Consider the following 288,358-nt stretch of genomic DNA (forward strand, 5'->3'; position numbering starts at 1 on the left):
ATACTAGAAGCGTGAAATTTATTAATTTGCCCTAAAATTCAAAGTAGAACAAGAACAGAAGAGACCCTCACACATGCGAGCTCAGTAATTAATTTAAATAATTATTTTCTATAAAAGATAATTTTAACAGAATTTTATATCACCTTTGGGTTAAATTATATACATGTTTAAAATAATTGAACATCATTTGTTGTGTTATTTCTAAGTTACCATTCTTCCAGTTTTCTGTTGTATTTTTAAAGATGGGTAATCTCATAAATGATTAAAGTCAAATGTTTAAGAAAATACGATTTGTTGGCCTGTTTTCTTCAGAAATAACTTTTGCTTTAAGTTGAGATCAAGATGAGTACCGGGCGATGTCGTATGCCATAACACAGAACTGAATTTTAGTGATGATATGTAATGTCCTCAAAGGAAGATTGAAGTGGGGCTGGTATGGGCACAGCAAGGATGGGCTCACCTCTAACGTGTGGGGACACTTTCGTCCTCACAATTATCCTGGTAAATCCAATCATTTCAGTAAATTTGATAAGGAATAGCTTTAGATCTATAGTTTTATAGGGTTATAGACCTTCTTTACATTATCACATGAAATTCAAAGTTTTAGCTCCCATGTTTAAGCTTAGAGAAAAATATATTGTCCATAAAAAGTTAATCTGGAGTGGGATATTTCATGTACATGATGATACTAATACGCAAGAAACGTGGTGCCTTCCCCAGAGAGCTTTTAAGAGTTTGAAGCTTTTGGCTAATAGTTTTGTTAGATGCTATGTCAAGAAGGCAGGAGGAGAGCAGTGAAGTCATCCTATGCCCCGCCTATAATTCAGATGAGGGGGATAATTTTGTCAGTTGTTGGTAGGTGTGGTATTTTTCGTAGACGTCTGGGAGCGATTGGATAGGATTTTGGAAAATATGGATAGTACAGATGTGAAAATAAAATGTAACAAAATAAGAGCTTCAGTTTTTGCCAAAAGTCAAGCTTATGCCCACTTTCGATGGGCCATTCCAAGCCTGGCTGTCAGTCCACACGGGAGCCGCTGGGTTTCCTGTTTATGCCTGTGCGGAGTTCCACATCCGGGCGAGCTCGCCTTCAGCCGCAGGTTTTTCCGCACACCCCAGGAGATCTCTTCCTTAAAATGGCTCATTATTTATCATTTAAGTAAGCCATTGGAATTTTGTTAATTCCTGTTTTACTTAGCACATGCAAAATGCTATCATTATCTAAGAGAAGATAATGTTAACGTAGAATTGTTACCCAGAGTACTAATTAAGTGACCTTTGCAAAACAAACCTGGTCAGGGGTCTAGGAAATAGAGAAGATGGATGCCAAGTTTATTCCCTTCCAGGCCTTTGGGCCTATGTCAAACCTGAGGTTAACAGCAGTTAAAACACGTCTAGTTATTTGAAGAGGTGCTAACTCTTTATCTTTACTAAATTGGTCAAAATTTAGAAATCTCTTTAACTTCAGCCAGATACTGAATTCGCTGAAGTGGATCTCATGTCATCCTCATTGTTTTTCTTCGTTCTAGGTCCTAGGCATCCAGATTCCTCATCATTTCTCTCTGTCCCTTCTCAACACTTTGAAGATTATGATAAACTAGTTCACACTCAACTATCAACGACAGTTGGCTTATTAGTCAACCTTTCCCAGGGCTCTTCTTGTTTTAAAACAAGATAAATTCTAAGCGAAGGAAATAAAAGTCTGGAATTTTAGGCTTCAGGTCACTTGGTAGGAGAGGTATTTCTGCGGACACACAGAAACTTCCCAGAGCCCTTGTAATCACATCAACTAAAATACTATTTCTTCAGAGCCAGATCTGTATGGTATTCTCTTGTATCTATTAGATGGTGTGGTATACTTTTTTAAAAATTCAAATTTAGATATAGTCCACGTTTAGATTTATAGAGTGAGAAATTACACACTGGAGATGTCTGTTTTTTTCCCCTGAAAATCTTCTGATGACCTTATTTCTTAATTCTGTCTCAACAGAAGGGATATCTTATTTTCATTTTCTTCTTATTCCTTCTAAAACATACTATCCTTTCGATCACTTTTGAATTTCATAAAGTCATTTTTATGACTGCCATATTCTCTTTTAAATTGTATTGACTTTTTAAAAAGTACCTATTTTTAAACAAAAAGCTTAAATGCCATCCTATTTTCCAATTTCCCACCGTTCACTTACTCCTATAAGCAGCCTCAGGTGTCCTGAGCATCAAATGTCACTCGAGTATTTTGGTAATGAAAGCATAAAATGTGCAAAATAAGTGGTGATAGGCTGTTATTGAAAAGGTGGCAAAAATGAACCTTCTGATTGAAGATTGTTGATTATTCATGCTTTCAATTCTAAAATAATCAAATAATCTATATAATCTCTAATAATCTAAGATATTTGAAATATTTATTTATAGCTTCTACCTTAATTATTACACTAAGAGGAATAGTTTTTCTTTGTAGTAGTGGAGAAATCTTTGGACATATTGCACTCTGATTTATAAAAGAGCTCAAGATTAAAGTCGGGAAGATTGGATTAATCTGACACGAGGCTTCCCTGTAACCTACCTGATATACAGTGCAATAACAGTAAACAGGGAATAAAAAGTCAAGGGAGTGTATCTCAATATAATTTAAAAAAAAAAAATTCCAAGACTTAGTGGCTTTGCAAGAATTAAAAATACAGCACTTATTTATCTGGTTAGGGCTGAAACACATCCAAGTCTAAATATAAGATTCTACGGGATCGAAAAGCTTGTAGCTGGAATATTATTGCACTTTTTTGTTGATTTTACTGGGCCTTGGGAACATAGTTAGTAATCAAAGACTTGTGCCCTATAAGGGGTCTTCTAGTTCTAACACTGTACGGTTGTGTTACTTTCTCAAATTACTTCACCTTCATCTTTAGATACACATGCAATCTTTTTCCAAACATCCTTATCGTACCAAGGTTTCCCCGTTATCAACAGCTTGGAACTATATATATTTAGAATACTGGACAATATTGCTTACCTAGTCTTTTTTTTCTTAAAGAAAATTTTCATAAACTGTCTTCTGTGTTATATGACTAATTGATTAAAAGGCAGTAAAAATTCGGTATCTAAGCAAATACTCCACAATCAGCCATATTTATAAACATCGCTTCGTAGAAATAGGGCATGATATTCTGTTGGCCATAGAATGACTAAACAATGAAATCCTTGGAGAATAGTGCATGTGTTTTGTGACGCTTCAGCACATGTTTTATCTATCACTGCAAGAGCATCCATTGAAGGCTTCTCCCCATGGTAATCAAGGTTAGAGTCAGAGAAAATTATATTCCCTTCAGAGGGTACATCAAGACGAGCTGAATAGTTTTAGAAGACTGGCCTACTGGATCAATTCCTTTCCGTGATAATATCATTTTAACTAGATTCGACTTTCCCAACTCACTGCCAAGATGTTTGTTGACTCTTTCCTTGAGAAATTCTTGACTCCTAATAACTTTTGCATGGAGGCAGGAGTGTTCTATTTCTTTTATTATCTTCCTTTATCTTTTTCCAATTGTTGGTTACAAAGATTGTTGTAAGATTTATTTGGTTCAATGCTCACAGTTTCAACAGATTTTTAGTAATTTTTAAATGTTTTGCAAGCTGCAAAATAATTTTTAGTATTCACAGCTCAGTGCTTCAGAATGGTCATTTCTCCTAATCTTACGGTCAACACTAGGCAGTCCCTGTCCTTTGGACAGCCACGAGTGTAATAAATTCGTCCAGGCCACAATTGTTTATTTAGACCCACTATACGCCTCCTCTAGGGACGCAGTGTTGTATGGTGTTGTCACAGTCTAGGGAGCCTGGTTTTAGTAGGGGGGGCAACAGACATTCACATTATAGTGTAAAAAGTAAAAAGCAAGATGAGCAAGGGCTGGCTTTTAATACCTAGTAGAGTTGGGGAGAAAGTGACCCTTGGCTGTCTGACAGCATGAATAGGAGTTAGTCATCTGAATGTGCACAGCGTGGAATAAAAATTCCTGGTGGAAGGGACAGTCTGTACAAGACATGAAGATAAGAGGAAATTTTAAGGATCTAAGCACAGAGCATGCGAGAGAGGAGGTAGAAAGTGTGAGCCAGCATGCGGGATTGCATTGTTGGGGCTCTTTAGGCAAAACAGGGACTCCAAAGGATTTTAGCTGATCCAGTGATGAGATTAGAAAGGGGTGGTTTGATGGTTAAGGATTACACCATGTGGGTTTGAATCCTGTCCCTGCCTGTCACCTTCAATGCCTCTGTTTTCCTATCTGGGACTAACCCTGAGTCAAAAGGTGGTTGAGTGGATTCAATGAATGAATACACGTGAAGTGCCTGAATAGCGCCTAGCTCCCATGCTCAAGAATTCTATTTGTTACTGTTGTAACTGTGGATCAGAGAGGGAAACTAACTACTCTTTTGTATTAATCCAGGGGAGAAATGATGAAAATATGAGCTAAGGCAGTGGCAATGGGCAAAGAAGGGGTATAAATTATGGAGCTTTAGAAGGTACCAGCAACAAGATCTGGTGATCCATTGGGCGTGGAGGGGATAGGGCAAGGATCTACCAGAAGGGAGAGAGGCGTCAAGGATGGCCCCAGGACTCCGGCCAGGGTGTTTGGGTGGATGGTGGTATTAATCAATGAATAGAGGAGTGGGAGCAGGTGTTTGAGGGGCCCAGTGAGTTCAACTTACCTTCGAGGTGGTGGGGTCACATCAGTTAGGATCCAGACGTATGGGGCTGGAGATTAGAGGGCAGGTTCTCGCTGGAGATGTGAAGTTGAACTCATCAGCTTATGGGTGGTAATTGAAGCCACATGCATTGATCAGAATACTTTGGGCTGTAAGTAATTGCAGAAATCCAGCTCAAAATGACCCAAAACTCAAAGGAGATTTATTAGCTTGAAAAAATGGAAAAGCCCAAAGGTGGAGTGGGGATCAGTCTTGTTGCATTTGGGGCTCCAGCCTTGTTTCTCCGACCTGCTGCAGACTCTGCCCACTTCCGCATTGCCTTCTCTGGCTGGTGGCCGATGGATGGTGGCTCCAGGCTTCATTCATGGGCACATTCAACAATGTTCCAAAGAAGAGAGACCATGTTTGAGATGTCTCTCTTAAGAGAACGAGGCACAGAAGCCTTTCCCAGGACTCTTGCGTCCATCCACCTGAGGAGTTTGCGCCCACCTCTGGAGCTTGGGGAGGGGGACAGCCATTGCCATAGAAGCGAATGAGGGAGAGATGGATCCTCGCTTGAGAATTGGCCTTCTGTCAGGAAGAGGAACGTGATGGGTAACCAATAGGGCTCACTGTACTCTGGAAGTGGATGAGCGCCCTCAGAGGCACTGCGAAGCACGAGAAGAAAAGGAGGCCCAGGACGGGATCCCGCGGAACGCCAGACTTCAGGAGTGTTTGAGAAGGAAGAATCTTCAGTTGTTTTGAAGTACATCTTGACTTTCGTTTGATGCTTTGCTGAAACTGAGCAGGGTTATCTCGCATGCGACAGAGTGGGTGGAGAAAATTAATAGAGGAAATAGGTCATGGAGAAAAAAGAATATGGTTGTGTCCAGGGAATCGTGGTACCTGGTAGGAAATCTGGCTAGGTCACGTGTGAACAATAATTGGCATTTCTTGAGCTCTCGTTCTCTGCTGGGTTCCATGACAACTTCTCTGTTAGTCTTCTCAGTGCCTCCTGAGTGACATACTCTTATCACCAGTGACAGGTGAGAGGACTAAGGCTCTCTGAGATTAAGTGTGTAGTAAGGCCTCACACTTAGTAAGTGGCAGAGGGCACTCGAACCCAGGTCTGTCTGCCTCCAACATGTGTTCCTCAGCACCTCTCTTCAGCATTCTTGCAGGTAGAAACTGGCCCTTTACTAGGATCTGTTGCATGTTATTAGCTCTCCAATTTCTTTGGAGCTTCAGCCTTTGGCCAATTCTACAGTATTTCAGCTGAAGATTACCCGTTGGTGAACTTTTTATGCCTTCTTCTTTCCACTGCAGCTGTTTTTCCCTAGGGGAGGTCATGACAGCCCCGAAAGTCATAGGCGGAGAGAGAAACCACTGGCAAAAGAAGGATGATGGTGTGTGGCTTTCAGAATCTCTTGTCATTTGTTATCATATTTTCAATCTCAACAGAAACCAAACTCAAGTCACTGGATCCCAGGATTCAAGAGACAGGCATTTTTGTCAAGAGTCTGTGAATCTGCATGTTTGACAAACATTTTATTCTTTTATTCATCCCCATGGCCAGGCACTTACAGAGAGCTCAGAAAATGGCTGCTGAATAAGCCCATGACAGGGGGAAAGTGTGGCCCCTGGCACAGAGTAGCTGGGCTTTATTTTGAAGGTGACTGATGGAATCCCGAAAGGATTTTAGTGGAGACGAGTGCATGGTCAGAGTTTTTGGGGGGTAGATCATTATGGTGTCAGAGTTTATCACGAGTTTATGAGGCTAAGATGGGAGGCCGAGAGAACATTACAAACCTATTTGTGATAGTCCAGAAGAGAGATTTTTGAGGGCTACTATGTTGGCTGTAAAGAGAGAGTTGGAAGTTGAAGGGTAGGGCCGGGGGAGACGGTACACATTCAAGAAATACTTAGGAGGTAAGAGGATTCTAGGCTGGCTCTCAGATTCCTGGCCCAATCGTTTGGGCGAATGGTGGCGCACATCCCTGAGACAGCTTCAGACCAAGAGCACGGTGAGGTCAGCTTTGGACAGAGGTAGGCTGAGGAGTCCATAGGGCAGCCAAGTGGAGGTGTCCTGTGGGTGGCTGGACACCCAGATCCAGGGCTCCAGGGAGAGGGTGGGAAAAATCACTCTGCATGGTCCTTCCGGTACAGTGAATCAGAGCGAGAGGAGAAGCCACTAGTGCCCTACTAAGTTCTTGAACTGGGCTTGAGTTTTTCATTTAAAATTTCTGGAACCTAATCTGGTGCCATTTGGGGAGTGAATGGAGGAAGAGGTAGGATTGCATCGTTGGCCAGCCAAGTGACGAGGGACTCTTTAGAAATGTGAATCATGAAAAAAGCTCTACATAGGACGCGATGGGTAAGGAGGTTCCAAATGTGCGTGTCAGCTCTTGAGCATGACATGGCCCTCGGGCACAAGGACACTTTCTTTCTTTCTTGAGGAAGATTGGCCCTGAGCTAACATCCACCACCAATCCTTCTCTTTTTGCTAAGGAAGATTGGTCCTGAGCTAACATCTGTGCCCAGCTTCCTCTATTTTATGTGGGACGCCTGCCACAGCATGGCTTGACAAGCGGTGTGTAGGTCTGCCCTTGGGATCTGATCCACCAACCCTGGGCCGCTGAAGCAGAATGTGCGAACTTAACCGCTACACCACCAGGCCAGCCCAAGGACACTTTCTCTTCTTGGCACAGCTCTGCAGGCCTGTCCCTTTCTCTGGAGCCACTCAGTTTCTTTGGCAAGTCAGCCTCTTGGGTTCCCGATGGTCCAGATACTGATGCATTGTTCTGGAAAAGAGCCAATGAGAAAAACAACAACAACAAAAGACAAATGGTTACAAACTTGCTCTTTTGTTTTCCTTTCAGACTCATTTCCACAAGGTTGCCATTCTTGAAATGCCATATTTTAGAAAAATATAAGAATTTCCTATTTATTGCACCCTAGCTTGTAGAATGAAAACTTCTTGCAGTTCAAATATCTCTCATCAGATTTGGGGATAAATAGACTTCTCCGCTCACCCCTGACAACTGCGTGAGGAACAGCCCCCCGATATGATGGAAGTCCATTGATTTTTCATAAAAGTTTAATAAGATGATACAGGTCAAAAGCTTTGCAAAGTTTGCTATAAATTTTCGTGAGGAACTGTGCAAGATGTAACTGGGTAAGAAAATGGAAATGAAACTCGTATCAGTGCAGGGGAGTTAGTGGGAGAATAACGAGAACGAGGCCCCTCTTTACCATCTTGGTGGTTTTTCCCTAAGTAGGTGGCTGACCCTCAAGGGCAAGTGGCCTTTGGCTCTGGACAACCCCTTATCACCGATGGGTTAATATATTCTGCCATCCATCAGCTTTTTTGAATGCCACTTAAATGCATCAGATACATTTTAGGGGTGCAGATTAGCTAGGACCATAAATATACCTTGCATCTGACTCAACTTCCAGGTAGTGCTTTTGACTACGTTGTTTAATACCATAATAAAGAATAGTATCTTTTTTTTAAAACCAGCTGCTCAATTTCCAGTACCTGGAATTTATGCTGCATTGATTTACTTTAAATTTTCTAAGTGAATGCACATTTATTTCATTTTTATATAAGATACTATCTCTTTCTTAAATAATGGCTCTGCTTTTCACTTTCATAATATATCTTCATTTAAGATTTTTAAAGTCTATTTTCTTGCAGTAGCATTGGAAATGGTACCAATGCTGGCATTCCTTTTTTTCTTATTAAAAATTGATGATCTCTTTAAAGACCCTTGGAGGGTGTCTGTCATTGATTTAGATGTTCTTTCTCAACAGCCCACACTCTACCTAATCAATCTGTTTATAAACAATTTAATATCATGGACTACCAAACACAAAGAAATGCTAGTTCTTACAACTGTGTCCGAAGAGGTCCAGAACAGATGGACTTGTTAGAGTTGATTCCACGTCGGTTCGTTTGCCTTATTACTTTCTCAGTTGCCGCGTGAACTTCTTCTTTGTCTCGTTGATGAAATATAGGATACAGTTAGATGGGTGATTTTAGAGTCTGTTCTCCGACATGCAAAAAGCAGCTAGTTCCCATTCTGGTTGAAGAGACCCAGACCTAAATGAGACCGAGAGGGGAAAAATGACTCAGGCCAAAACATTTTCAGAAAGCAGCCTTATAATTTAGGATACCAGTAAATTACTAGGAAGTTGTGCAATTGCTATTTAATGGACATGAACTAATTATAGCCCGAGAGCGGTGAGTCTTATCCTGCGGATATACAATAAAATTCCTTTTAGAGAAGCAATAACATGTTGTTAATACCATGCCATATTAGCTTATCTACCCACAATTTCAAAAAGATTTCTTAAAAAGGGGCGTGGCAGGGAAGCGGCGGGTAGCAATCCGAGCTCTGGACTTGGGACTCTTTGCCATGTCTTTTGTAAATAGATCCAGGTAACTAAAAATTCCGAGCCACAATTCTCTACTCTGCGACTTTCCTATCTCTCTAACAACTACCTTTATTTATTGATGACAATAATAATTACAATAGCCTTTGCTCTTTGCTAAGAGCTTTATATACCTTAGCTCGTTGAGCCCTGCCAATAACCCTGAGATAGTATTATTCCATTATTTTATAACATATGCAAAACGGTAGCTTAGAGAAGTTAAGAAGCTTGCCCAAGGTCACACAGTCAGTAAGTGGAGGAGCCTGGATTCAAACCCAGGTCAGCCTAGGCAGAGTCACTCATCTTAGTCTGGGATGGTTAATTGTGCCGATACTCATTCTGGGGCTCAGTGTGATTCTTCCTGTGCCTTGCAGCTCTCAAAGGTATTGCACGCTCTTGCAAGGATAAAGGGAGGTTGCCCCTTAAGCTCCAAAAGTGCTGTGTTTTGCAGTCTTGATCAAAGAGGATCCTGAGAGCAGGGGTTTCCTATCACTGAGTCTGCTGGGTGCTGCTCCCGGTCTCGGGACCTGCAGGTGTTCCTGGGGTTCCTCCTGTCTCCCTAGTGGGCGGCATATTTATTCAGATGTTGGGTTCATGCCTCCTTAGGTCCAGGAAATGCCTAGGGGTGCAAATATCTGAACTTGCTTGTTGATTCCAGACATCCTGGTAAAATTCAAATCCCTTTGGGTCCCCTAAGAACGCGGCTTCTTCTCCGTATCTCTTCCCGCCTGTCCTGGACGTTGGTCCTCTTTGGGAGTTGGGAGTTCTTCAGGCCAACTTGAGTCTTGACTTCTCAGGTGCAGCTAAGAGACCCTTTCCTCTTCCACCTGGCCAGCTCCTCCAAGATCCCCTCTACAGGGGCCAAGTGTCACCTAGAATTCCTTTCCTCCTTTCAGAGCGTCATGTTCTGGTGTACCAGGTGACTCAGGTGTACGAAGAATACGAAGTGAACAATGTTACTATCAATAAGTAATGTGGAAAGGTAGTGGTTTTCTAGCTGATTTGGAGGATTTTCTCAAAATTTTTATGATAATTTTTGACTTAGATTGAAGAACTTTTAGACCTTATAATCATTCATTCATTCATCCATCCATCATTCATTCAGCATCTACAAGTACCAGTGAAGGTTTGGGCTCAGGGGATACAGCTGTGAATAAGACAGACAAGGTCTCCACCCTCATGGGCTTACATTCTGATGGCGGTAGAGGGACAAAATAAACCAATACAGAAATAAACTATCAGGTTAATGATATGAGCCATGCAGGGAAATCGAACAGAAGAAGTGACAGCAAGAGCTAGGTAGTTCCTTTAGACCAAACGGCCAGGAACTACCTCCCTGAGGAGGTGACCCTCAGGTTGTGAGATGATGGACAAGCAGCATCAGCCACTTGAAGATCTGGAGGAAGAAATTTCAGGCAGGAAAGAGAGAGGGCTGTGGACTGGACCGCGGCAGACGAGAGGGAGCAAGGTTTAGTCAATGCTCAGGTCTCTGTGCAGGAATAGAGCCCACTGCTCTTCTTTTACATCCTAAAATGTTTAGACATTTAGAGATGATGTTCTCTTTACTCATTCCACAAAAATGTACTGAGTACATCTACTGTGCCAAGCACTGTTAGGTGCTAGATGTGTAGTGATGAGAAAGATGGAGTCCCTGTCCTCTAGAACATCAGTGTTGGGAGGGAACTTGAGGAGGAAACGGACATTTATGACACAGTGTGATAAGTGGTATGACGAGGGGAGGTGCAGGGGGTTTGGGAACATGGAGGAGAGGCCTCTATCCTAGTAAGGGGCTGGGCCAGCAGGGGGTGCTTCCTGGAGGAAGAGGAGCCTGATTTGAGACATGAGGTTCAAGTAGATTGGCCAGGCGAAGGATGGAAAGAGAGGGTTCCAGGTGGATGAAATCCCCCATGTAAGCACAGGAGTCGAATGGGAACAGGGCTTGCTGGGGGTGGCCCAGTGCAGCGTGGGGAGAGCAAATAGCCAGGGGAGGGGGGCATTTTGCAAGATGTGCCAACGACACTTGACAAAGCAATGCATGAATCCATTTAATTGAGGTGTAATTGACATATAACAGACGTAATTGCCATATAATGTCATGTAAGTTTCACATGTACAAGGTCACGATTTGATATCTGTATATGTTGCGAAATGATCGCCACGCACCGTCCAGTTAACATCCGTCACCATGCACAAATGCACAAACACGTATTCAAATTTCAGAAAGATTCTAATGTAATATTATGAAGGTTTAAAGAACATCAAGAGGGAAGAAATGTAAAGTTTCTGTAGTTTTCAGAGCAAGACTTTTACTCTGGGGGAATTCTTGGATCTGAATGACAATTTTGTAAGTTTATATTCCCTTCCGAATAGAACTCAAGATGCAGAAAGGAGCGCGTTCTTTAGCTGCTCGCTTCATCTTGGCATTTGCTTCTGCAAGACCCCAGGTAAAGCACAAGTCACTTGTTTTCGGTAACTGATACAAGCTCTTATATAAACAAGTTATCTTGGTCACAAAGGCTATAACACCAGCAGGAAGGAAGGTCAAACAGAGACTAGAGTTAGCGGGGAAGCGTATAATGCCTGACGACATTTTTTTTTCCTGGGGAGAAGTGTTTTGCCTCAGAAAAGTGTCACGTGGTCATCGGTCTGTTCCATTCAATGTCCACACTGACGCTGAGATTTCGGAAGTACGGACTTCTGTTGTTTGTATCTACCCGACACACACCATCATTGGAAAGTGAAAAAGGAAAGGAATCTGTTCATTGTATGTGAAGCAAAAATGCTACATCCTGACCTTGACGGGAAACTCCATTTCTGTGTTGTTCTTGCTAAGCATCTGAGCGCTTTTGAATCTTCCCAGGGAAGAGGGCACACATTCAGTGTAGCGAATGGAATTCGATTTAGTGAAACCAAGGCATTGTGCCACAGTGTTGAGGCTTCTCTTAATATATGGAACGTTTGGTTTGAGTAGCTGGCCGATCCTTTTCCAGGATGTCCTCTCATAAGAACGTGTTTTACAAATCTGAAAGATGAATGCGTTGCACTGAACGTGCCTTTTCTTTTATTATGAAAATTCAAAAGATCCCTAAGAGCTCTCCGAATGGTTTGCGGGAAGAGTCAGAAGAATTAAGGAAGCCTTCACTGGATGAGCGTGAGCGATTTTGTTTACTTGAAGCAATCCTTAATCTGTGTATGTATGAAAAGACAAGAATCCTCAGGATTGTATGATAACGTCTGTCTCCTAACAGGACTCTGACCAACTCCTTGATTTCTCATTTTCTCTGAAGCATCCAAACAAAAATTACCAAGTACTTTGTAGTTTTTATTTATTTATTTGTGTGTTTCAAACTATTCTTCATGGGAGAGAAATTGCGGGTTGCATGTCTCTAACTATATCTTCATGCATCTAACTATATATAGAAATGACACTGTGCCAATTCAACTTAAAACTTTGGAAAGAAATGATTCATTGTATCACAGTGGAAAGAGGGACACACAAGTTTCATTTTGCCCCCTGATTTAAAGGACTCGTGGTAGAACTTCCTTCCTCTTTGCGAATAACCAACATGGTCGGGTTGTCCATAAAGTCAGTCAATAGACAGAGGCTCGCCTAATAGCATCTGTTCCTGCCTTTCTGGAGACCCTATATGAAACAGCTGCTTTGTGGACAGAGCTTTGCAAAAGGAGCACATAGCACGTGGCAGGCCTGCTCCTCTGCTCCAAAGCTCTGCTTTCACACCCTCCCCACAACTCCCAACCCTGCCCAGAGCAGATTCATGTGTCCCCCACGGGCGCTTTTTCCGAAGTTCCTGGAGTTGAAGTGAGTGGGCATATCTTAGAAGGGGCGAGTGATAATACAAAGTAGCAAATGATAAATGTTAAGGGATAGTCAGTGTCAGGGGGAAACCGACACAGGCTGGAGCAAGTCAGGAAGCTTGCTTTTTAAAGGAGCAGCAGGATTTGGGCTAACTGCAGAGGATGAGAGGGCTGGCCATGCAGGACAGAGAAAAACTGCCACTCCTATTTGAGTGCCACAGAAGGTATAATGAACCCCTGTAGAAGTGTTCTAGGAATCAGGGTGCCGCTCAGCCCTTCACGTGCCTTGTTTGTAAAACCGGGGATTGGATCCCAATCTCCGAGGCCCTTTGTAGCTCTGTGGTTAACTGTGGTCCATAAACAAACAGGCTCCCTTTCTCTAGTTACCGTCAAGATCAAACTGCAAAAACACTCGGTACGTTTTTCCTGCGGCCCAACCTTATCACAAATCTCACATTTCTGAGTTGAGGATCTTTGTCATTCTTTCCTTTTCCGGCGTGAATCTTCTTGTCTCTTCTCCAGGCCTTTTCTTTTTCTGTCTGCTGATGGAGACTAAACTGATCGTTTAGCACATGGCAGGAAGCGGGGTGCTGAGTCATCATCTCTCGCCTAATCTATTCTCGCGCAGCTGGCTCCCTTGCGGTGCTTCAGCCTGGATGAAGAGAGAAAGAGGGAGAGAGGCTTCAGTTCCCAAGTCAGGCCCTCGAAATGAGAAAAGGCTTTCCTGCCACCGAGAGGTGTTCAGAGCAACCGGCGTGATGGATGGGAGCCAAGGCTGTGAAAAGGGCGTCTCTCGCCCCACTTAGAAATTGGGATGGGGCACAGCAGTGGACCAGATGTTTCGAAAATTCACAACTTGCCAAACACTGAGAGTATAAAAGTATATTTGAGAAATTTCAGAATTATGCTCCCCCCTCTGTGCAGAACGGGGTTAACCCCTCTCTAAATGACGCTGATTCAGAAGTTTCTTAAGAGTTGAATTTTGAAAGTCAAGTTCAAGGGGCGGTGGTTATGAGGATGCCCAGGTCTTCTTAAGAAGGCTTGCTTTGGGAGCAGCATCTTGGCCTCAGCATCTTGGTCTCCCACCTTGTGTCTTAAGAGCTAAGAGGACGTTTGCTCCTCAGACCATGTCCATGTGGGTGGAGCTCTTGTTAGACGGCTGAGATCTGCCTTGAGGATCTGGACTAAACGCTTGTCCTGTTATTATTGATGCAGTTATTGGTGCAATTGGCGCAATCACGCTGCTCTCATTTCTTTGCCGATTCTCATGGTGCTAAAAATAGGGAAGGCTCAAGGCTGCCAGGTGGGAGATTTGAGATTTAGGTTTAAACCCCTCTGACGTATTGGAAATCTCTCGGGGAGACCCTCCAGCTTATAAAGGGCATATGTATACATTCATACGACAACGAGGAGGAGACGGTGGAGATGTGGGCGGTTCAGACGTCATGTTATAGAAAACGAACTTGCCTGTAAGTTCACCGAGGACATGTCTGCCCAGACACAGTCTAGGATCTTTTGGAAAGTTGAGAAGAAAATGCTTGAACTACCGTTAGCAAAATAACTGCTCTACAAATGTGCAGTTGTAACATTAAACTGGGGGTCCCTGGAAAATGTATAGAATTATATAGTCAGCATTGATATTATTTTTTATGAGATTTGGATAGGTATTTTATTTTATTAGTTTTTTTAAGTTTTTTTTTTTGCTGAGGAAGATTCGCCCTGAGCTAACATTGGAGCCCATTTTCCTCCATTTTGTATATGGGATGCCACCATAGCATGGCTTGCTGAGCAGTTCTATGTCTGTGCCCAGGATCCAAACCTGCGAATCCTCAGGCCACTGATGCGGAGTGTGCGAACTTAACCACTATGCCACCGGGCGGCCCCTTGGATAGGTATTTTAAAATTAACTTAGGAGCAGGATATTTCATAAACAGTGGAAAAAGGACAACCAAGGAAACATCTTGATGCTTTTCAGGAGAACTTTCATCCTTGTATTTGCTTTGAGCACATATTTTATTGTGGAAATTTTAAAAATCATATTTACTGGGAATAAGTTTAAAAAAATACAAAACTTATCTTGATCTTTCTGGCTGTTGCTCTGGTTTTGAGTAATACATCATTAAAGCCATGGCACTCCCATGACGTATTGAAGTCATATATCATAACAATGCCGTGGCTTTGATGATATATTAATGTAATACATCGTTAAGGCACCATTGGCCTCATGATGTATTACTCAAAACACTACCAATTGGTTAGATCAACACACAGGGACCTGTGTGTGAGGGACAGGAGAATGGCAAATGATTGTGGACCCAAACACAATTGAACTTCTCAGAGACGTCTCACCCACAAAAGCAGTTCTGTAAGATTGGATCAGCTTCAAAGGCTGGCTCAGGAGTGCTGGGGCTGAGTTGCGAGTGAAGGACAACGAAGACATCTGCTTGGATGACATCAGAACCCGGCGCCTGGACCAAGTGGTCACCTGGGGGAGAGGAACATGCCTGTGTTTTTGTTTTGTTTTGTTTTTTTTGAGGAAGATTAGCCCTGAGCTAACTACTGCCAATCCTCCTCTTTTTTGCTGAGGAAGCCTGGCCCTGAGCTAACATCCATGCCCATCTTCCTCCACGTTACATGTGGGACGCCTACCACAGCATGGCTTGCTAAGCAGTGCCATGTGCACACCCGGGATTTTAACCTGCGAACCCCGGGCTGCTGAGAGGTGCAACGTGGGAACTTAACTGCTGTGCCACCAGGCTGGCCCCATCCATGCCTGTGTTTTGCCTAGCAAAAAGCCATGTGCTTTACTGGTGTGATCACCTTTAATCCCCTCTGAAATGCTACCGGATATTGTTGACCTGATTCTAGAGATCAGGAAGCTGAGGTTTAGAGAAGGAAAGTGAGGTTGCAGAGCGCCTGTGTGATTGAGCCAGGATTCGAGGCTGTGTCTGCCTGTCTCTAGAGCTGGGTTCGTTCAGATTTTGTACCCCCAGTTTAGGGGAACCGTTGTTTTTTATCTTTCAAGGGAAAATGGAGGGTGAGCCGTCTTCCCATCTTTCCTTTCATCCTTGCCCACCCTCCACCCGCTGTCTATAGAATATCGAGAGAAGGCATTTGGAAAAGCAGATCTGGAGAGACTTAGGCAGTGTGAGATAGGCTTTTGACAGCTGTTTTATTTTCTCAGGGTCCTGCCAGATCCCTGAGCCGTGGTTGAGGCAGGACTGGCCCTGGGAAGATGGCTCTGCTGGTGGCCAAAATTCGACTTTGCCCCTTTGTTCTACTGGACAGCCCCTCCTTGGCTTCCATTACAAATCCATCCTTTACACAGTAGCCAGAGTGATTATTTAAAAATATGAATCCTCTCGCGTCATCGTTTTACTGAAGTTCCCTCCAGAGGCCTCCCACTACACTTGGAATAAATCTGAGCTTGTGACCCTGACCCAGAGCCCCGACTCCGGGGGGGCTGCACCGACCTTCCTTCTGCTCCTTGAACGGCTTCGTGCGTCTTAGGGCTTTCGCACTCATCTACCATCTTGACCAGCTTTGATTGGCTGTTGCTTTCTTGTCACTCAGGTCTCACCTTAGATGCCACCTTTCAGAGAGGATGTCCCAGGTCAACTGCTCCCTCTTCAGCACATTTCCCTGCCGTTCATGTCTTATCACTCCCCAACGTTTGAGTGCTTATTTATTTGATTATTGTCTCCCTCCTGGAGGCCCCAGTGGAGAAAGCCTGGACCTTGCCTCTCCCGTTCTTGGCTGTATCCCCATGGCCAAGGACAGAGCCTGGCACACTAGAAGTGCTCAATAACAGTGACTAAAACCAAAGACCATGTGTTTATTGATTGATTGCCCAACAGCAAAGACGACGAGTGGATGAGAGGACTCAAAGGTGAGGTGTTACAGAGGTAAAGGAAAAAGAGAGAGACAGGTCACGATAATACATAAAGGGCCTGCAGAAGACAGGCGACATATCGTCCTCTGCAGGAATTAGAAGAGAGAGCTGAGCTAGGATTTGGTGAATGCCGAGGAAGATATTCCATCAAAGTTGGGGGCTTCGTCTGTGCACAGCCCATTCCATGCCTCAGGGAGGGGTGTGTCACATGGTCATATATGACTACATTCACGTTCAGACGGTCATCTGTTTGTGCAAAATCTGGAAAAGTGAAAACGCTTAACCACAATCACTCACACTTCCTCTCATGTTGAGTGACCTTGGAGTAGCTGTGGATATTTTGTATTCATAATAATCATGGGCATTTTGTATTTGTAGTCTTCCACATTTTTCTTAAACAAAGTGCCCTAAATTGTATTAGCTTTAGGCCCCCCAAACCTAGATCCACCCCTCGTTGAAAGCATGTCACGAAAAAGTTAGAATGGGAAAAAGGAGTATATGGCTGTAGACTGGCGTCTTGATCCATCTAGATGGTAAAAAACTAATGCCAAGTCATCCTTCCATTTTACCATGGAGAGAAATTGTGTCTTATGATTTATTATAACTATTTCTTTCTTGTCACTCAGGTCTTACCTTAGATGCTACTTTCTCAGAGAGGTTTTCCCAGATCACTGGGTCATGGTCAGACCTCAGAGCCTGGAAAAAAATGGGAAGTTTCTGGAACTTTCTTCCCCTTTACAACTCATCTGTTCCTTGTCTTATTTTCTTGGAGTCTTGTAAAGAATTCACTTTTTAATCTTGGATAAATTAACTCACATTAAGATGTCATTGAATTATACAGAGATTTATATATACAATGTATATACATTGATATATACAGATTTATATATATGGTTAGAGCAATATTCGAGGGGTGACAGTACCCAAGGGGAAATGCAAGAAGCATTTAGACAGCCCTCAAGTTAAGGTAGGTCCTGACTGAACTGGCTCTCAATTAACAAATTAACTAATTAAACCAGTATTTGTTGGCTGTCTCCCATGTGCTAGTGGTTGGGGATTCATTGGTGACCCAAATTAGAAACCAACTCTGTTCTCATGGAGTGTGCAGTGTAAGTTACCACTTACCCTCTTGGATGAAGGACCAAAAGGCATGTGAACCCTGGGCTGAGTACCTTTGTGTAGGACACAAACACAGTAGGGATGGCTCTGCTCACAGCCATGGGAGACACATGAATCAAATCACTCAGCCAAGGCTTGGAGGGAAAGGCAGAGGGGCCCTACTAGCATTCACGAATGTTGCCTGGACCAGGGCATCAGTAAAGGGCTCCTGAGGGACTGCCCCTGGCACTGAGATTTGAAGGATGAGGAAGGGGGAAGTCCAAAGAGAGGGCAGGGCAGGATGTGTGTAGAGGTGAGACTTAAAGAGTGTGCCAGACAGAGGGAACCACACGTGCAAAGGCCCAGAGGTGGGAGGAGGCATGACAAGCTTGGGGGACTTCAAGAAAGCCTGTATAACTGGATGGTACAGAGACAACTCGGAGACTGTTGTGGGCCGGGGCTGGAGGAGAAGGCAGGGTCAAACTTTGCAGGCCCTGAGGCATGCTCAAGACTTTGGGCTGCATCTTAGGACTAAGGGAATACGTTTTGAAGAGTTTTAAAGCAATGGTGACAAAACACTATTTGAAGGTTAAAGAGACAAGCCTGGCTTCTGTCTGCACACCTGAGGGACAGAGAGGTTGTGAGGACACTACTGGAGGCTCTTGTTATAGTTTGGGTGACAGATGACGCTAGCCTGGACTAGGAGGGTCACCCAGACGACCTCTTCATCTTCCCTTTAAGTGTCACCATCCTTATGTGTATCCGGGATTCTTTCATAAACCCAACAAATCAACAAGACCTCAGATAATAAGGACTTCAATATTTCTTTTTCGTTTGGTTAAGTTTAAAAATATTTTCTCCATATTTCAAATATAAGTTCATTCAATTCATCTCATTATAGGAAACTCATTTCTTCCTAGTCTTTTTTTCCCCACGCAAAGTTCAGTCTTTCATTTTGTGCTTACAATAGCCTGGTTTGTCATAGAAACTCTCTGTTTCTTCCTTATATTCAGCAAAATTTTCCAAGATGCATTAGTTATATAGTGACACAGAATATATTACTCCAAATCTCAGCAGTGCAAGATAGTAGTGAACATTTTTATTCATACAGTTTCTGTGGATCAGAAACATGGGAGAAGCCGACCTGAATGTTCCAGGCTCAGATTCTCTCGAGAAATCGAGGTCAAAATGTCAGTTGGGCTGCCGTCAGCTGAAGGTATCACTGGAGCTCGAGGACTTGCTTCCCAGGTGGCTCACTTACGTGGTCGGCAAGTCAGCGCTGGCTCTTGGCAGGAGGCCTCAGGTCTTTGTCACACGGACCCCTCTAAGGAGATGCTTGAGAGTCCTTATGACGTGGCAGCTGGCTTCCCCCAAAGGGAGTGGTCCACGACAGCGCAGCGGGGAGCTGCGGTGTCTTTTGCCATCTAGCCTTGGAGGTCACACTCCTTCACTTCTACCACATCCTATTGGTTCACAGGTGAGCCCTATCAAGGTGGGAGGAGACCAGCGACAACCTGCAGCAAGAAGACCAGGAGGCAGGAACCAGCGGGCGCCATCTTGGAAGCTGGCTAGTGTAAAAGGAGAGAGGCTAGATGAATTGAAAGTGATTTCTGCTTTCAAGATACTTTCAACTGAATCGTGATATAAATAAAAGCAGACAAGGCTTTCCAGGGCAATGGAGGAGCGTGAGCTACAGTGCGAGGGGTGGGTAATGGAGCCGGTTTGCTTGGAACGGGTGATTTCCTGGGGAATAAGGAGGAGTCCAGGCAGTGGATGGCTAAGAGGCTTCTAGATTTTTCTTCCTGCAGCCAGTGAAGAATCATTTAAGCCATATGAATTTATACGCTCTCACTACGTCTTTCCATCATGCTAAGCACATATATTATCTTTGGAGGAAAAATCACATGATGACCCAGGTGGGCCTGATGCTAATCCGACAGATTCAGGCTGTTCAGGGAGGGGCCACACAGGGTGGACCGAAATAAGGAAGAACCGACAGCAGAGAGAACACGTGCGACCCTGTGTGTGAGGAAAAGAGAAGTGGATTCAAGAGCGTATGTGTAAAGAATGGAGAAAAGCAGACTTTTGAATTAAATAGCAATATTTTTATAACCTGAAAACAGGATCAAGAAACAATTGCCCGCAGCTCTTTCTTGCAGGCCCCTGTAGCCAGCATGTCATCATTACCGCTGGGTTGCAATGTTTTTTCCCAGTGATTATTGGTAACACACAACCAGAATCCGTGGGGCTGCCACTAAGACCGGGGCTGGCCCTGTGTGAATGTCATGGAGCTGTAGGAACAGCTGAGGGAAATATGCCACTGGTGTTTTTCTTTCGCATTTTCCAATTCCCTCGTTTTGCACCTGCCTTTGAGTTTATTGAGACCAAAAGGCCTAACCCGAAGCCTGCAGCGTCTGCAGTCCCGGGAGTCCCGCAAGTCTTGACAGCCAGATACTGTCAGGGGCCCTGCTGCGGGCTGTGGCTGCTAGGGGTCACAGCCAGCCTGTCACTCTGCAGGCAAAGAGACTGGAGGAGCGTTCACAACCAACAGTTGCCTCTCGGCCATTCCCTTTGAGCCATGCACGCTGTGCGCAAGGTGCCTCGTTGTGACTGTCACTTTCTGTTGACAGAAATCGGGTGAGACGGGAGGAAGAGAAAGAAGAGCCACAGAAGAGGAAGAATTATAGAGTAATTGACAACTGACTCGTGTTAGCGGTGGGAATGAAAAATCAAAGACGGAGGAGGGCTAGGAGCCGGGGGGTGGGCCCTCGTAGTCAGGGGGAGGTTGGAGGAAGAGTTGACCCCAGGAGTAAGATGGCTAGGGTTGACCTTCAGGGGTCAGTGAGACACCCAAGGTAGCGCTGTGTGTTGGGCAATCACAGCTGTGAGTGTGCGGTAAACGGGCGCAAGAAGTTACCCATGAGAAGCTTCTCAAAGCCAAAGGCAGGCAATGTCCGACTCTCCCATTTTTGTGAGCTTTCCTAGAGGCCATCTCTGGCAGAACATCAGTGCTGTCCATCCAGTCTGCTTGACCCCAGTGACCTCGGGCCCCGTTTAACTGAGCTCTGCACTCGCACATGGTTCTGGATCATCACTGCATTCTTAGATCTCTTTCTTGGGATAAGTTGATTCATTTTGTTCTTCTTGACAATAATGGAGTGGCTGTATCGTAATTGTATGTCTAAATGAGAAGCAAATGGCATATTTTGAACAAAAAGGCAGTGTGAATAGTAACTTTGTCTGGTTTAAGAGCCAGACGGTCCACCTTGGGGAGTGATCCTGTCCACCTCTTACTCTCCCTATTATAACATACCTCAGCTAACTGTTGGTGAAGATGGCATGCCTCTTATCCCAAGTCATTAAAAAGGGTTCATGCTACTTGAAAGGAGCAATTTCAAAAGTCCCATGCACCCCTATGTTCATTGCAGCATTATTTACAATAGCCAAGACGTGGAAGCAACCTAAGTGCCCATCAACTGATGAATGGATAAAGAAGATATGGTATACACACACACACACACACACACACACACACACACACACACACACAATGGAATACTACTCAGCCATAAAAAAGGATAAAATCGTCCCATTCACAACAACATGGATGGAGCTTGAGGGAATTATGTTAAGTGAAATAAACCAGATAGAGAAAGACAATCTCTGTATGACTCCACTCATATGTGGAAGTTAAACATGCAGATAAAGAGAACAGATTAGTGGTTACTGGGGGAAAGGGGAGTGGGGGGTGGGCACAGAGGGTGAAGTGGTGCACCTACAACACGACTGACAAACAATAATGTACAACTGAAATTTCACAAGGGTGTAAACTATCATAATCTTAATAAAAATTAAAAAAAAAAAAAGGTTTCATGCTGTGAGCCTGTGCTCAATGAACCACTGTGAGATTTGAGAGTGTATTGGTGTACTGGTGTCAACCAGAAAGATTACATGAACTCTTTTAAGGCTTTCGAATCTGAATTAGCAGATGACAAGCTGTAAAATGCTTCCACGGTCCCTCTGAAGGATGGTTCTCCAGACCTTGTGCTCAGGGACGCTGACTCTGTGTAGTCCACTTGAGGACGGAGCCACTGAACCTAGAGACCAGACTTAGACTTTCTGCTGATTCTTAAGACCCAACCTTGCATCCCAAAGTTTTCTTGAGTCTGTCCATCTTTACTTTTTCCCGTTGCCACTGCTCTCTGGTTCAGTTCAATCCTCTTGACTCTTCGTGACTCAGGCTGTGGCAATAGCTTAACCAGCCTCTCTGACGGTTTGAACGTCTCTTCTGTGAATCTTTCTTGTTTCCGCTTTCTCTCTCTCTCTCTCTCCATATTGACAGGAAAATTCCTCCCTGGTCTGTGTTCCATTACCTCTCCAGTCACTTCATTATAATGCACATGACGTTAACTATCGTTAACTATACATAGTTAACTATTTACTTGCCTTTTTCTCTGGCTAGAATAGGAGTTCCCCAAGGGCAGGACTGCATTATATTTACCTTTTCACCTTTGCAGGAAACATAAAATGAATGTCATTAAAAAAAAGAGGGGGATTCTGAACCGTATCTTGAGACAACCTCAAGTCTCTAGTTTGGGGTTTGTTATTTATAAGACAAATCGAATGGAAAGAGTAATAGTTCTAACTGCTTAAGAGCAAGCACACATGTTTATAACTCTTCTTTCTGTAATAAAACTGAGATTTCGTAGAATATTTAGAAAATGGAATGCAATTAAATTTCCTTTTTCTCAGCTTAGGGTTAACTCCAAATGACCCCCCCCCCCCACACACACACACACACTCCTTTTAACTTTATTATTCGAAATGTTATAGAATACGTTGGCACTCTTTCATGTCTTATTCAACATAGCACAGCGAAAGTAATTTAGGCTTTTCTCAATGATTGGGGATTTTGATAATACGTGTCAAGAATCTTTAAAATGTAGCTATACCTTGCTCTTGTAATCTCTAGCATCTAAGGAATCAACTTTAAATACGGGAAACGATTTTTGCTGAAAAATGCACAAGGTTTGAGCTGCGATCTTTCAGCTGTCATGGAAGTGTGCCATGTGGCTCTCCCTTCAACAGACAACCCACCGAAAGGAGTGTGGCTGGCCAACAGTCTCCAACTGCTGCACTTTCCAGATCCTACACAACGTTCACGCCAAGGCCACTTTCTCCCAGACCACTTGTCGTCCTCCGCCTGGCTGGGACTTCCGCAGGGCTACACTGTGGGATGAGGTTCTCCTTATGCAGCCCTTCCTTCCTTCTGTCCTTTCACAAGTGTCAGACCATTTTGCCCAAAAGCCTCTCCTGGTTTATTCCTGCTCTTTCATCCTTTATCCTTCACAGTTTTCCCTCAGCAAATCTCCTGCACTTCTAAATCCCTCTTGGCATCTGCTTCCCAGAGGACTGGACCTGGCAGATCTACAGGACGAAGGGGAGCTACTGAGGCACAGAAGGGGGAGGGGACAGAGATGTCCAGGTGGAGCGGAGAGTGCGGCGAGCTCGAGGCGCCGGGAGATGCAGTGCGTTTGGGGCAGAGGGAGGAGGAGAGCATGATGGGAGATGAACCCAGAAGCGGGGCAGGGCTACACTGTACGTGTAAGGGGTTTTTGACTTTATCCTATTGACAAAATCTATTAAAAATGTTTAATCAGAGGATGATCAGACTTGCATTTTGAAAAGATTATTCTGGCACCACTGTAGCCAAGGGACCAGGTTAGGAGGCCAATGCAGTTGCGTAAATGAGAGTTAATGGTAGCCTGAACTAGGGTGGTGGTGGTGAGATGAAGACACGTAGACAGATTTGAGAAATAGTTAGGAAGTAAAATCCATAGGACTTAGTGATGAATCAGAAATAAGGAGATGAGCGAGAGGGAGCCGTAAAGACATCCAGGTTTTGGCTTGTGCCTCCAGTTAATGTCCTAGACGCTAAACGTGAGAGCCCTCGGTGAGAACTGAGTGTAGAAGGAAGACCGTGTCCACTGGATTCGGATAGACAGTGTGAGATGCTCAGGAGGTAACATTCAAGACGAGAGTCAAGCAAGCATTTGAAATTAGGACCAGGACAGGTGAGGAAAATGTGTGCATGTGGAGGGATCTGAGGCTGTGGGTGTGGATGCAGAAGCTTGTGGTCCAGGGGCCAGTAGTTTTCATCAAAGGATGGGGAGAGACTGAGAAGTCAGCGGGGGACAGTAGCTCCTCTGCAAGGGGTGTGTGGCAGAGCTGAGGATGAGACCTAGAGGAACGTAGGTTTTTGTCCTCGATGTCTTTTTAGGGTTCGACAAGAGCATGGATGAGTAAAGCTCTGAAAGCAGCAACGAGAAGCCGGAGGTACCAATCCTTTTCCAACACTGAAGTACACGGAGTGTGGGAAACACCAGCACGTGCACAGCTCACACACACACATCTCAAGAGATCTGTTTTGTGGCACTGCTCACGCCTTGTGCAGCAGCAAGCCTGACATTCGTAGGGCAGCTGGCGGGCCGGAAACTCAGGCAGGAGCTGAGGCCACTGTCTTGAGGCAGATTTCTTTCTTTATTGGGGAAACCTCAGTTTTTGCTCGTAAGGGCTTTCCCTTGATTGGATGAAACCCGCCGGCCTTGTTGAGGATCAGCCCTTTACTTAAAATCAACTGATTTTAGTGTAAACCACATCTACAAAATACCTCTACAGCGACGCCTAGATCACTGTTTGCTTACGGAACTGGGAACCATAGCTGGGGCAAGGTGACTCAGAAAACTCACCATCACAGGGACCGGGTACCACGGGAGGGGTGGAGCCTGGGAGCTCGAGGTTTCCATGACGACCAGTGGGGAGGGGGTGGGGGGGGAAGGAACATCCTGCTAAGGTGGAAGGTTCAGGGAGTGTGGTGGTACCGACCGGCCGTCCCAGAAGGCCCGGTGGAAGGGTTTGGTGAACTCCGTGAAAACTGTTGGCCACGATAAAAGGCACAGAGCCTCGCAGGACCGCGGAGGAGCGAGTGCCATCTGGGCTCCCTCTTCATCCTCATCCCTGCAGGTGAGCCCGAGGCCAGCCTGGCTTCTGGGAGATCTCGCCTGCCTTCAGGGGACCCTCCTCCGGATGCAGAGAAATCGAGCACGGTGGAGCCGGGGCTGACATAATCCCCTGGGCTGTGCCAGCCCCGCTCCCACTGTCCTGGTCATTTGCATTAGGTTCTCATAATTCTGCAAAGCTTATTTTCTAGCACAGATGGCTACGTTTTCAGAGTGGCTTTTAAACTGTTTATTAACTCTTGCCAATGATGCCATGGTTCAGCGAGGAAATAGTTTCAGGAGGGTGGAAGTCAGTCACTGTAAGCAGGAACCGCCACCTGTGGGAAAACATCAGTACAATTTACCAATGATTTTGGCGTTAGGAGCATGTTTATACTCTGAAAGCACAAACTTGCTTAGAAGGAGTGGATATTTGCCCCGTAATTTCTCAAGAACTGTGTCACACAGAGCCGTGAATAAGGAAGAGCCCCGGGCGTGGGAGTTGGTACACATTTCCCATCTTTGGACCTCAGCTTCCTTCTCTGTAAAATGGGTGGAGAATGACCCCCACCTGGATTGTTATTGAGAATAACAATCCCAGATTGTTACGAGGAGCAGATCGAATTAACAAATAAAATTAATGCATCAGGACTGGTTGAGACCCCAGGCACATGAGAGCTGTTGTTATGGTTATAAGTGGCGTATGTTTATTCTTCTCTTTATTGACACAGAATCCAAGTGCAATTTGGAATTTTGACGTGGCCCCACCCCGAGCAGGAGCAGTTCCCTTGGGGCACAGCTTGGGTCTTTCCGCGTTAAAAATTGCTTGTCCCCAATTTGCTTATGTCTGATTTCTTAATCACTGCAATGTTTATTTAGACTTTCTCGCCCCACTCTGGTTCCCACCCAGTTGGATTGGAGCCCAGGGTGGGCCAGGCTTTTTGACACCAGGGCCACACAGCGGTTTCTGATCGAGCCTCTGGGCCCGCCTGTTGCAGGGCTGCTCCTGTCTGCTTCAGACAAATTGCACCGCCTCGGGACATTGACCATCTGCCTGCCAGGTCGTTTTATTCTTTCCTCTGTTTATGAGACAGAATTGGTCTCTCTTTCACTTCCAATTTGGGAGGCCGACGTAGTCTTGGAAATTGAAATTATTTACCTTCACGCACATGCACCACGCTGAAAATTCACAGGGATGCAAATGATGACAGAGGTGTGAATGTGGTATCGCGGAGCACGGCTCCCTGAATTGTTGGCCATCTGTAGCTGAGGTTGCTCAGCGGTGACAGCCAAGCCCGGGGCGGCTGTCCATGCCGGCACCTGCTTGCATGCATTGTGGCTACACCACAGTCTGAAGAAGGCAGGAAAAAGTTATCATTTTACATCACCCTGAATTTTATTTCTCCATTTGGAAGTTGTGCTTCCTAGGGCGGAGATTATTTTGAATTTTACCGTTATGGTTTTATGGGGTACGATAATTGTGCTGGGATAAAAATATTTGCCTCCTTCCAGAATCAAGTCTTTTCAAGTACTGGGGAGAGGACCACTAGGCAAATCACGGATCTGTTCATCGTATCCCATGGCCTTTACTGTGTCCACGATGCACTCGGTCAAGTTCATATAAACTGATCGTTGGTTTAAAAATGTGTACATTTCATGTCCCGAATTAGAAAGTAGCGGCCTGAGTTTCAGTGGCTTGTAGAGTGTATGCCCCTGTTCTTCCCCCAGCCCCCCACCCCGATCCCACGCTTGTGGCCAGAGTGGTCTCCCCAGAACACACATGCCCGCTTCTCTCTGAAAACCCCTCATCGCCCTCAGGCTCCTTGCTGCTCACCCTCTGCCTCATCTCCCGCCCTCCCACACGGCCTTCCAGCCTCGACGAGCAATTTGCAATTGCGGAGGGATTTATGAGCCGTCAGAGCTGTGTCTGTGCCCCTGCACGTCCCTCCATCAGCAACGTCTCTCCTCGCTGCATCCTCTTCCTCATGTGCATTTCCAGATGCAGCTCCCACGTCTCCTGACTCACCTCGCCCTTGGGCACCCTTCCTCTGCTCCCCCAAAGAGCCTAGCCCGCATCGCCCCTACGCCTGCTGCAATTGCTTCTTTGTGCAGTTCTTCCTCATTGCATGGGGAGACTCCTCACACCTGGGACTCTCTTCCGTCTCCGAGACCCGGCATCTAATACTCTTCGTGATCCTTAACAGGCACCCATAAACATTTCTGGAATAAGTGGTTCTTATCTATTTACTAAGCTTGTTCGAAAAAGGACATCTCCTGGTCAATTGATTCTTACCCTAGTTTCTTAGCTTTTAGGTACTCCGCTCCTTGAAGTGTGGTCCGAGGGCTGGCAGCCTCAACATCCCCTGGGAGCTGGTCAGGAATGCAGAATGACAGCCCCACCCACACCTGCTCATCGGAATCTGCATTTTCATAAGATCTTCAGGTGGTTGTGTGCACCTTCAGGTTGAAAAAGTGCTGCTATAGAGAATGGAAAGTAAGGCAATTCCGTTCTTTTTTTTTTTTTTTTTTTGGTGAGGAAGATTGGCCTTGAGCTAATATCTGTGCCCATCTTCCTCTATTTTGTATGTGGGACGCCACCACAGCACAGCTTGATGAGTGGTGTGTCGGTCTGTGCCCAGGATCCGAACCCAAGAACCCAGGCCACTGAAGCAGAGTATGCCAACTTAATCACTACGTCATGGGGCCAGCCCCGCAACTTCATTCCTTTAAAATAATTCTGTAATTCAGATTTTTAACCCTTTTTCTGAAATAATATTATACTATTCTAAACTAATTTGTAAAAAAGCTTTTACTAAAACCCTAGTATGCTAGTTTTAGGAAGAAATTTTTAATGAAAAATATAAATTATCATTTACATTTGATACTATTGCAGGTACAGGAATTTCTGTTTGTAAATAGGGCATGGGACCTCTGGGGTGAGTGAAGTATGACGAATAAACTGCGAGTGTCCTCACAGGAGGGGCTTAAGGAAGGCCATCTGGTTGGAAGAAGGAGCCAGACAACTTGTCTTAAGATTGTATCTGTATCGCAGCACAGCCTTTGGCTTAGAGTGTATGTTACCAGGTTAGCATACAATGTTTCTAAAGATGCATTTACCCCATTCTATAGAGGATTGAGGAAACGGGGTTGTCCACAACAGGGAACATGTTAACGTCCTTGCCTCTTTTTCTGTAAACCCCGCCTCGCATCCATCAGCGACTCCTCCAGGCACCGCCTTTGGACCGTATCCAGGACCTGCCCATTTCTCATCACTTTTCCCACCACTGTTCCAATCCAAGCCACCTGCATCTCTTGCTTGAATTATCACAATAGCCTCCCATTGTTTCCCTACTTCCGTCCTGCCACCCAACAGTCTAGTCTCCACCCAGTTGCTGGGTCACGCCCTCCTCTGCCCCAAACACAAGGTGGCTTCCCGTCTCACTCTGAAGGACATTGAAGTCCTTGCCATGCCGACGAGGCCCTCCCTGGCCCAGCACCACACCCTCTCCCATGCCATCCTCTCTTGATCCCTTGCTCCATCTCACTTTTGTGATCCTGCACAAAGGCCTCCCAGCTGTTTCTCAAGCCCAGCCAGCAATGCCCCTACCTCAAGGCCTTTGCACAGATCCTTTCTGCTGCGGAAAACTTTCCGGATGGCTTGTTCCCTCTTTCTTCAGGTTTCTCTCAAACGGCAGAGTCCTTCTCTGACCTCTCTCTCTCCCACCTTCCCCACCCACTGTCATTTCCCATCTCCTTTTCCTGCTTTATGTTTCATCTCTTGTTATTTAAATCACCATCACCTGATACAGTACATATTTGTTATTTTACCTATTTTTATCTCTTCCCACTAAAATCCAAGCTCCATAAAGTAGAGGATTAGTTTTGGTCACTGCCATATCTCTAGGGCCCAGAACAGCCGGCATATAGTAATTGCTTAAGAAATACTGGTTGAATGAGGGAATGAATGACAGCACCGAGGGCAGGCCCTGAGGGATGTCGAAGATGAGAATTATCAGGGAAGGACTCACATCCTTTGTTGCATCTGATGTCACCTACAAGAGTCCACCTCTTTCTTTGTTCAATGGAATACCAGACTTGCTACTAAACTGCAGTGTTGGCAGATTAACAGATCTTCCTTTCCTTATCAGTGTTGGTGTAATGCTCTGAAGACACGTCAGCAGCCAGAAGGCGGGAGAGCAGAAAGCCCTTCAACAGCCATTGCTCTTTATTCTCGATTGTGGTTTAGCCCCTTCCCTCCCACCTTCTCTTTAGACTTTGAAGTCTGTGCCACTTTGAACTGGCGGGATATTTGTTTCAAATGGAATCTTATTTAAGTGACCCAGGGATGGACCCAAACCACTACCCTAAACAGAGGATCGGCGTGCTCTTTCTGCAAAGGTCAGACGGTACATATTTCAGGCTTTGCAGACAACGTGTGTTCTTTGCTGCAACTACCCTGCCATTAGAGCAGGAAAGCAGACACAGACGATGCCTAAATGTGTGTGCTGGTGTCACAAGGAAAGTTTACGAAGGCAGGTCTGCCCGATTTAGCACACAGGCCATCGTTCGCCGGCCCCTGGCCTGAACCAAAGTCATATATTTTTAGATGGCGAGTTCTAGAGGACAGGAACGGTGTCTAACACATACACCAGGCACAAAGGAATATCTGTTGAATAAGGAAATAAATACAGAAGCCCTAGGACAAATCCGTCGGTAACGTTCTATTGGGAGCTGCCGGTCACAGGCTGGATGGTTGGTGCCTGACCCTCCCGGGGCCCAGGATTTGGGTTCAGGAAATCAACCGTGAGGAACCTGTAGTCAGGGAACTAACGCTTCATAGCATCGCTTCTAAGACGTAATTCTTCACAATTAAACTTCTCTCAAGTCAGGATGTCTTACAATGACATCATAGCATGTCCCCTTTTTAGTGGTGCGTAAAATAATGGCGTGTCTCACAATTGATACGGGAGGAATTGATCTTAGATTTGAAGAAATAAGGTATTTTTCACTTGGATTTTCAGATCAAAGAGTAACCAAACGAAAGAACTATAAGAACTCCTAAGTAAGAATTATATTGTCTATGCTGTAACAATAGCGAGGGCTGATGAAATAACAGTCCCTGTATCTTATGTGCAAGGGTATTGGTCACTGTAACTTTCAAATGATATGAACGTTCTTGGTGAATTGATAGATGATAAAGTCGAGCAGGGTTTCATGTTTTGGACTACAATGGCTGTAAGAAATGTTTTATAAGTTGTATTATCTTTATCTTAAATAATCAAAAATTTAAGGACCCAGAAATGATCATTGAAAGTACCATTTTAGACCACTAGTTTCTTTTGGAAAGTAGGTATAAGACAAGGGAAGAGGAGGATTTTCATACAAATTAGGATGTGTATTCCTTTTTCAAGGCAAAAGGTGGACCATTAATACTGCTTTTCAAATTATTTGTGTTTTCAAATATATGTTAACTCAGGAGAAAAGCAGTGAAATATTTGATTTGATCTAAGAACTGTTTTATTGAGCACCTATTATGCGCAGGGATGGAGTTGAAAGAAGCTACAGCTGTGAGCAGGCCCAGGTCGCTGGTGGCGAGCGTGGCCACCCAAAACTCCACAGTGGAAGAAACAGGGCGTGTTCAGTAGACTTTTAATTTCTTCTTAACTCTTTAGACCCACGTGATGGCTATTCCACCACGGGGATGTGCGTCTTACTTCTGCTGGAGATCAGTGACCGCTACTTTAGAAGCTCTTCTCTTCCTGAAAGCTCAGCCGTTCGTTAGAGGAAGTAGGGAGGGAGGAAGGGAAGGAAAGATGACCGCCTTTGGGTGTCTGGACCAGGACAGCTGCTGTCCTGAGCTCCTGCCCACTGATGGATAAAGAGCCTATGGACTTTCTTCTGATCGAGAAAAGTCTGATAGTGTCCTCGCACAGATGTAGAGCAAGACTCAGTGACCTGGGGACAAAGCACTTCTGGTTTAGGGAGTCCAATAACCTGGTCGGCAACACAGTGGCAATGTGGAGACAGCAAGGGGGAGAGGTGAGAGCCTTCCATCTCTCAGACCTGATGGGGCCTCTGGGATGTCCCCAGATATACGAGTGGCAGACGCACCCCTCGCGCCATGCTTGCAAAGCCACCAGCAGTCCTTTCTCCAGTGTCCACACTGCTAACCAAGGGCCGAGGGAAGCCTCGACCAGCCTGCCACTGAAGTCCTAGGGCCCCATGTAGGCACTGATGGGGTCACAGGAGCTGTCTTCCAGGCCTGACCTCCTGAGAAATCCTGACGGAGAGACACAGGGAGACCACGTACCTCCATCCTGCTTGTGGAGCTCAGAAGCAAACATAGATGATCCATTACGAGTATTATACTAACTGACTACAAAACATGCAGGCTCTGAGCATCCTTATTCCCCGTAATCATAATGAATGGCGATCAAACGTATAAAGCATTTACAGCCCTGAGTTTCCCCGAAGTCCCTTCCTTAAGATGAAAACGGCGTGCCCTGCACTGCCGCCGGGCTGTGAATCCGCCCTCACATCTCCGCATCTGTCAGGAGCCTTTGTCGCCAATCAGATTATATTTGGGAGAGTTTTCCGCCGGGCTTGCAAAACAGGAAGTTGGCATCTTCTCGGATCGTAAATCAAGGTGGATGGAAACCCCCTTCCTTTGACTCTGTAGTGCCATCTGAGCTCCTACTGCACCTCGTGAAAATAAATGCAGGAAGTTCTGAGGATGCTTCTGTGAGTTGAAAAAATTACCTGTATATAAAATCCTTTCATATCAACTCCCAACACTTCGATACCTTATTTGGCCACAGTTTGCCACAGAATGAGGTAATACAGTGACAGTTTTAATATTACCAAAAAAATCACACTTTGTGTTGCTGGGTGATCCTAGATTGCATGCTTTTAAAAATTTTTCAGTGTAAAAAAGCCTCATCACACTTTTTTTTTTTTTTTTTTTTTGCTGATTGGCCCTGAGCTAACATCTGTTGCCAATCTTCCTCTTTTTGCTTGAGGAAGATGGTCCCTGAGCTAACATTCATGCCAGTCCTCCTCCACTTTGTATGTGGGACTCCACCACAGTGTGGCTTGATGAGTGGTGTGTAGGTCCACACCCAGGATCCGAACCTGCAAACCACGGGCTGCCGAAGCGGATGCGAACTTAACCCCTACACCACAGGGCTGGCCCCATCACAATTCCTTTAAAATTTTTTTTTTAATGCCTCCACGTTTTGAGCTCCTAGTTGCATTCCTTTAGGCCCTTGTCTTCTGGTCTCTTATTTTCCCTGTCTGAATTTGGTTCCCACATCTCCTCTCTCAGGAGCCATCTACCGTTCAGCTTTTTATGCCTTTGTAAGCAGCACCCACATTTAAGTATTGCACCTTCCATACAATTCTCTTTGGTCAGTAACATTTCAGGCACCAACATGGCTAGACAAGGTGCCTGCATTTTAGTGTTGAAAACAAACCCAGTCCTTGTTTGAGTTCCCTCTGCATTAAAACCAAAGAAAACCACAGCAAACACAGAGAAAAGGAGCATCGAAAGCAGACAGTACTGAGCCACGCTCTTTTTACTTTTGTGCTGAGCTATGCCAAGGTGATTGTTTTCCAAGATGTGAAATAATCACGTGATAATGGTGTGTTTTTATTGCCTTTTCTTTATATAGATCTCAACGGAAGCTGAGAAAAGGGAGATTTTTCCCAAACAGGCAGGCATTTGGTGTTGAAATGAAAAAGTAGATGTAGAGTTTACCGATCCATCTCTTCCATGTTTTGTTTCATAGATTCTGTATTAGTTCAAAAGGACATACACTTATAAGGGCACAGTCATCATTAGTCACCCTCGTCCTTATTTTCAGACGTGACACTGGGGGTGCATGGGTGGATGGAATGGTTGTCCTGGTTGTACGGGTCCGGCAGCCCATGTCAAGAGGTGTGAGGCCTCCTCCTGCTCCCCCACGTGCTTACTCCACTTTCAGGCTCCTTTGAGGGAGGCGGGAGGATGAGCGAGCACTGGCCGGGCATTGCCCAGGGGGCTTGGCCAGAATCCAGGCCACACAATGGTCGCAGAAACATCTGACACTCAGCTAACACAAGGCCACGGGCAGGAGCAGAGGGGAAATGAAACCTGTTACAGCAACACTCCAGGGGCAACGGAACACGTGTTTCCACTCTTATTTATAGACGCTCGTTCCACCTCCATAGCAGAGAGCTTTTCACAGTCCTGATTTATTTCTGGGGAAAATCCTTGGGTCAAAGATGTTTTTTAATCGTAAGTCCTTTAGTAATAGGACCAATGGCAATGGGGTGTGAGCAGAAATGACGAGCACGAAATGTTTTCATAAACGTTATTGCTTTGGATTTGCATGGTCCCCAGTAATTCATGCACATAGGATGGTTCTCGAATGATTTCATGATAAAATAAATAGGGAAACTACTAGTCAAACTGAGGTGTGAGGAAATTTGGGTAGCTCTAAGGGGCCACATGGTCAGGACTACTATTTGGGCCGAGATGGTGGTTATGGCGCTGTTTCCTTGGTGGTGTACAGATCAAGGTTGCCACCCCAAATTCTCATTTCTGTAAGACTCAGAGAATTTTTGTGTTCTGGGTGTTCCTAAGGCACTGGGCAGTTTTCGACATCAGTGGTTATAACTCAGCTTATTCAGCCTCTTGTTGAAGCAAAGAAAATTTGTTTTTGGTGCCATAGCTAAAAAAAATGTGTCAGTACCCTTGCTCCATTTAAATCCTAAAGGCGATGCTCAGTTAACGAGAGGAATGCCTGTCCTGCAGGAGGCCTCGGCTGTGCTTTCAAGAAGGCACTAGAGCCGAGGGGTTAGAAGCTCAGGGCCTTCGAATGCAACAGAACAGTCCACACCCTTGCTCCATCACTTACCAGCTGGAGGACTTGGGGCAAATTATTTAACTTCTGTAAACCTCAGTTTCCTTAGGTGTGAAATGGGGTTTGCCTTGAGGATTAAATGAAGCCATTTTTGTGTATTAGGGTAAATGCTAAGCTTTTGAAACAAAGACACCCCAACATACAGTGGCCTACAGAAGAGCAGTTTATTTCTCTCTCGCCTGCCTGGTCAGTGGACACTCCTCCTCAGGTCATGGAGGGACCCAGATACTGCCATCTTGCTGCCTCTCAATCCCCTGGTCATCTATACTGCTGTCCACCCATGGGGTCCAGCCAGGGAAGGAGATAAAAGCCAAAGTCCAGGGAAAATGGCTTGTCTCTAAAGGCAGAGAAGATGAATAAGTTGCACTCATCATTTCTGCCCACCTTCCATTGCCACTGACCCATCTTAATGACATGGCCACACCCAGCTGCAAAGAAGGCTGGAAGACGTCGTTGTTAACTGAGTAGCCATGTGTCCAGGTGAAAAGGGAGGATGACTTTTTGGGAAACAACTCACAAGTCTGTCCTAACGTGTCATACACCATAAGTGCTTAAAAATAAACACTATTATTTTCCTGGATTCTCTGTAGTATGCGTTCTTTGGGTGCATTCCCTTAACTAGACCATTGCCTACAACACAGTGATGCTCAACGAATATTTTCCAGGGGAGAAAGATTTGATTAATAAGCAAATTGTTTTGCCTTCAGTTAAGACATTGTTATGGATGCCACAGTTTTCTCCAGTGCAACCTCTTTGATTTGCTCCCTCTCGTCAGATGGCCGGGAGAGCGTTGAGGGAGGGCTGGGACAGCGAAAATCCGAGATTGTCCTAGATTGCCTTATCTAACCACAGGGCATTTGCACCCAACAGAGGAGGTATATGCAGGGGAACCAGCACCTCCACTGCCATGAGCTGCCTCCCACCACACAGCAGATGCTGGAGAGGGAGTGTGGAAGGAACGAATAGAAGTTTTCCAAAAGTCAACTCATCATTTTTCAGAATATTAGCTTCTGTCTATTTGTAAGGATGAGTCTGTCTGACGAGTTTGCCGCTCCCTCGAGTACATACACACTGAAATGAGCTTTGTAAATTCCTCTCTGACACATTTTGGTTTCTGGCGGTGTCTGAGCCTTGCCTGTCAGTATCCCTCCACGCTAGCAGACCCCAAAGGCGTGGGCACGTTTTCCCCGGAGGGAGGAGGTGGGGGAAGAGGTCCTATATGAAGTTTTGGACCATTCTGTTTGGATGACCGCGTTGGAATCTTGGACTGTCAGTTCTTGAAGGTCATTAGAGGTCACCCAGCCATCCCATGCTGTCAACTCCAGCCTTAGGTGGAACAGTTCCTGGGAAATCATCAGCCTGTAATAGAGTTGCTTTCATTTTTGGACAGCCTTGATTGCTAGACACTTTTTTTCTTCATATTGTGCCCAAATCTTTCTCCCCGTAATATCTACCTATTTTTACTTTTACTGGTTTCTACTTCCTGGGGCCGCAAGGCACAGTTCTAACCCCTGTGCAGCTCTTTCTTCAGAAGGTGCAAAGTCATGCTGAGCACACCGCCTCAGTAGGGGAACCACATTCTCACTGCCCGGTTCTTCAGATTAACCGCATGCTCAGGACGGGAGCTGACATGCAGTCACACCTGTGAATCACCCCCGAAGGAAACGTGAAACCCACTTGTGATGCTGAGTTTGGGGCAGACGAGCACGGCAGACAAGCACTGGGTTCCTCCAGCCTTGCCCCGTTAAGATGTCCAAGGTCCAAGTCAAGGAGACAAACGGGGAGCAACATCTTTCATTCTTTTGTGGAAATCGTGTGCTGTGCCCTCTCTGTGCCAGGCACTGGGCCACTGCCCTGGTCACTAGGTTCACAGTTTAGAGGGGCCAAGGAAACAAACACAATGAGACACAGCATGATTCACAGCAGAGGGCTGGGGCCCAGAAATCGGGCTTCTGATTCTGATAGGGCGAACTGGAGGCGGAGGGGCCGCCAGGAAGGTTTCCGGCCAGAGTCTGCCAGGTCCTTGGGGAACAGGTGGGAAAGCTCAGAGGCAGGAAAGTGCAGGCTCTGTTCGGGGCAGCGAGTAGCTGGGTGTAATCGGTGTGTGTCGGGTGCGGAGGCTGGGAGGGCAGGCAGAGGCTGCACTGTGAAAGGGCTGGGGTGCCACGTTGGGGGTGGAATTTTTTCCGGAAGATGGTAGGCATCAGAGCACCGTAAGCGAAGGAGCGACCTGATCAGCTCCGGTGTAGGAAGATGCTGCTGAGGGCCATATGAAGGGAGGGTCGGAGTGGGTTGAGATTGATGTCCGGAGGCCTGCCCGGAGGCTTTTCCATAATTTCAGGCAGGAAACGCCAGGGCCTGAGAGAGAGAGAGACAGAGAGACAGACAGACAGACACAGACAGAGAGAGAGAGACAGAGAGAGAGATGCACGAAGGCGCATGAAGAGAGCTGGCCAGGAGCCCCAGGTAGCAGTGGCCCAAGGTCGTGGGGAATCCGGAGGGGCTTCACTTCCTGTCACTCAAGCGCCGGGAGGCACTGGCCCAATCAGAACTCGCGGGGCTGGGCTTCATCCTGAGGGGCGGGCCGATGGAGCCTGCCGAGGCCGGGCTACTGGTGGATCAGGTGAGACAAGAAGTGCAACGGTTTGATGCAGATCAGGTGTCAACTGGTCTCCTTGGCGGGACGACTCCCGTCTCCTCTGGGCTCTTTCTGACTGATGTGGTCTGAGGACAGTCTCGGATCTAGTGTCTCGGGGGAGGCTGGCCTGGGATTCGAACGCCTCTTGGGGCCGCGCTGGGTGTGACCGACGCTGGGCCCTGCTCAGGAGAGGAGCGTGGAGAGCCCGCCCTCACTCTCGGAGTCGACTGGTTTCTTGGCTGTTTAGGGTCAGACTCACCTCGGGCATCCTGAGCTATTAGTCCAATGACTCCCCCTTTGCCTGTTTCCTCCTTTCTAGCAACAATTAAACATGCAATTTTTCATAGATTGGTTCTTAGCTTTTCCACAAGCAAAACCACAATCACAGCCCGGTACGAGTCACCGAATCATTAATTCCCAACTTAACATAAAACAAATGCCTATGTGAAATGGTTAAAGTACTGCAAGAATATTTATTTTGAGTGACTCAACTATACGCTTCCTGTTCAGCGTTTAGGAAAATTGGTCTTTATTATTCTAGGGAAATGTCAAGATCACTAAGTATCGGACCATTCTGACCTGCGTTACGTTGAACAAACGCTCCACATGTTTCTCATAAAAATATACATCAGAGATGGCTTCGAACCGAACGTCAAACTTAATTAAAGGTACAAACCTCTTCAAAGTTATTGTGAATGTCAAATATAACAATCAAATGAACATCCGCATGAGCCATTTTTTTTCCTGGGGGCTGCCTCGTGCTGATGGATTTAGCAACTTTGTGAGTGTCACTTTAAGGGATGGAGGTGAGGCCCCTGCTGTCATCAGAATGACCTCTGCTGCCTGCTGGACTGGGCCTTAGAGAAAGTCCCTTTCCACCAATTTTGTCAAAGTGTATATAACCACTTATAAAAACACGAAAACAATTATGTTCCATATCTTGCTTGCCCTGTGTGATTACCTGGGTATATACATATGTGAAAATTTATCAAACCATATATTTGTCTGTATGTAAGTCATAGTTCAATTAAATCAGGATATGTGTGTATATATATAAATCATATTCCACGGAATGTCAGTCAGAGCAATTTTCTTTTTAAAGTTCTTCCTAGTAAGAGGTTGATTACAGACATGTGTTTTGTAGGCCACTATTTAGTTGCTTAAAAATCTTAGTTCCGTCATCTACGAGACCCCAAGTGTGGTCTTTTGCATCTGATTCCTTGTTATCTTTTTCAGGACCCTAACAAAAATCAGTGTCTGCTTGGCAGAGGGATGCTGACTCCTGCTTAGCTTGGTGGGGTGGGATGGGAAGAGCAGGTAGGAAAGGGTGAGGGCTGGCTCGCCACGTTTCGTAAGCCCTTTGTGGCTACAGTTGCGTTTTGTGACTCTTGCACTATTTTGTAATAGAGGTTAATTATTAATTTCCAAAAGGAATCTTGAAGTAGCGGGTTTTGTTTCTTGCTTTAAACGTCTCTGAAGGCTCAATGGTACTGAAGAAGGCTAATTTCTAGAACATAGACATGTTACTTTCTAGGGTTAAACTCCAGAAAGTGTATAGGCTTGTATGTTTCTAAGTTATTGATATTTGTGTACCCAGTGGGGACTCGATGCCTGATTTTCTCTAATATCTTTTCCTTCGGAAGCATATCCTAAGTGTCACCTGGTTTAGAAGAGGGATGGTGTAGTGTTTAAGAGAGTGGATCCTGGAGCCAAACTGCTTGGGTTCAAATCCTGCTCGCCCACTGACTAGAGTACGGCTCTGAGCAGGAAGCTTTAAAGATGAGGATGGTAAGACCTCATGGAGTTGTTCTGAGGATGAACTGACGAATAAAGCACTTGGGAAACTTATGAGGGCATAGTGAACTGTGCGAAAGAGATACTGTAAAACTTTTCTGTCAATCAGTTACAACAGGAAATGATACAAACTGTTTTATTTCACGTGTAGAGCTATAATGCACAGATTGAGTTTCATGCTTCAAGTATCCAACGAAGGACAATGGGCCACTCTACGAAATATCTAGAGAAGGAAGTGTATTCGTGTGGATTTCTTCTGACTCCGTTCCTAGTCAAGTATTTTAATTACTTAGAAGCTTTAGTATCCCATCGAATGAGGACAGCATAAAAACTTTTAAAAATGATCAGGCTGGGCATATCAATATTTATTGAAATACTGAAAAAAAATTCCATTTTGTTGAGAAATTCCTGGCAAGAACTGACATGACAATATGTATTTCACTGACACAGGAAGGAAACGTCAACAAGTAACCGACTTCACACTTTAAACATTGCATGGACTCAGATCCCAGGTAGCTGCAGAAGATATGTAATACAAATATTCAGACATTACAGTTTGTCTGTTTACACAGACCAACGATAATAAACAAAGCTAAGCCAAAAACCTTTCCAGTTGAGTCTGCTTTTACTAATAAATCCTGTAATTGATAAGGTAGTTGCTAAGTAAATGTCTACTTACAAACTAGTTAATAATGAGCACGAGAAATTTCACTGGCCAACTTTGGACGGGTCACAGATGCTGGCTGTGGAGCATTCTTGTTCATCAGCTTCTGTCCTTGATGTCACCAGCAGGGTGGGTTAACTCTCTGTGTTGCCCATCTTCCTAACTGTTCTCATGATGTCATTTACTAGCTTAACAACATACCAATATCTAATGTTTTTTAGGTTTAATATTTAGTGGGGAGTACTGTATACTTAAAATAAAAAAACATGGACTTTCAGAATCAATGTATTTTGGGGTTTTTTTTGCAATGTTAAAGACCCTCCTAATAACTATCCCCCAATTTTCATAGTTGCCTCCATCCGTGTTCCACATACATGATGGAACCATTTCTTTAACTGTTGACACCATTTCTCTCCATGTGTCTTCTAGCCAACTTGGTCTCTAACTGAGGAGAGCCATGAGGCTGCCGTTCGATTTCATGCTTTGCGTATGGACTTGGCTGACCAGCTGTTTTTCATTGTCCTCTGAGCCATGATGATTACACAGGCGACTGAGGCTCTGCATGAGGAGCTGTGGACGCTCAGCTTAGCTAATGGGTACCCTTCATGTGGACAAGTATTAGAGGTGATTAAGGAAAATTATAAAATAATCCTCTTTGTATACACAGAAGTAATAACTAATATCTTTGGTATACAACTTACAACGCTAGGAAAGGAAAACCAGGTAAGACTCCGCCCTTGGTAAATTCACTTGAAAACAGAGGAAGCTACAAGTCACATAATTTACAATAGATATTAAATAAACTACAGTCAGAATTATGAAGATTTACAGACATTTAATCAAGTGAATGATTTTAATTCATTAAGACCCTTCTCTGCCCCTGAACTATGTTCCACTAACTTGAAGACATGCTACAATAAACACATATATTTGGTTTCTTCCATCTTGGCGATATCTTATACAAAGGGGAAACCAAGGAACAATAAATTAGCATCATAATTGTCTACAGTTGAAACTATGATATACAATATAAATAAACTATTCAAAAGCCAGAAACTTTTGTGAAAAAAATTAAGGGACCAGGAGATATTCTATTTTTACAGTTTCTATAAAGTGATTGTGCCGCCAATAATCTCAAAGAAAATTAAAGTCTAAAATGAGATTCCCGTTTTTGATTTTAGTGTCTCACGACATACAATAATTAAGGACTGTTAAAAATAATTACCGATCAGAAAAATAACATTAAGGAAATTACTGCTTTTTTAAATTTTGTAATATCATAGTCTCCCCTCCCCCACAGGACCTAAAGAATGTAAACACTATGTTTTATTGGACTTTATTAATACTTTATTTGAAATAAATGTTGATCCACATCTGCACAGCTACCTTTTAGAATTGTGAAATAAGGCAAGATCTCCATATCTGTGGCGCTGCATGTTAATAATACTGATAGTGTCTCCTGGAGAACTTGTTTGCAATTCTTTGTCCTCCAATATTTGTTCTGTAGCAGACTTTGGTCTATGACTTAGAAAGGTCAGTATCACTCTCTTCCTTTCCCTTCTGGGGAAGATTTGAATTACTTTAATGTCTTTCCAGGCCACATGTAAAAATCACTGTTTCCATTTACGTATAGGGGATGTTCAATTGTAACAAGAACGAACCTCGAGTCACTCAATTTATCAGCTCATCCTTTCCCGTCTTTTTGCATAGCTTAGCATGCTTTGGTTTGGTTTTTAACTACTTAGAACTGTGACTATCTGACAGCCTAGCAAAATATGGTTCATGTTTTATTTTTTATGAAATCCAGCAATGCCAAAGCCACATTTCAGTAACAGTAGCAGAAACAAGGTCTGGCTTGCTTGAGCTATGGAGCATCTGCTTTGAAAGTTTGTAGTCATTTCCCTAATATTAATTAACGCTTCTAGAAGGTCAGAAGAGGGATACTGCCTGCTTTTTTAACATTGTGAACACATGACAAAACAAACCAGAACATATTTAAAATGGCAAGCTAACAGATTAATAGACTGCTCTTATTAGCTGTTTGCAAGTCTAAGACACAGACATTCAAAATTAGGCTTTTCGTAATTTGGTGGAGCTACGAGTGGGTGTGGCACAGCACAAGTCCTAAGCACAGATTCTGCGATCACAGGACAGAAGGTGCTGGGTCCTCGAAAGGAAGAGGGACAGGCTATTATAGGTCCAGCTGATGGATCTGGAGAATTGTTTCCGTTCCGCTTTACCGTGGAGGAATTCTGTAAGCTCAAATCCCCCGCTGTCAGAGCCTAATTAATAACACAGATCAGTTGCTAAATTTCTTCACAGCGGAGATCAGTTTAAATATACAAGAATCGTTCCGTCCATTCCCGTTCGGACGCGGCACTGGTATTCCCCGGCGAGTTCAGTCCACTCCATTACAGCGTCCTTTGCACGGACTCCTCTGGGGATGTGAAGACTTCGATTCACAGTTGCAATACAAATACCCTGATACATCACTTATTTGCTACTAAGTATTGGATTATTATGCCTTTTTAAATTCAATATCTTTAAACCAAGTTTTTAATTAGTGTTGCTTGGAGCAGTTCAGAGTATTTTTGTTTTCTTTCTTTCCTCCTGTTCTTCTCCCCTCCCACCCCCACCAATCTCTTTTTGTTTTGAAAGCAGGGCTCCTGCGGGTTGTGACTTAAGCTCTCTTTGCATGCAACATTTCAATGAGGAGGTTATTGTAGGGCACGTCCCCGTTCAGGTGCTTGTAGTAGAGGTACTCCTCAGCCTGCATGCTGATGGCCCGGATTTCAGGTAGTCGAAGAAGGAGCTGCCCAAATTTCTCTGTTTGCTGTGGGTAGTTGCACATGGTGTAGTCCAGCAGGGCGGCATTGACTTGTTCCTGGACACCTTCTACCAGCTGGAAGTTCTCAAGGTTTTTGACATCTGGATTCAGAAAAAAAAGAAAAAAGAAATAAGCACAATATTTCAATGGCATTTTAGTTCCTGTTTACTACAGCCGTGTGTTCAATTAATGGATGTATTTTCCCCCTGACATAAAGCATACTTCATATGCTGCTGAATATTCAGTAAGCCCCACTCACCAAGCTTCCTGGGAAAATGATCACAAAAGAGCTTTTGAAGAATGTCTTGTTGAAATTCTGCATATACCTCAAATCAATTAGACACCAATGGATTTTGCGCAAGGTCAACTCTTTTCATATCTTACAAAAGGAAAGGTTTGAGGATTCCTAAAGTAGAGGGATCATAATATATTGCTAGCAAATGAGTCCCCAGAGAAAGACCTATCTTAACCCAGTATATTACACAATTCATATCATTCTGTATTAATTTTTCTGACCCAAGGTGAAATCTGTGTCCAGGGCATGATGTAGTTAATTCTAATAAAAAGTGACAGGGTTCTTGTTTCTGTTTGACATTTTCTAAATGATTCTGAAAGCCTTTGACTAGTCTAGCCTATGCTAATGAACCATCTGGTACACTCCAGTGACTGCCAACGGAAGATTCGCTACTGGGAACTCTCTAAAATATATATCTCGGTGGCTAATGATCTTTATCAAATGAAAGCCTTGTCCTTTAGGCAGAACACAAGCCAGGATTGGCTGGTGCCCTTTAACCCTGAATGTGGTGTCTCATGTCTGATACTTTGCTTTTTTCTTGTGGTCCTGGGTCACTCAGATAGAGGAGATGGACATAGACAATTCCCTCAGCCTACCTCCTGTTGACCATCCAGTCGTGTTTTATTTATTTACTTATTTTTTTAAAGATTTTATTTTTTTTCTTTTTCTCTCCAAAGCCCCCCGGTACATAGTTGTGTATTTTTAGTTCTCGGTCCTTCTAGTTGTGGCATGTGGGATGCCATCTCAGCATGGCTTGAGGAGCGGTACCATGTCTGTGCCCAGGATCTGAACCCTGGGCTGCCAAAGCAGAGCGCTCGAACTTCACCACTCAGCCACGGGGCTGGCCCCCATCCAGTCGTTTTAAGGCATCTGCCCCAGAGGTCCTTATAAATATTGAATAAGAGGGAAACAGAGTCAAAAAATGACAGACAGACACACACACACACAGATAATGAGCAAGGCAAATGGTTATGTGGGAATTTCTCTTCTGGAGTTTATTTATGTTAACAGTATAACTTTTACCCACTATGCAGATAGAAGCCTCTGGAGAAAATATATAGATGCATGTGTGTGTTTACACACACCCGTGCTCAGAAGGTAAACAGATGCAGCCACTTTCCACCCCAAGTTTATTTCCTAATTGGACAAAAATAAATAAGAACAATTTTGAAGAAAACCACGTAAGACTAGGACGAAAAGGTTAAATGTACTAAACTCAGTTAACAGTCATCATAGTAACTCGTATCAATATTTTCGGCACTCTATGCTCTTGAACTTAGCCTGGACATGTGTGCAAGTCCATTTCGGTATCTTTAAATGCTTTGACAATAAGGTTGCCTTACATTTGCTGTTGAAAGGTGTCCAGGATGATTTCAGCGTTTACATTTTGAGCCATAAAACATGCTCCCCACCTTCCATCCTTAAGTCTCTGCCCCAAATTAAAAACAGTGAGGAGTCAGTGCTGAAGTGGATATACAGTACGAGTGTGGGCTCTCATATCTATTGCAAAGTGGGATGGGAGCATTAAAAGCATCTGATTACTTGTTGATGAGATGTACCAACAGACAAATGCTACCCTACTGGGAGCCCTGCATCTTCTTGTGGCACTTAAACTGGCAGCCAGGGGCCAGCCCGGGGCGCAGTGGTTAAGTTCGCACGTTCTGCTTCTCGGCGGCCCGGGGTTCACCGGTTCGGATCCCGGGTGCAGACTTGGGCACCACTTGGCAAAAAGCCATGCTGTGGTAGCCGTCCCACATATAAAGTGGAGGAGGATGGGCACGGATGTTAGCTCAGGGCCAGTCTTCCTCAGCAAAAAGAGGAGGACTGGCAGATGTTAGCTCAGGGCTAATCTTCCTCAAAAAAAAAAAAGACCAAACCTGGCAGCCAAGTTGTTGTCCACCTGACATTTTACACATGGACTTTACAGTTAATACAGCATTTTCCACCTATCTTATTTAAAACATTTTAAAAATTCTTTTAAAGTATTTAAAAATTATTGGTTACATTTGGTTCAAAATTACCAAATGTAAACAATTGGAAAGACCTTCAATATGTGGTACATGCCAGAAAAATCTGCATTCCTGTTAGGTTTGTCCACTGCCACCCAGAGTTATACTTTCAAAGGCTCACACTCTTACGGAGATGGGTCCTTCATCCAGTATCACAGCAGAGAGCCAACATCATTTAAAATAGTTCATCTGAATTCTGACAAATTTCTCCATGCTGCTTCTCTTTACTCTCTACCCAAGTTATAGGAGACGGAATTTAGCTTTCTCTTTTACATACAACTGGGAAGTTGAAAAAAGAAAACAAAAAACTTCCAGAGTTATAGTTACTTAAACACAATTATAGAAAAAAAAAAACACTTGAAATGGAGGATTAGGTTGTGCTACAATGAAAGATATTCTCACAAGCGAGAAAAACTAACAATAGTCACAGAGATTAATAGGGAGGGTGTAGGAATTCGCACAGTATAAAATGCAAGATAAATGAAGAATAGTCTTTTTAGAAAGTTGTTTTTGAAACTTTCTTTTTTTGATAAATGTATTTTTTGAGAACTAGTTTCAACCTTCTGTGATAAATTATGCTGCTCTGCTAAGAAAAAAAAAACTACTAACATAAAATATTAAGACTAGATCATAAGTTCTGGTTTATTCACTTATTATTATTACAGAACGATCACTTTGAAGTCTTCAGATCAGCATTTGCTGGATGATTTCTAAGAACACTAGTCCAAACTGGCACCTTTCGCCCAAGTTTAACAATAGATGCAATTTTCCTTCTGAAGGAAAATGTCCAGGTTTCTCATACTCTGGCCATATATGCAATTTTTCTCTAAAGTTCATCAGAGTTGAATTCACATGACTGAATGAATCATCCCATTAAGGTATTTCTATGAATTTATCATTAAATATAAGAAAAGTTATCCTGCTAACTGCCCCAAAGATACTTATTTACTGAATGTCCATTTTGTTTCTCTGTCTATACAGGCAATATGTAATTTGGTGGCAGTGATCCTGCTGTTTAAGCTCTAAGGTTAAAAAAAGAGGAGAAAAGAAAGAAAAAGACTTTGAATTATTCTCACTGACTGACCAAGTGGTTCCTGGATCATTGCCCTGTGGGCTGGCTCCATTTTCAGCTCTGTGTTCCTCTCACTGCAGTTTGCTTTTCTTTCCTAAGTGTCCATTTCCCTCTGTGGATGGCAAGCATCCTGGGGTGAGGACTATAAATTAGTCAAGGCATCCCCAGAGAATACTCCAAATAAAATATTACTGGTATATTTGTCCAAGACTGATATAATTGTGAAATGACCTATTACATTAACTCTTAACTATCTTATAAGCCAATTTTATTTTTCTAATTTGAAACTGTTTATAGTGCACTTTTATTTACCTTTTAGGAAGAGTCCGGAAATTTAAGTGTACTCCCACAGTAGTCATGGAATTTGTTTTTACGCTAATTCATGCCCTTTCATGAAAATTTAAACACGAAATACATTTAAAATCGTAACCATTTTCTCTGGGATGTCCCTACTACAAATCCAGCCTGATTTCACATTAAGTAATGAATGGGGGCTTGCACACCTGGGAGTCTTAACTCAGCTAAGGTCTGTGACACCAGAAATCCATGAGTGAATTGATATTAAATTATATGAGAAAATGAAATCTGGACAAATTAGTACATGTGCTGGAGTCCTCAGAAATATACGTTTTTGAGCTGTGCCGTCCAGTTCCCATAGGAAATAGCATTGCCTCACTTTTGGATTTTAGTAAAAGACCCAGCTGGGGGAGCCAAGGTTGATAGCAGACCAAAATCCCCAGCAGTTCTTCTGTGGCGTTTTATGCTCCTGCATTTGGCACTCGATGTGCTCCTTTGAAATTTATGTAAGCTTCATTTTAATACAATTTAAAAACACAAGCTAATGAACCCTATCATTACAAATTCTGAGCTGGAAATGGTATGTAAACAGACAGAGGCGTCCCCAACCCTTTCTGTACAGCCTTTAAATTTTGATGACTGGCAAAGCATTTTGTGCTTCTCCTCTAAGTATCAATCTCTTATCATCTATTCTACTTTATTCACTCAGGGACTAATTACCAACTTTTTATATGAAGCAGCATTACGATAAGCTCACAGCGGGATGCTCAGACTTTTTTCCATCCTTATTGGAAAGTAAACCCTTAGGTCTTCTTGAATATATTACAGTGCTGGCTTTTCAGTCCTACCCAGCATCCAGGCTCTCTCTGATGATGAAGATACTGATTTCTGCCTCCTGGCACAGCCTGTACCTGCCACGTGGCACAGCCTGTAAATGTGCCCGTTCGGGATGGGTCCTTTGCTGAGCAAGGGGGTTGGGGGGCCAGGAAGTACAAATGAAGTGAGCTTTCTGCTGAGGAGCTAGCTCTCTGTTAATTTCCCACATGTGGGGAAAAACCCTCTCATCTTGCCCTTTAAGAGATATAAAAGTTGGGGAAAGAGGCATCGTTTTGTGCCTAGAGAACACTTCTTTTCCTTGAAGCTTTTGGAAAGATGACAATTGGTCCTCAGAAGACCCTTTCCTTTGATAAGCCCGAAAAGGAGAAAGAAACTGAATTTTGCAAGAAATTAATTTTTTAAATAAGTCATATAAATAATTTTGTAAGAACATTTGGAGAGCAACATGCCAGTTCTTTGCATATGAACAAAGTTCACTCAATGCAGAGGGACGGCTGTTCAGGGCACGGAGGTGGGAGGACAGGATATTTTCAGTGCTGATGTCAAAGATTGGATTTTATCCTATTTCCAACAAAACTTGAAACTCAAGATTTTAAATTCATCACTGATAAGTCCTTGACAAAAGTGTATGTGTGTATGCTTATTAACCCAAGAGCTATTTTTAGCAACTAGATATAATTTGGTGCCTTCATATACAAATTGCTAACAAGAAAACGCAAGTCTTTGGCAGGAAATTAGTGTAAAAATGTGGACATAGAGCATACGTCTTATTTAGGCACACAGAAATAGCAAGCCCTTACAACTGATTGGTGCTTTGTAATTCACAAAGCACTCTAACAAGCATTATGTCTCCTTTCATACCTTCATGTCTATACAGTATATGAATTCATTCATTCACTGAGTCTGACAGCCCTGGGCCACGTGTGAAGATACAGGAAGAAGAGACACAGTCTCTGTGTCAAGTCGTTTATTTAACGTGACAGAGATAAGCAGTGGGTGCCTTGGGCACACACAGGATGGGCACCTAACCCAGGGCCTGGGGGACAGGAAGGGTTCCCAGGGGAGGTGACGTCTGAGGGATTTTTGAAAAATGAGGCACAGTGAGCCGAGAAACACATGGGAGAAAAGGCGGCCCTGCAAACAGTGTTCCGAACACCAAGCCTCAGAGACAGAGAGAATGGGGGAAGGTGGGGGGGGGGGGTCCCTTCATACACGATAAAACAGCTTAACTCCATGGAGAAGGAGAACAGGGGAGCCAGATCAGGACAGGCCATAAGGTTTAAGGCTGTGAAGGGCACTGCATGCCAGACGCAGTCTGAATTTTGCTCTGAAAACAGTACAGAAGCGCTTGAAAGATTTTAAGAAAGAAGGAAATGGCGAGCTTTCCGATTCAGAAAGAGGACTTCACCACAGTGTGGGGAAGGGACTGGTGTGTGGGGAGGGTGAGAGGGGAGCAGACTCATGAAGGGAGACCAAGAGGAGGCTGTCACAGGAATACAGGTGAGAAATACGGTGGGCCACGGGGATGGACGTGAAAGGCATCAAGATGGCTGACTCGACAGGACTCGCTGACCCTGGAGTGATGGAGAGTAGGAGAGAAGGTCCTGGATGAATTCTGGGTGTTTGGCAAGAAGCAGAAGAGCAGACTGGAGGTGCAATGTGTAGTGGGTCTATGTATAGCCACGTTGAGTTTAAGGAGCATGTGGGACATTCGGGGGACATGGAGAGGACATGGCTGGAAGTAAAGGCCTAGATTTCAGCAGCGAGGCCTGGGCTGTTGGTGTAGATTTGGGACTCAGCAGTGGACAGATGATGGATGATGGATGAGAATGTGGAGAGAGAGAAGAGAAGGGGCCCAGTGTGGGGTTCTGGAGAGACTAACTTGTAAAGGATTCTATCTTGAGAAGGTATTATAGGTATTATGAAATTAAGACTCAGAGAGATTAAATAGCTTTTCTGAGAGCTCAAAGTAAGACAGACCTAGGGAACAAGGGAAGACCTAACATTTACCATGCACACTAGTCAATGTGCAAAGGATTTTTTACATATGGTTTCTCATTTAATACTGTTAAGGATCTTACAGGGAAGGTACTATTATTCTCATTTTCCAGATAAGGAAACTGACAATTATAGGGGCTGAGTAACCCCACTTACTCAACTAGTAAGAGGCAGATCCTGAATTGGAATAAGCTACCCCACCCTGAAGGCCTTGAGTCCACCACCAGATTCCCCTCTGGCAGAACTGGGACCTGAACCCTGTAGGGTCATGACCTTCAAGTCCTAGAGCTTTCTCCCCTGTGTCATAGCCCGCAAGTTTCTGCCGCCTGCTGGGGTCAGAGAACGGGATGTGCTGGTTAATCGGAGAGTTCGTTTTCTAAAAGGTCTCATAATACTTGAATGAACAGCTTTCAGAGAATTTGAATGAAATAATATACCATTGACATTTATATTGGCAACTAACACACCTTAATCTTTGATGATTTCAAAGACACTTTAACATCTTAAATGCCACAGATCATTATTATAAATAGTTGTCACGACCGAGACCGAGTACAGTGTAGTGTCACAGGGTGACTTCACGGGGGCCTTTCTGGGCAATTCCTACCCGGGCCCCTTCCATTTGGACTGTACAGGTGCCAGGGCTAAGAAACAAGTTTCTCCACTTTTGCCCGCTTTATTTACAGAGTTTAGAAAAAAGGGTTCTGCTGATTTAAAAAGTTTGAAAACCACTTGATCTTGTGGGATCATAACAATGTTCAAAGGGAATGGCGGTCCGATCCAGTTTCATCGACCAGCCCTGTCGAGCAAGACATTCAATCCTTCTCAGCCTGTTTTTCCATCTGCAAAATGGGGGAAATAACTGTCTTATTTCTTAGGGTCACTTAAAAGTAAAATGGTACCTTCATTATGAGTAAACTTTAAAAAATATACAAGTATTGTATACTCACGAGGCATTATTTTTCTTCTAATTTTACTGATAAAATGTGGAGATTTTATCTGCTTCCAATACGCATCAGGAAGGTGATCTTCCTAAACAGAAACCTGATCCTTTTCTCTGCCATGAAGTTTCTGGACAAAACAGAATCTCTGATGTTGCAGTTTTCCGAAATGAATGGCAGGGAAAACGCATACTTTCAGGGTTATCCCATTCTCAATCACAAAGAACAATCCAGAAAACACGAGCAACTCTTACGTTTCGGTTAAAGACTTTCCACTCTGCTTTATTAATTTTGAAGCCCGATTTTCCCAAACATCTATGACGCTCGGACAAAATGCTACTAATCCAGTGTCTAGCGTAGTTGACAGAAAAGTTCGGGCTCAGGAAATATCGTTGCATAAAGAATGTCACCTGCAGAGGTGTCTGCCGTCTTGTCAATTTTGTGTTCATAGTATGCAATCCCTATAGAGGCAGCAGAGTTTTTTCCCAGTGGGAAAGAACATTCCTCACTCATTAAATGTCCTGATTTCTCATCCTAATTCTGCTTCTAACTGTGCCATTATGAGCAGATCGGTATTTGGGGCCTCGGCTTTCCTCACCTGTGAACTGCAAGGATTGGATTTGAAGATCTCTCTCGTCACCTGCAGCCCTAATGGTCCACAACTGTGTCATTATGAATCAAAGTTTTGAAAGGAAGGGACTGGGTTCCTGTTATCAGCAAACAGGCACAAGCATTGCTCTGCCTTCACCCCATTTGCTCCTCATCTGCTTTTTTACTCAACTGTCTGGATATTACTTCAGTTCTCCAAGATGGTTTTTGGCCTGAATTACAAATTATTTCAAACTTTGCTTAGTAAACAGCTATGATTTGATACAATGTACCATAGGAAAATGGCAACTGAGTTCATTTAGATGAAGCAGCCCCCTCCTGTACAGGGAACAATGTAGCTTCTACATGTATAGATCCGCAGCTTGCAGACGTTTCAAAGTGAGCTCCTGTGTGCTAACATGTCAGATTTCTTTCCTGTGCGTACACAGAATATAGAACTCAATACAAATGGTATCACTTAAATACTTTGAACAAAACAATATTCCATGAGTTTACATACATTTCCTTCTCAGAATAAAACTGAAATCTCTTGCCTATGATGGTCATGTGTCTTCATCACATGATCCATCATAGAATTCTCAATATGATATATATGCTCGGATCCTCTAACGCTGAGACCTCTCCTCTGCCTCACTCCTCCCTGGACACACGGTCTTCTTGCTCTTCTTCAATACACTACACTTGTTTCTGCTTTAAGACCTTCGCTCTTGCTATTCCTGCATTCTGGATGGTTCCTCCCCTCTTGCAGCTTCACTCCAGTCTCTGCTCAAATATCACTTACTCAAAGAAGATTTTGTTGATCACCCTTTCTCAAAACACTCTGCCTAACTCCTAAGTCACCCTCTGTCCCCTTACTCTGCCTTTTTTGTCTTTAAAAATATATGTAATGTATTGAAGAGATATTTGTATACCCATGTTCATAGCAGCATTGTTCACAATAGGCAAAAGATGGAAGCACCCTAAGTGTCCATTGATGGATGAGCTGATAAACAAAATGTGGTATACATACAGTGGAATATTGTGTGACCTTAAGAAGGAGGGAAATTCTGACACGTGCTACTATGTGGATGAACCTTGAGGACATTGTGCTAAATGAAACATGCCAGTCACAAGAAGACATATCCTGTATGACTCCACTTGTAAGAAGTATCGAGAGTAGTCCAATTCACAGAGGCAGAAAGGAGAATGGCGGTTGCCGGGGCTGAGGGAGGAGGGAAATGGGAGTTTTTGTTTAATAGGTTCAGAGTCTCAGTTTTGCCAGATGAAAAGAGTTCTCGAGATGGGTTGGACAGCAAGGTGAATGTGCTTAACACTCCTGACCTGAACACTAAACAATGGTTAAGACGATAAATTTTGTTATGTGTCTTTTATCACAATGAAAAATTTAAAAATGGAATGTATATGTAAGTTTTAAAACATCATCTAATGAACACCTGTGAATCCGCCGCTCTGAAGATACAGAACACTATCAACACCCTTCACGTTAACCGGATTCCTTCCATGAATGATTCTTGGTGCCCCAGAGTGACACGATCCATTTTGTGTCTCCTTGTGCCTTATATCCCTAAACTGTATATTCTCATTGTTGCTTGTTGGACTGAGTTTACATTATACACTTGTTTGTCTAATTTTTAAAACTGCCTGCCACCCTCACAAGAACGAAAGCTGTGAAGGCAGGGAGCCGGTCTCACTTGCAGCCACATCCTGGCCCCTAGGCCAGTACTCAGTCCAAAGAAGATCCTCAATAAATACATGAGGAACGAAGGAATAAATTTCCTGATTAAATGCTGCTTTGCCCTAAACCAAAATCTTTTCTTCCTTTTTTCTTCTTTTTCTTTTTTTTGCCTTTGACACGCTGCTATTCTTCCATATCAAATTCATGGCAGATTTTATTTTTGTTACGCATAGAATTGTTTTATAACAGTAAGCAAAAAGCACAAACTCCATTATGTATTGTGCTTTCTTGGGAAACAGATTCAAAAAAGGAATTTTGGCCGGGAGCTTTGACTGCAGTGCCAAGCCTGTCTGTTTTTCTAGAATCCTTTGGACTTTGCTATATGTAGAGCATTTTACCTCGCCATGCTCTGACCCCTGCACCAGCTCACTCCCTGACTCACGCTGAAGGACGCAGGTTTTGCCTTTATCAGGTTCTGGAGCTACAACTGCTTACTGGGCATCGCTACCTGAAAGGCTAGTGTGCGTCTCAAACTCACAGTGTCTAAAACTGAGCTCAAGCTCCATTTTCAGAGCCTGCTCCTTCTCCAGTTTTTCCCATACCAACTATTGAGTCAATATTCCCCAGGCCTCAGCACAGACATCCCTGCCTCCAGGAAGCCTTCCCTGACCTCATCTCTGTTGATTGTGTAGCACATTCCATTTGCCCATGGCACAGGGCATGGGGTGTCATGTGGTTACCTGACTGTCAGCTGTGAGGACAAGGATGTCTCTACCTTATGAATGGACACCCTACCTTCCCCAGGCCCAGAACGGTGCCTGGACGGAGTGGCAACCCGTTTCATACCTGCTGAATGAAAGACTATATTAATAGATTTCCATGTTAATTCATTCATCCGTCTGCCCCTTGCTCTGTCTGGAAGATCTTCCAAATACTTCCAATTGTGTCTTCCTTGTCAAGTGTTCTTGACCTTCCAGCCTCTGCTCTGCTTCCCCCACTGGACCGCACTCTCTCTGAAGACAGACATCCTCTCTTGTTTGTTATTTCCCACACAGCCCAAGTATAGCACCACACCCAGAAAAGACACCTAATTCATGCCCTATTAAACTGGCTCATTTGAGTTAAGCTCCCAGGAATATATAAAGCATATGCAAATTAATTTCCTAAGAATATGGTGAGTCTGTTCTATCTGCCAATAGTTCCAGCTGCGAGACTCTGAGCAGTTTTAAAGTTCCCACCTTGTTAAAGTCATATCCAATTTCATACACAACAGTAGAACACATTTCCTATAATTTATCTCTAGAAAAAGTATAATCTGATTCAAAATTGAAGAAACTGAGTTCAATGAATAGGAGAAGGGAAAACATTTGATTGGTCTGATGTTATGAAGTGGTAGTCTCAATATGTTGAGAAAGACCCATTGGGGGGCTGTGTGTCATATTAGGGACCACATCAGCTGACAAAGAACATCCACGTTTTCCTTCTATGTATGAATTTGCAATTGGTTTTCCTGAATTCTTAAGGATAAAAATGAGGAAGGAAGGCTATCCAAAATGGGTTTTGAGATTATCTGTTATATCTTTGACATCAGTATTAAAAGGATCTTTTTGGACACCATGTCTTCTCAGACAAGGGAAACAATAGAAAGAATAAACAAATGGGACTTCATCAGACTAAAGAGCTTCTTCAAGGCAAAGGAAAACAGGAGTGAAACAAAAAAACAACCCACTAACTGGGAAAAAATATTTGCAAGTCATAGATCCGACAAAGGGTTAATATCCATAATATATAAAGAACTCACACAACTCAACAACAAAAAAATCAAACAATCCGATCAAAAAATGGGCAGGAGACAGGAACAGACATTTCTCCAAAGAAGATATACAGATGGCCAATAGGCACATGAAGAGATGTTCATCATCGCTGTGCATCAGGGAAATACAAACCAAAACTACACTAAGATATCACCTTACACCCATTAGAATGACAAAAATAACTAAAACAAATAGTAACAAATGTTGGAGAGGTTGTGGAGAAAAAGGAACCCTCATACACTGCTGGTGGGAATGCAAACTGGTGCAGCCACTATGGAAAACAGTATGAAGATTCCTCAAAAAATTAAAAATAGAACTACCATACCATCCTGCTATCCCACTACTGGGTATTTATCCAAAGAGCTTGAAGTCAGCAATCCCAAAAGTCCCATGCCCCCCAATGTTCACTGCAGCATTATTTACAATAGCCAAGACGTGGAAGCAACCTAAGTGCCCGTCAACTGAGGACTGGATAAAGATGTGGTATATATACACAATGGAATACTACTCAGCTGTAAAAAAGAACAAAATCATACCATTTGCAATAACAGAGATGGACCGTGAGAGAATTATGTTGAGTAAAATAAGCCAGATAGAGAAGGGCAATCTCTGTATGACTCCACTCATATGAGGAATTTAAAAATGCAGACAAAGAGAACAGATTAGTGGCTGCCAGGGGAAAGGAGGGGTGAGGGGTGGGCACAGGGTGGAGGGGTGCACCTACAACACGACTGACAGACAATAATGTACAACTGAAATCACACAAGATTGTAACCTATCATTAACTCAAAAAAAATTAAATAAAAAAAAAAGATTGTCTGTTATATCAACCTCCGTGTGTCAGAGGATGGTGAAACCACATACAGATGCACGGACACTGAAAGGCAAAATCTCATCTCTGGCTGGGACTCAATTGAATATTTTAAGCTGGGAAACAGAATTTAAAGGGGGCACAGAACGAGGCAATTTCCTGCTTTACCCCTAAATTTCAAATAAAGTTGGGTGTCAAATCAGCTTAACACGAAGGGCAAATGAATACAAAGTTTGACAAAAGAGGCGGCATTTTAAGTGCATATGAGACTCAGGATGGCAGCTGCCCAGGCCGGCTGGCCGGGCTCGGGGTCCGCTCCTTATCTTGTCTAAAGACCATCTGTCCCCTCAGAATAGGAGACATCCACGTCCATAAAAAGCAGCCCTTCCTCAGAGAACAGTTCTCCATTCCATTCTTGTAGTCACGTCCTCAGACAGTTTGTGAACCCTAAGTTTGCATTTGGTTTCCATTCAGGAAATTTCATGGTTTCTGCAAAGTTTTCTTATTCTCTTCGAATAAGATATGAGGTTTGGTTTGTTCAGGTGGCAAGTCAAGACTCTGAATAAACCAGCGTTATCATATGAAAGAGAATTAAACAGGCAGATCCAAGTGGGGATATATTAAGCCAAATTTAAGCTCCAGTTGTTGAATTTAGCCTGTCCTAGATGTCTGGTTTGCCTCAGGATAAATTCAGCTTTCCAGCTAATCGAACGAGGAAAACCGCCTCAGGTATGATAAAATTTACAAGAGAGCGCTGTCCAACAGCTCTTGTTAAAAATATTAGCTTAAAGGCATTCTTAGCGTCTTTGCGATGAAGACTGAATTTGCATTTAATTATTTGATTTCAAACTTTTATGAACGTGGATCAAATATTAGCTTAGCCAATTAAAATATTATTTCGTGCGAGTGGGGCTAAGAGCCCAGATCAGCTCACCTTACTCAGTTTTGCTAGTGCTCTCCAACTGACCTGCTGAGAGATTATTTCTAAGAGGAAAAAAAGTAACATTTTGAGAATATAAATGTCCATTTAGTACACAAGGTGCTATAGTCGAAATAAATAGTTGACTTGAAACATTTCTCCATGATATAGTTAGTCTAGAAGACAAAAGATAAAGTCTTCTGGATAGTCTTGCCCATACAATCAATACTCCTTCATAATTCAGCATGTGAAAGAAATCCTTTTCTTTTAAACCACTCATGTTGGTCCACGGGCCACAGTGCAGTTGCATTGCCAGGAGCAGCTTCCTGTTGGGCTTTGTTCCCAGAGAAGGCTGGTTAGAGCCTCTTGTTTTCTATCCTCTGGGTCTTGGAGAACAGCAAGGTATATCAGCTCATGCAGAAAAGGGACAGGGACCAGAAGAGAGTGGGGTACCATGGGGAAAAGACATTTACATCAAACTAAAGAGCAGCAGAACGCTCTTTAAAAATCTCTTCAAAATGGAATTGTTGAAAAAAGGCATTTGACAATCTCTACAAAATAATCAGTTTATTTTATACAACTTGTATGATTCATACCTCAATGCCCACAGTTGATCAGGGAGGAAACCTCATAAAATCTTTTGTTGAACTCTCTGGCACCAAGGCCATGAAATGGGAGGACTTTCTGGTGCCAGAAAGACATAGATGTGGTCTCCACTCTCCTGCCGTGTTCCCAGCCCGAATTCCCCAGGGTGACGTGGCCCTGGGAGGAGATCTTGACAAGGCGTTGGCTTCCATACAGCCTAAGGAGGGCTATGACTGGATGTGAATGAACTTGAACAACCGGAGAACGGTGGCCACCCTGGGTCTCAGTTCTCATCACACTCATTTCATTAGAAGTTTGAAACCAAGATGTGAACGTAATGTACTTGTCACTTGAAAAAATAAGTATTGATCATTTTAAAAGAATGAAACTCATTATGGTCAAGTCAATACAAAGATGCATAACAGGGTGGGAAATTTTACCTCCCAAGCAGCAAGAAATATGGCATATGGAAAACGCTACGCCAATGTTCTACAGTGTTCACTATTGGTTCATTAATTAAGACTCAGCGACTTGAACTCCATGCTAATTCAGACACTGTATTTGGGTTTTGTTTCTGATAGGAGGTTGAAAGAATGCCTTTCTGTTTCATACTCTGGGTATCTAACTCATAAGAAGTAAATTCTATCTAAAACCAGCTGCAGAAGCAGAAATTCAGGGAATTAAGAGTATTATTAATGTGTCATCTATATTAAATTCCAATTTGTAAACATTAAAGACCTTTTATAAGGTATTTTATGAAATGTAGGCTTATTGTTTGTTACAATTTCTGAGAATATAATATTTGCTTAATTCTTTAAACTTTTATCAAAGCCCTTTCATCTACTTTATCTAACTTCTCCCAACCCTTCGGGCAGCTCTGGTATCATCTTTTCTGAGCAAGATACACAATAAACTAATGACAGAATTGGGAGGAAAACTAGGTATTTTAATGTTGCAATGATGCTCCCAAATCCCTTTAATTGTTTCCCACTGTGCTAACTACATTCCTTTAGAGAAAGCGTTGGATTGAGGTCACTAAAACTGCATATTTCTTCAAGTACATGTAAATTCAGCTTTTCGGTGCCAAGTTTAATTGTTCTGAATTAGTGAGGTTTATTGTACTTTGTGATGATACTTTTTAGTACAAGTGAAAGCAGAACATATACTCATAAAATTCCTGCAACTTTATGCCCATATGAGAACCGTTACTTATATAGTCTGTGCTAAATATCCAAGGTTTTTTTAGTTTACTGAGTTAAAACAAAACTACTCTTTAAGAGCTAGACATCCTTATTACTTAACATTCCAGCATTTCCCTTAGCTTACTAAAATTCTGCTCAGTAAGATCAGAGGTTGAAACGAAGGAAAAAAATCATTCCGCTGACCAGTGCTTCCTCTGAATCACCTGGACTGTAAAAGAAAAGAGAGGTCTTTGGGGTGAAGAAGCAAGAGGGGAGGGAAACTGGTTACCCAACAAGATCATTAAAGCCAAATACTTATCAACTTTTGGACATAAATTAATAATTCATTCAATTGCTCAGGGATATGTGTGTGTATGTGAAAGACAGGAAATCCATATCACCCATTTGTTTTGTATTTGTTTAACCATGTGGCAGAGAAAATAACAGGAAAGATTAGTCTAAGAACTTGTAAGAGTTTGAAACATTTTGCAAAGGAAGCTTTCCTTTGTGTGTGTGTGTAATTGCGGATTTTATTGGACAGGGATGGTAGTGATACTAATGGATCTTATACCTGCATCATGTTTGTTTTATTAAATGCTGCGCTCAATTCTAAGCTGTGTACAGGAAGGTCACCATACCTGTCACACCCAGATATCATTAATGTAAGAGTTGGAAAATGTTCTTGTCTTGTGGTTGTATTATAGCTGACTCTTGATTATTAGGGGAATTACTGATCTTTGCATTTCCAGAGCTGGGGAGAATGAGAAGAGAAGATTTTCAATCTGTGAACACTACACTGGCCAACTGACCTTGTAGTGAGGAAACTACTCTGTGTCTCCGTTTCCTCCTCTCAACTGTATTTTAACAGTCACAACCACGAGGTAGGACAGTGGCTGGCTTGTAAAGTACCATTAGTTATTTCATCTTACTGCAGTGATGACTTGGTTGAAGATGAAACATCTCCATCCTTGAGGCCACCCAGTGCCATTCTAAAGGAGAGCTCAGATATGGCTCTTCCTGAGCCTGAAGGGTCAGCCAGCTTCTACGGAGGGCAGCTCTTGTAAGACATCGGGAATAGAGTTAATAACACTCTGAGCTGCCGCGGCCCCTTCACTGTGCCTTTCCTGAGGGAGCACTCAGGGCCACGGACATTCCCACAGCCCAGGGTGCCGCAGAGCCATTACTGTCTCCCGGGGATTTTCAAACGTAATTATCAGGGACATAAGACAAAACACCAAATACGCTTCACAGGAGCCTCAGGGTGTCCCGGCGAATATTCCCACATCCAATTCAAGGGCAGCCGGGACCGCTCATAGTTCTCCAAGCTACAGGTGTATTTAATAACGGCTCTCACTCATCTTGTGGAGTTCAAGATTTAAGTAACTGTTTAAAATTTGACTTTTGGGTTATCTGTGGACAGAGAAATGAGAGGTAACTTTTTAAGTTCCAACATAGTGAAACTAGACCACAAACAGCAAATTGGCAGCTGACCCGCAGCGACCCGTCTGTTGTGACCTAGAAGCGATCACTTCTGTGTGAGCTTCTTCCAGGAGCAGACCACGGTGTGGTCACTCTCCAGCTGGGATGATACAAAGGGACTTCCACCATTTCCCAAGTTTTAAAATCAACCCTTCTTCAAAGCATGAAACACGTCTTAAAAAAATAATTCTCGAGATGCTTGACTGTCTTTCTCCCAAGCTATTGCATCCAGTAATTAATAATGAGTGAAAACTCTGCCTTCTGAGCTTTGTTTGAAGCTCTATGACTATGTCATTTGTACATAGAAATGCTCAAAAAATGCATAAATCTTAGATTAGATGAGGTGAACAGAGCAACTGTTCATCTTTTCTAACACTATTTCAAAAACAACAAATCTCTCATCATCTAACTGATACTTAATTAAGAACAGCTCCTGTTTCTCTGATTAAAACAGAAGTCGTGGTGGAAAGAAGTCAGCCTGATGTACAGAAATAATATCTTGGGATAACTGTCTTAGCATTTTCAGTTTGTAAACTGTAGAGATTTTATATGTATCATTTATGGCCTGCTGACTAATAATAATACCAGTAATGAACATTCTTTTTAAGTGTCTATTGTCTTAGGGCTAACTCATTCACTGCCTAAGACAGCCCAGAGGGGCTGATGATATTATTCCCACATCTGTGCTGGCTGGCGGCAGAACTGGGAACTGGATTACAATCCAGGTCTACTGGATTCTACAGTTTTGCCCTTGGTGCCTTTGACTATGTCCTGCGTTTTGTTATTGGGAGGCGAGGTTTTTGGCGGGAGTGGAGGTGAGGGAGGTAATTGGCAAGTTACATTTCCTTCCACCCCCGTGGAGCTCTGTGAACCCTGGTTCCCGAGTTGTGAACACAGGTATTTTTAAGGCCCAATCTACTAAGGAGGTCCCCCTGAAAGGCTGGGGTGTCCAGAAGCACTGATGGGTCAGTAAAATGAAACATCTTTTTAAACGTCTGGAAGAGCTGCCAATCACTCAGGCAGACGCCAAAAGCGCGGAGGTGCGAATGGGATCCGCGTCAACATAAAGCCGGCGTCAGAGTGCAAACAGAGCGGCTTCTTGACCACGGGTCCCTCAGCGTCTCTGATAAGACCCTTCCTAAAGGGTTTGTTGGAATTCCTCTAATGCCTTTAGTGATCAGCTTGCCAGCTTCCAAGTGGTGCCAGAGCTGGGGCCGTCAGAGGAGAGGGACGCTGCTGGCTCTTGACTGTCACCATTGTTCTGTGGTGACTCAGGAGGTCAGTGATTATTGCTATTAGTTGAACCAATGCAAGGCCAGCAGGTTCCCGCTCACACTGCAAGGCTTGCTTGCTGCCCAACTAGAGGCAGTTAAGAGAGGGGGAGTGACCTCTGCCTGAGGACAGACCTGTCCCTTTCCTGAAGACGTCCAGTGAGAGCAGCCACCAGCAAGTGGGGAATCTAGCCCAGGAAATCACACCACTTGTGAGGCTAGTCATAAAATGCTCCCGCATGAGTACTCCTTGTCATGCTTACACACACACACACACACACACACACACACATACGGCTTCAGGACTGCTGAGAGGAGTGTGAAGGGGCCATACAGGGAGGAACAGGAGGGAACCTTTGTGGATGGAAAGCTATGTCTGGAAATAATGCGGTTGAGGTTAAAAGTATACTTGTGAAACATATCAAAATAGCCAAAATTATTTTTCTTAAATAATTTACATAAACAATGCACCAATTTAAGAATTCAACTGGATACAGAATGATATTTGTGCCAGTGCCATTCCAGAATAGGTTTTTTGACATATGAACTTCTTTACTTTTTCTTAATTAGGAAGAAAATTCCTATCTCCTATATTAGGGAGTGACATAACTATAATCACAGTTACCTCTGCTTTGGTGTGTATTTGATTTTCTATTCCTAACCCGCTTTCCTTTCTTTCTCTTTCTTTTCTGTTTATTTGTCACACATTATTACCTCTTTCTTAGTGCATTCTCAATTCCTGCTTAATATGTACTCTTTCACTGTTCATAATTTAAGAAACACGAAACACTGTGTGGATGTCTGACCAGCAACTTGTCTGGCAGGGAGCCATATGAGGTGACGGCAAATTTGCTGGCATTCTGGATTTCCCCATTAATTTGACCCTACAGGGCTTGGAATGGCTGGGTTGGAAAGCCCCCTACGGTGCATAATATCCTGCCCCGGGTTTTCCTGGCGGACTCTGCACCCTCTGTCTGCGAGGTACCGGGGCATCATGGGGACGCTGCCACATTCCCAGAGCGAACGAACATTCTCGCAGGCAGCTCTGGGGAAGAACCAGCGGGTTTGGAATTAAGGTTCAGCATGTCATGGAAGCATTTCTTTTCTGCTATGCAAGACAAAGTAGGTGGAAAGAACGCACTTTTGCTGCCAGATGACAGAATTATTAAACAGTGCCCGTGTGTGACAGAGGGAAGTGCTGGCTCAGTTCACAGAGATTCTGTAATTACGCCTGGCTGAAAACCCTCCAAATGATACTCCATTATACTTAGACCTCCAATTATAACTGGACAACCACATCTAAAGTAGGTTAAAAAAAAAAAAATACTGCATGTAAATAACATGCAAAATATCAACCCGGAAAAGAGCAAAAGAAATAAATGAAAGTGAGAATATAATTAGGGATTGGCATTGCATGAATTACTTTTACAGTTTTAATTGTTAGGGATACTGGCAAATGAAGAGGGTGATCTTGTGGCTGTCCCTGTTACTGATCAGCGAGGGGCAGGAGGATCCTCAGTGGTGCAGGCAGTGGGAGGTCTGCTGCTGGTTCCTCAGTGCCCTCCGATGGAACCAGCATGGGCTAACTAATCTTTTCACGATCCTTGAGGAGCAAACCTTTTGGAACATCAAATACTTAATGGAGTGCCTTAGCTGGATGACAGTTCATTCTGTTGTCAGAATATCAAAGGGAAATTTAAAATTCTCACTTAATTTCTGGTGGCATAGAAACATAGAAGGAAAAAAAGACCCCAGAAGTTGGGAAAAATATGACAGAAAATGGAATATTTGAAAAGTTCATCATGGAAATATTCCTCTCTCCCCCTAAAACGAACACTTCCCTCCCGCCCCTAATCAAACCCCTTGTTCAGATTCAGCAGTATTTTTAAATGATGGATGGTTTGGGGACGTTCATCTGCTGTTCCAGGGTTTTATTTGTTTGTTTAATGTTGCTGTGATATTTCCACAACTGTTTTTGTAGTTCTTTAAGACTTTTATATGAATGCAAAAATCATCAAGGCACAAGTTTCTACCTTCTCCCTAAATATATTATCTCTAAAGATAATTTTTGTAACTGGGGTTTGGAGTTGGATCATAATAGTGAAGTATGAAAAACCTTTACATAGATGATTATTATCCGAAAGTAATGAATATTTCTATCCAGATACCTGAATCCATTTCACTGGACACTGGACATATGAGACTGGGAATTCAGCAGGATTTGTGATTTCACATGGCTCACATTCAGTACGTGTTAGGATCTGCTCTGGGAACCTCCCCTTTACGTCAGCCAAATTGCTGCTGAAATGCTAGGAAGTTCTGAGGCGTGGACCATGCCCAGACCCGCGGCTCCGACGTCCTGCTTTTCAGCATTCTTATCTACACGCACTAATTGGAAGCTAACGTGCTCCCAAAGGCAAATAAAGGTATTTGTGGCTTTAAAATCCTGTCTTTTCTTTTTTTCAACAAGTGCTTTGAAAGAGAATTAAACTTTGCACATCTGTACGTGTAGGACTCCTGAATCTGATGAAGAGTTGGGCAATGTTACTTTACATTCCCATGGTTTTCAGAGTCGTTATTGTTTAGCTGGCTGTTGAGCACATGATGATTTTGCCTCTCACTTCTGCAGGGGTAACTTTCCGCTTATAGAGTCAGTCTAGCAACTGTTAACCTGGTACTTACTCCCACTGTCCAGATGGCCTTAAGAAGACAATTGCAAAACAACACCTGCGGATTGCATCTTTATGTCCATTTTGGCAATGCAGCTCTCGTTTTTGAAAAATTATGCCCCCTGTCCATACTATTTGAGTGGCTTTCCCAGGCTCTCTATCCTTTAATTTGAAGACAGCAGTATTTTTTAAATTCCCTGTAGTCGATTTGTTGAATTCCACAGTTTTTCGTGTAGTCTGAAAAAACCAGTTATGTGTTGTGCACCTCCCCCTGGCGAGTGTCTACCACGGTGGGCTCTGGCCGCGAGGGGCTCCTTCCTCGATGCACACAGTAATGAAGACTCACTATTGATTTTTCTGTAGCTGCTTGTAACTATTATAGTTGATACATCAATAGAAAAGGAAAGCACAATGTTTCACGGGAGGCAGAAAATCAGAGACTACATGATGCTCTGACAGTAAATCATGGCATAATCTTAAGAACTGATAGATGATTCCTGCTAACCTGAAACCCATGGCTTTCCTTAAAAAGACTGCCCTATAATTGCCCGATATGTCCTAACAGACTGACTGCCTGGAATGGTGCTAAAGGACACGAGACAATGTTTCATCTTCGAAAGAAGGCTCTTCTTTCTCCAGAGGGGTGAGGGAGGGACAGTTCAGCTAGGTGGCCTCCCGTTAAGAGGACCACCTTCCTTTTTCCCCCTCCTCCTTCCAGAGCTGAAATGGCATAGACTCTAAGAAAGCTCAGAGTGTCGGTCATTTCTGAGAACAGCAGACAAGAGGGGAAAAAAACGAGCTATCATTAATTCTTAGCTCCCAAAGGCCTGGAATGAAACTCAGAGAGCTCTTCTGGAGCGTGGGCATTGGTAGGAAGAGAATTTTAGTTTTGGGGTCAGAAAAGGTGACGAGACTGAAAGGATTTCCACTTTTGCAGTTGCTGCCTTCAAAAAAGTTACCCAGAGCCATGTGACTCATGGGTGATGCTCTTATGGGATTAGAGACGTGTTTGAAAAATGTTTGAGGCATCGGGAATGCCTGCGTTCTGCCTTGACAGAGCCTTTTAAAAAGGCTTAAATCAATAACTAAGACCTCTAAAGTGGTATCATATCTTGTGATCTCTCTCCCTCTTTCTCCCACCCTCCACCATCTTCCTTGAACATCTTCCCACATCTATATAAACACTCTAGAACAATTACACCCATGCTGTACCTCTAGTGTTTAAGCCATTTTACAGGCATCTTGTAACTAGCCCATTAATTACTGGAGCTTTGAGCATTGTTTGAAGCCTGCCCCCATCAAATGTATTAATTATTTAACAAGGAGCCATATTTTTAAGTGGTGGTGCTGCTAATCACCCAGAGTTTTACTGCTATGAACATAGAGGCATTAAATATAAATGATACTTTACTAGTGTCCAGGATCGTTTCTGTCCTTACACCAGAGTAATGCTATCAGAACAAGCGAGTGATGGGTAAACCGGTTTACCTATTAACTCCTTGTATGAATAGCAGTTGCATATTTCCTCCACTAATTATCTACCAAGGATGGCAACATATGGGTTCAGCTCTTAGTTCTCCATTTGATTTTAGTTTCCTTTCATACGTCATTCTGAGGACTAAATGAATTAGGATAGCAAAAAAGAAAGTGAGACAGTACTTCTTTAAATCATTTGATGTGGCTTCTAATCAATGAATGTTTCATTCATCCATTCATCCACCCGTCCACCCACCCACCCATCCACCCACCCACCTACTCATCCACCCATCCATCTATCCACCCACCCACCCATCCATCCATCCATCCATCCATCCACCCATCCATCTATCTCGTGCTGCTTGAACACCTACCATGTGCCAAGCTTTGAGGTTATGGATGTCAGACGGGTGGTGCAAATGTGGGTACAAACAGATTAATTACAATGTGTCAATTACAATATGGAGGTAAGACAAAAATGCCATGGAGGAGTCAAGCAGGCATCTTCAAAGGTGCAACATTTAGATAGGCCTTAAATGATCAGTAGGAGGCCAAAGGCAGAAACAGGTTATGTCGCATAGGCAGGGATAGCTACTGTATGGTTAGTATTGAGCTAAGCACAGTTAGGACGTAAAAGCAATGCAGAATGGGCTCCTGCAGATGAGGAGCTCGTGATCTGTGCACTTCTAACATAGCGATGCACGCACACTGCTGGCACATGTGGTTTTCTGAGTCTGCAACACTACCTGGCTACAAACAGCCTCAGGTGCTGCCCCTGACAGCTGCCAGGGTCCCCTGCGCATGGGCTTCTCCCGAGTGGAAAGCTCCCTCTGCCCTAATTTTATCCCCGCTATTGCACTCTGCGGGGTGTTGACAGGGGAGATGCCTGGATGTGAAAACACAGCCGTGTTTGCGGGGAAATACGTGACACAGTGGCTGACAGACTGACCTCACGGGTCACAGTCAGAAATGAAGAGGCTCCTGGGCTCAGCACTGGCCATGTGATTCCAGAACAGGAGGGGTGAGTAATCACACTGTAGCCAGAACTGAAGATACGCAGTGAAATCAGAGTCCTTGCGGCCAGCCAGGGTGGAAAGCACCTTCAGCTGCATACTAGTTATTGCCACCCCCTCTCATGGGCCCTAGCGGCTCTTTTCAACGCGGTAGTGGGGACAGACAGCACCAAGAAGGGCTAACTAAACAGACTCTGCCTACAGCTGCTGCGAATCAACGACTGGGCTAGGAACTGGAGACAGGATGAAAAAGGAACCATCCCCATCCTTAGGAGGACAGAAAATGCATATGGGGTCCCTTCACTTTCCCTTGTGCCTGGAGACCAATTTTTATTTCATTTTTGTAGGTTATTTATTGAACTAACGAAATGTGTAAAAGGAAAGAGAAAATCACTCACGTAGAAATGGTGATTTTAATAAAATTTCAGTTTATCAGGGAGGTTTTTATTTTTAATTATTATTACTTTTTCTTTGGTGAGGAAGATTGGCCCTCAGCTAACATCTGTTGCCAATCTTCCCGTTTTTGCTTGAGGAAGATTGTCGCTGAGCTAACATCTGTACCAATCTTCCTCTATTTTGTATGTGGGACGCCACCACAGCATGGCTTGATGAACAGTGTGTAGGTCTGTGCCCAGGATTCAAACCAGTGAACCCTGGGCTGCTGAAGCAGAGCACGTGAACTTAACCACTACACCGCCAATGGTCTTGAGGTTTTCATTTTTAAAAATCAATTTTTTGCTCACAATGGCAGCCTGTGTATCTTCTTTATTTCTGATTCAGACCTTTTCCCATATGTATCTGTGCCTCCTCATTTTTTAACTCTATTGTACTGTTCTATCTCCCCGTTTTTGGACTTTTTTTACTAACATGTGATTGTTAACTGATAATTAACCAAGCTTCCATTTTTTGTAACTAATCAAAAGCCTAGATAACTGCCAATCAGACACTAACTCAGCCTGAGATAACTACTGGTCTATTGTGAGTAAAAACAAAGAAATTTTGTGTTATTTAGCATTTACCACGTTATTATAGACCAATGTGAAATTTTTAAATGAATTTTTGAAAGTATTGAAAATATTCTGGGTCGTTTGGTCACTAGTTTTGAGTTCCAGCCCCAGTGTGGGAACCATGATTCCCAGAGATCCACAGGACGAGCCTGCCTTGCATCTGTCCTAGCAAGTTGTACAGGGAAGCAATTTAATAAATATCCCTGATTTCACTTTATTTAATATTTAAAAGTCATAAAGATATTTTTTACTAGCAGAAAATTGGATCTTAAATCTGTCATAAGCTGCCTTGGAAAAGCTCCAGTACTCGCTAGGACAGAGATAAAGGATGGCGGGTGGTTTCAATGGTATCTTCGTTGTTGGTGCCGTGGAGTGGATTTCAACTCGTAGCGACCCTGTGTCCGGCAAAGCGGAACCCTGCCTGTTCTGTTTGCACCATCCTCTCCCTTTCTACGGCTCTATCAGACACTGCTCTGCTGCTATTCGTAGGGATATCATGGCCAATATTTTTGGAAGTGGGTGGCCAGGTCCTTCTTCCTAGTCTGTCTAGACTGGAAGCTCCACTGAGACCTGTCCACCACGGGTGACCCTGCTGGTATTTGAAATCCCGGTGGCAGAGCTTTCAGCATCACAGCAACATGCAGCCACCATAGGATGGCAACCGACAGATGGGGGTATGGTTCCCTGACTGGGGAAGGAAACCCAGGCTGTGGCAATGACAGTGCCAGTCTTAACCATCAGACCACCAGGGCTGCTGCAACGCAACCTACTGATCGCTACTAAACAGACTGTCAGAATCATGCTTGTATCGTGTTAAAACAAACAAACCTCTCCCACATCTCCACAGAAAACTTCTGCGGGAGTCTCACTAAGCCATAGGATCCACCGGGGAGGGATACAGAAAGCCAAACTATTCTTTATTTACATCTGGAGTGCTGCAGACAGCTCACACTGACTTCGAAGAATTCTCTCTCTATACCAGGTCAACCCTCACAGGTGTATTTCAGCAAGTCAATTAGGAACTCCGGAAACTTATTGTCAATATTTAGCAATCTCATTAATTAAATATTTAGTAATCTTCAATCCTGGATTTAGTAGTCTTTCATGTTTAGTAAACTTATAATTTTATTTCATTTATATTTTTATATTGCTTTTATTTATTAAAGTCAGAAGTTAAATATGTGTGGGGTAATATATATCCAATGAATCTTTTTTTGTTTTGAGGAAGATTAGCCCTGAGCTAACATCTGCTGCCAATCCTCCTCTTTTTGCTGAGGAAGACAGGCCCTGAGCTAACATCCGTGCCCATCTTCCACTACTTTGTATGTGGGATGCCTGCCACAGCACAGTTTGACAAGAGGTGCCATGTCTGCACCCGGGATCTGAACCGGCGAACCCTGGGCCGCCGAAGTGGAACATGCGAACTTAACCGCTGCGCTGCCGGGCTGGGCCCTGGCTTTCTTAATTTTAAAAGTTGGATCACCTTCCTAAAAAAAAGAGGTCCAAATCTGTGTGTGTGTGTGAGGAAGATTGGCTTTGAGCTAACATCTGTGCCAATCTTCCTCTATTTTATGTGGGACGCCACCACAGCATGGCGTGATGAGCAGTGCTAGGTCCATGCCCAGGATCTGAACCTGTGAAGCCCGTGCCACAGAAGCAGAGTGCACGAACTTAACCACTATGCCACCGGGCCAGCCTCAAAAAGGTCCAAATTTTATTAATGGGGTAACAGCTGAAGACATTTACCTAGGTTAGTGTTTTCCAGACTAGGTTGGTGGATCACCTGCTTCAGACTCACCCGAGAAGTTGTTAAAACGTTGACATTACATTGGGAATTCTGATTTGGTAGTTCTGGACATTATAAACCCACCGCCCGGACGAGTCTAGGGAGCAAACCAGGTGTAGCAATTACTGTTATGGCCTAAAGTGCTTGAGAATCACCTAAGAGGTGGTTAAAATGCAGATTCCCGGGCCCTATCCTTGGATTATCCTACTTGGGTGGGCTGAGAGAGGTCCCAGGAATATGCTCTTTTCATAAGGACCCCAGGTGATGCTGACACAGGTGGTCCACGGACAGTGGCCTAAGAGGCTCACGTTCTAGCAGCAGAAACAGCAATCACACAAGTCCTGGGCATGGGAAAAAAAGTGAGACAAAGTGGGACCGGTGGCTGGAGAAGGGCTGTGGAGTGAGCCAGCATGGACAGTCCCTCCCTCCACCACGTGCTAGCTGACTCTGTGGAGCTTACTGAAGCTCAGTGTCCTCATCTGGAAAAAGAGCAGATCTTTCCTCATAAACACGCCTCATAATTGGCGAAAGAATTAAATGAGCTAACAGTGTACCTAACGTGTCTTGGGCAGCATTTGGCACATAGTAGTTTCTTCATAAAAATTACTTTTATGAACACGTTCAATATAAGACTACTCCAAGTCTTTGAGGGTGGGTCAGACGTTTTGTGATAGTATTACAGATTATGGCAAATGCTGTCACAGAGATTGAAAAACACAGTGGGTTAATAGGTGGGATAAATTATTTCCCAAATAAGGACGGTTGGGGAAGTCCCTCAGTGAGGGAGGGAAGGGTTTGTCAGGAATTGAAAGATTAGGGGAAGTTTTGAGTGTCGTTTCAATAACAGGGGCAGAGGAAGATGGGAAGATATGGCACAGGTTCCAGGAGCAGCAAGTCGTTCAGTTTGCTGGGGGACACAGCACGCTGAGGAGGGGTTACAGGACCGTGTGACATCCCCTGGGAAGGGGAGACTGCAGTCCCACTTCGGAGGGCTGTAATACGAGATCTTGGCCTCATAGGTTTTTCTGGATGGGTGCGTGTGTGTGTCCGTGTGTGTGGTGGCAGCAGTGGCAGGGGAAGGCTGAAGCATGTCAGGGCTTTTGGAAAGAGAAGAGATCTGCTGGGCCTCAGTCACGATGTCTCAGCGAGTTCATATCTTGATGCACCCTTTCTGTTTCAAACAGATCATTGACAGAAAAATATAAAGCGAGAGAAAACGACACAGCCAGGCTCAAATCCAAGATCAACATCTCTGTCAGAAACAGAACAGAAATGCAGAGCAGGGCCAGGGCTGAAATGGTGCACAGTGGCTGGCGTCCGGCTCCTGGAAGGTGAAGGGAACTGACGAGCTGTGTGTCAGGCAGCCAGTCAGGCCTTGTGTGAAGTCAGGGCTTGGGGCAGGCCTAGGGCAGAGATTCCACTCCACTGCTCCTTCCAGAAAAGGAGGCTACAAAAAAAACCACGATGGCAGCAGGGCAAAAAATATCCCTGGACTGGACCCGAGGCAGGTCACCCACCGTCTCCGTGACTGGACCGGGACCACATCCAATATCACCACAGTGCAGACGCCTAAATGCCGTTTAAGACCTGGCTCTGACCTTGGGATCTTGGAGCGCTCAATGGAAGCAAATACCAAAACGCTGAATAAAGAGCAGGGCACACCAAGTGAGCCAAAGCAAGAAAAGAGAATGAGACAGAAACGATAACCACCCCCAGAAGTCTCTCTCCAGCCACACTATAAATCACAACGTGAAAAACCATGAAGATACACATTGCTACGGGAGTCAACAAAAGCAATTAAAGCATCAACTCACTCAGGAAGAAACTGTTCCTGTGGAAAGTCAGATGAAAACTTTAAAGTTAGTTTAGAGTAGTCAAGACACGAGTAAAGGGATACTATTCATTAAAAAAAAATTATTAAACAAAATAGGCAAGAATTTAACAATAGCTTATTAGACATCTTTAAAACAAGAAATAATTACTCAAACAAAAATTTAGTTGATGGGATACATGGTAGACTAGAGATGGTTGAAGAAAGAATTAGAAGATTGTTAACACAAAAAGCAGCATGGCAAGAAGAGGGGGGAGAAGGGTGAAAGAGAAAGCCATAGAAGATGGACTGAGAGACTCTAGGACGTCTACCAGGAGTCAGCAGAGGGTGTCCACAGAAGTAACACAGGAAAAGACAATGACCGAGAATTTTCCAGTACCATCTAATTGGATGTGCACTTCTGGTACAAATCGATTCTTAGACACTTTGTAGTGACAGTGTAAGGCCTCAGCAATAAAGAGAGAACCTTAAAAGTTACCAGGGAGAAAAGGCCATAGACTTCCAAGAGACTTCTCAAGTGTTGAGAGAAGGTATTGTCAACCTGAAGCTTGATATGCAACTAAACCATCATCCAAGATGAGGCAAAATTTAAAACATGTGCATACACAAAGACCAGGATGGTTTACCAGTAAACAGAGCAAACTCACCTCTTGAAAGATAGATTACAAATGCACTGGTCATACTGCCCAGGAAATGCAACCTTGGAAACAACCCAAATGTCCTTTGACAGATGAATAGTTAAACAAACTGTAATACATCTATACCATGGAATACTACACAGCCATAAACAGTAGCAAACTATGACACATGCATGGATGAATCTCAAGAGAATATTGCTGAGTGAAAAAAGGCACTTCCCAAAGGTTAAAAACTGTATAACTATATTTATATAACATTCTTAAGTATCAAAATCATGGAGATGGAGAACAGATTAGGGATTGCCAGGGGTCAAGAATAGAGAGAAGGGGTGGGTGTGCTGATAAAGGGGTGGCAGCAAAGAGTGATGGAGAAGTTCTGAATCATGATTGTGTTGGTGGGTAGACAAATCTACATGTGGGATAAAATTGCAATGACCACACACAAATACAGACACAAGTGAGAGCATATAAAACTGATGAAGAGCAAATTGAACAATGGAATAAGCTCCATGGACTCCAGCGATGTCATTTTTCTGGTGACTATGGTGACTATTTTACACCGAGTATGTTATGCAAGATATTGCCATTGAGGAAACTGGATGAAGGTATGTGGGACCTCCCTGTACAATCTTTTTTTGCAACTGCCTGTAAATCTACAATGATCTCAAAATGAAAAGATAAAGAGACATTATAGACTGGATTAAAAAAACCACAAAGTTTACTAATACTATTTGCAGGAAACCCACCTAAATCATAGAAACACAAGAAACCTCACTGAATCAACTGAACAGTCGACAATAAAGAAATGGGGAAAACATGCCAATATCAATTTTAAACAGCTGATAAAACTCTTAATGCCAGACAAAGTAGAATTTAAGACGGAATCATTGAAAGGAAAAGAGAGACTATAGTAATATAATATAGTAATATAAGAAATAGTCCATCAAGAAGACATAACAAAATTATCAAGAATGATATAAATAAATAAAGTGTCACCTAACAGAGATTGTACTTAAAAGTCCACACGCCACATTTATAAAAGTTAACCAAATATCATATCACAGAGGAAGACCCATTTCAAAGAATCAATAATATTAATGCCTCATAATGCAATCAACTTATGATCCAAAAATGAAACAAGAATCAAAACGCTCATTTCTTTGGAAATTTGAAAGCCTGCCATTAAATAAATCATGGATTAAAAGAACAGATCACAATAGAGATGATGAAGTATTTAGAACTGAATATAGGGCCACCAGATAGGGTTGTTTAGGTTGTGCACCATGCAACTTTAAGGGGGGCACTGACATAGACTATGATGCAAGTGGTGCCCTGAAGAGTTATGCAGAGTGATCTGCACAACCCTGCAGCAGGCCTGCACGTCTCAGGAAGTCTCCCACACCCAAACTTCTGCAGCTATGACTATGGCTGTGCCAAGTGGCAACTTTCTAACACCTTCTTTTGTGAAAAATAACAAAGTGAAATGTGTGCCTGAAATAGTTTTAACAGAGTGTTCACCTCAAGAAGCTAGAATGAGAACAACAAAACAATAAAGAACAGGATTTAATGACATAGAAGGTAAAGAAAAAAATAAAGGATCACCAAGACCAACAACTTTTTATTTAAAAAGAAGGCTAATAAAATAGACAAAACCTTTTATGGGAAGTTGTGAGACTTTAGAAGCATTGCCATTAAAGATTGGAATAAGGCAAGAGGGCTTGTTCTCACAGATTCAAGTCAACACTGTCGAGTTGATAAAAATAAGACAAGAGGAAATCAGAAAGACAAAAGATAAGTCTGTATTTATTTGCAGATTGTGATTATCTATATATAAGGCCTAAGGTGAACTATAGAAAAGCCCTTTCAAATGAGCAAATTAGGCAATTTTGTTAAACACAAGTTCAATATTTAAAAAAAATTAAGTACATGTATATTAACCAAAGAAAATCTACTAGAAAAAAGTTTGCATTCAATATAACATCAAACTCTATAAATTAGCTAGAATAAATCAATATCAAATGATACCTCTGGGGAGAAAAGGACAAGGTATTATTGAAGGACCTGCACCAAAGTACACCCAACTAAAAGAAGGATAAACTATGTTAATGGATGGGAAGGGCTCAATTCTATAAAGATAATAATTCTCCCCAAATTAATCTATGAATACAAGGCAATTCTATTCAAAATCCCATCCAGGTTCTTTCTGGGAATATGGCAAATCAATCCTAAAATTTATATGGGAAAGCAAAGCACAAGAATAATTAAGACTATTTTGAAATAAAAAGGTGAGGGGGGAGTGACATCAGCAACATGGTGGAGTGAGATGTTCCCATTATCTCTCTCCCACTGGAACAACAACTAAATGGACATTCATTGATCAATGGAGAGTACTCACACAGCACATCAGGACTCCTGAAAGACTCAGGCAGCTACACATTTCAAGGTGGATGGACTGCCCCCAGAGAGGTGGTGGAGATAGCTGAGCACTCTCCAGCCCTCTGGCAGCCCTGTATACATGTGTGACTGCTCTCCCAGCTGGAGTGCCCACAGTATTGCTGCAGTCCCGAGGGTGGGAGTGCACCTCAGTGTGACTGCAGGAATAGGTGAAGGCAGCCCTGAGCCCCTGTGTGATCACTTTTTCATCTGGTGGGAGAGCCCCAGAGTGCCATCATGGTCCCAGGGAGTGGTCCGGGCTCAGACAGGCACAGCTGGCAGGGATTGCAATGGGGTCAGAATACACAGCTCCTGCCCACCCTCAACAACCCTAGCGGTGGCAGGTGGAGTCTGCAACCAGATACTACCACTATGTGAGGGCACAAATCCACTCCATCAAATACTATGAAGAGGTATATTAATACTCCAGATCAGAAGGAAAAATACAAACATCCAGAAATCAATCCTGAAGGCACAGAAATTTACAGTCTAAATGACAGAGAATTCAAAATAGCTATCATTAAAAACTCAATGAGTTATAAGAGAACTCAGATAGACAGTTCAATGAAATAAGGAAAGAAATTAATGAACAGAGGGAATTCTTCACAAAAGAGATTGAAACTATAAAGAAAAGCAAATCACAAATGTTGGAGATGAAAAACACATGGAAAGAGATAAAAATCTGGAGTCCTTAAATAACAGAGCTGATATTACAAAGGACAAAATTAGCAATTTAGAAGTTGGAATATAGAAATGCTTCAGATAGAGGAGGAGAGAGAATTAGGACTAAAAATAAATGAAGAAATTCTCTGAGAAATATCCAACTCAATTAGGAAATGCAACAAAAGGATTACTGGTATTCCAGAGGTAGAAAGGAGCAGAGAGCTTGTTCAAAGACATAATAGCTGAGAATTTCCCAAATGTGGGGAAGGAACTAGAATTACAAGTAAAAGAAGATAATAGAACTCTTAATTACATCAATGTAAAAATATCTTCTCCAAGGCATGCATATTAGTAAAACTGACAAAAGTCAATGACAAAGAAAAAGTGTTAAGGGGAAGGCACAAGAAAATAACCTACAAAGGAACCCCTATCAGGCTTTCAGCAGATTTCTCAGCAGAAACTTTACAGGCTAGGAGAGAGTGGAATGATATATTCAAAATTCTGAAAGACAAAAATCTTCAGCCAAGAATACTCTATCCAGCCAAAAATATCCTTCAGATACAATGGAGAAATTAGAACTTTCCCAGATAAACAGAAGCTAAGGGAATTCATCACCACTAGACTCCTCCTACAAGAAATTATCAAGAAGGCCTTTATACCTGAAAAAAAAAAGGGGGGGGGTTACAAAGCCTTGATCAAGAAGATAAATAGGCAGACAAAAATCAGAAAATTGCAACTCTGCACCAGAACAGATTAGCAAACAATTATAACATTAAAGATAAAGGGAAGGAAAACATCAAAAATAAGCATAATCACTTCATTTTAACCACAAACTCACAACACAAAATGGAATAAGTTGTGACAACAACAGTGTAGATGGGGAAGAGGAAAGGGAGGGAACCTGCTTAGATTAAGGAAATATGAGGCTATCAGAAAATGGACTCTCTCATCTATGAGATCTTTTATGCAAACCTCACAGTAACCACTAAACAAAAAGATCAGAACAGAGACACAAAGGATAAATAAAGTGAAAACTGAGAAAACCATCTAGGAAGCCACTAAACTGAATTTGCAGTCTGAAATACACAGGACGAGAAACAAGGGAAAGACACACCAACCAGAAAACAGGTGATAAAATGGCAGCATTAAGCCCTCATATATCAATAATCAGTCTAAAGTAAATGGATTGAATTCTCCAATCAAACGACACAGGGTGGCAGGATGGATTAAAAAGCAAGACCCAACAATATGCTGCCTCCAGGAAACACATCTCAGTGCTAAAGACAAACACAGGCTCAAACTGAAGGGATGAAAGACAATATTCCAAGCTAATGGCAAACAAAAGAAAGCAGGTGTTGCCATACTTACATCAGACAAAGTAGACTTCATGATAAAAAAGGCAATGAGAGACAAAGAGGGGCAGTATATAATGATAAAAGGGACATTCCACCAAGAGGACATAACACTTATAAATATAAATGGACCTAATACAGGAGCACCAAAGTACATAAAGCAACTATTAATTGACCAAAAAGGAGATTAACAGCAACACAATAAGAGCAGAGGACTTCAACACCAGTTTTCCTAAGCAAAAAGCGGAGGATTGGCAGCAAATGTTAGCTCAGGGCTGATCTTCCTCAAAAAGAAAGAAAGAAAGGAAGAAAAAAGCTGGGAAAGTGACAAACATGTGGAGACCAAACAATGCGCTACTGAACAACCAATGGAACAATGAATAAGTTAAAGGAGAAACGAAAAAGTATCTGGAGACAAATGAGAATCAAAATACACCATATGAACTCATATGGGATGCAGCAAATGTGGCCCTAAGAGGGAAATTCATAGCAATACAGACCCACCTTAACAAACAAGAAAAATCTAAAATAAGAAATCTTAAACTACATCTAACAGAACTAGAAAAAGAAGAATAATTAAAGCCCAATGTCAGCAGAAGGAGGGAAATAAGAAAAATTAGGGCAGAAATAAGTGAAATTGAAACAAAACAAGCAGTAGAAAGGATCAATGAAACTAAGAGCTGATTCTTTGAGAAGATAAGCAAAATTGACAAACCCTTAGCCAGGCTCACTAAGAAAACAAGAGAGAAGGCTCAAATAAATAAAATTAGAAATGAAGAGGAGAAATTACAATGGATACCACAGAAATACAAAGGATTATAAGAGAACACTATGAAAAACTATATGTCCACAAATTGGACAATCTAGAAGAAATGGATAAATTCTTAGCCTCATACAACCTCACAAAATTCAACCAAGAAGAAATAGAGAATCTGAATAGACCAAACACAAGTAAAGAGATTGAAACAGTAATCAAAAACATCCCCAAAATAAAAGTCCAGGACCAGATGGTTTTTCTGGAGAATTCTACCAAACATTTAAAGAAGACTTAGTGCCTATCCTTCTCAAACTATTCCAAAAAACTGAAGGAGACAGAACACTTCCTAACACATTCTATGAGACCAATATCTGCTTGATCCCAAAGCCAGACAAGAACACAAAGAAGGAAAATTACAGACCAATATCGCTAATGAACATAGATGCAAAAATCCTCAACAAAATATTGGCAAACTGAATACAGTAATATATTTAAAAGATCATATACCATGACCAGGTGGGATTTATACCAGGGACACAGGGATGGTTCAACATCTGCAAATCAATCAATGTGGTACAGCACATTAACAAAATGAAGAATAAAAAGCACATGATCATCTCAATAGCTGCAGAGAAACCATTTGACAAGATCCAACAGCCATTTATGATAAAATATTCAATAAAATGGGGATAGAAGGAAATTTCCTCAACATAATAAAGGCCATATATGACCAACCCACAGCCAATATCATACTCAACGGGGAAAAACTGAAAGCCATCCCTTTCAGAACAAGAACAAGACATGGGTGCCCACTCTTTTTTTTGTCTGTTTGTTTTTGTTTTTGTGTTTTAAAGATTTTATTTTTCCTTTTTCTCCCCAAAGCCCCCCAGTACACAGTTATATATTTTTAGTTGTGGGTCCTTCTTGTTGTGACATGTGGGATGCCCTTCAGCACGGCTTGATGAGCGGTGCCATGTCCGCACCCAGGATCCAAACCAGCAAAACCCTGGGCCACCAAAGCAGAGCATGCATGAGCTTAACCACTCGGCCATGGGGCCAGATCCTCTCACCACTCTTATTCAAGATAGTACTCTAGGTTTTGGCCAGAGCAATTAGGCAAGAAGAAATAAAAAGAATCCAAATTAGCGAGGAAGAAGTGAAACTCTTGCTGTTTGCAAATGACAGGATTTTACATATAGAAAATTCTAAAGAATCCATTGGAATACTCTTAGAAATAATCAGCAACTACAGCAAAGTTGCAGGGTACAAAATCAACTTACAAAAATCACTTGCATTTCTATACTCTAATAACGAACTAACGGAGAGAGAACTCAAGAATACAATCCCACTTACAATTGCAACAAAAAGAATAAAATATCTAGGAATAAATTTAACTAAAGAGGTGAAAGACCTATACAATGAAAACTATAAGACATTATTAAAAGAAATTGATAATGACATAAAGAGATGGAAAGACATTCCATGCACACAGACTGTAAGAGTAAACATAGCTAAAATGTCCATGCTACTGAAAGCAACATACCGATTCAATGCAATCCCAATCAAAATCCCAATGACATTCTTCATGGAAATAGAACAAAGAATCCTAAAATTCGTATGGGGCAACAAAAGACCTTGAAAATCTAAAGCAATCTTGAGAAAAAAGAACAAAGCTGGAGGTATCACAATCTGTAACTTCAAAATATACTACAAAGCATAGTAATCAAAACAGCATGGTACTGGCATAAAAACAGACACACAAATCAATGGAATAGAATTGAAAGCCCAGAAATAAATCTATGGACAGCTAATCTTTGACAAAGGAGCCAAGAACAAACAATGCAGAAAGGAAAGTCTCTTCAATAAATGGTATTGGGAAAACTGGACAGTCACATGCAGAAGAATGAAAGCAGACCATTATCTTTCACCATACACAAAAATTATCTCAAAACCGATTAAAGACTTGAGGGTAAGATGGGAAACTATAAAACTCCTAAAACAAAATAGAGGCAGTACACTCTTTGACACGGGCCTTAGCAGCATCTTTTTGAATACCATGTCTACGTGGGCAAGGGAAACAAAAGAAAAAATAAACAAATGGGACATCATCAGACTAAAGACCCTGTGCAAGGCAAAGGAAACCATGAACAAAATGAAAAGATAACCCACCTATATTTGCAATATCATATATCCGCAAATATATGTATTTGCAAATCATATATCTGACAAGGGGTTAATCTCTAAAATATATAAAGAACTCATACAACTCAACAACATAAAACCAAACGACCAGATCAAAAGATGGGCAGAGCACACAAACAGACGTTTTTCCAAAGAAGATATACAGATGGCCAACAGGCACATGAAAAGATGTTCAACATCATTAATCATCAAGGAAATGCAAATCAAAAGTACAATGAGATATCACTTTACACCTGTTAGAATGGCTATAATTACCAAGACAAGAAACAACAAATGTTGGAGACGATGTGGAGAAATGGGAACCCTCGTACACTGCTGGTGGGAGTGCAAACTAGTGCAGCCATTATGGAAAACAGTATGGAGATGCCTCAAAAAATTAAAAATAGAAATATCATACAACTGAGCTATCCCACTACTGGGTATTTATCCAAAGAACTTGAAATAAACAATTCAAAGAGACTTACACACCCTTATGTTCATTGCACCATTATTCACAATAGCCAAGACATGGAAGCAACCCAAGTGCCCTTCAACTGATGAATGGATGAAGAAGATGTAGGGTACTTATCCATCTAATATCCAATGGAATACTACTCAGCCATAAAAAAAGACAAAATAGTCCCAATTGCAACAACATGGATGGACCTTGAGGGCATTATGCTAATAAGCAAAATAAGCCAAACAGAGAAAGACAAATACCACATGATTTCATTCATATGTGGAATATAAACAAATACATGGACAAAGAGAACAGATTAGCGGTTACCAGAGGGGAAGGGAGTTGGGAGGTGGGCATAAGGGGTAACGGGGCACATATATATGGTGACTGACAAATACTAATGGACAACTGAGATTTCACAACTTTATAAACTATTATGACCTCAATTTAAAAAATGTAGAAGGACTGCTCAACCAGATATGAGGATTTATAATAAGAATAGTTAAAATATGTGGAATTAACACTGCAATAACCAAACAGACCAATGGAACAAAATAGAAAGTCTAGAAAGAGGCCCCACATGTATATGGATTTTAAGTAGGTAAGAAAGGTGGCATTAAAAACAGTAAGAAAGACAAGTTATTCAATAAACAGAGTTGGGACAAGTGACTACCTGTGAGGAAAATAAAATAAAAACATATGTCTACTTCATATTGTACACAAAAACAAATTCTGGGCACATTAAAGATCTAAATATGAAAAGCAGTGTTTTAATATATTTGGAAAGATGCTAACGGAGAATGCATTTTATGACCTCAACGGTAAGGGAGGGTTTCTTAAAGAAGCTACAAATATAAGATAAATAAGGGGCCAGCCCCCTGGTCAAGTGGTTAAGTTCACGTGCTCCGCTGCAGCGGCCCAGGGTTTCGCTGGTTCAGATCGTGGGCGCGGACATGGCACTGCTTGTCAGGCCACGTTGAGGCGGCGTTCCACATGCCACAACTAGAAGGACCTGCAACTAAAATATACAACTGTGTACGGGGGGGATTTGGGGAGATAATGCAGGGGAAAAAAAAAGATTGGCAACAGTTGTTAGCTCAGGTGCCAATTTTGGGAAAAAAAATATATATATATAAGATAAATAAGTCCTGGGGATGTAATGTACAGATGGTGACTATAGTTAATAATGCTGGATTTGAAAGTTGCTAAGAGAGTACATATGAAAAGCTCTCACGATAATAAAAAAATTTGTAACTACGTGTGGTGATGGATGTTAACTAGACATCATCATGATCACTTCACAATATATACATATATCGAATCAATGTTACACACCTGAAACCAATACAATATTATATGTCAATTATATCTCAATTTAAAAAAAGCTACAAAAAGCAAAAACCACATAGGAGAATACTGATGAATGTGGCTACTTCTGTGAAAGAAAAGATGCATAAATAGAGTGAAATGAAAAGCCAAACTAGCCTTACTATCTATCTATCTATCTATCTATCTATCTATCTATCTATCTATCTATCTGTCTGTCTGTCTATCTATCTATCATCTATCTATGGAATAGGGGCCTTCAAGTCAATATGGAAAGGCATACATTCCAATGGGTAAAGGACATGAATAGGTACTTTACAGAAACAAATGAAAAATTCTTAAACTCATTGGTAATCAGAATGAAAATTAAAACAGAATAATGACAGAAATTTAACTATAATGATGATGATATTGGGAGCGCTCAGTTACTGCAGCTAGAAATGTGATTTGGTACAGCCACTTTGGAGAAGAATTTGGCAATTTCTAGGATTGCAAAGGATTGCCCAGCAACATATGTACAGGAAGAAATGTAGAAAAATGTTCCCTTAGCGTAGTTTGTAATAAATATCCATCACCTGGAGACTGACTCAGTAAGTGGTAGAGGACATTGTATAATGAAACGCTATGGATCGGTGAAAATGATGATCCTGGCTCTGGATTTCTTAAGGATTCCAGAACTACAGGAATAAAAATAGCAATCTGGGAAACATAACATGGAGCAAAAAGGGTAAATTGTTTGTTAATCCTAAGAGCCTTTTTCTTTTGTAAGATAAGAATAAATTTCTGCAGCCACCTCTTCGAGAGAGGAAGTTCCTTGAAGTTATAATTAGAAATGATACTGTTACAGTATTCATGGACCCTGATCTCTTTTGATACGGGCGGTCCTGGACAGATGCCAGCACATGTGGTTATCCAATTTGCCCTATAATTTCTTGTGGCAAGCAATCACAATAAATTTTTTAATTTTAAAAGAAATTGCTAATTACTAAAACTCTACCCTGACTATGAGTATCTGGGACATACTAAAGAGTCCATGATGAAACTTTTATTTTGGGTTTCTTAAGATACTTAAAAACATGCTCAAATTCGTCTTTGCCTCTCCTTTTCCTATTCTCCCACCGTAGGAAGTCCAGTCCTTAGAGTTTGAAGCTAGCAATTTTAAGAAAGGGAGGGCCTGTTAATAATCTAGGCTAAGAATCTCTGATAAATTATCAGACTCTGCTCCCAACAAAGATTGGTAAGAAGATAGGAATTCAGACACCAGATGCTTCTTCACATCGAAAAGAAAATCTGCACCATCAGCAGGTCAGCATGAAAGCGAAGGACCCTGTAATTTCAACGGTGCTTCTGACTTGGCAGGGGTAAAACTTGCAGACCCATCGCTGAAACTGGTAAGGGGAAGGCAGCCCTGGATGACGCCACACTTGGCAATCTTGAGCGGGATGTTGGTGAGGGGCATTGCCAATCATTGTGAAGGTAACTTTCAAGAAAGATCTAGAAGGATCCGCTCTCCTCCAGGTTCCTGACTGGTCTACTTAGAAGGGGTTATCATCACCATAAATGGCAAGCATTTGTATAGCGGCTTGTGATTGACATACTTAATCACTTCATCCAAAAGCAGAGGGAGTAGTGGAGAAAATCTGGACTTTGGAGTCTGACGTGTGCAACTCTCTGTTCTGCCTTCTGACTGGGTGATTTGGGGTAGTTCATTGACTTCTCTGATATCAAGAAGAGAAGAAAGACAGGAATGGCTAACACTACTTGTCTCTTAAGGTTTAAGGTTTGCAGCGAGGACTAGAAACAACACATATAAGATGCTGTGCTCATGGAAGACAAGGACAGGTAGCTGTTATAACTGAACACGCTCATTAAGCACATATAGTTTTGAATATGAACTATATTCCAGGCTTGGTGCTAAGTGCTGGGAAAACAGAATGAAAACAGAGTGGCATTCTTGTAGGACCTACAAAACAATTATCAAATAATATGATAAGGGGAGATTTGTGTATGAAGCCAAAGGAATCCAGAGGAAGCAGTGTGGGTCTGTCTGTGAAGTTGGAGAAGATCGCTCAGAGAAGGTGATCTTGAACTGAGACACGAAGGATGAACCTCAGGAACACCCAGCAAGGCAGATACGGTGTCCACGTCTCACAGCCCAGGAAGCTGAAGCTCACAATAGACGTACACATCCTTATTAAATTGGGATCCTGCTGACATCAGCCATGCCTTCTCCAAACCCTTGTCATTGCTCTTCCAGGGGGTGGAACCCAGGACTTTGGACTCCAACGTCATACATCTCTGAACTACGAAAATACCTTAAAACACACCCAAGTTCATGATTTAATCTCCACTCCTTATTGTCCCACTCCACTCAGACCCCCGAGTTTGAAGCTAACAATATGAGAGAGGGGAGAATCTGCTAATATTAGTATTATATAATTACTATTAATAACTATGATGAACAAGGCATCGTATTATTTTGTTTAAAATTTGTTAAATAAAGAACGAAGCTAATTTCTCTGAAAGCTTTCAGTTCTCTAATTCCAACAACTTCCCTGGAAGGAATAAGTTAGCCAGGATTTTACTTCCAAAAGAAATAGGCTTCTCTGAGTAAAATCTTCCATTTTGTATGTTTGAAGTCATAATTTCTATTTAGCCATTAGATTTAGGGACTAAGTATTAGTAAGTCTGAAAGAACGATTTATGACCTTTTAAGATAAAGTTGACTATACAGCATTTATAATTCTAGAAAATTTGAGGAAAAAGTTGAAGAATTTCCTGGTATACACATTCTGCAGAGAGCAGGTGTCAACCCAGCCATTCCTGTTGGTCAGAATGTCATTATCTGGGGTCACACCAACCTAGGAAGAGGACTAATTGTTTATTATTTGACTTTGGCTTGATTTTGGGATTTGTGGTGGATGAAATAAAGGGAAGTGACTTGAATTTGCTTCCTCTGACATATTTCAAAATGTCAGAGGAAATAATGGTGGCTTTGGTTAGCAGATCAAAGATTTTAAACTAGGACTTGGTCCTGAATTAATACAGCAGGTATTGCTGACACGAGGAAGAACCTTTTCCATATAATCCGTACACTTACATTGGAGAGGAATTTCCTGATAAGGAGCCTTCACTTATGTGACTTTTGCTGATGTAAACACAGATGTTGTCAATAATAACAGATTGGTACCATGTGCCAGACATTGTGCTAAGTTCTTCATAATAATTATTGCATTTAACCCTCACACAACAATGCTTTAGGTTGACCATTATCATTTCAATTTTACCAATGGGGAAACAGAGGAGATTTAATTTGCCTAAAGACGCAAGTAAAACAAGAATCTGAACTCAAGCCTGCAGTCTTTGCCACTGGGGCCCAGCACCCCAGCAGTAAGGAATGAGTTATGAATGCCTCCCCTCTCCCTCCCTTCCTACATCATGCATTATTCTTCCAGACCCAAATCATAAGACTTCCTTTCATATGTAGTACAGAGTGATGACAACAGGTCTGAAATCAGAAAACGTGGCTTGGTTATTGGCTCCCTCAGACCCGGAACTATGTGGCCTTGAGCACATTAGCTATAATCTCTGAATCTACTCATGATCCGTAAAATTACTGTAACTTGTAATGTTATGTTATATTTAAAGAATACTTTCTAAGGAAAAAAGTTCTACACATAAAGTAGAATGGTGGTTGCAAGGGCTGGTGGGTGGAGAGTGAGGAGTTATTGTTTAATAAGTACAGAGTTTCAATTTTGGAAGACGAAAGAAATTCTGGAGATGGATGGTGGTGATGGTTGCAAAACAATGGGAATGTGCTTAATGCCGTTGAACTGCACGCTTAAAAATGGTTAAAATGGTAAATTTCATGTTATGCATGTTTTACCACAATTAAAAAAATTTAAAAATGAAAAAGATCTGTGCCTTAAATAAAAAAGTCCTACAAAGATGATAGAAATCCTAATATAATAATTATTTTCTCTTAGGACCTATTGCAGAGAGAAAGGATTATGTCAGGTGTGCTATCAATGCTTACGTATTATCAAGACAGGACAAAATGATACACAACTAGAATCTGGTCATTTCCCACAAGGGATTAAGCAGAATTGTCTAAATTGAGGCCAGCATTGTCACTCAGGTCACCCTGACCTTTGTGGATGGCACAGAGCTCTATGCACCCCCAGGGAAGATGGGAGAATACAAGTGAGAGGGATGGTGGGGGAGGCCCCTGACCCCAAAGTCCGGGATGCCCAGGACACAGCTCGCGCAGACGAGCCATATGTAACGTTAATGAAAGGTAATGTGCTTTTTCACTTTTCTGGGAAATTACTTTTACACATCACAATGGTGACAGTTTTAGATTTAGTTAAAAAGGGTGGCCAAGAAATATCTAGATCTAATTTTGAAAATAATGCAAAAGCAGTATTTCAGTAGTTATTGAAATCCAAGTCTGTGCTCTTTTCCTGTTGTGTGGAATCCAAAAACTTCAGTTCAAATCCTGACTCTGCCTGACTATGGACAAGTCACTTAACCTCTGTCAGTCTCAACTTCCTCATCCAGAAATGAGAGGTGGTTGGACTTGGCCAGTCACAGGTTCTTTTCTATGTGAAAACTCTAGGATTCGGCGTCTTTTCAGGGCTGAAGCCAAAGTTTCTATCAAAAATCGGGGTAGTTCTGGGTATGGGGGTTAAGGACAGTGTCCCCTGCTGAGGCTCCTGGAGGTGACCCCATGAACAGTTTTCCAATCTTTGCATGCCTCTGATCACTGTCAGATTTGTGTAATGTGAGCATTGAGAATGGCCTTTCCATTGACAAAATAGGATTTTTGCGAGACTAGCGCATGTGTGGACCACTCATTGGTTCAGCAGAGGTAAGGAACAGAAAGGATGAGAAGAGAAGCAATGACGACTGTGTTCGCAGTGCTGTGATGGCATGATGTGCTGGGAACTCTGCTTGGTGCACGGTGCTCTGACCGAACAGTGTCCCCAGGGTCCACGGTGAAGTTCTGCATCACACAGAGTAGCTTCCTTCTCTTGGGAAAGACTGTATGCTGCCAGTTCACACACTGCCTAGTACAACGGTTTTGCACATAGTAGGCACTCAATCTATTTTGCACAATTTAATGTTTCAAAATGACGAAAGGCCTTAACTTTCATATTTGTTCTTAGTTCCAGGCTAGAACTGGTCTGTTTGGAGTTTAACCCTCTTAACCAAACACAGCCAGAACTCAAGATTGAACTCAGTGGATTTTATCAGTAAACTAGAAAGAAGGATTAACGATGACTCAGCTGTGAGTCATGGATTGGCTTCCTTCTAGAACAGACCCAGAGGCTCCGGGTGTCTAGAGTTAACTGGTGTGCAGGATCTGAGCTGGCCAGGTTAACCAACCAACCTCTTCGGAGCCAAGACTAGGCCAGCACTTAATCCTGAGACTGTAACAGAGCGGTAGGCACTGGCGAAGCTGAGTTTAACGTCGACCAGGGCGCTTAGCTTTCTCACTTCACTTCCTCGCAGGTTATCCCCAGTTTCCAGGCCAATACAGCTCTGAAAAATCATCCGGCTAAATAGCAGTAGTTAGCAAAATGACAATATTGGTATTCACAACTAAAAAATGATAAATATTTTTAGGCATAAGCTATTCAGAAACATGCCTAAATAAATGCTATTTAAGCAATTATATTCTTGTGCCAGCAGATAACAAATGATAATCGCTTCTTCCATGGCTGTAAATACGTATTGATTAAGTTCAAACTTAGAACTCCAAAATGAATTATATCTGGTCTTGGCTAAACTGCTTTGCTCACTCAAAGGAGAAAAAAAAAAATCCACACAACACCTATTATACTGCATTTAATTAAGACAAGCATCAACTTTATGTGCCATTATTTGCCTCTGCCAAATCTCTATGGTGTAAATATTGAACGGGGGCATTCTTGAATACTAATCAATCCTTTCTGAATTTCAAATGATTACATAAATTTTACAAAAAGCTTATTCGCCAGTGTGGCCCTCAGCTGCATATCCATCAGTGAGGCATGAGTATGAAGATACGTGTGGGTATCTGACAAGTGTCTAGCGAGTGTTTGTCTAAATTAGAATATTATATACGAAAAGGTGAACACCAACACTGCATGCCAAGTCTCAGAAGAGCCCTGGGATGGCACTTTGCTGCTCTGACTGCACGAGGAACAATTTACCCAATGCACTTTCCAGATGTGAGGTGCATGTACCCCTCTAGACCTGGTAGGCCAGTCCGTGAGAGTGTGTGCGTGTGTGATTGTGTAAATGTGAGTGTTTGCAGTGTGTGGTGTGTGTGAGCGTGTGTGCGTGCTCCTATTTACAGGAAGTCTCTAAGAAAGCAATTATTGTGGTCAGCCCCAGGAAGGACAACGACCAGAGAACAGGAAGATTGGCTTTTGCTGTTCGAAGACCATCTCTTCCGCAGACTTTTATGCCATGCAGACTGCTGTGTTCAGAACTGAATTAACGTTCAGACGCACACGGGGATGCACAGATATCATTTTTTCCTGGTTTGCCCCGCTTCTGAAGCTTTTAAGTCACTTCCAGAGGAAGGCAGTCAACGAAGCCATGGGAACAGACACCCTTTTCCCCTCCAGTATAGCTGGAGATTCACTTTACGGCAAATGACAGGCTCGGTGCGGGTCCCCTTCTGCTTTAAAAAGTGGAGTCCATTTTGCTTTGGGCACTGCAAACACAGCGTTTAATCACTGGGATCAAATTTGTCTGTTGGATTTAGAACCTTTTATTAACCGAATTTAATGTTGGAAAAAAAGCAGAAAGGGAATTCATTTTCCCCTTTGTTCCTGTTGATTTGCTCAGAACCATGCTTTCTTAGTCATCTGACACAACAGGGACACTTAGTCTCACGGCCAAAAACTCAAACCCAACAAGCTGTCGGGCATCTGTGGGAGAATTGGGCAAAACATTTATCCTCTTCTATTTTGTAACCCCTTGCATTCCCTTCTCCAAAGGTGTGTCCTACAACATTTCCAGGCTACTCTAGAAGTGCTGGGGGGCAGGGGGAGGACGCAGGGATCTGAGGAAGGGCAGGGTGCAGAGTCCTGAGCACCGCCCAGGCCGCACCACGTTCCAACCAGACAGCCCATAACTGGCCACTCAGCAGGTGATCTGCAAATGGTTTCCTCCGCACAGGAGGTGGGTTTGAAAACTCTCTTCATGATTGACGCTGCAGTGCCATGCCAATATCTGGACTCAGATTCGCAGATATAGGACATCCTTCTCGGGGGCAGTGAACAACCGAGCAGTTGGGATGAGGGGGCTGTGCGTGGCAAAGTCTTTTCTTACTACAGGAGGGCACACACCAACCTCGGTGGTGGCTCCATCATGGGCGCTGACTGAGCTCGGGTCACAGGAAGCCCGTCTCCCTTTTGGCATTTTGCTCCACCAACGGCCCTGCAGGGAGCTTTGACAGTGCATCTTGGCCAGGTGCTGATATTAAGAGCCGAGAGGAGAAATGGTGTCCATAGGAATGGGAAGACAAGGGACAGACGTCTACTTAAATGCCAAAGCAGAAGCACCGGACAAAATTCAAATCCGGAAAAAATACCAACCATATCAAAAACTAAGCCTATTGGAAAACTAATCACTGAAAATAAATTTCCTTACCTAAAAGACCAAAATCATCCACATCTTCCAGCTAGTAAACACGGTGCCACTTTATTTACTTTAACATCACATTACACGAGCAGAGTTATGGTAGAATCCTTTAGCAAACTGGAAGGTTCTACCTGAAGACAGAGTTGACTAATTCACTCCCTCCCCATCCAGGAGCGTCACCCTCTGAGCCTTCTAGACACCTTGGCTCTTCTTCTTCTACTTTAGGGTTTTTAATGCCAATGGCCACCAAAGGGAAAGAGGATGACCATCAAGTGACTTTTGTCAATTTTCTCCCTGTAACATCACAAAGAGCTCAAATAGATGATGCCAACCTCTCTAATATTTATCCATAGGGTCAATTTTCTAGGCTCCCTTTCTTCAAATTTTATGCTTATATTTTTTGACTAATTTTTCCAGTTTCCATTACTTTTTTTTTTAACCTAAAAAATTATAAAGAAAAAGCATTCTTTCATTCATGGATGCAACAGATATTTATTAAAGACCTACTCTATGTCAGGTAGTATTCTAGGAGCAAACCAGATATACTTCCTGTGTTCCTGGGTCCTGTAGTTTATTAATATGGCGAAAGGCCTTGGCTTCACTGAGACACCAGAACAACCACAGAGGCCCTCTTTGCTTAGTGAAAGTCTTGAATAGTTTAAAATAGTCACCACAGACAAGGAGAAAAATGCTTTGCTCTGTCTTAGAGTTACTTCATTTTCTCCTTGCAAATTATGATTTTTTTTTTATTGTGAAGAAGATTGGCCCTGAGCTAACATTCATTGCCAATCTTCCTCTTTTGCTTGAGGAAGATTGTCCCTGAGCTAATACCTATGCCAATCTTCCTCTATTTTGTATATGGGGAGCTGTCACAGCATGGCTTGATGAGCTGTGTGTAGGTCTGCGCCCTGGATCTGAGGTGGTGGACCCGAGGCTGCCAAAGCAGAACATGTGAACTCAACCACTACGCCCCTGGGCCAGCCCACAAATTATGATTTTAAAGGTCTTTTAAGACCTGAAGGTGTTATCCATCCATTTTCAAAACCCTTTCCAATTGTGGATCAAGTCACGCAAATACTGTTTTCTTTTGGGACATTTCAGCCATTGTTTGGATGGTCATTTATATTTAAGATACTGTGCTTCACACTCTTTAAGATGAAGAGGGGTGGTCTGACCCTACAGAATGCATGAACTGAACCTGGGGATGAAGTAAAGCTGCCTCAGCCAGCTTTGTTCTTGAACTATGCCCTTTGCGCACTCAGTGCTTCTCCACAGAGGGGGCTCAGGTGGCAGTTTGATGGGGGCATCTAACGGGCAGTAGCTTTCTTAGTTGGGTCATTCTCCAAGGCAACCACAACCCATCTTCTCTGGGGCGTTTGCCTCTGTGTGGATGAATCTTCCTTGGAATGTCCTATGGTGCAATCAAACACCACATTTAAAATTTGGAAATTTGGGGCGAAGCAAAGAGCTGCCATGATGAATAAAGATATGATTTTCTCCATCCATGTTTCTGTATGCAGGATTCCATCAGTGCCAATGGGGAGCCATACAACACTCTCAACAGTTAGTTCACAGGGATTGAAAGCCTCCGGTCTTGCATTTGCTTGGAACAGACACCCATTTATCACCTGGTTTTAGCCATTAATATTCTTTCTAATCTTTCCGCAAGTCAGCGTTCCCAATGAGCTTATAAACGAACATCTCCTCTCATCAACTGGGAGAATGCAAACTGATAAAAGAAACAATTTAATTTTGAGGAGATATTTGTTCGAAATTCCTTTGGAGAAACCAGTCTCAGGAAACAAACCAGCACTTGCGAGGTGACTTTCGGCTAAACTATCTCCTATGACATATCACAAACTACTTCGATAAAGCCTTCGTTTTGAGTTTGAAACTAAGTCAGTCTGTTTATGCATCTATTTCATGAGTAACAATTTGTAACTCCCTCCTGTGTATGAGCAATGTGCTAGAGACCTGAGACGCAGAGGAAAGTAAAGGTCAGTTTCTAACCCTAATTGAGACTCAGACCGGAACACAGAATTCCACTGCACAGCAGCACTCACAGAACAGGACGGAATCTTCCACCTGTTTCAGTGGACTTACAGAGCCTAAACATAAAGAGACTCGAGGCAAATATGAGCTACTTTTTAAGCTGGAGAAATCCACTCAAAGAGAATAACAAATTTATTTAACTCAGCTGAATATAAAGAAGCGCTTTCGGAAATATTGGCTGGCCAGAGAAGAGAGTCTCCAGGCTAAGAAAATCCAAAGGCCAGAGTAACCTGCTCGTTGGCACACTCTGCTTACTTGTTGCTCTGAGCACTTAAGCCACATTAAAGTTCCTGATGAGCTTGGATGCGTAAGGACATTATTCAGGATGCTGCAGTTGAAAACCAGGAGACTGCCTCCCAGTTCTGCATTCGTTTTCAGGAGATACAGTTTATGGGAAATCTGCTTGTCTTTGGAACGCACGCCGTAAGGACAGTATTGGAGCGTGGTGATCCTACGCACTTCTCCCTCTGTGAGATTTCTGTTTGCATTGGTTGGGGACAGACAGCAAATTCCCTTTCATCAGTCACTCTGATTTCTTTTTAGAAGAAGGTGAGAGTACAAACCAATAAATAAACATTAAAAATTTTATTTTGGCCTCTCTTGGGTCATCAATTTTAACTGGCCAACTTAGAATATCTCCTTTTCTGCCAAGTTATCAATGGGCTCAAATTATGTTATCTCATAGTTGGGCAAAAAAAATTTAGAAAAAAAGGTAATTTAACAGGATTCGAAGAAAGCATTACAACTGGCAGAATCCACGCCTCCAGAGTCTATTATATCACGCAGAGAAATGCCCTGAGAGAGGGGGCGCCTTTTACTTTTCTTTCTGTTTTCGACCAGATTAACTAATTAATGTCTGCTCATGGATGCAATTGGAGGAGGAGAAGATTCAGGCAGCAGATGGGAAGAATCTTCGCCGATGCTACTTTTTATTTCAGCCCTGTCATTAGCTTTTCATAGAATACGGAGTCAGCTTTGGTGAAGAACGACTTTTAGGAGGAGAATGGTTGCTGCTGGAACTTGCCTTGACTCAACTGATCAGCCACCGCTCCTGCGGATTTTTCTATTCTGGCTAAAGCACCAGAAACCTGAGACTCATCCTAGACTCGTCCCTCTCCACCTCCTTCACACCTGTGATGTGCATCCTGTAACTTGTTCATCTCCCTCATCTCGTTTATCCCCATGGGGCATGAAAATCACCCCTGAACACAGTTTCCAGCCCTGCTGCTCTCTAGGCAACTTTCCACATCGCTAGCGGAAAGGCAGATCGACTTACGTTACCCACCTCACCACCCTTCAAAGGATCCTGCTGTCCTTCCTACATGCCTGCAGAATGAAGACCGTGGCACCTACGCTTCTTTACTGCCACATCCCCAGAGCTCACCTCAGTGCCTGACACACAGGAGGCGCTCAGCAGGTCTCTGTTGGATGAGTCTGAGGCCTTCCATGACCAGGCTGTTGCCTACCTCTCCAACCAGCTCTGCTGCTCTCTCAAGCCATACTCCTCTACTAACAATTCCCTGAACTCGTCTTGCTCTTTCTCGCCTTCATGCTTGGGTGCCAGCCATTCTTTTGGCTTAGCACGCTGCACCTGCTTACTTTCACGCCCTACTTCCTCTCACCAAATCTGTCTAGAAAACACTGCTTCATCTCCCACCAAGAGAACGCTGCTGCAGCCCTCCCTCCACCCAGCCCGACCTCTGATCCATCCAGCAAGTCCTCTTTTCTCTCCAGAATCAGAGAGGCCCAAGGTTGGGCTGGGCTCAGAATGTAACGCGTTTCAGACTCGGGTGGCTCAAGGCTTATGAGGGTTTGGGACAGCAAGTACTGGCTCTAGACTTTCTTTTTTCTAGACTTTTGGGCTCCGCTTTCAAGGGTGGCCCTGGTATGATGTCATTCTCATCATGGGTAAAAGAGGTGTTTGAGGGCTAGCCTGAGTACATAAAGGTTAACTATCCATATACTTCGAAAAGTTGTCCCCAAATGATTGATTATTTATTGTTTCTGCGGGGGGGGGGGGAAGGATTCCATTCATAAGTTGGAAACGATCTGAACTTTACTGTCAGCTACATTTTTCCTTGCTTCTTTAAAAATAAACTCTTGGCCCAAACTCTATTTACCTCTGATCTGAAACAACAAACAGGCATAGTGTTAAGAGACATTTGGCTCGTCATTCACTGGTGCCCAGGCTCCTGAAACAGTCACCACACTCACTAAACAAGAGAGTATGTGGGTGAGGTTCCGGTAAATACTAAGCCCAATCGTTCAGGAAGATAATTTGTGAGGTTCATAGGTTGAAAGCACTTCTGGATCCCGCCTCCCCCCGACCCCCGCCCTTATCTACTCTTCCATAGTATTGGCAGAAAACATAATAATTTTGAAAAATGATGAAGGAAAGATAAAAGTGATGAAAATTAAACATGGCTCACGGTTAATTTCTGCATCTTCAAATGTAATACAGTTATTCAACTAATTTAAAATACCATTGAAGTGAGATGACGCTTCGTAAATATTTTATTGCTAAGATGCTCTCAGATTTCTTACACATATATTACCACATTTTTCATTTAATTACTCATCAAATGTTCTAGTTGAAAAGACTAAGATCTTGCCACGAACCAGAATAATTGGTGAGATTACAGCAAGCAGGCTCATGCTATCTTCCTCTGGATTTCCTCAAAACTATTCTTGGGTAAAAGCCGGAGACTTATTTGAATAGAACTTTCTTATTTATTGTGGTTAATGCAGAAACCACACAGGATCCAGTCCTGGCATGGGAACCTTTGAACACCACATCTATGAAATTCTGTTGTCTTTTCACATTTTGAGTAACATTTCTTTTTGCTATATTTATCACATTTTCCAAAATATGAAAATGTTCTTTTTCTTTTAAATGTTGACTACATGTGAAAAATTAACTCTGGTTCTATTGCTTCAAACTGTCCCTTTATTAGCAACAGTTGTGTGGTGCTGTCAAGAAGAATTTTAGAACGAAAGTACCAAATTTGGAGAGTAGACACATATGCTTTGCTTTGGAGTTTGTTTTATTGTTTTATTTCTTAGGCTATGAATTCACAACTATCTTATAACTGAAGGCTAAAGAAAAAACATATGTTGGTAAATCTGATTTCTGCACTTTTTTTCATCCAAGGGAAGTTGCCTCCCTCAGCTGTCTGCCAATAAGTAATAAATGCACTTGGCAAAAAGTTTATTTAAGTTGGCTTTATTAAGCCAACAAAATACAGAAATCAAGTATGGGACAGGCAGAAAAATCTGTTCCTTTGAAGTCAATAAAAATCCATCTCCTTAATCCCTTTTTTATTCCAAGCAGTGGTGATTTTTCTCAACTGACTCACTGAGAACCTTGATTCAGCTAATCTGTCTTGCTTAGTTATCTTTCTTCTCCAAAGCTTTCCTAAAGAAGCATCCTCGCCCCTTGACAACCGTCATCTTTTATACTTGCATGGGGTGCATGTGGTTATAAACATTCTCTAGTTAATCCTGATAGATTTAAGAAACAGGTTTTTAATTACTATCCATATTTTACAAGAATAAAAACAGCAGTAGCAACAAGCTGAAATAAAAGGCACATCGACACGATCAACAGCAGAGAGATGGCTAAAATTTGATACTATCCGTCTTTGCTAAGCTGTCTCCATTAAATCTTCTGTCACAGCTCTCTATCAGTGCTGCCTACTCATTAGGGCCATTAGGGGAGAAAATTCAGGACTCCAGTCTCATAACTCCTTTTCCACATCCCAACTTATCCACTAAAGGGCTATGAATCATGCAGAAATGTAGACACACAAATATATTCACGGTGGAAGATTTCACGATTTGAAAAGACGGGTGTTATCTTGGTAGAATGAAACACATTTGAGGTCCCCACACTGAGAGCTGGGCATCATTTAGCAACCTCTGGTCGTACGTAGTATGAGAAAAGGATTCCTTACCTAAACTAAAGAGCACCAAGAATTTCAGACACACAAACTCTCGTTGATCAAACTGCAGAGAACGAAGCTTTGCCACTAACTCCTGTGCATGACTCATGAGATTGTTGAGGGTGGCCCCAGCCTGGGAGGCAATGATGGAATAGTCCACCTGCAACACAGAATCACAGTTTTAATGACTCCCAGAATCAGAAATACACATTTCCCTTGAGACTCTTAGGAACTGTGAGTAAAAACAGATTGCAGTAGCGGTTGATAACAGAGCGAGCTTTTCCCAAGAAAATAGTTTGAGACACAGTCTGTTACTATAAAACGTATAATGATTCTGAGAAATCTAATCATCTTGATAAGTTTTGTAGGCAATAGGTTTTGACCACCTAAATTTTACTGGTATATATATATATTTTTTTTTTCTATTGTGAAATTATATTAGCACGTAAGATTAAAATTTTTTAACTCTCATGAATAAATTGAAAGAAAAATAAACTGTCCACAAAAAGTGAATCCAGGACAGCATCTGTGTGTACAGTGATATTAACTAGTAGGAGAGAAAAATAAAGGCAGTGATGTGTTTCTATTTTTAAAAGGCTACATTTTAAAGTAATCATCGTTCAAGATTGCACGCTTGTGGAGGGCGAAAGAATCACATATAGATTATTCTTCAGTTTGCTGCTGCCTAAAAAAACTATGACAGATGACTACTAACTGTTTTCATATGATAATACATTTCTCTCTAAAGACAGCAATGATCTTATTTCTAAGAAGAATAATTTGATTTGGAAAACAAAAGAGGCTTATTTCCTTCTTCATTAAACAAAAGGTGCCGTGATGACCAATCTTAGATTATTCATGGGGGCATAAAAAGTCACATTTATAATAATAAGTTAAGACGTTGGGATGGCCGTCATAGCACTGGCTCGGCTTTGCTGCTGCGATTACAGCATAATGGGAAAGCCCAGTTGGTACCCGATGCTCCATCCCTTTTCTGCTGGAGAGCTCTCAGGCAACCAGCTACTCTTTTAGGTGCATTTAATATTTGCTGCAGCAGCAAATTTGTCTGGGAGGCAAGTCCTCATCTGCCACTCACCCGGAGCGGACTGTATTAAATTTTTATATTTATTGACATTTCATTACCATAATTGACTGCACTTGCTTCTCTAGGAGAAGGCACCGGGCTGCCTCCTAAACAGGAGAACTGGTCCCTGGAGTGGAATTTGCAATTAAAAACAAGGCAGAATGGATTTTTTTTTTTTATTGTGTAAATATGATGAGTTGAATTTTCAGCTTTAACTAGAGAATACTGGGTGTACAGAAACCTTTTTCCAGAGTGAGAAAAATTATGAGTCAGTGGAAAGATGACCCACAAAGGTGTCAATCAGTTTGTACAGAGTCAACTATGCATGAAAAAGCCCCAGTTAACGTGGGTTCTAGGACAGCTTTCCCCGAAAGCACACCACTGTCCTACCTGCTTTGTCCAGGTGCTGCCATTTGTCCACTAAATTTAAACATAAAGTATCCTAAGAGCTCCTTTGGTTTCTGTTTCAGAAGGGGTGAAAGAATGAGCCAGGACACAGGCAGCTGAAGCCGAGAGGACAAGCAGAGGGACCACCGCAGAGCATGATGTGACTTTGCCTGGCACACACAGCGATGTCAAACTATCATTTCACCGGTTCTCTTACAAGAGAATTTCCCATCCAAGGAAGCTCTCCGACCTAGAAGTGGTGCCCATGCTCTAAATTCCTTAAAAACCTGTACATGGTCTAACTGTTCCAGATAATAACAATGTAAATCCTTCAGAGACAAATGGGACAGGTGAGTGGATGACCAGGGCCACAGAGGTGGAAGAAACCTGGGAGAAGACAGGAGATGGGGGCCAAGATCACCACTTACGAAGTACCTTGGCAAGTCATATGAGGCCTCCACCCCTTGGTGTCCTGATCTTTAAATACGGCAGTTAAGCTATATCATAATAAGGTGCCTCCCACTTCTGTGATTATCAGGAAATGAGAGTAGTTGGGACAATACTACCAAGTTAAGCTTGGCATCAACTGCTGGATGCACTGCACCTGTAGGTTAGTATGTCCACAGCACATTGTAAGAAAAACCAGGAAGGTGTACTAAAATCAACCACAAATATGAAGGTATTAATCCATTTTTTAAATTATTAAGACAGAGTCAGCTCAATTTTGGTATCTGTGCAGTTCTAACAGGTATGCAGTAAGTTCAAATACTAGAACGTCATATTTGAAAACATAGCACATTGTAACTGAAAAGAATCTGAATTATATTATGTTTTCGTGTGTGAGGAAGATTAGCCCTGAGTTAACATCTGTTGCCAATCTTCCTGTTTTTGTTTGAGGAAGATTGTTGCTGAGCTAACATCTTCCTCTGTTTTATGTGGGATGCCACCACAGCACGGCCTGACGAGTGGTGCCAAGTCTGCGACCAGGATCCGAACCTGTGAACCCTGGGTCGAGAAAGTGGAGTGTATGAACTTCACAACTATGCCACTGGCCTGGCCGTCTAAATAACTTTTTTAAAGATGGGTTCATTAAAATCTGATGCATGTACTTCTAACAGGTGTGTAATAATAAGTTCAACTACTAGAACGGCACACTTGCAAACACAGTTCACCATAACTGAGAGGAGCTGAAAAGTGTTTCATAGGATTCTGTATTCAGTGAGATGGATTCCAGGAAATCAATTGGCATACCAACAACTTTATGGCTGCACATTTATTTACATGCTAATTTGAAAGCTCAAACATGTTTATTAAATGGGGGCTCCGACAACATTTCCTTCAAGGATAATTTATCAAATCACACGGCTCTGAAGGAGGATGTGTGATTTATTCCTGCAACACCGCACAGACCTGCAACTTCCTGACATTTTATTACAAACATAATTATATTTTCATTGTTGAATGCAGAGTTTGCGCTCATTTCAGGAGCAGCTGGCCTTGTCTTTTATGTACTTAGTAAAATTAATTTATTGCTCTCTTACATGTAATCTTTGTGCCATTAAATTCAAGGCAGATACTGAAGAAATCCTATAAGCTGATGTCCCCTTTGGATAAATTTCACTCATCATGAAGGTAGAAACACTCTTAGCTAAATTGCTTTTAGTTCTAATAGCTGAAATTTTTGATGACTTGTATATTGTAAGGTGCCTGTCATTTTAATACGATACCCAATAATAGAAGATAATGAATAAGTTGCCAGTGGATCTTTTCCCTCAGGATGACGTTACAGGGGCAGTTAATTAGCTACAATATGCAAATACTATAAGAGATTTCACTTCAAAGTACTCTATTGTTATTTTATATATATATACACACACACACACACACACAAATACATGTTTCATGTGTGCGTATTTTTAAAATACTGGATAGAACTGAATTCTTGCCGTAATTTTAAGATGCTAAATATACAGAACTGTTTTGACAATGCTTAATATTACTGATAATCATTATTTCCTTTTTGTTTAATTACGTACTTATACAGATGCCTGATTAAAAGACGTAATTAAAACACAATGGCTAACTTCAGGGTTAAGTAAGAAATTGGGTGTAAACAAAGAATTGTCATTTCAATAGTAGGCGTTGGCGCCCCAGGCTGCTCTTTGCAGCGGGGACTGTCTCAATTATTCTAGATCCGAATGAACTATGAGGGGACTCGATTCTGCTCACGTTTCTTGAGCCAACCCAATGTGCAAGGCCCCGAGCTAGCCAGTGGGTTTAAGGGAAAAGTTGTACTATTTTATCTAACTTTATTCTCTCTTCTCACTCCAAGGAGCAGTTGCCTGGGAATCCGCCCATTTTTAAAAACTCAGTGTAGTCTTTTTCTTCCTCCTCTGCTGTAATAAATTCACATTATTTACCATGAGCTGCATTCAGTAGGAAAAAGCCAGAACACTGGGCCAAGGAGCCCCCAGGGCCTTGCATTTCATGGCTTGCCCAGTAGAGCTGCCATAAAGCATCATGTGGGCACCACATGCATGCTTCGAGGTGACACAAAATTGCTGTGTGGGATCCCCTTTGTGTCAGGACCGCGGCCCTGATATTACAGACTGAGGTGTATTTAATATTACGATATACTAATTTTAAAATACTTAGAATAAACATTTTCATGTCTTCTAGAAGGAATCGTCATGGGGCAATTGAGAAAATTCCATAAGCAAATCTGGAAATTTATAATGAATGATTCGGCAGTACTGTATTTCTTCCAGTTGAGGTTGAAAAAGGTAGTGGGGTTCAGGTAAGGTTTTATCCAGCAGTTCCCTCACTATTATTCCTCTAACCCTGGGAGGACTGAAGCACTGGTGTTGGCCTCAACCAGCAAAGGAGCGTTCGGTGGAACATGCTCTCTTTGGGGACAAGGCACTTCCATCTAGAAGCTGAATCATCACCTGAGCAGCTTCAAATGCCCATCTGATTCCCTCGCACTTCCTCCTCCAAACCTTCTTCACACCTTACCTGAACCTGTGTCCCAGGGCTTACCTGTGCAAGTGCGCTGTGCCAAGCACCACCTAAAGGGCAGTCATTATGGTCATCCATTAGGTGGGAGAATGACATCTCTGATCGCTAGTGAGGGCAGGACTGTGTCTAATTTTTTCCCCTCACGTCTTTGATTTCCCTGCATTTATCAGGTCTTCAGAAATATTTTCAAACTAAATAAATAAAGTTATTCCTCTCCTGTAGGTGAATGTTATGCCCCCCATAGGGGAATTTTGCATGCCTTTTTGAAATAATGTCGTTTAATTTTTTTCCCTGTGATATCACCATGATGCTTGATACAATGCATCACGGAAATAGACTCTCATCACAGTTTCAAGTTCACAGTCCGCACAAATCCATGGTAGTAGGTCAACATGTCTCTGTGGCAGATGAATTAATTCTTTTATTTAGAAAAGTAAGAAAAATTCTCCTTTAAGATACATTTTTCGCAAAGACTGGAAGAGAATGCAACAAAAAGTTGAGTCGATTTAAGGTGGTGGCATTCTAAGTGATTTTTTCTTTTTTCTAGCTTTTCCTTACCACTGAAATAATCTTATAACAGTACGTAATCATCACATTAAAGTCGCTTCTGTATAATTTAAATTTACTTTTACAATGTGTTTACAATGCCATACCAAAAAATGAAACAAAAACTTCTTTTTTAAAGGTATGCTTTTTTGGGGGTGAGGAAGATTGACCCTGAGCTAACGTCTGTTGCCAAACTTCCTCTTTTTTTTTTTCTCCCCAAAGCCCCAGTATATAGTTGTATGTCCTACTTGTAAGTCACTCTAGTTCTCATCAGCATGGCTTGATGAGTGGTGTGCAGGTCCACATCCGGGATCCAAACTCATGAACCCCAGGCTGCCAAAGTGGAGCTCGTGATTGTGTGATTTAACCACTGGGCCATGGAGCTAGCCCCCAAAAACGTTTACATATAAAAGCTCAATGAGAGAGAAATGAATTTATTTTGTTTGGAAGTTCCATAGAGGCTGTCATGCACTGAAATTACCCACGAAGGTCAAATTAAGAGTCTTCAATGAAAGAAGCTTGTAGAAGCCGTGAGTTCCCCAGAAGAGCAGAACAGCTAACCAAGAACACAGACTTTGGCGCCAGGCTGCCTAGATCCAACTGTCCTGCCACTTACTAGTTGTGTTTTGACCTTGAATCAACTACTTCACCTCTCTGCCTCAGTGCCCACGTGCAAAACGAGGACCATAATAACAATAGTACCTTCTTCATAGGGTTGTTGACTCCTAAATGGCAGCTTCATGTCAGCTCAGTTTTGATCACTTCTAATTTTCTTGTCGGCACTTTATAGAACTATTTCCTGTAGCTTTTATTTCTTTTTCTTTCTCTTTTAGTCCTTGTCCATACCCATAAATACTTTACCACGAACATCATATCCGTGCATAGACGTTTTGGTCCCTGGCTTTTAAAATTATGCTAAGCATTTGCAGGTTTCACTAATATCACTTTTAATGACCAAAGGAACAAACAAATTATAACAGTGAATCAACTGAGTGAAAAATTAAATCTGTTTTTCCAATCACTATATTCATCGCCACAACTCCCCAGCAGTGTTCTTGTTTACTCGTGGGCAGGGCTGTCTCCCTGGCTGTCCAGGATGCGCTGGGTTCTATCTCCTGTAATTCTTACTGCAATACTCTGGGGTTGATTGCATTATACTCCCCACAGGACAGGCGAGGACACTGCAGCTTGAACGGTAAAGGGACATGCTTAAGGTGACACAGCTAGTGAGTTTTGGAACGAGGACTCAAACCACAGGTTGGTCTGACCCCAAACTAGACTGCATGTGTGTACCATACACACAGACACACACACACATACACACACCATTTTCACACTAGAGAGGGAGCAGGCTGCAAGAGTGATGAAAATATTACTCTTCCCACAGTCCAATTGTTATTAGATCATAAACATAACAGAGAAGTTGCCTATTTTCTTTTTTCTTTCTTTCTTCTACTACTTCCATGTCTTTTGCTTTTTTAAATCATTTTTCTTCCAGAATATTGCTCTACTCTTACACTTAATGTAATCGTTTCTTTCTTTTCATCATTGTTTTCACTATCTTCTTAAAATTGGTGTGCACCAAATAATTTTTCCTTGTTGTTTTAACAAAAGTCTAGGTTTCCCAGCCCTAGCAATCAGGGAAATCCTTACCATTCTATGAACATTATATTTAATATTTTCACATGTATAGTGGGCCACGAGGTAGGAAGTAGCCCATGTCTACTGCAGTAAAAAGACATTTATTATTATAGAACCACTGTTGGCAGCTCAGCCCGTGAGAGAGAGCTGGAAGTTGTAACGGGGGTGGGGGGGGGGCGTGGTGAATGAGATGTGGGAACACGATGAGGATGAATACTTGGGGTCTTGAGTCCAAGTTAACTGGTTTAATTAAGCACTTAGGTTAAAGAGATCATGGTTCTAATTTAGTACAACCAGCTCACATGTATCATGTGCCTGACATATATGGCATTGAATAGGTGTTGGGGAGATAGAAAAGTGTATCTATGACTCCCCGTTAATATCTTGCTCATTCTGTTAGAAAGGTCGTGTGCTTTGGAAAGGTCTTCCTCTGCAGCACGTTTTTGCTTTAATTCCAAGAAACTGCAGGAATCCCAGAGGCTCATTCAAATGTTTTGTCTAGCCTATTCCATAAAAGCAAATAAAAGATTTGTTGCATAATTTCTATAAATGAGAATGTCTGGTTATAATGAATCACTTTTAGGCTATCTACTGGGATTGGATGGAAATGGGTAGGGGGAGGTTGACAGAAATGTGGCTCAGTTTGAAAGAGGGTAGAGGGGAGGTGGCTAGAAAAATCCAGTTGCAGGACAAGTGTAAGGACAAGACCAGTTCTCCATAGGAGTCCCTCTGTCAGTTGCAAGAGCAAAATACAAAGTAGCAAGAATTGATGCTAAAGACTATAAATACCATCTCTTCCTTGACTGTTCCGGTTTTGAAAAACAGAGAGACAAGAAATGCACTTTCTTTACTTTTTAAATGGTCATTACCTTTACCCAGGGACAGCACTTAGGGCAAAATGAAATGTGCAATAAGGAGTATTTCTAAAGAGCAGGAATGGAAGTGCTTGGAGAAAGAACGGCACAAACCCATTTCATTTCTGAAACTCAGAAGCAAATGAAATCAAATTAAATAGTGGGCTGAGTCTCATTCTTCTAATGCAGCTCTCGGCTGGGCAAGGGTGGGAGGTGTACCCAGGGAGTAGACTCTGAAAATGGGTACATTTCCTCCCAAGACTGTGTCACAGGATGAAAACGCTAAACAAAAATTTGAAAGCACAGGAAGTCAAACCCATCAAGACTCTATTTTCTCATCCAGAAAGCCTTTCTCACAAGAGGTGCAGAAAGCAGGGACCAGATAGAAATGGAGATGGTCGAACTGATCCCATTTTCAAAATCTCTGAAATAGTGCTTGCCTTTAATTTGATTGGGAAAATGTGATTTATTAATAATACAGCAAATGGCATGGAGACAGCCTTTCATTTTCAAATATGCACTGCTGTGGTTTCACAGCACATAAACATTTATGGCTGGACGTAAAAGATCTCGGTGCCTGAGAACTGAAATAGTGAAGCATTCACTGATGCCTGAATGGGAATGACCCAACGGGCCAACGGAATCTCTGTGTTCCATGCATTTATTTTAATAACACATCAGTTATAGAACAGAGAGTAAGAAATAGGAGGGACAAGCCCGAATCCTGTAAGTTGGAATACGGTCTGTTAAACAGACTCTCTCTTCCCCCAGATATCCACAAGGCCAACTGGCCATCCCCCTCCAAGTCTTTGTTCAAATGTCATCTTCTCAATAAGGCCAAACCAACCATTCCTATCTACCAGCCATCGATGTGTGTTGATTCCCCTTTACACAGCTTTTCCTTTTTTTTTCCTTTTATTTAATAGCACTTGGATCCCTAACATATTATAGGTTTGTTTATTAAGATTATCAATTGTCAGCTTCTTCCTGTTACAACATTAAGTTCCACGAGGGCAGGAATCTTTTCCTGTTTTTATCCCTAATACTCCCAAAGCCCCAGAGTAGTGACTGGCCCACTGTAGGATATTCAGTAAATATTTGTTGACTGAACAAACATCTATTCAAACAGGAGTAGGACCTGACAGTAACTTTTTCTTTTATCTTTTGAATGATGACTGGCTCTTGAAAACCCAAACTCCTGTCCATTCTCCCTCGCTTGCTTTTATGCCAAATATTTCAATTATATGTGATATCTAAATCAGTGTCTTTCACCTTTATGATTCCAAGAGTAAGGATTCCACAATGAAAACGGTTTTTGAATAGCTGACAAACAAGTGTGGTACATGAACGCAGAAACTGGAGGAAAAAAGCCGGGCACTAATCATTCATTTTGATTTAGCAACTGTTGACCCTTCAGAGCACAACTTTTTTAGTCCCAGCCAACTGGGAGCACAGAAGAATGGCTGTGATCTGGTTTGCTTTTACAAGTTTAACTGTAATCATCAGAGAAGAGCAGAGTGCACCAAGTCAGCTTTTCTGCACTATTTGCAGCCACACTCTCCCTTTCAAAGCACAAGAAGAGAGCTTCTGCCCCAGTTAAATTCCTGCCTTTCTGAACATGCCTAATAAAAAGACACTTTTTAGTGTTGGTCTCTACACTCACTTGTTGCCCGGTAACCAGGAAGATGGACCCTTCCTTTCCATGTACCACTTGTCGGTAAATGTGGTCGAGAATTAAGAGCTCACTCCAGCAGTTCTGCAGCAGCTTCATTTGGTCATCCACCTGCAAAAGAAATAGAAAAAAAACGACCCTGTTATTCACTACGTTTTTGCTTTTGCGTAATTTTTGTTCTCCATGAGACGGCTTACTCTCAGCAAGGAAATCTCCGCCGATGGTCACCAAAGCACGGCTGCTCAGAATTTGCATCACGGCTCCTGAAAATCACTATTTTCATTCGGACAAATACTTTTTCTAGGCCACATATAAATACTTCAGCCTAAGTATTTATAATCAATGAGCTGCTAGGAAAAGGTCCTCCATTAGCCTCGTCTGTCTAACATTAATAGAGCGATTGGAGTCTGCTTGTGGGAGGTGCGGGTGCCTCAGCCTGTCCTCAGGAGACCCATTAGAATGACCCGACAGAGCCCGTGCTTATGTATCTAGAGGCTAGCACATTGAACCAAAGATGAAATAGTATACAGATATTAGCAAGTTGCCAAACCAAGAGGATTTATAGAAAAGAAAATCAGTCTGAACGCCCAAATGACTTGGAGATAAAGGCACACTGCCATTATCTGTCATCAGCGTTCACTGAAAGGCCCAACTGTGCTAGACTTTAAACAGAACGGTCGCCAACCATGGTCTGACGCTAACCTACACTTGCTTTATGATTTGGTCAGTTTTTTCACAAACTCTAAACTTCAGTTTCCTTATCTGAAAAAGGGTCAACGAGAATAATTCCTTCCCAGGACTGCTGTGAGGATTCACATGAAAAGTGCTGTGTCATAGTGGGCATTTTATCCATATTGCATCTTGCTCTCCAGAGGACTACATTCTTCAAAGACAAAACCATACCTAGTTCAGGTACAGTCCACGTATCCATGGTCTAAACGTGGAGAGCATCCTGGTCCATTTCTATGGCCATTTGTAAGAGTTTATTCTTCATTTTGTAATGTATACCAATCAAAGACCTTGGTGTGCCTAAGTGCGGTGGGCACGTTTAGACATACACTACGTATTTATAAAAATAACACCTGACGTTGATACGTCGTGTAACAGTTTTTAAAGTTTCTGTGTATTGTTTTAGATTTGATTTGCAGAACATGCCTTTGAAGTTAGCAGAACTGGTATCATTATCTTCCATATTCACAGATGAGAAAATAGGGTCTCAGGGAGGTTAAGTGGTATGCCAAAGATTCTTTCTCTCGCTCAAGCTCTAGGCTTTCTCCAAATTACATCAAGACGTGCTAGAATTCTCTAAACTGAATTAATTTAACTCCCTTTTATCAAATTTATTTCTAAGTGGCCATTCAACGGGACTCTGGCTAGTTAGATGAAGTTTCCACTCACGCATTAGTAGCGATAAGACCTGTGGCTGACTTTATTTCTGTGAGTCCAGAACAGAGCAAACGTCTCAAGAAAGCACAGAACTCAGAGTGAAAACAAGGATTCAAGGCACAGTTCTCTACTTCCTGGGTATGAGAGCTTGGCCCCGCTACTTAATTCTCTGAGCCTCATTTTCTCACCTAAAAATACGTGATCATTCTTGTCATGAGGATGAAATGAGATAGTGGATGGGAAATCCCCTTTGCAGAGTGCAAAACAAAACACAAATGAAGGAACAACAACAGACAGAAGGCTCCCAAGTGGAAGACCGTATTGATTCTGTTTAGAAGGCAAAAAAGCAATTGTAGAGATCAAAGCTACAATCAGGCTCTGTGACCGAGAAAAGGCATCCCCAATCATCTCCATCCGGAACATTTGGAACCAGTATGTCTGTTCTGACCAAAAGAATTTTATTCATTAAGTAAACAGATATTTTTAAGAGCCAGTTCTTTGTTGGTGTCAAGTGCCAGGTCTGGGAAATAATGGTGAATCAGGTCAATGCAGTTTTCACCTTGTGAAAATTACTCTTGTTGGGGACAATGCTCACCAAACACCAGTCACTGGTCTAGTGAGTGTAGGAGCTCACACTTTCTTGGGCAGAAGTCTCCAGAGTGTTGTGGATGTTACAAGTCAGGCTGTGGGCAGCAGCTGACAGAGATCCACCTAAACATTCTCCACAAACAGTTGACACAAGGAGCTGTGGCCAAACGTCTTAGCAACATACACGTCATTGCATGCAGAGAAGATTCCAGAAGTGTCTCCCTCAGATGCTTGTGGTGATTTCAGAATGAAGCACACTTTGCTCTCCCGGGTTTTAGCATGTTCTCGTTCCAGCGGATACACTCACCGTTTTTTATTTCAAAGTTTTCAGTCCATGATGAGAATTTGGTTCCATTGCACATGTTTTTCTGTCATGTGAAGCTTTAGTTATTTATCTAACGTTCTTTTCAGGGAAGCCTAAAATACCATACTTTGAGATTGTCTCCCCAGAAACAATTACCATGCACATTAACACTGCAAATAATTTCAAGACAGAAGTGGGAGGACAGACTCCTCAAGGTGCATTTATGGACATCTGGAGGGGATTCCAGCTTAAGAATCAACCTATACACCAAGAAAATTTATTATTCTCATTTTGCAGGTGGAGAAATGAAAGAGCTAAGAGATCGTCTGCTGGCCATATAGAAAAGGAGACAAAGCGAGTGAAAACTGAAAGAAGCTTATTTTCTAGATAAATCTCACTAAGGGTTCTACCTCTTCATTCGCATTTGACGGTCACCTGTCCTTCATATATAACACCACAGAAATGCTATGGGAACTGAGTTTGCCAGCATCAGGGCATGCTCAAATTGTCAGTTAAGAATCTTTTTCCTGCCTTCTTTTCTTTTTAAAAGAAAAAGAATCCTTTTTTATGTTGAGGATACATTTCCAAATAAGGTTATTGTTTTGTCTCATGTCCCGAGAAAGAATGGGGTATGTCATTTTCAGAACTTATTCCTGACTTTGTGCATGTGTTTGTGTGTGTGTGAGAGAGAGAGACAGAGAGGGCAGAGAGAGAGAGAGAGGAGACAGAGAGGCAGAGAGAGAGAGAGGGAGGGAGACAGCAGACGATAAACTTTACTCGGCAATGAACACGCCAGTAACTTGCGTCTGACGGTTCCCACATGTGCTCGCAGGTCTAGCCCCACAGCTGGCCCTCAGTAAAGACTTCTTGACTGATTGTAATTTTAACACCCCTCCTGAGCAATTGATTCCTTGTTTTAACACTCTCCAAGGAGGCTTTCCATGCCAACATTCCCTTTCATTATTTTCCATAATTGATTATGTAATATTTTATGTTATCTTGAGGTTGGCAAGTATGCAGCTTCACAGTGCTTTGGGTGAGAATTTTTATGTAGCTCTATGAATAAAAGGACAGGGTAAATTTGACGATCGACTTGTTCCTTATCTCTAGATAAGAAATGTTGGCAATTTTGAAGATATTTTTCTTTAGAAAACAGTTATAGGGGAGACGGGGTGGAGGGGAAGAGGAGAAAAATAAATCTACTACGTTTGAGCAAACTTTCCAGGTATTAATGCTGTCAATAAACAATTTAAGGTGACATTTAGGGAGCCCAGAAGGGGGACCAATGGAATATAATTTCCATTATCTATCAAAACCTCTCACTAGTAGTTAGCAATACTGTCTCAGATAATCCTGTGTTGTCAGTTGTAATAAAAGGAAGGACTTATCTCAGAAACCTAGTTACTCATCAGGGGAACTATTTACACTGATATTCTAGATGAGCACGTAAGGGAACACAAGCCTCATATTGTTATGAAGCAGAACTTCCCACAACCCAGAAGGTTAATCATTAGAAACTTGTGCTTTCTCACAAGAACAGTGAATTTGGCAAACAATTAGAAGAAGAAAAATGTGTAGATATTTCTCAGGCCCACATTTAACTTGTCAACACCAGTTTTCTTGGCTCCTCCTCTTTCCCTTCTAACAGCCCAGCAATTGACCTGAAATTTCACTTTCCCTCTTGCCGGGGCATTTTAAAATTGACATCGTGAAGCCTTGTGGTTAAGCTTTCAGCAAGGTATTTTTAGGAAAACATTCCACTGACATGGACAGGAACCCATTTCTTATTCCTGGTCATTAAGTCTGGGGTGCCAGGCCTTGTGATAAAAACTTGTGGGAAAACGGAGATGACTAAGAGGCGATCCCTGCCTTCCAGAAACGCCCACTCAAAAGAGAGGAGACAGAGGTGTAAATCCATTATCATGATCCCACGTGCACAAGGAGCCGGGAGCAACTTATCCTGCTTCATTTCTTGGGGAGACCCTTGGGGGTCACAGAAGCTTCTGAAAAGGATGTGCTTAGGCAGAACTGAGTGCTGTAGACCAGTTAATAAACTCTTTTTTTTCTCTCAGTAGCTCCTGTTAGAACAACTCTTGGAACAGAGTATTTAAAAAATGTTACGAAGAGTCTTCAGAATCATTACAAATAAAGTCCAGCTACTATTATTGTTTTTTTCATTCTGGCCATAAGAAAAAAAAAAGCCTGGAGGTGGCCCTCCATTTCTTTATACTTCCTTTTGTGACAATGACATTACAAAGCTATATTCAGAAGCAAGGAGGGAAAAATCAAAATCCAAACAGCTCAAAATCAACTTACCAACTCTTACTAAGCATCTGCTCTGGGCAAGGCAGACTCAGAACTGCTTTAATCGTTGACTGTTTTTGTAAAGAACACTGATGATTATCTGCAACCTCTATAATAAACTGCTACAAAGTCCAAGAAAAAATGATTTCACATTAACAATGATTAAACAAGCATTCAAAACAATACTGTACAAGAGAAATAACAGCCAGTAAAACTCCCCTGTCAATTGTTGCAATACCCAGGAGATTTATGACCACCAGTTCTTCCCTGCTCTGAGATAACTGACGGGATTCCAGGGTCCTTTCTAGCTGGGTTGCTGTTTCATAATACAAAGACCTGTCTGTCAACACTCAGCCAGGAAACTGAGCTATACTGGCCCCTTTCTATGTTTCTCCAATGGAGCAACAAAGGATTTTTTTCCTCCCCCTGGGATCTAAACTCTCTTTTAGGTGAGGGAAGTAGGGGGCAGAGGGGTTTAAATGCATCATATCTGCTCCTTATTTCCATTCCCACTGACCCATCTGATCTACACTCATTTCACCTCCCCTCTAGGTCATGACCAACAGTCCACAGACTCCAGGACCAAGCTAAGTCTGTGTGCTTCTCATTCTGATTCATCATGTACACAGTCACTAGAATTATCTATTTCGGTCATGCTATTCCTTTGGACACAAACCTCTTCCAAATTCTCTAGATTTCTACCAGATCTGACCTTCCTAAGCAGTGTAGGCTGGGAACAGGCATTGATCTGTGTGCCTCCTGATCCTGCAGCCTGGGGTGGCCTGGGGCCAACAGAAACTGAGGAAGTAAGGGGAGGTGGTACATGGCTGTAATGCAGCTGATATCCTTAGTCTCCGGGGAAGTGGGGCTACCTCAATCCTGCCCCACCTCTGCATGATTAGGTATAAGTGAAAGAGTAGAGCAGGGGCTGGGAAATGAACCAGAGAGCTGTCAGCAGAGGGAGGAGAGAGAAGATAAAACAGACCAGCCCTCTGCTGCTGGACACCTCAATGCAGAGTCGGCAGAGGTGGTGGGAGGCCCCAGACCTCAGACGTCCTGAGAGAACCACTCTGTACCCCAGGGTCCAGCAGCGGGCACTCACAGCCGTGACGGGTCAGCAGGAACAGGGGCAATGAATCCTGTTCAAGAAGTCAGGGAAGAGTGTGATTGTGTTAGAGGCCTTCCATCAAAAATTATTAAATTTCTGGGCCAGCCCAGTGGTGCAGAGGTTAAGCACGCACATTCCGCTTGGGTGGCCCGGGGTTCGTGGGTTCGGATCCCGGATGCGGACATGGCACCATTTGGCAGGCCATGCTGTGGTAGGCGTCCCACATATAAAGTAGAGGAAGACGGGCATGATGTTAGCTCAGGGCCAGTCTTCCTCAGCAAAAAGAGGAGGATTGGCAGCAGTTAGCTCAGGGCTAATCTTCCTCAAAAAAAATAAAATTATTAAATTTCTTTCACAGTCTAATGCTTCCAAAGGTAACTTTCATTTATCCAGAACATTCATATGCCTTATTTCCCAGGGATGCTGAATTCAATATTACTTTATAAAAGGTGTGCTAAGGCCAGATATTCAATGTTAATGTGAGATAATTACATAAGTGAGAGACATCTTTGAGGTTTGGAGATAAGACTGTGTAGTGTATGTAAGCGTTCAACATCACTGTTGAGATGCGTATTATCTCCAGACAACATAATGTAATCTAGCCGATTTCCTTCCAATAGAATTGTAGCTACATTCTTAGAATTTGCCAAACCAAAGGACAAATTTTTCCCAGCTTTTACTATTCTTAGCCACATTTCAAAAAGCTTCCTGTTGAAATATCGATTAATTATACGCTAACAATACATTCACGGTATTTGGGGGTTCAAATAGGAATGTCCACGCAGCTGACCTGGTTGTCTCTTCTGTTTGGGTTTCTATGTACAGCTCACAGAATTCATGCAGTCTGATCCAGGTGGGCACTAAACGGCGGTGAGACTATTTTTCCTTGTGGCTCATGGAAACAGTCACATTCCATGGCCTCCAAGCCAAAGCATCTACATATGTACAGAGATGGGAAGAGCAGAGGGTTTCTGCCACTCGTGGAAGGTTAGCCATGTCCGTCCTTCAACTCACAGTTGCTTTGACATGACAATTAGCATAATAGCCATGATGCTTCCATAGGATGCAAGCTTTTGCAAAGTAAAGAAGATAATAATTAGTTTATTGATGAACTTTGTGGCCAACCCAGCCCCAGATTTTGTGAGACTAGTATTTAAAAGGACGGTTTGCAGGAGGCCACGGTTAACCTAGGAGTCATTTATCTCATCAGATTATGGACATATCCCAATCAACAACAAATCAAACAATATATATCGGTGCTGGGTGCCATTGAGATGTGAATGAATGTAAGACCTAGTTCTTAGCCTCAAGGAACTTACAAATGAATTGAACTAACAAGACATATCCACGCAAAACAATTAGGGTACAAGGTAGCGTAGAAAGTGTAATCTCTGTGGATCCAACAATGAGAAAAGGAATATGTATATATATACGTATGTGTGTGTGAGTATATATATACATAAAGACGAATAAACGTCGAATAATGAAATAAATGAGAAAATGCGGATAAAGTGAAAATAAAGGTGGGAAAATAAGTCGAAGCCAAGAACAGGCTCGTCCCCAAAATAAGCTCCATTAGGGTCGGTTCAGTTGTTGGAAATGGACCTCAATTTGGCACCTTGTAGCCAGAGCACCATTATTAAGTGAGTTTTAGTAGACAGGAGATAAATTCCACCAGTTACTTGCAAAACAGCTTCTCCCGGTACTGGACTCCTAAGGAATTTCCCTGTGAGTTTTCAAAGGGGATTCTAGAAGCCGCATTCAACTAGGCCCTAACAACATCCTCACAGTAGACACAATATTCAGCTTCACACGGAGTGTTCTTTTTAAAGCTGATAGCGATGTTAAGAGGGGCTGAGATAATTTGGTGCTAGAACACAACTTTCTGATGGTCTGCTTTCCAAGGATAAACTGAGACAATCTAGAAGTGAAGAGGACGCATATATTTTAGGTCCTCTCATTAACGGCATATTGCAGGCCCATTAAACACCATAAGGGACATATATGGGCTTTGCGGCTCAGAAACCTGGGTTCCTATCTTGGCACTCTTCGCCATGTAACTTTGGGCAAAGAATTCAAACTCCAACCTCAGCTGCTCTCACAGCCACTGTTTTTGTTAAACGAGATCAATGTCAACATGCCCAGCTCGGTGACTGGCACATAGCAGACACCCTATTAATGGTAGTTAAACCTACATCTAAATAAATAAAAGAAGGCAAAATACAAGAGGTGCTAAATGAAGTACAAAGGAAAAAATTTCAGGTGATGGAAAAGGTTGATGAACGAGAAAAGAAGTATTTTAAGATAGATCAATGTGCAATATTTTCCAGTGCTTTCTCTTGCTGGGTGGTGTTTCATTTATGCCCACTACCTGTTTCCTCTTTGCTAGTTGAGAAATCTCCTATGTACAATTAAAGCAGTATTTCTCACGTGTCTGACCCAGCAGATATGATTCAAACAATACGGACAAAACCCTTTAAACATGATGTATTTCCTTTGGGCTTGGTTGGAATGTCCAGAAAACATTTATGAATATGATTGTCATTTTTGGAATAGGGTAATGGGGTTACGTTTGTAATCTTCATTTTCCAGATACTGCCTTAAAGGCAACAACGCCACCACCCACAGAATTCCAGGGATGCAGCGGGCCCATCATCTGGACATCAGCGACGAAAGAATGAATTAAGGAAGGTTTTTCTGGCTGCCTTATGCCTTGTGAAATGGACACACACGCAGTCCTTGGGATACCAGGCTGGAGAAGAAGGGGAGAAGCCAGGAATATTCTACTGAGCAAGCTCAGTGACTCTCTTAAGGTCTTAATGCAACTTCTTCCTTTGTAGACTGCATTTTGAAGCCAGAAAAAAAAGCTTTTAGAGGCTAAAATATCCTTGGGTCCTTTTTGGCTGGCTGCTTCATCAGGCAGTTGGCCAAAGAAAGGAGGAAAGAACCCAAGAAGCCTGAATATCACTCACCAAAAATACAACTGAAATTAGGGCAGAGGCAAAGGAGAGGTCCCTAAGGACCGCTCAGTGATGGGAATTCGCTGGGTACAAAGGCTCCCAGGAGAATGCCAGTTCCCCAGGGGCACATGGAGGACCTATTTCCTTCACACAATTCATTCTCCCTGAAGGGCACAGTGCTAAGTGTGTGGTCAGTCTCTGCCTTCAGAGATCCCAGAAATGGATTCATAGAAAGTGGTGGCCATTGAGGATACAGCTCCAGGAGGCAAACGTTCAGCCCCCAGTGCAGGATGGTTATTTCTAGGTAGACCAAACAATTTTTGCTTTGTGAAAAATCTCTCCGTAGTGTATACTGGGAAATATTCATTTGAGTGCTCTAAAGATAGCGTGTTCACCACGCTAATAGCTCCTATGTAATTTCCTGTCTCGGGCACTGTGACGGGCACCCCGTCCCACTGCCTGACTTGAGGCCACCCCCAAACTGTTATATTCTGAGTCACACCCTGATCCTGGGCTGACAGTAGGTGCCTGACTAATATTTGCTTGATGGGTGCTGAAAGGACCTAGTAATCACCTCTAGTTCAACAACTTCATTTTACAGAGGAGAAAACTCAAGGCAGGTGAGCTGGGATTTATAGAATAAGGTGAGTCAGGTACCAGAAAGGGATGCGAATCCAGGTGTTCCGAATCCTAGCCCGGCACTCTGTTACTATTCCTTTTTCCTATAGGAAGAAAGAACCATCTTTCTATTCTTTCCCTAGAAGTTTATTTTTTTAATACCATGTTGCCTCAATTTCTTTCCTGCAAGGAAATACATTAATGGTAATTTAATTCATCTATCTGAAATGTAAAGAAGTTTGTGATTTGAGAAATAAAGTCCCTTAGAAATACAAAAGCATAGATACCAAATGATAGAACCTTGGAATTATCTGGACATAAAATCTAGATAGATGCTCGTTCCTATTTTGGGGGAAAGACTCTGAAGGTGACTTGGACGATGGATGAACTAAGACCCAGCATTTACTTAATCCCAAGGCGATCCATTTTGGGCCCCAAATGAGGTAGGAATGAGATTCTTCTGGGAAAACTAGAATCATGATGGAGAAGGAACCTACAGAAAAGATGACGCTGTCTTCCTATTTTTGAAAACCCAAAAACTATTGTATAGGATATGATTGACTAGATTTTTCTCTCAAGACATTTAGGCAAATAATTTGATCTTGGGGCCTTTTTCCTACATGTAACTTTATCAGGATGTGTCCCTTTGGTCACAACAGAATGGGGGGTGCTTGGCCAGCAGCCCATGGGAAGCCCCTTTCCTCCAATGTGCCCACTGAAGCAAAATCTAGGATTACTTCCCCTCAAACCTTTCGGCCCGGCACCTCTGCACAGTGATGCACTTGGCTTCTTGGTGCCTGTGTGTCATCACTGAAGGACAGGGGAGCCCCTTCCTGGCCTGGCCCCAGTCCCAGAAGACCCAAAGATGAACTGAGTTGTCACCTAAGTCCTGGTTGCGCATGCCTCTTCCTACAACTGCTTGCAGCTGGGAAGGGTATAGGACTGCCCAGCACACCAAAGGGCCCCAAACCAAAAGCTAGGGACATGATTATCATGGAAACACTATTCACCAATATGGGCACTAGCTTTGACCAATTTTTTAGTTCCCCAATTTCGCCAGTTAAAAGGGGAAAACATCCTACACAAACTGCAAGGTCACGATTTTGGGATCAAAACCACCCGAGCTAGATTGGTAGCAATTCCGTGCCCAGCTCTGCTGCACTTGTGTGTGAGGAGGGTGCACCATACAGTGTATTTCCCATGCCTTCTACTTTCCCATTCTTTCTATTCCAGAGTCAGGTTTGAAAGCGTGCGGGCTATGATGCTGCACTGCCCATCCCCCTGCCACCACCCAACACATGCTCCCTACACTCGTTTTCTAAGACAAGGCACTGCCCTATTGAGTCTGGCTCCATGAGGCCATGACTCTATCAGGCAGCCGCAAGCTAATCCCTTTATGTCTTCCACTTTTCTAGAGAATGCTTCCTTTATTTACTCAAGGTCTGTGAGGATTTATGCAGAACACAGCTATCCTGTACACAGAATAGAAGTCCCTGCAAAGATGCTGAGAAGTGAAATGCAAGATATTGAGTTTCATTTTCCCAATTATTCCCATTGTAAGATGGGAGAGATACCCTTTGGATGGAAGGCGTGCTTCTCTAACGGAGGCTGGTGAGGGTGGGGGGGGAAACGCATCCTCAAGAAAGAGAGAATTGTATTCATCTCCATTGCCTCTGGGTTTCACACAACAGAAGTAATACTCAATTTAAGTAATTTTGTTTGCATTTTATTCTAAGTATAGATCACACAGAAAATGGGTATAATAGTTATACGAAAATATTATTTACACTTTCCATATGTATACGCTGTTCTGTGAGGGAAAGCATCCTTCACAGAAAGAGGAAGAGCTGTGTTGTGTGGTTCCGTGTGTTTAGGGGCATCCTCATGGCTTTCTAGCACATATTGGCTCACATATACTACGTTCCTGACTGTTCGTTGACTTGCTGTGTCTACAGAGTGAGCTGGTGGGTTGTTTTGTTGAGTGGGCTGGTCAATTCATGTCAAACAAGAAAGTAATTCAGCCAACTCATTAAGTTAATTAATTTTTTAATTGAACTGACCAATGGTTTCCAGATTATGCAGACACAGGCCTGGAGATGGGCTGTTACAACACGTCAAATCTACAGCAGCTCTGTCTTGAGGCAGCTGCTCATACAATTAATACCCTATTGTATTTGAGTGTTAAGAAAGTAGCATTATGGTGTGGGTGGGGTCCTGATAATTGGAATAGCAAAGATGCAACAAGAGGAGCATATGGTTTTTAAATTAGTCTGTCACATGTCCTCATCTTAATGATGTTGGCCATTACACACAAGTTAGAAAGCAAAGGATTTCCAGGTCCAACATGGAGCACTTTTCCTATTATTTCTTTATGACCAATTACAACCTTTCCCTGCCAAAAAATATTTTTAAAATCTTTCTTGACTATGATTCAGAAGCTAGAAGATACCAAATAGTAATCATAACTCACTCATAGGATAGAAGTCCTAAAGTATCCCAGCAACGCAGAACCAGCCAGTGCTCAAGGCTGGATGAGTTTGCACAGCACTGTCCTATTTTAGTTCCTTGGGGCCCATTCAGCTGTGTCTGAACAGCCTGCTCATTTGGCACTAGAGCCCCGAACACGGCAGATCAGACCAAGACACCTGGGCATCTTATTGTTATCTCAGTTGCTCAAAGAGTGCTCCAACAGAGCCTGAGCAAGCGATAGACTGCATCCCCTTCCTGAATGTGACCTCCTGCCTTCACAAAGGTGGGGGGCATGAGAGGTACAGCCCAAGGTGTGGAATCTTGCAAAGATCTAAAGAGGCTATTTTTCATGTGAAAATAGTTAGATTTCAACAATCAAAGTGGTATTTCACAGAGTGCATAATTATACATCCTAGCTGTACGTCCTTCTAGTTCTTCAATGTGAGTCACCACCACAGCACGGCAACTGACAGACAGGTGGAATCTACACATTTTTTTTTTTTTAAAAAATGGGAAATGTTTGCTTGTTGTCTTGTTCCTACCTTATTTCTAGAATTCATACGGCCCATTACTTCAAGGTCATGTAAATGTCTTACGAGCCAGATTCACCAAGCACCACTTCCTCAGTGTTTCTGCGGTTAAACGATCATGCATAGCCAGGGATGGCAGTGAGTCTAGATAATAAGGTACACAGGGTGACTCCTGGGCCCTAAAGATCACATTGGGAGGGTATCTTTTAATTTAGAAATGAACTTGGGTAACATCAATGTTACAAAAACCATCTGCCTAGATTCCAATAAATTGAGTCCCTACGTTGAGCACACTAGATTTATAAACACTATGGAAGAAAAACAAGACTGCCCATTGTAGAAAAGCAACTTATTTGTTTTAAAAGCTTTTCTTCTGAGCAACAGATAAACGAGTAGAAGACTGTAACACTGGGAACCAAAAGGACCTCCAAAGTGAGGATGTGAGGACGTCCACCTTGCCGTGGGTGGTGCCCCTGCTGGAATCCTGGGGCTCAGAAAGCCATCCATCTCCATTGGCACGCGAGCTCATCAGCTCAAGGAGGAAAGCGCCAATGAGCTCTCAGATCAATATGGAGAAGGATGGAGATTGATCTCATCCCAGAGTGAGTGCATCAACGAGCTCTTCTGTATGACCTTTGCCCCATGGTACAAATTAGACTCCACCACAAACCACATCCTTGAATGAGGATCTTTGGTCTTTGCTCGCTTTTAATAAAGCACACTGCAGGCAGACCTCAAAGATGACTATCAAAAAATACAGCGCATCTTTTGTATAACCCAGGAGGTCTTACAGAATTAGTATAGTATGTCTGAAATTATGGATACGATCACATAAATGCATGCTTTTAAAACCAAGGATATTCTTTTAAAAGCATGTTTCTTTGGTCACTAAAGGTGCTGGATATGTTTCTCAGCAGGAAGCCCTGTGAATGGCTCCACTTCATTCTCTCCTAAGAGTTCAGGGAGAGACAGCTGCACCCAAGATCCGTGCTTCTCAAACTTGACCGCAATTCACCTGGGAATCTTGTTAAAATGTAGGTTCTGATTCAGCCGGTCTGGGATGGGGATTCTGCACAGCTACCAAGCTGACCAGTGAGGCCAATGATGATTGCATATAGCACCCGTTGAATAAAAGCTCTAGAAAATTCCAGCAAATAGATATTCCTCTCCACCCTGACCCCGCCACCCGTGCATTTGTGTGCACACACGGTCTCACCTCCCGCCCCCAACACTTTAGGCACAGGAATAAGGTACAAAAACAATACAATATGATGGCAAAGAGTAAGGGCTGTGGGATGAGACAGGACTGATGCAAACCCAGGCTCCACCAGTGGCCAAGAGATGAGTGTGACCTTGGGCAAATAACCTAACTCCTTGAGCCTTATTTTATTCCAGCTTCAGTCAAATTCCAATTAATATTGACACCCCTGCCCCTTGTGGCAAGGGTTAATTGAGCTGTGTGCACAGAACTCAGGACAAGGCTTGGGCTCAACAAATAATAGCTATTGTTAGAGTTCATCACTCTTCCATAAAAGTCAGAGCTCGCCCTTCACCCTTCACTCACCTGACCCTTACAAAGCAGAGTTCAATACAAACTGGAAAATTCAAGAATAACACCAGGCTTTTGTTTAGACATGGTCTCCCCGCTAATTTTCCCACCTATTTTGGGGGCCAATCAGACATAAACTAGCTGTTGGGAAGGCCCGGAGGGATCTTGACCTCAGAAAGGTGAGCACAGTGGTACCCAGCTGCCCCTAACAGCAACCCAAAGTGGTCAAGGTCCAGGGTTGCACCAGTCTAAGAGTGAGTTTGTGTGGGGAGGGGGCCAAGGCCGACACACGGGGAACGCCTGCGCCTGTTTGTCAGTGACCTACACACACGTCTGTGCTGCCCACGGCTGCCCTGGCCTCGCTGATTCTGCCAGCCCTGCCCAGGAAAGTCAGAGAAGTATTTCTGTTCCCCTCGGTGTCTCTCTTGACACTCCCACTTCCTTGTTGATTTGAAAATTCCAGTTTAGGAATTGCATTCACTTGGCAAGAAGCTTTAATTCAGTACAAGAGAGTAAATACACACAAAATTCACAGTATTTAAATCAGTGGTTTTCCAAGTGTGGTCAGAGGGTCCAGGAGGTTAAAACTGTTTTCTCCATTATTCTAAGATGTCACTTGCCCTTTTGACCCTCTACCTCTCACAACTGTACAAAGCTACAGGACGTAATGACGTCATACTCTGGTGGCAAAGAGAATGTGTACTTGTGTGTTTTAACCATGTCTCAGTTTCAACTCCTAATACATTCACATTGACAGTTAAAATGCACATTAATATCATTGACATATTAATGTAAATGGATTTCTGACAAGTTAAGAATTTTGTGGAGTAACAACTGAGTTCAAAACTTGGAGCTAGAGCTTATAAGAGGAAACAGTGACAAGTAAGGCGCAGGGAAGAGCTAGGGAGATGGACACATAAGTGACACTGGGGGCTAAATGATCACCATTGTCCCAGACTTTGTCAGCTGGTCCCAATTTGAAATATTTCCACGACTACATTCAGACTCGTCAAACCAATGGCTTTGAGTTTGGTGGTGGTGGAAAACAACCCTATATATATATATATATATATATATTAGCTAAAATAGAACAAGCAAAATACTATAGTAATTTAGCAAAGAGGGTAATTAATTCCAGCCCAAGCAACCGAGGAAGTTTCTTGGAATTGGTATTTAAGCTCAGCCGTGTATAATAAATGCTGTGAAGGGGTATTTAAGCAAAGAGAACGATGTGAGCCAAAGCACAGAGGTGTGAAGACTGCAAAAGAAGTAGAGGCAAGGCTGGGTAGTGTGGTGTGTCTAGTCGGGGAGTGGGCTGTGGGGTGGGAGACGAAGAGATAATGATAACATATCGAGGAGTTTTAACTTTTTCTGTACACGCAATGGAAAGTTGAGAGGCGATCAGATCAGAAAACCTAGGACAATCTCTGAAGGAGTGTGTTCTGAGAGTACAGGGAGGAAGGAAATTGAGGACTAAAGGAGGCCTTTTGGAGGTGATGCCGCTGGCGAACATTCACACGTTCTGCAAGCAATTCAGAATGCCGCTGTGAAGTCTGGACGGGAAGGCACGTTGTCAGTGGGCTCGTGGGTGACATCACTAAGATGTGTAGTGTAAGAAGGTAAGGGCACCAACAGCAGAACTTGGAGAAAAATACTGTGGAGGTGTTGGATTTTGGAAGGAGGGGAGCCAGTGAAGGAACTTGAAAGGAGCGATCAGAGGAACACTGAGGGGTGACAGAGAAGTCTGTGCCACAGGGAGTCTCAGGGATGCCAAATGGAGAAGCCGAGCTCTGAGAGGCTGTGGCCAAGGTCAGTGATACTGGTTAAGATTGGTGAATGTCATCCCTCATTAAGAAGTTGGTAGCACAGCCTCCTTGCTGGCCCGGCGTTAGAACGGCACGCACACAGCGTTGGCCGTGGAGACACCAGGAAGCCGAGGTGGAGCAGAGGGCATAGGTACCGTGATCAGAAAAAGCAGGATGGAGACAGGCAGGGAGACTGGTGAGGGAGGTGGGCGGTGTTTGTTTTTTAGGCCAGGCGCTTTGCACATACCCCTGGACTGACGGGACCTAGTGGAGTGGGAAGATTAAAACACGAGCGCTGGATCAAAGAACAGAGAGAAGTGAGAGGAAACGGGATGGAGGTACAAGTGGGAAAATTAGGAGGGAGGGGACCCACCTCCCAAACTCCATAAGAGGCTGAGTGGGCAGTGAACTGAAAGTACAGATTTGCATCTTTCTTGAGAACACGGTTTGAGAGGAAGTGTGTACATGCGTGTATGTGTGTGTGTTGGTGTAGGAGGGTGTGAGTGGTTGTGTGTATTGACAGAGGAAGGGTATGTATGTGGCTAAAACAGGGCAGACAAAAGTCAGAGCGAAAAGGCAGAATTCACGTGAATAAAGCCCCTTCAGCAACTACAATTGGCCTCCCCTTTGTTTATTTGTCCCCAGTTTTAACCCAGGTCAGGGTTACAGAGAGAAAAGGGGGTCCCCGTTCGTGCGGTTTTCCTCTCCTCGCGGTTTTCCTCTCCTCGGAGGACCTCTATCCTTGCATTTGCCACATTGTAATGTAGTTATCTGAGTTTTTTAAATTTGTAAAAAAGTTTCCAGAACTCATTGTCTCCCCACCCTCATACCTTTCCATTAATAATAGACATAATTATTGGGCAGAAATAAGCCTTGTTTCACATGCTAATAAACGGAAGACAGACAGTCACTCACAGCAGTGAAGGAATCTTATTTGGCTCTCGGGTTCTTTTCCCTCTGCACCCTGACCCCCACCAGCACCTCCAGATCCTTACCATGGAGTTACATAGGCTGACAATCTCGCAACTCCCATCTCCTTCCCCCATCCTTCACAGTGACCTCGGACGAGGCAGCCTTACATCAGGCCCAAGAGAAATGGGAGAGAGTTACCCAGACAAAGGAAATTATCTTATAAGATCCAATTTAACTATGGAGCAGATATCAAAGGCCTATGAATAAACGTACTTGGTTTCAACAATAAATTGTGTTGGTCTTTAGCAGGTGTGTCTTTGTATTAGAATTTCCAAAATGTAATTCTTGCTTTGGTAATGTTGAAATATAACTTCAGGAAGAGCATTCCAGCACCTTCTCTCCTCACCACCCCCCCCCCCATAGCATTTGTATTTCTATTTTTACACATGGGCCTCCTCTTCTTTGCAGTTAGAGACCATTTCTAATTCATCTCTGTGTATCCAGGTTCTAGCACAATGCACTCTGCAACTATTATTTTATTTAATTTTAAAATACCAGGTAAGGTGTACACTGTCCCTATTTTATAGACAAGGACACGAAAGTTGAGTTAAATTACTTTCCTAAGGACACACGGCCAGCAAGTGCAGAGTTGGGATTTGAGGCCAAGACTTTTGGACTCCAAAGCCCGTCTAATTTCCACATCAGGAGGCCTCTGTTGTGATGAAAGGGAAGCAACTAGTTATCCAGCACCTTGCACTAAGCCAAAGTATTTGTTGAATGAATCAGATGCAGCACCAGAGATTTTGAAGCATCAATTACATGTCTGTCCCTGATCCTCCCCCGATTCCCGAGAGGAGGAGCCTTACTCCAGATCAGCAGTAACTCACACTGGAGCCTCCTCAGGGCAAAGCCTGGACACCTCTGCATGCCCATCCTCTTCAAGTCATTTGACCTGGCACAAAGCTGCTCACATTGTGGGCCTGTGACAGAATTCTTAATGTATTAGATTTCAGCAATGTTCAACTGCAGCATTATTTGTGGCTGGAAAACCTGCTCCTCCTTTGTAAGTATGTTTGTTTTCCCATTACATTTTATATTTATGGGTATAGGACGCTTTGATACTGCATTTTGTTATGCCAAAAATGTTTATTGTTCTTGGATTATCAAATCAATGAATTAGAGAAGTTACTACAAAAGGATTAATGTGTCTTTACTGAAACTGCATGATGTAACTCATGATTCCCCAAGAATAATGGCAGATCTCTGAAGTTTACACAAATAAGAGGTTTGTGAGTTTATCTGAAAGTCTATACATGGGTATCATTTAGCTGTAACATGGAAAAATACTCCTAGAGATTCCATCAAGCTTTAAAATCGTTTGATCTTAATTCATATGATTTCCACCCTCCTCTGGGATTAGTTCACCTACCTAAAGTTACTAACTATAAATTTATGGAAATATTATTCTCCTTATTAATCGTTATTGTTCTTTTTTCCCTTGATTCTGGGCTTCAGAAAGGAATATTATTCTTTTTTCTTTTTTTGCTGAGGAAGATGGTCCCTGAGCTAACATCTGTGCCCATCTTCCTCTATTTTGTATGTGGGATGCTGCCACAGCATGGCTCAATGAGTAGTGTGTAGGTCCATGCCTGGGATCCAAACTCGTGAACACTGGGCTGCTAAAGCAGAGTGCGTGAACTTAACCACTACGCCACTGAACCAGCCCTGGATACTATTAAAATAATCCTTGAACATATCCAGGGAACATACTTATACTCACAATATATAGTGGGTGGGATAACTGTGAGGTCTCTTAGAGGCTTAACCAGAGCGGAAGCAGAAACATTCCATTACTTGTACAGTTTAATCCTTGATTAGGTTAGTTGGCTAAATTATAAATGCTTTGTATAAGTTAGTCAAAAAAATTATTTTTTATTATTTTAAACTACTAAAATTATTAATTATTTAAATTATTCTAAAAAGATTCATAATCACTAAAATATGTATAAAATAAAATATATTCCTCGAGAAAGGGGATTTTGTTTGTATTCTTTGTGTTGAATCTCCAAGTCCTAAAATGTTAACTGACACTTGATAGGTATTGACTGAATAAAAGAAGGAATCTTAAAAGTGTCTGACCAGCCCTATGGTAATCACACGGCACATTGATTACCTCAATTGCGTAAGTGGAAGGAAATCTGGAGTTCATATTTCTTTGTAGGACCTCGTGGTTGCACACATGACCTAGTCTTTCATTACCCAGGGACAATTAAGAGGCTGTACAGGAATCCATAGAATGCATAAAAATTCTTATCACCTCACCATCTGAATTGGTTTGAAAACCATACAGGCTCACATATTTAAATTTTAAATTACTGAAACGTGATATGAAAACAGCGGAAACATCACAGGAGAAGTGCATTGAGACTCACCTAGATAACAAATGAGAATATTTGTTACTTAAGAAGAGGCAGCTGGAATGAATGCTTCAGGATGAAATGGATGGGTCTCAAGCTGAACTACTGTATACATTCTTTTAAAATTCCTTCTTACTCTGCCCTACGGTATTTGTAGGTAAACCAATAAAAATCAAATTGTTTAAGTAATGACAAATTCGCAATCCTGTTTTACGTTGTTGATAGTCTATCTGTAACCTATTGTCTCTTTGAAAGTTACCATTAGAAATCCGAGTTCTGAAAAACACCTTAACTGGCAGAAAAATTGTGACTTCTTACCTTTAAGTAAAAAAAATGTGTTGTTACTTTAAAAAATCAGAATTTCACAGTCCAAAACTTTCTAACATGAAAAACTCAGAGACCTATAGCCTGAGTTTAGTTTCTTAGGGCTTACATTAGAAGGGCCATCCTAATTCCAGAAAAAAAATGTAAATGCTTTTCAGGTAGCTTGCATACATTTTTAGATTAAAAACTGATTAATAAATGTCAAAGCTTTGTAGATTCACAGCCAGTGTTTTGAGGGCTTATGTTGAGAAGCTGACAACTAATTAGAAAAGCCCGACTGGAGTGATCAATTACTCAGATCAACATCAGGTGCCTATCACAGACACGGACATGGGAATCCTGTCTCCCTTAAGTAACGTACTAAAGTCGTGAGTCTAAAACCTTCTAACGTGAAATATGAAAGTACAGCAGTCTGAATATATTAAAACTCCTTCCAAATAATGAATTGACTCTGATGTGTATTCGACACATAAAGGACATTTCTTTTGTTTCAGTTTGATTCCTATTTTTATAATTTGTTTTATATTTTTACAATGACGAATGTGAACCAGATAATTAACTAATACAAAAGTACCCTGGTGCAAAAAATGGTGATGTTCTCATAACAACAAGAAGAAATCATTTTTTGTTCTTTAAGGAACTTTTGGAACTGTCTACATAGATATGGTCATAATTTCTAGAATGTAAACATACTGATCTTTTGAGAAGCGCATCTGTTGTACCTAAGCCGGTTCAGCATCTTTCCCCTAATCCAGAGATTTTCCTCAACTAATGATAACAAAAATTTCCTTTTAAAAACAAGCTTTCGGGGAGCATTTGCCTGTCAGATATCTGCTGTTCCCTCCCCTCAATGAGAACTAACTCTCTCCGGCATTTAGGAAAAAAGGAAGCCCTTAAATAGATTCGAACCATAGGAAAACCAGAAATAGATGCAGCAGACACCTGCTGACGAACAGTGACAAATCCCACTGACACTACAGTGACCCCCAGTTAGTCAAGATTTAATTAAGGGTATAATTAAGTCAGCGGAACAGAACACTAATGAGTGGGTTTTTTTTAATACGGGTAATTACACGTAAAAATACAAAGTGTGGTGGAGACCTAAATATATCATTAAAATGAACAGTATAGAATAACAGACAGAGTGCTAACTATGCCTCGTCTATGGCTGTTAAAAAAAAAGTTGAATGTGTCTCAGGTTGAATAATACTCAGGCAAGTTTATGTTGGCTCCACGCTGGGAACATTTGTTATTCTAATTTTGCAACAATAAGCGGCTATGTGTATTGAGATCCTGTTTTCAATGCAGATTCCATTGGCTTTGAAGTCTGTCTGCGTTTAGCATTTTGTCCAACTGCAAATGAGCAATTAAGAGACTGTTTGCAAGTATGTGGCTTCCTATGGATCAGCTCATGGAGGTGTCCATCTGAGCTTGGAGACCTGGACAGATGCAGCCGACTGGCGTTATTGACCAATTCAGAATGAGCTTCCATTATGTGAGATCCTCTGATTTGATCTTTGCTTTAGGCATCGACAAAACCCACAGGATTGTGGTCTACTGACTGGGAAATATCCGCGAGGAAGGGTCAGTATGACTGAAATAAAATTGGTAACTTTTCGAACATGAAAATGAGGCATTTAGGTCACAAGCAAAAAAAGACTAAAACAACCACATTCTTTCATTGAAAAGCATGCCTGTGGGTTTTAGGACCTGTCCTTCTGCTGGATTGTTTTATCTATGGTACCCCCAACTGGGGGCTTGAAGTCCTTGGCCTCCTTTTATCCGTTTATCAAGCAACAAGTGGAAAAGCAGATTCTCTTGCCCGCTGACACTCCTCATTGCACTCTCTCTACAATTCGTGATTCTGAAGCTTTCCTTTAAAAAACTTATTACATTTTCTTCCTGCGGGTACTAAACATCTCTCTCCAGCCTTCTCATTTGTAGTCTAACCTGCACTTTGCGATATTTCAGAGGAAACAAAAAGAACATCTTTATAATCCCATTATTAGCAGGGCCAATGGCCAGATACCGCATCTTTCTACCGAGCGCTGGGCTTGATTTTGTCTGAAAAGAGATTGTGATAAGGGGGTCTTGGAAAGTATACATGAAAGTATTTGCAATTTGTTGCACAGCAGTGTCTCTCATGCAAAGACTAAATTCCTATTAGTCCTCATATATGATCCGATTGGTTGCCCAAGATTAACTTCTTATAAATACTAGCATATCTAGGATGTAATGGAAAGTTTCTCCACGTGAAGAATGTGCTTTTGACAAAACTATTGAGGATAAAAAGGCCCACTAATAGAATTTTGACATTTCCTGCAGTGGTGTGAGTACTCACTGAACACCAGGGCAGTGGAACACAAAAGAACTGGAAAGAAAATCCACCTTTTGTTTAGGTAATGAGTTTATAGGGCTCATTCTTTCTTAATGTTTACCATAAAAACGAGCATGATCTCTCTGACAAGGCTGGTATAACAGTGATCAGGCATTATAAAGTCAAAGATTTCATTTATACACACCCCAACCAGAGTTAATAATTAATTAGAGAATACTTGTAAATTAAAGCATATTAGAATTCCTAATATTTCAATGAATATTAAATCTAGGAACATTAGGAGGCAGGGGCTGAGTGCCTTTTGCAGTCTTAGACCCTGTGGCCCAACTTGTTAGAGGACACACAAGGTTAATTCAAGAGACTGGTTCTATTCATCTAGGGAGGAGTTCAATTCATTTGTAACATCTGGACCATTAGACATAATTTTGGGTAGCGTTGTCCGGTGGTTCTTGTTAGGCAAATTACTCATTGGTCTCTGTGTAAAGCATCTTTTTCACGCCCTTCCCCTAAATCACCTCAAACTTTCCCAATACAATAATAAAACAGAGTAAGCCATTTATTGCATCTTCAGCCATTTGCGAGGGAGTGCAAAACAGTTATAGAGTCGAAGCTATTTGGTGATATGTGTCTTACAGAAGCAACGTTCGAACCCAGATGACTGAATATTGCCCTGAGCTCGTCTTACCAGACTGACACACATGTTTCATTCCCAACATCCCTTTCACCCCCTTTTTTTTTTTGGGCAAGGCCGCCCTTATCAAGTTCTGTATGAATGAACAGAAGTGTCTTTCATCCCCCACTTGCCTCCTGGTTCAAAAGGAACTACCGAAATATCAGCCACAGAAATCCAACAGCCTGCCAACGGGCTTGCACACGTCCTGTTCTTAAAGGCACGTGAAAGGTTAGAGAGCTCAGCAAAATTTTTATGTACGGGAGCAGGCCCAAGGAAAACTCACCCGCCATAACCAATTGTGGACAGAGGATCATCTATCAGCAGACAAATGCAGGAACTCCAGAATGTCTCTCCTCAAATGAAATAATATATCTTTGAAAGCCAATGCCCGTTTTAGGCCCGAGGCCCATATATCAAGCCTGAGAGGCTGGTGGAATCGCTCCAGGGCCATTAACCTTCCACCTGTTTCCCCTTGTCCTTCAGGATGAGACCCTGCCCTTGATTTTACGCCCTTACCCTGTTCATCTTCCGACAGAGTGGAAATGTAAAGCAGCAGGCCTGTGAAATAATTCAAAGGCAATGGACCAGGGGCACGGTTACAAATCTCTGCCACTGGCACTGTGACTTATGCCGGCAGTTTGTCACACATGAGCCAGGTGACCTCTGTGACATAACAGAGAAAAATATCGCCGGAGATCAAAGATGGGATTCAGAGCGCTCTAAGTAACTCTGCTCCACAGGGTGAGCGGGTTATCTGGTGTCCAAGGATTTCCCCTCATACCGATAACATTTGTTCCAGAGAAATGGAAAAGGTAGGCCAGGACTCCCTAATTGAAATCATTTCTGTCAAGGAGAAGTGGGGCCTTTCCTGTAACACGGGGATTAGAATCTCTTTTTTCTTGATAATGCCTTCTAGTTGCTATGAATGCCAGAACTAGGCAACATAAATCTACCTAATTTGACCTTAATACAGAGATATTAACAGTGTTTGGAAAAAGGAAAAGTGAGCCCATTTAGAATTTGTCAGGTTGAGAACTTAAAAGCTATCGTTATGAAGATAAAAGAAAGTTTTCCTGAAGTTTATAAATTTTCTAAGTGAAATAAGTAGTTTAGTAAATTTTCTGAGACTTACGCTATTCATTAAAATGAATCCTACATGTTTGGTTATATATTATATGTAAAAACACCCCAATAGTAACTAAAGGATCAATGAGATTGTATGCATGAAGTTACCTTAAAAGTCCAAAGCTTTCTCCCAATGATAACAGAATTTAGGAAAATGTAGAATTGCCCATGAACGGCTTAAAAAAAAACAGAAAGGTATACTGGAAGGAAATTAGCAGTTTAAATAGTCTTAAAACTGAATTGGAATTTCTAGTTTGTATATATTACTTAAATTATGACTTTCTCCAGTCATTTTCTGCATTCCAGTATTGCCCAGGCCTATGATCTCTTTGGTAGGAGCGTTTAATTTTGAATTTTTCATAAATTAAAAACAACCACCAGTCTCGGTTCACTGACAGAGATGCGAGCACACCTTAGCTCATTCATTTCCTGTTCTAGGGCAAGGGCTCCACCTGGGCCATAGAGGCATCCTTTGTCCCTCTGTATCCTAGTCTTGCACACACAGCATCTCTTTCCGCTCTGCGGGACTTGAGTCGGCCAATTCATGTGTGTTTTCATTCTTTAAGCATGCTGACACTAATGTCAGATTTCCTAGCATGTGGAGATGTTAGAAAATAGAGAATGGTCAACTTAAAACAATAATGAGAAAGTTCTGATGTTAAAGTTTGCAGCAATTTTAAAATGCCTGCTTAAATCTTCACAGAAATGTGAGGATACCAACTGCCTTTAGAGAGCCACAGAGTTCCTGACCTGGGACCACGCCTGGGTTTCCAGGGGTGTGAGAAGCCCTCGGACTGCATGAGAAATCTTCTGTACACCCGTTTTTCTGGGAAGATAAGAGCTCTGATTGGATACTCAAAGGTTGTTTGTAATTCAAAGAAGCCACTAACAGTGACTGCTAGAGAGCAGAATTTGAGGTCCTAAAATTTTTTATTATCAAACTAGAATCAAAACCTGTGAGAGCCCAAAAGGATCCTAGAGGTCATCCAGCCGGATCCACCATCTTGCGGATGAGACAACGAAGGCAGAGCAAGAGGAAGTCACGCGACCAGAATTTATTAAAATGATACTTAGAGGAACTAGAACTCCAGACTCTTGCTTCTTAATCTAGGACTCCCTCCACTGTGTGTGATAACGGTATATCCTCTGGCTGTCGTTTAAAAGCCAGATTTTGTTTCAAGTCCCTTAAAATAATTTTTCTGTGATGTAGAAACCTAATTATAAGAGATACCTATGTATTTAAAAGAACATAAAGCATTTTATAATTACGGCCTTAAGCATTTGTTGTTACGGGTAAACATTAAAGTACTTTCATTTGTGGATTAAAATTTGCTTTTATAAAAACAGCACTAGAATGATGGATATTATGCCTCGAATTCTTGGTAGGTTTTCTTCCTGAAAAAAAGATGTGTCATATGACAGGGTAGGCCTAATTTTTAAGTAGTTCTGTTGTCCCTGTTTCATTATAAGCACATTTTCAAGCTTCTCTATAAATTAATATTTAATTTGCACACATAAATCCACTGTCTCTCTTACAGTTAAGTATGAGTTAACAGACGCTCCTCTGTAATATTCACAAAAATCTCAAATTGTGCAATGCCATCTATTACCAATGAATATGTTTCTACTTGATGTTTGATCATTGCGAATTCTCTATACTTCCAAATCATTAACAAAAATACTAAGCAAAGCATGTCATTCGTCTGTCTGAATTCTTAAGACAAAAGTGAGGCATTTGACATTTCCAGTAAACCACTTCAAAACAGTCACTCCTTTTGGAAGGAAATGCTGAACAGCAAAAAAACAATAACAAAAAAACACGAAAATATGCTCTAATAGTAAATTATCCTAAAATTTTTAATGCGTTAATGTCCTATGATTTAAAACAAATAAAATATGGTTAGCCAGCAGCCAAAAAAAAAAAAAAAAAAATTCCTGGGCATGAATCACTGCTTACATTCTTTTCCATCCACAAACAACCTCGTTTGGGAAAGTTGCCACATAGTATCGACAGTGACAACAAATGGCATTGTCCCGTGAACATCTGTTTCCGACTCCCACACTGATACTGCGGGCCGAGTACTTAGGACTTAGTTGGTCTTCACAAGTTGCTGAGCCACAAAGGAACTGGAAATCACTGGTACGTTGAGGTTTTATTATTGGAACACAGGAAAACTTTATCATCATGCTGGGAAGTTCTGTATCTTTTGAAATATTGGAACGGGGGTTATGTTAGCACATTAAACCATGCGGAAGACTACTTCTAAAGAAAAGGGAGGAAAAAAATTGTTTCTTGTCTATTATGTCCTTGGAGCGAGGTTCCCACTCAATCTTCATATAACTTCCTCACCCACCCTCAACTGAAAACTGTTTTGCTTTTTAAAGATGTTATTGAGTTTAGTTTCTTGTTGGAATTGAGAAAAACGAATACCAAAGAATGCTAAGCCAAACATGATAAATAAACACTATTGTTTAACAAAAAAAAAATCAAATGAAATCAGAAGAGCTTTTATAGACCCTTTTATTTTTTCTAAACTCAAACAACTATGCTTGCATTTTCCAAAAACCTGGCTACAGAGGGCTCATAGACTCCTGACTCTAATGTCCTCACCTCCGCCCAGAATGTTAAAAGGAGGAAGGCAAAGAGCTGCCGGGAGAAAAGCCAGTAGGAGTGGGATAAATGGAGAGGTGGACACAGGACACGGACATGGGACTTCTGCCTGTGCAGGTGAACCTGGCTGTAAGGGTCATGGACTCTGCCAACCTATCAATAACCAGTCAAGTGCACACGACCAATTTCTGCCATTTTATACCTTTTTTCGATGTGGCATTGACTTCTAACAAAAGCAATCATGGGAGTGAAAGGTATTCACAGCGGTAATTCCAAATTAACGTCTGTTCAAATTATTTGCGTACTTCAAATTAATTTGCATATCGCTGAAACAAAGAGGCTTCCCTCTTTTTTTTTGTGGTTAAAAATGGGATCACGTATATTAATGAAAGTGCCAGGGGGGATATGCAGTCAACACCTGACCAGCGTGTATTTTTTACACATTTCATTCTAAAAAGACATTGGAACATACTCTGTAAGATACTGTTTACCTTTAACGCTGCACACACTAAACACTCAAAAAATATCTGTTGAACAGATAGCTAAATGAAATAATCACAGAGCTGCCTGGCTGAAAATAGGAAAATAATAAATTTCTACTGGATAGAGATAATCTGAACACTTATTTTGCCTAGAAAATGACCTTTTTACCAGGGCACACATATTGTTTGGGAATAAGTAATTTATGTTTTAAAAAAGAATCTACTTATTACTAAATACCACATCTTAATTTCATATCCTGAAAACCACCAAAAACATGACTATTTAAAAAATCATGACTATCATTACTACTTATGGGAAAATATACCCGAATTTGGGGAAGTTATTTTTTCTTCATTTGATTCTGGTCTATACTGATTAAAAACAAAACAAAAGTACTTGAGATTTGTGTCTCTCTCACTTTTAACTTTATAACCAGTTCTCAAATAATTGCGCTCATAATTAGTTATCAAAAAAGAAAAAAATTTTAATAAACACAATTGGAAATTAGAAGCAGATCTGTAATATTTATGCACAGGAATCCTTTGGTTATAAAAAATAAGACAACATAGAAATGTGTTATATAGGACAACAGTAGCTATGTTTATATTGTCTCTGATGCTTTTCAACTCCCTTTTATCATGACACCAGCTCTTCTCAGGCTCTTGTAAGATGAGTAAGTATGGGCATTTTCCTCCCTTTTTATAGATGAGGCATCCTTCAAGATTGAGTTGATCCAAATGGCACCATTTCTGGAAAGTTTTCCCCGGTGCCCTCTCCATACACGCAGCTCTGCCTGTGTTCCTGCACACGTATCATCTCTATGATACATTCTTTGTAAAGTCTAACTACATGTTCACAAGTCTGTCCCCCAGCCATGCATGGCTTGGGAGCAGGGACCAGGTACATTTATTTACCTTGTATTCCTACTGTTTAGCTTTGTGCCTGGAATATTGAGGGATCAACATACATTTGTTGCATGAATCAGTCAGGAAACTGTGGCTCAGGGGGCTATGTAAATGCTTTGACCCAAGGCATAGAGCTCAGGTGAAACCGAGACCTGACTCCCGGTCCAGGGCTTTCCACTAGGCACCGCTCCCCTTTCCAACTTCAGCTGCATTAACCGATACTCTGTAGATGTCATCTGATAATAACCAAATAAGTCAACAAAAAGGCAAGCAGTCAGTGCTGATTTTAGTAAGGAAGTAAAGATAAAATTCTTCATCACACCTTGTGTCACCCAGAGGAAACATCAGCCTGCCAATTCTACAAACATGCCAGTAAAAGAATTTCCTTGGCCAACAGACAGCATGGAAATGTCCTTTTCGAAAATCCATTAACCCCCTAAATTCATGAGCTTGCTAGAAACATTTCCTATGCCATGGGATACAAGGCTCACTGAGATACTCTTCCCCTTTCTATTTCTGGAATCTTCTTTTGTTCATACTTGCTAATAATAGTGGCAGAGCTGGGGGGTTATTTATAGTCCAGAAAGCAGCAAGACTTGGTGAACACTTTATTCACTTATATTTCCTGTGTTTATTGGTACCTTACCTTTTTGGTAATTAAAAGTTTTCCTCCAAGATTTTATTTAGTAACAAATCACCTGTAAATAGCTTTTCTTTTAATATACGAAAGTCTATATCTAGACTTAATACAATATTTTCCTCCCATTTCCGATTAACTAAAAACAGATTTCAATGGGGGGGGGAATCAACTATGCTTTCTTTCCAAATTTTATATGAAATATTATTATTTGACCTTTAGGTGTTTTGATTAAAAGAATCTCCATGTGACAGATCACGCATTCACAAATCACTCAAATTTTGTCTTTTGACATTGGAGCAAAATTGTTATTATACTTGACCCAAAAGGAATTTATTAAGCAACAGACAAAGACTTAAACATATATTTGGTTAGAAAGCATAGTATTAAAAAAAAGATGTTTCCTCTTCCCCCGGCCACCTCCTCCCCTCGCAATTGCTTGCTGGAAAACAGTGTCTCTATAAATGGTCCCACCCATTTGAAGCCAATGGCTTTTTCTAGTCTAAGAAGCATCCAAAATCAGAAAGATGAATTTTGCCAGATTTTGCTATTCAAGGTCAAGACCTTGATTTTTTGATAAGTGAGTTAGACCCTACCCCTTTGTAAGTATTTGCTTGTGAAGACAGTCATATCAAAGATGAACCAATTTCTTCCCCACCTCGAAGACAACAAAAAAGCATACACTCTCACCCTGAACTGGCGTTCCATATCATGGGGCCCTTTGTTGCACAGCATCAACTCTTTTAACCACAAAGGCAAACTCAAGATACTCTGTGTGCCTCTTTTTTTTAAATTAACCAACTTTTAAGACCTTCGGAAGAAACTATCTGCTAAACATCACCATTGTCTGTGTCTCGGAGCAGTGGGGTGCTGTAACACAGGTGATCCTGGCTCCTTTGGTCTCACTGAATCAGCTCTGCTTTTCACCACAACTTAACATCCCCTAGAATGGAGACAATTAGGGTTTTTTCTGTACAATAGTCTATTTAGAGAAACAATCAGCAGTTAATTAGAGCATTCAATCTCAAAAGCTCTCTTTTAATAAAAATATATATTTTTTTACTCCTCTGCTCTAAAGCTGATGGAACTAAGAGTCAGGAGAAGTGGGAGCAATTAGGCAAACATTTATTTGCCAATTCTCAATATGGGATAATTTAACAACTGGCTTTGCCCTACACTCAAATGTAAGGGAACAACCGATTTGGGGCACCGTTGTTGTTTGAAGTGCCATTTCAATGCGTTTTTATGTAATGTTTTGTTTTGCTAACTTAAAGCTAAACAAATACTCCTTACCCCAGAAACCTTGGTAAAATGTTACATCTGTGCAGCAAAGTGCTTTCTGATCTAAGTTAATTATTGACTCAGTAGGGTTTTTTCCCTCCCTCCTGAAGTGAAGTGGGAAAGGACTAAATGCTGTGGAAAAAATCTACCGCAAAAGCACATGAAATAATATTTTGTGGCTATGAAGCTCCTATCTCTGAAAGCGTTCTGTGTGGTAGATTTGAGTTGGAAATTAAAGAACAGTAATCACAATTGTTCTACAAATGAGGTGACGTCTCTAAATTCTCATCAGGTAGCCATCTGGGTAAATAATTCCTAACCCAAGAAGAAAATGGCTGAAAAAGACCATCTCATAAAAGGATATGTATCTGGAGAAGTAGGTGGTTTTATTCTCACTTCAAAAAATAAATTCATTTTCACTCTCTCTTACACAGGATGCCAACATGTTTCTACTGTTCCCTACAAATTCTTCCAGAATTCTCCCATGTACTTGAGAGCCTGTACACATAGACGGATACTCTGTGGAACATCCTCGCAGCTCATGTTCATATAACCATCAGGTATCGTGCATTCTCACCGAGCAAAGGCCAGCAACTTAAACCAGCTCCAATTCAACCATATTTATACATTCAATTTTTAGAACAGATTTTCTATTAAATGGTATTAGGCAGAAACAATCCATGAAATCTCCTGACTGATCATTATACTTAAAGGATATGCTTGACTTGTAAACTATTTAGAGATAAAAGCCATAAAACTGTCCAAAATGTGACTTGGATCATAGAATTTGCTAGGCTGCCTTCTCTCTCTGCCTAATTACTCCTCAAACCCCAAATCCACAGAGGGACTCTGCCATCCATTCATTCAACTAAGATATACTCCTTTGATCCCCTGTACCACTTATTTATTCTTATGGATGTTTTTCAGCTTATTGAGGTACAACTGACATAAAATTATAAGATATAGGAAGTAGCCAGTGTGGTGAGTGGACACACATTGTGAGAGGATTCTCTCCTATCTAGTTAATTAAGACATCCATCACCTCACAGATATCTTTTTTTTTTTTTTTGGTGAGAACATTTTAAGTTCTTCTCCTGCACAACTTATATCAGTCATACTACCTCACAAATAAAAAGCACTTGAGAAATTCACTTCATTTTTCTAGCAATATCGGAAGTAAGCAAAAGTCATTTTTTAAAAACTCTCTCAAAGTCTTTTAAATTTATTTTGAATTTTGAGCTCTTGAGAATAAGTTCTTCATCAAAATGTACTCGAGCATCCCATTTTAAAGCCAACTCGAATCCAGCTTAGAGGTACCCGCTCACGGGGATGTGTATAGTATTGAGACATAATTAGAGATTGTATTTGCCCATGTTCCTCTTTTTTTTGAAGATTGGCACCTGGGCTAACAACTGTTGCCAATCTTTTTTTTTTTTTTCCCTGCTTTATTTCCCCAAACCCCCCGTACACAGTTGTATATCTTAGTTGCAGGTCCTTCTAGTTGTGGGATGTGGGACGCCGCCTCAACGTGGCCTGTTGAGCGGCGCCATGTCTGCGCCCAGGATCCGAAACCTGGGCCGCCGCAGCGGAGCGCACGAACTTAACCACTCGGCCACAGAGCCAGCCCCCCATGTTCCTCTTAGTTAGTGACTTAAGAATGTTAATCTTCTTACTTAGATGTGGAAGACAAGACTGGATACATAAAGTCAAGCAGGAAGCGTGAGATTATTTCATAGTTTACTGTATGATTCCTGTTAAGAACAGAAAAAGTGAGTTTCTGCAGTGTGAGGACCCCCAAACTTTTAGAACATGCTTCATAATCTTACCAAAGGAAACCCCTCATCTTTCTTTCCTTTTTTTGATTTTTTTTTTATTTTTCCTTTTTCTCCCCACAAAGCTCCCCGGTACGTAGTTGCATATTTTTAGTTGTGGGTCTTTCTAGTTGTCACATGTGGGATGCCGCCTCAGCGTGGCTTGATGAGCGGTGCCATGTCCGCACCCAGGATCCAAACTGGCGAAAGAAACCCTGGGCCGCCAAAGCGGAGCGTGCAAACTTAACGGCTCAGCCACGGAGCCGGCCCCTGCCTCATCTTTCTAATGATGATCGCTGTGAAACCTGCATCTACAGAAAGTACTGCTATTATTGTAGAACATAAATTCTGTCTGAATCCTTCATCAGAACAGAAAGAGAACTTACAGCACTTTCTATTTAAATTTTGATACACATATTAGAAATTTCTTAGGGTAACGAGTGGAGAAGAACTGATGGATGGGATGGTGTTTGGCAGTCGAGGTGAGGTAAGGAGAGGCGGAATGGGTAAGGCAGAATTGCCAGAGAGTGTCCAACATGCTGTAAATGTTAAGCTTAGCTCACGGAAAAATTATGTCTTTAGTCTACAGGCATGACTGTCTTGTCTGTCCCACGGCCAATGAGACATTTTGTGTGTGTGTGTGTGTGAGGAAGACTGGTCCTGAGCTAACATCTGTTGCCAATCTTCCTCTTTTTGCTTGAGGAAGATGGACCCTGAGCCAACATCCATGCCAGTCTTCCTCTATTTTGTATATGGGATGCTGCCACAGCACGGCTTGATGAGCGGTGGTGCATAGGTTTGTGCCTGGGATCCGAACCTGTGAACCCCGGGCTGCCAAAGCAGAGTGTGCCAACTTAACCACTGTGCCACCAGGGCGGCCTCGAGAAATTGTTTTTATAAAGAAAAGAACCAGGTAAAGATATCTGGGCTTAATATCTATTTTATTCAATGTCGGGAGTCTAAACCTAAATCTGACTAGATCCAGTTTAAAAACAGTGTCATCTATGTAGAGTTTTAGCTTTATCCCCACCCCGCTCCTAGCCCAAATGATCCTCTATACGAGAAATAGTTTAGCAGAACTACAAATCAGAAGCACTTTTACCTGAAACTAATGAGCTTCAGCTTCAGGAAACTTCCCACATATGGGCACTTTCTACGCTTTTGGGGGATCCAAGCAATTGTATGCCCAAGGCCTAATGTTTTTGCAAAATGAGCAAGAGAGAAGATATTTTGTATTCTTTGTCACCGAGAGCTTCCTAAATTGTGTAAGGTCCAGAGTCCACAAAGCCGGAACCAACCTCTGCTGCAGGTGACAATGACGTGGGCTAATAAATCAACTGGCAACAAGTTTTTTCCAACAAAATTATTAGACAAAATAATATCAGGGTTTTTTTTTTTTTCCCAATGCCTAGAAGTAAATTAAGTAAGGTAGTAAGTAGCGGGAAACCAAGTCCTTTTGGAATATTGGGAGATTTAAGAATTATAATAGATAATTGATTCTGGGATGTATGACATATTCATGTTCATCTTTAATTTTGTAGACAAATCTCTGGATTTGTTTTATAATCCAAACGCCGCCCACTGCTCTGCCCTGTGGACAAAGGAGCGTTGGAAAGACGACAGCTCGGTTATCCTGCGTTACCGTAGAAAAGGAAGTTGCAAAAAAAGTTCTTAAAAGAGCAACGAAGATAACTAAAGGATTAGAGATACAGCTTAGAAAGAATATTTAAAACAACTAGCAATTTACAGTCATAAAAATGACCACAGACTAATTGGCTCGATGTCAAGGCATGACTCCAGTTTTGGGTCAAATTCTTCTATAGAATCCATACTCAAGCAAGAACAATACTTTTAAAGTTAACATTCTATGCTTTTATTTTATTTATTCATTTTTTGAGGAAGATTAACCCTGAGCTAACTGCTGCCAATCCTCCTCTTTTTTTGCTGAGGAAGACTGGCCCTGAGCTAACATCCATGCCCATCTTCCTCTACTTTATATGTGGGATGCCTGCCACAGCATGGCCTGCCTAGCGGTGCCATGTCCGCACCCGGGATCCGAACTGGCGAACCCCGGACTGCTGAAGCGGAACGTGTGCACCTAACCACTGCGCCACTGGGCCGGCCCCGGTGCTTTTACAACAAGGGGTCCAAAGATCCCCTTTTCCTTCAGCTCAGAGCCAGTCTTAGAACGGGACAGCCATGGGGGGCAAGCACTAACTGTGCTCAGCCATCAGTTTCCCGGCGCAGCACGCAGATTGAATTTACAACCTGCTCAGTGTGCGTCAGCATAGGGGTCCGGTCACAACAAGACTCCATCTGAACTCCCGAAATAAGTTTGGACCCTGAATGACAGAGTAATTTTAGGTTTTCATGTAGCCGCAACTGAACAAGCAATCCTATAAAAGGTTAGGATCGAGCGAAGGGTAACCTCAGGTTTCAGCTATACTGACCGACTCAGAGTGAAAGACTTTACTGTACATGGGGGATTGAAGTTGCGTGGAAAAGAACGTCGTGGCTGCTGTTAAACCTGAAACAGATTGCAGGGGACTTGAAGAGTCCTGGCTTTTGGGAAGAGCTTGAGTTCTTTTTTTTTAATTTATTTTTATTTATTTATTTATTATTATTTTTTTTTCCTTTTTCTCCCCAAAGCCCCCTGGTACCTAGTTGTATGTTCTTAGTTGTGGGTCCTTCTAGTTGTGGCATGTGGGACGCCGCCTCAGCGTGGCTCAACGAGCAGTGCCATGTCTGTGCCCAGGATTCGAACCAACGAAACACTGGGCCGCCTGCAGCAGAGCGCACAAACTTAACCACTCGGCCACGGGGCTGGCCCCAGAGCTTGAGTTCTTATCTGCATAGGGTGGTTTAGCTGTGTCCATGTGAATAAAAACAGGGATCAGAATAAAGCAGTGGTTCCAAAGGGGGCATTGAAGGACCAGCTCTGGCATTTGGTTCCATCTGTTCAGGGAGCTTTGTGGAAAATTCACAGGCCTCGCCCCTGGAGATTCTGGGTGCCCTTCTCAACAAATGCTTCTCAATGGCTCAAGCCAAAAACCTGAGTCTTGCTGTCTCCTCTTTTTCTCTCAAAGCCCTTTTTAGTAAATTCTGTTGGCTTTACCTCAACATATCCTAAGGCCATCCACTTCTGTCTCCACTGTTGTGCCCTGGTCTAAGCTTCCACACGTCTCTCTTGGATGCTGGATCTCCTACTTCCTTTCAACCCATTTCCCACCTGCAGCCAGAGCAACATATTTTAGACTGAGAATTTGGTGAGGTCATTCCATTGCTTGAAATCCCCCTATGGTTTCCTGTTCCAAACAGAATAAAATCCAAGCCCTACATGAGCTGGACCTTGTCAAACTCTTTGACCTTATCAAGAGCCACTTTTCCCCTCAAGCACTGATTTCCATGCACATTGGTTTTCCTTATGTGTCTTGAAAATGCCAAGCTGGTTTCCACCTCAGGGCCTTTGCACTTCCCCTTCCTGTGCCTGGATGGCTGTGTCTCCAGAGTTAGCAAGCCTAGTTCTTTCCTGCTATTTAGATTTTAGCTCAAGTATCAAACTCTTCCTATCGGTCTTGTTTAAACCCCTCTAATGGCTCCCTCCCTCCCCATACCCTACTCAATCGTTATTCTATCAGTTCACACTACCTTTATTGCTTTGTTTACCATCTGCTTTCCTCTCAGAACAATGTCAATAAAAGAGACCCTTGTTGATCTTTTCACTGTAGTATCCCCTGGTCTAGAACAGGACTTGGCACATAGTGGGTGTTCAGTTAACATATGTTGAGTGAGTGAATGAACAATTCATCAGGTCGGAGGTGGGACTTGGGTACAAATAATGTTAAGAGCTGATATGTGATCACTTCAGGTACACTGGCTTGACAGCCCCCTCAGTGTGTGTGTGTAAACCAGACAGCTGATTTGAGGCCATTAAATCAACGACTATGAAATAAACAGCAATAGATCTGCTTGAAGTTAAAAAAAAAAACAGACAAACAAATTTTCTGGTCAAAAAGTACGTTATACTGAAGAAATTTTAAAACATCATGTTGGTTTAAACTGAACACGAAACAAGGACTAAGACCTCAAGGAAATCCATGTCACCAATACCTGGAATTTACCTAGAAGGAAAAGGCGTGTTGGAAGGAATAACAAAAATAACAAAGTATATAAAAGATACCGACGATATCCTTCTTTGCAAGATGGACCACGAAGTTTAAGCCATATATAAAAAGGAAAGACTGGAATGCACTTTCGGCTAAATGCCGGGAAACCAGGGGACACCTATACCAAAACCCACATCGTAAAATCCTACAGTCGGCTGGTGTCCTGCGTTGCTATGGTGCATCGCCAGTCCCTCTGGGTCTCCTGTTCTGAACTTCCTTTGGTGGCCTCCCTTTGCCATGAATAAAATCCGCATCTCTAAGAACCGTACATAAGTGACCCTGCTCACCTGTCCGCCTCACCTCTTGCCGCTTCCCCACACAGTCCACCTTCTAGCCACAGGAATTATTCACAGCTCCCCAAAAGCACAAAGCCAGCGCCTCTCTATTTTTGCACCAGCTATTCTTTGCTAGTAATGCCTCGTGACCCCTTCACTCTCACCTGTCCATCTGGTTCACCGCCCCTATTACCCCTCCACGACTCCCCGTAGGTGTTCCTCCCCCCCTAACCTGACCACACTGTCCCCTGCCCCAGGCGGGTAGGCAGCTTGCTCTGCATCCTGGGCAAACCTCTCTCTCTCTGTTTCAGTCATTATTGGACTAATGCCCTGTTTCTCAGGGGTGGGGCTTGTCTGAGAATTAAATTTTATTTTTCAGTTCAAGCATAATCTTAACCGTTAGTGTAAGCACAGTCAGGACATTTGGGTGCCTGTCACAAGTGCGTGCACCAGATTTCAGAGTCAAGGTTTGCTGTGGTGTTATTGCTGCATCGGTGCTACGGAGCTCTATGTTAACTGAGAAGGGCACCCTGGAGGACTTCTCTGCTTCTGTCTCTATTTCCAGCCATTGAGCCTAGTGAGGGACACGCAGTAGGAACTCAATACCTGTTTGAGGAATGAGCTAGTGAACAAGTGAATTCACACATGAAATAAAGAACGGAATCTGCCCTAGTCCTAGCTCACAACTCAGCGTTTACGCCAGCAGTGTGTTAGGGGCAGCTTGAGGGTGGGATTCAACTAAAAGGAAAAGGCTACATCCTGGTGAAAGGCAGGCATACTGTGCCCTGGTCCTTTTCAAAAGCTTAAACCTCAGTTGGATCCACCAAAACATATGACTTCATACGAGTGAAGTTATGTTTTTGAGATTTCAACATTTCATTGATAAAACCATAAAAGCAATCCTCAATGGTCAAATAAAACTCCTCTGAAAAGATTCATAACCACAAATCCCAATATAGGAGTGCAAAATATGAATGCTTTGAAAGCTGGTTATTCCCTAGAAAAGTCAGGGCTGTGTGTTTTCACTGCGAATATCTGACGTGATTTGAATCTAACTTAAACAGCAATATTATTGCCCAAGCATCTTCTCTCCTTAATTTACTTGCCAAACAGATCCAGAAGTTTTTTTTTTTCCTCCAAAGCTGGAGCAAGAATCAATTAAAATATATCATAATGTGTTAACTAGCTAATACAGCGGTTGACATTCAGGGGCATTTCAAGCCTCTGAGTTTTTAGCAGCAGCACTGCTCTTTCATTCCCTCTGTAAGATCTATAATTGAAAGAATACCGTGAGAGACACCTTTCATCAGCTCCACGAGGTACGTTTCCTCCTTTGGTAACCGCACAAGGAGAACCTGAAGCACTGCAAGCTCCCCAATTACAGTTGATTAGCGAGTACAAATAACGTGACAGCTTTTCATCACCCAAAGGAAAACTTTTGAAGAATCCTGTTGCCAACACTTCTGCACAAATGCTAATCTATATCATTATTTTACAAGGGGAAATGTAACATTTAGTAAGTTTTTTTTTTTAATTAGGCAATAAGCAAAGCCTCATAGTCATCGCAATTGCAGATCAAAAAGCACGGGGGTGAGGAGAGGATGCGTGTGGTCAAGAAGCGTGGGCAGTGGCTTCAAGGTGGGTAGGATACAGTGGTCAAAAAAAAACAACGGGCCTTAGAATGAGCCAAGGTTTCAGAGAACAGTCTGAAAACAGGATATGGACTCAAAACTCTGTGACATATACTCCCAAGATCTGCCAGGGAGAATTATTTGGGACCCAAAACCTAGGCGTGGTACAGTTATTGTGAGCGTGTCTGTATAAAATCAGGGACACTACTTAAGAAGTTATTTAAGAATATATAGTTAATGTGGCTTAAAAGAGGAGTGTGTCTCCCTCCTTAAGTTGTGAGAGCATTAACTCAACACGTATCCATTGTCTAATGGCTTTCATTCCCATAAAAATGTTTTTAATTTAAGTGAAATAATTATACTGCTCTCCCAGGTAAAGTATTCTGTAAACAGGGCATTTAGAAACGCGATAGGCAATTCACAGGAGGTGGTCCTGCTGTAGACTTTGAAAACCAACACTATGAACCACTGATGAAAGGCCAGTTACATCCATGCTCCCCAAATGGAAGACGGAGACCAGTGCCTTCAAAGGCACGGGGGCCAGGTGACATTCTCCCTTCGCAACGCTCTTATTGCACAATCAAGGGCAGACTTTAGACCTATTGGCCAATTATTCTATCTGTCACGTACAGAAAAAGCATTCTTACAGACTTAGACACAGGATCATTTTGCTTATAAAGTTGATCCTGAACGTTGTGTAATCCCAGTGACATTTTTACATATTGAAGATACCATGGTTCTCTTCTAGTTTTCTGAGAGAAACGAACAGCAGCAGTGCCCAGTAGTCCTGTGAACTTCAGATTTCTAATCTTTCTTCTCCAAGTTTTTGGCTGCTGCTTCAGAGGACACTCTATGTGAACAATTCATAGCCTTGGTCCGTGGATGTCAAAAACGGCAATGGAAGATGATGTCCAAGGAGAAGGTTAGAAGCGAAGGAAACATTGGTAACCATTTGTGGGACTGAGCAGAGATGCGGCTAAATGACTGACTTAGAGTTGCCCTGCCGTGCACGGAAATCCTCACAACTATTTGAAGACAAGGATTTTAGAGGTGTCTCTGTACGAGAGTTACGGGGCATCCCACACATTCTCCTTGCCCAGCCAGCAGCCCTTGCTCAGTGAGGCTGAGCTGCTACCCCAATAGAAAACACTGCTGTGTGGAAGTCACCTTGCACAGTGGAAGCACCAGACAGAAGTTCTATCGACTGTCACTGAATGTAGCCCATTTCTAGGGCCCATCTACCCAACTCTTTCTCTTGCCTTCTCTGCCCATCCTCAGACCTGCAGAATTTGGGTTGCCCTCCTTGCTCCATTGCATTTTTCCTGAATCGCAAATGCAGATACAGCTGAAGACAGGGAGTAACAACTATGTGGTCCCCAGACCCCCTACCCCATTCTAGCCCCTGCCCCCCATGCTATACAAAGAAATGCCTGCAGGCACCTCTGAGAAGCCTGGGGCATAAGAAGGGAAGGATGAAAAGCCAGCTGAATAAGAAAGAGAAAGGGAGTCTGGACAGATAGAAAAGGAGAGCTGGAGGTGAAGTAGAGTGGAGAAAATAAAGACAGTGATGCAGAAGCTCAGAGTGTCTCCAGAGAGGCAGGCTGGGGCCCCAGGCTGCTGGCCGGCAGAGCTGAGCCTGGCGTGTGGAGAACCCAGAAGTGCAGAGGGAATTAGGTTTTAAGTATCAGACATTTAAGAAAGCCCCGGCTGCTGGAACAGGTGATGCAGGATGGGTCGTCATTCCTGAGTGTGGATGGTGTTCCTGGGTTAGAGATTAATGTCTTTAGCGTGAAGAAGAGCTTAAATGCCCAATTTCTATGCAGCCATTCTGCAAATGGATGTTGAGCCCTCCAAGATTTGTACGATCGACTTCCCAAGCTGTGGAAGAATAAGTCAGAGCAAAACCATTCTTCACTTACCCTGGAAAAGGAAAAGACCTATTTTACCTCCTAGGTTCAGAGGGCAAAGGCCTTCAAAAGTTTGTTAAGGGGTGTCACACGTGAGTCATGTTTTCGAGGTCATTTAACGCATGACCTGACTCTGTAAGACAGGGGATACCGTGCGCAGACAGGTACACAGGGGGCGTTGGGACTCCGGGCGCTCTACCCCCGCTACAGCGAGGAAATGACATCTGCAGACTTTCCACAAGATCTGAGAGCGATCTGTGGGCCCCGCTGGGCAAGTACAAGTATTTGAGTCAGCAGGGACCCTAATTGCTCTGAGCTAACAGGTGTGTCACAGCCTCTACGCAGACAAACTGAGGAATCTGCTTCCACGGATTATGCAGCAGGGGCTGGTGCCGGGCATCGGAGGGGAGGAGGGTGGGCTGTGTGTGGGGAAAGCCCACCCAGGTATTCCCAAGTGGGGAGGACCACACGGAGCCACACCCCCAAGTGCCAGATTCTAGCCCCCTCCAGGTACAGCCTGGCTCTACAAATTAAGGCTTAGATGCTCCGGAGTATAGGCCTCTGCAACCGGTCACAAACCCCACATCCCTTTCTGATGCAAACTTACTGAACAGTTCTGTACATTCCTACAATGTCCTCCTCTAATTAAAGAAAGAAAGAATTTGCATATCCCTGGGCCAACTGAAGATGATACATTTTTTGTTTTAATAACAGCGTGACCACACAGCACATTAAATGAGACTAACACTCACATAAATGTAAAGATCTTAACAATTGTCTGACTCATGGTAAAAACTCAATCAGTGGCAGCTATTATTGTCATCTATTGTCCGAACTCTGCAGACCAGGAAAAATGAAGTATTTTCTGTTGACCTTGAATCATCCCTAAACCCTCAGCTATTATGTCACTCCACGCCCTGGGGGTAGATTAGTTCCTGAGGTTTTTTTCCACGTCTGTTTTTTTGTTTTTTGAGGAAGATCAGCCCTGAGCTAGCTGCTGCCCATCCTCCTCTTTTTGCTGAGGAAGACTGGCCCTGAGCTAACATCGTGCCCATCTTCCTCTACTTTATATGTGGGACGCCTACGACAGCATGGTTTGCTAAGAGGTGCCATGTCTGCACCCGGGACCTGAACCAGCAAACCCCAGGCCACCAAAGCAGAACCAGCAAACTTAACCGCTGTGCCACCAGGCCAGGCCCTCCATGTCATTTTTTTTCCTCCCATCTTTCTCATTCATGCTCCCCAACCACAAACTGACTCAAGTGCCTTGGTTAATTTTGCTGAGACCAACAGATTATTTGACTAAGTGGTTTGGTTTGTTAAAAAACTAGTTAGTGGGGCTGGCCTGGTGGTATAGTGGTTAAGTTTGCACACTCTGCTTCAGTGGCCCAGGGTTTGCAGGTTCGGATCCCAGGCATGGACCTACACTCTTCATCAGCCATGCTGTGGCGGTGACCCACATACAAAACAGAGGAAGACTGGCGCAGATGTTAGTTCAGGGACAATCTTACACACACACACACAAAAACCCCAAAAAACTAGTCAGCAAACTTTTACTATTCCATTAACTCGGTGTCTCTATGGGCCACTGCAAACAACCCTAAGCATGGGAAGGGATGGCTGGACATGTCACCTGGAAAGAACACGTTATGGACAGCAACGGTTCAAGCCTTTTACTCTCACCCTGTAACCAAAAGGAGCCCCTACAGTGTGGTTACTTCACAGGGATGCCCTAAGGATCAAACTAGAAAATGGCCTGAAAGCACCCAGTCCTAACAGCAGGCAAACGGTGAGCACCCAGGGAAGGTTCCTTCTCCTCCCCTTCACCATCTGCCTGGAGCAGAGCAAGGAAAAGGCAAGTGTCTTCCTCCTCTCATTGTTCCTATTCAGACACCTGACAATGGCCAAGCCAGTTAAACATGGGTTTCTTGGGTGTGGTTGGCTATTCCCATGCGCTCCCCATGGTTCTGGCAGATAACAAATAGATTAATAGGAGTAGGAAGCTTATCGGGTGTGTGAACAAGCAAACCCAGTGTGAAGCTATGATCATCACTACTAACACTCCTACCAAATATCCTGGCTTCCCGGGGAGGATGTGTTCACATGGACTACAAGTGCCTGGCTACGCCGGAGCCAAGCTTCAGGAAGTCAGCGTCTAAACTGAGTCTGCAGTTTGCAAGTGCACACTCACTGAATGAAGCAATTTTCATACTTAATAAAAGAATAATGAGTGCATAGCAGTTTCAGGGGGTCTGGTATACTTTCATTGATGTTCCTGTAAAGAACAGATGCTGAAGAATACACATCTCTGAAGTCAGGGGGCATTTTCACTGCCCACCAAAGAACTCGCCATAGCACAGACAGGTACCGACTGAGAAGAGCCGGTTCACCCAGTGGATGGTGAATAAGATGATGGACACATGTATAAGCAAGAAGATTAGAATAATATACATTCTCAACATGACGGAGCAGACCAGAGGCTTCTCTTTCAGGTCTTCCTGGAAGAAATCACAGAAACAGATATCTGACACCCAAAGAGACTTGAGAGACCATCAAGTCAAACCTGCCGATTGCGGAATTCCCTCCAAATTCACAAAAATGGGAGAAGACTTCCCCGTCTACCCCGGCCGGAAGAAAAGCCAGCGTTCTCATTTCCTTGTAAACCTTTGTAAGGTAGATTTCTTTTATTCAGATATCTTTTTGATGAGTAGGTGACATGGTACTAGATGTTTTAGTTTGCCTTCGGATAGAAACTTTTCTCCCCTCTTGATGAGAAATCACTTTAAAGTTTGTTTCTGCTTATCTCCTTCCGGGAGGAGACACTTTGCATCCAGAGAAATGAAATGCCAGTGAGTAAAGCACTAATGGTACCCGTAGGATGGACACGAGCAGGCAGGGATGCTGGGACTGGACTCCTGTTCTTGAACCCCAATTCTCAGGATGGAGGCGAAGGTGGGAAGACACCATGCAGGGCTTTCGCCTCCTCCACACCGACAGAAAGAAGGGCTGGGTAAGTTTACCAAAGACTGTTGCTTAGAACGGGGGCAGAGCCAATTAAGTCTCAGAATGTCGACCTGTACTGGTGGGAGAGGTGAACTAAGGCTTGGGAAAAGGGATCTGGAACGTTAAAGATGATAAAACTCTGCTCAGAAAGCTTCTGTAACGGACCAGAGGAAAAGGACCAGAGGAAAAGGAAGGCTCACCCCACCCCCAGCCCCCTCACTTGAGAGGATCCCACGCTTAGAAACTGGCTTCAGCATGGCTGAATTCCTTTGGCACAAACTCCCTCAGCCTCTGAGACCTATTTTCCTCAGAAACGCTAGTGATGTGTTTCAGTCAGGATTAATTTAGATTTTTTTAAATTCCTACATGTATTTGAATCATTCATCGAGGGGAAGTTCTTATACATCCATTCCCAGAATCCTCTTAAGACATCTGGTCTCATTAGGAGATCAAATAGATCCTCCAGATTCATTAGCTGTTCAACAAAGTGGGAATTACCTCCTCTCTGTGCTCGTGTCGGTGAAATATTCAAGACACAGATGAGAGAAAAATAACGGAAAGAAAAGTATAATCTTCCTGACTCCCAGGGCAGCTCTTTCAGCAGCGTGGGGGTGCGGGGTGGGGGTCTTGAATTCGATCCTCATTTCCAAAAACACAAGGAAAAAGCCAAAAGGATAGGCCGTTGTGAGAGAGACTTGGAATAAACATGGCATGGTACACCGAATGTAAGCTATGACCTCGGGAAACATTTTTAATACTTTTACAATTAGTGGGCTCATCGATCACCTGGCTACAATCCTGCCTTCTCTTCCTGCCTATTTTCACAAACATAAATAAAAAATAATCCACGCCAAACACGCCCAGTGTCAAGGTGAACACGGGATGTAACTGTGTTTAGCTATTCTAACTGCTGAGCACAACCCGTGTTGTTGACTCTGAACTGGCTTCTCCCCGTGTGCAGAGGGCGAGGCCCGGGGGCACGCTCGGGACCCCCTCTCGAGGCTCAGAAGCGCTGGCTGGTAGATGCACCGTACTGAGTGATACCCCAGTGGCCTCGAAGAATTACTGTAGCTTTCTAAAGTGACTCATTCTCTCCCAGGGGGTTGTGTGAGCTCAGAGAAAATCTGTCTCATTGATTATTAGTGATTTAGTAATTGGATGGTAGGGCTGGACTGCTGATAACCTGGAGATCTGCTTTAGCTTTGCTGGCAAAGGCCTGTATTTCTGGAGTCAAAGGTCACACTGTCTGTCGGTGTGTGTGTGCTGGGGGGTGGGGAGGGGGCTGCACAGAAATACCTCTTCTCTGAACCTCCATGTACCCTGTCCGGTTCTGCCGTTCAGTAGCTGTGTAATCTTGGGCAGGTCACATTCCCCCTCCTGCCTCAGTTTCTTCATATGAAAAAGGAAGAGCTGGGGTCATATGACCTCCACCCTCTCTTCCAGCTCTGGAAAGTCTGTGGTTTCTAGGCAAGGAGGATTTTTTTGATGTTCCTGTGCTGTTTCTAAAGCTAGTAGCTTCAGAGTATTAATTTCCTCTTTCTCATTCTAATATTTTGAATGAGAACCAGAATATCTTTTTTGCCCCTTGTAAATACGTGGAAAAACAAAACAACCCCCCAAATTTCCTCTGGCCTTCTGTTCCCTTAAATAGTAAACAAATGAAATCCGTATTCTTTTCTACATGGTAGAGAATGTAACGTGTCCTGGGAGAGTGAGCAAGGGGTCATTTGTAAAATTGCCTTATTATCCTATTACCCTCCAGGAGCAAATCTGGGCTTTTTCATCTTGGGGTGGGGGCGGTATGAGCAATCTGCCCTGTAAGCATATCACTTGATGGGTGATTGGCCGTGAAGTTAACAAGAAAAAGACAAATGTTTAAAGGGGAGCATTCATCTTCCCCAATGATATTTAACAATCACAACTTTTGCAGGAAGACCAAGCCAAGACTGGGCTGTAGGTTCCAGGAATGTCTTGGGGGCCATCGCAGGAGAAGGAGGCCTTTTTCGGGAGTTGTTCTTAGAGGTGGCAGGTCGTCAACGCCCCGTGGATGGTCCACAAACCCTTCCCCAGAGATGTTTCTTGGACTGCTGGTCATGCCTCATTAGCGGGTCATGAAACCAATTTAGTGGGTCATGACCAGAAATTTCAAGAAACATGAAATAAATTAGACTAAAGCAGAATAGAAGAGAAAACATCAGAGTACGCGGCACGGAGAAGGTCATGTACTGTCTAGTGAGACTTTGGTTCAGGGGTGTGTGTGTGTGTGTGTGTGATGTGTTTGGAACACTAAGTTTCAGTGTAAAATATATTTCTTACCGAAGGTCCTAGTTAAAAATACGAAAGCTCCTGCCCTGTAGAAATACTCTGCGGTGCATGTGTCTTGAAGGTGCCTTCGAACAACGGCTCTGTTATCTTGACAAAGTAAATTTATGGACAAAAGGAAAAGGAATTCTTCCAGAGTTGAACAGTCACCTCACAACTCTATATTGGTTCCATCCCTAAAGTTATTCTGAATCCTACTGTTCATTCTCTGAAAAATACTTAAACTGCATCGCTCCTTCCATGCCAGCCCCAGGTAAACCATGCAGCGGGTCAAGTCTGTCTTTCTGGGGGCACCTCCCTCCCCTTGAAGGTGACCCTGGGGTTTGCATCTTCTTTTCTTGTTCAAAGCAATTCCCATGAAAGACGAATAAATGCATTAAACAAGAGTATAGATGGCGGATAATGCTTTAATATGCCTCGTTCCCAAAAGTATTTATATTTCAGCCAAAGATTAAACCTCATGCCCTATAAAAGAATCTTGTAGAATGTAGCTACAAGGGGAGGAAAGGAGAAAACTGGAGCTTAAGAGTGTTCTCTGAGCACCATCATGACAGTCCCACCTGTGGTTGTATACGCTCTTCATCAGCGTTTCCTTTTTTACATGTAAATAAGATACTTCATTTCTCTCCTAGGGAATCTGTGAACTACAACTTCAGCTGTCTTTATTTTTTTTAATAGATATTTATGAAACCGCCTTACTGTAAAATCTTTGCGAGGAAATATTTCGTCTTACCACACTTTGTATTCATCTTACACCCAACTCACTGCCTGGTGAATTGTAGGTCCTCAGTCAGTGGCGGTTAATGACCGTTTATCACACAATTATACTGCTCTGTAACATACGTGGAAATACGGTTTCCCCGTGTCTAACTAATGAGAGTACAAGGACATACTTTTTCCTGAATATAAGATAGAATTATGTAAAGCTGCCACACACTTGTTATAAAACAATGACAATTTTAAAGTAGCACCAACCTATTGAGTATGTAATCTATGCCAGGCTCCCAGTACTAGATACATTCCCCACATGGAATCCTTTATTCCTTGCAAAACTTCCTCAATAGAAGTCTTGTTACTCCCTCCATAACCCTCCCATGAACAACATATGTACCATTTTACAGATGAGAAAACAGGCTCAGAGATTCACAACCTGCCCACGGAGACACAGGGGCGAAGACATCACGCAAATTGCATCCGTCTGATGGCAAAGGCCGACCCATCCTCACATGTACATTCTTAACTTTTTAGTTGCATCTAAAATTATCGTTTCCATTTTCATTTTCGAAGACCTTACCTGTTCTCGGAAGGACAAAGCTGTGAATGTAAGAACACCAGGAAAGCCTTGTTTGTTTGTTTCCGGTTTTGATTTTTAGGAAAAATGCTCTGATGATCACAGGAGTGACACACTCAGAAAATGCCTGGCCTGACTCTGCCAACTCAACGCACTCTGCTTGCCCTCCACAGCCTACTATCTCCACCTTCAGTCGTCTTTGCATGGAGCTATAAAGAACCGGAGAGTCAGAGCCAGACGTGCCAGCAGTCTTAGCCGCATGCTGGTGGTATTCTCTGAACTTACTTGATCCGGTCAGATAACTTTTTTATTTCCATGTACAGATCACAGTGTTTAGTGAAGACTGTTATGAAAAGCACTGTTTTCCATTTGCAAATGGCTTCCACATTCCCTGGTCCATCTACACAGACAATTTTTAACAGAAACCCTTTAAATTAAAAGTCTACTTTGTACTGCCTATTTCTCAGAGACTTTAAAATCTCCTCCACTGTCCTAGGTGATCAGAAGCCAGACATTCAGCAGCCACATACATCCCCCCCCCCCCCCACATGCAAGCAAAAGGAGGAGATTGGTTTTGTAACAGCTGTGCTTAGAAATCAAATCCAGGATTCACTTTTGTTTTTAAAACAGAGAATGAAAGCACTGCCGGCCGAACGTGCTTGGGTAGCCACACTTCCATTCCAAACTTCTCTCTAACTTTCCCATATTAATTCAGCCTTAAATTTCCGGAAATAAAATAATTATGTAGTTAAACAGAGATCCTTATACAAACAAAAACTGTGTTTACAGTGTCCCAAGCCCTTAAAACCAATGACAGACGCGGTGCATGACAGTAAAACCCAAGCCGGTCCACAGCACTCATATCTGCCCACTCCCCAGGCAACGGCAGTCAACATCCTACTGGGACCTGCTCCGAAAACAAAGGCTTTACCAACCTAATGTCAAGGTAAACAGGCAGTAAATACCTACCTGTTACTAGTAACCAGGGGTATCATTTTTTCTTTTGAAATGATACCATTATAATACAGCTCTCGGCAATTTTTAAAAAGTTTACCAGGTGCTGTTTCCCACTAACTTAAATTTTCTAGCCATAAACCACCTGAATTAAAGGGAGTAAATAATGACATTCTACCATGCCGAAAAAAACTAAGTTTCCTATATTTTACGTTGAATGTGGTCCCCCCAAATTAAGAGCTACATAGAATAACAGCCCCATAAAGTTATGCTGAGGTAGTCTGAAGTCAAGGTCATAAAATTCTTCTACTCTGTAAATCGTACAAAGAAGAAAGTGAGGAAAACGAATTTTCAGCCTCAAGAATACATGATTTAGGGACAGAGTTAGGGCTCTCTGGAAGGGGCATCAGAAGTTCCAATAGCTGATGACATACCTTGAGCTCTCGGAAGAAGATGCTACTCCTGGCCCACTCAACGATGGAGAAGAGGGTCTGATCGGCCATTTTGCACATTAGCCCAAACGTGCTCAGCTTTTCATGCTTGCTGCGGTTGGCTTGCTCTTGCTGCAAATAGGCCATGATTTTGGCCTGGACTTGAGGCTCATCTGGCTCGCACTTCAAAAGTTCCAGTATCAGATGCGGGATGCTCGCCGGGGAGCTGGTCTGGTAACCATCCATGTAGGAATAGCCCATTATTGACTCTGGTGAGCTGGTGTAGGGGTCTGGGTACTCGGATTTGATGGCTCGGCTGGGAAAGTGGCTGTAGGTCTGGTAACCTTGCAGGCTGCCATGAGGTGGCATCGTCATGCTAATGGGGGACGTTACAAAGGGACTTCTGTCATAGTCCGTGGGAGGCAAGGCAGCGTGGTTCAGAGGTAGGCCTTTGGAGGCAGAATGGATGTTCTGGATGGCAGAGGAGATGCTCAGCTCAGAGGGCATTGCCTGGATCACCTGAGACATGGCTTCCAGCTTAAGTCCATTCGCTCGAATGAGGGCTTTCTTCTGTTGCTTCAGGGCCCTGTCCCTCTTGTACATTGGCCCAAACTTATTCCTCCCTCCACGCATTCGGTCGGCTCTTACCGCTGTTGAGGGGGAAAAAAAGGAAGTAAGGGTATAAATAAGATGCAAATTGTTAGCATTCTCCGGATCTCCTGATATTTAGCAATGTTGAAAGTTGACCAGAAATCGTATGTGTGTGGCTGTTTTCATTACAATAGCCCTCAAAGATTCCAAAAAAAAAAACCCATGTCCTCTTTATTTATGAACTCTTTCCTCCTAGTGTGTTTGTCATCAAAAAAATATTCTGGATATGTAGGGACATATTAACCCTTTGGCGGACTGAAAAGATTTCATAATTTTTACTACACCCAGGGGATATTTTGTGTCGCTAAGAAAGGATCAGTTTCCATTATGCCAGTTATGTTGTGATTCTCTTCAGGGAAACTCGAACTGCTGAGAGGAAAAAACCAAAAATCAAATAACCCATTTCTGGATTAAATTGTAAATAATCTCCCTTAGAATATCTTCTTCCCTCAAAGCCATTTTGGTCAATTTGCTGCCCATCTATTTAAAAAGATTAAAATCAAATGTTTCCTAGGGCATCCTGATTTGAAAATGTGAAGAATTTTTTTTAATACTTTCGCAAGTTATTTTTATTTGTTCTCAGCTGAATCACTTCAGTCTTGTTTTCCTCTAAGCTGGCCTTTTTAGTCTCAAATGTCTGCTCTGCTTAGAAAATTATTTTCAGTTGGAATCGATGAGTATCCATCCGATGACCACCAGTTATTGGTTTTAACTTGAGCAGAACTGGACATAATTAAAGCAAATTCATTTCTGAAGCTGTCAAGACAGTCCACTGTCACAATGCTGTGTGGAGTCTGGGGCCACGTCTAATAAGTTAGTTAGCAGTTTTCTCCAAGCCCTTAGTGGCCAGTGGCAATTAGACAGAAACCAGAGACCACTGACAGCTTGTGACACGTTGAAATTGCTGGAGGTTAAGTTTTTGAGCTTTTTATCTTAGGATTAGTACAGCATTAAAAATTTATTGTGGATGCTAGGTGTCCAGAATACTGCACAAGAAAGCGGTTTTCATCTGGGTGATAACATATTGAATATTCAGTTGTTTCAAATCACGGTTAAGGAAGTATGAATATACACCACAAGTGACTTACAGTGAAGAAAGCATACTTTATAAGGTAAAGAAACTCAACTTTTCCCCTTTGTCAAAAAAACAAATCAAATGACATCAAATGAAATCACAACATTTAATTTTTAACATTTTATCTTTTGAGTCTCATACTGGAGTAAGCATCTCCCACAGTATTTTGCTGTTTGGAAAATAATGTAGTAGAAAAAGAAATTAAGAAGCATCAATTACTTCCTTTCCCGATCTCTTCTTAAAAGCAATACTGACTGAGTCCTCATGATAACCAAAGTGGCTACTTCTATCGGGAAGGAATCTATTAGTAATTCAGGAGATTTATTTGGAACTTTTTGAGTATTTCTATCAAATCTGAGTGTCACATAACAGAAAAGCTCCAAGCAAAAGTAGCCTGTGCCTCATGGATCAAATAAAATGCACTCTTGTATGTGGCACTTATCTGTGATATGTATCCCTTATTATTACAGGAAGTCAGTAGGTCACAGGCTGAAAAACAGCAACACACCATAATAGTCCATGGACTCCAAATTATTTACAGCAGTCACATATTAACTTTACTGCCTGCCAATGTGTGCATTGTAAGTACAGGTTCAGGTCTTTCAATATGCAGTTCAATGTGGCTTTTGAGGAGCCACTCTCTTGTTCTTGTCAAAGCATTGCTACTGATTTAATAGTTCATGATTTTCACGTGTCCTTCTCAACTTTTTTCATTTTGCAGACTCAGTCATTATCTTAAAAATAAAAAGAAATGTGCTTTCCCACACTATCAAAAATGATGAGTCTACACGAGAAACTCCTTTTTACAATTAAAGGCTTTAACTCTTGCTCAGGAATCATGAAATTAATAGTAACAGTTACGACAAGCACATCTATTTAAAAAGATTAAAATCAAACTTTTACCAGGGCATCCTGATTTGAAAACACAAAGGATTTTGAAAAATATTTTTGCAAATTATTTCTGTTTGTTCCCAATTGAATGACTTTACTCTCATTTTCATCTAATCTGGCCTTTTTTAATGTCAAAGGCATCTGCTCCCCAAACTAAAAAAAATGGAGTGGTGGGGAAACTCTGATATTTAATTTTTTTCCCCTAGTCGATTTCACCGGTGTTTAAATGAGTCTCAGACTATTGTGCTGACAAGCCATGAAAAGATCTTACATTATTGTCAACAGTGTTAAAAGACTAGGAAAATAATGTTACCATCTCATAAGCACAATGTTGTTTTAAATCCCATGTCCTTGGAGAGTTTTAACAGGCAATAGTCTTCAGAAGAATCTTACCTTCTAGCTTCATTCCAACACTTAGACATTTTTGAAATCGACAGTAGGGACAACGCTTTCTCTGTGTTTTGTCAATTTGGCAGTTCTGGTTTTCTATACATGTGTACCTTTTATTATTTTGGACTGTTCGCTTAAAAAACCCCTATAAGACAGAGAAAATAGTGAGACATATTATAAATCTAACACCCGTCTCTTCCATTGTTTCATTTTAAGAAAATCACCACTTAAGTCTTTTCATTGCACCACTTGAGCCCTTATGTGGTTCTGTGGTTTGTTTTACATTTTAACAAGATCAACCCTCCCAAACAGCGCCAAGCCATAGTGGAGATTTTTCTGGCATCAGAGTTATATTCCTCAAGAATTACATCAAATCTTGGGGAGATCTGGCTACATATCATTTCATCTCAGTAGTTAGAGAAAAATATATTCCATATTGACCAGGAATTTTTTTTAAAAGAAATCTGTTTTCCTATTAACCTTCGTGTCCCAGATAAGCGCTGCTGGGGATCTGCATTGCGCTGAAGTAGTCTGATACAATTGCAGTGGCAAACTATTGTCAAATACCAGTGGAAAAACTGAATGGCAAAACGCCTCAGATCTTTCACAAATGTCAACACTGCCTAGTTAAAGGCAAAAGGATTTAAAGAGTAAAATGGGAAAATGTTCATGATTCCACTGGAATACATTCAAGTTGGGGAACTCTGCTTAAAAAAAAAAAAAAGGTGAAACTAATGGAAAAGACAAGCATGTACAGTAGAGAGCTGAATTTTAGCCCAGAGTGTACGCTTTCCTTATATTTCACCCAAAGGAATTAATCAAAAAGAAAACTTGCAGCTTTATAATGTGACAGCTTTACCAGTGGTATATTCTTCATATTTATCCTGCCGGCCTTACAGTGAAACAATCTTACTTTGTTACAGAGAATGAAGGGATTTTCCTGGCAGTAGTTTAAGTAATTGTGCTGCATTTTCTACTTTAAGAAATATTGAAAAATAGTGAGTATCAAATTTACTGCGACACATAAAAAAGGTCTGAGATAAATCCTTAATGTTATAGTTGATATTATTAGTAAAAATATAGTACATCTTACATATTAAAATTTCTTGCATTTAAATAGGTCATATATTACCTTTATAACAACTACTCTATTGCAAACTAAGATCTGTTTTCTCTTTCTTTATGATATAAATTTCAAAAAACCTTAAAAATTATTTTTGGAATAAGTCAGGATGCAATCATGCAGTTGAGAGTTTCGACTTTTATGTCCACGGATAAAAAATGTTTAGACTTGTAGCACAGAATACTCTGAAGTTAAAATGTATTTGGGAAATACTTTGTCATGTTCCCTCTCAAGAACAACGATGCTTTAAATACATATAAGTCAAGCAAAATCAATATTGAGGACTGCTAGCCACAGAAGACTTTCTATAGCTACATGACTTTACTACAAAAAAGTATTTTAAAGCCATGGGACTGGCAGTTTTCTAAACAGCATAAATTTCTTTACCTCCTGAATTAAATCAGACACATATTTCTAAGACTCATTTCCCTAAGACTAACTCTTCCTCTCATTTTTAATTGACTCTAAAAAAGACAGACTAAATTTAACTTTAAAAAGGAATCCAACGATTCATTTTGGTTCTGAACATCTTATTTCTCAGGCAGCAATGCATGAGCAAACCTTGCAGCTTTCACAGGTGAGGAGACCGTAATGGTACCCAGACACTTTATCTCCACACACCGGACACAGCTCCTCCAGGTCTTCATCATAGGAGTAATTCACCATTTTAAACTGAGACACTGAAACAAGAAGAGAAACGCATACACATCTCCAATTAATTTACCACGTAGGTTTTAGTCCTGCAATGAAAAGCATTTTGGAGACTGGTGGGCAAATATCACCAGGAAAAATATAAAATAAAAATAATTTTTACTCAGGTCTACCAAAGATAGCTATTTTTATACAGTGAAAGTGAAATATCTTTTGGCATCAATGAGCATGCACTTCATATTTTTTTTAACTTAAAAAGAATTCCAACTTCTTTTGTTAAAAATTTTTCAAGTGACCGCTGTTGAACCCAATCTCATGATTCTGCAAAGTGCCAATCCCGATAGAAACGCGAAATGCATCAAGTTAACAACTTGAGAGTTTCTTTTAAACCTCCCTAAAGTTAAGTTCCAAGATGTCACCTTTGCCTCAGGGAGAGAAACAAGCACATACATTATTCTCCCACTCCTGAAGCTAAGTCTGCCGCAAGTATATCTCGCTTAGAAGAATGGCAACACCAATTTGCAAGCACTTGACCCAGAGTCTGCAGCCCCACAGGCCTGCTTCTCAGTCTCAGCCCCACTCGAACAACAGCCTGCGGCTCCCGGCGTTCAGATGTGTTAGATTAATCGAAACATTCAGTTCCGTATTGACAGACTCCTGTTCTGGATACTTTCATCTCCTCAGATTTGAGGATCTCCTGTAAACATAAAAAAGCAAAAAGGGAGGGCGCCGGGAAGAAAAGAAAAGAAAAGATGCACACGAGGGTTTGGTTTCGTCGCAAGTCCTGTAATGAACTTCACATGTTTCCCATCATCTTTGCAAAATATAAACACCTCGAGATCGCCCTGTTCGAGTTAAACAGAAATCAGGCCACGCAGCCGCGGCTCACGCCGGCGATCGGGTAACCGCCTTCCTCCGGACGCAGCCCCGTGAAGGCGTCTTCGCTGCTAAAAGATGGATAAACTACGCGCGGGAGGGGCAGTGGCCAGGAGACCCCGGAGACTACCTGATCGCGTCCCTCGCTGAGGTCTCGGAGCGCGGGCGCCGCGGGTCCCGACGGCCAGGGGCAGGTCGGAGCAGCCCGGCCACCGCCCGCACCCCTCGGGGCGCCTCCCTGTGAAACCCCGGGGCGCACTCGCCTCTGGCCCCTTGCTCAACCTTCGGCTACACACAGGCGCACAAACACCGAGTCCAGTTTGTTTTAAGTTAATCAGTGGCATTTGCAGGGGGCGGGGCGGGGGGGGGGGATGGGGAACCGATGGCCGGGCAGAAGTTTCCTCTGATTTGTTTACCAAAAAGGAAAGAGAGAAATAGCCCCCACCCCATCCCCAAAAGTACTCGGCCACTCTATCACCAGAGTGGCCTCCTTGCCAATGACTTGTTCTTTAAAAAGAAAAATAATAATAAAGTTCTTTTTTCTCGCAGGATTCTGCCGGCCTCTAGAAAGGGCCGTAGAGGGGGTTGGGGGGGGGGGGTCACTTGCAGCACTTGGCAGCTGAGGACCGAGCACCAACCGGCTGAGTTGAGACGTCTCCTTCCGAGGCACGAAGCCCTGGGCTGGGGCTTGAAGTGGACTGAGTTAGCCAGAGTTTGGGGGGATCCCAGAAAAAGATGTTCCCGCCGAGGCAGGCGCCTGGGCTCCCGAGATAGAAATAACGAGTTGCTGAGCGTAGCCCTGCCAGCGGAGCCCGCTTGAGTCCGGCCCTAAGAGGTCCGCGCTCAGGTTTTGGGGGCTTAGTGGAGGCTGAGGGTTGGAGAAGTCTTGAGGGATGTTTCAGGGAAGGGAAAAAAGTGTACTTTATCTCCTTCCCCAGCAAAGTAAACTCTACCTGCGCACCCAAGGAGCACAGAGAGGCCACCGTTTCCAGGGGGCCTCGGTGCCCACCTCGGGGATCCAACCCCGAAGGGACAGGGGGTGGGGACCCTCTTGGAATCTTCAAAGACAGAGGCCATTAGGCAAGACCAGGGCATCTTTCAGAGTCTCCAAGTGCTGTATCCCAAGCAGGCGGTTGGAAAACCGAATCCGTCGGGGCCAAGTAGTCCCTGTCTTGAGGAAGCAGAGGGAACGGCGGGGCCTTGGGAAGCGAAGGCCGCAGACAGGCACGCGGAGAAGTTCCTCCCAGTTGCACGCGCTGCTGGGTCCCGGGACCCAGCAGCGGGTCCCCTTTCTGGGCTCCCCCACGGGCCAGACCACGGCGCGTCCCCGGCTGAGACCAGAGCAAGCATGGGCATGGGGTGCCTGTCCCCAGGGGCTGCTCTCGAGGGGGAGGCCGCGTGGCCTAGAGGGAGCCGCGCCCCGGCGCTTCCCGCGCGGCGGCTTTCGAACCGCCAAGCGAGCGGCGGGCGGCCTCTCCTGAGCCCTGGGCCGGAGGGAAAAGCTAACTTTCCGCTTTGGGACAGTAGGTCGTGCCAAGAACCCCCTCTCGAACTTTACAAAGAAAATATTACAGTGGCATTTCTCTCCCATCTACTGCCCCAAACCCCTTACTCTTGCCTCCCCTACTTCTTGCTGCAGCGTCTCCCTGAGCCTCTTTTCCCCCCCAGTCCCCCAGAAAAGCGCGCGCCAGAACGAGAAGCAGAAACTTTCCTGTTGGACCCAACAATCGTGCCGGCCTCACGGCCCCCAAAGGACAGTCCCCCTCCGCAGCTGGCGGCCGAGGGTCCCCCGATCCGGCTTCCCCCGCCTTTTCCCCCCCGCCTCCACGTCGCGGGGATCCAGGTGCCCGCGGGAATGCCTCTTTGGGTCAACCCAGTTCCCCCAGCAGCCAACCTACAAGTTAGTCCCAGGGGCCTCAGCCTCAGGGGACTTCCACAGCCCTTCTTGGAGGCTTGGAGACCCCAGAGTCACCGAGGGCTAACCGACTCCACAGGCAGGACGCACGCCTCCCGGCCGCCCCTCTTCCCAACGCGGCCGGGCGACGTCGGGCCCCCGGCCTGAGCGCAGCGGGCGCGCCGCCCATCCCGCACCGCCTCGTGCACCAGCCCTGAACTCTGCTCTCAACGGCTCCCGGCCCTTTCAAGTTCGCTGAAGGGGATGGCAGGAAGCGTTCCGGGATCACAGGCCCGCCTGCCCGCACATCCTGCGCTCTGGAAGGGGCTGGAAAGGGCGAGGATGGAAGAGCACCGGTGACTTTTCCTAGCATTGTTCCCTCCCCGGCCCGGAGCAACTGCGATAAACTTCAGAAGGGTTTAATACAGCCAGTTCTAAAGGCACTATATTGGAATGCAGCGAAAATACAGCCAGCGGGTTTTGCTTTTTTGTTGTTGTTGTTAGCAATCAAGAGCTGGGAAAACAAATAGGATTTCTATATTCCCAGCTCTTGGAATGATGAAGAGGAATGAAGCTAGACCGCTGCCCCCCGCCCTCCACGCACTCAACAGTCCCCGCGCAAAGGATGGGGTTGGGGTAACTTTAGTTCTTTTCAGTTCTGCCTGCAGTTATGAAATCGTCCAAATTCGAGCCGGCTCCCGGGGTCCGCCCGCGCTTTGGGGGTGCCCCCATGCATTCTAGCACCGCTAAGGCAAGCTTTTCCGGAGTCCCCTTCTCTTTCTGTAGTTGACTTTCCTAGGCAGGGTGTTCTTCCTCGTGCAAGAGCTTGGGTGAAACTTCCCACCGGTTCCAGTGACTGAGAACCTGCGCGGGTTTCCAGTAAGACGCTCCGTTTCTTAGAATGATCTTTTTATTCTAAAGTATCTTTAGCCTGAAGCTGCCCTGGCTCGGGTTGCCATAGAGCTGGAAGCCTTTCTTTGCTTAATTAGAAGCGGCCAATTAGGCATTGCTTGGAAAACCTCCGCCCCGCATTGTTCAGGAGCCATAAAGTTTTACGCGTGCACCCGGGGCGGGGGCCCGGCGCCCGCGAGCGCCCAGCCCCGCCGCCCCAGCTCCAGCGCCCGCCGGGTTGGGGGCCGGAGCCCGCAGGGCGAGCCGGGGGTGGGGTGGCCCGGAGCCCGAGCGCCGCGCAGCGCCTGCTCACCTTGCATGTTTTCCGGCAGATGCCCCTGTTCCCCATGCGATCGAGCCAGTCCAAGGGCTTCCGTCTCCACTTTGGGCAGCATGACAAGGCGGCCGCGGGCGGGGAGAGGGGGTCCGCGAGCGCCCGGAAGCCCCGCACCTGGACACCGGCAGCGCAGATTCAACTCCGGCGGAAAGGAGGCAGGGGCGACCCGGCTGCCGGCTCACCCGCGGGCTCGCAGGAGCGTGCCTCCGCCTCCTCCGGGGCTGCGCGTCCGGACCCCCGAGCCCCGTCCAGTCTCGCAGCTCCGGAGCCGCCCCCAGCGGCTGGGAGGGGACGGGGGCTACGAGACGCGGCGGAGACGAGCGGAGACGGCGTCCGGGCGCCCCGGGTCGGCTCGGCCCTGGTGGCGGCGGCGGCGGCGGCGGCAAGGGCGCAGCTGCCCGGCGCGGAGGGTGTACGACCCAGCTCCGGGCGGGCAGCGGAGGCGGCGTGGAGCTGCCGCCGCTCCGGGACGGCCGGGCGACTCCTACCCCTCCGCCCACCCGCCCTCTGGCTCGGGTTCGGCAGGGGTCTCTCTCTCTCTCTCTCTGTCGCCTCACTTCTCCTCTCCGCCCCTTCGCCTGTCTCCGCTTCCCGCTCGCTCACTGTCACAAGTGTGCAGTGGTGAAGTTCCAGCCTTCTTTACTCCTCTCGCGGGGCCCAGAGCAGCTCTTTCCAGCCCCTAGGGCGGCCGCGCCGGGAGGAAGGGGGGAAGACGACGAGAAGGGAGGTAAGTAGGGCCGGGGGCAGGGGCAAGGCTGGGATGAGGGGTGATGACAGTGAATGGGGACGCGGGTTCCGGACTCGGGTCGGACACCAGCCGTCAGCCAATGAGCAGGAGGCGCATGCTCCAGTCCCCTCGCCTGCCCCAGCCCCTCCACCCCGCCTTCACCCCCTCCCACCCCACCCTGGCCCGGGGCGGGGGATGTGAATGCTGCCGGGTCTTACAGCTGGTGAGAAGCGACCTCTGTCTGAGCGCCGCGGCGAAGGATGAAAGGCTAGGGCGGCGATTTCCCTGAGCTGAGGGGAAGCCAGGCGAAGGGATGAGGGTGTGAGTGGGGGTGACTGTGTGCTCCCGCGTGCGTGTCGGGTGAGGGGCCGGAGGGGGAGTGTTTAACTAGCTAAAGGAGAAAAGAGATGTTGAATTCAGTTGACTGCTTTGGAGAAAAGCAGAGCTGGTCGGGCCTCCAGGGTCTGCGCCTTCATTTTCCCTGAGCGCTCAGTCTGCGCAGAGGCCCCCACCGTGGGCCCCGGGCACCCTGAAGCGGCCGAGCGTCCCGGCTTACCGAGGGGACAGCCATGCCGCAGAGAGTTCACTCACTTGCCGAAAATTTGAGGAACAGTAACCCCTGTTTTTCCACTCTTCTCCAGTTCCTTAACTTATTTATAAACCCCTCCTTCCCTCCGACTGGAGGCTAAGATTCTCTTGGCGGCAGACTTCCTAAATTTTAGTGAACGTGCTTCCATGCAGAATGCAAAGATCCGTCCGCTTTCTTTTTTTCCTTCTGGTGTCTCTTTGGTGAGACGATCCACATGAGGCCCAGAGGCCCAGCACTTTAAAAAAGTTTTAAAGAACCATCTGTTATGCAAGCGCTTCTGCCACCAGCGCAGCCACATCGTCAAAGTTTTCAGATCTTATCCCAACAAGATGAAAAACATTTTTTTCCAGCCTCCTGACGGCATGAGAAATGCCTCATATTCAGCGTCTGCTGTGAGACCGGGGTAATTATGAGAGTCCACCCACAAGGGGGTGAATTTGAATCTCAAAAGATCTGAATTTATTCTATTTGAATGGCACAGAGATCACACATTCAAACTGCCCAGTCCAGTATTTGACCAATTGAAAAATACTCCCGTCATGGCCATGCAAAAATCTACACTTTTATATGAAATGAGAGGTTCACACCCACCCACGCCTGGCCATTCAGATACTGTTGGCTCTCTCCACTGATTAGTCATTTTGCTCTTCAATAGATGCTCAGAATCTAAATTATTTACATTTCAGTTTTAGTAGCATCTTCAGGTTTCATGAAAACATTTAAACTTGGGAGCGGGACTGTCCATCCATTAGTTTGTAAGGGAGAGTGGGCTTCAGTTGCCAAAATTAGTGACACTTAAAGATGCTCAGGTTTTCCCGATAGTATCAAGTCACACTGCCAATCCATTTTCAGTATTACTAGTTGTTTTAAAGATGGTTGTGATTGAAGAGTCTATATAACTACACAGTTCAGAAAGGGAGGCACGTTTGAGAGCTCAGGACAGCACTCACAGGAGAGCTGAAAGAAGAAAGAGGTTCCAGCACGAACAAGTAATTGTAGTGTGGCAGAAATCCCTGCCTGGACTCGAGGCTGAGCCTGACCTAGCCAGGCAAACTTTGTGATCCCGTTCAAAACCCAGCTTCAGCCCCAGAAGGGACTTGCTGAGGTCACACGAGCGTCTCTTCAGTCCAGACCAGTCTGCCCTCCCACTCCACCCTCTAAAGAGCGGCAGTGATGGTGACCAAGGGCCAGCTGGCATTCATTCATCTCCTCACAAACCGGGAGGGGCGGTGTATGTAGAGGAATAGGGCTGGGGACAAGGTTTTAAAATCCGCCCTTCAAACAATCCACAGTTGGACCACAAAGGAAAGGAAGGAGGCTTTTCGCCCTGCTTTGAAGCTCTGGTCCAGGCTGACCGCTCGGTTTAGTTAGCAGCGAAACCAAGGCGCACCGAAAGAGCGCGGAGAGAAGACATCCTTTTCCGAGAACCGGGGGCAGTTCCAAGCCCCTGGCGCTGTAGGCCTCCAGCTCCAGGAAGGGAAGAGCTCCTTAGGGCCAGCCCTATCCAGATCCTCCCGGGGGACGAGGCGAGAAAGCTTCCCCTGGAGTCGGTTCTTGTCGGAGACCCGAGGGTACACTCACCTTTACCCCGATCGTTCCGCAAGGGGCTTAGGGGAGCGGCGCAATTCCCAACTCCGGGGCAGACGCAGAGGGAGGGCGGCGGTCCCCAGCCTCCGACGCCGCGCCCATTACCTTCCTCCGAACGCTCTTTCCACCCCTGTGAACTCCCTCCTCTTTCCGAACACTCACTCTAGTCACTTAACCCTGCAATTCCGGCGGGCTGGGGCTCCCACTGAAGCCGGGGACCCGCGCGCTCTGTGACCTGGGATCGGCCTGGGCGTCTTCCAGAACGTGGTCTGGGAAGGAGGAGCCCGAGCCCGCCCGCGGCGCCTGGGGTCGGTTACCTGGGGATGGTTCTAGTTTGCAGAGGCCGCGGTGTGAGGCGGGAGAGCCCAGTGGACGCAGAAGGGGATGCAGTTGAGATGCAAGCTGGGGAATAGGGCCTATGTGGTCTAACGTTGGTGGTGCGGACTAGGGGACAGATACACCGCCGGCTGGGGCTGGCAGAGCCCCCGTGGGCGGGCAGACGCGTCCCATCCTCCGGCCGGAGCATCTCACGTAGAACCACTCTGCCTCTTAGTGGAAGGACGCTTGGGACTCCGCCCCAGCTGCGTAAATTTGACTAGCGTTGGAGACCAGAGACCGGAACCCGGGAGGCCCGGGGAGACGGCTCCGGCTCAGCTACCGTGCGCCTTCTCAGTTTCTTCCTGCACTCCCTCTGCCAACTTCTGGCAAACTTCTTTCCCCTTTCCCCCTCTTCCCCCACGCCTCCTCCTTTCCGACGAGACCGGTCTCCCGGGCTCGCCCTTCCCGATTCTGACTTTGTCTTAAAGCGTTGATTGACGGTTGCAATTACAAAGGATGATGGCTCGGGGAGGCTCCCGCAGCCTTGATGAGCCGGAGAAGGCGCAGTCCTGGCATATTTTATCCAAGCTCAGCGTTACGGGGCCGTGAGCCCCATTCACCTGGCGGGCTGCAGCGGAGGAGGTCTCGCACTCTCACCCTTGAGGTGGTAACTGCTTTGCTCTCGCCCCCGCCTCCACCTTCCCACGGTTCTGCGCCGCATTTCAGAGCGCGCGCCGGGAACAGCCTGCCCTTGACCCGACCCGAGAAGCACCGGTCGACCCCAAGCACTGAACGCGTGCAGGCTGCAGAAGGATAAAACGTCAAGACTTTCAATTTCCTGGTTCAAGTTTTCTGGGCTTGGCAAACACAGGTCCCCGGAAGAACCGAGTAGAAGACCCCCCTTTCGCGCGTGCCTGGGTGGGAGACGCCTTGCAGAACCCATTCAACCTGGCATTATTAAACTTGCAAACCTGCCTCCTTGGAAACAATTTCTAACGCTTCCTCCACTCCTACTTTTTGGTGTTTTTTAAAACCAGAATAATTACTTTTCTCGTAGCACGTGTCTACATTTCAGCCCCAAAAGAAACCTAGAGTTTTTTCAGAGTCTCCGCAAGGAGGCCGGGATGGCCAACCGGAAAGAGCGGGAAATTTATCACCACACTGAAGCTTGGGCTCTGCCTGATTTTTGCGCCCCTCCCACTCGAAAAGCCCTTCAGAAGCCACTTTCGCCTTCCCCTGAAAATTCAGTTTAGCAGGAACTCAGGCGTTGGGCTCCTGCGCTCAGCGGGGGCTGGGCTATCCGCCCCCGCCTCCGAGCTCCCCACGCCCGCGCCCGGAGCACTTTGTTTCAAAGAGAGAGGGGTTAAATTTCAGCACACATGTCTAAATTACCAGGAAGCATAGTACTGGCCGAAGCTTTGAAAAAATAAACTTCAATAGGTGAGAAGAAATCTTGCCTCGTTAAAAAAAAAAAAATCCCTGTTCTGCTGTGTGTGTAAATAACTACTTAAGATATCATTAACAACAGCCACTAGAGCAGGAGGAACGCCTTCTGCGCTTTAGACCGTCTACTCCTGGAAAGACTGCCTGTTAGGGGTGGCCTGCAAACGATGACGGATTGACAACCACTATGGAAGCATCTTAATACACGTGGCCCGGCCTTTACTGGGGATGAAAATGCAAATTGGCGCAATTATCTGGGTAATCTAGACTGCTCCACCCCTCCCCCCAGACAACCTCCCCATCCTTGCCCTGAGGGAAAGGAGAGGTTTTTGGAGAATTTTGGCCTGAATTATCAAAATCTGCAACTCTCTGTCAAAAAGGTTTCACTATACAACTTTCTGACTTAAATTTCTTGGGGACGTGTTGCCCCAACGCACGGGTCCAGGCGAGCCCACCTTGGTACAGTCGGTGCCCTTGGAAGTGAACGGGGAGACCAGATCTTGAGAAAGGAGTCGGCTGGGGAAATAATCTCGGGTAGGTGGTCCAATCTAATCTATCTCTTCCTCTCTGTAATTGAAAGGGAGAGTGAGTCAGCCACAACTCAAAACTCGGAGACGCCAATCTCGGAACCACCCCTGTCCATCCTCGGGACAAACGAGAACATGGAGTGACGTTCTCGAGGTCGATGGTGGCGCCAGCAGGCCACCAAGCGCTTGGTGAAACCAGCTGAACAAAACTTGCATTGCAATTCCATTTCCCCCTGCCTCTCCTCAACCTGGACTAGCAACTAAGTCCTCAACATCAGACTATTCTGGGCTGCCGTTCAACACAAGCCAGCCAGACTGGAAGTTTCACAAGGGAAGGAGTAACGCGCCGTGCGGCTTCGAAATTCCCGCGCTCTTGCCGCGCTGGATGGACCCTCTCGCCTTAGGAAAGGCCCCCGCACCAGGTTCCCGGCTCTTAAGATCACCGAGCGCCGCGGCGCGCAGAGCTGTGGGCGTCGAGCTTTTTGGGTCCTTCTAGGAGAGCGAAGAAAGTGGGGCTTTGGAAAGGTGGAAATTGCGGGGTTTCATCACCCTCGGCCTTGCGGCGTGGAAGGTCGGGGGGGAGGTGGTTACACAAATGCGGGGGGCGGGGCGGGGGTGTCGTCTCCTCCTCCAACCTGCCTCCAACTCGAAGACCATTTTTGTGGTTAAAAGGATGGTGGCTGGCGTGCGCCAAGGCTTCGGGCAAATTTTTTCGCTTTCCCCCAGGGCCTCTTGTCTGGAAACTTGTTGCTTGGGGCACCCGGCGGCGGGTTCCGACTGATTTTCGTTCCAATCCTATAGAAACCGCTGGAGGAGGTGGAACTTGGCATTGGAGGTGGGGTGGGGGAGGAGTGGGGGTGGGGTGGGGGAGGAGTGGGGGTGGGCGGGGCCGAGGCTGCAGACGTCCAGCTCCTAAGTGAGAACTCAGCGTTTGCTGTGACCGTTCTCACCGGGTGTGGGACCAGAACTCACTGCAGTAGACACACCCAGGTTTGTCAAAAGTGCTTTCAAAAGGGGGAGGGGGTGCGTAAACAATCTCTTTCCCTATTTCCTCCCCCAAGGAGACCACATGTTTGTTTCTTAGCGGGGGGGGGGGGGGGGGGGGGAGTCCTCTTCTCCCTAAACTCAGTCACTCATTTTGAGTGATTTTCCTGCCCTCCTCATACCCACCGACTCTGTAACAAGGAGATGCTCTGAATTTCCCCAGTTCCCCGGCCACCCTCTCAGCAGCCCTGTGAGTGGCCACCACGCACCAGATAGCTGCAAGCTAATCCTCATCCGCACTCCAGAGGTCCTTTCCAGGAAGCTCCTAAATAGAAGACCAGAAGTACCTTCCTACCCAGCCCTGCCCTCCGGGCTCCCACGTGCTGTCTCCACCCCGCCCTCCTCGACCTCTCCCCATCCCACCCTTCAGAACTCTACTGGGATCTAAATCTGATTTCCACTGTGGAATGAAAAGGAAGATGAAGAGCCCTTTACAAATGTCTTTCTTAATCCCGAAATGCCTCTGGAAGAAAGTCTGAGCAGACCAACATTGTTTTTAATAATTCCTTTATATCCACAAGGGCAGAAAGTTACTCCCTTGAGGAAAGCTTTCAGAATCCCATCCATGGGTTCTATTTACAGTTCACTCTCCTGACAAGCTGAGTCATCTTGGGTAAATCACCAGACCTTTCTGATTCCATTTTTCATCAGTAAAATAGGGTTAATGAAGTAAACTTTGTGGTTGCGTGAGACTGTGCCAGTAATTCAGCTTATCATGCTGCTAATAAATATCACTTCTCCTTTGTATTTCTCTCTTTCCCGCTCACTTCACTCAAACTCATCTTTCTCTAAGGAAAATAACTAAGAAGGGCATCACTAACCATTCTAGGACTATTAAAAATAGATCCTCCCAGTGGGAGGTACTTGCTACTTTGACCATCCCGTGTGTTTGACATGGTCTTCAGGGACAATTACATTAGCCCAGATCAAACTGCTTATGCTCATCTGCATTTGGGTTGTTTGGAGTTTATAAGTTATGTCATTTCTTATCAATCACAAAAATACACATAACAGAGCTCCCCCAAAAGACTAAGAAAGAGGCAGCCTTATTCATTTGTCTGGTCAGTTTCAGCCTCTTGGTTCTCCCATGCTTAACCTCTCAACATCACACTGGGTCATATTTCACCTCTTCCCCAGGGCCTTCCAGACCATAGTGCCCCCCAGACTCCTGAAGCTCTTTGAAGCCTACTGGATTTCTCAGAGAAGTTTTTGTTCCAATAAGGTGAAGAGTGAAGACGTGCAACTCGAAGAAGTAGCTGTATCCTGAGGTGGGTTCTGGACTTGGGGAGCAAGATGTCTGAATCTTGCCCTGCATTGAGCATCCCTGGAGGTGTCTGGGGGAGGCTGGGCTTCCAGGTGGGAGTCTGTTCCAGAGCCCTGCTCTAGCTCAGCACAAGTTCAAGGCTGAATCCCAGATAACCCTGGACATTGTGTTTGGGTGGAGGGGTCAAGCAAAGGAAAGGAGCATTAGCAAGCCTCTGTTCTCCCTTCCTCCATAAATCTTGGTTTATTACAGGAGGCATTACAGAAATCCTTTAACTCTGCTCACAATTCGTGGATCCAGGCCAGTAAAGAGAATCTGGGAAGCACTATTTTGGAGATGGGCTGGAGCAGGGGCCCCAGAGCGTAGCTTCCTGCAGGGGCCTGGCTGCTAGAGCCAAGCAGCAAGATCCCAACATGGGCTTGGGCCACTGGCGTTCTAAACTGCACTGCAGAGAGCTGGCTAGAGGTGGGGGTGACATACTGGGCTATCTCACTTTCCAGTGCATTGTATTTCCTTTCAGAGATCCTCATGGGCACAGAGCTTACTAGAGCTTATCACTGGAGTAAGATCAGACTCCAAGAGTACTGAGGGGATCAGAGAGTGAACTTTCAATCGCAGCCTCCATACGGTGTTTGCTCTGTGTATCATGTACCCTGAACTACACAGACATCACTTCCTGTGAATAATATACGGCATTATATCGAATGTGGGTAATATATTCTGTAAATGCACTTAATTTGAAGAATTGCGTAAATTTAATACAAATCAAAGCCTAACGCTGGGCACGTTGTGGGAGGGTCAATAAATACTTGTTATATGACATGCTTTCCTATCACACAGATTTGGCTCTTTTGTTGATATAAACGACTACTTTATTCTCTCTTTCTGTTAAATTAGTACTGCATATCATACAGTAAAATCACTCCATTTGGGGGAAAGAAAAAAATCCAAGCCCAAAACCAAGAATCTGGACCAGGGCCAGTTAACTTTCAGGGAGCACTCTGGTTATAACCAGAGTGGGCCTGCTCTTACACCACACTGAATGATTATCTTGCAGATAGGCAGAAGGAACAACCTTATCTTATTTCCACTTTTCTAAATGAGCACAGACATCTAAACACAATTTTCATGTAACCACCAACGTGTCTTGAAAAAAACCATTGTGTCCAGCTAGGTCCCACAGAGACAGCTTTTTAAATAAACAGAAGCACATTTCCTAGTATAACACAAATGAATTAGTGCAGAGTTGGAAACCTTGACTGCGCTCTACACACGGTGGGCTCAGTCTTGTGGATCACTCCCCATCTCTGTCTCAAATTGGAATTCACCATCTCAAAGCCACCCAGGGACCTCGGTGGGTTCTTCTCAGTGGGGCTGCCCAGGGAAGTCAGACCCCAAGAGGAAATTCGCCTTCAGGGATCGGGTCAGCCCCTTCCATCCAACGGTTCAGTCTGATGGCCCCACACTATCCTTCCTCTCCTTCAGGCCTCTGGGTGACTGTCCAGGCAGGAACTCGGGGATGACCCTCAGCACCCCTTGGAGGCCACACCATAGACAGAAGGACTCAGTGCCCGCAGCAGCCTCCGGGTGACTAAGATGTTGCAAGTAGGAACACCTCACATCCACCCAGGGGCAGCAATACCAGAGAACGGGGAAGGGAGCGTCCACGGGCCGGGAAGGGGTGGGTGCTTTGAACGAGATCCGGAAAGAGGTCTCTTTTACTGGAAAATTGACTGGAATTTTGTTATCCTGGGATCGGGCGCCCGAAAGTGCCTGGATAGGTTTAGGGGGTTGGGGCAGGGTCGCGGAGGTTGTCTGAGCCCCTTCGTCGGTCCTTTTGTTTGAGGCCCCGTCCTGGCAGTTCCTCCGGGGCTGGACAGACATTTCGGCCCATCCCAGACTTGCGGGAGTTCTTGTTTTACGCTCAGGACGGCCCCGCCTCTGTCCCACAGCGCAGCCCGTGCGGTGCGGGGACCGGTGCGGGCGGCCAAAGTAACCAAGAGAAATGCGACAGCGTCTCCTCCTCCTCTCTCCCCCTCTTTAATTCACCCCTGGGGCCGAGGGACGCCGCCGGGTGGCGGGGGAGGTAGGGGGAATTGGCATGTATTTTCTCGGGACCCCTTCCTCTCTTAATTCGCAGCCACCAGTCCTGGATGCGCGCGGCCGCAGCTGCGGCGTGAACGCTGCCTCGCCCCGTGCGCGCGCACCCCCGGCGGAGCGCGCCTCGCCCCGTGCGCGCCCATCCCCGGCGGAGCGCGCCTCGCCCCGTGCGCGCCCATCCCCGGCGGAGCGCGCCTCGCCCCGTGCGCGCCCATCCCCGGCGGAGCGCGCCTCCCCCCGTGCGCGCCCATCCCCGGCGGAGCGCGCCTCGCCCCGTGCGCGCCCATCCCCGGCGGAGCGCGCCTCGCCCCGTGCGCGCCCATCCCCGGCGGAGCGTGCCTCCCCCCGTGCGCGCCCATCCCCGGCGGAGCGCGCCTCGCCGCGAACCCCTGCGGCCCGGCGGAAGGAACCGCCCGCACGGCTGCTTCCTAGAAGCTAGAAGCCCCCCCCCGCCTCCCCCGCGCCCCCCCCCCCCCCACGCTAACGCAGCGCGGCGGTTTTGCCAAGAGAACAAGATTGGAAGTCGTTCTGTGCTCCCCTTTCAGCTCCTTTCTTGTGGCCAGGCTTTCTTTTTATCTGGAGAGCCATTGAGTCTCTGTTGCCCTCTGCTTGCCTGCCCCGTGTTCTCTCGTTCGTAAGTACAGAACATTTTTTGGTAACCATTTCCTCAATTGATGGGCTTTAGGGTGTAGTTGGCCCATAAAAAAGCAATCACTGCGTTCAGTGGAGTCAGTTGGTTATCAAGGGACAGAGAGGAAAGCCGGAGCCCTGATTTGCGGTCGTGTTACCCGCCGAGTTGGCACTCGGAGTTCAGGACCGGCCTCTGCAGGTCGCGGGGAAATTCCAGTCCGAAAGCCTGAGAAAGAGCTCCAGGAGAAGGGGCAGGTCCCGCCAAACTCGGGGACAGGAGGAAGGGCAGGATTTCCAGCAGGCCACTGGAATCACCCCCCTTCAGTCCTTTTAGGATTAGTTGTATATGTTCTTGCTGTAACATCCACAATGTGTGACTGTCCATCGTTCTTTTTTAGAATGAAAATTAGCCTTATTTACTTCTATTTATGAAAAAAAGCTCATTATTTTGAAAAACAGACAAGAACCCTTAACTTCTAATCCTTAACTAGTGATGGTAGGATTTCTTTTTTTTTTTCCTTTTTTTGCATGACTTTCATTTGCCCGAACAAAAGATTTTCTATAGTATCTGCAATGCATGAGACACCATACTGTGGTGAAGTTTGAAACTTGAGGAATATTTGAAAGCTATTTGTTAAAGTTTGTTCGTTGATGACTCCATATGGTTAACTTATTTCAAGTTGTTCGGATTTTAGCTTATTATTTCTGATCAAAAATTGTCAGAAAACATTAGGGATGAAATTGGTAAATTATGCATTCTGTTTTCTGGCTGTTAAAGGCTAACAGAATGACATCCAACAACAGAGGGTATGGTGAATAATATTTGAAATATCCATTTGCTCTTTTGAACTTCAAGAAAGATAAATGTGTGATATACAATAGGCTTGTGTGCTTTTAATAAACACAATGAGAAAAGCAGTGATAAATACTAAATACATCAACGAGATGAAATTACATGTATTAATGTGGTAGCAGAATGATAAATAGACGATAAAAAGAGCAACTCCTACTTACCAATAGGTGTGAGTCCATGCTTTCCAGAGTCTCGTAAATCCCCAGTATCCGAGTTAGAAGACATTCTTCGTGAAGCTGTAGGCGGTCCTCTGGCTTACAGCAGAAATCATTGAGCACAAGAAAAAGTACAGCTTGTCAAATTTTCTAGCCTTGGGGAGAACACATCAGACTATAGTAACCCTTAGTGAAAGTTAAGAAAAAGTAAAAAAAAAAAAAAAAAAATCCAAGAACTCACAAAGTTACAAGCCAGTCTTTCCCTGGACTCTGTACTTTTTCCCGCATTAGTGACCTGCTGTAAACCATGGATCCAGTTTCATGATGGTTTCTAATCAGAAGAACGGAAACTTCTGATAGGCTTGGTCTGATCACGTGACTCTCTGCAGATTGATAAGAGGACCTTGTTATAAAGTGACAGCAAAAGAGATAAGAACTCTTGGCAGATAATGGCAAAGAAATGATTAACTCAGAAGTGGAGAGGTGCTATGCAGCCCAGAGAGTGGAAAGTTGTAAAACTGAGGGGTCAGAAGATCATACTTAGTGGATAAAACTCCAAACCAGCTTAAATCCACTAACTAAACTTAGGCTTGTGACATACCCCCCTTGATGTCATCACCTCTTTGCATAGAGGAGGACAGACGTAGCTCTTCTGACCTCTGTAAATATATTTTAGATGATAATGTTGGCAGACATTAATTCTTTAAGTGATGACCAGAGATATGATTGACACTTTGAAATACTACAGGTAGCATTTCCAAGCTTATGGTCATTTATTTATTCATGTTTTGCCAACCGACTTTTTTATCATGCCTGTTCATTAGCTGAGGACTCAACTTTAGCTCTTTTGTACATTAGTCGGTTGATTAAAAGGGCAGCTATCTCTTTAGCCCCAATAAAGTAAAACTTAGACTTTAAGATTAATGCTGGCAAAATGATTAATGTGTAATACATTTTCCATAGTTTTAAAGTTATTAGTCTTTGCTTGAATCCATGGAAAAAATCTGGGTCACTTTTTGCTATGAAAGAACTGTTACTCAGATGACCAAGGGTAGTGTTAGGGTCTTTTCGAATATCCCTATTGTTCTTCAAAGCAATAAAATCTGGATTCTTATACCAATGCATGTCTTTTCCCATGTTGTGGAGCAGTTAGTTGTTTTCTTGTTTGTTTTGATTTTGCTAATGTAGCAAACTTTTTTTTTTTTTGCCTGAGATTCTATTTGAGGAACCCAAAATGTTTATGTACAGCATTTTCCCCATCAAAATTGTATTGTTTTTGGATTAGATTTGGCTGCATAAAATAGGAAAACCAGAATAACAGTGGTTTAAATAAGACCTTTATTTCTCTCTTATAAAAGAAGTTCAGAGGTAAGCGATCCAGGGATGGTATGATGGTTCTACAAGGTCTGCAGGACCCGGTTCTTTCCATTTCACTATCCTCTATCTCTTGTCCTCATGTTCCAAAATGGCTACTAGAGTGCCAGCCATCACTACCAGGACTCAGTACGGAGGAAGGGGTGAGAACGCATACTCCTTTTTTAAGGACATTTCCTGAAAGTGCCACATAAACATTTTGCTTACATCTCACTAGGCAGAAATTAGATGCATATTCACACTTAGCTGCAAAGGAGGCTGAGAAGTGAACTAGTTTACTTGGGCAGGTACATATGTATCTCAAACTGAAAAGGATTGGTCCATTAAAATCATCCATGTCAGGGGCTGGCCCCATGGCCGAGTTCTTAAGTTCGCGCGCTCCGCTGCAGGCGGCCCAGTGTTTCGTTAGTTTGAATCCTGGGCGCGGACATGGCACTGCTCATCAGACCACGCTGAGGCAGCGTCCCACATACTAGAAGAACCCACAATGAAGAATACACAACTATGTACCGGGGGGCTTTGGGGAGAAAAAGGAAAAAATAAAATCTTAAAAAAAAAAAAAATTGTTAAAAAAAAAAAATCATCCATGTCAGATGGTTCTTCTTATTTCTTTAAATAATCAACTAATACTTGGTACGATACTACAAATGTACCTATGTGTATGTTAAGGGACATAAGACTGCAAAGCCACTGTTCTTTGAAAAATTATTAGGACCCCAAAAAGGTTTTGCTTATGTGAATTATATCTTTTAGTATTTTTTGTAGTAGAAATTAAAATTGAGAAAGTAAAAAATCATTAATTTAAAGTATGTTGATTTATTGTTGTTAGCATATTAATATAAATAACACATTTTCAACTAAAAATAACCATTTTCCAAAACACAATAATTTGTACAATGTAGTATTTTCAGAAGTCTTTTTGATGTCTAGCTTAACAGAAAGCTGAGTTCTCATAATTGCTTCTACATTCAGTCTGTAGTGATATATTGTTTTGGTTGAAGTATATAAGAAATGTGGTCTTTAAGAAATGAAGTTAGAAAAAGGAGTATTATAATAGCTTTTTCAGATAATGATGGATATTTTTCTTTCATATCACAGCAAAACCCCACACAGGGTGTCTTCTTAAAGATTATTTGAAATGTGGAATCTGAAGCCATCTCTCTGAACTTTTTGCACTCTATTACACTAAAATGCATTGTTCTGTCTTACGCTTCAAATGTGCCTTTTACCTATGCGTGATTTTGTTACATCTCATGGTGGTAATTTGGAAAATAGAGGTTCATCAAATTTGGCACATTTTCCAAATGGTGACGCATTTCATTATACAATATGAAAAATTCTATTCACCATGGGGCCGGCCTGGTGGCCGAGTGGTTGTTTGAGCGCTCTGCTTCGGTGGCCCAGGGTTTCGCTGGTTCGAATCCTGGGCGCGGACATGGCACCACTCATGAAGCCATGCTGAGGTGGCATCTCACATGCCACAGCTAGAAGGACCCACAACTAGAAATACACAACTATGTAATGGGTGGCTTTGGGAGAAAAAGAAAAAGAGTAAAATCTTAAAAAAAAAAATTCTATTCACTAATATCACGACTGATCTCCTCAGAAGTCTTTAAACCCTAGGAAGCTGTCAGATTCACGCTGGAATAGACAAATTTTCTAAAATCAAAATTTTCACTTGAAACTGAATTTTATCAGTGGGAAAAAAGTACCCTCCATTTTTAGTAACAGGGTTGCTTCCTATTTGAGAAATGTCTCCAAAATACCCATGCCTAGATAAACATAGTTCATCGGTCATTCTTAAAATGTAAAAATATTGTCCCCTGGAAGAGCGGCTGGATGAGCTCGTGGCTCAGACAGTTGTGTCGGTGCCTCTCCGGGAGTCGGCCGTCATTCTTTGACTTAGCAGGAAATGAACTTGAAGAATTTTGAAGAACTGTGGGCAGAACAACTAAAGGGGGAAATTTCAGCCTTCTGTCTCGGCTTGATTAGAGATACGTTTTGCATTATAAAGGAGCTGTGTTCTTGAAGAGCAACGTTAATTAGTTTTTACAACCCACATCATGTGTTGAATATGCTAGTTCTAGTCAGAGAATACAAGGTTTAGAATTTTTTGTAAACCAAAACAGTCTGTTCGTTTGGCCTGTTTTAAAAATATGCTTTCATCTTTATATTTTTGTGAAATGAGGGGTATAGAAGAAATCTCAATTGAACTAAAACAGATTATATCTTCTTTCGTTAAATATTATGAGCCATTTTTCTCCTAGGGTGTTGGAAAGGAGGCATGTTGAGATTCCTTCTGTGAACAGAAACTTATCCCGGTGTCGTCAGCCTCTGTGTCCTAACCAGGGGCTGCTTCTTCCGAACGGGTTAAAAGGGATTTCCAGAAGCTGGATGCTTACCAGAGGACCCTGTGATTTTGGCTGTTCTTAAGGCTTTTCATCACTTTGAAACAACTGTCAAGATTATTTAAAAATGTGCCCCCCTATACCTTGGCGATGCATTGTTAGTTTGTTGGAAGACTGATTTCTGGGTAAACGCTTTTATCCATTTTCCTTAGGGTGGCGACGTTGAAAACTCCAAGATGTTTCCTGGAGCCTTGGAGACTCTTTAGATAGAAGGACTTGGTGTCTGTGAGGGGCGGTCCCAGAACAAATGTACCTCTGGCCCAGGACCTACGAAGACAAGAGAGATGAGTAGAAAGCTGGCTATATATGTACATATCTCCCCTTGATCAGCACATTATAATCTAGTTAGTTCAGTTGTTTACGTCAGAATGTTAATGAGGCTAAATACCAAGGTTTAATTTCTCTGGAAGAAAAAGTTTTATAAAAGGGAAAACTATTTGCCAGAATCAGAGGGCCACCTGCTGTGTCTAGCTGACATTCACAGTGGGGCCTTGACGGGGACGGGGTCAGTCCGATATGCTTATTGCGCAGTTAATAAAGAAGGCTGTGTCTTCCCTCCCCCCCCCCCCCAGTTTATTTCAGTTGAAATGTCGGAACACAGTGTCAGAATGATCAAGTACTGTATGCAGAGAGACCAGAGAGAAGGGAGAAGAGAATGAAGAAGGCCTTTCTCGCTCTCTCCCATCGCTACCTTTCAGCTGTGCTGCTGGCTCTGGACCCCCGCCCCATGCGGACCCACCTCTCTGTCCTGTCCTGGTGGCTTGGGGTCTGGTGACCCCTGGAAGTCAGGGTGAGAAGTGGCCGTGGCCATGACGGTGGTCCCCATGGGTATTGGAAATGTCCCCAGTGAGATATCCACGTGGAGTCCTTGAGCTGAATTTTTGCTGAGGAGACCGGCTGATGGAAGGTGCGTGGTTTAAAACTGGCGCTGGTTCACGTGGCGTGAGAGGCCTGGCGATCCTGGCCGTCAGGGGAGAGGGCATTTGTTAGCGAGCCGTTTTACCTCTGAGCTTGAAGTTCTTGTGTACACGGAACCCAGCCAGCCTGCTCTGCATTAACATCATATTAGGTATTATTTACTTAGAATAAATTTTTTCCTTTAAACATATAGTGGATTTCAAAATATTATTTTTATCGAAACCAATTATTTCTTCTCTAATTCTAGATGGAGACTTAGAAGGGACATATATATATATGTGTGTGTGTGTGTGTGTGTGTTTTTGAGGAAGATCAGCCCTGAGCTAACTGCTGCCAATCCTTCTCTTTTTTTGCTGAGGAAGGCTGGCCCTGAGCTAACATCCATGCCCATCTTCCTCTACTTTATACGTGGGACCCTACCACAGCATGGCTTTTTGCCAAGCAGTGCCATGTCCACACCCGGGATCCGAACTGGCGAACCCCGGGCCGCCGACGTGGAACGTGCGCACTTAACCACTGTGCCACCGGGCTGGTCCCGGGACCTATATGTTTGTAGACACATTTTACACCTGTAACTACTTGGGAATTCGTAAGTCTTCTTGTATTCATGCCAAAGTGTTGGATACACCTCGGTTAAGGCTTTACATATTATTCAACCCGGGAAACAGCATTGTCATCAAATCCTCTCCACACAATTGTTTTCTCTGAGAAACCATGCAGTTTTGGTCAATGAATAAACTGTTTGAGCGTGAGAACACATCATGAGCTTGTGGTAGGAGGAAAGGTAGTGATTGAGAGCCTGGGATGTCGAATCAGAGAGTTCACAACGCCTGTCCTCTCAGGGGCAAAGTAATTCTTGACCTCTTTGAGTGCTGAATTCTTTGTAAGTAAAAATGACAAAAGTTATGGAACCCAATAGTGTTTGTTATGAGAGGTTAATGAGATAACGAATAGAAAGCACTCAGTGTCATGACTGGGAAAAAGTGCTCAATCCATATTTCAGTGTTAAAAACCAGTATAGACTATGTGACTTGGCGTCTTAGGTGACAGACACATCTTTCTTAGTGGAATTTTGGAAGATATGTAGGTTTCTTTTTTTGTGTGGTTTTTTTTTTTTTTTTTTGCTGAGGGAGATTAGCCCTGAGCTAACATCTGTGCCAATCTTTCTCTACTTTTTTTTTCTGTATGTGGGACACCTCCACAGCGTGGTTGGTGAATGGAGTAGGTCCACACCTGGGATCTGAACCCGAGAACGTGGGCCGCCAAAGCCGAGCGCATGGAACTTTGACCACTCAGCCATGGGGTCAGGCCCTGTGTTTTGTTTTTGATACCAGTTTTATTTTAGTCACAGATGCTATTTGACACCCTGTAGAAGACCTCATATGATTCTTATAATTTAATACTATTATATAGTGAGTTGCTTTGATTCTCTTTCTTTTCGTCTATGGCTAATAAAACTTGTAACAACAAAAAAGATTGAATTTCATGCTTCGCGATATGCCTCTGATCAGACAGAATTAGTTTACAAAATATACAACAACAGTTATGGGATGGTAGCATTATCGGGTCCTAATAACTCTACCAGAACCTTTTAAAAATCGTATTTGCTATTTGTCCCTCTCTGACTCACTTTTCTGTAGAACTTACTGGCATGCTGAGGAAACATTACATTAATGAGTTACTTTGGTCTTTTGAAGCTTATCTGCTAGGCTAATTTAGTAGAAATAGATACTCCGTACTTTGTGAGAAATGAACATATTTTTGTGAAAGAAGGAATGGAGTAACATTCACATGGGATACAAATAACAGGTGCTTGGAACTCAGCCCCAACAACAGATAATAAGCAATTTACGTTCCCACCACGCTGGGGAAAAAACACAAAACACAAACCCAATCACAACCTCAATTTTTAGTAATTATTTTTCTCAATCAAGGCACAGTCCAACCATTTCCTTTTGGCAAATGTGGGCCTTTTCCATGATGGCATTCTGTTTTAAATGCCTTCACTATCCCACTGAACTCATCAGATACCATCACATGGCATACGTATCATGACTCACATTTGTAAGGATACGTGTTTATCATGATAAAACATTATTTGCTAACTGATTTCAGAAAGGATTTGTAAATGATTGACAGATAACTAATGACACCGTCATCTTTGCCAAAATCCAAAAGGCATTCAATAATGTCATCTGAACCCATATTGCATGATGATGTTGAAGTCCGGTTAATGAATTACAGTCACTGTAAACTTCCTGAATACACTCGTCCAAGACATTATGACATATCTGGTAAGAACCAGTATTCTTGTAAAATGGCATTTCTGGTAAGCACCGTGCACGAGCATATATGAAAAAGATCCTTTAAATACGTTTATATACTGGGTTTATTAAGAACAAGCACCCTAAATTACTCACCATTCAAATGGACTGATTGCACCAGATATTGGGGAGTTTACAGAAGACCTACAAAAATGGAACCAGTTAGTTCCGGCCAAACCATTGCTTACTGTGCATTTTTGCTTGTACCCTTCACTAACAAAGCCATTTGTCACTGATTTTATGTAGGACCTGGGCTAGGGTTGGTATGTTCTTTATCAGCTTCCTTAACAAACCCCTAAACCCCAATTTATATGAGATGGTGGGATGGCAGATTTGGAAGAGAAGTGACTAAGTAAAGATTTCTTCTCATTCCTTTTAGTAACTGTGAGAAATGTGGCACCTGGCAGGAAAGATAAGTGACTTTTACACAGTACTGTTATGGCCAGGTAAATATTACTCACTTTTTATAGCACTAATAATTAAACAGAGCCTTAGTCAGTCTTTTGGCAATTGAAATGTTTAAGACTTTCCTCGTGTGTAGGCTTGTGTCGAGTTCCCCACGTCTATCAATCTATGATCTGTGTCTGATGACTTATGCTTCATATCTTTGTTTAGAGTAAAGGAGATAAACTCAGTACCCTTTTGTTTCCATTTAGGGCCTTTTAAAACATTTAGGCAAATAACTAAATCATCTAAACTGTTTTTAAAAGAGGGGTCCATGGAACATCCTAAGTGATTGCCCTAGGAATGCCATGGTAATTATTTTTAAAGTATGGAGCCATAAAGTGGATCCCAGACATTCTCAATTCATGAACCTGAAGGTTATGTTTTAGCTAACAGCATCTGGTAGGTCACATGAATAAAATAATCTTTCAAATAACAGGTGTTCTTCTAGAATGAAATATTTTATATGGCTCAGTCTTAGGGGGGGCTATATGATACAATCTTGATTGTGTTTCAGTTATTCTCATAGACATTGTTTTTTGTCCTCTCAATCCTTTGTGAAAAAGAAAATGTTTAATCAAAAATAATAAATAAAGGAGAATTTAAAAATATCCATTCCTTAAATAGTTTCTCAACACACAGCAATCTGTGAGTAGTCAAAACGTCAATCTACTGACTGTAATAAAATAAGGTCCATAACAAGTGTTATAATTTCCATTATATTTTGAGAAAGAAAGGATAAAACCAGAAAAGAAAAGGTTAGTTGAAAAAAACTGCAGATGCTTAGAAAGGTCATCTTATACTATATGAAAGTGAAAAAACGAAAAAGAGTTTCAAAAAGGTAGGCTTACTTTCTACCTGTCATTTTTATTTCCATGAATCTCACAAGTTATATCCTCAAGCATTATTTATTTAGACACTAATATATTTTAGATTTTCCAAGTCCTTTTGTGTTTCCCAGAAAGCCGCTAACTATCCAATTTTTCTGTTTACCTAATAAAGGTAAGAGGTAAAATGCTGAGGAAACATTTTAATGACTGGCACATGGCAGTCATTCAATAAATATCAATTATCAATAGTAAATTTGATGGCTGGGAAGCTTTGCACTGAGGAAATGCAAAGAACTGTAAACACAGAGTTGGTAATGCATTATGTCCTTAAATGAGGCAAACGTATGTAAAGCAGCGACAAATTGTAAATGCAGCTCCAATTCATCGGGTCCCCCAAAAAACTCATTATCTCTCGTTTTAAATGCCACTTTTTTTGATGAATGACATCACCTAATTGCTACATCAGAAATTTGGGTATTGTTCTAAAAATGTCCCTCTGAGTTACTTGCTTCGTCTATCCCCTTGACAAGCTGAGTCCCTTCTGTTTCCTCAGTGTCTCATGGAAATCCCCTCCTCTAGTCTTGCGATTGGCCTGGCTTTGCAAATCTACATTGGAGAGCCGACTGGCATTGAGCCAGATGGACTTGAGGTCCGGTCATGTCACATCGTTGATTAATAGTGCGACCCTTGTGAGTTCTTTCTTCCCTTAGCATTGTGTGCTCAGCACGGTTGCAGCATGAACCATGACTCATGGGATGGCGGAAAGATTCAGTGAGAACACATGTGGCATGTCTAGCCCAACGATTGCTGAGTAGATGACCCTCATTTCTCACTTTGATCACTTACATTTGCTCCTAATGATCCCTTGCCTTTGCTCTGACTTCCTCTAGATCATCCTGCCTAAAGAATTAAAAAAATAATAATAATAATGATATTCTGCTTAAAACTCTTCAATGCTTTGCCATACTCTTTAGGATAAAGTTCACATTCTTTAAGTTTGGTACACAAGACCCTTTAGGATCTGGCCTTTTTGTAAACCTCTTTAATCTATCTTGTCCCATACCTTCACATTCATTCTATGCTCTAGCTACAGAGAATTACTTGTAGTTCCTCAAAACGGCATAATGTTTCATACCTCTGTTCCTCCATCTCTTCATTGGTGCATCCGTCCATCCATCCATTTGTTCCATCAACTAAAATGTGCTGGAGCCTATAGTTGGTGCTGGGGATATGGAGTCAACTTCATGGGGTTCAAGTTGGTGACAGAGACAAATGATGACAGTTGTTTACCAGAGGATGCTGGGCAGTGCCCAGGGGTTGCTAATCCATCTTGGGAAGGATGCGAGGAAGATCCTGGAGGAAATGGTTTTTGAGCATTCGTAAGGGCAAGTATGGAGGGTATTCCTGAGAGGAAGCAGCACATACAAAGCCAAGGAAGCGTGAGGGGCTGAGGCGTGCTCAGTGACCTAAACACTTTCCTGGAGCTGAGCCTGACCCGTGTTTAAGGATATATCCTTGGATCATTTCTTCAGTAGTGGCAGACAAAGAGAAACAAATACAAACAGAGGGAATGGCCAACAGTTGGGGAATGGCTGAATCAATTATAGTATCTCCATTTCATTGGCTACAATACAGCGTTAAAAAAAAGCTAAGGAGGGCGTTGCTGGATGGCTGGGAAGGATTCATGTGAAGTGCTCATTGTTGCATGAGCAGAGCAAGATGCTTATGTGAGTGGGAGGACCAAGCAAAAAAGAAAACAAAATATAGGCATATGATCGCATTTATGCATTTACATAAAAGTCTATGTACATGTGGCTATGGATACAAATAAAGAGATTACGATAACTTCAAAAATGCAAATGAGTATGAAGGAAAGATACACAAATTTCCTATAATCCTGACATCTTGAGATATTAGCATTTTGAAGTATTTTAGTCTTTTCCTATGTACTTAAGTACTTCACTGTAGACAAAATTGGTATCATATTGTGTGGGTTGTTTCATATTCTGCCCTTTTAAACATTTATCATTATATGATCTACATTTTTCCATCCCATTATATTTTTTCAAAAACATAGTTTTTAATTTCTGGCTACAATTCTTTCAGATGGCTCCTTTTAACTTATCATCTCCTGCTGTTGGACGTTTGGTATTAATTAATTAATTTTGCTAATTTAAATAATTCTGGCCTTGTCACTTACCAACTGTGTGACCATGGACCACTTACTTAATATTTTTGTGCCTCAGTAAAGTGAAGACAGTAGTAGTTTGGGTAGTTGTGAAGAGTAAAATGACTTAAAATATATTTGTTTATCGCTGAGCCCGGGGCACAGTAGGTACTCAATACATGCTCGCTCTTAGGAAGCTCTCTCAGCAGCATATGAACATGTCTTCTCCTCTAAATGATGACAAGGTCCACCTCATATCCGTGTGGTGGATATTGAATAATATGTTCCAAGTAGCTAACGAGCTATCTGACTCATAATCACCCTCAGTCCAGTTTTCCTGGGTCTTGGCAGGTCTCCAGTCTTGGTCAGTGTTCTTCCTCTGTGCTCAGACAGTACCCAGAATGTAACTCTATCATATATTACATACTCTATTATTACCTATAATGTTTATTGTATACAGGACTTATCTCTTTGTACTGTGATGGCTTACTTTCTCTTTTACTTGTTGGCTAAGATTTGAGTCCTTTATTTGTCTGTCTCCAGCACCCGACACAATGGCTTACACATCATGGCCACTTGGCAAATATCTGGTGAAGGCATAGGAGCAAGAAGGAAGATCTAAGAGGAAGGTTATTTGAGAGAACAGGGAAGGAAAAGATCATGAGAAATGGGATTAAACTGTTAGGGAAAATGGGAAGATAATGGGAGGGGTGAAATTGGTGAGGATCCCTATGGTGTGACCCAGTGGGCTGATCACTGGGGGAGGAGAGGCACAAGTGAGGTTCCCTGGCTAGTAGGGGGCAGGATTGAACTACTCTGCTTGGCAGTCAACAGCTAAATTTTGAGTCCCTGCCATGTGGCTGGCACTGGGCTAAGTTCTGATGTAGATTGTCTCATTTGATCATTTCAAGCACCCTGTATTTGGTAAATGATATTAATTCCTCCAGGGGGGAAATATCCCCCAGGACTATTTTAAGGATGAGAAAACCAGGGATTTGTGAAGTTAAATTATTTGCTCCTGGTCAATCAGCTGGTAAGGAATAGAGTCATGATTCATGAGTCTTTCTGGTTCTAGGGTCTGGGCACTCATCACTCTGTTTTCCTCAATCCTTTTTGGAGCTTGGACCAGACCTGCCTTCATTGTTTGTCAAATAAGGTCAAGTGTGTCCTGTTAGTCACCGTGGTCAATTGCACAGGCATCCTGGCTCTCAGAATTCTTCTCCTTTAATAGTTTGGCATATGGTTCTTGACATTCTTGTGGCTATCTGGTGATTTGTAAAGAGACAAAGCCCTGTAGTAGGAAACCGAGTCAAGAAGGTCAGAATGTCCCCTGAGAGATGGCAGAAAGAGCCTGGTTCCAGAGGACTAAGCTAATGGTACTCAGTGGTCATGTCCTTTTTCATCCATAGTTGTGAACCTGGGACTGTCTGCAGAGTCACATCTGTCATCTCATTGTTTATGAGTCATCAGTGGAAAGAAAAGGAAATTGAGGATAAGTAGACCCAGGACGAGAGGTGGCATTTTCCTATACTCAATGGTGGAAGGGGAGCACAATGCTGGTGAAATAGGCAGGGAGATGCTAACAAGGTAAATTGCAAAACCAAAACCTATTCTGTTTTTTAAACAGACACATGAATCTGTAAAGCTTCAACGGTTGAAGAGTTAAAGGTTAAAACACGTGAGGATATATTTTCTAAAACCCCAAACATGTGAGCTTCAAGAAAACCGCAGTCCAGGGGTCCAGGAAGGAAAGGACTTCTGTGACATAAAGATTTGAGCATTTAGACTGAGGGCACCACGCTTTCTAATCACAGTTGTAGAGATGGTCCAGGGGCAATCCATTTGGATAGCGTCATTGCAGCAGGACCACAAATAACGACAGGTTCCTGCTGGCCCCCATTCTGCATCTCTGAGTTCTCAATTCCAAGTTGGACATACAATTTTTAGGGGCTTATCATAACTTTGCTCTCATTTCTGATGGGATGGCACTTCAGATTCTTGCAAAGAGGCTACCCAACTGGAGAAAGATTTGGGGAATGTTTGCCCCTTCATTTAGTTCATCAAAAGTAAAGCCACTCCTGCATTCTCTCCCAAATTCAGTCTCAGTGGGGAGTTCCCGGGTTGGTTAGGTTTGTCTGCAGCTAATCACAGTGTCAGAGATCTGGAGTGTCAGTTAATGGGAGCTACAGATTTGAACAATTAACATTGATTTTCTTTTCATAATAATGCCTAAGGTAAGCATTGTGGGATGGATGCCAGACTTGGCTGTCAATTTGGCTGTCTGGTAAACTTGAGGCATTTGACAAAAAATTTAAAGTGATTTTGGTCTTCACCATGGATAAAGGCCACAGTTCTGTCATCTGTACAGCACTGAATATTTTCCGTACAAGGTTTATTGTGGAAATGTTTAAAATCAAAGTATAGGCCATTCTTACAATGAAAACAATGGATTAAAATATATCCTGAATCCATCATTAAGCAACTCATGTCCTTCCTCTCTCTTTCTCTGTCTCTCTCCAGGAACATCTTTAGTTTATTTTCCTTTTGAAGACATTGCTTTCCTCTTGGCTTGGTTAGACTACGAGTAATAGAAAGCCTGGACTGAAATGGCTTCAAAAATAAGGAAAATAAAATCTCTCTCACATCGTAAGAGGGTCAGTGGTGGGGCAGCTCATGGCTTGGTGACATGATCAGGACCAATTCTTTCTATCCCTGTCATTGCCAGTGTGTTGACTTGTCCACTGATGGCCTTCATTGTTTCCACGTGGCCGCAGCAGTTCCAGGAAACAATCTGACACCAAAATAATGCCCAGTGCAAGAAATGAGGGTGCCCGGTTTTCTGTCTTTTCATCAGAAAAGAAATTCTCCCAACAACACTCCACGGATTCCTTTTTTATGTCACTGATGAGATTGTGGTCACATGGCCATCCCTAAGCCAGCCATGGGGGAGAGGATTGGAATGGCCATGATTAGAGTATTCAGGATTTAACCTTGAGCTGAGCTCACAATTGGGTCACTTTTCCAGTGGAGAAAAGGTAGGATTCTGTTGGCACGGAAGAAAGAGAAAATGGATTGGGGTAAGCAATCAATGCTGACTGCCACATCCCTTAAATTTTGTTCTTTTACTGCCCTCTTGATAGTTATGTCATTTCGGCAGCCTTTAATTTCAGGTAAGTTGGCAAGATAGAGTTCGCAAAGTTAGAATGGAACAGTCTGTGTGGGGCGATTTACCAGCCTGGGGCAGAAAGGAGACTCACATCCAAGGAGGCGGGAGAAGTGTACGCAGATCAGAGAAGTGGGTTTGCTGGAGGTCACACCTTTCAACAAGCCACCATTTCCTACCCAACTGTATTAAGAGAAGATGTGCAAGAGGCAGGGGACCTGAGAACCAAAAAGGAGCCTGAAGCCATGCAGAAACTTGGAGACTCCCTGTTTCCCCTGGGATTGTACATCAGCAATGCAGACCTGGGAGGATGGCCACCAGGTCATTGACCCGGGCAGTCTTTCTCACGAGGTACAGAGAGATTGTGCGGAAGAAAATAAGAGTGGGCTCATCAGAACATCCGTGGGGAATCTGGCAGACAGTAGAACCAAAATATATGTGGTGCTTTTCTATAAATGATCTCATTTGAGCATTCCTGTCCTGTCTTCTATCTCACTAGTCTTAGCAAACATTTAAGTACCAATTACTATGTCCAGACACATTGGATGCACTTTGTATGAATTAACTTATTTGTTCAACAGCCCTATGAAGGAAGTATTATGGTCACTCCCATTTTAAAGATCAGGAACTGAGGCCCACTGAGGTGGTATAACTTGCAAAAGGTTGAAGAGGTGGAAAAAGGAAGAAACTGATTCCATCGTATTAGTCAACTGCTGTGACACCTCCTGCCTCTTTGAGGAGGCTGGACCTTCCCAGAGATGCCAGTTGGGTAAGTTTTTGCCTTATCAGGTGGGTTCAGTTAACCTTGGTGCAGGAGGATGTTAAAAAATTCTTTGACCATTAGTTTTCTCACTACTGTTTTTTTGGTGATTGTTTCACATCTCACAACATCCCCTAAGTTTAAATTGGAAATCCAATAGAGCCTTTGGTTAATGCCTGTGACAACTATAGAGCTAGAAATCATACACTGTATGTTTGTTTGTGTGTGTGTGTGTGTGTGTGTGTGTGTGTGTGTGTGTGTATGCTCTCTGATAATAAATAACCCTAGAGGCAATGAAGATTGTATTTGAGTGGTTAGGTCACTGTTTTCCTAGAATACCCTTAAACACACAAGTGGGCCTTTTATTCTTGTATCCTAAAGATGTTTAATTAGAAAAGGTCAATCTTAGTATCTGAATGACCTATGGTCAAACCAGGCTCCAGCATGGGACCTGTGGCAGCTATTCCAAAAACTTTGGAAACAATGCTGATCAAACTTTTGTAAATGGAATCGAGTATTGACATACTTTGCTTTATTTGATAGATTTTTAAAAATCCAGATGTAAATCAAATTTAGCAAAATAAAAACACCGTATTTGCGGTTCAGTGCAAACTTGTATTCCTTTTGTAGAATGGAAAGTCTGTCTGCAATGTTGATATCCACTCACCAGCTGATCTGACTTGAAGCTGGCAGTTTTGGATATCAGGTCTGTGGTGTGTTCTCCTCTTTCTCTCTCCCACTTTCCATCACTCTCCAACTCTTTTCTATGCTCACTCACTCACACACACAAAGTAGCTATCCAAATCAGTTGCTTAAGATTGCTAACCATGAATCTGAAGCCACTGGGCCTTATTTCGAAAAATTTTCAACTACAAGGAAGGCGACCGTGAGTCACGTCCTGCCTCCTTGCCCCCAGGTTATCCTGTCGTGCTGTGGCTAATATCTGGATGACCTGGCTGGTCCCAGCAGCTACAGAACATTTCAGAAGTTGAGTTGACTTTTTTTAAGTTCCATCCTTCAGTGTTATTAAAATCAAATTAATGGGCAGATACCAAGAACTTATGACGTCCTCCCACAACCATCCTAGGGTTTGTGAGGGAAACAGAGAGTCAGAATAATAGAGCTGTGGACCTTGGACCTGAACTACATCATAGTTTAGCTTCTTGCTTGTGTTCGGTGGATATTAGATGACGTTATCCCTGATGTCCACCAAGAAGGTGCTTTCCTAGTACCAAGTGTGAAAGAGGATGCTAATGTGGAACGTAAGAACTGTGTGTGTGTGTGTCTAGAATGCTTGAGCGTTTAACCCCTCTGGGCCTTAGTTTCTTCTTCTGTAAGAAGGAAAGTACTTGTACCTATGTCCTAAGGGGTTGTAAGGATTAAATGAGTGAGTTACACTGAAAGCCTACCACAGAGTAACAACAATGTTAGTTATCACTTTTCCCCATCATTTGCAGACCACTCAGGTCTTCCATGGTGAAAGGTTTTGACTAGAGCTAGAAAATTATTAAATATTGATTGGAATTGATTCTAACATCATTTATTCATCTTAAACCTACATATATATTGATAGAAAAAATCCCTAATGTCTGCTTGGAAAGGATACTGAGAATTGCTATTCTGGCAAAAGCTGCATTGCATCCTTCTTTTGATAGCAAAGGTGATATGGAATAAAATGAATTATTGGAGAGTGGTCTGGTGAAGTGGGGCAATGGATATTAAGATTTTTTTGTAGGGCGGGGGTCACCCATGTTGCCGACCTCGCCTCAATTTATGAGAATGAGATGAGATTGGCAGAGCACAGAAGGCAGCCTCATGCACCTGGACTATATACATCGATTTCCCATCTGCAGCGCTGATGTTATATTTCCTATAGAAAGTATCGGTCCGTTAATTATTTGATCAATGAAGACAAGTGAAATTTGCCCAAGTTGAAAAGTGGAAAACAAAAGGCAAAAAATTGAGAAATGCTTGCACACGTGAAGTGACTTAGGGGATTAAAAATATTTTCTTGAAGAATAGGTTTCAGTGCAATTTGATAACAAATTGGTATTCCTGCTTTTATCTTATTTGATATCAGTAAAAAGTTGGCCCAATTTAGGGATGCACAATACTTTGTACGTCCTCTTAAGCCTCAGTTGGACGACCGTCATTGTTCTGGAAGGTGTTTGGACAATTTCGAATTACTGCAAGGATCTGCCTTAGTCCTAAAGTCGCTAAGAGATACAAAAGACCTATTGTGTCGACAACTTTTGAAGTTTTACGGGAATGGCTATTATGTTAACACTTTCTAAATGTTTTATTAGATAATTTCAAATGTGCTTCACATGCAGCTTCTTAAAGAAACACAGTTTTAAAAACTTTTCGGAACCATGTGCTAAACATCTGAAGACCATTAATTGAATTTGCAAAAAACCTGTGAATTTGCAAACAAATTCTTTGGTTACACCCAAACACTAGGAAATAGGATTTCTAGAGCTTGAATTTGAAATTTTTTTTTTGATGATGTTTTTTCTTTTGTTCAACTTCAGTTACCTCATCTGTAAAAACTGGTTGTAATTATAAATCTGCCTTATCAGATGGCTGAAATTGATGATAGAGGAAAATGCTTCGAGAGCCCTTCATGGAATTTGTAATTACTCTTCTACATTCCATATAGAAGTTTATACTTTATAACTGTAGAGAATTTTTCTTTACAGCTTTTGTAATCTACATTAAATAATTGATTCTTCTTGGTTTAGCTTAAAATCTAACTCTATAGCTGGAGACACACGTGTGTGCATGTGTATACATATGTATGTATTAAAAACAAAGTACTATCTTGGAACTTTAAAATTCTGTCACTTTGAAAACTAGCCAGTGTTTAATTTTTATCATTGCTTTTCTTTTTTCTTTTTAATTTTGAAATGAAAACGTCACCTAATGTCACTCAGAGTGACTTGTTGATTGCCCTATGTGTGTTTATATACTTTCTTCTGAGATGTCCTGGGGAAGCTGAAGAACACCTTTCTTCAGATTGCCGAGATTCCCCTCCCATCCCCTTACACCCCTATTATACCATGAGGAAAGGACAGATATTATTACCTCCACTTCATGAGATGGGAAAACTCAGGTATGAATGGTTGTGTTGTGAAAGTCAGAGTAGCAGATCGATGGCTGGGCTGAGATTGTGTAAGTGTTGACCCCAGGGGGATGGCGAGGCTCAGCCACCTCTCTGATCCTGGGTAAGCCCACCCACAGGTTGCTGGCCTCCCAGCGAAGCCATCCTCGCCACCTGGAAAGCCCACAGCCTGAAATTGATCTGGCTGCATTTTTACACTGGCTTGATGTTGAGAACTTGGTTATTCTCTTCCCTCATTTCACATCTGAAACCCAGTGAATGTACGTCCTCTCCTAACATCTTTCAAAAAGTAAACAACTCCCCTCAAATCTGTTATGCCAGAACTGCCACATTAGAATAAAATCCTGCTGTACCAACAATACATTTAAACTGCCCAACGTTTTTCTTCATAGCAGCATCATTTTTGTACCTCTGACTTGAATCTTGTTTGAGTCTGCTGAGTATCAGCAAAGACCTCTCTGATTTGTTGAAGATAGCTTCATAGTCCCAAAGTCCCCAAATCATTTTATCAGGAGATTAGCAGAGTGTCCCATTTGGTTACGCTAGGTTTAAGATTCCTCCTTTTCCTTTTTCTATTATGAAAAGAAACCATAAACAAGAGAAGACCAGGAGCCAAGGGAGTCTCTTGGCCCCTGGGACTGGTAACAGTGAGGCCCATCTTCTCTCTGAGGTAGGGCCAAGCTGCAGGTGGCCAGTTGCCATTTTTTTTTTGCCCATCCAAGAAGAGAGAGCCGAGCCCAAGAGCATCTCCAGCAGCCTGTGCATCAGTCTTTTCAAAATCTTGATTTTTGACCTGATTAGTCAAAAGACAGAAAGAGATAAAGCATGGGGAATTTTTAAGCTATTGGAGAATAAGCACTTTGAGCAATATAAAAAGAAAAAAGCCTATCATCTTAGATAAACGGGCATAGTAGTATGTATATTTAGAATCTTAAGCTCAAAGACTTTTTGATACTTTAGAAACAGACAAGTGTATCAGGCATATTTAAATTTGTTCATAAAATGGTCATTTTGGATTTATTTTAAAATGAAAGGCTTGAAAGAATAATGAAGACAAAAAACCCTCTATTTCTTCTCTCTCTCTACCACTGTTTCATAGTTTTGACAAAATACAAGAAGCTCCTTGCATCTTCCTCTTCCAGATGTTTCTGAATTCTTTTCTCCTGGAGTTTCACACCACTCATCAGATTCTAGCTCACTTTTCTCTAGTGATGGAGGGTTTTTTTTTTTTAAATGACAGAATTTGGTAGCCTTGGGATATTTTAGTGGCAAAAGTAGGCAAAAGAGAGAAGTTGAAATCCTTAAAAGAAAAGTTTTCAATTTAGAAGAACTAATGATCCAGCTGCTAATATTTAGATATTTACTCTTTGGTGTGAAGTCCTATTTCCGGGTACCTGCTGTGTGCCTGGCATTGTGCACGGGGCTGCAAACACAACTGAAGCCAAGATGCACAAATGTCATGGCAGCATCTGCACCAGCATCCCCCTGACCAGCAATTCTCATAGTTTATCACCTCAAAGAGCGTCACGATGAAAATCTCCATATTTTAAAGGAGATTAAATTCTCTTCTATTTACTCATTTTATTCATATTTAGGGAAACTCCAAACATTTAGATAATGATATGTGGTTATAGAAGGGGATATGACTCATATTTTCAAATATAGTGGACTGATCACACAGCTTATATTATCAAAGTGTTCTTAAGCATCTATAACATATTGGCAGGTTCTATGGGAAATACAGTAGAAGCCTAAGACAGCATCCTTGCCCTCAAGGAACTCATAGCACTCGAAGAGAGTTGTTTTTAGAGGAGGAGGGGCTGGTTTGGTATTTCCTAAGCAAGTTAGTTCCTTTTCCATTTGGTCAGGACTCAGTCAGTATGAAAAATAAAATTTAAGTATGTTCCGATATACCAATTACTTACTCTTAGATCTCTGCTTTATAATTCCTTTGGCTCTGAAAGTATAGTAAGATAATTCTTCACATAAATAAGCATGAATGCAGACCTCTTTCATACCATCTAGACATATGAAAATATTTATAAAAGCTTACACAACTTCCACATCCAATTTTTATTGTTCAGTAGTGTGGGCTTTATGAATCTTCAATGCGATTGTCGGAATTGCCTCACATAGTCTTTTAATTAACCTTCCATGGTTTCCAATTGCATTCCCTTTATCTGTTAGAATCTAAAATATTGATAGGTGCTTTGTCTCGTTAAACTGAAATCTCTGACTAGCTGTGTGTACGCCAGTGTCTCCTGCAAGTGTTCATGGCACACGCGTTTACCAGCACCTTGAAGGGCCCGCTGGACGTGGTGCTGGGGATGAGAGCAGGTCATCATCGTCACATGGGAGACGACAATACAATGTGATACGAGCCACCCTCATATTCCCTATGGGCTTCGAAGAGTTCAAATAATTGGTATTGAGAGATGTTAGATGTGATATTAGTTTGAGAAATAAAAATTACAGCTCAGAAATTATATTCCTCCCGCTAAACTATTCTCAGAGGGTCATCCATATTGTTCATTTGTGGTGTTAGTATCTGGCCTTTCCCATAAGAAGATGAGAGAATGGCTGAAACAGGAGTGTTTAAAGTGAAAGGAAGCTTTTATGTTGTGTGTTGTTGGGGGCAGGGTGAGTGGGTCTTGTTTTTTCTCCATAGGTCTGTCCATCCTTTGGACGACTGTTTATGCATTGACACTTCTGGGTCACCAGCAGCTGAACCTGTGGGAGGAAAGATGAGAATCTTGAATGTAACTGAGAGTTTTGCCCTAAAGGGAGCTGATCCTGGGGAGTTGAGTTAGGAAAGCTTTTGCTTCAACTTCCAGTTGTAATTTGGGCAAGGTTTGGGGCTAATGGCACGGTGAGAGCTGTCTGCCAGACCTTTTTGTTTTTTTTTTTTTTTAAATCAATCAGACACATTGTTTGTTCCTCTGGGTTTGACAGACATGTTGTAATAAGGTCCTGAACTGCTCACTACCTCTTTATGTACCTTCTGTCTAAAGGCTTGTTACTATTGTGACCTGTATTCATGGAACCACAAACAATGGGTTTAACCATTAACTTTCAAACCTTTAAATGAATTCTTTTTATAAGATGAGAATTATATAGGCTTCCGCTGGTTGCTTAGAGGAAAAAAAGAAAAGGATTCAGGTTGAATTAGGTTATTAAGAACTGGGAGTTGATGGTTAGGATGCCCCTAGAATGAGCAGATAATTTGCCTTGACCTGACCATGTCAGATAACTCTGTTTAGCTGATATTCCAGTGTCCCTGGGGAACTTAAGGTTTTCTAAAGTTGGTTTGGCTGAGTTAGTAAAGTTAAATTGTGGCAATATTTTGTATTCATTGAGTAAAGCCCCAATCGTTGCCAATACTTAGTGTCCATTAAGGCACAATTTGATGTTAAGTATCTATTTTCAGGGCTCTTCCCGGTGAGCCTTGGGAAAGTTACAAGCTACAAAAGATATATTGTTTTTTTGAGAGATATAAAAGACCGAAGAGAGTGACCAAAATCCTACCCCCTTAGATTCATAATTATCTCTATGAATTTTCTCTTCTATTTTTAATTGAGCAACGATCCCAAAAAGAGGCAGCTTTTCAGAAAACTGTACAATCCCCCATGCCTAAGCGCTTAATTCATTTTAATAATGTTTCATGCACAATAAAAGGACCAGCCCATCAGAGTGGTGAAACTTACTTAAATTGCTCATGAAATATCATTAGTAACGCGGGAGCCCATTTGGGGTCTTCCGTACTCTCTACTTTTTGCTATTTTAATGAGGCTTAATTTCCACATCCTGCTTGGAATCACTTGAACTCATGCCATGGTGTAAATTTCTTTCCTCTGTACCATTAGGAGAGCCTTTTCCTGTCCTTCTGGTAGATTAATTATTTTTCAGAATCTGTCTCTAGGCTGGTTTAACCTGCTGGCCTCAATTTTCGGATCAAGAAATAGAACCAGAATGAGACTAAGTGATGGTTCAGCATGATCCAGCCCCAGCAGTCAGCAAAAGCCACAGTGACTTGGTCCCGATCCTGACCTCACTAGAGTCAGTTCTCGGATTCACAAATACACGGGCTGCTTTTGATTAAATTATTTAATCAGCTTCATCAATATTTGACAAATTTATTGTCGGTGCCTCTCATTTAGCAATTAATTACATAATGTGCCATTCTTTTTGGTTGGTGTTTTGTATTGTTGTTTATTCTTTTTCCCCAACTTTATTGAGTTGTTATGTATTCTTGTATATTTAAAATTGAATTCCTTGAGAAAGCCTGTGCTGTCTGTGACTCTCTCAAGGAAAAGGACTGTGACCCGTAATTCTTTGCCCCCTCTCTCCTGCCCAGGGCCTCACATTCAATAGGACTGGAATTTGAATTGATCTCCTTTGTAATTTGAGAAAATATAAGTTTCAGGTTTTGAAGTATTTCCCTGATGGTATTAATTGATAAGTTGCTGAAGCAGAGTTCTTTAGTTACCTGGTTAGTGTCAAAATCACCGAAAAATGACTTTTTTTTTTGTCAAGGGACACAGAAAAAGCTGTTTGTTTCTGGATCTTTCTTCACCGATCTGCCATAGTGCCTGAGTTTCCTTGCCTCTTTTAGGAGTTAACAAATAATTGGACCTACTTAAAAGTCAGTGGGACAACACACCAACCCATTATGATTTTAGTCTGTAGGCAATGCTGGGAAGGCAGATTTTCAATGGTACAAAGCACCAGGATGGCAGATCAGGTTAAAGTACTCTTTATATCATCATCATCATCATCATCATTATTATTATTATCATTAATTATTATTGATCATTGTGAGAGTGGACATTTCTCGATCATTACTATATGCCAGACATAGTTCAAAAGTGTTAGCTCAGTTAACCCTTACAGCATCACAACATCCCCGTGAAGTAAGCACTCTTATTACCCTATTTTACATGTGAGGAAACTAAAGCCCAGAGATGCTAAGCAACTTGCCTAAGGTCACACAGCTAGGAAATGACAAAGCTAGTCATCAGGTGGTCTGGTTCCAGGACCCGAGCTTCACTTGGTAGGAAGAACACTCTCCGGGAGAAGGTGGGGTATGGGGGAGGCTGAAGGTGGATATAAGACTTGTCCTACCCTTGGTTTCCTTATAACTTTGTCCAGGGTGGGATCTTTATCTGTGGCGTATCCACTAAGTGTCAGCCTTAAGACACATGAAGCCACGTGGTGAGAGGAGATCAGGTCTTTTCAGGGTCTATTTTGTGTTAGCAGTGAAGTTCTTGCTGCTTGGAAGTTGCAGGAAATGACCCACAGGAAAGCTTTCTGGTTCCATTTCTGATCCCGTAGACCCCCCGCAGAGGCGGCAGGGAAGACCAGAGGAGCTCAATGACGGAGTAGCGAGCATAAAAGCACTTCAGGTGGGCACGGTTGTTCCAGGGAGGGGAATCTGGACTGTGGCAGAGCTGAAGGAAGGAGCTCAGAGCATGCGCCTCTCACTACCGTTACTGTTCAACCTCATCAAATAACAGCAGGGGAACTTGCCAGTTGAATCAGGCATCTGGGTTTTTTTTCCCTTCTCTTTATTTCACTTTTGTTTTCTACTCTTATAAATAAAAGTCATCCTAAAGTCTTTAAGACAATTAGATGAATTGACTCATCTGCTCTAAATTTTCCCTTAAAATTCAATTTCCATTTAAGTTTTTAAAACCTATGTGGTCTGTAGTGAAACATGGGAGGTGGGATCTACATGGCCCGCCCTTCTTATGGACGGGGAAACAAAACACAGAACAATCAACTGAGCCACAATGAGGGCACACCCAGTTAGGACCCGAGCTGGGACTCAAACCAAATGCCCACTTCACATTTCAGGGCCTCGCGCTCGCTCAGAGGTAGGAAAGTTCAGTCTGTTTGCTCCTCCTCTCTTGTGACAGAATGTTCCATTTCAAGTCTTCATTCACCATGATTTAACTTCCTGCCCAATATGGTATAGCGGCTGTTTACCGACGTTTCCACGCACAGAGGAAGACAGCATTTCCCCCCCTCTTTGAAGCTGGGCGCGGCCACGTGTGTGAATGTCTTTGGCCGAGAACATGTGAGCAGAAGTGACCATTGTGTGATACTTCTGGGATGTAACATTTTGTTGTCAGAGTGAGGCTCTCCAGAGCTCTTTTCCCTTTCCACGTGAACCAGAGAGGTTGTGTCTTCCAGACGGTACCAGATGACAAAGCTTTTTCAGCATAGATGGCTGAGCTGCTACAGAGAAGACTGTTGTCCCTACAGAGTCACCCAGACCCTGAGACTTTGAGTGAGCGAGAAATACATCACCCCTGTGTTAACTCACCAAGGTTACTACCTTGTTTGTCACTGCAGCATAACCTAGCCTATCCTGATGATTACCAATGGGCTTTGGGGGTCTTTGTGAGCTATATTAGTGAGCACCATCAGCTGGTAGGCAATATGCTAAGTATTTAAGATGATTTTCTCATTTAATGATTTAATCCTTACAATAACCCAAATGAGGCATGTGTCTACATCATGTGCAAATGAAGATATTGAGTCCAAGAGAAAGTAAATAAATTCCCCAAGTTACTCAACTAGTAAGAACCAGAGTTTCACTCCCAGGCATCTATTTGTTTTTTTTTCCCTGAGGAAGATTCACCCTGAGCCGGCATCTGTGCCAGTCTTCCTCTTTTCATTGAGAAAGATTCACCCCGAGCTAACATCTGTGCCCATCTTCCTCTATTTTGTATGTGGGTCTCCACCACAGCATGGCTGCTGACAAGTGGTGTAGGTCTGTGCCCAGGAATTGAACCCAGGCCACCGAAACGGAGCACGCCAAACTTAACCACTAGGCCATGGGGCCAGCCCCCCAGGCGTCTGGTTTATTTCACCACACTGCTCTGCCTGCCTTAAGATAGTGTTAACTCTCACTGAGTGGTTGAGATTTTTAATTTTTCCTTCTTCTCCCCAAAGCCCCCAGTACATAGTTGTATATTTTTAGTTGTGGGTCCTTCTAGTTGTGGCATGTGGAATGCCACCTCAGCATGGCCTGATGAGTGGTGCTGGGTCCACTCCCAGGACCTGAACTGGTGAAACCCTGGGCCGCCAAAGCAGAGCGTGTGAACTTAACCATTCGGCCATGGGGCTGGCCCTTCACTGAGTGTTTAAAAGCGGCAATTGATCCCATAAGCATTCTGTAGAGTGCCTGTTGTGTGTTTATCACTGATCCAAGTGCTATGGGTAGTGCAGTGTGAGAGATGAGTCCCAACCTTAAGGAATTCAGAGTCTGGTTGAGGGGAGTAAAGGACATGAAACAATAATGAGCAATAGGAGATGCGAGTCAGTGCTGAACAGCCTTTGAACCTCCAGCTGGGACTTGAAGGTTAGCTAGGATGTGAGTAGGTGGAAACCGTGGGGGGGGAGCTGTCTACGCCGTCCAGCACGGTGGGGAAGAGTGTGGGCTTGGATTGCCTGGCTTTCAATGGCAGCCCAACCGCTTAAGCTTCTCTCAGCCTTCTTCCTTCATTTGTGAAATGGTGTCTGTAATAGTGCTCACGTGACGGAGTTGTGGTGAGAATTATGCGGGACAACGAATGTGAAGGACTTAGCAGAGTGATGGCATACAGTGGTGCTCGATAAATGTTACCTGTCTCCAGGTGCTGGAAACAATAGGAGGAAGAGGCTGGTATGAAAACCAGCATGTGAAGTCATGATACACATGATAATACCCATGAGCTTGAGGGGTTCCATTTATGTCGCATTCTTTCTTTGAGACACGAAGAAGACAAGGCAGCCCCTTGTGAATGCACTGAGTGTGACGGGTGCAAAGATGGACTAGACACGATCACTCGTGGATTGAAGAGTGTGGATGTATTCAGGGGGAATGGCTCGGGGGAATCACCATGTGCGTGATGGGAGAGAGAGGAGAGGATACAGTGCAGAGCACAGGATGCCTGTGGTGCTCCCCAGGCCCAGGTTATGAAACAACCGAGGTTTTATGCAACAGATGCCACTGGTAAGCATGGTTGACATTATTCTTACCATTTTCCAAATCTGCTCCGGCAGCTGCATGGACGCTGGTTGCTACTCATGTATATGCTGTTTTTACTTGATGACGTCAAGTTGGGGAAAGAGCGTGGGTTTTGGAGTCACACTGATCGAGATTTCAGTCCTAACTCTGGCACTTACTGTCTGATCTTGGGTAAATTTCTAAACCCCCTGAAACTTCAGTTTCCTCATCTATAAAATGGGGTGATAATCCCCACCTTTCAGGATTTAAAATGGATTAAGAAGGATCTATTTAAAGCACCCAGGACAGTTATTCTTGTCAGAACTATTGTCAGGGGCAGCTCTTGCTGTTATGAATGATGGGTCTTCAAGACTCCAGCAGGCAGCTCTTGCCAAGACTGGGATTTGTGGATTTTTACGTCACAGAGAGCCACTGGGGAAGGACCAAGAATGTTACGTGGAAATACTCCTCTAATTCCTTCACTAAATCATTCTCTCTCCCTTGGTCTTGTGATTTTTTTTTTTTTTTTTTTTGAGGAAGATTAGCCCTGAGCTAACTTCTGCTGCCAATCCTCCTCTTTTTGCAGAGGAAGACTGGCCCTGAGCTAACATCCCTGCCCATCTTCCTCTACTTTATACATGGGACGCCTGCCACAGCATGGCGTGCCAAGCGGTGCCATGTCCGCACCCGGGATCTCAACTGGCGAGCCCGGGGCCGCCGAAGCGGAACATGCGCACTTAACCGCTGCGCCCCTGGCTGGCCCAAGGTCTTGTGATTTTTAAGAAAAGAAATAAGATTTATAAGTTTATAATAAGTACGGAATATCAACCCGTGTGGAAAATGAACATCGTAATTTTACTCATCTTAGTTTTAATTAAAGATCATACAGAATTGGTTCCTTAAGATGGCTCTTTCCCAGCGGCTCACCCTCTCCTTTGACATCCATAAAAATGAGCCAGTTTATGGCGCCGGCCCCGTGGCCGAGTGGTTGAGTTCACGCGCTCCGCTTTGGTGGCCCATGGTTTCGCTGGTTCGAATCCTGGGCACAGACATGGCTCTGCTCATCAAGCCACGGTGAGGCAGCGTCCTACATGCCACAACTAGAACGACCCACAACTAAAAATACACAACTATGGACCGGGGGGCTTTGGGAGAGAAAGGAAAAATAAAATCTTAAAAAAAAAAAAAATGAACCAGTTTAGTTGCTGTTTTTACCTTTCTCTTCTTTCTGCTTTAATCTAAATTCAGCAGACAAATATACGTCAAATGGAATCGAGCGGTGAAATCGCCATCTTGCCTTCAGACTGCCGCCTGGCACCTGTGGGGGGAGCACCGAGACTCCTCTGCTGTCTTGGAGATACTTGCATTTTGACCGTAAGGCTCGTCGTGGGAACATTTATATCTGCAGGCAGAGCAAGCTTGCGCTGAGTTGAACTTTTGGGTTCTGTCTCACAGAGAGACACGCAGAGGGATATTTTCTTGCTGTTTAACTCTTTCTTATCCTCTCATAAACAGTCCTCATGGGATTGCTTCATCTCTTCTTGTCCAACTGGAGTTCGTGTTCATTATGGAATTTTCACATGTAAAGTGGTTTTAATAGGCCTGTTTGGTCTTCGTTCTCTGGAGTACCCAGGACTATACACCAAAAAGGGAGGGCAAAGATTCGTGACAAAAGGTTTTTGTTGCCTTGCAGTTCCTTCATTGTTTATTTAACCAATATTTATCAAGTGCTTATGCTAAGTCCGTATACTAGTCTTGGAGATACTATGGTCGATAAAACATAAACCCTGATTCTCTAGGAATTTTTCCTGTTCAGTATGAGATTTGGGCAAGTTAGCAGGAAGTTAATCAGAAATGAGAGGTGTGTGGTGATGGGAAGCCCACAGGAGACCCTGAGCTCCTCAAGGTAGAAGTCAGCCCTCCGCCTCCTTCATAGAGCTTGTCATCTGCTTCCCTGGAGTAGTTCTGGGTGGACATGTCCTTCGTCCTGTACCACAGACTGGCTCTTTGAGGGCAAGGACTTTTCGTCTTATTTTTGCCGGTGTCCGCCATTGCACCCAATTCAGTTCCCAGTGAGTAATAGCCACTCAATAAACGCTTATGGGATGAAAATGTCATCTCTCTCTCGCAATGTTTGCTTTATCTAGAAAAACATTACACAAGTGAATCCCAGCTTCCAATTTTAATCTTGTAAGAAGAATGTTTTAATATCACAAAAGCAAAAAGGTTATAACACAATCCCACCACCCTAAGTCGTTCATTCATGAGTTAAAATTCATGAGTCAATGAGTAATATTTCAGAAAGCATTTATGAGTTCCTACCATGAGCAGACACTGTTTGAAGCATGGGGATGCTTCAGTAAAGAATCCAGTCGTAGTCCCTTCTGTGATGGAGCCAGTGTAGGAGATGGTAAACAGATGTGTATTGAAATTCCAGTTATGCTCAGTCTCCTCTTTTCTTCCACTGGCCTCAAGCTCCAGGAGCCATTGGTTCCTCTGGTCAGGAGGGAGGGATGGAAGTAGATAGGAGGGAAGCTCAGTGGAGTCTGTGGGGATGTACCAACTTGAGAGGCAGGCTTCCAGCCAGTGGGCCACCTGTTTCCCCCTCTTTGGGGTTTGCCTGGGTTGGTCTCAGTTCCTCAAGAATATTTACACATCAAAGGCTGCTTCCAGGGCAAAGTCCTCATGTTGCATTCAACGAGACTTGGAATTCCCAGAATTGCCATCCTGTAAGCCAGAAAATAGCTTTGCTCTGCATTGCATCTCTTCGATTCCCATTGTGCTGCCTTCCAGAGGGACTTCAGGAAGTCAGAAGCAGCTTTTCCAATTTTATTAATGCAGAGTTTGTTACTATGGCTCTCCTAGAACAGGCATTACTATAGTTTCTTCTGGTGATGATAAAGATGCCTCCTACGTTGACGATAATCCTAAAGAAGCTCCTGAGAACTGCAACAGCTTTTTTGAGTCCAGTGGAATGACGGTACTAGTTAGGATTTGGCTCCACTATGCCAAACGAGACAGCAGTTTATTTCTCTCTCACATAAACATAGGTAATCCAGATCCGGTATGGCAGGTCCATGAACGTCAAAGACCCAGGGTTCTTCTTTCTTTCCAGAAGTGCCTTTCATACTGTCTAAGACACCTGCTTTAGCTCTGACCATCATGGCCACATTCCACCCAGCAGAAAGAAAGTTCAGGGTGAATCAGAGCCTGCTCTTATCCAGGAGTTTGCACACACTGTTTTTGCTTATATCCCACCGGTCAGATCTTAGATACACAGCCACGTGGTGGTAAAGGTGGCTGGGAAATATATTTTGTTTTGTAATGATCACATATCTAGTTAAAAGTGAAGATTTTATTTACAGTGAAAGGGCAGAAGGGATAGCTGGAGACAACAAGCCTTTCTGACATACTGGGCCAATGTGAAGACTCTTGCTACCATTGGCCAGGACGCAATCGTGCTGGCAAGACTAAATTATAGTTGTTGCAGAGCACTGGGTTTCTCCAGAGAACATTCAGATCTGCGCCAATCTTATGCAAACCACTGTCTCGATTTAAGTGCGGTGCGTGGCCCGTAGTGAAGTGCAGATGGTGGTTTTGGTGGTGAGGTGGAGAGGGGGAAGTTGGCAGTACTAATTTCACACTAAAGTTAGCTCTATATATTGCCGTTGATCATCCCAAAGCATTCTGTCTAAGTTTTCAATTTGATGCTACCTTCTAAATTACTAGGCTTCCCTTGGAATGAACGAATCAACTGACGTGATGAAACTGAAGTCAGCGTATCTGTGGGATATCATTAATTTGCTCCGGGGACCTTGGTTCAAGCAATTGCTGCTTGTCTCTGAAATGGGAACTGAGGTCATTTTAACATGTGTTTGTCTGATATTAAAGATGACTTTTCTGGTTCCAGAGATGAGAAGCTCAAGTATAAAAAGATAACAAGTAATCAATCTAGCCATTGATAAGGATTCTCTAAATGTGTACTGTCCAATACAGTAGCCATTAGCTACTTAAATTTTTAAATTAGTTGAAGTTAGATTTATTTCCTCGGTTGCACTAGCCACGTTTCAAGAGCTTTACAGCCCTGCCTGGCTAGTGGCTACTGTAACGGACGATGCTAGTACAGGACATTTCCGTCACTGCGGAAAGTTCCGTTGGAACGTGCTGCTTTTACTCTGGAGGGAGAACGTAGCTAAAGTAGTCAGATAATGTATTACATTCCATTTCACACTTAATATTATTTTAAAGGAATGGATAAATTCTGATGCTGAAGATGAATCAAGATGTTAGAATAAGGGATTCCAGGATCAAGATACCAGAATGTGAACAAGGGAGCATAGCGTGGATCGATACATTGGATAGACACATATATATTATGCTCACGTTAAGGATCCAAAACTGGACTCAGACCGGATGAGAATTGTTACTAGGCGTTTTGCTTAAATTTAACACATTTTGTGCGACCTTTCTAAATACATTGGCTCAAATCAAACAAGAAGGATGACTAGAACGTAAGATCATACTTATCTGTGTTTCTATGGAAAGGATTAGAATTTTTTTATGTGGACTTTTTCCCCCCACAAAATTCGGATAAAGATTCTAAGTTCAGCTTGGACACATTTAGTTTGAGATGCTTGTGAAACATCCAAGTATAGATGTTTCCATTTTTCCTGTATTCCCTTTCAATCTTCATTTGCATTTTAGATCATTGTAATTATAGTGAATATTGTACAAAGAATACTTATCTATCTTTAAGTATTACCTTGTATTTTAGCATTTACTTAATAATTTCCATCTTCCTGAAAATGGTGGTTTCCAACTGTTTACTATTTTGAGTTAATATGCAGTAGACATCTTTGTGAAATTAACTTTTTTTCTTCTTTTGGATTATTTTTTTAGGATGAATTGCTAAGAAACGAGATAATCAGTACAGATGTGTGAGCATCGTTCCGGCTTAATACATGTGGCCATTTCTTTCCTAGGAGTCATATCGGTTTGTCCTGGTCAACCTGTCAGCTGGCTGGCCCCACCACCATCTGTCCACGTTACAGATAATCAGTTGTAAATAGGTATCCTGAGTATATGAAGATCTGTAATCACACTGCTTGGGTTCACATTGCTATTTAACCAAATGCTAGTTATGTGACTTTGGATAAGTTACTAACATTGCTAAGCCTCAGTTTCATTGTCTGTAAAATGGGAAGGAGCAGGTATCCACTTAGGTTTGTTGTGAAGATGAAATAAGAGAACCCCTGCAAAATGTTGAGCCCAGTTCCTAGCCCATAACTGTTAATCGTTATTACTGCTGTTATTAGTATTTATTAGTATTATTTCCTTAACCAATAACAAGTTGAATCCTTCTTTCACGTGCTGTTTTATACTTTTCATTTTCTTTTGTGTGGCTCTTTCCATCTTCCATCCTTTTGTTTTTTGGCATTTTGTTATCCTTAACCCTTAAGAAGAGCTATTGATAACACTGTTTGTTTGACATTTATACTGATTTTCCTCCAATCTTGAATTTTTTATTGTATAGAAATTTAAATATTTTATCTTATTTGATCCAGGTATCTTTTCTTTCACATTTTCTTCTATTGTGTCAAATCTGAAGAACATATTATTATCACTCTTCCAAAGACCTATTTGCTAGTTTTTAATGATTTAAGAACTAGTTGATGTGGTGTTTGCCTTTATGCGTGAATATAAGTCATTGTTTTGCCTCCTTTTTCCTGCCCACAGAGTTGTCTAGTTAGCCCAACACCATTTAAAAGTAATCTTTCCTTTTCCATTGTCTCATGATAACTTATTTTCCACACGTTACCTTCTGTTATGTGACTGTTCTAATCAGTAATGAGCTGTGATTTGACCATTTCTTTGAGGTCACTGGGGCAGGTGGCGTCCAGGAATTTTCACTGTCTTGGGAGAGTCCAGCATTTACAAAGAAACTTGGTCACCATCTTCTGTGTCCCGAGGTAATTGTGGGTAGTGCACAAGAGTTTAGTCTTACTTGAAAGCTGTAAATCTTATCTTAGCAAATAAAATAAAACTGGCTAATGATCACCAACCATATTTTCTTTTCTTCTAAGGGATGGGCTTGAAAAAGTAAAGGGGAGGGGAGGTTTCTTACAACAGCACTAAAAGAGCTTTTAAGCAGAAAATTGCCTTAAGTCAACCAAGAGAGGTTATCCTCATTATACAAACACACCCTTCTCAATTGAGCCCTTTTATGTTATAATTGTTTTCACATCTATAGAACTCCATGAGAGATTATGCTGAAAATCTATTTGTTTGTCCAAAAATATTTTAAAAGTACTTTATCTTCCAGAAGGACTGGGAGTATCAGGGCAGGTTGGTTTCAGAGGAAATGTAGCCTAGTGCTAATAATTTGTCATATACAATTCCAGTGACCCGTGGAGGAATATGGTGAACCAGCTGGATGTGGAGTTTGGGGAAAGGCTGGCCCGGTTAGCTGTGGGCCATTTGAACATCTAGTTCAGGTGGAATCAGTGTGCTCAAGAATAGTTGGGATGCTTTGCTGGGAGAGAAATGTGGATTCGCCATAGTGAATGAAACTGGTCCAGGTTTATGGTTCTGTTCTAGTTCAATTGAGGCATAAAGAGATGGTCTTTATGGTCTTCTGACTATACCTACTTTTCCTGTGGTGGACACACCACGGACTTGGGTTGATGCTTTTAGTCAAAAATGCAAAGAATTTAGTGAGCTGCATCTCTGTGCATGGAACTATGCTTTCTCTTAAGGGGAGAACAGAGCCCTTGTGTTTTAACTGTTTACAATTCAGTTGGGGAGGCAAGACCTACACATATGAGAATTTAACAAGCAGTAAAAACCAGCATATAAATCGAAGCCACATAAATGACAGAACAGTGACTGAGTGAGCATTCAGAGCAGGGAAAGTTACTGTCGGGCGGGGGATCCATAGCAGCTTCCTGGGTGAGATGGGAAACAAGTGAGTCTTGAAGGATGGATGGGTGATGAGGTGAAGAATGGAGAGCGTTCAGGTGAGAAGTGGCCTAAAGAAGGATGAAGGGACATGGAGGAGCAAAATGTGCTGGAGGAGCAGTGAGTGAACAAGACAGGCTGGTGTAGACGAGGTTGGGGGGGAAACTGAGTCTGATTATGAACAGCCTTGAATGCCAGACTCTTTCCCTAAATGACTAAAGAAAAACTAAGTTTATTCACTTAGTAATCTTATTTAATAGCTGTTTGAATTTGAATGCCAGACATCATTGTAGATGCATTGGGAATTTTGCCCTTATGTGTTTGTTGAGTAGGACGACAATGAAGGGTTCATTTGGACTTTTAAGAACACAAAAGAGTCCAAAAAAAAAAAAAAGAACACAAGAGAGGCAAAGCACAGAGCACTTTTAGGGTCGTGAAACTACTCTGTATAATGCTATCATGGTGGATTCACGTGGATATATATTTGTCTAAACCCATCAGATGTGTAACATCACAAGTGAACCCTAATGTAAACGATGGACTCTGGGTGATAATGATGTGTCAATGTAGGTTCATCAGTTGTAACAAATGTACAATCTAGTGGGGAATATTGATAATGGGGGAGTCAGTGCATGTATGAAGTAGGGGTTATATGGGAAATCTCTGTACCTTCCACTCAATTTTGCTGTGAACCTAAAACTGCTCAAAAAAAATGAAGTCTGTTTGAGAAAAAGAAAGGTTAAAAAAAAAGAACAAGCAAGTAAGAGACCTATATAGGTTTCCTTCTTTTTTTCTTGGTGAGGAAGATTGGCACTAAGCTAACATCTGTGCCAATCTTCCTCTATTTTATATGTGGGATGCCACGACAATATGGCTTGGTGAGAGATGTGTAGGTCTGTGTCCATGATCTGAACCCACAAACCCTGGGCTGCCGAAGTGGAATGCATAAACTTAACCACTATGCCACCAGGCTGGCCCTGGTTTCTTTCTTTTAAAAATTTAAATTGAGAGGGCCAGCCCTGGTGTCCTAATGGTTAAGTTCAGTGTGCTCCACTTCCAGCGGCCTGGGTTTGGTTCCTGGGCATGGACCTACACTGCTCTGTTAGTGGCCATGCTGTGCTGGTGGCCCACATACTAAAAAGTAGCAGAAGATTGGCATGGATGTTAGCTCAGGGCAAATCTTCCTCAGCAAAGAAAAGAAAAAAATTAAATTGAGAGAACCAAGGTCAAAATTTTTAAATGCACACCGTAGGGAGAAAGATGTGAAGTATTTGACTTTTCATCTCTGATTTAAACTCTCATCTCTGCTTCTTTAAAACCACACTCTTGGAAATAATTTGAATAGTTGAATCCTAAAAATTGCATTTCTATTATTTGTCAACTGAGCTGTCACCTTTCAAACGTGCTTTAAAATACATCCCCTCAGTCATGATGGATCCCCCATCACCAAGTCCTGTTTGTTAGCCAGTCACATATGTGATGTTGGACGCTACAGAGCAGGTTACAGGCTTGTAGTTCCTGCCACCTGGGCAGGGACAGTCATACACTCGGCAAGATGATGCAAAGTCAGTCTGTGGGCACCCAACACCCGGATGTGCAGGACAAAGGAAGGCACCAGGCTTTCCATCATCCACAACAAGGTTTCCCTCACCTTTCTGTATATGCTTTTGGTTCGTCTTGACTCTGCGCCTGGTTGAGGAAATTCAGACACATAGTGCAGGCAGTTAGGGGACTTCTAACGAGACCTAAGAGGTGGCAAAGGACTAAATTCGTTTATTTTGTCTCTCTGTTCTGTATCACACAATTCTCTCATCTCATATTTCCTATAAACATTTTGACATTCTGTTGAATTTTCTCTAATTTCTTCCATCTGGAAAAGCAGAGTATTCATCAGGAAACCGCAGCCATCTTGCCTACCTTTAAACTCTGACCGTTCAATTGCTGGCCATAGAAAAAAGTAGATTGTCTAACTTGCTGAGCTGGGGCATGCAGATTTTCTATTTTGAGAGAACATTAAGGGAAAAAAAAAGGGTGGGAGTTGATACTAATGAAATAAAATGAGGAATGATTATTTCTATCGTTGGCTGTCAAAATTATTTTTGTTAAAAAAAGAAAAGGCTGATTATTAGGGGCTGGCCCCATGGCCGAGTGGTTAAGTTCGCCACTCCGATTTGGTGGCCCAGGGTTTCACAGGTTCGGATCCTGGGCGCGGACATGGTGCCACTCATCAGGCCACATTAAAGTGGCATCCCACATGCCACAACTAGATGGACCCACAACTAAAATATCCAATTATGTACTGGGGGGATTTGGGGAGAAAAAGCAGAAAAAAAGAAGATTGGCTAACAATTAGCTCAACAATTGTTAGCCAATCTTTAAAAAAAAAAAAAGATGATTATTAAATTAGAAATAATGTACCACGGGTTGTCCTAGTCACTTGAGCTTAAAAAAACAGAAAAACAAAAACGAGCAAGATTCCTCCCTTCGTGGAGCTTGCTTTTAGTGTGTTGGACAGATAATAAAAAACTGAAAAATAGTTATAAATTTTTAATAATTTTTCTGTAATTTTACAAATTAAAAACAATTACAAACATTAAAAAATATATATTTTTGTTGTTTATAACGTCTCCGTCCTCCAGACACAGCGTTCTGTGATCGGGCAGCATGCTCATGGGGAAAAGCCAGCCGGGCTCACACGGGTGCTGCCAGCCCGCGCTCTCTGTGGACCTCAGAGCTGGGAAGGGTGGAGGCTCATCCATCGTCTGTGGCCCAAATGACAACTCTTCTCCTGCCTGAGCTTCGCATGTGGTTTTCAGATGGCAGCCCCCTGAGTCATTTGAACTTGGAGCCTGAAAGGCTTTCTGTTCAGTCAAATGCCAGTACTTGTAAAATTCTGGGTCTTGATAAAGAGAAGAGTCTTTTCGGGAGCTGTGAGCGGTGAGTGGTGCATCTCATGATGTTGTCACGTCCACGGTGCACCTCTCTTGAGAGTTTTCAGGAAAGTCAACTCAACGGATTCAGATAGGATTAATTAATTTTTACCTTTGTGATTCCCTTTCTTGCTCTTTATTTTCTGTCTTCAACGCTTAGATTACATTGACCCCTCGTTGTAGCATCGCTACGTGAACATTGCAGAAAAATGTGGAAAATATTTTTAAGAGTGTAAAAAATTAAAAAAAAATATCACTCCACCGTCAAAGAAAAATCTGTGTATAATATGAGAATTCTTTTTCTTTTGGCCTTTTTGAGGACATAAATATATTTTTGGAAAACATAAAATCTTGTAGCTTCCTTTTGTTTCTTCTTGATGTTTTACCAGGAATGTTTTCTCATGTTATGGAACATTCTTTCTAAATATGTTTTTTTTTTGATGTTTGTTTAATATTCCATCGTGTTGATCTGGCACTATTTTAAAAACAAGTTTCTGTTGTTAGAAATGTATTTTTGGTGATTTTTTTGGCTGTTATAAGTAAGGCTAAGATGAGTAATCTTGTACAAAAACTTTTTGAGTTGTTGCATAAAAAGAATTCAATGTTTTTAAATTAAAAAAATTTTCTTAAAAGTATTTTTAATATGAAAAAAATTGATAAAGCAAAAGTTGAGTCTAATGCAATGAGCTCCCATACCTGTCAGCCAGTTTCAATAATTATCAAGATTTTCATAATTATCAGTATTTTTCTATATCTATAAATGATTACTTTTACCTTTCCAGGTGGTCACTGAAAAAAAAATTCCAAGCAAGATCGTGCCAGTTTATTATATTCCCATGAGCTGCCTTAGTAAAAATATTAGCGTAAAAAAAATGTTTTTTGTTTTTTTTTTGCTGAGGAAGATCAGTCCTGAGTTAACACCTGTGCCGGTCTTCCTCCATTTTTTGGGACACCGCCATAGCATGGCTTGACGGGCCGTGCATAGGTCTGAGCCCAGGATCCGAACCTTCAAACCTTGGGCCGCCAAAGTGGAGTGTGCAAACATAACCACTACACCACTGGGCCAGCCCCTAAAAATAACGTAAGTTTTATAGGCAAAAAAAAATTATTTTGTTGTTTTGATTTGTATTTATTCAACAGCCAAGAGTTTGAAGGTACTTTCAAATTTTGTTGGCAATTTGTATTTATTCTTTTTGCATTGTACATTCATGTCCTTTGCCTATTTTTCTTTTCTGGTATTGATCTTTTCTTACTTAAAGAGCTCTATATAGAAAGGATATTAGCTGATATGTCATGAATGTTAAAAGTACTTTCCCCAGATTTTATTTGCCTTTTAAATTACTTGTATGCTGTTTTCTGGAATAAGAACAGTTTTCATTTCTAAGTAGATGAATCCACATATCAAAACCTTCTTTTTTGTTTTTAAGGCTTACATCATCTTTCCTCGTGGCAAGTTTGGAAAAATCCCGTACTCCCAGGCGATATGACACGGTGATTAATCATGTGAGCTCTGGAGCTGTGTGCACAGTTCAAATCTCCACTTGGCATTATAGGCTGTGGGCCTTGAACAAGATCCTTAACCCCTGTGTGCCTCAGTTTCTTCACTAGTAAAACAGAAATGACTATATTGTTACCTACTTCATCGAGTTGACATGGGGATTAAGTGACAGTATATGTAAGATACTTTGAAACACATAGAAGGTGCTATGCAAATAAATATTCGATATTGTTATTGTCCATTTAACTCTTTAATCCAGTTGAAGCATTTTGGTGCGTAAGTAACGATTATAAAATCCTATCAGACAAGTCTTTGCTTACAAAAATCTTCAATACTTTGTGGTGATAAAATTCAGCAGATGAGAAAACACATTTAAGAAATGGTTAAAAAAAAAAAAAGAACTACACTTTCTTCCCTAATGTTAAAATAAAAAGGTAGAATCTTGCTTACAAATCCCCGTAGAATTATAAGAAATATCTACTTTTTAGTGGTGAAAGAAACTTTACATATCCTTAGCTAAACCTTGTCATTCAAAAACTGAAGAAACAGGTGCAGAGTGGACAGGATCCACAGCTGGAATGAGACCCAGGGCTTCTCATTCTCCCTCCAGTTCTTTTTAAGTAAAGAGTGAAAAATAAAACCACAAATTGTGAGCACACCTAGCCACAATTCATTAGAGCTTCACTAATTTAAACTCCCCTATTGTTGAGGGAGGAGAAAAACCTATTGCCCACTTTCAGTAGAAAAGGAGTTGTTTACAGCCAGATTTACACATCCAAAGTAAAGGCAAGAAGCGAAGGAACTGGAAAGATTCACTTTCTCTTGAAATGGATATTTGAGGTCAAAGTAGGGTTTTTGCACCTGAATTCTCTGGATAATTGCCACAAGCCTTGCTTTTGACTTGCTTATGAGAGATTTAACTTATTGAAATGGAGCAATTGAAAAAATGATCTTCAGACTTCAAGCAATGTAGGCCACCACTCGGGACTCAGGTCAAGCATTGGCTCATCGGATGCTAAGAATTCTTCGGGGCCCCGTCCTGGGCCCTGACCCTGCCGTGGAGAACCAGCCGGACTAGGCGTGTGTCCTCATCGAAACTATATTCAAGTGAGATCGAAAAAAATGCATAATCAAGATCATTTCTGAGTGACAAATGCAGTTACATCAGAAGGTGGAGGGCGGGGAGGCTGGAGGGGGCGGTGAATCCACGTTACCAGGGGTTGTCAGGGATGGAAGGCCTTTCTGAGGTCAAGTGAGAGCTTCGGAAGCTTTAGTGAGAAGCAGCCAGCTAAGTAAATATCCAGGGGAATGGGGTTTCAGCCGAGGGAACATCAAGTGCTTAGGGCCTGAGATCCAGAAAGTTGGCTGTGGAATCTACTGGGTTTCCTCTTATTACCCAATCTCCTGTTTGCAGATATGATATGCAGTTATGTGGGGAGGAGATTCTCTAGGCAATTTTAGCTATAGTCCTTGTAGATAAAAGAGGGCTTTGCCTTCTATTCCATTACTGCCTGTGCGCCAATCGCATCTCAGAGATGGTGGGAGGGGAAAGCTTTTAAGAGGGCCTGGCAGCCTTAAACAGCACATTTTGATTTTTCTAATGTTAGCACAAATACTGGCTGTGCTGCCAGGATATTTCCACACATGTGGCCGCAGAGACGATGGGGCTGTCATTTATTGATTTGAGTAGTTGCAACAGTTTTTCCTTTTAACTGGAAGACTCACGTCCTGGTGATTTCTTCCAGGGAGCTCCCCGGAGAAGGAATTTTTTTGAGAACTATGTTCCACCTTGATTTCTCGCATGTTGATGTCTAGAAAGCAGTCAATGAACTACCTGGTTTACATTCTTCATTGAGTAATTTAAAAAAAGACCTAACAAACAAAAACAGCTCACTGGTTTTTAAGTCAAGGACTAACCCTTGGGAATGCTCAGATCTTTAGCTCTGCCTTGGGAGGAGTCATTCTGCAGAACCCCAGGCTTAGGGAATATTAAACATGTCCCAGCAGGGGAGAGGTTTGTTGTGTTTTATTTTCTTCATTCTATTTGTAAACACCTTCAATAATGCCTGATAGGTGAAAGGCTCTTAATAAAATAAATACCAGCTGAATCAATTAAAGGTAGAAGAATCTAAAAGACGTGTTTTTCCCACTTGTTTCGTATGACTTTCTCCTTCAGACAATCCTAAGAGGATTCTGATTGACTCACCTGGAGGAGGGCCCCCATGCACCTGTTTCTACTTTTCCTATAAAAGGACAAATGAACTGGATGGTGAAGAATATGTTTGTTCTTCCTATTCAAACTGTGGGTGAAAATTCAGCAAATCAGGAGTGGATAAAATTTATTGCCCTTTGGGTTTAGATTTCACTACAATTCTTAAACTCTATTGTTATTTTAATCTGTATGTGTCTTTCTATTTAAAGTGGGTTTCTTGCAGAAGCATATAGTTGGGTCATGGTTTTTGATCCACTCTGACAGTCTCTGTCTTTTAATTGGTGCATTTAGACCATTGACTTTCAAGGTGATTATGGATAGAGTTGATATGATTATTTTCTTGAGAGCCTGGTATCTAGTCAGCTCTCAATAAATGGTGATGGACTGAATACCATTCTCTCGAAGCATGAACCACTGCTCCAGGAGGAAGTTAACCATTAAGTGGAGAACTATTTGAAGAGTGTTAATCTGGACTGAGAGTTTAGGGATCTGAAAGAGGTGATATGACTTCTAAAGGTGTGAACAACCCAGGGAATCTCGCACGATAATCATGGACCGAGAGTAACATAGTCATCGTTTTTTGATGGTGATGACAATAAGATCAATTTTTCAACCACACCTTCAAAAGGCAGCTGTTTTGTATCAGTGTTTTCAGGCCAGCACAACACTGGGCCTACGGATGGCAATAATGTGGCATCCTTAAAGACCTGTTAAGAGAGTAGTTCTCGTATCGAGTGTTCTTACCACACGCGTACACAAAAGAGATCCATTTGGTTAAAAATCTCCTCTTCTCATTCTGATAGGCTCCTGTTCACAACGTATTCGTTCTTTACTGTTATAGACTTCTTCATCAGTTAAGCGTCTTTTTCTTCTTTTCTAAATTGCAGACCACTAAGGGCTAGATTCTAGTTTGCGTGCCCTGCCATCCTAAACCCCCTGCACAGAGCTGTGTGTGCAGTCATCGTTCAGTCCATGCTGCTGAGATTGAATTAATTTTGCCCATCCTTCCACCAGTAATTTTTGTCTTCCGAGGATTACAGGAAACCTGCAGAACCCTTTCCCTGTGAAGAAAGATGTGGACTCTACCCTTTTAGAAGCCGGTTTGGAGTATGTGTACAGGGTATAAAAAAGCCAAGAATTTAAAGTTTCAAAAGATGACCCAGCCCTGATGGCCTAGTGGTTAAAGTTCCGTGCTCTCACCACTTGGGTGGCCCAGGTTCCGTTCCCGGGTGCAGAACCACCCCACTTGTCTGTCAGTAGCCATGCTGTGGCAGTGGCTCACGTGAAAGAACTAGAAAGACTTACAACCAGGACATAGAACTATGTGCTGTGACTTTGGGGAGTTAAAAAAAAAAGAGAGAGGAAGATTGGCAACAGATGTTAGCTCAGGGCAAATCTTTCCCAGCAAAAAAAAAAAAAAAAACCCCAAAATCCAAACAAATTACAAAGGGGAGCACAAAATGTTTAATTATTGGGAAAAAATGTTCTGGAAATGTTTGAACTATTTTGCTCCATATATTACTAAGTCTATTGAAACTGCATATGTGTAGCTACAGTGTTTCTACACAAGATGCTTAAAATGGAATTTTCTAATCTAGGCATCATGAAATGATTTGCCTCACGTAGAATATTTTTCTGAAAAATTTGTGGTTGTTTCTACTACTTATGGTTTCTGAAAATTTAGCAAAATTTGTTTTTTTTAGATTCTCTTAAACCTCATTTTCAAATTTATAGTTAGCAAGTTGAATATACACATGAAATGCTAAAAGCAAAAGTTCGAGAATTTTCTTCTCATTATATTTAGTGGAATTTGTTCATTCAAATCAGTTTATCAAACTACCATTAAATGATCAATGTTTTGCAGAGTCTGAGTTGCATGGGTTGAAATTAGATTGTATTAGCATATTATGACAATAATTTACTTTTTACTATTCCTATACAAGTTGTTAAAAAAATATTGGGTCAAAAATGGCCCATTCAGGAAATTCTAACAATTTCTGTTAATAAAATGAAAAAAGAAATCACCATCCTCTACATGTGGGAATAATGATTCTGAAGTATATATGACTAAGCTTTTGAAAACCAAATATGCCAGAACTGATATATTCAAATAATGAATACCCTTTCCTCAAAAATAGTTCCATTGGGAGAGGTGTACTTAATATAATGGCGTTATCAGTGCTCAAGCTATTTTAGGATCCCATCTTTCAATATTGTTTTCAAAGCCCAAGGCACAACATTTTGGATGCCTTCATTGGTGTTGGAGCTGGGGAGACGTGGTACTCAGATCCTCCTTCAAGAGAGGACCTGTTTGTTACTCAGCTGCCAGGGGTGTGGTTAGCTGACAGCTCCACTTCACTTGTTGGCTTCTTCAGAGTTGGCCTCAGGGTTTGAGAGGAGGTCATACTCTTCTTGGAGTGGTCCCCACCCATGACTGAGCAAGGCATGCAAGGTCATGCCACTTTGCCCAACATGAGACCCCTTTAATGGGCACTCCGTGCTCCATACTCCCTGCTGAGCTGGCAGAGACATTATCAGGTGTGCATCTTGCCCTGACATCTCCCTCGGCCCATCTGGCTTTTCCTGTTTCTCTTCATAGGTGTTACTCCCCAGTACATCTCTTGCACTCCCAAACTCTTATCATTTACCTTCCAGAGAAACCAACCTGTGACAATTGGGAACAGATTCATGCACTGACTTTTTAAAAAAATGTAGTGCTTCGTATTTGCTAGTCACTTTCTAATTGCTTGAGATAGATTAAAAGACTAGAAGGCATGGTCCCTACCTTAAAGGGCTTATGAGAGTCTGTTGGGGGTACAAAGAGACAGACCGAGGTAGCAGAACGTGATGAGGAGTGTGGTGAGGTAAGTGCCGCGTGACGGGAGTACTGAAGGTTTGGGGACGTCAGGGAAGATCGCTCAAAGATGCAATCTCCAAGGTGGTATCTGGGGAAGCTGATGGGGAGGACAGACTGTTTTAGGAAAATGAAACTGTGTGTCCAGAGGCTTGATGGTGGGTGGGAGAGTGTGTGGCCTGTTGGATGAACAAAGGGTAGTTCTGAAAGGCTAGAGCAGAGGGACCGAGAAAGTTTCAGAATAATTATAAGAAGCCCCAAGAATGAGATTCCGGATCTTCTTTTACTCTGTGTTGAGGGTGCGGGAGAGGGAGGAGCAAGAGATGAGATCAGAGAGATAAATAGGGCCTAGATCAGGAATGCTGTTTGTAAACTATGTCAAGGAATCTGATCTTTATCCTGAGGAGAACAGAGAATTAGGAAGGCAATTACAAAAAAATCAGATCAGCTCTATGATCTAGAAAAAACATTCTGGACGCCATAAGGAGACTGGATTGTGGGGCGGTGGGGAGGCAAGGAGATCAGTTAAGAAGCTGTTGCAAGAAGCTGGTGACAGATGATGGCAGCTTGGACTAGAATAGTGGCAGTTGGGGTGAGGCTAAGTGGATAAATTTGATACACATTATGGAGATGGAATGAACAGGCTTGGGGAGTGAGGGAGAGGGCCGAGTTAAGAAAGACGGCCACATTTTTGGCTCAGGCAACCGTGGCTGATTGCCTTTTACCAATCCTAGGAGACCTGGGAGGGTTTGATGCCCTCTTGCTGGCTTGAAGATGGAGAGGGCCCCACGGTAAGGACATGGGCGGTCTCTAGCAGAGAGTGGCCCCTGATGGACAGCCAGCAAGGAAACAGGATCTCCAGTCCCATAACTGCAAGGCATAGAATTCTGCCAACAAAAAGGATGAGCCCAGAAAGGGGGAGCAGCAGAGGAGGTGGGTAGCAGGATAGTAAATGATTTCTTTGACTTTCCAGGGCTGAGCTTCCCAGAAGCGATCAACCGATATTGTCTGAGCCGGTTGAAAAGATGGGTCTGACCTTTGGCAGGAAAAGGAGGCCAGTGATTTGATCCACGAAGCTTGGATGACAGAACATATCTCGCCACAGTGCTCTTGAGCAGGCTGGAGCCTCGAGGGGGTGGGCTGAGCGTGAGACAGAGGGAACTGAGAACCGAGAGCTGGGTGGGGGTACAAGACATCAGGTGGCCTTTCTCACTCCAGAGTGGGCATCTCCCTGACTGCCCACTCGCCTTCAGATTGGATAAGCCGCTGGAGTTGGGGAATAATTTAGAAGAAGTGCCAAGAAAGAGAGTCTGGATTTTCTTCTGCTCTGGAATGTAGGTTAGAACCAGAGTAATATTTTATTGTGGAGCTATTTATTATAATTTGTGCCTAAGAAGCCAGGGCTGTGGCTGCATTCAGACATGCTATTCCAACAAAAAAGCCCTTAAGAGACCTTGGCTTACTCTGTGGATCACCAAACCCAGATGGAAAACACTCTAGAATAGTGTATTTATCTGATTCTGTTATCATCTTGACGCTGTCTCCCCTGATTTATGCCAGAGTCCTTGGACTGTGTCATAATTGCCCCTGCATACGTAGGGGCAAATGTTAAAACTACGGGGAGTCTCAGAGTATTTCTCTCCCCATGCTTTTATAGCAGAAGTGATTGACAGAAGAAGAGGAATCCTGTTATTCAGATTATGAATGTGTACAGAGTGGTTTCGAGGGGACCTTGGAAAATCCTGCTGGTGCCTGTGGAAGTATTTATGTTTTGAGGGCCTGTTGTTACAGATCATCTACAAAATGTAAATTGGAAAAGTACGAGTGGGTTGGAGTCAGGGGGTGTCATTCTGTGCCCGAGCTATTTCCCCCAAATGCCTGGCATGTCTGTGACTACTGCCAAATGCAATACAATGTCCTTGCTATTTTTTTACTGCTTAGTGCCAGTGATATAATGATATACCTTTAAAGCTCCATGTATTTCCTTATATAGGACGATATTTTGAAGAGCTTCAAGAGCTATATGCCCGATCTGTTGGGTCCTCACAGATCTTTCCAGGGGATGTGGGGCAGGCTGAGGTCAGACTGGGCCATGATCAGGAACCAATTCACGAGCAGGTGACACCACCAACAAGCAGGATTGAAACACAAGATCAGAGTCAAAAAGAGCCAATAGGTGGGTGACGGAGATCAGAAATCCTGCGCTGGGAGTCGGGATGGAGCTGTGTGGGCAGTGATCTGTGGCAGTGGTACCTCTGCCCAAGGCCCAGGGCAGAGCCCTGTGGTTTGTGTGGGGAGGGAAGGAAAGGGAGAGGCTTCCTTGGTTTTAAAGCCATAATGTGCTAACATCTCTTCAATGGACCCTTTCCGGATTCCTTTAGAGATATGGTCACTCCTGTCTTTGAGCTACCAAGCAATTGTGTTTCTCCTATGATACCTCATAGCTCTGCACTATCTTGTAGCATCATCACTTGTGTTGCAATCTTTATTGCCTCCAAAATGCCTAGGGTAGTGCTTTGTGCATAACAGGTGCACCACAAATGTTTATTGACTTGAACAGATAAGTCCTAATTCAGATAGACTCTGAAAAATGGCACTGCTAATAATACCTACCACATAGGGTTACTGTTAAGATAAAATAATTGACATAAGATAAAATAAAATAATTGACATTGCTCAGGGCCTGGCACATAGATACTCACTTGATGTTAGCTGTTATTATTATTAACACAAACATTTATTGAATTGAACCAATAAATCAGAATTTAAATACTTGTTCTGCCAACTGGTCTTTTGGCTTCTAACTATTATAAGAACTCTGGAATCAGTTTTGATTATTAAAATATATTTTTAATATCCTGAGAAAACTGTGGTTTTAAGCATTTCTTGTTCTCTGATAACTGATATTGAACTAAGGACCAAAGTTGGGTTGATTTGAAACGAATACTTTAGACTTTAAATATTTACAGGACATATTTGGATCACAAAATGATTAAGAGTGAAAATAATTTTTAAACCAACTTGCATTTGTCACTCAATATCTAAATAGAAAGATCTTTGAAAAACTCAAGCAACTTTCATGAAGAAACTGTACTTTTCAAAGAAATGAGAAAATAAGATTTTTTAAAGGCTAGAAGTTGCCCAGTATGCATGGTGTGTTTGAAACTGCACATAAATGCTGGATTACTAATTATCCATGGACCACTAATTCCAGCAACAAAAATCTGATCTTATATGATAATGTACATCTAAAATTTATGCAATGTTGTGAGCCAATATGACCTCAATAAATTAAAAACAAAAATGGAATAAAAATGTTTTCTTCCATGGTTTGGATACTATTTATAAACTGTCACTTTTCAAGGATCCCCCTCAACCGGGCAGGAAATAAGTTTTTACCGTTTTGCTCTCTTTGTTGGTGTGACTTATGAAAGGAGTTTTCTGAATGTGGAGTGAATTATGACGACATCTACAGTAGTGTGTAACACCTAAAATGATATTACCTTGAAATTGTACCTATCTTTTAATGTCTTTACTCTTTCCCATAGCCAGATGTTCAACCTCATGAAGACAGGAATTTTCCGTGTGTTCTTATTTCTCCCTGTATCCCTGAGTGTGTTCTCATTGATGATTATGAACCATAAGTTTACTTTGATTTAAGAATTTGATGTGACATTTAGGCCAGTCTGATTTAGTAAGAGCCGAGAGAAGGATTTGGCAATTGTCTTATGAAAGCTGGCAGTCTATTTAGTGTAACTCACTCCAATTATTAGACCATTGAATTTCAAGTATTTGGGGGATCTTTTTGGAAATTCATATTTTCCTGGGACAAAAATCTGTACAGTATATATCACAAAGAGAGTGAACAAGACAAGCCACAAGCTGGGAAAAGATATTTGCAACACATATAAATGACAAATGATTAGTCCAGAATATATAGAGAATTTCAATGAATCAATAAGAAAAATCTAACAACTGAGTAGAAAAATGGCAAAAGATGTGGGTTGTCATTTTGGGAAATGCAAATGAAAACCACGAGACCATACCACTTCACTCCCACCAGACTGAATGTGCAAGAATTATCTAATACCTGTATAGGTAGGCATTGTTTTACCTGCTTTATGGGCAGTAGCTTATTTAACTCTTAACAGTCCTATGAGGTATGTTCTATAATTATTTCCATTTAACAGATACAGAAACTGGGGCAAAGAGTGGTTAAATAACTTTTGCAGGGTCACACAGCGGAGAAGTGACAGAGCCAGGAACTTCTGCTCTACCCATCCTCCCTGACAGTGTGGAGGCTGGGGAAGTGCATGATGCTTACTTGGTCTTGGATGCAGTGTGGCATGACCTAGTAAAACTAAAGATGTGAGTACTACATGACCTGGTGATTTGCTAGGGGCTTCATCATAGAGTAACTAACCCTCCATGTGTGGACTAAGATTCGAGGTAGCAATGGTCATAAAAGAGAAAAAAAGCCTGGAAATAACCCAAATGTCCATTAATAGTAGAAAGGGTAAGTAAGTTATAGTATATTCACTCTATGGAATACTATACCGCATTTATAAAATGGAATCGATTGCAGCTCTCATCATCCCTTATGAGAAGTAGCATAACTCCATCAGGTCGTGATAGCCTTCGTTCTTACTGCTTCCAAAACCCACCCGCTGAGCACAATGCACGAGTATTCTTATACAGGGTACAGGGTATAAAATTTATGCTTTCTTACAACCATTGTATCATTCTTATTGTTGCAAAGGTTGGCAAGTTTTTTCTGTAACGGCTAAATCATAGGCATTCGAGGCTTTGTGGACATGGGGTCTCTATTGTAATCACTCAATTCTACCATTGTAGTGCGAAAGCAGCCGTAGACAATATGCAAACCTGTGGGCACGGCTGTGTTCCAATAAAACTTTATTTATAAAGAGGCTGTAGTTAGCTGACCTGCGGTCTGAAATATAGAAAGACATGCCGTATAAAACCCTTCGTCTTCTGATCTCCTTCTCCCATGTTTTCATTTCCCAAATGCCCTGTGCTGGTTTTCCTTTCATACTTCTGCACAGGCTCTTCTTCTTTCTGGAAAGTACCCTTCCACTTCTTCCTACAGATGAACTTGCACCTGCCAAAAAACTAAAAAGAAACCCCAAACAAAAAACAAAACAAAACAAAACAAATCCTCACCTGTGAAGCCTTCCCAGATTTACTTCCAGGAAGAATGAGGTGTTTTTTCTTGTGTCTCCATAGAACCCATAGACACTCCTATTATAGCACTTTCTACCTGGCCTTGTAATTCTTAACGTTTGTTGTCCTTTCCTCATCCCCGCCCAGGAGATAGTAAATCTCCTGAGAACTGCACATTTATCTCACTCATATTTGTATTATCAGAGCTAGCACCGTGCCAGGCACACAGCTGGAATTTAATAAGTGCTTAGTAAGATGATGCAAAAAATATGCTCTGGAATAAAGTTGGGAGTGCAAATCATTGGAATTATGTCTATCCACATCATATCCTTTCATTTCATTCATTTCGAAAGTAAAGTAATACTTTAAATGCTTGTTGGAGATGTTTCCGGTTTTTATGAGATCAGCGTGGGTTTTCAGCTTCACTCGTTAAAATTTCAGGGTCCCACTTGTGTACATATTGGTGTCAATTGTCTAGGTATGTGGTCTTCTTAGGAATCCAGTCATAATGGAGGGAAGAAAAGAAACGGATAATGGCCATCTATATTCGGCTTTGGCACACAACCTTCCATAAACACGATTTACGACAGAGTGAAATATTGCTTCATCATGCCTATTTTCACATGGTACATAAACAGAATCCTACAATATATATTTATTCGTAACTTTCCCCTTTCAATATTATGTTTTTCAGGTTCATTCACAATGAAACATGCAGCTGTTTTTCACTCACTTATTATTTATTTATATATATCTATATCTATATCTATATCCATATCTATATCTATTTACCATTGTATGGTGTTCCATTGTAAGAAGACACCACACCCTTATGGATCTGAGGCATATTTAGGAAACTTGATAACTTTTCAGATGGATGAGTGAAGGAAGAAAGAAGGGCCTAGAGGGTTTTTCTGGTTGATTGTGATGCCATTGGCTGAGATCAGGACCATAGGATGAGGCTTAGTTCTAGAGGGGAACAGGATGAACTTAGGTAGAGAATGGAGTGGTCAGCTGAGTAGGGGCAGATCAGAGGATGCTGGATTGTCTTAGACTAGCTGAGACTGGACCCCAGTGTGCACACGGCTGAGACTTCCTGCAGAAGAACCACGTTTGGAAGTGTTCCGTGTGGGAGCTGGGCCGGATGCAGGCTTGCAGATTTGCGGCATACTCAGCTGGCAGGCCGGGGAAGGAAGCTTGGAGGATGGAGGGCGGGATTTTTATGAACAGACGGGGAAGTGCCGTTCATCACTTTAGTCCACATTCCATTGTGAGAGCTCTGCCACATGACCTTACCCAACCGTGGAAACATCACAGCTTCATTCTCAGGTTTAGGGACATTTTATGGGGGACTTGGCTTTTGGGATGGCTGAGGAAAAGGTGCCGTCAGCGAAAAGGCTAGCTTTGGAGGTCAGCAGTAGCTGTTGGCTCTGCTTTTTGAGCTTCCTCAAAAGAAGAAAAGATACCCCAAGACCACGCCAACAAATATTTGCTTACCAATTGCTTGAGCTGGCAGCTTGGCTTAAACCCAGTTACCGTCCTCCCAGCTCAGATCCAGAGAAACGTGGTCACGCTCACTCTCTCTGCCATATTCAAACAGGGATATAAACGCTGGCTCTCACTCCCATTGGGAAATATCCAAAGTTATTGTGACAGGACTGTATTTTGAGCGATGCTGGCTATTTGTTTTTTGGAGCACAAAGCGGGCAATAAGTCTGTCACCCTGAAAAATCAGGTTGTGACCTAGAGGAAGGAGCAAATTGTGACTTTAGGTAAAAAAGAGTGACCTACCAGGGAGGATAATTTATCATGATACAAAATTGCTGGTGCTCTCCTGACCGCCTGGGGAGAAGGGCTGCGGTAAGCACATTCAGGAGATGCAAGCGTCCGAATATTTTTAACTGATCAATATTTCCCGGGTCCACAAGCAGCCAAAAAACTGTCCTTGTTCAGAGTAAGTACCTTGCTTACCTGAATTATAAAAGGAAAAATGGAGAGCTTTAATTATTCTCTTTTAAAAAAAGTCACCACTCAACAACTGGCATTCTTTGTGGGATGAAAATAAATATTCTCCTGGGGGGTTAAATGAGAAATCTTGATTTTTATGGGGACAGTGGGAGATAATGTTACCTGGGAATGCCTAAGGAAATTGACTATTGGGTATTAATGTCCTTCACTGTGATGTTAGAACAGTTCCAGCTGGAGAGGAAACCAAGCAAATACATCATCTAGGGAATTACTGATAAAATACTTAGGGAAAACCAGAGGTTATTTACGACAATAATCCTGCCTTTCCAGTTATGTTGGGTATCTCTCATCTGCCCCTTGGGATCCACTCTACCTGCTCCTCTCCCCTGCTCTAGGCCCCCTGAGACAGCTTCAAAGGATTCCCCTGGCCCCAGCTGTCTGTGGCTCCAGTCAACGGGCGGCACCTGCTGGAGAGCAGAGGGAAGAGAGGCTGGGGTATTCCTCCTTCCTCCCTGCAGGGTGGCTTCAGGCTGGCTGTGTCCATCTTCTGAAGATGACGCCTCCTGTAGGGTGATCTTTTCTGTCTCTAGATTCCAGTAACCTCTCCCTTCCCTTGACACTTCTGTCCCAGGGGTGGTAAACGCACCCACTGTTACTACCTTGGGGTACTGCACTGTGCTCTGGTTTCTCTCCACGCGGCGCACAGCTTTGTAAATTACGCTCTGCAGTGGGGTGTGCTGTTTCCTGCTTGGTCCTTGACTGATAGACCACTTGAGTCGCACTTTCCATAGACCTCAACATCATCCTGGCTTTTTAGGGCCTCTGGATAACCAAGGCGCTTCCACATGCCTTAAACAGGGACGGCGAATGATGCCAGTCATTGGATGAAGGATGTGAAGTTGACGTGTTGGGGCTCAATGTTGGTAGCAACATGATACACCGATGTTTTGGATATTATCAAACTATGATTTTTATATCTAGGTTTTGCTGACAAGTACAAACATGATGCATCCAGCTTGAGGTCATCATCACGTCTGGGTAAAGTGGAAGGCTAGATAAGGCGTTTGGTTTCTGAGCTTTAACACCCGTTATCTCAGCCACCGATGCCACATGGCACTACTTATTTTCACGTCACCAGCTTACAAACTCAGCTGTCCTGCTAACAAACTTGGCAGGCTCATCCCGTTCCTCAGAAGGGACTTCGTAGCACTGAGTTCATGTTCTACAAAGACTTCATTACTTTATTACTTTTACCAGCTCTCCGTGCTCCCTGCTCGCTGACACACTGAGAGGTATTACTGAATAATTTATAGTTGTCAGAGATATAAGTGTGCCCTAGCCTAGTCCTGCTTTAATGCTACTTATTTTATTTTCTTATTTAGGGCATTTTGGAAGAGATTAGAGAGATTTCCTTCCGTAAAGGAACTTGCTGCAGGGTGGTGTTGGTTTATGTCCAACAGATGAGTAAAGCAGGAATGTCCAATTTTCACGAGCCTGTGGCACCTGATGCCGTGCGTTCATAATGCCAAGGGCTGGTTCCTGTGGCTTCCAGGCTAAGGCAAATTTTCAGTAAGAAAAGAACTTATTTGCTACTTCTTTTTATTATATTCTTGACCTTAAATAAGTTAAATATGTTTGTGCACCCATTTCCCCGCTTATAATATCTGTATATGCCTATATTGCGCCCTGAATATCTTTTTTAAAAAACACCACAACCAAAACTATTGAATAGTATTTTGTAAAATATTTGGTTGCTTATTAGATCTCTATTAATTTAATGATAACAGATTATAACAGAAGTGTTTAAGTATGAGAGGAACATGAAAGAAGCGAATAAGTGGAAGTAGAATTTATCCAGTGAAGTTTAATATTCATAAAACAGAACACCCAACATCAATTGCACAAAATCTTTCATTGTCTTGGACTTTAGTATTATTCACGTAAAAGAGAAAAGAAAGGAAAATGGATATTTTTGTCAGGCCCTGAACTAAGAACTTTATGTACATCATCTCATTTTGATTTTTAAATTACTTACTTTTTATTTTTATTTCTTACAAACCGTGATGAGAAGTAACATACACCATGTGTCACATAAATCTCCCATATATTTTAAGCTAATATTATGTGTTCTATAGTTATTAGCAAAAATTTTGGAGTACTGAATTTGACTGTATTAATAACCTTTAAAATTTTGTTAATAACAATGAAACATATGGCAAATTTGACAGGGAAGAAAGGTGATGTCACACCAGTAGGGTCAGCTTAGTGCCGTCTCCTGATAGTCTGTCTCCTCTTCACAGCTAAGTCTCTTACAAGAATTGTCTACACCTGCTGTCTTCCTCTCCTCCCCCTCAACCCCTCCAGCAGTTCCTGCTCAGGATCCCACCTTGTCAGTAATGCGGGGTCCTCGCTTTAGGCAACTGTCCACAGCATTGGACACCGTCGACCACTCCTTGAGGCTCTCTCCTCTGTTGGCTTCGGTGACTTTCTCGTCTCCTGGCTTTTCTTCTTTCCGCGCAGCCGCATTCTTTCTCAAGCCTTTGTTCTTCTCTCGCTGGCATCAATCCTTGGAACTCCCAATGGCTCCACCTCAGGGCCACTTATCTCCCTGTTCTGTTTTGAGGGCCCTTCCCACAGCATCAGGTACCCACGTCCGTAGCTTCTGCTGTCTGTCGTATGCTGGTGAGACCCAAGCTTGTTTCTCCGGCTCATGTCTCTACTCCATGTCGAACTGCTTCCTGTACTTCTATACGTGAAGGTTTCAAAGATGGTTCAGCCTTAATATGTTTAAGATAAAACTCTTACTCCGCCTTCTCCCCGACCTGGTGTCTTCTGGTTTTCCCAGTCCCATTGAATATAACTACCACATTCTGGCCCATCGGATAATTATCTTTCCTTCACTCCCTTAATTCTACTCATTATCAAGCTCCAGTACTTTTTTTCTTAATCATTAAAGTATCTTTGAGTCCATTCACTTGTCAGCATCTTCTCCTCCGCCACCTGGACCAAATTCCTAGTGATTCTTGCCTGCATTAATACAATAACTCTCTAACGTCCAATGTTTGACTCAGTTATCTCATCTATGGCCAGAAGGTTTTTACCAAACACAATCTGATCTTGTTGCTCACCTAATTAAGCATTCTTCAAGTGACTTTCTTTATTCCTAGGATAAAAATCAAAGGTCTTTCTCATGGCTTAGAAGGCCTGGTTTCCCTTCCGTTCATTTTGAACCAATCTCTCATTTGTTTTCTCTGCTCTTGCTCCTTAGGCCTTATGTCAGTCTCTCAAATATACCAGACTCCCTCCCACCACAGGACCTTTGCACATGTGGTTTCCTCTTACTGGAATGTTCTCCTGTACTTATTCACCCACTTATATTCTTACTCCTTCATTAGATATTAGGTACCGTGGGAACAGGCTGTGCCTGTTTCTGCTTTCCGTTTTATCTCCAGATACACAGTTCTGGTATACAGAAGAAGCTCAATAAATATTTGATATGAGAACATAGATGTAGGTAATACCCATTACCAAATTCCATTTTTTGTTTGCCTTTTAGCTATGTATCAAGATATGAAAATTTTGTGCCAGTTAATATTTTTATCTTTTGAACATGTACTGATGTTTAAAAATTTTGCACAGATCTATCAATCATTCTGTTATGGCTTCTTTTATTGGCAATCATGCTTAAAAAGGCCTCTGTCCCCAGAAGATGATATGAATTATTATCTATTTTTTATGACATAGCTCTTTCTTTAAAAAAAATTAAATTTTTAACCATATGGAGTGTATTTGAGGGCAAGATGTCAGGTAGTGAAGTTTTTCTTCTCCGCATAGTAGTCATCTGTCTCAATAGACTTTGAGTGCTTCATCTCTTTCCCAAAGACTTAAAATGCCAATTTCATCTTATATTCATCTATATTTCAGAGTTTTTTGAGATTTAATTTTGGTCCGTTAATCTGTCATTTTGGTGGCACATTACTTTGCTAACAGTGGCTTTATAATGTGTTTTAATATATGATTGCTTCAGTTATCTACTGCTACAGGCATGCTCCATAACAATCATCAAAATGCAATAGCTTAAAACAGCCTTTTTGCACAGGGTTCCAGGAGATAGAAATGCCCTAAGGCATTTATTATATGTAGTGAATTAACTGTGTACCATTTAGGAGAAATGAGAAAATCATCACTCAAATATTTTTTCTTTAGGGCTTAATTGTCTCATGGAAACCGCATTGAGAAAATCTGGCCTAAAACAACAGACACTTATTTAGCTCATGAATCTGCAGCTTGTGAATTAGGCTAAGCTGGGCAGTTTTTCTGGTTGGAGCTCGGCTCATTCTTAAGTCCAGTGGTCTGCTGGCTGGGCTCGGGAGATGCACGCAGCTGGGTCACACATCTGTTATCCTCCAGCAGGCTAGCCCAGTCATGTTCACGTGGTGAGGTGCAGAGAGCAAGACAGAACACAAAGGCAAAAGCCCTTTTTCAAATCTCTTCTTGAAGTAAGTTTGCTAACATCTCATTGGACGAAGTCAGTCACATGACGGAACTCAGACCTGAAGTGCTGGGACGTATGCTCCACCTTTCCTAGACCGAACTGCGCAGTCACATTGCAAAAAAGGTGGACACAGACAGGGATAGAGAAATTGTGAGCCCGTTAATGTAATTCACGTACCACCACCATAGTCTTCCGTTGTTACCCTTCTTTAAAACTTTTTGCTGGCTCTTCCTGCAGACTTGCTATATTTTAGAATCATTTTGTCAAGATGCAAAACACCCTTTGGGATTTGCACGGATAGAAAGTGTAAGTTGGCTACTGAGCCAGGTATTTTTATGTCTTCATTTCATTTAATCTTTTCGGCAAACGAAAGAGGCTGTCATCACCCACATTTTGTAGATAATGACATCAAGACTCAGATAGACTGGGTAACTGTTTATCAGACAGCTGGTAAGGAGAACCGAGACTCAAACTCAAGTTTCCTGCTCCCGTGTACACTTCTCTCACTGCTCCCTGGCTGTTTCTTTTGGTAATTGCTGTGAGGATCAAGCCTGATAATATCCATCAATGGGCTTGGAAAACCATGAAGTGAGCCGAGACTCAGTGATTTTGAGGTCACCTAAATATCCATGTTTCTGTCAATAGAGCTCGTGAAGTTGTTAATTTGTAGAAGATTCTCTTATATGGCCTTCCTGTTCCATCCATTAGTTTAGTTTAGGTAACATCATTTACGTGATTGACTGAAAGACATTAAATAATCGCAAGAGAAGAGGAGTTGACATTTATTATGGAGGCACTAACTTGTATAGCTCTATTGTGTTATAATCCATTCAAGTTTCTGGCAATTTAGAAGAACAACTATTTATAAGGGGATTAACTATGTCTTCAGGCCGCCAAAACTTTCCCTTGGGATGTTTCGATTGGGGTTCAGAAATGACAGAAAGGAGCTGAGGGCAAGTGGCATGAATTGGTGGCAGTGTTGCCCGGGATATTGTCCAAGGCAGTCTTATTTCATTTTGTCCTTTTGGCAAACTACGCTCAACAAGTAAATTCTCTGAAGGAAGCCAAACAGTCATTTGAAAAGTGAAACATTTATGTGGATTTTGGTTAAAGTCAAAGTGTCTATTGCTAGAAATTCTGGAAGCAAGCAGCAGTAGAAACATCAGCAATTAAACTGCCTGAAGTTAAACCTGTTTTGTTGTGGATGTTTCTAATAAGAGCCAAACCATTTTGTGTATGAAAACCTAGTCATGTAGCCGTGTGTCTTAATGCTTTGTGTGGGCCCATCAATCTAAATCATTAGTTGGCGCAGCCTGGAAATGGTTGGCGGTGAGAAGGGGAGCTTGAAATCTGGGAGCCCTGGCCCTGGAACAGCCTGGTGATCAAGGAGCATGAGTTTGCATTGGGTCATTTATACCCACTTGTGAATCACAAACATATTAATTTCCCAAGAGTTCATGACTCTCCTTGATCGTTATGGGGCGTGCCACGCTACAACCCTAGAACAATACAGTATGTACCTTAAAGGTCTTAGAAAACATCCCTGGGAACGTGCTGTTGATGAAAAATGCCACTTAATCACTTTATCTTCTTTGCTTAGATGGCAGGACTTTCTGAAGCGAGACACGGAAACTTAGTAACGTCCATCAAGAGTGTATGAAAGGATAAGCTGCATGAGGATAGTGCTGAACTCCTAGAGAGAGGAGATTGTAAGAAGCTGTCTACTCAAAGCAGGAACTTCAGAATAGTTGTAAGGATTAGAGAGAATGCCTGCTAAAATGGTGCACAGCAGGCACGTTACACGTATTAGCTCTGATTACGACAAGTGAAGAGTTGTCTGCACTTGCCTTATTCTGAACGGAAGAAGGATGGGCTAGATCAGTGGCGTCCAAAGCTGACCGGTCATCAGAGTTCTCTCAGGCGCTGCGTAAGATGCTAGATTTTCAGATTCCAGCCACTCGAGACTCTTACTTAGCAGATCTTTTTTATGAAGCTCTGCAGCTGATTCTGATGGTCAGCTAAGTTTAGAAACCATTAGGTTAGGAGATTTCTAAATTCCTGCTCAACTGCGCCATCCAGAGCCCATCTGCTCTCTCACAGCCGCTCCAGTGGAATCCAAGACCTGGGATGGCTGTGGGCACACATCCTTCCTTAGCCCCTTGTCCAAATTCTCATGTCTTCATTCCCAAGTGTATCCTGTGGTATGAACAGGAAGAAGAGAGTGTGAAAGTATCTGCTATCACATACAACAATTTATGGCCATATATGAGAGGCATTCCCAGATAGGTACCCTCATGCATTTTTCTCCTAGACAAGAAAGCCTATCAGAATGCAGGTGACTAAGAATAATTCATTACTGCATACATGTATACAATCGTTATATATGTGAATGTGTATTGATATAGTCATTTGAAAAAAATTAAGCAATTATTTGTAAATGATTACTTGACACATGTCCCCTAACAAAAGAGATACACTTTTTAATCCAGACATCATGGTTGAGAGTTGCCACTGTATAGATTTCTGGTGCCCAGGAAAGGTACACATTTTAGTTTAGTTTTCATCCTCTGTTGAAAGCAGACCCATAGGGTCCTCTTTGCTTTCAGACTAGGTATTCCTTGCCTTCTGCTCTCCTTTGGGTTGGTATGTTGGGCAGCCTCTTGCTAGGATAGTTCTCTGTTATCCTGCCAGAGTTAGAGAGGTTTGTGGAATACTTGTAGTTTTTGGGGAAGTTGAGATATTTAGCACATGGTAATTTAGGAATCATACATTTTTCTAAGTATACATTTGCCAGGAACTTGAACTGAATTGAACCAGGAACCCAAACCTGAGTCTGAATAACCAACTTCAATTTCTGAAACAATGAATGAATAGGTTAACCACAAACCAGCAGAGAAATGTTTCAGTTTTAACCTACTCAACCTGTTCAAAGCAGAACCAGTCGTATTTTTTTCTAAAACCACAGAACCATGACACCAAAATGTTTTCAAGTCAAACCTAAATTAAATTTGGTTTGAGCTCCTGACTTCAACTTTTATAGCTGAAATGCTTTTTGTAACATTCTGCATGCTTAGTAGTGATCATAATGTGACATATGATAGAATGTTGTGCTTGAAAATCATAGAAATGTTGCTGAAGTATCATTTCAGATATATTATCTTTAGAGTATAAATTGGAAAATCCTGTCATAGTCTGGGTTCACTGAAGGTGAAATGAGGAGTCAGAGGAAGAGGTGAACAGAATCTGGACAACCTCTTTTTTCTTTTTTTAAAGATTGGCACCTGAGCTAACAACTGTTGTCAATCTTTTTTTTTTTAATTGCTTTTTCTCCCCAAATCCCTCCAGCACGTGGTTGTATGTATTTTAGTTGTGGGTCCTTCTAGTTGTGGCATGTGGGATGCCACCTCAATATGGCCTGATGAGTAGTGCCATGTCCGCACCCAGGATCCAAACCTGCAAAACCCTGGGCCACCGAAGCAGAGCTCACGAACTTAACCACTCGGGTACTGGGCTGGCCCCTGGACAACCTCTTTAGATGTCTGTTGCATTGGGCATTGAGCCAAGTTGCCAACATTTATATACAGTTTTTTTCTGTAGTATTCATTATAGAAGGAAATAATAGATCTAGCCTCTTATTCATATACTACTCACTGCTTTGTACTGCTAATGAGTAAGTGCTAAGATAATTTAAGTTTATTGGTGACTACGCATCTTTGACGCTTAGTTCTTATACACAGAGACCCCAAGGCACTGAAAGAGTCAGGTCATGCAGCTGTCAACGGAAAAGCTGAGTTTTAAACCAGCTCGATTTTGATTCCTAGTCCAAAGGATTAACTATCATGCCGCGTGCCTTCTGTCTAGAGATGTTGTCCTGTTGTTGCCTGTGTATGCCCGGAGTTCCTTCTACTTTGATGGAATTAGCTAAAAACCAAGTTGATTGCTTTTACGCTTTGGCAACACCGTACTGAATTAGGGTTTTTTTAATTCCATTTTCTCTTCAGAGAGCAAGAGCTATGAGTTTATAACTGAGCGGGAGCAAACCAGGCGATGGCGTGGTCCATCCCTTCCGTCTCGGTTGGATGCCGCACGTTAGGGGAGCTTGAGCATCAGGAGGGCAGCACAGCTTTCTGCTCCAAGTGCTGTCTCAGGTTGCTTTTCTAAACCGAAGGGAAACTGAGGCAGCAGAAAGCCAACTGGTGAACGAAACCCACAAAACGGCCCTGGTCTCTGGTTTGAGATCTGCTCTGAAATGAACCTCTTAAATCTCTCATTCCCATTAGCGAATTGTTTTAAAACATATTCCCAAGGAGATGAATTTGGGTCTTTATTCCTCCAGGTTTCTTTGGCCTCCTATTACTTTAACAACAGGCTCACATTTTCTGAAGTATGTCTGCGGTGAAGCCAGGCAGAGCGCATTAACAGACCTAGCATGCCACGGCTAAGTAATCCAGTAAAAGTATTCTTGTTGTGCGGCGCATGCATTCATAGGCCCATTTTAGTTATAGCTGTAATTAGTTCTGATTCAAGTATTCCGCAGAGAATGAGGTTTCTAGATTGAAAGTGGTCCGATGCTGGCGAGCAGAGGGGAGGCGGGATGCAGATGGCAGACAGAGCCTGAAGAAGAGATGAGAAATGTTTCTATATGCCTCAATTTGTAGCATTTCTGATTTTTATATGGACATTAAACTTGGTCAAGCTGAAGTGCCATTTGCTCTAAGAGAGGATAATGTACTCTTATCCCCATGAATTCTAAAAAAATAGACTGAAGCTGAAAGTGGAAGCCTATGGGACAGCTTATAGTGATGTCTACGTTGTAGAATGCCTTTAATATAGGGCTCACAAATAGGAAAAGAATAAGCATATTTTGCCTGGGTAGTTCTAGGCAAAATGATTTTGAGCCTTGACTGATAATGTAAGATCAGAGATCTTATAAGCGGAGGAGACCCAGAAGATCACGCAGTCTTTCTTAAACTGCAAGTATGACCATTTTATTGATGAGTCAGCAGAATAGTTACTATGGGCCAGGGACCGCGCTAGGCATTGGGAGTGACAAAATATCATACACAGTTCCGCCTTGCCTCAAGGAGTTCTCAGTATAGTGGAGGAGACAGAGATCTAAGTAGTTTTTCAAAACAATATGAGATGTGGCATTTTGCCTCGTGTACCCTGGGAGATCGGAGGGGCACGCAGGCTGCCTGGGGCAGGGTTCGGAAAGGTTAAGGAAAGGTGTCAGGGAGGAAGTGCCTCTTGAACTGACATTTGACGGATGCCAGGAAGTTTCTAGGCCAAGAGGGTGCCTGGTGTGGATGGTCTTCCAGGCAGCTTGATCCTTGAGTGTCAAAGAGCACATTACATTTAGAGAAGTAGGAAGTTCAAAAAGACTGGAGCTGATGAGGGGACTAAAGGAGGTAGACTGAGAAACATCGGAAGCTGGGTCACAAAAGCATGTGACAGTGAATTAGGGAGTGCGTACTTCCTCATATATGAAGTGGAGGAAGTATTCTGGATTTCAAAGAGGAGTGACAACAGATTTGTCATTTTCTGGTAAAAGTGAGGAAGGTGGATTTTTAACTGCCGAGAATAACATTGGGGAGACTGTAACGGGAGGTGTGAATTAAGGCAGTGGGAATGGGGAAGAGGGGACTTATTTGGGGGACGTTAAGGAATAGAATTGTAGTATTGACAGGAGATAAGGGAGGGAGAAATAGAAGGGAACCACCAGATGTATGACATGGGAACCTGCTGGGGTCTGTAAGCTGCCGGGAGAGCTCTCCCTTCATGGCTTCCCCACTCCATTTTGATTTAGGTTTCCTGTGTTCATTTTCACAGCGTTAAGGAGCTGCTTGAGAGGTCATGTGATGGTTATTTTAGTGCCTACCTATATTCTAGTGACTTTTAAAATCCTGCATTTATTGAGATTACAGATTCGGGAGCTGTGCTCGGGGCTCCGGATATAGTAAGGTCTGGAGGCAGAGAGAGATGTATACCTACACATCTAGTTATATAAATAGGTAACTAGATAATGGCCTGTGAGGAGGAAGAGGGGATTAACTCACTAATTGGAGTTAGGGGAGGTGGCATTTTCTGGGTTCTGACAGATAATGAAAAGATGTTATGCACAAGAAAAGATACCATGAATGAGAAGATAAAGAATCTGCACAAGCGAGAAGAGTACATGCCAGAACAGTTAAAAATAGCACAAAATTATTGACAGGTTTTTGAAAGATCGTGATAAAATGATTGATTTGGTGAAAAATTGAGATGCAGCAAGATAAATACGAGCTTGGAACTCTCAATGGATCCTTTTTTGGGCCTTTACTGACTGTCAGTTTGACAAAGCTGCCTTTAAAATTGTGTACCAGGAACTTCCTTCTCAAGACCCACACAGACGTCCTGCTCATCTCCCATGTGGTTTTGGCTACGATGATGCTACTAGCCAACAATTACTTTTTATTCCAGATCATGAATGTGTTTAAGGTGAGTAATTAAAAATTCTAAACCACAAATGCATTGGCTTTAAAAAATTATTTTTCCCCTATTTTTAGAACCAAACCTGCTTTCAGTGTACAATCTGGATTGGCACTCAGACGAGCGTGGGTAAGCAGATGATCCCTCACAGCCAGATAATAGACATCAGCGATATTGCTTTGCAAGGTGGATGCTCTGATTTACGTTAGCAGATTGTTGTTTCTGATGCCTTTAAAATATTTGTGACGGAACAGGCTTTTACAACCAAACACCAAAGACAAAGCCATTGTTTTATTTATTTATTTATTTAAACAACCCATTTATCCTTATACTGATTAAATTTGAATCTTTGGTATAGTTGTCAGTAGCTGCAGTTTATCTAATTTATAAAAATTCTACTCAATGAGAATATTAACCAATTGGCAATCCAGACTTCAGTGATTGGTTTCAAAACTCATTTTCAGTTTTGTCATTTAAAACTTGTGTTTTCCCATGCCTCTGAACATCATCTAGAGCTGCAGGGTTAAGAAGATTATTTTACTTGCAATTTGTTTAACCTGTTTTCAAGAGTGAGAGAAATATTTTTAAGTATCCCCAATATGTTTCTTCCATGTAGCTGCTTTGATGGGCATGCCAACTCAAGGTGTAGATAAATACGTGTATTTAAAAAATTATAGAGGTACTTGTAGCAGCTTATTCTTTTCCTCCAACTTTATTTCCCGTTTTTTGTCTCTGGTCCACCTTGGTCCCTGATCCCACATCATTAGCATCTCCTACTGTAAAGAGCAAATAGAAGCCATTGTCTGAGAACGCTGTCTTCTTCTTGACACCAAACATACTATTCTCTTTTCATCTGCACCTGTTCATCATCCCCATCCTGTCGAAGGACTTGCCAACTGGATCACATCACCTCCCGCCTTTAGGAACCTCACACTGTTGATTATTTCTACTTTCTCAAGCATCTTCACCTTTTCTCTCTGTTAGATTCTTCCTATGAATTAGTTTTTCCTTTTTCTCCCCAAAGCCCCCTGGTACATAGTTGTATATTTTTAGTTGTGGGTCCTTCTAGTTGAGACGCCACCTCAGCATGGCTTAATGAGCAGTGCCATGTCCGTGCCCAGGATCCGAACAGGCGAAACCCTGGGCCACTGAAGAGGAGCGCGAGAACTTAACTACTTGGCCACGGGGCTGGCCCTTCCCATCAATTTTTAATCATGCTTAAGTGCATCCAATTAAAAACAAACAAACCCTCCCTGATCCCTCATGGCCCTCTGAATCCCTGCCTTATTAATCATCTTTCCTTCCCAGCTAAATTACCTCAAAGATTGCCAACAGTTGTCTATCCTGGTGTCTCCTTTTCCTCACCTTCTACCTGCCAACCCACTTCAGTCCTGCTTCTCGCCTCAGCACTTGGTGGAAACACTTCTCTCTTTTCCTCTTATGTTATCAATGACCTTCCCGTCAGTAAATCCAATGAATATTTTTCAGTCCATTGTACTTGGCCTCTCAGCAGCTGTGACACTGCTGACCGTCCACTCCTAGAAACATTTCCTAATTTTGGCCTCCATGCTTCAAACTCTCCTAATCTTGCTCTTCCCTCTTTTGCCATCTCTTCTCAGTCTCCTTTATGGGCTGCCTTCTTCCATGCAGGTGTTCAGCGCTGGAGTGTTTTGAGGCTCTCTCCTAGATTTCTGTTCTTCCTCTACGCTCTCTTTTAGCCCTGCTGCAACAGCAACTGATTGTTGAGGAGGAGATGTTCCCTAAAGGAAAAATCAGATGCTATTGCCGGAATAAGGAAAATGGATCCTGGAAACGGATGCTGAGGAAGCAAAAAATAAACAACAAAACAAATCAAAAAGCAAACTAAAATCCATCCCACTGGGCAATCTGTCTGTTATTTACAGTCTATCCTCAAGCTTATCCTCGCTGTTCTTTCTCAGCCATCCTGCCTCCAACTGTTTTGTGACCACGCTTTGCCATTTACCAGCTCTAGGCTTTGGAACCAACGCACATTTGGAATTTTTATTTTTCTCTCAAACCTGCCAGATGAAATCCTACCCACTTCCTAATACTCTGAAGCTATCTCTCTGGAAAAATCGAAATTAAACTTCTCTTTCTGTATGTTCTCGTAACACTATACTCCTCTCCTTGGGCTCTTACCACATTCTAATCTACAGCATGGTGTTTATTTGTTCTGTAGTCCAACTCTTTACTAGAGAGTAAGCTTGAGCTGGCAAGGAGAAGGGCTATACCTTGTTTATCTCTTTATCCCTCGTAGGGTCTAACATGTGGCCACGTTCATGGTAAGTGCTAAGTACATTTTTGTTGGGTTGATGATCATGCCTATTCCTAGTGAGTCATAAACAGGCATATTGTAATTTCAAAGAATTTTAAAAAGAGAAACAATTAAAGAAGGAAGAATGGGGGCCGGCCCAGTGGCCAAGTGGTTAAGTTCGAGTGCTCCGCTTCAGCGGCCCAGGGTTATCCGGTTCAGATCCTGGGAGCGGACGTGGCACCGCTCATATGCTGAGGCAGCATCCCACATGCCAAACTAGAAGGACCCACAACTAAAAATATACAACTATGTACCGGGGGGCTTTGGGGAGAAAAAGGAAAAATAAAAAAAAAAAGGAAGAATGAAGTTTTATTATTTTTTACAGTCAGTTATTTAAACAATTAAGTCAATCAGAAATAACCACAGGCTTCAGATTCCCGAGGGCTGCCATGGCATAGCAAGAGCCCCTTCTGTTTCGTATTGTTGCATAGAGAAGATAGCCTAATCCTAAATATTGTGAAGTTTTCCCTAGTCTGGTCTTATCTGTAGTAAGTGACCTGCCCTTTGGTTGTTTGCGTTGGTCAGACATGATCCTTGTGTCCTAAACAGAAGCAAACAATCATGGAATAACGTCTCTAAACAATCAAGTTCTAGGAAAATGAAATCGCTACTGCGATAATTGAGTAAGAATACTGATAACCTTCAGCTTCCAAACAATACAACTGCAGCCTCTTGCATGTATTATTTATGAGAACACTCATTCTATAAGTCACCGGGGGAGGGAATGGCCCATGCTGACACACCAGAGGCGTTCGCGCTTTCCAAGGATGGGCTGAGAGAGCAGCATTGTGCGTATCTTTTTCTAAACACCGTGCAGGTCTGAGGTGAATGTGACCTCAGTTTTTCCTTCTCCAAGTCACTTCTGCTTATAGGATTCTAGAATAATGATTTCAGTAAAAGCAACTTGTAACCTGAGTATAAGACGCTGATGAACACTGTTGTTTTAAGTGGGGCTTGCTGAGCCTTACGTCATACGGAAGGCCGTTTTCCTGACCGTAGCAATGGGGAGGAATTGATGGAGACAGATGTTAGGGATACTTTGAAGGGTGAGTAAAATGGCCTCTGTTAGTGGTCCCTCGACTCTCTGTGTTGAGTATCTCAATCTCCACACAGCTCTGGATTTCTTCTTAACCCATGCTGTCTAGCTTCTCTGCCCTGAAACACAGCGTTGCAATTTCTGAATCACCTGGCTTCTGCAAGCTTTAGGCTTATCTCACATAAATGTTATACCTTCTGCCGAGAACAGAGTAGGACCTTACTGTATTACATTCAAACAGCAGAATACCATGGAGTCAATCGTATTCTGGTTGATTAAAATGACGTCTGGGAAAGGCAGTTTTTCTTCCTCATTTGTTTTAATGTCTGTCTTTACGATGGCTGAAGTTCATCACGTCCTTTGCTGCCTAGATCTTTTTATGAAGACGTGTTTCTGTATTGTTTGAGTCTGAAATAGAATTAAACAAGAATGATTCTTTCTTCCTGTTTTGAAATTATGCTTTTAAGTGTTTGGAATACGTTGAGGAATTTATTGCACAAAAATTCAAATGTGCAAAAATGACACTTTAGGGCATGTCTGTTTTACAGAGGGACTCTCTGCTTGGTTAAATTATTTACCTAGGCTTTCTTTAAAAAGAGATGCCTCCTAGTATTTTCTTCTCAAATAATTACTTGCTAGAAAACCTGAGAAGAAGAGAATTTTTAGGTTATTCTTTCCCGATAGGGTTACCAGGTAAAACACAGAATGCTTAGTTAAATTTAAATTTCAGATAAATGATCAATAATTTTTTAGTATAATATGTCTCCCAAATTGCATGGACATATTTATACTAAACAAAGTATTGATTATTTGTCTGAAATTCGAATTTAAGTGATTGTCTTGTATTTTTATTTGCTAAATCTGGCAACCTCACCAGGGTAGAAGAAGATTTTAAAGTATTTATTAAAAATTTTACTAAAAAATTTCAATTTGTCAGCAACTTTTCTTTTGGGAACACTTCTCTCATTTGCATTAAAGTTGAGCTGCGTTAGGCAATATATGGGAAAGTTCTTTGTAAACTGAAAATATGGTACAAAGATTTTGTTTATCCGCATTCAGAACCCAGCATGATTCAAGAATCTAACAGGGCCTGCCGACAAAGGATGGTGGGAGGAAGGTGAGTTATTTTTTCCTCTTTTCTTCAGCATTGTTTTAAGCTTCCCAATCTTCAATGGCTCTTACGCAAACTCTTTTAGAGGAGCACATACATGAACTGAGTTGTATTGGGTCTGAGTTGAGAGCAATAAAAAGAAAAAGCAGAGAAGTAGAGAGGGCCCAGCCACTGCAATAAAAGCGACCTGGATCCGAATCCTAAGTGCACGGCTCGGAAGCTAGTGGCATTGCTCACGTTACTTAACTTCTAGTTGTCATCATTTACGTTGACACTTCAGATAAATGGCTTTTCTGAGTAAAGTGACTGTATCATAGCAGGCATTCGCTCTATGACAGCTATTACAATTATTGTTAAGGATGAGAGAGAGCAGCAAAGATGGGAAAACAAGGAAGGTGACAGAAAGGAAGCAGGAAAGAGAGAGAAGAGGATAAAATTTAGCAGTCCTCTTTAAATCCTCTTAAGGAGTAACACGAAACACAAACAACCATCCCCATCTCCCAAGAAAACAAAAATCCCAGTGGTTTGTTTCGCCTTCAAATTCTTCTCTCCAGTCTTGCTCCAACTGATGCAACAAAGTTGCAACTGCTTAAACCATGATTGGAATTTGCTCCATGAAACGAAAGACTCCAGACAACTAGGAGAAGGCTATCTGACAGCCAGATTTCCAGGTGAGCAGTGAAAATTAATATTTTGAAAGCTCTAGACGAGTAACATTGCCCTGGCCAATTTTCTAAATGATTGACAGATATTTTTTCACTTTTTAATTTTTTAACACAGACGCAGTCTACTAGCTTTTAGACCACTTGTTTTGTATGACATATAATTGATATTACAGAAAGTGTCGGGGGCGGGCCCGGTGGTGCAGCGGTTAAGTTCGCATGCTCCGCTTCTCAGCGGCCCGGGGTTCGCTGGTTTGGATCCTGGTTGCGGACATGGCACCACTTGGCAAAAGCCATGCTGTGGTAGGCGTCTCACATATAAAGTAGAGGAAGATGGGCACGGATGTTAGCTCACGGCCAGTCTTCCTCAGCAAAAAGAGCAGGATTGGCGGCAGATGTTAGCTCAGGGCTAATCTTTCTCAAAAAAAAAAATAAATAAATAAAAAATAAGACTTTAAAGAAATCGTCAGTACAAAGCAAGCTCCATTCCTACAAAGTGATTAATAAACATGCAACTTGAGACCCCAAGATTTCAGAAAACTAAGAATCCTGCTTAAAGAATATTAAGAATATCATTGCCTTTGTAGAGAGGAGAGGTGCTTTTGTTCTCATAATAGAAAGAACAGACTCGAATCGAGGTGCCCTAGACACATATATTATAAATTTGTTGAGATCTTACAAATTCCTTGGGATCCAATCATGATTAAACAGGATTTCACTCAAATAAATGCTGTGAGTATTTGGCAATATGTAGATTAAGAAACTCTGGCACGTCAAAGTTCCTGAGAGTTATGAATATAAGATCCAGCATAGCTTGTCTACAGTTAGGAATTTGCCCGAAATTATGAACAATTCCCCATCTTTTCTAACACACTTTTGGACTTGTGAAATCTCCATGCACAGGTGGAGAAGGTCCTCCCTCAGCCCCTCAGGTCATCAGCTTATAGCCCGAGGCTTGGGTTTCATTACAGCATGTCATTATCATAGCTTGCATAGCTACAGATGCAAATGGCAGTGATTAATCCGTTCCTATTTTCAAAGAAATGGTTTAGGAAGAGCCTTGAGCCTTTCGCGGTGGCTCAAGACGGAGTGACCACATTGCTATTGATTATGATCTCTGACAGACCCAACATCCTAGCACTTGTTCCAATGCACGCTGGAAGCTGAGAGAGATCAAGCACACAGCTAATGAATTTAACAGCCTCATTAGGTAACTCTGCCTACTCTTAATAGTTCACAGAAACGCTCTCAGCATTTTCAAACAGGCATTAATGGAGAAAGCTTTGGGGATTTCAGGCAACTGCTGCCACGCGTTTTTCTTTCCCTTTCTCAAGTGTCTTCCTACCAACAGCTTAGCTCCCGGCGCCGTCTCCTAACTGCCTGCTTGTCAGGTCCTATCTGTGTTTTGGATGCGCCATGTGACTGCTGAAGGAGGCAGGCATTTTAAACGGCTCCAAACGAAGTCAGTTACTGCCTATTATTTATTTATTTGATCTTGGAGTCACAAAAAATTATATGGGCCAACATCTAAGGCTTCCCTGTTGACTCTGACCTGGGCTCTTGTCCTGTGAGTTGCATTGGAGATGTTTCGTTGGCCGTGAGCCACATTTTAAGTTGCTCTCTTGCATCAGGGCTCGGTTTATTTGGGCTTGCACCGCCCTCACCCTCTGTGTAAAGCTGCTTGCAACACGGTCAAACCTCTTTCTGGGGAACCTTGTCCATTTTGGACCATTCTGAGCCCCCTCTGGGACTTCTTGACACTTGCGGTTGGTTCCACGTACCAGTGTCTAGAGTATAGTTTCTTGTTCATTATTCCCAGGACACATATTTGGGTACTGTGTATTAGATAAGCACATAATACATTAATTTCGTCCCCTGGTCGTACCTAAAAGACCAGAAAGAATTAGAAGAGAATGCAATTATTCTCTTTATCTTTTAGGAATTATTTAGGAATTAGGAGGAAGAGGAATTCCAGGGTCAGGTTACTCTGTGAATCTCCGGACTTCTCTTTCACTTGCAAACAGCTGCGAGAGGAGGGTGTGTCTTTTCCTGGAATGCTCTGATGAAGACATCCATATCCTTTCAAATGGTCCCCATTTGTGTATTTTCTGCAAATCATATGTTCAGTTCGTGTCAGTGTGAATCAGTGCCTGTCAGCCTTCTCGTTGTCGTGGCACACACAGAACATGGTATTTGTCCAGCACACAGGAGTGAACTGAAGGGGATTTGAAAGTGTCTATATGAAGCTGGGGGGAGAGTCACTATCTTTTATGCTAAATGATTGTGAGAAGGAAAAAATGCTACAAGGTATTAGGAAAGATATTAAATATAAAACCAAAAAATAAAATACTTTCAAAACTTTTAATGAGAACCTCAAACTTGACATTCACAACTGTAAATTTTTATTAGGTGTTATAGTTGAAAAGGCTATATGTAATTTGTGATGAAGACATTTTAATAATAGTCTCTTCAACAGATTTATGGTCAACTTTGACAATAGACTCTCTTCCCACCAAAAAAACGATAAAAATTTTAAACCATTCTTTACAATTATTAAAAAAATTTGTCACACCTGAATTATATTGGAAATAATTTTTCCTTATCTTCCACTTATAAATGCAATGTTGAGATTTTTTTTTTAATGATAATGTGATTTCTATAAAACTTTTTCCTATCACATATTTCAACGTAATAATAAAGCTACGTTTGGCAGAATGTGCTTGCGTTGGTAGAGCGGTCAGTTTGGCGCCCAGTTGTTAGCAAAAGGGCAGATGTATCTGACATAGGTGAAGACAGAGAGTTAAGCTGGCGAGCCTAGTGCCTGCCAAGAGCTCCCATCCAAACTCCTGAAACAAGGGGCAAGTGGAGCTGCGGGAGGAGCTTATGTAAAAGGCTCCTAAGGCGTGTTCCAGCCAGCGGCGCTAGAGTGGAGGACGGCGGTGAGGCCAATGGGCATTCCTGCAGGCACTGGGCAGGCAGCAGCTTGAACTGTTGTCATCATGTACGTCAGACACATCCGTCCATTGATATTGATGTGTTCCAAGTGACTGCTCTAAGAAGGCAGGCACATTCTGCAAAACAGCTTTATTATTTTGAAATAGTATAGAGAGCTGGCTCCTAAAATCAATATCCAGGCAATAGAACACTTTTTTGGCCATGCTTAGTGAGTGGTGGAGCAGCGCGTGCCAGATAGCTGTCATTTTGCTTGTCCCCTGCAGGCACTTCTAAGATGTGTCAGATTCTGCTCAGGCTCCTTCCACCCTCAGAGGATCCTCAGAGGAGGCTGCTTATGGATGGAGGTGACGGGCTTGGGGACCAGCCAGTCGAGCTGCCTTGAGAGCCGAGGGCTTAGAATTGCGCAGCACATCTATAATCCATTTGCTGTGCGTCAGTATGCTTTGGCACCTTGCTTAGCAAGCTCTAGTGTGAACAATGTTTTAAAAGGAGGTTTCTGTATCCTTTTCCCTATGCCACGTAGATGCCTGATTAGGATGCTCTAGAAACTGGTTGAGCATAACTATGATCGGGAGAACCTGAAACTGTACTTACAGGAAAGGTCTGCAAAAGAGATCTTCTCCAACTGCCCCACACAAAGCCACAGGCGGCTGAGGAATGTCCAATATGGCGCTCAACCATGACCAACTGAATTGCGGAAGACAGCAGTTCTGCAGGGTGGAAGCCAGGCAAACTTCTTCAGCTTCTATCAGCCAATAGATGGTGCTCCTGTGGGTGGAAGGAGAAGGGAGAGAGGAAAGAACCTGCTTTGAGGACATAGGTATACACTTCCTGACCCTTGATGTACAAAATCACCTATAGAGATATTGATCTTCCTTCCTTTCCTCGCTCAGAAGTTGAAACATTTCTTCTCTCACTCAGGGATAAACTTCCAAACCCTTTCCTTTTTACTTCTTCTAGGATCTCCTTTCTCTCTTCTCCATCCTGGGTTTTCAGCTGATCCTTCCTTCTCTGATTCCTTCCTTTCAACCTATCAGTGTTTTGTTTTGTTTTTCCTTCCTGAAACAACTCTCTCTTCCTCTGGCCTCTTCCTCTGGCTTCAGTTCAATGTGTCCTTTCCCTTCCATTAAGATCTCTGAAGAATGATAATCTTCAATTCTTTTCTCAAACACTCGAATTTGCCTTCTGCCTCAACTGCTGCACTGAACTGACCTCAGTATGGTTCACGTTGAACTTGGTATTGTCAAATCCAATGTCCATTTCCCAGCTCTTATCTTAGTTATCTCTGTGCTGCGTGTGTCACTGTGAATCATGCCTTCTTTGGGAGATTGAAGAGGCTCAAGAATCCTTTGACACTTCTCCCAGCAAGACATCAGAGTCCCTCTGTCCCCTCCCTGTGAATCTGGGCAGGCTCTGTGACAAATAGAATATGATGGAAGTGATGCTGTGCCAACCTGACACTTGGAACACTTACTCTCGGAGCCTTGAGCCGCCATGTAAGAAATACGACTTTCGCGATGTTAAAACTGTATGGAGAAGCCCTGAAAATACATGGAGAAGGAGAGGGGCTCAGGTGAGCCCAACATTCCAGCTCGTCCCACCTGGACATCAAACACACAAATGAGGCTGTCCTGGTCTGTCCAGACCAGTCCAACCTCCAGCTGAATACCAATGAGTGCTTTCCATCAGTACTACATGGGAGAGAAGCATTGCCCAGCCAAAACCTGCTTTTGTTCCAGCCCCACAAAGTGGAAGAGACGTAATAAAATAGCTATTGTTTTAAGCTACTATGCATGTTACATAGCAATAGCTAACCAGAAAACCACCTTCCTACTGGACACGCTCTAATTCATTGACTCCTGCTGTACTCCCACTTCCTCTCATACCCTCTGTCTGCCTCTTCTTCCTCTCCATTGTGGACTCTCTTTTCCTAGGCTGTGACCTGAGATGTTGGTGTTCCCTGGCACTAGGTTCCTCCTAAATGCTCTTATTTTCCATTTATACATGTGCATTTCTAATGCTGTGTTTTTAAATTAATAAACTTTATTCTTTAGAGCAGTTTTAGGTTCACAGCAAAATTGAGTGGAAAGTACAGAGAGTTCCCATTAATATGTTTTCAAGGTCCAGCTCACGTACCATTATCTCTATGATTTCCCTCAGATGAAAAGAAAAGTTTTCCCTTCCAAAATTTCATAGCCCCTTTTCTTTAAATTTTCAGCAAGATTTTCATTTTATAATCTGTTTTATTTTTAATGTGTGTATCTTTTCTTCTTTGCTAGACTGTAAATTCCTCAAGGGCGGGGTCAAATCTGATTGATCCTCTGTTCCCCAGCTGCCTGCCATGGCTCACTCATTGTTTTGGGAGATGTCGGGTTATGCACGGGTCACATTGTACTGCTTATATGTTTACAGATGTGCCTTTCTTATTAGACTCAGAACTCTGAGATTACACATTTTCTGATTTTTTAAAATCTCTCGGTGCTTTGCACTATGTCATGTATATAGCAGATGATTGATAAATGCCTACTTTTTCAATATGAAAGGAAGCTGGATGTTCCACAGTGAAACTTCAGTGAAAACATAAATTCATATTAAGTGGGTAATCATAAGTAATTGAAGATCAGGGAAAAGTGTGGAAACATTTGTCTTCAACTGAATATATTTATTGTGTTCTCAAAAGCCTATGTTGACATCTTCTAGTGTTTCCTAAAGCTTGGTGACCTGGATTAAAATAGATTTCTAATTCTCTGGAATTGTAACTTCTTATGACAGTAGAAATATATCAAGAAAAGAAGAGTTTGAGTCAGAATACATCTTTAAAGTGCTTTTTCTCAGAACATTTGACACTTAAAACTCATTATCTCTTGCCTCTTCAATCTTGATGTTGACCTCAAGGATTTTGTAGAAGGTACGGGAGTTAAAGGGCAAAAAGGAGCACAGGAAGGTGAGGTGATTGAAAATGAAGAGCGGAGAGGTATGACCTGGGCTTTTGTTAAATTCAGACCAGGAGCAGAAGAGATGGACTGAAGGGGAAGGGATGAGTGATGACGAGAATAGCAATATGAAGACAGCGAAGACAGCAAAGATGGAAGAGGACGAAGAGCGAGACCCACAAAGAGTGAGAAGGGAAATTTCTAAAATTATAACTGTGATCTTTTAATCACATAAATAACTTCAAAATACCATTTATGAAAAATAAAAGGGTAAAATTCCCCTCCAACCCCATCTTCCCAGCATATCAAAATTTTTTGCCTTTGTTATTTTTTTTTTCAGGAGAATGGGAAATGTTTAGAGAGTCACACACCTATCAAGCTTCTCTATAAATACCTATGAAGTTTCTACTCACTCTTGTCTATAATTCCTGAAGCACGACCACAAATCGTCTTCCTCTTGGGAGAGGAGGGGAACTTTTTAGAGTTAGCAGTTCTGTTCTTCGCTGGAACAGAGTTTAGACACCCTCCCTCAAGATGATTCTCCTTCCAATCCTGAAACATTAGAAACCTGGAATGAGGTGAAGAGTATTGGACAAAGGAGGTTTAGACTTTGCTTCTTCGTATCATTATTTTCATTAATTTGATAGGCATTCTAGAACTAGGAAGTACATTTTTCTGTCTTAATGCATGCTAATTAGCATTCATAGATGTACCATATTCTCATGAGAATACTTAGATTTTGAAAAATCTCCTCCGTACCCCAAATTTGTGGAGAAATGAAACAGTGAAATAATTCATAATTCCCATTAAAGCTAGTGGTACTTATTCACTATGGACTACAATACAGACAAGGTAAATGGCAGTTTACAATTATTTCCTACAGAATTGCCTATAACTTTTCATCTCAACTCAGAAAAAAACAACAGATGCCAAGAAATCGTAATGATAATGGATTGATAGGGAATGTCTTGAATCTACAGCAATTTTATATATAAACTATCATTCACAAATGTTCATACTCTTTATTTGCATCCACCTCTCAGTTGTTTCCAGTGCAATCCATCATGACATGGTGGTTGAGAACAGCTGTTCTGACACAACACTGTAATGAACCATAACCTGTAGAGTCGCTGTAGAGATGTTTTAGCCCTCTGACAGTGGAGTCAATGATTGTGGACCTTGAAATAGCTCTTGAATGTCCAATACATTTTCCTACCCAGTTTTCAATATAAACTACTTTTATTTCTCTTGGGAATCCTCTGGCTGAAATTCAAGGCCTTTTTCCAATGCCAAAATCTAAAATCTCCGTTTCATCAGCTTTGAATACATTTAAAAAATGTCAGAATGCATTATGACAACTTTACTATCAGATAAAGCCAGAAACATCCTTCTATTGTCTTCAAACACTCAGAAGATTCACCACGTGGAGGACTATTAGAGATGCTTCTCTGGAAACTTAGGGTTGTGCTTGGACCTGCCAAAAATTTGCATTGCAGTCTTTATAGCATAGTATTTTATATTTTCGCCCATAAAAAGATAGAGGTTCCAGCTGGTGAGTTGTCTGGCTCGTGCCTAGGTTCATTCTTTCTTTCTTGTGTGAGTTTATTCCAAAGCGTCAGACCACAGACCAGGTGCAAAGGATCAGAGGTGTAAATAAAACTATTGAGCACCTTCTGTGAACAACGTGTATTCATTTTTCATATTCGGGTTCTGGGTTTAAAAAAATGAATGACATGGTCCCAGTCTTGAAGAGTTCAAAGTCCAGATGGGGGAAAAATATGAACAGGTGATAATGTAATGTAGAAAGTCCTGGAAGTGAAGCACTGTGTCACAGATCTCCAACTCTGCCCAAGGAAGCCTTCCCAGAAGGGAGAAACTTTGAGCTGGGCTCTGAAGAATGAGTTAGAGTTTGCCAGGAGAAGAAGAAACCTAAGGGTCTTTCAGCCAGAGGGAACAGCATGTGCAAAGGCTTTTGGGAGCAGGAAGTTTGGCAGAAATGTGAATTGTTCTGTATAACTAAATTAAAAGGAGTGTAGGACTGTTTTAGCTTGAATCCCGCTTACATTTTATTTCTGAAGATACACTCTGGTATCTCCTTGTATCTACTGCTTTCTGAAGAGTTAAATAAACAGTGATCCAAGACAGAATCTGCACCTAGTAGCCTTCCCTACTTCCATGGAGTGGGTTAAGATGAATCTCCAGGATATTTATGGATGATACCTTTAAAGCATTCACAGCATATTGACTAAGACAAACCAGAAGTATTCTGCTTCTATATATGTGTGGCGGGAGGGGGGAGGGAACTGAAGAATAAGGAGGAGTGAATGACTCATTCAGGAAGAGTTGGAATATAGCTCAGGACCCCTGACTTTCAGGGAAGACCTTGGTTCACACCTGCACACAACCCAAGATCTTCAGACATTGTTTCCCACAGTAGCCAGGTCCCTCACCACCGTAAGGGAAGGCACATAAAGAGAGCAACTATTTCTGCCCCACGGAGATCATTTTTACTCTGAAAAGAGGGGCCACTTGTACTGATTGCTTACTACCCACCAAGAAAGGAAGTACTAAATAGCTCAGTCTTGGGTATCTACTGACCGTTTTCCCATAGTCAGCAAAGTCTGAGGGGATTTGGAGATTAAGGCTTCTGCACCAAATTCCAGTGTGTGGGTTTTCCCCTCCAACATGCAATTCTCTGACATCAGCTGGGTGTCCTACAATTCAGCTCAATTCTGACACTATCTACCTGGAGATAGCGTCAGACTCCACGTGTTGAATCCAGTTCTATAAGACTGCCCCTTAGCACTTCAGATGCCAAATGTTAAGTCCAGGTTGTCACCTGGGCTTCTGACCGACAAGCTATAGACTGGAAGGTCCAAAGACTCCCTCCTTGGGTTTGATTAATTTGCTAGAGAGGCTCATAGAACTCAGAGAAACACTTTACTTACTAGACCTCTGGTTTATTATAAAGGGCTGTAACTCAGGGACAGCCAGATGGAAGAGATGCTTAGGGCAAGGTATGGGGAAAGGGTGAGGAGCTTCCGTGACCTCTCCCAACACCTCCACGTGTTCACCAACCTGGAAGCTCTCTAAATCCGATCCTTTCTGGTTTTTATGGAGGCTTCATTAGGTGGGCTTGATTGATCAAATCATTGTTCATTGGTGACTGAACTCAATCTTCAGCTCCTCCCTCCTCCTGGAGGTGGTGGGACTGAAAGTTCCGACTCTCTAATCACGTGGATGGCTCGGCTGGTTACCAGCCCTCATCCTTAGGTTGGTGCATTAACATAACAAAAGAACTTTGTAGCTCTCAACGCTTAGGAAATTCCAAGGGTTTTAAAAGCTCTATGCCAGAAACCAGAACGAAGACCAAGTGTATATTTCTTATTATAAATCACAATGTCACAGAGATCTTGAAGATAAATTCTTCACCCTCTTGGACTTCACGATCGAGATGAAGATACAGCCCAATTGGAGCTTCACTATGTGGAGTCAGCTATCAGAGCATAGTTATTCTGCTTTGTTTTCCTGAGTGATCTCATCCCTTCCCATTAACATCGGATTTGCTCTGCACCTTGAACACTTCCAAAACTTTTTTCTGAATCAGAATTTCCAACTGCCTCTTGGACTTCTTTACTAGGATGTCCCAGAGGCCCTTCAGATTCAACAGATTAAAAATCAGATTCATTCTTTTTTCCCATAAGTCCATCCCAGGTGTGTTCTCCTTGCCTTTCAGCTTAGTTAATGGTATTATCTCCCACCCAGCAAGCAAGGCGGATGTCTTGGCATCATATTTGACTTCTCCCTTTTCCTCATACCTTGATATCCACCTTAAGTCAAGTTCATTTAATCTTCAAAATAACTTTCAAATTTCTTCTGTATTTCAGTGAAAATGTAGCGTTCTACAACTCATACTGTGCTAAAAATTTATACCTTCTATACTTGGCTAGAAATGGGTGGTGGTGTTGGAATGTCTATTTGACAATGTACATTGGCTCAGTTTCTTCCAGTTAAGCCTATTTCAGGTTAGCTCAGTCTTTTGAGATCTCTCTCTTCTGATTTCTCCTCAACAGGGCATCTGGGTGGAGGAAAGTGACTTATCTCGTGCAATGGGAGAAGTGCATTGTGTGAGTGTGTCTAGGGGGCGGGATGGGGAGTAAAGGGGGCAAGATCCACATGCTATCATCTCATTTCTTGCTGGTCTCCAGTTGAGATGTTCTTCTGCTTCTCCCTGGGTATTAACCTCTGTCTTCACTAAACCATCAGTGACATAACAAGTGTCACCTGGTCTTTGGTATCATCAGCCTCCATTGTTGCTGACCTTGGACCCCCACCATTACCCCTGGACCTGACGTAGCTGATCTTTGTGGCTTCTGCTTGCTGACCCCAGGTCCCTGCCGTTTCATAGGCCGTCTTGGCATGCCCTTGCCTCCCTGGCAGGTGGGAACTTCTGAATCTTCTGCACGCTGTGCTATGTGTGGATTAAGGCTATCTTTCTGAACACCTCTCCTTGCCAAAGTCATTTCTAAATCTACCATTAGCCCTAGTGTTCTCAGAGCCGGTCATATTTACCTGGATTTTCCATGCATCCCTTTGAGTTCTGATCTCTTTGCTCCACTTCCGGAAGATGAAAAACTTCCTCTTTTTTCCTCTTTCTGTATGATCCCGTTATATCTTCTTCCATATGGAGGGAGCATTTGACCTCCTTCCCTGGGACCACAGGATGATAGGACTATAGGGTAATATAATTTATAGAGGAAATAAAGACTCTATGTTTACTATTTGCAAAATAGTATTCTTGTTACATGTAGACTCATTCATATCTACATACTTCCATACCTTCTTATTAAAACAAATTTATACTATATATATTTTTCTGAAACTTTTTTAACCTGATAATATATTTTGCAGCACTTTCTATGTTAGGATATTCAGATGTACCTCATTCTTTTTAATGGGTGCATAATATTCCATTCTATGGCTATTATAATTTGTCTATTGATGGACATTCAGTTTGTATTCTATTTTTCTACTGTTACGAATGTTTCTGCAATAGATAGACTTGTACATTGTGCAACAAAAGTTTTACAGTTCCTATATTTCCTTTATAAATTTTGTGTTTTCTGTCCTGCTTAAAAAAATATTTTCTACTCCAAGACCAAAAATGTATTCTTTTTCTATTTTCTTTTATACCTTTAAATGCTGAATTCATTTGGATTTTATTTTTTACGTGTTCTGTGATATAGGTAGCATTGTTATTTTCTGTGTATTTTAGAATTGTGTGCTTTTTGGTTTTTTGCTGAGGAAGATTCACCCTGTGCTAACATCTATTGCCAATCTTCCTGTTTTTGTGTGTGAGTCACTGCCACACAATGGCCACTGACAGACAAGTGGTGTAGATCTGTGCCCTGGAACCAAATCTGGGCCACCTAAGTGGAATGTGCTGAACTTAACCACTAGGACACTGGGGCTGGCCCGGAGAATTGTGTATTTTTAAAAGAAAACAGTTTTTTTCAGAAACAAATTTTCTGGTTGGAGTTGGTTATATGGGGGAAGTTTAGGTTGAAGGATGTTCTAATTGACCTCAATTTCACACTCAGCATTTCAGTTTTGATTCTTTTGTCTCAGGCTAGGATTGCCAAGCGTCCTAAACCTATCTTTGGAATAAGATATAAATTTCCAGGTCCCCTGTTTACAGTTGTTAGATTGTTAATTATCTGAATACTCGATCTCAACTCACAGATTCCCAGTGAAGAACAAGCAGAAATAGGCCTATTTAAAATCCTTATAGAACCCCAAAGTGAACTCCAAAAGTTGGAATTTGTGCAGCTCTGTCACAATGTCAAAAATAATCTCAGCCAACACTTTTGTAATAAAATGCAAAAGCAGAATTGTCAAAGCCTGCATTTTAAGGATATTCATACATACTGCTATTTTTTCAAAAAGAACATCTTTTCTTTTTTTTCCCTAAGCATCCATATATATTTTTTGAAGAAATTGGGAAACAGAAAACATGTAACAAGAAAATAATTTACTGGCAGCTAGAGAAAGCCATGCTCAACCTGTTGGTCTATCCTCTTCTCATGTTGTACCCATGTAATGCACCCATGGTTTCTTTATATAGAGAGTGAAGGAGCACCAAATTTATTCTGATCAAATGCTGAGAGATTGACTATTAAGGTCAATAGTCAGTAGACTGAGAGCAAAGGCAAATGTAACTATCAAAAATGAATTTTAGGAATATCGAAGTAAATCCAAAATGAGGTTGATAAACTTAATGATTCCTACAATTCTATATTAAAATTTTCATCATATAATTTAAAAATTTCAACATCGTGGTACAGGAACATTACTTTATACCCAAACAACTTAGCCCTGGCCTGCTAATGGGCCTCAGGCTGCACTTTGCCTACTAAGGAGATGCTTATTTTCAGCTCAGGTGTGTGGGGACTTGATGTTTGCTGCTGACGGTCAGGTTTCCACTAAGCGATGGAATGTTCTCTTCTTCGGAATTGCAACCAACTACAGGAAAACGTACCTACTCTGCACATTTGCCTTTGAAGATTCAAACATTGGTAATTATGCAATCTCATTGAAGCAGTTGCCCAAATTTAAGCTTTTTGTCCAGTTGGAGAAAAATACTGAATGAATAATATACATTTTTTTATTTTTAAGAAATTTTGCATACACATGATATTTTATACAATCACTTGGCCAAATTTGTTGTTAAGTCTTGCATCCAGACATGTGGCAGTGGAGCTGTGTAATTGGCTTTCAGTTTGGGGGCATCTTCTTTGAATCTCCATCTGCATCTCAGCTTTCTGTGCCGCTGTGGTGGAGCAGCATGACCTGAGCTCTCTGCCCCTGGTGTCATCGTGCGGTACTTATCCTTCCCGGCAGGCTGCAGCCTCCTCGCCACTTTCTCTGCAAGGAACCATTGGTTAGTAGTGAATTCAGTGCTGTAGATGCTCATCTCCACAAAGTACGCTGTTAAGACTTTCTTTCGGAAAGCAATTAAAAAAAATTTTTTTTTTGAAGACATTCAGTAGCTACTACTCCTTGCTGTTTGACCATCTTATATGAGCACATGATCAGGCAGTTCCAAAATCTCTGATATACCATGTTGTTGTCTATGGCTGCAGAAGGATTATGAATGTGGCCACAATCTTGCTGCCCACAGCCGGCATTTCTGTTACTTTACACTCTGCTGTTACTACTTCCTCAGCACACACAACTGGAGGATGTGAACAGAACATATGGCTGTGGTTCCCAAACCACTCAGAGCCTTGTTGGTTCCATTGGCAATGACAACATCGTGATTTCCCACCCTATAAAGATTTGTTTAATTACATTGATGCATAAGACTGGTGTTCAAGATAGAGAAATTTCTTGACATGAAAGTGAAACCAAACACAGTTGAATTTATCATTAATACATGGCTCAGGCATGAAGACAGAAAACTTTTGGCTGTTTCTAAAAGTTCATATGTCTAATATATAAAATATTGAGTATGTTTAATAATATTATTAACCATTTTGTACAAAGTCAAATATAATTCAGGAAAATATTTTTAAGTAACATGAGTTTTAGGATTCATACCTTGGGCAAATCTCAAAAATCTATTGTTTTTGATGTCTTAAAGTCATTGACGATCTATGGTAAACATTTCAACAAGCTTTTTGTTCAAAACTGTAGCTCCTATAGATTCTAAACGATAAGGAATAATTTGTCAAGTCTGTTGTATAAAAATTTACTCATAACATATGTTTGGGAGCCTCTTTGTTTTTCTCTAGCTCTTCTTCTCCTCCTTATTTTTTTTCATACTAATCAGCAGGAATGCTTAAGTACTTTAAAATAAATATTTTTGGGGCCGACCCGGTGGCATGGTGGTAAGGTTTGCGTGCTCCACTTCAGTGGCCTAGGGTTGTGGGGTTCGGGTCCTGGGCGTGGACCTATGCGTACTCATCATGCCATGCTGTGGTGGCGTCCCACGTACAAGGTGAAGGAAGATGGACACGAATGTTAGCTGAGGGCCAATCTTTCTCAGCAGAAGGAGGAAAATTGGCAACAGATGTTAGCTCAGGGTTAATCTTCCTTACACACACACAGAAAATTCTGATATTAACCTATAACTCTGCTGACTGGTTTCACTTTAAATTGTTGACTATGAACCATGAATTGGCACTTGATGGTACCTCGAAGTCATGCTACACTTTCCTGCTCTATTTACTCTCCTGGTTTCATAAGAGACTCTTTCACACCTTCAGCATTCTTCCCACACTTCCAACGTCTTCTCATCTTCTCTCTCTGTTGATGCTTCACCTGTTGCACTGAAAAAACTCAAGTAGTCAGAAGAAAACTTCCTTAGATATCCGGGCTCACATCTACCCACTCACTAGTACCTCCTCCCACTTATTCCACCTTCCTGCTGTCCCCATGGTGGATGAACTCTGCATGCTGTAGCTAAGCCAGTCCATCCATGTGGTCACAGAAGCTCACACCTCCTGTCTATGAAGGATACTGCCTTTCAGCAATTCTCCCATCTTTTACGGAATTGTTTTCCCACTCTTTTCTGGATCATTTCATTAGCAGACGGATACTCTGTTACCTATCCCATCTTAAAAGAAGTCCTTCACAACATCATTTCCTCATACCCCCATACCTTTGGTCTCTTTTGCAGTAAAATTCCTTAAAAAGAGTTCTCTATATTTACTGTCTCCAATTCTTTTACTCTTAAAATACCTATAACCATTCTTGTATTTCTGTTTTTTTAACTCTGTGTGTGTGTGCATATGTGTGTATGTGTGTATATATGCATATGTGTATGTATGTATGTATATGTATTATTTCCTTCCTTCTACTTGTTTTGAGTTTAGTTTGCTTTTCTGTTTCCAGCTTCTTAAGGTGGAAGCTTAGATTATTGATTTGAGATATTTCTATTCTCATTTAGGTTTTGCAGCTAAAAATTTCCCTCGAAGCCCTGATTTACCTCCATCCAATAAATTTTGATGTGTTTAAAATGGCACTTGATTGAACATCTCTGTATGACTGCCCATTGTCATCTAGTTTCTAGTAGTGTTAAGAAGTTCAAAACCCATCATGTGGATCTCCCATCTCCGCTCTTTCTCTTTCAGATCTTTTGATTGTCCCCAGTATTCTGAAGTTGCCCAATCATGTGCCGTAGTGCAATCTACTTTTATCCATTGTCCTGGCGGTTGATGGCTCCTTTCAATCTGGATACCCAAATCCTTCAGTTAGGAAGAATTTTCTTGTGCTATATGCACGACAACTTCTTTATTCCATTTTCTTTTTCTCCATTTCTACGACTCCCATTATTCACCTGGCTAGTATTTTGGATAAACTATCATTTAATTTCCTGAGCTCTTCTTTATGTTTTCCATTTTTTTCTCCCTTCTCTAGCTACAGGAATATTTGCTTTATTGTATTTCCAGCTCTTCTATTGAGTTGTTTATTCTTGTCCTTTTTAAAATTATTAAGATCTCTTTTTCTTTGACCATTGCCTTTTGATAGCGTCTTTTCTTATGTCTTGTAGCAACATGCCGTCTTACGTCTCTGAGGAAATTAATGATAATTTCTTTGAAATTTTTATCTTGGCATGATCTGTTCTCTTGAAGCTGCTTTTATTTTTGTTATTTTCCATTTGTTTGTTCTGCTCTCTCTCTCTTCTCATGTTGGACATTTTTTGTCCAGTGATTTTTTGCTGCTGTTCATAGTAAGAATGGGGTACAGCAACACTGATTGGAAGTTGTGCGTGCATTGGTGGTTCTTGCTGCCTGTGTACTTTGTTCTAGGCTGGGCTGTTTGGTTAATTGGTTTAATTGGTTGACATTGTTGTGGAAGCCAAGAGGGAAGTGGCGGTTGCAATCTTCATTGATGGAATTTCTCATCAGTGAGCAGTCATTCCTCAGCTGTGCCAGGCGTCACCCAGTTCAGAGACCAGAGTAAACCTGTACCCCTCTGCTTGAGTAGGGGGTGGCAGTCACCTCACTGTGCAGAGTGGGGGAGGGGACTCGGGGTCTAACTGCTTCTAAAGCAAGCTTTCAAACCATTCTTCTGTTTTTGCTTCATCTTCACCCCCACTTACTGAGGTAACTGTTGCCACCAATTCCTGATACTGCTTTTTGGGTTTTCCTACTGCCAACTTGGGGGTTCTGCTGCCAATTCCCAGTCATCCTCCTGATTTCTAGGTTCCAATATTTTAGAGTTATTCTTTCCTGTCCTGTCTGTTGGCTCCTGTGGGATTATGACTTTTACAAAAGTTTGTGCCTTTTAAAACTGTAATTTCAGTATGAAATGAGTAAATCTACCATCTTCCTCTGGAAGTCCCCCACTTGCCTATTGATGACTAAAATTCCCTTAAAGAGCCTAAAGAACTTAAAAAGTAACCAGCACATTGGTTTCTTGAGATTGACGTCATATCCTTTCGAGAGTATGAGCTGACAGGAAAAGAGTGCCTGAGGAAAGAGGAACCATACAAAGCTGAAGACTTGTTTCCCAGGAACCATTTCTAATTTGAGAAAAGCAAACGAGTTCACTGTGAGCTTCTGAACCAGACACTCTCCTGAACGTGGATTTAGGACTCCTTTTACTCTACTTCACTTTGGGCAAGTTTGTGCTTACTTCTTGCCTTTCCTAATTCTCATGATAGTAATAACACATCTTCCATGTTTGTAGCATCCAATGAGTGTCAAGCACTGCACGTATTTGATATCTAGTCCTCTCACAGTGCAAGGGAGGTAGAATTACCCTTCCCATTTTCCTGATGAAAATACTGAATATTAGTGGGGCTAAGCGCCTTGTCCAAAGCCACATGGGAAATAAGGAGTGGAGCTGGAATTTCACCCCCAGATGTTCTGGCTCCACCCCCACACGCTTTTTTACCACACCACACTGTTCCCTACCCCGTGTGTCAGGAACAATTCCTCCTCAGGTTGGGAGTGGACTACAATACGCTCTACAATACAACGACTACAATAAATGTGCTCTTTATCTTGGCTATGATGTCCTAATTTTAATACTCCTGGCTCTCAGAGTGTAGCTGAGGGGCACAAAGAAATCCTTCTTGTCACCAAAGAGCTATCTTTAATCAGTTAATGAAATAGAAAGCAACCTGCGTCTAAAGGAGGCTCAGAAATATATTGTGCAAATCAAATAAGGTATTACCAGTGTAAAGAGAATACATGGATATTGCACAGGAAGTAGGCTCTGTTTGAACGGCATAAACTTCATCATTCTACTTAAAGCTTAAGCGTGTTGCTGTGTTGTGTGTTGTTAAATATTTGACATCAGAACGAGGATTTGCTGTCACACTGCAGGGAATTTTAAGAGGTCCATAACTCAGCCAGCACTATTTTTGGGGTGATGGGTATTGGCTGTATCTTTAGGAATATCAAGCTCTCCCACTTCTTACGAGGGAGAGCCAGCAGCAGGAAAGAAAAGACAGGCCCAATGGTTGAGGTATTGGGCATCACCTTCAAAGTCTCTAGCTCTGTTGTCTCAGGAAAAAAGAAAGAATAATTTGGAACGGTTCTTGAGAAATCAAGTAATCCACGCTCTGGACGTTTGAAAGGATTAGTTCTATGTTTGTACTTTTGGAGACTTCCAAAGCAAATGGTTCTATAACTTTTCTCTGAAGCACATTGTTGGGTAAGGGAGCTCTTCCTTATACATCACTTGAGTCTCTCTCTTTTTCTTCTGTCCTCAGTGGAGTGAGAGCTAAAAGAATACAGTTATTCCTCCTCAGTTTTCCTTTTCTTTTGATATCTACATTCTGACAACACATCTGAGTTTGGTTAATTAACACATTGCCAAGCACCTGTTTAGTATTATTAAAAATGTATACCTGTGTGGCTAAATACTATTTTAGGCTGGATTTTTTTTTTTACAGCTTTTCCTTCACTAAGGTATGCTAATATCATATTAAAAATACACTTACTTATGTCTACTGGAAAATTAATTATAAGTTAGTGTGTGTGCTGAAGTGCTATATTTATGTGACATTTTCCTTTCTGATATGTGTTTTATCTTTTCAACAAGCACTAATCCTTATGTTTCTAATTCTTATGACTCCCAAACAGTGTTAGCCGAGTTAATAGTCATATATCAATGTCCCAGTCCTCATTCATTTGATCATTTGTTAAGCAACTTCTTTGTAAAAGGCATCGGTAGGGGATATAAAGAAATGTTAAGATCAGGATCCTTGATTCTTGGCGTTCACAGTTAAGGGGTAAATTAAATAGCAATACAAGGCAGCCTATAATTATGTTTCCGCTTAGTGGTATGAATAGCAAGGTCTGAGAGTTCAGAGAGGAGGGCTATGAGGGTGGGCTGCTGGCGGTTGAGAGAATTTTTATGGAGGAAGCATGACTTAAACTGGGTCTTGAAGTGCAGGCAAGACTGGAATCGCTGGAGAGGAAGAGGCCACGTCAGGTTTGGGGAAGGGAATGGATTAAAATGAGCTGTCCTGCGTGGGAGCGATGTGGAGCTCATCCTGAAGAGAAAGGAGTTTGTCTTGGGGAATAGTAAAGTTAGTAAAGTAGATTGTGATTAGACTGAGAGGAACTTGAAGATTCCCAAGGGTCTGATCTTGTGGGAAATCCTGCGGGTTTTGGAAAATAAAGGGACAGAACATTTTAAGAAAACGAATCTAGTGACATTGTACAGTGGAGCACCTTGGTAATGAGCACGGCGTGGAGTCAGAACCACGGCCTTGGCTATTTATGCGCCCTGTAAACTTTGGCAAGCAGTTTGTCCATTCTGGACTTTAGTTCCCTCACTAAAAAAATTAATTTTTATTTTATTTATTTTGTATTTTTTTAAAGATATGCTTTTTTTCCTGTCTTTTTCTTTTTTTTTTTTTAAATTGTGTTAACATCGGTTTATAACATTATATAACTTTCAGGTACATGTCGTAATATATTTCAAATTCTGTGTGGACTACATGGTGTTCACCACCCAAAGGCTAATTACAGGCTACCACCACGCACATGCGCCTAATCACCTCTTTTGCCCTCCTCCCTCCCTGCTTCCCCTCTGGTAATCACCAATCCAATTTCTGTCTCTGTGTGTGTGTTTGTTTGTCGTTGTTTTTATCTTCTACTAATGAGTGACATTATACTGTATTTGGCTTTCTCCCTCTGACTTATTTCACTCAGCATAATACCCTCAAGGTCCATCCATGTTGTCACAAATGGTTGGATTTCGTAGTTTCTTATGGCTGAGTAGTATTCCATTGTGTATATATACCACATCTTTAACCATTCATCCCTCGATGGGCACTTAGGTTGCTTCCAAGTCTTGGCTACTGTGAATAATGCTGCAATGAACATAGGGGTGCATGTATCTTTATGCATTCATATTTTCACGTTCTTTGGATAAATACCCAGCAGTGGAATAGCTGGATCATATGGTAGATCTGTTTTTACTTTTCTGAGGATACTCCGTACTGCTTTCCATAATGGCTGCACCACGTTGCACTCCCATCAGCAGTGTACGAGGGTTCCCTTCTCTCCACATCCTCTCCAACACTTGTTGCTTCTTGTCTTGTTAATTGTAGCCATTCTGAGTGGAGTGAGGTGATATCTCATTGTAGTTTTGATTTGCATTTCCCTGAGAGTTAATGATGTTGAACATCTTTTCATGTGCCTGTTGGCCATCTATGTATCTCCTTTGGAGAAATGTCTGTTCAGATCTTTTGCCCATTTCTCAATTGGGTTGTTAGTGTTTTTGCTGTTGAGATGTATGAGTTCTCTATCAGATATATGGTTTGCAAATATCTTCTCCCAATTGTTAGGTCATCTTTTTGTTTTGTTGATGGTTTCTTTTCCTGCGCAGAAGATTTTTAGTTTGATATAGTCCCATTTGTTTATTTTTTCTATTATTTCCCTTGCCCAGTCAGACGTGGTGCTTGAAAATATTCTGCTAAGACCAACGTGAAAGAGCGTACTGCCTATGTTTTCTTCTAAAAGTTCATGGTTTCAGGTCTTACATTCAAGTCTTTAATCCATTTTGAGTTATTTTTTGTGTGTGGTGTCAGACAACGGTGTACTTTCATTCTTTTGCATGTGGCTGTCCAGTTTTCCCAGCACCATTTATTGAGAGACTTTCCCTTCTCCACCGTATGTTCTTGGCTCCCTCGTTGAAAATTAGCAGTCCGTAGATGTGTTGGTTTATTTCTGGCCTCTCATTTCTGCTCCATGGATCTGTGTGTCTGTTTTTGTGCCAGTACCATGCTGTTTTGGTTACTATGGCTTTGTAGTATATTTTGAAATCAGGGAGTGTGATACCTCCAGCTTTGTTCTTTTTCCTCAGGATTCCTTTGGCTATTCGGGATCTTTTGCTGTTCCATATAAATTTTAAGATTATTTGTTCTATTTCTGTGAAAAATTGTTGTTTGAACTTTGATGGGGATTGCATTGAATCTGTAGATTGCTTTAGGAAGTTGGGACATTTTAACTATGTGAATTCTTCCAATCCAAGACATGGGATGTTTTTCCATTTCTTTGTGTCTTCTTCAATTTCTTTCAACAATGTTTTATAGTTTTCAGTGTACAGTCTTTCATCTCTTTGGTTAAATTTATTCCTAGATATTTTATTCTTTTTGTTCCAGTTGTAAATGGGATTGTATTCTTAATTTCTCTTTCTGCTACTTCATTGTTAGTGTATAGAAATGCAACTGATCTTTTATGTTGATTTTGTGTACTGCAACTTTCCCATATTCATTTATTATTTCTAAAAGTTTTTTGGTGGATTCATTAGGATTTTCTATATATAAAATCACGTCATCTGCAAATAGTGACAGTTTCACTTCTTTTCCAATGTGGATCCCTTTTATTTCTTTTTCTTGCCTGATTGCTCTGGCTAAGACTTACAATACTATGTTAAATAAGAGTGGTGAAAGTGGGCATCCTTGTCTGGTTCCTGTTCTCAGAGGGATAGCTTTCAGTTTTCCTCTTTTGAAAATGGTATTAGCTATGGGTTTGTCATGTATGGCCTTTATTATGTTGAGGTAGTTTCCTTCTATACCCGTTTTATTCAGAGTTTTTATCATAAATGGATGCTGTATCTTGTCAAATGCTTTCTCTGCGTCTGTTGAGATGACCATGAGATTTTTATTCTTCATTTTGTTAATGTGATGTATCACGTTGATAGATTTGCAGATGTTGAACCATCCCTGCATCACTTGAATAAATCCCACTTGGTGATGGTGTATGATCTTTTTAAAGTACTGTTGTGTTTGATTTGCTAGTATTTTGTTGAGAATTTTTGCATTGATGTTCATCAGTGATATTGGCCTGTAATTTTCTTTTTTTGTGTTGTCTTTGTCTGGCTTTGGTATCAGGGTAATGTTGGCTTTGTAGAATGAGTTAGGAAGCTTCCCATTCTCTTCAAGTTTTTGGAAGAATTTGAGAAAGATAGGTATTAAGTCTTCTTTGAATGTTTGGTAGAAGTCTCCAGGGACGCCATCTGGTCCTGAACTTTTATTTTTTGTGAGGTTTTTGATTACTGTTTGGCTCTCCTTACTGGTGATTGGTCTATGCAAATTCTCTATTTCTTCTTCTTTTTTTTTTTTGAGGAAGGTTAGCCCTGAGCTAACATCTGCCACCAATCCTCCTCTTTTGTTGAAGAAGACTGGCCCTGAGCTAACATCTGTGCCCATCTTCCTCTACTTTATATGTGGGATGCCTACACAGCATGGCCTGCCAAGTGGTGCCATGTCTGCACCTGGGATCTGAACTGGCATGCCCCAGGCCGCTGAAGCAGAACATGTGGATTTAACCGCTGCGCCACCAGGCCAGCCCTCTATTTCTTCTTGGTTCAGTTTTGGAAGGTTGTATGACTCTAAGAATTTATCCATTATTTTCTAGATTATCCAACTTGTTGGCACACAGCTTTTCATAGTATTCTCTTATAATCTTTTGTATTTCTGAGGTGTCCCTCATAATTTCTCCTCTTTCCTTTCTGATTTTATTTATTTGAGCTTTCTCTCTCTTTATTCTTGGTAAGTCTAGCTAAAAGTTTGTCAATTTTGTTTATCTTTTCAAAGAACCAGCTCTTGGTTTGATTGATTTCTTCTATTGTTTTTGTTAGTCTTGATTTCATTTATTCGTACTCTGATTTTTATTATTTCCTTCCTTCTGCTGCTTTAGGGCTTTGTTTGTTGTTCTTTTTCCAGTTCCTTTAGGTGTACTGTTAGATTGTTTATTTGAGATTTTTCTTGTTTGTTGAGGTAGGCCTGTATTGCTATAAACTTTCTTCTTAGAACCACTTTTGCTGTATCCCATGAATATTGCCATGTTGTATTTTCAGTTTCATTTGTCTCCAGGTATTTTTTGACTTTTCCTTTGATTTCTTCATTGCCCCAATCGCTGTTTAATTAATTAATTAAATTAATTTAATTTTAATGTTAAAAGCATTAATAAATGTTTTTAAACAAAAGCATTTTGTTTAACCCCCACCTATTTGTGGCTTTTCTGATTGTCTTCCTGTGGTTGATTTCTAGTTTCATATCTTTGTGGTCAGAAAAGATGCTTGGTATTATTTCAATCTTCAATCTTCTTAAGTTTATTGAGACTTGTTTTGTGGCCTAATATGTGGTCAATCCTGGAGAATGTCCCATGTGTATTTGAAAAGAATGTGTATTCTGCGGCTTTTGGATGGAATGTTCTATGTATATCTACTAAGTCCACCTGGTATAATATATAATGTCTTGTTTCAGGCCAATGTTTCCTTATTGATCCTCCGTTTGGATGATCTCTCCATTGGTGTAAATGGAGTGAGTCCCCTCCTATTATTGTGTTACTGTCTATTTCTCCTTTTATGTCCGTTAATAATTGCTTTATATATTTAGGTGCTCTTATGTTGAGTGCATAGATATTTACAAGTGTTATTTCCTCTTGTTGGATTGTTCCCTTTATCATTATATAGTGCCCTTCTTTGTCTTGTTACAGTTTTTGTGTTACAGTCTATTTTGTCTGATGTAAGTACTGCTACCCCTGCTTTCTTTTCATTGCCATTTGCATGGAGTATCTTTTTCCATCCCTTCACTTTTAGTTTGGGGGTGTCTTTAGGTCTGAAGTATGTCTCTTGTATGCAGAATATATATGGGTCTTGTGTTTTTGTGCAGTTGGTCACCCTATGCCTTTTGATTGGAGCATTAGTACATTAACATTTAAAGTAGCCATTGATAAGTATGTACTTATTGCCATTTTGTTACTTTTTTTTTCTGGGTGTTTTAGTAGTTCTCTGTTCCTTTCTTCTCTTGCTCTCTTCCCTTGTGGTTTCATGGCTTTCTTTAGTATTATGTTTGGGTTGCTTTCTCTTAATTACTTGTGTATTTATTATAGGTTTCTGGTTTGTGATTACCATGTGATTACCATATGTATATAATATACAATATGTATATTATATACATATAATAAACTATGTATATAACAATCTATATTAGGTGAAGGTCTCTTTAGTTTGACCTCTTGCTAAAAGCTCTACTCTTTTACTCCCCTCCTCCCACATTTTATGTTTTTGCTGTCCTATCTCACCTCTTTTTTGATGTGTGTGTATCCATTGCCCTGTTATCACTGAAACAGGTAATTTTAGTACTTTTATATTTTGACCTTCATATTCTCTCCATAGGTGGTTGATCTGCTACCTTTACTCTATTTTTGTCTTTACCACTGATTTTATTGCCTTTTTTTGGGACAATTTTCTTATTCCTGTTTGTGGTCTTCTCTTTCCCACTTAAACAAGTCTCTTTAGGATTTCTTGTAAGGCTGGTGTCTTGGTGATAAACTCCTTTAGTTTTTGCTTATCTGGGAAACTATTTCTCCTTCCATTCTTTATGATAACCATGCTGGGTAGAATATTCTTGGCCGTAGGTTTTTTCCTTTCAGCACTTTAAACTTATTGTGCCACTCCCTTCTAGCCTGTAAGGTTTCTGCTGAGAAGTCAGCTGATAGCCTTATGGGGTTTCCTTTGCATGTCACTTGTTGTCTTTCTCTTGCAGGTTTTAGGATTCTCTCTTTAGTTCTTGACATTTTAATTATAATGTCTCTTCGTGTGGCCCTCTTTGGGTTTTTACTTTTTGGTTCTCTCTGTGCTTCCTGTACCTGGATGTCTGTTTTCTTCTTAGGTGAGGAAAGTTTTCAGCTATTATTTCTTCAAATAGATTCTCTGTCCCTTTGTCTCTCTCTTCTCCTTCTGGGACACCTATAATGTGAATGTTAGTGCTCTTGATGTTGTCCCAGAGCTCCCTTAGACTGTTGTTTTAAATTCTTTTTTCTTTTATCTGTTCAGCTTAGGTAATTTCCTCTAGTCTTTCCTCCAGCTCGCTGATCTGTTCTTCTGTATCGTCTACTCTGCTATTGAGTCTCTCTAGTGAATTTTTCATTTCCAGTATTGTATTCTTCATTTCTGATTGGTTCTTTCTTATATTTTCCAATTCTTTGTTGACATTCTCACTGAGATCATCTGTTCTTCTCCCAAGATCAGTGAGCATCCTTATGACTTTTTGTTTGAACTCTTTGTCAGGTAGATTGATTATTTCTGTTTCATTTAGTTCTTTTTCTGGGGTTTTGTCCTGTTCCCTTGCTTGGAACTTATTCCTTTGCTTCCTCATTTTGCCTCTTTGTCTGTGCTTATATCTATGTATTAGGTGGGTCAGCTACATCTCCTGATCTTGGAGAGAGACCTTATGTAAGAGATGCCTTAAGAGGCCCAGCAGTGTGCTTCCCTCTTGTCACCAGTTCCAAATGTCCCAGGATTGACCCTTCTGTTGTGGCAGGGTTGCTCTTGCTGTAGCTGCCTAGGGTGGCTAGGCTGTCCCCCCTGGCTGACTGGTTGTAATTCTCAGCTGCTTGTGGCTGAGATCTTTTTGTCTGGACCCTTCAGTTTCTCTATTGGGCTTGGGGAGCCTCAGCACAGCTGGCTGCGAGATCTAATAGCGCATTCCCCTTGCCTTTTCTCAGTGTAAATAATTTCCAGACTTCTAATCTGTCTTTATGGACTATTTTATAGAATTTAGCTAAATTGTTTTGGTTCCTCTTGTTTAAACCCTTTTACAATGTTTTTTTTCCCTAAATTATATGAAAAATTATATATTCATTCATTCATTCATTTAACAAATGTTCATTGAGCACCCTTCTCTGTGGATACAGAGATGAACATATGCCCTCTTATTAAAGAACCTACATTGGAGTTTGAGAGATGGATAATTTTAAAAAAGCTAAAAACTAGTAAATACTATAATTTCAGATAAAGGCTACGAAGAAAATAAACCTGGAAGAGGGTATAGAGAGGACAGGGCACACACAGGCAGGCACTACTGAATAGAGGCAACGTTTGAATGGAGACCCGAATGACGTGAAGGAGTGAGCCATGCCAAGAGTTGAGGAAAAGGAAGAGCTCGGGCAAATGCCCTGGGGTGGGAGCAAGCTTGGTGTCTCTAAGGAATAACAAAGATCAGTGTTTCTAGAATAGAGTGTGTGAGGGAATTGAGTAGAAGATAAAGCTAGACAAGTAGGAGGGACTGAATTATATGGTCTGGTAGACTATATTAAGGAGCTTTGATTGTATGATAGGCGGCCCTGACCTGATTTTAAAATACACAGTCAAACCCAAATACTATTAATTCTTATCTATGACATCTGTCTTCCCTTTGCCTGTACTCCTGGATCTTTACTCGGATTAGGTGCATTAGGTCGGTTTCTCATTTTATAACAATTAGAATGCATAAATATTTGACATCAGCTGGAAAAAAAATAGGTGTTTTCTGCTTTGCTTATATGTATCAGGATGTTCAACATTAAAAAAACTTCATTGGGTGATGATTTTCTCAACTGAACATAACACTGGAAGTCCAGTTTATAACAATTACTTTTATTTATGTGCTATATTGAAAAATCAGGGGACTTTGATGCACTGTAAGATTCCAGAATAATAGAGCCAGAAGGAGAGTTTGAGACTATTTAATCCAACTTTCATCCTTTTGCAGATGAGGAAATTGGGACACCCAGGGCACATGTTACCTGCTCAGGTGACTTAGTTAACTACCGGCTGAGCCAGGAGATGGATCCAACTATCTGACTCCTAGTACAGTGTGCACGAGTTTTAATGGAACCAGCTCCCTTCTCTCTGTTCTCCTTGTGCAATCAGCAATTATTCTCAGCCCTAATGTTTCTCATGATGATATTTAATAAGCATGTGATCAAGATGAGTAAGCTAATTTATAAATTAGGCAGAAAGCAAGAGAAGGGGAATAGACTATGCCTGCATTTACTCAACACCTATTTATTGAGTGCCTACATGTTGCCATGTACTGTGTTAGACACTGAGACAGCGCAGAGGATGACATGGATGTGAGCCCTACTGGTGCCTGTGGGACCTTCAGTCTAGGTAACTGAATCAGGGTGGTAATTGGGAGGTAATTTTTGTTCCATAAAGAAAATGTAGGTTATTGGCTTCTCAACACATGTCTTACTCATAAGATTTCGTGTTTTACAGATGGTTAGATATTTGATACAGGATTTCCTGAGACAATTATGTCTCCTTTCATCACCTAGGATACAATTTTGTCAACTAACGTTACAGGAAGGTGTTTGTCCACTAGTCCCTAAGATCTAGAGCCAGAACATAGTTCAGGCCTCTTGTCAGGGTCCAGCTGGATATCTCAGCTGAGCGTGGTGAACAACCGTAACCTCAGGAGGGTCCTCCTGCAGGGCACAGGCAGAAGCCCGAGCAGGCCAGGAGTAGCGGCTGGCGTTGGCAGGTGGAAGGTTTAACGGGTGATGCAAGACCCATCCCAGAGATTGCACGGCGGGCAGGAGGTGAGGATCCTGCAGCAAGGGCGAGTCAGACACAAGTTTGGCAGCCAGGTATGGAATTGTAGACCCTGGGCCCGGTTTTCAGGGCCAGGAGACCAGTCACCGAGAGTATTTAGGAAATGAAGATGGCAAGGTATTGAGGTGGGACTGATGGCAGGGGCTCAGCCACAGGTAACAATGTAGGGTTACTGAAACTGAGTAACAGGGCAGAGCTTGGTCAAGAGAACACACACAAAAAGTGGGTTGCTCAAAGCAGAATTCAAAGCTGAGAGGATAAAGCTTGTTTCATGCTGAGCTAGCAAACTTTTGTCCCCATATTTTTCTCGTTTAAGGATGGCGGTGAAAATTGGCCTATAAATGGTGTTTAAGTGGTTTCCGGTGTGGGGCATAGGCTACAGGGGATCTGGTGAGACGGAGAGCCTTGACGTGGCGGTGGTTTTGATTGATATTATCTGACAGGAGTGGTGTTGCCACTTTAGTGGGCAGAATCACCTGGAAGGATGGTTAAAACAGATTTCTGGGCCCCACCCCTAGAGCTTCTGCCACGGTAGGTCTGGGCTGGGGCCGAATAGTGTGCATTTCTAACGAGTTCCCAGGTAATGACAATGATGGAGGTCCGGGGACCACATTTTGAATATTCCTGTCTTGTAGTACCCGAGATGCTCAAGGTAAGACAATGGTTGTTAGGGTCTTATAGTGGTACCTTATAATGGTGGTGGCTTTCTTCCAGGAGGAAGCAGGAACCTCAGGGAACCTGATTCCTTGAGTACATAGTAAAAATTTACACTCTTGTCAATGACTTTGAAATACTACATTGTTTTCTGCTAATATGGGTAAGATACGTACCAATCTGTTTTTTTTTTTTTTAAAAGGCAGTCCTTAAAAATTAAAGCAAGGTTAAGTATTTGCATCCTCTTACCTTCCTAGCACAAACATCACTCCTCCATGAGGTCAGGATGGCCTCTGCTTTCTCATTGCTGTACCCCCTGCACACACTGCTCGTACATGAGAGGGGGCTCAGGGAATATTTCTTAAGGGAGCAAATAAATGAATTTAATTTACATATAATTTTAATTTCATTTAATCCACTTTTCTTCTATGGCAGCATTAAAAATAACAATGCAGAATAATTGACATGAAAGGAAGGCGACGGAGAGCCGCAGGAAAGCATCGTGAGGGAGTGGACATGTCAGGAGGTGGATGCAGAGGCAGCCCCACTGAGAGAGGTGGGGGTCTGGATGGATAGAAACCAGCCTTCCCTTCCCTCTGTTCTTGCTCTCACTAGGAGAAGGCACACAGTGAGCGGAAGCTCTGTTTATCTGGCTTCCCACTGCACTCACTTGTCAAACCTCTGTCTGTCTCCAGCTCCAAATAAGTCCCAGGAGCTGCCTCCTGCCTGCTCCGGGCCACCCCTGCCACTCACTAGTGTCTCTGGGCTTTTCCTCTCTGCTTCCTTGGATCACTTACCTGTGGGGCAGGAATCAGACAGCTGTTCCATAAACCTTCTGCAGTTCACTGGCGCTCAGCGTGCACAACTCTGATGTAGTAATAAAACTTCTGTGTTATCTGAAAGAGACGGCAGGAACTAAACTAATATCTGCAAGGTTTAAGGAGCTGCTCTAGAAAGTAAACAACTTAGAAATGCAAAATTTTATTCTTGGAGTCAGCCAGTGGTCTTTTCTCTTTTAATCCCCCTTCAAGCTTCTCTTTGAGCCAAACCTATAAGCATCTAGAACAATAGTTTTCACTCTCTCCATCTTTTTAAAACCATGAAAACTTTGATTCAAACAAAGCTCCTGTAGAAACTTAGTATATACATATGTGTGTATATATATGCACCAGAAGTCGGGGGTGGGGGAGACTTCCACATACCCAGCAATGTCACTATTTGTAGCCATTCTGCCCAGTGCAGTAGATGACAATAAATTAGCTAAGACAGACTCAATACAGTTATTTCCTCAACAATTACCTACTGGGAGCCTCAGAAAATGACTGCTTAGCTGTATGCTCATTTCAAACAGTATTAAGGAAAGAAAAGAAAATGGAATCAAACGTGGAGAACAAAGGATGCTATTTGTGCTTCATCTTCTGAAATACTCTATTTTTTTTCTGGGGGTTTTAATCTGACCAAAGGCAGAAAGGTGATCATTAGAGGAAGATGGTATCTTCTTTCTTAAATGCTCCATTACACCGTACGTGGTAATAATTTGTGCTCGCATGCTCACTATCCACGGAAATAAAGGAGATTGAATTGGGTCCCAGGCAGCATTCGCTTCTGTAGAACTCATACTCCAGGATGAGCTAGGAGGAGCAAGGATTCAGGGCAGAAGACCAGAGCGCTTGCTGGCTGCAAGGGCTTAGGCGAATCTTGGGGCCTTCAGGGCCCTCAGTTTTCTGGGCGTAAAATGGGGATAGCAATCCTTGTTCTGCCTCCTTCACAGGGAGGTGTCTGGACTCAGTCCCGAGGGTAGGGGCTTAAATCACATGATGTACAGGAAAGTGTTTTATAAAGTTCAAAACCAACATGAGCATTTATTATGTAAGCATCTGAAAACATTTGTGGGTGAGGCACAAAATCATTTTGCAAAGGTGCCCTGTGCCCAGAACAGCATCTTAGGCTTTTTGGGGAAGAAGAATGGGACCCGTAGATAGTGCATGGAAGAGCTGAATAATCAAATGAGGACATGAATATAGAAGGACGATGGCAGCTGCCAGTTGTTTATTGAGCATCTTTTTTGTGCCAGGTACCAAGACAAGGTATCCCCATGACAGCCTTACTAAGTAGAAACAATTGTTCTCATGACAAAGGTGGAAGCTCAGGTGTAAGGAGTTCACAGTAATTTGCTCCAGGTCATGCAGCTTGTCAAGGTCAGAGGCAGGATTCAACCCCAGGACTGTCTGGCTGGCTCTGAAGCCAAAGCTCTGATGTATGCCCATAGTATGTGTTCCCTCTTTCTCCTTTTTCTCTGCACTCTCTTCTCTTCAGCTTCCTTTCTCTCCTCCACCCCCATCTATTCCTCCTTCTCTGTGTGCACGCACACACACATGCAGATATATCTATCCCATATTTAAAATTAAGCATAGATTTTATCGTAATTATCCAGGTTGGATTAGTTTTCCTGTTTATTTATAGGAATCATATTTAAAAATTTTTTTTTATTATTATTATCATCTTTTGCTGAGGAAGACTCACCTGGAGCTAACATCTGTTGCCAATCTTCCTCTTCTTGCTTGAGGAAGATTGGTCTGCACCAATCTTCCTCTATCTTGTATGTGGGTTGCCTCCACAGCATGACCGCAGATGAGTGGTGTAGGTCCGTGCCTGGGAACTGAACCCAGACCACTGAATCAGAGCATGCTGAATTTAACCACTAGGCCACGGGGCCAGCCCATAGGAATCATATTTTAGTTTTCAATTTTCATGTTTTAATATTTTAAAACAGATAGGGTGCTATAGATGATCAACTTTTCAAATAAAACATCTTAGAGCACAGGTTATTGGATTTGACATCAACTCTGTACTTTAAAAAGACAACTGGCTGACCAGACTAAGCCTATTTCTTTCAATGCGATATTAAATCTCTGCAATATTGGGTTATTCATGTATTCAAAGTCCTGTTATGGAAAAAAACTGCTCAGTTGTAACTAAACCTTCTTCATGGATAGCAGTTAAGTTTTATATGCTTCTTACTGAGAGTGTTACTCAGAGTAGTAAAGTATAGCTCCCTTTTAATCAGCGTGATGACCATGTTTTAACACAGATATTCCCTATTAACTGGTAAATTCAATCTCAACTTTATACTTAACCAATATGATGTAATAGCTTCAGCTTTCCTAGATTACTTTATGACTTGGTGTTGGGAATAAGGCACATGGTAAAGGTGAGAATTTTTAGCAAACACCAAATATGAATCTTCTAGATTTCCCTATGGGGAACATGTTTATGTTGACATGAATTGGGCTGCAAACTGTGTACATAGAAGGATCACATATGTGGTGGGCAGCTTGTCATGAGCAAGTCTCAAATATGCATGAAAAAGGAGTCCAACTTTTCAAATCATCCTTTGGAACTTCTCATGAATAAAAATACATGCAGCCATGAATTGCTTAGCGACGGGGATACATTCTGAGAAATGCATTGTCAGGTGAGTTCGTCATTGTGCGAACATCATGTTGTGTACTTACACACACCTAGATGGTATAGCCTACTACACAACTAGGCTGTATGGTAATAATCTTATGGGACCACCGACTTATATGCGGTCTTTTGTTGACTGAAGTGTCATCATGTGGCTCATGACTGTAGTTTGAAATCAAGGGGCATGATGCCTCCTCTTTCTCAAGATTGTTTTGGCTATCTGGAATCTTTTGTGGTTCCACACAAATTTTAGGATTGTTTGTTCTATTTCTGTGAAGAATGCCATTGGAATTTTGATAGAGATTGCACTGAATCTGTAGATTGCTTTGGGTAGTATAGATATTTTAACAATATTAGCTTTTCCAATCCATGAGTATAGAGGATCTTTGCATTTACTTGTGTCGTCTTCAATTTCTGTCATCAGTGTCCCCTAGTTTTCAGTGTGCAGGTCTTTCACTTCCTTGGTTAATTTTATTTCTAGGTATTTCATTCTTCTTGATGCACTTGTAAGTGGGATTGTTTTCTTCATTTCTCTTTCTGAAAATTCACTATTAACTTTTAGAAATGCAACAGATTTTTATATATTGATTTTTGTATCCTGCAAATTTACTGATTTTTTTTATTAGTTCTAACAGTTTCTTGGTGGAGTCTTTAGGGTTTGCTATATATAATATGATATCATTTCCAAGTAGAGATAGTTTTACTTCTTCCTTTCTGATTTGGATGACTTTTATTTCATTTTCTCGCCTAATTGCACTTGCTAGGACTTCCAGCACTATGTTGAATAAAATTGGCGAGAGTAGGCATTCTTGTCTTCTTCCTGTTCTTAGAGGAATAGCTTTCAGCTTTTCACTGTTGAGTATGATGTTGTCATATATGGCCTTTATTATGTTGAGCTTCATTCCCTCTATACTCAGTTTGTTGAGAGTTTTTATCATGAAAGGATGTTACATTTTATCAAATGCTTTTCTGCATTTATTGAGATGGTCATATGATGTTCCCCCTCATTTTGTTAACGTGGTGTATCGCGTTGATTGATTCGTGGATGTTTTTACCATCCTTACATACCTGGAATAAATCCCACTTGATCATGGTGTATGATCCTCTTAATGTACTGTTGAATTTGGTTTGCTGATATTTTGTTGAGGATTTTTGCTTCTATGTTCATCAGGGATATTGGTCTGTAATTTTCTTTTCTTGTAATACACTTGTCTGGTTTTGGTATCAGAGTAATGCTGGCTTGGTAAGATGGGTTTGGAAATGTTCCTTCCTCTTCTATTTTTTGGAAGAGTTTGGGAAAGACTGGTATTAATTCTTCCTTAAATGTTTGGTAGCATTCACCCGTGAAACCATCTGGTCCTGGACTTTTCTTTGTTGGGAGGTTTCAGATTACCGATTCAATCTCCTCTTAGTAATTGGTCTGTTCAGATTTTCTATTTCTTATGAGTCAGTCTTGGTAGGTTGCATGTTTCTATGAGTTTATCCATTTCTTCTAGGTTGTCTAATTTATTGGCATATAATTGTTCATTCTATTCTCTTATGATAATTTGTATTTGTGTGGTATCAGTTGTAATGTCTTCTTTTTCATTTATAATTTTATTTATTTGAGTGCTCTTATTTTTTTCTGGATTTCTCTAGCAATGGTGTATTTTTAAAATCTATTCAAAAAAGGAGCTCTTAATCACATGATCATCTCAATAGATGCAGAGAAAGCATTTGACAAGATCCAACATCCATTTATGATGATGGATATAAAATAAATAATAAAATGGATATAGAAGGAAAGTACCTCAACATAATAAAGTCCATATATGACAAACCCACAGCCAATGTGATACTTAATGGTGAAAAATTGAAAGCCACCCCTCTGAGAACAGGAACAAGACAAGGGTGCCCACTCTCACCACTCCTATTCAACATAGTACTGAAGGTTTTGGCCAGAGCAATTAGGCAAGAAAAAGAAATAAAAAGCATCCAAAATGTAAAGGAAAAAGTGAAACTCTCACTGTTTGTGGATGACATGATTCTATATCTAGAAAACCCTAAAAAATCCACCAAAAAACTATTAGAAATAATCAACAACTACAGCAAAGTGGCAGGGTACAAAATCAACTCACAAAAATTAGTTGCATTTCTATACACTAATAAGGAACTAGCAGAAAGAAAAGTTGAGAATACAATCCCATTTACAATTGCAGCAAAAAAGGATAAAATATCTAGGAATAAATTTAATCAAAGAAGTGAAAGACCTGTATACTGAAAACTATAAGACATTATTGAAAGAAATCAAAGAAGATATAAAGAAATGAAAAGATATTCCATGCTCATGGGTTGGAAGAATAAACATAGTTAAAATGTCCATATTACTGAAAGCAAGCTACACATTCAATGCAATCCCAATCAGAATCCCAATGACGTTCTTGATGGAAATAGAACAAAAAAATCCTAAAATTTATATTGAACAACAAAAGACCCTGAATAACCAAAGCAATCCTGAGGAAAAAAGAACAAAGCTGGAGGTATCACAATCCCTGACTTCAAAATATGCTACAAAGCTATAATAATCAAAACAACATGGTGCTGGTGCAAAAATAGACACACAAATCAATGGAACAGAATTGAAAACCCAGAAATAAAGTCACACATCTATGGATAGCTAATCTTTGACGGAAGAGCCAAAAACATTCAACGGAGAAAGGAAAGTCTCTTCAATAAATGGTGTTGGTAAAAGTGTACAGCCGTGTGCAAAAGAATGAAAGTAGACTGTTATCTTACCCCATACACAAAAATCAACTCAAAATGGATTAAAGGTTTGAATGTAAGACCTGAAATCATAAAACTCCTAGAAGAAAATATAGGCAGTACACTCTGACATCGATCTTAGCAGCATCTTTTTGAATACCATGTCTACTCAAGCAAGGGATAAAAGAAAAAATTAACAAATAGGACTACATAAGACTAAAGAGCTTCTGCAAGGCAAAGGAAATCATGAACAAAACAAAAAGACAACCCACCAAATGGGAGAAAATATTTGCAAATCATATATCTGACAAGGGGTTAATCTCCAAAATATGTAAATAATTCACACAGCTCAACAACAAGAAACAAACAACCCAATCAAAAAATGGGCAGAGGATATGAACAGGCATTTTTCCAAAGAAGATATACAGATGGACAAAAAGCACATGAAAGATGTTCCACATTGCTAATTATTAGGGAAATGCAAATCAAAACTACAATGAGATATCACCTTATATCTGTCAGAATGGCTATAATTACCAAGACGGGAAATAACAAATGTTGGAGAAGATGTAGAGAAAAGGGAACCTTCATACACTGCTGGTGGGAATGCAAACTGGTGCAGCCACTATGGAAAACAGTATGGAGATTTCTCAAAAAATTAAAAATAGAAATGCCATATTATCCAGCTATCCCACTACTGGTATTTATCTAATGAACTTGAAATCAACAATTCAAAGAGATTTATGCACTCTTATGTTCAATGCAACATTATTCACAATAGCCAAGACATGAAAACAGCCCAACTGCCTATCAGTTGACCAATGAATAAAGAAGATGTGGTGTGTACACACACACTGGAATACTACACAGCCTTAAAAAAGGACAAAATCACCCCATTTGCAACAACACGGATAGAACTTGAAGGTATGGGGTTAAGTGAAATAAGCCAGACAGACAAAGACAAACCACGTGATTTTCACTCTTATTTGGAAGATAAACAAACCCATGAATAAAGAGAACAGATTAATGGTTACCAGAGGAGAAGGGGATTGGGGAGTGGGCAAAAGGGATAAGGGACACATATGTATGGTGACAGATAAAAATTAGACTATTGGTGGTGAGCATGGTGCAGTCTATACAGAAATTAATAAATAATAATGTACCCCTGAAATTGCACAATGTTATAAACTATTATGACCTCAATAAAATAATTTTTAAAAAACTCTTAATTTTATTGATTTTTTCTGTTGTTTTTTAAATCTCTATTTCATTTATTTGCATTCTTGTCTTTATTGTTTCCTTCCTTCTACTAACTTTGGACTTAGTTTGTTCCTCTTTTCCTAGTTCCTTGGATGTAAAGTTAGGATGCTTATTTGAGATCTTCCATTTTTTTTCCTAATGTAGGCATTTATTGTTACAAACTTCCCTCTTAGAATTGCTTTTGCTGTATCCTATACATTTTTGTATGTTGTATTTCCATTTTCATTTATCTCAACATAATTGTCTACTTCTCTTTTGATTTCTCCTTTGACCCACTGGTTATTCAGGAGTGTGTTATTTAATCTTTTGATATTTGTAAATTTTCCAGTTTTTAAAAAAATTAATTTCTAGTATCATACTATTGTGATTTGAAAAGATGCTTAAAATGATGGAAAATGATATTGTATGCAAACGGAAACTAAAAGAAGCAGGGGTAGCTATACTTCGACAAAATAGACTTTAAGCCAAAGATTCTAACAAGAGACAAAAAAGGCCATTATGTAATGATACCACAAGAAGATACAACATTTGTAAATATTTATGCACCCTACATAGAAGTCCCTAAATCTATAAAGCAAGTATTAACAGATCTGAAGGGAGAAATAGACAGCAATCCAATGATAGTCCCCTACTTTCAATAATGGATAGATCATCCAGACAGAAAATCAATGTGGGAACACTGGATTTCACAGACATTTACAGAACATTCCACCCAACAGCAGCAGAATGCATTCTTCTCAAGCACACATGGAACATTCTCCAGGATAGATCATATGTTAGGCCACAAAACAAGTCTTAATAAGTTTATGAAGTTGTATTCTTCCATCATTTTGAAAATTGGGAAACCGAGCTCTGAGAGTTTGAGCAGAGGACCTAGTGTCTCTCAGCTACAGATGGTGAAGCTGGTATTCACACCTGATCTCTGCACTTCCATTACCCTGGAGGGGATAGAGGTGTGATGTTGAACCGCACCGTGGCCTGTTTCATAGCGCAGTGTAGGTACCGACACCTGCACACACTTCTGTGGTTAGTGCTGGAGTAAATCTATCTCAGTTGCCTTTCCCATTTCATGAGAGTTTTATAATATATAAACGTGAACAATATAGGGCAAAAATAAGAGGCTCTGCACATGAGTTTGAGAAATTGTTGATTTACTTAAATTTAGGAAACACAGGACTAAAACTTGAAAATTCTTCCATTGCTTAAAAATTTAATACGCTGTAAGAAAGCTTCATCCAGTTTCTTCTGGGTAAGCATGCACATCGAGAGAAATGCTTGCATTATAATAAATCAAGTTTTGATTAAGAAAAAATATGGCAAAAATTGAAGTTGAATTTTCAATATGTATACCCACTTACTAATCAATATAAATAGATACACAAAAAAATTCACAAGACATGTAGTCTTGATTTCCTGATATTTCAGTGAGGAAAATTATTTTCCATATTTTTTTTGCAGAAATCTAAACATATTATGCACTACCTTAGATTCAGTTATATGGACTGAAATCTTTTAAGGTTCTTAACTTTATCCGCCAACATTGGTTTGCCAAATGCTCATCGCTAATATTTAGCGAGAGCTGACTATGTACGTACTTGCTTACTACGTGCGTGTTTCGTATGAATTGTTTTTCTGTATCCTCACCACTCCATGAAGTACTTGGTGTCATGATTCCCATTTTACAGATGAGAAAACCAAAGGCCATCAGCCTGGTAGAGAGGAGATCTGGAACTGAACCCAGTATTCTGACTCCAGAGTCCATGGTAACCATATTGGTTATGAAGAAGTTAGTATTCAAAAACATCGCACAATGAAAACATTACCCAAGGAAAGATAAAGTGGGAAGTAGACAAACATTTACTCCTGCCTCTCATCATCCTTGCCTAGGTCAGTGTTGGTTTGGCTCATCCTCTTTTTAATTCCTTGATATTTTCCTTGAGGTTTTCTATGCACCAGGATACCATATAAAAACCTCCTCCAAAGTAGAATATTGCTGGGGATGGGGTTCTGCTTTGGGCACCACCAAAGTCAAGTTTTTTTATGACGTAGATCCTCTCTTTTTTGAAAGGGACCATGATTTCCCCTGAAATAATGCCTGTGGTGCCACTGGCGGGAGTTCATGGACCTTTTGTCCCTTTAGCTGTGCTCCTCTGTGGGAGAGGAGCAAGGGTGAGGCTGCCAACCAGTGTAAGAGGATGGCAACAGAGGCCCAGTCTCTGGACAAGTGGTGTGATAGTTCTGTGGGCTGAGAAGGGGGCAAGTTTGGGGCAGATGACGGGGAGAGGGAAGGAAGCCAGCTATTACATTTCTACAGAAGCAGAACCAGCCGAGGGCTGATAGGCTCTGGCATCAGGAAATAGGACATTATTTCTGCAGAGCACTTCCTGTCCCCAAAGGAAGAACTTATCCACTTTGCACATTTCCCTGTTTGCACTAGGGCCTTCCTAAGAAAGAAATACTGCTGTGTGTGGCTCCTCACCTCTCTGTTCAGCCAGGGGTCTGTGATGGAGGCCACTCACCCGGAAGTCCTCTGGGGGAACTCACAGCACAGGCCAGAGGAGTTTATGTTTGATGGTGCCAAACATATTCACTCTGCTCTCCATTTTCATCCCCACCCCATTGATTTGTCTAATTGACCATTATTATTTTTTTTTTTAAAAACCCTGTGATTTACTGAAATTCTCTAAGTTTTAGCCACATAGAATTCAGAAGGTCCCTATGTGGGATGGGGTACTACATCAAAAAGCTTTGGCCAGTCTTAGCCAGTGTACTCGGCCCCAGCTTCTCCCTCCTGCCTGGGGGACCCTTCAGGGATATTGGTGAAGGGATTACCAGTGACTGGGACCCTGGCATGCTTCAGGCTGGGCGAACTCACAGGCAGATACTGCATGTGTCTGTTCCTTGGGAACCCGATCCTACATTTTGTGCCTCCTTGACTCTGTGCTCTGGTCCCTTCTGATCAGACACCCCCTTTCTCCATCTGAAATGCAGCAAAGCCCCCATCCTAGGTAGGGTCTTGCTCCATTGGGGTATAAATAACTGGGAGGTTCCACTCACCACTAATTTTTATTGGACACTGACTTTTAGGGCTGAATTGGGTCTCCCAAAGTTCATAAACCCTACCCACTGCACCAACCTGACCCCCTCCAAGCCCTTCTGGAAAGTTTTGAGGGGAGTGCTTGATCCAAACAAGGAGTGTAGTACAAAGTCCAGGGGGTAGTACAAAGCATCACATTTCATATATTAAAATCAACTCTTCTAAATAACATTCAAATACTCATAGAAGAATTTTTTTACGTTAACACAAGATATGCTTTTTGAAAGGAAGATGGAACCTCATATATTCTTTGTAACTTATTTTTTCACCTCGTTCTTTTTCTTTGTTTTCAACAACGGTTTTTCCTCGTCTTTCATACAGACAGATGGTCTCCGTTATGTACAGTGGCTTCTCCCCTCTATGTTGCTATGCAACAGAATGCATCCTATCTGTGTTCTCTCTCTGTTGTATCCCGTTTCCGTTCAACAACTCAAAATAACTAGCCGAGTGCTTCAACATGCGACTTCCTCCTTTCGACAGAGTTGAATATCTATCAAGTATCTTCCTGGGCTTCCTATCTCTTCCTGTTACAGCCTTGAAAAAATGTGTTTGCCCCAAATTGATTTTCCTCATCACTTCCTATTTACATCAGCCCACTCATTGCGGAGGCAGGCAAAACAGACAGCAGTGAGTCATGCAGCTGTTGGCCCCTGGGGAAAAAAATGGGTCAGTCAATTGTGTGATGTTGGAAACCAAGATTTTTGTTTTGTGGTCAGGTGTGGGGTTCCTGTTTGTCCTTTTTATCATGGTGCTGTTTCCCAACAGATACTAGAATGTGAAAAAATAAAAGTTAAAATCAACCAACTAAACAGACATTAAAGCAACTCTTTTCTCATTTCTGGGCTTCAGAAAGAGGCTAATAAACTTGACATTCTTACAAAACAAGAGGCAAGCAGAGGACATGAAAATTGCATTTTGAAATAGGAATTTCAGAATTTAAAGAGAAAAAAACAGAAACAAAAGTACATCTTTTTAAAGACTGTCAGTCACGTTGGGGTTCTCTTTTGCTTAAGCACTAGGAAATTAGACTCATTTATGGATTCTTTCAAAACTCATTTCATGCCTCCTTAATTTATGCCGTTTTTCGTATTCCCAGCAGTTGCGAATCTCAAATAATCAGACTAAAGTTGACCCAACTAGGAAAGCAGTGGATGTGGAATGGGGGCGGTGGTAGCATTGAGGTTGGAGTGGTTGGGAAAAACATATTCATCACTGCTTGCTCTTTAGTGATTTCAAATTCCAATTTCTAAAGGAAAATCTAGTGTCAAGTGGAAAAGCATGCATGTATTTGAAAATTTAGAGAACATGTGATTCACGTTAGTGTTATTTTTCTTAATCTAAAAAATGAAAGTGCTGCAACATCGCACAGTTTGAAAGAAAATGCAAAATACTCAATAGAATTATGACCCTCTACGGTTACAGTAAACCCAACAAAAAGTTTCAGATACCTTAGATTTTTGTGAAATTGTGCAAAATGGTGTCTTTAAAGGCGAGCAGGTTGGTCTTATTTTCTGGGACATCTCGGTTTCCCAGTCAAGTACTCTCTATGGAGTTGTTGTAAAGCTCCTTCTGGACTGGCTGGAGGATGCACTTTACTTCCATCGTCATTGTTTTTCATGCCTGACTTTGCTACGTTCATGTTGACCTCTTGCCTGAAGAATGTCCTAACAGCACACCCCAGTAGTTATCAGGATAGACGATAATTGTGCTCAGGGCCCCTACCACATCATCATCTATCTAGATACTCAGAACACTGCAAATTATCCTTTGGATCTTGACCACAAGGGAAGCGAAGGAATCCCGAGGACCCGAGTTTCACCGCACTACTCATTTGAGGTTCCTGCGGTCTCTGGTTACTCACAGAACCCTGTCGATATTGCTACAACGCCATATCTCCCAGTTGAATGCTCCCGCTGTGTTAGGCGTGTGAGCCAGAACCAAGTGAACCGCTGACTTAGGCGGTGGTAACGTCAGGTTGACCCAATGGAGAGCAGTGGGATGGGGCCATGTTTGTGTCTTTAGCATAGATTGCTCATTACTATCTGTGGTCCTAGGGGAATTCTGAAGTTATTTGCCGGACAAGTGCTGGTGTTCTTTGGTCGTGTATAAATGAAAAGCAGATGGAAGATTGGTAACGTGGATTTGTTAAGTTTGTATATATGTGTATATGTTTGTATCTGTGTGTATAAGTATATATGTATATTCACATGTATATATGTAGCAAGAAGAAGATATTAAAGGTTATAAACACCACTCAAAACAATTTTAGCTCATTGCTTCGACAAGTGCATCAAATATTACCTTACATTTCACCTTTATCTTTGGTTTTAAAAAAATTTAGGTAGAATAACTCTTTTCTACTAGATATTGAAAATATTTAAAAATATGTTGAAAGGCTTGTAATGCTATAAATTTCATCAGCTCTCGAGATCTTTTTTTTCCCCTCTATTTGAAAGAGTCTCCTGTCTGCTGATTCATATCATACTCAGGAAAGATAAATAATAGGTTCAAGTAAAAAGAAACTCATTTTTCGAACTTCATTTCGTTTTGAGGGCTCAGGAACATTCAGTTCATGTTTCATCATTCCTCTTGGAATATTTCATCATATTGTTTTAAACCACGAGTCTTAAAAATCCCTTTCCATCTTGACCGTGGTGCGCATTTCAGGCAAGATAGTGAAGCCGCAGAGTGCAGGTCCTTATTTCCCACAGTGAGAACTGGCACCGGGCAGCCGGGAGCAGTAACTCGTCGACTTGGGTAAACCAGCCTAAACCATGGCGGCATTTTAGCACAGCAGTGGTGGCTGGGTGTGACGTCTTATTCATGGAGGCTGGCATAAGGATTAACATTAGAGAAAATCTTGGCTCCCCATTTAAATAATAAATTTTGTTATTTCTCTTAATAGTAGAGTAAAGCATGTTCATTGTAGAAATCTTTAAAAAGAGGGGAGGAACACTCCCTCTAGATCACCACCAGTAACATTGTAGGGTATTTCTTTTCCCTCTCATTTTCCTTCCTTTAGATTATGGTTGTTCTCTATGTGATTTTCTAGCTGTTTTTTTCCCTACTTATGAATCATTTTCCATGTTATTAAATATTTTACATTCTGATTGATAATAGCTGCCTATATATTCCATATACAAATAACTTTGGTGATTTGTGCAAAGGGTAGATTCATTCTGCTTTAAAAAATAGCTACAAACTTTATTATGAAATAATGCAAAATTGTGAGAAGGGCACACTTTGCATCTGGTACCTACCCACCTCTTCCTTCTGATGCCTCATCTTATCCTGGATACAGCACATCCATTGTCCCACCTCTAACAGAACAATCTGACCCTGGAAAATCAAACCTTCCTCTTGAACTCGTTGAGTCTTTTATTTTAGGACTCTCCTCAGAAACTCGACTCTTTTGTAGATATTTGCATTTCAAAGAGGATACTGACAATATAGAGAAGCAGATTTCTTAGAGAATTTTATTTAGCGCATCCTCAGCATAAGGAGATACATTGCTCTGTCAACCTTGGTGGCCGGTTCTGCTGAGGGGCCATAATTGCTTCCCAATTATTTCATAATTTTGGCACCTGTCTCCTCAGTAATGTTGTCAGTTCCTTTAATAAAGGTTCAGGGAGTGAAACTTTTCTTGTTCCTACTCAAAGTTTAGTGCAATTCTTGGCATATTGCAAGTGTTAATAATAATAATAATAATTTAAAAAGCAGTTTACTTAATTGGGGTGGTCAAATAGGACTCTTAAGCATGAGATCATGGAATGGGGTCACTCTCAGCAATGAAGAGATACCTCTTATAATACTCTTCCCTGGGGCAGAAGTCACACAAAGGGTGGCTAGAGGAGAAACATCGAGCAAATTTGCCTGATGAAAGAGACATTGGGTGATGTTCAGCAGAATAGTTGGGCTTGTGTCTGGGGTTAGAACATTTTGAGTACATTTGGTAAATTTTGAGATAATGTACCTCAGAGTCACGATGTCAGAATTTTTAATTAGCATGGAATTCTTTTCTGTTGAACCATATCCAGTCAAACAGATAATCCTGGTCATCAGAGGCACATTTCCATGAGTGGAAGATGAATAATAATCTTTTTTAAGCAATGGAGACAGGAACAAGCCCTGAGATTACATGCCTTTGCCATTACTGTTCCTCTCTCAAAGTATTCTTTGTCTCCTTCTCCTAACAAACTGTTACTCATCCTTCCAGATCCAACTCTGCTATTCTTTCCAGTGCTTACTGATGCTCCTAGCCTAACTCTGCATGCCCTAAGACTTTTTCTTCAGTGCTTTCACAGCGTGCTTATTTTATGTTCACAAATATTTAATTATCACGTGCAGGCATGGTACTGTCATTGAATGTCCTCCATGCCTACTATCCTATGAACTCATCATGTATGGGGACCATATTCTATTTTGCTTTGCATTCCATGGACTTATCACAATCCATTGCTCATAGTAGGTACACAGCAAATTTTATCAAGTGAATGAGTGATGTTCCAAAATCATATTGTAAGTTATTGACAAAGCCAATAAAACCAATTTATGATGATGAGTTTTGTTATGCTGTTTTTCTTTGGCTATCTTGATCAAAATGCACAAACAAAATGATATCTACAAGACCCTGTTTTTCTTGTTGTCCATTTTTGCCTTACACCACTCCCCTCAAACCATAAGGGCCAGTTTCCTATTCCTGACAGTATTGGAGCACGTTTCTATCACAGGGGCTTTTTCTCTTTGGTTTCCTCTGTCTGGAATAATTTTCCTCTAGCTCTTTGCATCACTCAATCTACCACTTTGTTATGTCCCATATCCTCAAAGACCACCCTATTTAAAAGAGCAAACTTTTCAACTCCATCATGCTATCTTGATTTGTATTTCTTCAGAACACCTAACTATTTGACATCATAATACACGTCTTTTTACTTATGTGTCTCTTGTTGGCATCCTTTCCTAGAGTCTAAACTCCTCAAGGGCATGGACTTTGTTTTATTCATTGCTCTATTGCCAGCACCCAACACAGTGTGTGGTTTATGCACTTGTAAGTAAGTATTTGTTGAGTGTCCAGTGAACTTGTCTGCTCTTTCAAGGTCTGAGAACTGGGGTGATAGCTTAGATGTGCTGAGAGTTTGCACTAATATGCGAAAGAAACAGTTTTCCTTTTTGAAGAAAAATGAGGATTATGGGACAACACTTTCAGCCTGGTTTAATATATGTGAACCCGCCAACACATTAAGCTGCCTGACGTTAATAATTTGTTTTGTAGCCATGTCATCTATTTTTGGCATAATTACTATTTGTAGCTGTAACTCTTATTCAAAAATTATGAATGTATTGTAGGATCTGATAGCACTGTCAAGGATGGAAAAAGCTCTATATCTCTAATAATGCTACATTTAGAATTAAAGGGAAGGAATTTTTTATTGTAGAATAAAATCATAGAGGTAGAAACTTTGGTATTTCTCATTAAAAATCCCATTAAAAAACTCTTATTCCACAAATATATCCAATGATTTTTGACAACAGCACAAAAACAATTCAGTGGAAGAAGACTAAAGTTTTCAACAGATGGTGCTGGAGTAACTGGACATCCACAGGCAGAGAAACGAACCTCAAAGTCAGGCCAAATTAACCCAAAATGTATCAGGCAAAGTAGAACATGCAAATCTATCAAACTTTCAGAGAAAAACAGAGGAGAAAACCTTTGGAAGCTAGAGCTGGGCAAAGAGTTTATAGACCTGACACTGAAAGAATAACTAATAAAAAGAAAAATTGAGAAATTGGACCTCGTCAAAATGAAAAATGTTTGCTCTGTAAAAGACCCATGAAGAGGATGAAAAGATAAGGTACAGATTGGGAGAAAATGTTGGCAAATCACATATCTGACAAGGTCCTGTATCTAGATATGTAAAGAACTCTCAAAACTCAATAGTAAAAAATCTCAAACAATCCAACTAGAAAATTGACAAAAGGTAAGAACAGATGTTTCTCTGAAGAATATGTATGGATGGGACATAAGCACATGAAAAGGTGTTTAACATTATTAATCATTAGGGAAATGCAAATTAAAATCACAATGAAATATCACTACACAACTATCAAAATGTCTAAAAGAAAATATAGCGATTACAGCAAATGCTGGTGAAGATGAGGAGAAACTGGATCACTCATCCGTTGCTGATTGCAGTGTCAGATGGTACTTCTACTCTGGAAAATAGTTTGGCAATTTTTTAAAAAACTAAACATTCACCTATTGTACAACCCAGCAATTTCACTCTTGGGCATTTATTCCAGAGAAAAGAAAAATTATGTTTATGTAAAATCTGCATGTGAATATTTGTAGCAGCCTTTACTTAGCCCCAAACGTCCTTTAATGGATGAGTGGTTAAACCAACTGTGAGACATCCATGCCAGGGAATACTTACTCAACAATGAAAAGGAATAATCTACTGATCCATGCAATAACATGGATGGATCGCAAGGGAATTTTCCTGAATAAAAAAAGATTACATACTGTATGATTCTGTTTATTCAACAGTATTGAAACTACAAAATTGTAGAGATGGAGAACAGATCAGTGGTTGCCAGAAGTTAGGCATGGGGACGGAGGCAAGGGATTGCTGTGGCTATTAAGGGATAGGGTCAGGACCCTTGCGCCGATGGTGCAGTTCTGCATCTTGATTCTGGTAGTGGTTACATGGATTTACACATGTGATGAAATTGCATGCAACTACATACACATACAAACACACAAATGAGTGCATATAACACTGGTGAAATCAGAATAAACTGCTGTAATCAGAGGAGCACAAGAACGTCAAAAAGAGCATTATTTCTGATTTAGTGATGATGGACTGAAGACAGAGGGGTTAGCTTATGAAGGTGTTATGGAGACCCAGAAGGATATGCATATCTTTGGAAAATGGCACCAGTCTGTGTACAAAAGAGAAAATTTCCTAATAGCTTGTGTTTGTTTCCCAGGATGGCTGCAACAAGTGACCACAAACTGGTGGCTTAAAAGAACATAAAGTTATTCTCTCATAGTTCTCAAGGCTAGAAGTTTAAAATCAATGTGTTGGCAGGGCTGTGCTCCCTCTGAAGTCTCTGAGGGAGAAACTGTCCCATGTGTCTATTCCAGCTTCTGGCTTCTTGCTGGCAATCTTCGGCGTCCCTCTTTCTGTGTCTTTCCTATTATAAAGACACCAGTCACTGGATTGAGGACCATCTTAATCCAGTATGACTCCATCTTAACGTGATTACCTCTGCAAAGACCCTATTTCCAAACAAGGTCGCATTCGGAGGTACCAGGGTTTTGGACTTGAATATATCTTTTAAAGGACACAATTCAACCCACAGTGGCTGTCATTATTTTCTTTAGGAAAATAGTAAAAGACAAAATCTTGTACCAACCTTGAGACAATAAGGATCTGTTGGCTGTGGCCAGTTGTTATCTTAGAAAATATGTATGTCTGTCCACATGGAAAGTATTGGTGGCCACTTGCTGGTTTGGGAGAGTGTAAGAGAAACAATAGTCAACGTCCCATCTCTGGAAAGGAAGGAAACCGTCTATATTGTTAAGATTCTCTCCAGTTATCTCCGCTACCATTCCTTTGACCCACTTCACACAGTCTGTGAAAAACAGAGTGAAAAGACAGCATTTCTGTGATTCAAATTCAGCAACTTGTTTTCCACCACAGGAGAATTTCTTTCTTTGTGGACATGTGTGTGTTGTGACAATATCTAATATCTAGCTAATATTACCGGTTATTCTGTTTTTGAGCTAATACAGGCATTCATTTTAGGTAAAGATCATTTATAAGGAGAAAAATGGGGATGCGAACAGTCTTGCGCCATGGTGCTTTTAACCGGGGCAGGAAATCAAATCAAGAGCCCGCAGCACATTCCTTCTGGAAAATCTGTTAAAGGAAGGAAGTTCCCTGAGGGATTTTTAATCCTCCTGCACAGGACTTTGTTTTTTTGAGGGTCATTCAAAAAAAATCTGTACAAAATGCCCTATAGGGCACTCATGACACACTTGGGGAAAATTTATAATGCTGCAGCATTATGATGCAAAAGGCCCTTGTCATGCTGAAAGATATAGATCGACTGTCCTAGCTGAGTAAGAAGAGTCACATTAAGAAATAGCAGGTGTGCTCAGAGTTTCTAGCTTCGTAGAAAGAGTTCGCAGTGACAGGGAGCAACCTAATTTAAAAGCTCTGCAGACAGGACAAAACCGAAGAAAACAAATTGGATTGAGCAATAGGCTTTTTCTTTTTGTAAGGAAAATTTCTTTCTTGGTGTATTTCAGGAACCCAGGAACCCAAGAGGTTGCATTCCTGGGGGCTTTGCTGTTGATACTTAGTGGCCTGTGTGGTGAATGCATCGCTCACGTCAAATGAAAGAAAATGGAGCTGCAATGGAAACATCAGCCGAGCTAACAGTTTTGTGAGGTTATGAGGTAGGAAAATTTGAGATGCCACTAAAGCTGGCATTCTTAACCCAAAGAAATAGGTTCTACTAGTCAGTTCAGCTGGTTAACACATGGTGCTAATTGAGGTGAAGGTCTTGGGTTTATTCCCACCAGAGATCTCATCCTCCCTCTGGGGCTTGACCATTGGCTTTTGTCCATATTCTGTCCAACCATTCTGCAAAAGCTTTCAGAGGATCTCAGGAAGTTTTCTTTCAGAGCATAGCTAGATGGTGCAGCTACAAGACAGAACTGCAGTGGAGTCTGTTTATTCTACACAATTTAATCGGCTGTGTGTATAACTGCTTATGGAAACACAAATACTTCCTACCAATTTCCAATATTGAAAGTCTGCCCTAAAAGAATGGAGTATTTTCTGTATGGGATCTCTTTATAATTAACAAAGCCTTTCCACTGTTTCATTTTGGCTCAAGATTTAAGCATCTCATTTTTAAGATCATTATTCAGAGAGTGCCAGGTACAGATCTACTGTTCTGTATGTATGAAAATGAAAAAATATGAATAAATACGCTTGCTCTTGAATGTAAGCCATGCTTCTCTATTAGGTTGGAGCGAGAAGGAGGAGGAGAAGGGGAGTCCTTCTAAAGAGCACAGCAGGCCAGGGCTGCTCACCAAGGACGTTCAGACCTAGCTCCGCCTCCTCCTAGGTGGTTACCCAGAGAATCACATGTTGTCATATGAAGTCACCGTTATTCCCAGAAACCTGGTAAACCCCTTTACTGTATTAGGAAGGAACAAAGATTGAGGTCATACTCCTATTTTCGTCCACAGTCCTTCTAAGAGAACAGAATCTTGACCTTTTCCCGTCTGGAATTGGCTTCAAATCCAAAGGGCAAAGCATTGCATGAACTCAATAAGGATATACTTTCATTACAATTGCATAAGAACAATACTAATTAACACTAAATAAAAAAACACTTTCTCCAACTAGGGCTCTTCTAAACAGTCTTGTTTCTATGCGGTGAACACTCCCTTCACCAATGATTGGTCCAAGTTCCTTTAGGCAGAATTGTGGATGGAGGAGCCACACACTCCCCCCTGCTCCCCCGCCTTCCAGTTGTTCTCTGGAAAGCAGTTCTTTTTTCGATCTCCTCTCTGCCAAGGGTTCCTGATAGCTTATTTATAGCTTAAAGTCAACAGTTCAATATGTTACCTCTTTCATTCTATCTTTTCTTTTATTGAAGTTGTAAAATTCACATACATAAATGAAATTGTTGTGTAGACGTTATTAATGGCAGAGTGTCTTCTTCAGGCAGTAGCCTTTATGACAGCAGCAGCATCTGACTCTTCCTATGTCTCTCCCAGCCCCTAGTACAATATCCTCAAATAACTGGCTTTTATGGGCTTGTGTTGAATGAACCTGGGAGGCTGGTGGACTTGAGGATGGGGGCTCCCCAAACTTATGAGAAATTTCAAGTGAATGAACTCTAATAATGTTAGTTATGTGCATTCACTTCTTCTTCTACTCACTCAAAATTATGAATAGAGCATGTGCCAGGCATTTTGCTGGGAAACCACCCTCACGCATTCATATATGACACCTAGGTCACCAGGGACTACGTAACACTCCTAAGGCGAGGAGAAAGAGAAGGGCAGGGCAAAGAAAGCCCCGAAGAAAGGTGAGGAAGCTTCAACATGGACAGGATGGGGATAGTGATGCTTGAATTTGACTGAAATGTCACTTCATCAGTCTTAGTGTCAAGAGGAGATGGAGCAAGTCGTCTGCTCTCTACTCAGATTAGGGCTTGAGAGCTGAGCTGAGTGCAGTTATTGAAGATAAAGGAAGTTCCTCTTCCATGCACCTGAGTTATGCTGAGCCCGTTGACTGCAGACATGGTATTTTCATAAGTTAACCTGACTGCTTACATAGAGTTGGGCAGCAGGAGTAAAAACAGGAAGACAATTAGGAGGATCCATGATGGTGGTTTGGACCCTTTAAAAAGAGTGACTGTCCAGAGAGAGGGAAGTGAGTGGATTCAGGATCTGTTTTGGAGCTGGAGCTGCAGGATTCTTTGCTGGGTTGAGTGGATCTAGGGAGCAAGAGCAGGAATAGACCTAAAGAGGCGCCCTGGGTCTTTGGCTTGACAACTAGGGGGTGATATTACCTTTTATGGAGAACAGAAGACGGAGGAGGGTCAAGTCGTGATGGGAAGGGGCATGGCATCTTTGAGGAACTATGGGAGAAATATGACTGGAGGACGGGAATGAGGGGGAGAGGTGGTTCAAGGGTGGGGTTACAGTCGGACCTCCAGGGCCTGTCCTTATTCCCACGGGAGATGAAAGCTTGCTCTCTGTCTCTCTCTGTCTGTCTTTCTCTCTCACTATCCCTCTCTCTCTCCTCTGATGATTAGGGAGAGTTAAGGTCTCTCATTTATGGAGTTTCTCCTGAAGGTAAAAGTCTTAAGTTTAAGTATTCTTTTTTATAAAATGATGGTTCATTATCTGAGATGCCTTTTTTTCTTTTAAAGATTGGCCCTGAGCTAACATCTGTTGCCAATCTTCTTTTTTCCCCCCCTTCTTCTCCCCACAGCCCCCCAGTACATAGTTGTATATTCTAGTTGTGGGTCCTTTTGGCTGTGTGGTGTGGGATGCTGCCTTAGCGTGGCCTGAGTGGTGCCATGACCACGCCCAGGATCCGATCCGGCAAAGCCCTGGGCCGCCAAAGCAGAGCCTGCGAACTTAACCACTCCACCCAGGGCTGGGCCCAAGTTTAAGCATTTTCAAGAAATAATTATATTGCTCCTCTAATTGAAAAAGAAGTTACTTCTATATTATCCTATTCAGTCCTTTTAACAAAACTGCAAAAAAAAAAAAACCCTCAGACAGGGATTATTATGACTAATAGTTGAGACAACTGAGTCCAAAATAGTTCATGATCCGCCTGAGTCCATACGGAAAATGGCAGCATCCTGTTAGATGCCGTGCCTCCCTTTTGCTTGTGAGTTGATGGCTATTACAAGGAACGAATGAAGAAAAGGGCTACTTTGCCTCAGAGGGAGAGACTCAAAGGACCCCTGGTAGAAATCCTCAACAATTTGGAGGGCTCTTATCCATAAAACTGCATTCGTCATCTGCTGCTCTGAAGAGCATAACTAGAAGCCAGCTGTGAAAGGTTAACAGCATGAGATCTGTGACTAGAGAGACGGGTGGATGAATGGGAGCAGACGTTAGTATCTCACAGCAGCTTAGGTAAGAGATCCTGGGGTCTCTGATGGGGACGGGCAATCAGAAATGAGAAGAGGCACAGAGCGAAGGAACATTGAAGAGGCAGATTTAGGGGGCTTGGTGCGTGATTGGGTGTGTGTGACTGAGGGGTGGTGAGAATGTGAGTTTCTAGCTTGGTCACCGGATAAAGGCTGATGGCTTTCATCAATGTAGGATGTGTACCACATATACACTCATCTCACCCCAATTGGGTAAATAAGTATATGGCACTACAATAGCCATTTTCTCAGGATTTCTATACTTAAAAATCTCATTCTCATTAAATTTGCTATTTTTAAAGAGAAGATTCAGAAATAATGGTGTGTCTCTTGAAAACAAACATTTTTTAATCACTGGAGATACTAGAGTGATAGCAAACATATTTTTTTAAATTCTCTTTCCCTTGACTATCCCACTTAGCTCTCTACCATTTTTATAATTTCTTTTTTTTAAATTTCTTTTTTTATTGCCGCAGCATTGGATTATAACGTTATATAGCTTTCAGATGTACATCGTAATGTATTTTGAAGTCTCTGTAGACTGCATCGTGTTCACCACCCAAAAACTAACTATAGTCCATCACCACACATGTAAGCCTAATCACCCCTTTTGCCCTCCCCCCTTCCCCTGTTCTACCACTTTTAAATGATAGCTTTCTTTCTTTCTTTTTGGTAACGAAGATTGGCCCTGAGTTAACATCTGTTGCTAATCTTCCCCCCTTTCTTTTTTTTCCTTGAGGAAGATTGTTGCTGAGCTGACATCTGTGCCAATCTTCCTCTATTTTATGTGGGATGCTGCCACAGCCTGGCTTGATGAGTGGCGCTATGTTTGCTCCCGGGATCCGAACCTGCAAACCCCAGGATGCCAAAGTAACATGCGTGAACTTAACCACCATGCCACCGGGCCAGCCCCATTAAATGATGGCTTTCTTAGTTCATTACTAGGATTGTTATGATGAGAGTTCATATTTAATTTTTTATAGCACGTGGCACTTTGAACAGGTACAGACTAATACTGAGGTTGTGTGCTGTATAAAGGGAAAGTTCTCCTCATTTGACTGCAAATCTACATACTGCTAAGATCGATTGCTAATTACAGTCGTTGGCTGTCTCCATTACAATGTCAATAACAAAGTTAGTGCCCCTTATGGAACACTTCAATATAATTGACATCTGTTTTAAAATCTGGTAGAGTAAACTTCCCTTACTCTCTCATTTACGTTTGTGTTGCAAATAATCAGGGAGATATTGAAAACAAGCCATATGTTCAATGACCATAAAAGCCTCCAATAGTCTCTTTGGACACACACTTCATTTGGAGTACAGCAAATGATTAATGTACATTATTTTACAATTTCCATGTGGATAAAAGGATTTGAGCCGCACTTGCTTCTCACCTCAAGTGTGTTGTTGACTGACAGGCACTTCTGGTGTTTATTACTACATAAAATAAAGGAGCAGAACATGTGTTTGCTGAGATTGCATTCACAAAGGAGCGAGGCGGCAGGTCAAGAGCGGATTCAGATTTATTTCCTCTGCACACTTACTGCACAATTATTCTTGTACTTTTTTGGTTGTTTAGAAGGAAGAGAACAGAAGACTTTTCCTGGAACGTTCTCTTTGTCCCAAATATTCAGAGTTCAAGAAAATACCAAGTAAAAAATGTCTGAGAAAGGAAGAATGTTTAGAAACAGAAGTGGTGGTCAGCAAAGGCTTATTACTAGTAATTCTGCTAATAATGCCAAGAATTTGCAGACTGGTTACGTAGGACGTGTCTGCTTGTCCAGTCCTGTATTCCCTGTTTACGTGTAAAGCTCTCAAGTAATAACATAGTTTTTGACATCCTTTCATCTTTTTTTGGTTTTTAAAAAACAGTTGCCTTTTAATATTTAATTTAAAGTTTTTTTTATAATATTCTGAAATATCTGTACAGTGGAATTTTTCTGTACCTTACTTTTATTTTATATTTGGTATCTTGAATTTCTTCTTAAAGGGACTTGACTCATTCTCTGTGGGCATCAGTTTGCTAATCTGCATGACAGATGTTGTAATAGCTCCCTCGCAGAGACATTGTGAGCACAGAATGAAATAACTGTGTGACAGTGATTGGAATAGAGCAGTTTCTAAGTCAAAATTTTTTCCTCCTTCCTTTCTCTTTTCTTTCTTTGCTTATTTATTTTCTTATTTCCTTTCTTCATTCTTCCCTAGGCGTAAGTCTTAAATCCGTTGTTCTTGCATGATACTATTTTTTCTCAGTTTACAATTGTGACCATGGATTTGTCTCCGTCAAAATGAAGAGTAGTGACACTTTTTGTGGAATGGTTGGTAGAAGGAAGGAAGGGAGGGAGGAAAAGAGGGAGAGCAGGGGACTTAGAGAGAGCTTTCCGTTATTCACACTATTGGTAGTTTAATTTTTGTTTTGTTTCGTATTTTTCTATTACTAATAAAAATAGATGTGGTAAAATATGGTTAACCTTCTAGAAATTCGGTAAAATTCTACAAATAAAATGCTGCTTCATATTGAATTATTGTCCAGTTCTGTTTAAAAATCTACAGTGCAATTAGTGTGACCCAGGCATGGACATATATGTGTCTAAAATGGATTTTTTAAAATTAAACTTTTTTTATTTTGAGATAATTGGAGATTCACGTGCTATTGTAAGAGATAATACAGACAGAGCCCATGTTCCCTTTACCAAGTTTCCATAAATTGCAACATCTTGCACAATTCTAGTTCCATATCTAACCAGGGTGTTGACATTGACAGAGTCAGGATCCACAACATTTTCATCACACAAGGATGTCTCTTGTTGTCCTCTTATAGCTGCACTCATTTCCCTTCCATTCCCACTCCTCCTTACCTCCTGGCAAACACTGATCTGTTCTCCATTTCTATAATTTCATATTCCAAGAATACTCTATAAATGGAATCATACAGTATGTAACCTTTTGGGATTAGTTTTTTTCACTCAGCATAATTCCCTGGAGATTCATCTGGGTTATTGAATGTGTCAACAGTTCATTCCCTTTGATTGCTGAGTAATATTCCACTGACTGCACCAGAGTTGTTAAACCATTCATCCATTGTAGGACATCTGGGGTTTTTTTTTCTCTACTTTTTTTTTGCTATCATGAATAAAATTGCCGTAAACAGTAGTGTTTTGTGTGAACATAAATCTTCATTTCTCTGTGATAAATGCCTAAGAGTGCAATTCCTGGGTCATAATGTAGTTTCATGTTAAGTTTTTTAAGAAACTGCCAAAGTGTTTTCCAGAGTGACTATAGCGTTTTATATTTCTGCCAGCATCTAACATTGGGTGATGTCACTATTTTTTATTTTAGCTATTCTGATAGAAGTGTAGTGCTATCTCCTGTAATTTTAATTTGCATTTCCCCTTAATCTGATCATGTGATGTGCTTATATACCATCTGTATATCCTCTTCTGTTCTATTAATCTATGCATTCATCCCTCCACCAATACCACACAGCCTGGATTACTATAGCTATACAGTAAGTCTTAAAATTGGGTACACTGATTTTTCCCACTTTATTCTTCTTTTTCAAAATATTTTGGCTATTCTGGCTTCCTTACCTTTCCACATAAATTTTAGAATAAATTATCAATAAAAATTTTTCAAGAATTTTGATAGAAATTGCGTTAAACCTGTATATCGATTTTGAGAGAATTGATCTCTTTACTACATTTAGTTTTCCAACCCATTAACATGGCATGTCTCTCCATTTATTTAGATCTTTTTTTATTCCTTTCATCAGTGTGTTGTAGCTTTCAGAATACACATCCTTGATCTGGTAATCATTCTATGACGTATATGTAAATCAAATCATTACACTGTACACTTAAATACGTATAATTATATTTGTCAATTATTCTTCAATACAGTTAAAAAGAAGAATATAAGTCCTGTACATGTTTTGTCAGGTTTCAATACAAGTATTTAATTTTTTAGAGTGATGGAAATGATGGTATTTTATTTTTACTGTTGACATCCATGTGTTCATTGCTAGTATATAGAAATACCATTGATTTTGTGTGTTTATCTTCTATCCTGAAATTTTGTCAAACTCACTGATTAGTTCTAGGAGTTTTATCGTAGATTCCTTAAGATTTTCTGCATAGGCAATCATATTGTCTTCAAATAGCGATGGTTTCCTTTCTTCCTTTCCGATCTGTTTGCCTTTTATTTCCCTTTCTTGCCATGTTGAGGTGGCCAGAACTCCCAGAACTCTGTTGAATAAGAGCAGTGAGTGTAGACATTCTTGTCTTGTTCCCAATCTTAGGGGGAAAGCATTTAATCTTCACCATTAAGTACAATATTGATTGTAGTTTTTTGGTAGATACTCTTTACTAAGTTGAAGAAGTTCCACTGTGTTGTTTTTC

General features: G+C 42.1%; 1 protein-coding gene and 2 long non-coding RNA genes across 17 annotated transcripts; 2 read left to right on the forward strand and 1 right to left on the reverse strand.

The window, feature by feature from the left end:
• Positions 1–38,370: 38,370 nt before the first annotated feature.
• Positions 38,371–169,350, reverse strand: NR5A2 (nuclear receptor subfamily 5 group A member 2). 12 transcript variants are annotated; one of them, XM_070501480.1, is made up of 8 exons: positions 169,332–169,350; positions 169,097–169,245; positions 153,766–153,884; positions 152,085–152,226; positions 149,078–149,724; positions 101,948–102,067; positions 92,767–92,914; positions 38,373–41,839 (listed from the first exon to the last, which is right to left on the reverse strand). In XM_070501480.1, the coding sequence occupies exons 2-8, from the start codon at positions 169,158–169,160 to the stop codon at positions 41,592–41,594; spliced, it is 1,488 nt and encodes a 495-aa protein (XP_070357581.1). In that variant the 5' UTR covers positions 169,161–169,245; positions 169,332–169,350; the 3' UTR covers positions 38,373–41,591. The 12 variants fall into 12 exon arrangements, with proteins under 12 accessions (XP_070357585.1, XP_070357583.1, XP_070357584.1 ...); XM_070501482.1 differs by lacking the exon at positions 169,332–169,350 and having other exon boundaries at positions 38,372–41,839; positions 153,826–153,884; positions 169,097–169,295; XM_070501483.1 differs by lacking the exons at positions 169,097–169,245; positions 169,332–169,350 and adding an exon at positions 161,074–163,583 and having other exon boundaries at positions 38,372–41,839; positions 153,826–153,884.
• Positions 167,804–177,219, forward strand: LOC139042552 (uncharacterized). Of its 3 annotated transcripts, XR_011499393.1 has the most exons (4): positions 167,804–168,086; positions 173,025–173,180; positions 173,445–173,779; positions 174,995–177,219. It is a non-coding gene; the product is annotated as an uncharacterized lncRNA (long non-coding RNA). The 3 variants fall into 3 exon arrangements; XR_011499391.1 differs by lacking the exon at positions 174,995–177,219 and having other exon boundaries at positions 167,826–168,086; positions 173,445–174,976; XR_011499392.1 differs by lacking the exon at positions 174,995–177,219 and having other exon boundaries at positions 167,940–168,086; positions 173,455–174,975.
• A 2,943-nt stretch (positions 177,220–180,162) lies between these two features.
• On the forward strand, positions 180,163–206,336 carry LOC106823562 (uncharacterized). Of its 2 annotated transcripts, XR_011499396.1 has the most exons (4): positions 180,163–199,661; positions 200,469–200,561; positions 204,189–204,486; positions 205,907–206,336. It is a non-coding gene; the product is annotated as an uncharacterized lncRNA (long non-coding RNA). The 2 variants fall into 2 exon arrangements; XR_011499395.1 differs by having other exon boundaries at positions 180,166–200,561.
• Positions 206,337–288,358: the final 82,022 nt, after the last annotated feature.

Source organism: Equus asinus, chromosome 30 (assembly GCF_041296235.1).
Source record: "Equus asinus isolate D_3611 breed Donkey chromosome 30, EquAss-T2T_v2, whole genome shotgun sequence".
Classification (NCBI taxonomy): Eukaryota; Metazoa; Chordata; class Mammalia; order Perissodactyla; family Equidae; genus Equus; species Equus asinus.

Excerpts from the sequence above, each read along its gene's own strand:
- NR5A2 (XM_044762725.2), bottom strand. The coding sequence starts at position 155,075 with ATGCCACTGATTAACTTAAAACAAACTGGACTCGGTGTTTGTGCGCCT. Across the intron at positions 153,885-154,861 it reads TCAGCGAGGGACGCGATCAG|TGTCTCAGTTTAAAATGGTG; the intron begins GTAGTCTCCGGG and ends TTCTTGTTTCAG. Across the intron at positions 92,915-101,947 it reads TCCTGGTTACCGGGCAACAA|GTGGACTATTCCATCATTGC; the intron begins GTGAGTGTAGAG and ends TCTGTGTTGCAG.